At 46.1% G+C, this 208,688-nt stretch overlaps 4 protein-coding genes and 1 non-coding gene across 15 annotated transcripts; 2 read left to right on the plus strand and 3 right to left on the minus strand.

The window, feature by feature from the left end:
- The first annotated feature begins 21,002 nt into the window (after positions 1-21,002).
- Positions 21,003-49,920, plus strand: POLG (DNA polymerase gamma, catalytic subunit). Of its 5 annotated transcripts, none has more exons than XM_043494186.1 (23): positions 21,003-21,046; positions 28,245-29,088; positions 29,533-29,728; positions 31,008-31,175; positions 32,255-32,401; positions 32,956-33,035; positions 33,666-33,848; positions 34,469-34,620; positions 34,941-35,064; positions 36,150-36,374; positions 36,918-37,038; positions 38,241-38,318; positions 38,638-38,757; positions 39,372-39,532; positions 41,029-41,082; positions 41,489-41,606; positions 42,211-42,346; positions 42,504-42,750; positions 43,223-43,345; positions 44,079-44,247; positions 45,742-45,950; positions 47,680-47,840; positions 49,309-49,920. In XM_043494186.1, the coding sequence occupies exons 2-23, from the start codon at positions 28,496-28,498 to the stop codon at positions 49,371-49,373; spliced, it is 3,630 nt and encodes a 1,209-aa protein (XP_043350121.1). In that variant the 5' UTR covers positions 21,003-21,046; positions 28,245-28,495; the 3' UTR covers positions 49,374-49,920. The 5 variants fall into 5 exon arrangements, with proteins under 5 accessions (XP_043350121.1, XP_043350123.1, XP_038275416.1 ...); XM_038419488.2 differs by lacking the exon at positions 21,003-21,046 and adding an exon at positions 27,044-27,265 and having other exon boundaries at positions 28,434-29,088; XM_038419487.2 differs by lacking the exon at positions 21,003-21,046 and adding an exon at positions 27,060-27,265 and having other exon boundaries at positions 28,434-29,088; positions 34,469-34,632.
- On the minus strand, positions 26,950-27,022 carry TRNAR-UCG. Its single transcript has one exon. It is a non-coding gene; the product is annotated as a tRNA-Arg (tRNA).
- On the minus strand, positions 48,904-89,208 carry FANCI (FA complementation group I). Of its 5 annotated transcripts, none has more exons than XM_038419480.2 (38): positions 89,073-89,208; positions 81,703-81,836; positions 80,236-80,308; positions 79,719-79,849; positions 79,094-79,250; positions 76,667-76,724; positions 76,020-76,061; positions 74,681-74,804; positions 73,616-73,701; positions 73,318-73,450; positions 72,911-73,003; positions 72,120-72,256; positions 71,254-71,431; positions 70,774-70,861; positions 69,882-70,012; positions 69,138-69,208; positions 67,974-68,088; positions 67,640-67,762; positions 66,337-66,405; positions 65,032-65,133; positions 63,774-63,959; positions 63,554-63,675; positions 62,932-63,096; positions 61,976-62,155; positions 60,396-60,559; positions 59,859-59,938; positions 59,175-59,291; positions 58,029-58,080; positions 56,862-56,989; positions 56,627-56,695; positions 56,388-56,478; positions 55,603-55,787; positions 54,076-54,132; positions 53,935-53,994; positions 53,040-53,123; positions 51,470-51,565; positions 50,616-50,741; positions 48,904-49,874 (listed from the first exon to the last, which is right to left on the minus strand). In XM_038419480.2, exons 2-38 carry the CDS (start codon positions 81,820-81,822, stop codon positions 49,809-49,811), a joined length of 4,059 nt encoding a protein of 1,352 aa, XP_038275408.1. In that variant the 5' UTR covers positions 81,823-81,836; positions 89,073-89,208; the 3' UTR covers positions 48,904-49,808. The 5 variants fall into 5 exon arrangements, with proteins under 5 accessions (XP_038275408.1, XP_038275407.1, XP_038275409.1 ...); XM_038419479.2 differs by lacking the exon at positions 89,073-89,208 and adding an exon at positions 83,353-83,445; XM_038419481.2 differs by lacking the exon at positions 89,073-89,208 and adding an exon at positions 83,353-83,443 and having other exon boundaries at positions 55,603-55,784.
- ABHD2 (abhydrolase domain containing 2, acylglycerol lipase) lies at positions 89,094-177,176 on the minus strand. Of its 3 annotated transcripts, none has more exons than XM_043494190.1 (11): positions 176,961-177,158; positions 165,838-165,923; positions 163,184-163,384; positions 146,039-146,214; positions 143,495-143,662; positions 135,615-135,798; positions 131,709-131,801; positions 129,670-129,780; positions 127,797-127,866; positions 126,017-126,101; positions 89,094-89,224 (listed from the first exon to the last, which is right to left on the minus strand). In XM_043494190.1, exons 3-11 carry the CDS (start codon positions 163,375-163,377, stop codon positions 89,217-89,219), a joined length of 1,089 nt encoding a protein of 362 aa, XP_043350125.1. In that variant the 5' UTR covers positions 163,378-163,384; positions 165,838-165,923; positions 176,961-177,158; the 3' UTR covers positions 89,094-89,216. The 3 variants fall into 3 exon arrangements, with proteins under 3 accessions (XP_043350125.1, XP_038275419.1, XP_043350124.1); XM_038419491.2 differs by lacking the exon at positions 89,094-89,224 and adding an exon at positions 117,175-124,737 and having other exon boundaries at positions 176,961-177,176; XM_043494189.1 differs by lacking the exon at positions 89,094-89,224 and adding an exon at positions 124,832-124,926 and having other exon boundaries at positions 176,961-177,159.
- Positions 97,540-112,751, plus strand: RLBP1 (retinaldehyde binding protein 1). Its single transcript, XM_038419498.2, has 8 exons — positions 97,540-97,776; positions 100,126-100,163; positions 105,469-105,597; positions 107,360-107,564; positions 108,941-109,119; positions 109,870-110,028; positions 111,088-111,198; positions 111,891-112,751. The coding sequence occupies exons 2-8, from the start codon at positions 100,152-100,154 to the stop codon at positions 112,047-112,049; spliced, it is 954 nt and encodes a 317-aa protein (XP_038275426.1). The 5' UTR covers positions 97,540-97,776; positions 100,126-100,151; the 3' UTR covers positions 112,050-112,751.
- Positions 177,177-208,688: the final 31,512 nt, after the last annotated feature.

The raw sequence follows: 208,688 nt of genomic DNA on the forward strand, positions 1-208,688 counted from the left end.
AGGCGTTCCAATTAAACCCTGGCAATTCTTAATCTGATAGGCTGCTCAGGAAGCCTTTTAAAAGTCCAGCTCTCCAGTGAACCCCTCAAACCTCCGTGGTTAGCCGCTAAACTGAAAGGCAGAGATTTGATTTCTGGGAAGGTAAATGCTTCGCTCTAGTTTTCTTGGGGTGGGGAGTCGGAGGGGTGGGGTTAGGGGAGTTCATGACAGCCCCAAACCCACCGAGCTAACTGGGGTTTTGGATTGCGATTGCATTTCTCCTGGATTTCAGCATATCTCATGACCAGGCTTGGGTCATAAATGCCTCTCGGAATAGTTTATTGTATAGGGTTTGCATCTGATTCTGCATTTCAATCCTAATAATATTATTGGGATCCCAATATCTATAGCTCCTGGAGAGTATTTACATCCCATTGTACATGTGCATCTCTGCATGTTCACAGTTATATCGTCAGCCACATCACACAGAAAATACCGAGATGGAGATGGGCGAGATAGTAAGACACCCGCCTCCCTCTCTATCTCACCCCCCTGCCATAGGCAGTGAGAAAACAATGCTCCTCTCTCTTCGTTTAGGAGCAAGAAATTCTAATCACCCCAACTGCAACATCGCCTTCCCCAGTCAACTAGATCGCCGCTTCTCCCCTGCCCCTTCCAGCCGATTGGGGTGTTTTGTTAATTCCCCCCTTCAGAATATTGCCACTAATTCTACTCCATTGTGACAACACAAGACAATTTCCCTGGGTCAATGTAATTTCTTCCCTGGAAATGTTGCGGCTCCCCCGGTTCGCTTTGCTATCCGCTGTCCAAATGCTGAAAATTAACTCAGATTAACAAAGTACAAAGCTCTCGGGCCAGCCTGGAAGCTCTGCAATGGCCCTATGCACAGTGGCTCTGGCATGAGTCTATTATGGTCCCAGCCTTCCTCAATAGCAGGCGGATCGGCGGGACTTTCAGGGCTGCATAAAGCTCAGGGATGGGAACCTTTTGGGGGGTAAGGGCCGCCGCTTTCCCATTCTGCAGCATGCAGAGAGAGCAAGAGTGGATGCCGGATGTCAGGGCAAGGGGCTGCGGCTCTGAGCCGCTTTCCAGTCCGCTGGAGCAGCAGGGGAGGTCCCGCCGGCTGAACTTGTCAGCGGGGTCTACCCATCCATCAAAATCCAGACGGACAGACAGGCCAAGTTCATGAGCAATCAAGTTAACCCATTGCAGTCCGCTTCTCTACCATCCAATGGCGGACACGTATAATTAGAAATGTCCAGGCTTCCACTAGCTTTTTATTCTTGGGGCATAAAAAAGGAGCTTTAATTTTTCCTTCGCTGTTTCCCTCTTCATTTCCCTTTCTCCTCTCCTCTTTTCCTCCTTCTCTCCTCTTTCTCTTTCTTTCATTCTCTCCCTCCTTTAATTTTGTCACGCAACCTTCTTTTTTTTAAAAAAAACCCGCTATCCTTTAAAAACCTTTTCCTCTCTGCATTTTCTTGCCTTCTTTCCCTAGATTTCCCGCATTACAGATTGCTTTGATATTTATTTAAAAATCTTTCCAGCCCAGTTTCCCATTCCCTATTTGTGTTGCCTCCTAACTCTTTCCTAGCCTTTAAACAATTATTTAAAACCCCGTGGAGATACCATACACTGTATTATTTTGTTTGCTATCATATTAAATAAACAGGCTATCTAAAGCAACATAACTCCTCACCCTGATTGCTTTTAGATTTTTGCATCTGAAAGTTGCCATAAGAAATCAGGCAAAAGACATGGCGAATAGAAATCAAAGCTCTCTGGATTTTACAGTATTTTATTCTAAACCAGTTGTTCGATTATTTATCCATATATCTTCCCTGGAATTGCCAGAAATCCCTTTGCTCGGTCTAGGTCGAAATCGCATTGCATTGTCATTAAACATTAAAATAACAATAAATCGCACCCCTTCATGCTAAAGCCGCCCCCCTTCAAAGTTTATTTGCCCTAATAATTAATTCACAAGAGCTTAACTTTGTTGTAACCCTGGCGGTCTTTTCATTAAAAAATCCCCCCGTTTCCTATTGAATTAGCTCTGCTCCATTGCCGCTGAAATGAAGACGCCAAACCAACTTTTACCCTGAGCATTTTCTCACCAGCCCAAAGAAAAGTCTCTCTCCTTTCCTTTTCTCCTTTAAAAAAAAATTCAAGCACCCAGGCAGCGGACGTGTCCTGCAATTTAACTACTTTCAAATTCTTTGTTCAGGTCACACTGGGGCTCTATTGTCCCCCTATTGAGAGAGCTTATTGCCAAGCCAAGCTTGAATGAATTTAGGCAGGCACACACCGAAATTAGTGCTAGGCTGGGGAGCAGGGCTTATTTGCTGCGTATCCCAGTTCTTTCTGGAGGGAATGAACAGTTACTACCCACGGCATATGTAACATAGATTATATATACACGCGCCCGCAGAGCTTCGATTTCCAGTGCACTAGGAGAAACAGATCCCGGACCAAAACAAACATGGACAAAGGTGTCTGCAGAGTGTGAGCGCCTTTGTAAAGGGAGATCGGGGATAACCCGAACTTCATCACCAGGGGAAAGACAATCAGCAGCCTTAAAAGACTTTAAACACACGCACGCGCTTCTGGGTTTTTTGTTTGTTTGGTTGGTTTTAGCTGACAAACAAACCCATCCTAAACCCGGGACCTGCAGCAGAAGGAGGCGTTCTAGGGGGGCTGCGGTACCTAATTTCAGGACGCGGAGGAACCAGTGGGGCTGTTGGGCATTTCGCCTCCCTCCTTCCCTTTTAATCAAACTCAGTTAAAGAGCCTTGCACACGGTGTCACAGAAGGCACCGAGTTTGCGGGGCATTAGCCGAGGACATTAATAGTTGCCGCCTCCGCTTTAAGAAACGCATCCAAATGTGAGGGGTGACTTACCTTGGGGACTCCACCTGCCGTCCAGCCTCTCGCCTCGCCGTCTGGCTTCCTCGGCTAGCCCTGAGCCCCAAAAGGGAGGGTCTTCCCCCCCCCCAGACACACACATCTAGTCTGAGCTTCCTCCCCTCGCGCTCTCTCTCCACTTCTGGAGCCCTGGGGCTTGTCTCCTGAACAGAAAAAGGGGGCTGCTTTTTCAGACTGAAGGGGGGGTGAGAACTTCAGGGAGATGTCCTTTCAGGAGAAAAAGCCTATAAGATGTGGCACTTGGGCACAGGCTCCCCACGTAGGCCCATACGTCACCTATAAAACACGTTGGCAGCTCCAGCTCTCCTATGCTTCTGCCCCTGAAAAAAAAAAGAGAGAGAGAAAGAAAGAAAAGAAATTCTGTAAAATCTTCCCCTGGGCTCCTCCTGTGATGGGGGAGAGAGGAGGGCGGGGGGGGCATGTGAAATTATTTTTAAAAGGGGGGGAGAAGCGAATGGCTGCGGTGCCCACCTGGTTTAAAGTTTGCTCTTGAAAGAGAGGAAGATGGGGGCGAACCGCACGCAGGAGAGAGCCATTGGCAGCCCGGGTGCCTGGCGAGCTGGGTGCCTGGCGTGCGGGCTCTCTCTCGCCTAGGAAACTTTCCCCGAGCCTAGTGGTTCTTTTCTGCGGCACATTGAATGAAAGGCAGAGATGGTACAGGGCCGGGGGGGAGAGAACGAAAACTTGTAGCCGGGCCGAATTCTATGGGCGCTCTATGGTGAGATCCAGGGGACTACCTGGAAATCCCACCCTGTTACTAACAGCCCGGCCTGTGGCTCTGGACTCGGCTGGGAACCGGTGCCGGTTCGCGGGAGATGGAAAGGGGAAGGGGACGCGGATGTACCCGGACAAGCAGCCTTTGCAGAACCTAGAAAGACCGATCGCCAGGCGGAATTGCCTCCTCCAGGGTTTGTTTCCAAACAAGCTGCTGTCCCTTCAGCACAGGGAGTGGGGGGAGCCTGCCCGGCCATCAGCCCTGCTAAGCGATGGACCAGCCCGGGCTCAGGACTCTGCCCAGCTCTGCGAAGGGAGCACGGCGGATTGCTGGGGCTAAGGGATCCACACTCTTTCTGCTAGTGGCGGAGCCACAAATGTCCGGGCCGCTGGGGGACAAACGGAGAATCCCTCCGGTCCAACCCCCCGTTGTCCGATGCTGCATTTTTCAGTTTCTCGGCCCCCCCTGTAAGAGGCACGGCTCGGGACGCTGCTCGGCCCCGCATCCCCTGGACACCCGGACACCTGCTCGCGACGTTCTGACTTTCCTGGGCTCTGCCGCTTCCCTCCCTGAGCTCCGATTCCCCGGGCACTTTCCCCTGCAGAGGCAGCGACTATTCTCCAGGCGCCGGCCCTGGAAAGCCTCTCCTTGCCTGGCGTTTATTCCCTTTCGCGGGGCAGCAGCAGGCTCTGGGCGCGCAGCCTTTCCTCCGATGCGCTCGCTGCAGTGTCATTTCCTTAGCCTGGTGAGCAGAGGAGAGCTGGGGAGGACACCGACATTTCTATGGCCCTGGTCCGAGTTTAGGCCGTGCCGAGAATCTTTCTGCAACGCGTCTCTCTTTCTCGGGTGTGTGGCCCACACACTGTTTTACCAGGTTCTCCCCCTACGGCTGTCTAGTTACACACCCGTTAATCTGCGTGCCCGCGGTTAGTATATCTATCTAGCCGTTCAGCGTGTAACTATATTACCCACCAGTCCATCCATTTTGCACATGCCCGTATGGTGCTTATTTAATAAAGGATTTGCTCGGTGTATTCATATCTTACAGTCCACACTGAAGGGATCCCTGCAATATTTTCTTTAAAAATGGTATGTTGGATACTACCCGGCCGCCTGCCGGATAAATAAAACAACCCAACACACCAACAAAAAGATTCCCATTATGTGGTGCCATCAGCCCCCAGGAAAAGTACATTTTAAAATGCCCCCCCAATCCATGTTACAGGTAATTCTCTCCTAGACAGATTCCATTTTCTATCGCTAACCCATTCATTACATATGGGTATTTTTGCTTACCCTTACAAGTATACTAGAAGGAGACAAGTTGAAATTCAAACCTTGCCCACCCTTTATAATAGTACGAGGGCCTTCCTCAGCCTTCCTCCTTTGTTTTGAAATCAAAAGGCTCCGTGGCATGATCAGTTGCCCTTTGACGTGCAGTAGGCATGGTGATATTCGAGCACATGTATACCCAGAGAAAATGCATAACGTTAACATGCTGTTATAGAGCGGGGTGCAAGCTGTGTGTGGCTCTGTCGAGCTCTGGGTATCTAGCTTCGGATCCAGCGAGAGATCGGATGTATTTGCTCACAGGCACCCTTATTTCAAGTAAAGGAATCCACGGGAGCCCTTCTGTGCCACCAGGCGACCTCTTTATGATCCCCTGAGTGAAAAGGGCAGAGAAATAAACGAAAGAAGAATGGGAAAGTCCTTGACCCCTGACCTTTAGATCTTGTTCCTTTCCCTCTGAAGCAGGATGCTAACAATGCGGGTCTGGTCTATCTCAATGAAGAAGGACATGCGAGGTTAAGCAAAGTCTCCGTGTCCCCATTGTCTGGCTTGTTTATTGCGATCATGTTAAGGTAACATGCTTGTTTACTTCTTCCAAAAAGAGGGGAGAAAAGGAAGAGCTTGGACAGTTGTTGACAGCACTGGGGGTTCTGGCTTCAATCGGCAGCTGCTGTGGAGAGGCACAGACCCGATGAATCCCCCCTTCCTTTAAAAATATGTTTAGATTTCAAAGGGGCATTTAATTTGGGGAATAAACCGTTGTGGGGGGAGGTTTCGTTCCCGGTGTAACACTGAATGTGATGTTCTGGAAGGGCTGGCATTAGAATGGCTTTAATTTTGACTTGACAAAAAGCTCAGTTTTGATTTTCGAACTGAGTTGTGCTCGAGACAGTTTTTTTTAAAACATTCAATGATACTGTAATATGCTCTGTGGTAAATTAAAGACAACAGTTTAATCCAAAATCGTGCGCATTGATATTGTATACGGAATGTGTTATTTTTAATGGACAAACTCCGCCATGTAGAATGGCTCACGTTTTGCAATGTTCAGAGGGATTTTGCAATGAACAAATAAATCTGTCTCCCTTTCTTTTCATACAAGATAGTTTCCATTAACAAACAAAATGGAGGGGGAAGAATACATTGATCCCCCCATGTAAAAATATCAGAAAAGAAAAAATTAATTATGTAAATTTCAATTTCCAGGAATATCAAAACAAAGACCACATTATTACAAAGAAAATAAAAGAAACCAGCCAGCGATAAAAAAAAGTTGTTTTCTTTAACTGTAGGGCTGAAAATTTGACACACTTTGGGACTATGCTAAAAGTGCTGAAGAAGAAAAACGTCTTTTTTGTTTCTTTAACTAATCTATCAAGTTAACGCTGCACTTCTTATATAAAATGTATTACTCCAGTCTATAGATATAGAACTAAACGTGAAAAACATTACACACGACATCTTTGTGTTTGTATCATACACAATGCCCACTAGAGATTTATATACCGGGTGTGAAACATTATGGAAAATATTTATATCTATATTACATACACAAACACGTGTCAAATATAGGAGACGTTATCACTGCTAGAATGTTTAGGACACAAAATTCATTTGTTTCCCTTTTATACTTTAAATCGGTCTCCGATGAGAGTCTGATGCTATTGGAAAATTAAAACCTCAAGCCCTGATTAAAAAAATAAAACATGAAGAAATATTACAGAGTTTGTTAAATGTGTGTATTGCAAATAGAAGTAAATATCTGGATAATTTGACGATTATTTTTGTATTTTTTTTTTTAAAGAGTGTAAGCGAGGGCTGCATTTGACGCTAAAGCCCAATTGGAACCTATTTTGTGTTGAGTGGAACAGTCAGAGCTGCTGTGGACAACAGCGACACTTAGTGGCTCATTTTGGAGCTGAACTGTATGTACGACCAGGAGTAGAAAGAAAAGGTGACTTGTGGCAACTTAGAGACTAACAAATTTATTTGAGCATAAGCTTTCGTGAGCTACAGCTCACTTCATCGGATGCTGCAATGTATAGAACTGTTTAATTCTAATCTTATTTTTCAAATCTATAGTGCTAACGTTCCCTCTTTGAGATGGTTCGAGCTTGTTGCATTAAAACTTCTTGTCATAATAAAATAAATAATAATAATAATATTGTTACTGAAAACACTGGTTTCGATTCTGGGCTTGTCCGCTGTTTAGCATTTGCTGCTTTTGGTTTAAACCGCAGACAGCTTGTCAACTAATTACATTTCCCCCCCTCCCCCATGAATTAAGACATAAATTAAATGCTGCTGCCCTTGTATCATCGGGATGATTTTATTGTTGCTATAGGGTTTGACTGAAGGAATGTTCATTGGACTGAAGTTGGGGAATGTTTTTACCAATTTAATGACACTAACAAAATATTTTGTGTGTGTGTATATAGATATATATTAACGTGCACGTATTTTACAGTTGTGAATTTCTTTTTTCTTTAATCCCAGTACTAGAAATAGGAAGAACTTGATTCTCAGATGGACAGAGGATAGAGATGCTCCTGAAAACATCTTTCAAATTAATTTACGCTGAAAATGGACATCATTTCTCTTTAGTGCAAGTTTTACATTTTTATCTGCTTAATTCGTTCAGTTTTAGTGTAGGAGACCGGATATTGGAAAAAAATATTTCATCCTACCTGACACAACTTTTCCAAGTTCTCAATCGAAATCTTGGAGTCTATAAGGTTTATACCAATCTAGAGGTAGCTTAGAGGTGAAGCACATTTATGGGAAGGCCTCTAGTTCGAATCTCAAATATAGAGCAGAGAATATTGCCAGGTATGTTTATTAAAATGTATCGTTTTTAATTAAGTAGAAATGGCAGACAGTTGGGTGATTTAAGGTGATATATGGAGTAGGAAGTTACAATAAAATATGACTACTGCTTGCTGCTAAAATATAATTTAAGATCAAATATTGTCCACAAAAATCGATTGTTGCCAGTTTGCTGGTAAGAAAACAGTACATGACATTAAAAAAACCAAACAGGAAATATTACAGAAAAGCTTCTGATCAATCTAACCATGGCAAAGGATCTGATTGTATCTTTAATCCTCAGTGAGAGAGTTGATAGACCTCAGGAGTGCCCTTCCCCTGCCTGAAGAAAACACAATCCCAATACATGTTGTAGCACCAGATAGGTAGAAAATCTGTATTTTCTCAGGTTTCAGAGTTGCAGCCGTGCTAGTCTGTATTCGCAAAAAGAAAAGGAGTATTTGTGGCACCTTAGAGACTAACAAATTTATTAGAGCATAAGCTTTCGTGAGCTACAGCTCACTTCATCGGATGCATTTGGTGGAAAAAAAACTTCCACCAAATGCATCCGATGAAGTGAGCTGTAGCTCACGAAAGCTTATGCTCTAATAAATTTGTTAGTCTCTAAGGTGCCACAAATACTCCTTTTCTTTTTGTATTTTCTCAGGCACCGTGCGAACTCACAACAGGCTTTGCATGTTCATCTTGCACCTGCTATAGGGAACCTCGTATAAACTAAATGGCAAGGGGGGGGGACCTCAGCAAAGTCCTGATGCTCTGGGATTTAATTCCAAGTTCTTTGAGAACATACGCAAAATAAAAACAAGAAAGAAGTCAAATCCCACAGGTGCACAATCACAGCCTCTCCATATTGTGCATGAGTGGAGACTGACTGATGGGGTTCACTTTTACTGGGAGAGGTGCGGTGGGAATCCTGACAGGGAATCCTCTGAACGTCAAGGCCTCATTGGAACCTAGAGGGCTGAACCAGGACTAGAACTACCTTCGCTCCTCCATCGGCGAGTGAAGGAGGAAAACCACCTGCACAACGTGGCTGGAACAAGATCTACCCCCGTGCAAAGGCCGAAACGTTCCAGGCAAGTTAGATCTGCCCCAAGTGCTCTTCTGTGAAGACAGGCACAAATCCCGCCTAGTTTCCTCCGCCCCAGAGATTCACTCTCCAGAGCTGGCTCACCGCTTGGCTTTTGGGGTCTATAACTCCCCAAGAGCAGCCTCCTGGCCCCGAGATTGAGCAGCCCTGGTGGATGCCTAGCAAAGCCTGCCTCTGACGCGGGGGCAGCAGCCCCTCTCCCAGCCCCTTGCACTGCCCTCAGAGGAAGAAGGCGGCGTGGGCTCCCCTAGCGATTCAGCATGGCCAGGCTGCTGCTCGTCGCTGATCTCCTCAGACCTTGCCAGCAGGAACCAGCCCAGGGATCGCTAGTCCCGTCCGGGTTGAGTGTGCGAGTGACCCCAGCCCTTTGGCAACGCTCCTAGGTCATCGCCGGGAGCTTTCCAACGAGTGCAACGAAGCTCAGCTGCCGAGGAAGGGCGGGGAAGCGTACACTCGACCACCCCATGCTCAGTAAGGACAGTGCACGGGCTAGAGAAAAGGCCGATTAGGGACCAGCCGGGACTTAGTCCCTGATACCGACGCCAAGTGCCTCTCCCCGACCCCATCCATACACACAAGGTCCGGCTTCCCCTCCCCAATACTTCAGCGACGGCCCACAGGCAGCAATCTGGATCCTTAGCGGGCAGGGGCTCACGCTCTGGCCTCCGGGGCTGGAGCCCTGCCCTTCCCGTCCATAGATGCACTGAGCGGCGAAGGGCTCCGCTGCAGCTAGCCGAGGCCCCGGCGGGAGCGATGGAAGGGAAGTTGACCGCAGAGGGAGCTCAGAGCAGAGGCTGCCCCCAGCTGTCCCACAAGCAGACGGACACTGCAGAGGGAGCTGCCAAAGGGGGCTACCCCGTCTCCTGCTGCTGACCCTGACCAGGGCTCCAAGGGGCACGGGGTGGAGCAGGTCATGGGGCGCAGGGCAGCTGCCCTGGGGCGAGGCATCTGGAGCGGCGCGCACGGAGCAGAGCCGGCAAACGGGCGGCGCCAGTCTGGCCCTGGCTCCGACGCTGCCGGGCCCGGGCGCACCGCGGGGCTACAGGGCCGCTTGGAAGCAGCTGGTCAGGAAGGAGCCAAGGGAAGGGGACTGCACGGCCTGGCCCCGAGGCGCCCTTGCCAGCCGCACCCCCGGCCCTGAACTCTCCAGCCCCTCTCGGCTTCTCCAGCAGAGACCCCCGACGTGAGGAACCTCTGCCGCGGGCTGGCGGGGCAATCAAGGGGGACCCAGACCATTGCGCTCCGTTCCCAGTTGACGCTGCCAGCCAGGGCCCCCCGCCCATGCATTGGCCAAGCAGTCCGCGCCTTGTGCGCCTAGGAACCGGAGCGGGACGCGCCAGGACTGGCCAGGCGGAGGAGAGAGCGGGGCAGAGACTTGATCTACCTGTTCCTCCAGCGCCCCAGCCCTGGGGCTTGTGGCCGCAGACGCTGCACCTCGGGGTTTCTAGCCAGCGGCCCCAAGGGAGACCAGCTCACCCTTCCGCGCTCCCTGCAGCGCCTGACGCCCCACTCAGCCCGGGTCCCTGCCCGGCTGTGACACAGCGCGCTGGATGGGGGCATCACACGTGTAAACGCTGGCGGAGCGCCCATGCCCCGCAGCGCGGTTTGCCCGGAATACCAGCACCTCCTGTAAGGAAGGCAAGAGCCCCCACTCGAAGAACCTGCCCTTCCCCGAGCTCTGCACCATCGAGTTAAGGAAACCCATCCCGGCCGGTGCGACGCTGCAGCCCTAGCTTGCTAGCCCAGAGCCACGCTGGGCATTGCCGGGGGCAGCTGAAGTTGTATTTCCAGGCCCAGAGTCGTTGCTGGAATACAGAGCTCAGTCTATTGCTCGGGGAACCGTTATCTCCCTCGGGCGGGTGAGTGCCAGCGTAGGACGTGTGGCAATAAGAGACCTGCGAAGTAGAGCTGCCTCGCAGAGTCAGTATCTCGCGCAGCGGGAGTCAGGCCTCTTCTCGCTGTTACTTATTCTTAAAACACCCCAGATGTCAGAATATGCCATCGTGCATCGCCCAGTAGCCGCGTTTCTTCCAACATGCTCTCTCCAGGGTGCAATGCCCAGCCACCACTGCACGGCATGGAGCTACAGCGCCCCCCAAGAAATATACCGCTCCTAGACCGACACTCTCCCAGTTACATCGTAGGAGGGGCGGGGGATGAGGAGGTCCGGTAGCACAGGGGAAAGGGAGAACTTCCGCCAGAAATTTTAGAAGCAGCAGCTGTAGTCACACTTAGGTCAGCCAGAGCCACCTTCCCCTCCCATTGCTTTCTCTCTCTCGGAGCCACACATTTAGGGAGGGATAGCTCAGTGGTTTGAACATTGGCCTGTTAAACCCAGGGTGGTGAGTTCAGTCCTTGAGGGGAGCCGTTTAGGGATCTGGGGCAAAAATTGGGGATTGGTCCTGCTTTGAGCAGGGGGTTGGACTAGATGACCTGCTGAGGTCCCTTCCAACCCTGATATTCTATGATTGAAGGTATTTATGGTCATCTAGTTACATAAAGAATCAGCACAAGCAAACTTGTGTGTTTTAACCACAGAAAAGGCTTGCAGTATTAAACATGGCAAGACTTCCACAGCAGCTTTGAAACCAAACCTGAAGCAGCACTCAGTGTAGCTCCAACACTTGTCTATCTCTCCCCAGCAAAAGTTGGGGCAATAGAAGATATGACCTGGCACCTTGTCTCTCTAATATCCTGGGACCAACAAGGCTACAACAACACTGCATAGCACTCGGTGTTGTCATCAGACCCCTTGCAAACAAGGCTCAGCTTCCCCACATATTTCTCCCCAGAGCTTAGTTTTTCCCTAGCAGTCTCTACCCAACAGCCAGGTGATTCCTCTCTTCCCCCCTTAAAACCTAATCAAAGTCTTCAGTTGTTTTTGAGTTTGGAGAGAAATCTACCTTCCAATGCATCCAGTGGTGCACCGTGGCAAACGCAGGCCTGCCTGGGAGAAGGTTAGCAGGAGTGTTTCCTATTTAAGCTTTTCAGTAAGCAGTATGTCTTTCTAGAGAGACTTCAGAGTAGCAGCCGTGTTAGTCTGTATCCACAAAAAGAAAAGGAGTACTTGTGGCACCTTAGAGATTAAGAAATTTATAGGCGTTGAACCCCTTTCTTTTTGCTCTGTGTTTCTACCTCCCCTACCCCTGCTGTTCTTCTGCCCCTCCAGATACTTCCCCCAGGGCCAGTGATTCTCCACGGCCTGCTTTCCTCTCCCCTTGGCAGGCTACTCTACTTTATTCACTTCTCCACTTTCATATCCCACACCATTGCCTCCTTCCCTGGGCATTCCTCTCCTGGTTGCAACTGGCAGCTCCTGGGGAACTGGGGAGGTCCTCCCTCTCCCTGCCCCCCACCAATTTGTAATGGAGACTCAACCCTTCCCAGTACTCTCAGGCTCCCAGCATATCCACAGGCCCTTTCAGTCCAGTCTTAGGCTGTTCTTTTAAAGAGATTCTAGCCTCATTCATGTAAGACAGAGTTAGTGATTGCTGCTGTGAGCTCCTTTCTACCGCATACAGCAAGCCCACAGAGCAGAAGAGAAGAGCAAAGTATACCGGGACAAGCCAAATGACTTCACTGTGGGGCATGCTAGGCCTTGCCTCCAACTTATTTTGAGTGGCCCATTTGGGGAGGAGGGAGAAAGAGTGAATTGGGCTTGAAAAACTATGCATTGAGTTCAGTACCACACATGAGGGCTCCATTTCTCCAGCCTCAGAAGGCTGGTGGCAGGATAGAACTGAAAGTATTACTTAGTTTTTTGGGTGGGGGGAAATATACCCATTACCCTCCTCCCCTCAACCCTTCTTCCCCACACTTCAGTTCAGGCTGGTTGCAGAGAGATTATAGGAAGTGCCAGAAGGGAAGCTTTCAAGTCCAATCATGAAAAATTTCACACAAGTACTAATTATTTTAAAAAAATCAATCTGACTCCATTTTCATTGGTAGGGACAATACAAGTTAAGATATAATACAGGAGTGCACAACTTAAAGGACACAAGCATAGATCTTGGAGGTGCTGGTCTATTTACAGACTTAAACACCCAGAAGCCAAAGTTAGGAGATAAATATACAGTTAGTCATTGTTTGCTCCCAGTAAATGAGTTAGATGTTGGAGATTCTGACCCTTAGTTCTTGCATTCTGCAAACTGCCTGTGTGTTTTCTCATTGAGAAAACAATCCAAGCCAGTGTTCCAGCTGTCTTTTTCGTATATAGCAGGAATGTCTTACAAACATTGGCCAAAGGACCCCTTCACATTTGGATTCCCCTCCACACACACAACAACATTGTGTTCTATGTTAATGCCAGGATCTTTCCTGCTCTCCAACACATCCTGGAGTCATGTCTAAAGAATCATGTTTTCCAAGATCATTGACAAGAGCATGTTGGCAAAGAGGAGAAAGTAGTTTGTGCAACACTGGTTGATGCCAAATCATGCACTCAAAGTTTCTATGGAGAAATTGTGTCTGGCATAATCTGTGGCTTCACTGGAACTCTAGAGCTCCAAGCTCTGCCATCAGTGCTTCAGGGCATTATTGGTCCCCAAGGTAACACTGGTGTTATTTATGCTTTGTGGTGTAAATACTGAAGTGCAATTCAGAACTCCAAGCACTGAAAGAGAAAGGCAAGAGTCAAAGTTCACTTGTTGACAACTCAGGAGTCTGAGACTTCCCCCAGTAGCTTTGCTTTGGTGAAGTTGGCTTTGGCTTGAAAGCAATCTGTTTAAGCTTTCTAGAGCACCAAATTTACAGTCAGTATCCAAAGAACAGCCTCCCATCCCAATAATATTTCACTGACAGATCTGAGAGCAGCTTTTACTCCTTGACACCAAGGCAGAGCATCAAATGTCAGAGTCTGCCTGGTGGGGACACCTCGCCATCTCATTGGCAGGAATAAGTGATGATTAGTATAGAAACATATCCTAGGCATTCAGTGTTACACACATCTCAAGACTGGACCTTTTGGGTTAAGGATGGTAACTTTCATGGTACTTAATGTTATGTAGTTAAGGTTACAGCTTCACTTCAATGAATAGCTCAGTTTCCCTTTTGCAAAGTTTGGGGAAGCCCATTCAGCAGTCTCAGTAGTGGAAGTGAAGTGTCACATTTTCAGGAGTACCATGGATAGTCAACAGGACAGATGCTTTTGAAGATCTCATGTTCCATTGCTTAGTAATCAACACTACAGTTAAAAATAACCCTGAACTCGGCATGTGGCTAATCCTCAACAAGGAGTTTATATTATATTAGCGTGTGTAAGTATTTAAGACTCGCTATTGAGCTTGCTCACATCGCCGTAACACAACGTGGATAAAAGCCTGCTCAGTAGGGAGCTTCTAGAGATTTTAGTATTCTAGATAGTCCACTCCATCCCCACGGTGGCAATATGTCCTTCATTCCACACAGGGCTGCTGGGAAGAACCATTCATAACCCTGCCCAGCTTGAAGGTTATGGGCTTGGATGTCAGAGGGGCTCAATTCCTGCCTCCCCTCTGGAGCAAGCTGGTGCTCCATTCCGGCCATTCAAGGGCCCTTTCTCCTGCTGATGACATTTCATGACACCCTACCCCACCCATGTGTTGCTTATACAGAAGTGGGATCCCAGCCTGTCCTGCTCAGACATGGGTTACATAGACACCCACCACCCCCAAACAAGCCAAAGGGGAACATTTTACAATTGTGATGAATCTGAATGGATGGAGAAGATGAGAAGAGCTAAGTTTACATGTTTAAAAGCCAGAATCAATGCTACTAGATATTTCTTGCAATGCTTAATTCACAGCAGGGCTATAGCAGTCTACCTGGTACCCTACATGGCCAGACATGTTGGTTGAATCAGTGTTGTTAAGAATATTTCAACTTTTGCTTGACTTGCCAGCAATGCATTTGTGACCAATGCTGCAGTAGCAGAGGCACTTGGTGGCATTCCATGGTTCACAGCCATAGAATTTAGGTCAAGTTTACAAGTTACAAGATTATTTTTCCTTGTTGCCAACCCTACAGACTCAACCTGGAATTTGGGAAGCGAAGTTTGATTCTTTCTGGCTTGGGCATCAGCATCAGTAAGACTCTGAAAGCCAACTTCTGCCAGCAGCACCACCATCTCTGTAAACCCATCACACAGCCCCAGCCTAGGGTCAAATTTGCTTCTACAGCTGGCATTTAACAATTGATGGTACGTGAACCAGAATGAACTCCAGGTCCATCTAGGAGGGCAGTGCTTGTTGTGAGACTCTGACAGAAGTAATCATTTGTTACTGAAGTCTGAACTATGATGAGCCCAGCCCCACAGGGATTCAGCTTGGTGACTGAAGTGGTACAATATGTAGTCACTTTTTGACTCTAGCAGCTCTTTAATGTTGAATTAACATAGGGTTTGTAGCCACTTATTTTACCTACATTGGCCATGACAGAAGAGCCATCTCGATCACATGTTATGTGTGTTTTCAGTATAGTTTCCCTGGTCACAGATTTAACACACCCCCACCAAAACCCACCCCAATATTCTCAAGTGCCAAAGGTCACAGACTCAGAACCTGCCCTTCAGTACTTATTTAAAAAACTAAAGACTAGACTGCCACCTGGTGGGTAGCAGGAAAAGTAGTTCAATTTTGCGCTGAGGAAGAGTTTTGGTGAATGCATCTGTGAAGCTACTTGGAAAGCACACTGGAATTCTATGGGGGTGTTCCATTGCTCTGCAGTGCACACACATCCACTATGTCTTTGCCACTAACACAAATGCCAGTCATCTGTGGGAAATAAGCATGCAAAGATGGAGGGCAGTCTTGCCCAATGTGTATGGGCATTGCAACCAAGGAATCCATTGCATACATTTAAGACAAGTTAAATGGCACAATGGTTGTTTTCTCATTCTACAATCACTTTGTTGGCCACTCAGTTACTTGAAGGCTAAATTAGGTAAAAGAGTTAAGATCCCACAGCTCAAGCCTCTTGCAAGAGTAGAGCTCAGAAGGCAGAGACTGAGAGTCAATAGCTTGGACTGTTCCATCGCCTTAAGGATAGCTGGAAATGTTTCCTTTCACTTTTGCTGCAAGAGAAAATTCAAGTGACTTTTTGCTAAGTGGCAAGTCACCCTGTTGGGAATCTATTTCCTAAATGCTACAAGAGCCAGGATGTGGAACCAGATGAAGCAGGTTGAGATGTGAAGGGGGAGGCCAAAGATACTTAGTCTTTTCCTCATTCTACTTTTTCCACAAAGTGCCCTCCTCCCATACATAGGCTGGAGTCTGGCCACACCACCTAGCTCTGCACTCGGAGCAGCTGAGTCTAACTCAACCTTAGCCATTTTCAATTCAACATGCAGATTTATGTAGTCTGTTCCTGTATTTTAGCCCCAGGAAATTTCCAGGGTCTATGTCCAGCACCAGCACTGCATTCCCCAAAACAAGACAGGGATCATGCTCCTTTTCTAAGGAGTTTATACTCTAGAGACACAGGTTAGGGGAGTTAAAATATATATAAAAATGCATACATTGTACACTTAACTAGGGCATGTAGATTATGCTAGAATTACTACTAACTCAGTACTTGCACAAACCTCTGATCAGTTTTCATTGGTCCCTGTCTCAGACTCCAGTGGCCAGGTGATCCTATGGTCTAGCTTGTAACCTGATTCTGACCCAACCCAACAGACAGGACAAGCAACTATTTAGCCAGGTAGCCAGAGGGGTCACCTTACTGTCCCATACTGTCACTTGCTTTCTCAGCCCTGGTCTACTCTATGAGTTTAGGTCGAATTTAGCAGCATTAGATTGATTTAATCCTACACCCGTCCACACAACAAAGCCATTTTTGTTGACTTAATGGGTTCTGAAAATCAATTTCTGTACTCCTCCCTGACAAGGGGATTAGCGCCGAAATCGACATCGAATTTGGGACAGCGTGGACGCAATTCAATGGTATTGGCCTCTGGGAGCAATCCCACAGTGCTCCATTGTGACTGCTCTGGACAGCACTCTCAACTTGGATGCACTGGCCAGGTACACAGGAAAAGCCCTGCAAACTTTTGAATTTCATTTCCTGTTTGGCCACCGTGACGTGACCACGCAGAGCTCATCGGCAGAGATGACCATGGAGTCCAGAATCGCAAAAGAGCTCCAGCATGGACTGAACGGGAGGTACTGGATCTGATCGCTATATGGGGAGATGAATCCGTGCTATCAGAACTCCGTTCCAAAAGACGAAATGCCAAAATATTTGAAAAAATCTCCAAGGGCATGAAGGACAGAGACTATCACAGGGACCCATAGCAGTGCCGCCTGAAACTTAAGGAGCTCAGGCAAGCCTACCAAAAAACCCAAGAGGCAAACACTCACTCCAGGTCAGAGCCCCAGACATGCCGCTTCTATGATGAGCAGCATGCAATTCTAGGGAGTGTCCCTACAACTACCCCACACCTGTATGTGGACTCCTGCAAAGGAATCTCACGCAACAGGGATGAGGATTTTGGGGATGAGGAGAGGGAGGTTGAAGATAGTGCACATCAGGCAAGTGGAGAAACTGTTCTCCCCGACATCCAGGAACTGTTTATCACCCTGGAGCCAATATCCTCCCAACCCAGGCTCCTGGATCTTGAAGGCGGAAAAGGTGAGTATACCTTTGTAAATATAATACATGGTTTAAAATCAAGCCTGTTTAATGATTAATTTGCCCTGAAGACTTGGGATGCATTTGCGGCCAGTACAGCTACTGGAAAAGTTTGTTAACGTGTCTGGGGATGGGGCAGAAATCCTCCAGGGACATCTCAATGAAGCTGTCCTGGAGGTACTCCCAAAGCCTTTGCAAAAGGTTTCTGGGGAGGGCAGCCTTATTGCGTCCTCCATGGTAGGACACTTTACCACAGCAGGCCAGTAGCACATAGTCTAGAATCATTGCATAAGAAAGCATGGCAGCGTGTCGTCCCGGTGTTTGCTGGCATTCAAGTAACATCCATTCTTTATCTCTGTGTTATCCTCAGGAGAGTGATATCATTCATGGTCACCTGGTTGAAATAGGGGAATTTTATTAAGAGGACATCAGAGGTGGCCATTCCTGCTGGGCTGTTTGCCTGTGGCTGAAAAGAAATCATCCTTGCTGTTAACCACGCAGCAGGGGGAGGGGTGAAGCAATCATCCCAGAGAATTGGGTGTGTGTGTGGGGGGGGGCTTAGTTGGGTTTGTGCTGCACATTAACCCGAAAACATCAGCCCCTCCTTTTAAATGGCCAATGTGTCTTTTTCAATTTTAATCTCCCTTTTTTCCCTCCCACGGCTGCAAATGTTTCAACACTGCAACTAGCATCTCTGTCCCAGAGGCTAGCGCAGATAAGAAGGTGAAAAAAACGCATTTGCGATGAAATGTTCTCTGAGCTCATGCAGTCCACCCAAACTGAAAGAGCCCAGCAGAATGCATGGAGGCAGACAATGGCAGACTCCAGGAAAGCATAAACAGGAGGGACGCGCGAGAGGATAGATGGCTGGAGCAACAGGAGAGGTGGTGGGATCAAGAGGAAAGGTGGCAGCAGCATGATGAAAGGAGGCAGGATGCAATGCTGAGGCTACCGGAGGATCAAACTGATATGCTCCAGCGTATGGTTGAGGTGCAGGAAAGGCAGAGACCACCACTGCAGGCCCTGTGTAACCAACCGTCCTCCTCCCCAAGTTCCATAGCCTCCTTACTCAGATGCCCAAGAATGCAGCAGGGGGGCCTCCGGGCACCCAACCACTCCACCCCAGATGACTGCCTGAGCAACAGAAGGCTGGCATTCAATAAGTTTTGAAGTGCAGTGTGGCCTTTTCCTTCCCTCCTCCCCTCATCCACCACCCCACCCGGTGCTTCCCACCTCCCACACCCCTCCCGGGCTACCTTGGCAGTTATCCCCCTATTTGTGTGATGAATTAATAAAGAATGCATGAATTTGAAACAACAATGACTTTATTGCCTCTGCAAGCGGTGATCAAAGTGGGGAGGGGAGGGCGGATGGCTTACAGGGAAGTACAGTGAACCAAGGGGATGGGTTTTCATCAAGGAGAAACAAACAGAACTGTCATACCGTAGCCTGGTCAGCCATGAAACTGGTTTTCAAAGCTTCTCTGATGTGCAGTGCACCCTGCTGTGCTCTTATAACTGCCCTGGTGTCTGGCTGCGCGTAATCAGCGGCCAGGCGATTTGCCTCAACTTCCCCTTCCCACTATAAACGTCTCCTCCTTACTCTCACAGAGATTGTGGAGCACACAGCAGTAATAACAATGGGAATATTGGTTTCGCTGAGATCTAACTGAGTCAGTAAACTGCACCAGCGTGCTTTTAAACGTCCAAATGCCCATTCTACCACCATTCTGCACTTGCTCAGCCTATAGTTGAACAGCTCCTGACTACTGTCCAGGGTGCCTGTGTATGGCTTCATGAGCCATGGCATTAAGGGGTAGGCTGGGTCCCCAAGGATAACTATAGGTATTTCAAGATCCCCAGTGGTTATTTTCTGGTCTGGAAAGTAAATTCCTTGCTGCAGCTGTTCACACAGACCAGAGTTCCTGAAGATGCAAGCGTCATGTACCTTTTCCAGCCATCCCACGTTGATGTTGGTGATATGTCCCTTGTGATCCACCAGTGCTTGTAGCACCATTGAAAAGTACCCCTTTCATTTATTTACTGGCTGCCTTGGTAGTCCGGTCCCAAGACAGGGATATGCGTTCCGTCTATAGCCCCACCACAGTTAGGGAATCCCATTGCAGCAAAGCTATCCACTAGCACCTGCACATTTCCCAGAGTCACTGCCCTTGATAGCAGCAGCTCAGTGATCGCATTGCCTACTTGGATCACAGCAGTCCCCACAGTAGATTTAGCCACTCCAAATTGATTCCTGACTGACCGGTAGCTGTCTGGCATTGCAAGCTTCCAGAGGGCTATCGCCACTCGCTTGTGAACTGTGAGGCCTGCTCTCATCTTGGTATTCTTGCACTTCAGGGCAGGGGAAAGCTAGTCACAAAGTTCCATGAAAGTGCCCTTACACATGCAAAAGTTTCGCAGCCATTGGAAATCATCCTAGACCTGCAATACTATGCGGTCCCACCAGTTTCTGCTTGTTTCCCAGGCCCAGAATCAGCATTCCACAGCATGAGCCTGCCCCATTGCCACCAGGATGGCCAAATTGCTGGGGCCCATGCTTTGAGAGAAATCTGTGTCCATGTCCTCATCACTCTTGTCACCACGCTGCCATCGCCTCCTCGCCTGTTTTTGCAGGTTCTGGTTCTGCACATACTGCATGATAATGCACGAGGTGTTTACAAAGCTCATAGCTGCTGTGGTGATCTGAGCGGGCTACATGCTTGCTGTGGTATGGCATCTGCAGGAGAGTAGAGTGGCAGCGGAAGCAGTGGATGACGATGACGACGGTTAGCAGTCCTACTGCACCATCTGCTGAAAGCAGTATGGCGCCCACATGGAAAAAAGGCGCAAAACGATTGTCTGCCATTGCTTTCACAGAGGGAGCGGCAACTGACGACATGTACCCAAAACCACCTGCGACAATGTTTTTGCCCCATCAGGCATTGGGAGCTGAACCCAGAATTCCAATGGGCGGCGGAGACGGGCGGGAACTGTGGGATAGCTACCCACAATGTACTGCTCCAAAAGTCGATGCTAGCCCTGGTACTGTGGATGCACTCCACCGACTTAATGCACTTAGTGCATTAGTGTGGGGACACACACAATCCACTGTATAAAATCGCTTTCTAAAAAAATTGACTTCTTTAAATTCGACCTAATTTTGTAGTGTAGACCTCAGTGGCTCAAACCAGCCAATGTGCCCACTTGGCATGGCTGCAGTGGAAACTGGTATGACACTGGCAGACCAGGTGCCGACTCATGCCAAGACATCCACACCCCCCACATTTCAAACGAACATGGACAAATACATAGCTGGAGCCAGTCTGGCTCCTCTGTGTTAATACTGATAGAATTTGAATCCCTATTTTAGGAATGTGCTCAGTGTTTAGATTTTATTTAATGCTTGTACATTTCTGCATGCATTAGTCTCCCTTATAGCATCTGTATCCCATCTTATAAGATATTTGAGCATTTCATTGTAAGCTTCTGTAACTGTAAGACACCAAAAAGAAAAGGAGTACTTGTGGCACCTTAGAGACTAACAAATTTATTAGAGCATAAGCTTTCGTGAGCTACAGCTCACTTCATCGGATGCAAGTGAGCTGTAGCTCACGAAAGCTTATGCTCTAATAAATTTGTTAGTCTCTAAGGTGCCACAAGTACTCCTTTTCTTTTTGCGAATACAGACTAACACGGCTGCTACTCTGAAACCTGTAAGACACCAGACAGGGGAGAGACATTAGTGTGAAATGGTGGCCTCCAACAGAAAGTGTTATATTCTGCCCTACAAGAAAGGCCAATCAGCATCAGATCAATTAGTGTGGAACATCAAAAAGGATGAAAGACTTTACTGATTACTTCCTCCCTCCCCCATTAAGAAGAGACATACAAGTGAATTCCTCTCAACAGCTGAGTTTCCAACTAGAAGCAGGAAAGAGGAGGGAGGGTAAAATTCCTTGACTCTGAGGGGAAAGGATTACTTAGCAAAAGATCCCCAGTGCTTAGCCTGGGTTAGCCCTAAAAAGACATACAAAGCTTGATTTTAGAAGCTTTATTATTTTTTGAAACTTAAGACTGGAAGTAATTTGTGTGTATACGTTTACCTTCTTTAACTTTGTAAATAACTCTCTGGTTTCCTTTTCCAGTATAAGGAATCTTCAGATAATTTATTATAGGGTTGGCTACAAGGATAGTCTTTGGTGTGAGATCTAAGATGAAATTGACCTAGAGTAAGCAACCTGAATATTGTTGTGATCTTTGGTGTAAGGGGCCATCTATCACAACGGTAGGCTCACCTGCATAGCAAGACAGATCAGAGTACCCCATGGGACTCTGAAACCCATGGGACTGTCTGTGACTTCATGTTTAGGCTGTTATAGTGCCTGAGGAGGGTACACTTGATAATTGGTTGGTGAAATCTAAGAATAGCGCTAAGTATAGAACCAATCTGGGGTTTGTGACCTGGTTCCTAACAGTCTTCCCTGGGGTTGGTACCCACAGTCTTGAGCCACTGCAAGACCATGTGACAAGTTGATCAATCCATTTATTAAGTGTAGTGCCAGAGTCTGAGAAAAAAAGAAAAGGCGTACTTGTGGCACCTTAGAGACTAACAAATTTATTTGAGCATAAGCTATCTCAAACGAACTATGAGCTATGCTCAGATAAATTTGTTAGTCTCCAAGGTGCCACAAGTACTCCTTTTCTTTTTGCAAATACAGACTAACACGGCTGCTACTCTAGAGTCTGAGAAGTAAGCCAAGATGTGCCACCCAGGAGCATGACACAGCAATGCAGCAGCATCAGGAGCCTTTGAAATGTAAAGGGGAACAATTCAGACAGACTTGCAGCTACTGCAGACTCAAGAGCACATAAACCAGATATTGGAGACACAGGAAAGCCTGGAACCTCCTGCAGATCACTAGCAAAGTTTCCTCACTGGTTGAGTACCTTGCTGTAGATTTCTTTGTTCTAGATTTGCATGAGCCCTCCCTTTGATACAGGAAAAGTAGGAAGCTTTAAGTAAAAGGCAGAGAGAAAGGATTTGTTCCCCAGAAGAATTCATATACCACAAAGTCACCTATCTGCTAAAGGACTCCAGACCTATTTTCATTAACTGTACAGATTTTGGTGGTAAAGGGAAGGGCCACTTTAAACATATTTTAATCACTACCTTCATTCTTGTGCTAGCACATGGTTATCAAAACCAAGACTGTGTCAGAGGTCAGGTCTCACTTGTTTCCACCATTACAAGTTTCCCTTCTGCTTGGCCAGCCTAGTCAGTTTCTGGCTCTCATGCACTAGCACAAGGTGTCCTGCATATGATTGAAGGGGATGTTTAATACCAATTTTAAGCAAGACTGGGTGAGTTCAGAGAGACATTAGCAAAATCAGCCCCATTTAAGCCCAAATTACTTGATCCTATCCCTTTGTGAGTTTATTTAACTCAGAGGTGGCAGTCACATACTGGAGCCTGACAGGTGAATTGTCAATAATTAATAATACACTCTTCAGGGGATGTGAACTGGTTATTTTCACAAATAACAGTGGGGCAGCCCATGTCAACACAATCTATGCTAAACCTGCATGGGAAGTGGGGAGTTTTAAGATGTGTTTCATAAGGCTTCCCCTTTGTAGTCTGAATGCAATAGAAAGCTTGTTTAGACAGCTGCATAGTTCAAACCTTGTTCATAGTACAGCCCAAGTGCACCAAGTTAGTTGTTGGCCAAGTGAGGGGAGATCTAACACTCTGTTGGTCTGTAACATACTAACTTTGGAACACTGCTGCAAGACTAGAGAGGGAAGGGGATGAATTGGGGAGTGAAAGAATGCAAGGAGTCCCTGGGGGTGGGAGTGCAATGTGCTCCACCGACAGAAGCCACAAAGCACATGACCCATTAGTGTAAGTTACACTTTGTGTGGCTGCACTTTCACCTCAGCAAAGTGAATGCTGACATTTCCCAATGGCAGTCCTGTTGGGTCACCCCATGTGCTGGCTAGATAAGTAAACAACACGTTGACCAGTTACTATCTACTCCCGTACCCTTCAGTTTCCTCCTGAGAGCTAGATTCTGGAGACTAGATAATCAAGAGAGCTCAAGGCTTTTACTTCTGGATGCTCAACACTGGGGCCTACCCTGACCCCACACTTACTTAACTGCACAACTAGGGCTAACTAATAAAGACCAGGCTGTCAAGAGTATTCAGCAGCTCCCATTGTGACACTTATGGCCAGATTTTAAACCTAAAAAGGAGCCAGGCTCTTTAGGTACTTATGGTCAAATTAGGGAGTGCTATTACTCCGAGGCATTTCACATCCCCTCCTCCTCCCAGCAACTTCCAGTGGGGTTGGTTGTGTTTCAGAACCATGATTTGTTTTAAAGGGAATCCGAACAAGAGACACAGCTCTCACCTGATTTTTATTGCCAGCCATCCTCCTTTTCACACTCAGGAAATATACATCCAGCCTGCACAAGCTTCATAATCTCTACTTCTAGCTTTGGAAAAGGTTTGTGGCATGAGTACTGACTCTTCTATGTTCAAGCACTACCACATTGCGCAATAGATGCCCTAATATTTAGGTGCCTCTTGTTTGACTCATTTAAGCAGCACCACTCCATAAAACCTCAGACCCCCAGATACTATATTATCTAAGCAAACAGGATCACGTCTCTCTTGTGAAAAATTCTCTCTGATATTTTAATAATACTTGTTACCTTAATACAGGGGTTCTCAAACTTCATTGCACCACGACCTCCTTCTGACAACAAAAATTACTACATGACCCCAGAAGGGGGGACCGAAACCTGAGCCCCACCACCCCAGGCAGGCGGAAGGGGTGCCAAAGCCCAAGGTCTTCAGCCCCAGGCAGTGGGCCTGTAACACAGCCTGGCTGCCCAGGGTTGAATCCCTTAGGCTTTTGCCCCAGGAGATTGGGCTCAGGCTTCAGCTTTGACTCTAGTCCTAGCAACCCTATTAAAATGGGGTCATGACCACTTTGGGGTCCCAATCCCCACTTTGAGAACCACTACCTTAGTAGATAAGCACTATAACATTTAAGACTACTCTGTGTACATATTTGCTTTCACAGGCAGCACAAGTGAAATTAGCATTAAAGTGATTTACTACTTCTCTAAAACACTGCTTTTCATAGGCTAGGCCAGCCCTGCTCACATCATTTCCTTTACCATGCTTCCTCAGGATAGCAAGCACCTCTTCCCCTGCAATGTAGCCTTTATAAGGGAACAAACTGACCTAAGGGGCAGGAAAGAGCTGGCAGGCTAGGAGCAGTATTACTCTGTTAGTCAATTAGTTGCTCTATTTCCCCCTTATAGAAACTGTTAGTTTCCAGTGCTCCTGTGTTTTACTATGTGGGTGATTAATTCAGGCTAATTGCATGCAGGTGCGTGGTTCTTACTTTAAGAGCTAGGCATTAGGTGATGCTTGAGTCAGGCTATAATCTGAGAGAATTTAGTCTCCAGTCCTGAAAGCTACCTCACAAAGGTGGACCTGTATATGTTTGGTGTTTCCTTCAACATCAGTGGAGTTCTGAGTGGGCATGAGGGTCTGTCTGTACAGAACAGCTTGCAGGATCAAGGCCTCAGGCCTAAAATCTCAAACATGTTTAGGTGTCTAGCTTATGGGAGTTAGGTGCCTAGATACTTTTGAGGACCTGATCCTTAGTGTGTGAGATTTCTGGGGGCAGGCATGCTGATCTTTGTTTAACACGTTGGCCATGCTGTAAATATTTGTACTCATGATAAAGAATAACAACACATAAAGAAAGCCCAAGATTTCAACCGATAAATATCAAGATTCCATAGGAGAGCAGACGTTTGAGGACAGCCTGAAGAGAGTGGGTTAAAGTAGAGTGCCTAATATCTGGAATGGTTTTTTAGCACCAGGAGCAGCCATTATTTTAGATTTTCCTAACTATTACTTTGCAATTGCCTATTAACAAGCTACGTGTTTTAAAAATTTGCATCCTGGAGTCTAGTGATTTACATGTGATCCTCCACTATCTCTACTGTCAGGGTCTTTGTCCCACATTTGGGCTTTAGCAGGTTGAGATGTATGTGTTTAAAAATGCTGTCCTATGGTTGGACGTGATGGATAAGAAGCAGCTGGACTGGTTTATAATTTTTTCCTTGATACTGGATCATTTTGCATCCAAGCTGGAGACAAGTAACTGTCTGTAGATCTTTAGATAATCAAATATGATCATCCTCAAACATCTCCTCTTCAAAAGACTGCTAAGAAAAAATAATGCTTGCACTGGCAAATACCTAGACGTGCTTGAGGTGGCTGCAGGACACAGGATGGAGAATGAAGAAGCAAGAATGTTGCATTCAGCGTGGATGTGGGTGAAATACTGTACCCTGATAGAAATGGGTGAAGAATGAATTGCAAAGAGGGTGGACAAGAATGGAACATGTGGTGATACTGTGTTTCTCCTGAATATTCACACATACATTTAACAATGATATACAATATTGTATATGCATTCATGCATACCCAGTATGATGGTGTTGACTTTGGATCAGATGCTCATATATCCCTATTCGGATATATGGCTGGAATGTACAGCCATAAACCCAGATCCTGCGACACTTGCAAGCATGGTTAACTTTATTACTGTGAGTAATCTTATTGAAATCAATGGGGCTTCTCCGAGGGCAGTAAAGTTAAGTATATGCATAACTGTTTGCAGGATCAAGCCCCTATGTTTTCAACAGGCCTTGTTCTGGGATATTCTCCCACTCATGCATTAAGTCAGGATCTGCTGTGGCATTACTCTGGGATATTCTTCTGTGTTTTGGGATACACGCACCAGGATCTTATTAGCTACAATTATTAATTCATTATTACTATTATTGCAATTTCACCCAGATGGTTCAAAAATAATCTGAAACTTTTTGAAAACAAATATATATACAATTATAGCTCTTTAATATGAAATAAAAATAAATGCAAACATTAATTAAATTATTTCAGCTGTTGCATCAGGACTGAGTTTGTGCTTGCTTCTGCGTTATGGGATTTGCCCTATGGCCATTGCTCTGGGATTTTTTTTTCTGAGTAGCAGCCCTGTTAGTCTGTATCCGCAAAAAGAAAAGGAGGACTTGTGGCACCTTAGAGACTAACACATGTATTTGAGCATAAGCTTTCATGAGCTACACCTCACTTCATTGGATGCATGTAGTGGAAAATACAGTGGGGAGATTTTATATACACAGAGAACATGGAACAATGGGTGTTACCATACCCACTGTAACAAGAGTGATCAGCTAAGGTGAGACCTGATCACTCTTGTTACAGTCTGTATGGTAACACCCATTGTTTCCTGTTCTCTGTGTATATAAAGTCTCCCCTTGTGCTCAAATAAATGTGTTAGTCTCTAAGGTGCCACTAGTACTCCTCTTCTTTTTCCTTTTTCTGCCACTTTAAAATCGAAGTTTTATAAATATAGTTTTTAAAAAGCTATTTTTTCAAGTCAATGCCTGCGACCGCGGCAGGACTCGAACCTGCAATCTTCTGATCCGAAGTCAGACGCCTTATCCATTAGGCCACGCGGCCGCTCTGGATCAAACCGCTAACGACAGCCATAGGAAGCTGAGAATGCGGCCTGGTCGCTGTGGGTGATTCCATGCACGCCGAGGACGGGGGGAGAGACGGAAAGAGCGCCCCGCCGTGTGGGTTGGTCCATTCGGGCACCGCCCCCTGCTTGGCCCGATCGTCTGAGCTCGCTGGTAGCCTCGAGACTCGGCTCGCAACGCGCCCGGCGGCAACTGCCCCGCCGCTGCGGGCCGGGGCCAGCGGGTGAGGGGGCTGGGGGGAGCCACCCCCGCAGGCTGAGACTATGCGGGGTCCGGGGGAGGGTGGCTGAGGCCATAGGGAGCGAGGGGAACGTGGGGGGAGGCTGAGACCCATGGGGGGGGAGGGGAATGGGGGGGAAGCTGAGACCCCTGGGGGGGAGGGGAATGGGGGGGAAGCTGAGACCCATGGGGGGGAGGCTGAGACCCATGGGGGGGGAGGGGAATGGGGGGAAGCTGAGACCCATGGGGGGGAGGCTGAGACCCATGGGCGGGTGAGGGGAATGGGGGGGAAGCTGAGACCCATGGGCGGCTGAGGGGAATGGGGGGGAAGCTGAGACCCATGGGGAGGAGGCTGAGACCCATGGGGGGGGAGGGGAATGGGGGGGAAGCTGAGACCCATGGGGGGGAAGCTGAGACCCATGGGGGGAAGGGGAATGGGGGGGAGGCTGAGACCCATGGGGGGGAGGGGAATGGGGGGGAAGCTGAGACCCATGGGCGGCTGAGGGGAATGGGGGGGAAGCTGAGACCCATGGGGGGGTGAGACCGGGATGTGTGTGAGGGGAATGGAGGGGGATGAGACCCAGAGGGAGGGAGTGAGGGGGAGGCTGAGACCCATGGGGGAGGAGAGGGGAATGGGGGGGGATGAGACCCATAGGGAGGCTGGGGGAGGGATGAGGGAATAGCGGGAGGCTGGGGGGGTGAGGCTGAGACTATAGGGATTGCGGGGAGGGGAGACCTTGGGGGATGAAGGGAGTTCTCCTTTGCAGAAGGGGAGGCTGAGACATGTAAGGGCAGGTTTGAGGGGAAGCTGAACCCCGTTGTGGGTCTGGGAGAGGAGGTTGGCAGAGAGATCCTTGCAGGGTAGGGACGCTCTCATGGATGGTAGGGAAAAGCCAAAGGGGAGAGGAGCTTTGTGATGGGCCACATGGGGTTTCATTGACCTATGGTAGGGTGGAGTGAGCTCCTGGACTGGGATAAGCCAGGTAGTTGCAGTATCACCTTATAGCTTTGTCTACACTGGAGGGGTTTTTCTTAAACTGTCCTATGCTGGTTGTGCTCCAGTGATGCTCATGGTGGCTGCAAGTGCTCAGGTTCTTTGGGAGAGAGAGGAGAGGGGAGCCTCAAATTAATTATGCTAAATTTCAGTCCTTCTATTGGGCTTCTCTTTGCAGACCTGTCCCACCAAAAAGGGCAGACTCTTGCCCATTCTCCATGTTACTAAAGTTGTCTGAAGATGACACATTTGCTGTGGAGGAAGTCGATAGCACATCTGTTTCCATCACTGAGAGCCAGGCAGCGGAGATGTGCCTCAGGTTCTTCTGCCAGTCGCCCAGTGCAAGAGGAGGTTATGCAAGATTCTGGTACCAGTCAACGGCGAATGAACCCACTAAACATCCAGATGCTGTCCAAGTTTCTTCATGAGCAGATTTTCCGGGGTGCTCAGGTGCAGTACTCAGATGCTGATATCAAGAGGAGTGTGGAACATCTGCAGAAGCATGACCTGTGGGGCAAAGAGACAGCCACGCTCCCTGATGTGGAGCTGCAGCTGCCCCGTATGTATGGGAGCGATCTTGATGAGCACTTCCGAATTCTAGCGCAGAAGCAGAGCCTTCCTTACTTGGAAACTGCTAATCAGCTGCTCCACTGCGAGGTGCCACCCATGCCCTCACAGTGGGCTTGGGAAGTTGGTTGGACACAGTATGGACCCAATGGTGAGAGGAAGGCTGTAGACTTCCCTGAAGAACGAGCCTTGGTGTTTGATGTTGAAGTGTGCATGGCAGAAGGCCATTGCCCAACACTGGCAGTGGCTGTTTCTCCAAGTGCCTGGTAAGATGTGATAACTGTAATATACAAGAGAAGGCACAACGCTAACTGTTACTACAGTGGACATGGATGGAGGAGCAGCAGAGCTGAGCTTTTCCGTTGTGCTAAATACTTGGTTTGATAGGGAGTAAATGGTCCCATGGAGCTGTAGCCTATTGGACATAGGCCAGTTCTAAAGCCTATGTGAAATTCCAGTTCGACTTAGTTAGTGAATTCAGTACTGATTTCACAGCCTTGGTGCATGAACAGGTAAAACTTGGGCAGCAGCAGTGCAAACTTCCCTACGCTGCTTCCTGTCAGTGTAGCTCAGCCCTGCTTGAAAATCAAATTCGGGGGGGGAAAGAGGAATTTGGCTCCTCCTTCCTTAGTCCTTCTACTAAGACTAGCAGAGGGGAATCAGTCTTCACAATTTTAAGTAATCCAAAATATAACGTGGTTCCTTTCCAGGTATTCCTGGTGCAGTAAGCGGCTGCTAGAAGAACGCTATACCTGGTCCAGCCAACTGACTCTGGCTGACTTTATCCCACTAGAAACTGCTCTGAACTCAAGCTGTCTCACCAAACAGGACTGGATAGAGAGATTGGTGGTGGGTCACAATGTCGCCTTTGATCGAGCACACATTAAAGAGCAGTACTTGATCCAAGTAAGTACTTTCCTAATTTATGTCCATTTCATCCACCTGCTTTCTCCTTGGCTCTGTGCATGGCTTTGAGGAAAGCCACTTAGGACCTGATTTTCAAAATTTAGTGTATACAATAAATTAGTTAAATGTATAATTTATTTTACAAAGTTAATTTGCTAGGGCAGTTACTGCTAGTTACACATTTAACCAGCCACTTGCATGTACGCTCACCTGATCTGCATCTGCAGTTGTAATTGTACACAAATTACACATGCTTTTGTAAGTATAATTGCACTCACCTAATTTTGAAGGTCAGGTTTTGTGCCTTAGTTAACTGTAAGATAGGAATAACATCACTTCCACACCTCATGGGAGGGATTGTGAGCTTTGTTCCATTAAGGGTTGTGAATTGCTTTGAGATTCTCAACTGTAAAGTGCTACAGAGGCAGCAGTCTGCTTCTTGGTGCTTTTCAGTTTCCTTTCCCTGTGAGCCAAAGTATAGAGACATTTTGCTTAGCATCAGGAAAGTCATGAAGACCAGAGCTGGCAGATGACATGGACTTCAGTAGTCCAAGATATGCGACAAAAATAGCTTGTAAGTAGTGGAACAAAGCAAGACATTTTGGTAGCATCTTGATTTACTGCCATAGTACAGGCCTGGATTCTTTCATTCTGACCCCAGAAGCCTTCAGAACACAGAAAGAACAAGCACTCCCATTGCTGCCAGAGTTGTACATGGGCTTGGATCTCTGTGATTGATTTCAGGGCAAGCTGTCCAATCTGGGTGTCAGATTTTGTCAGTTCAGCACGAAGAAGAGCAAGATTTTGAGTCTTAAAGTCAAGTCCCGGTTGATTGCCTGTGTGCACAGAACACTAGCAGCTCAGTCACTGAACTGCCTCCCCACCATCCCCCAGCTCCATTCTTGAGAAGCCTGAGTCTGTGAATTGTGAAAAAGGCAGTGGCTCCTTGACTGCCTGTTCTCTAACCCAGCAGTTCTCAAACTGTGGGTCAGCCAGAGCTGAAGCCAAAGCCCGAGCCCAAGCGCCCAGGGCCAAAGCCCAAGCCCGAGCCTCACTGCCTAGGGCCCAAGCTGAAGCCCAAAGGCTTCAACCCTGTGTGGCAGGGCTCAGGTTACACCTGGGGCTGAAGCCCTTGGGCTTTGGTTTTGGCCCCCCCACCGAGGGCGGTGGGGCTCGGGCTTTGGTCCCCTCGTCCTCGGGTTGTGTAGTAATTTTTGTTGTCAGAAGTGGGTCACGGTGCAAAGAACTTTGAGAACTCCTAACCTGCTGTGCATTTTAGGGCTCCCGAATGCGTTTCCTGGACACCATGAGCATGCACATGGCCATCTCAGGGCTGACGGGATTTCAGCGCAGCCTCTGGATGGCTGCTAAGCACGGCAAGAGGAAGGGATTGCAGCAGGTCAAGCAGCACATGAAGAAAACGCGCAGCAAAACTGAAGGGCCTGCAGTGAGTAGGAAAATCACTGAGGAAATTTGTGCATCGCTAACTAGTGCTATAGAGCCTAACTGCTTGTTTTCCTTCATTTTGTTTCCTTAGCATTTAAAAGCCTCCCCCTTCCTTCGCCTCCCCAAAGGAATGGTTTAATGGACGGCTCCATTGCATTGTCTGAAGGAGAAGAGTCTGTAATAAATGTTTCATATTGTGCTGTTACTGGCCATCTCTAAACTCCAGCTGAGGTCTAAAAACTGAGCTAGGCTCTTTATGACGTGATGACATAAGAGATAGAAAGGGACTGCAGTCAGAACTCTGCTGGTGACCTAGTGCGTAAGGCACAGGGGAGCCATCTTGCACTCCTGTAGCTTCAAAGGAGCTACCGGTCTACCAGGAGTAGGAAGTGGTCAGTGACAATAAGGCCAGTAGCTCTGACTTGCAAACACAGGAGGAGTAAGTCTGTGGAACAAGAGAGGGCCTTTTACCTTGACAAAAAACAGTCTTGCCCCACTCATATCTGTTCAGAATACTGCTGCAAAGATTATTGTCCTCGCCTGTCACTGTGACAATATTATCCCTCCATTGGTTCCCCCTTCTCTAGTGTATCAAACATTTCACTTTCAAGGCCCTTCACAACTTATCCCTAACCTACCTATCTTCTCTCATTCATTATCGAGATATCAACTCCTGCCTCCAGTGCCCACTTGCTAAATTTTCAAACAAGCACCTTTGTGTCTTCTCCCATGCTACCCCTTATTGCTCAGAAGGAGCTACCTGTAAACATCTGCAAATCTACCTCATTATCCTCCTTCCAAAACTCTCCTTTGCCATAATGCCTACAAAAACCTTAAATTATACGGAGACTATCTGTTGTTCTGAGTTTGCACAGTTTCTAGCACTGTGAGATCCTGGTACATGACTAGGGTTCCAAGATGCTATACAAATATATAAATAATAATTTGTATATAGTCTGTTTTCTTATCATAACTGTACTTTAGATATTAGTTTAAAAATAGCACAACAAACTGCCTCTGCATGTCAGCTTCCAGTTCTCTTCCTGACCTGAGCTGGCCTGCTGGCTTGTCTCTTTACAGATTGGCTCGTGGGACTGGGTGAATATCAGCAGTATTAACAACCTTGCAGACGTGCATGACCTGTACGTTGGGGGTGAGCCGCTGGAGAAAGAGGCCCGTGAGCTGTTTGTCAAGGGGAGTATGAGTGATATCAGACACAACTTCCAGGTAAGGGTGAGCAGCTTCTGGGAGAGGCCGGGGAGGAGGAGCCAGGCCAGGGGGCTTTCTTTAATTATAAAAACAAAACTCTCTGCAGGAATAACATTTTCTAGCAGCATGTTTTCCATTTCCTTGTAGTGGCTTTTAGATACATACAAAGCATCCCCAGCTACGGGAAGGAAAGATGGAGCACTTTCTGCTACCGTTAGTAGTCTCCATGGGCAGCATCTCTATACTAATGATCAGGGCACTTACAATTGGGTCCTTTTTCTTGCAAAGTTGGTGCACGTCTCTGTCTCCCAGCACATTGCCAATATAGCCATTGATTGACTAAGATTTGCATGCCTCTGACCCAGACTTCTGAGATTTCTTTCCCAGGGAGAGACCCGAGGGGAAGTTTGTGAGGAAGGGGTAGAAAACGGTGTTGTGGAGGTATTTAGAATAACTGGCTGACAGTCACAATGACACTAGGTTATTGTGCCCCTTGGCTCGACCAGTTCATTGCACTGTGCTCTATACACACAGTCTAATCTTCCTACTTTTTGCCTGTTTCTTCCCCAAAGGAACTGATGAAGTACTGTGCTCTTGATGTCCAAGCCACTCATGAAGTGTTCCAGAAGCAGCTGCCACTCTTCATGGAGAGGTGAGAAGGAGTTTGACCTCAGCCAACACAAAAATTAACTGTTGCACGGAGCCATGAAAAACTGGCCACAGATACAGGGAATTTGGCACAGTTGGTGCAGTCTTATGCAGTCATGCTGAGGACCTGAGTTTGATCCTCTTGGAGATGTGGGGTAAACTCATTTCCAGCTTGGCATTCAGCATCCAAATTCTTTATGTTGTGGAAGGTTACAATGGCAGATGGTTGCCAAAACTTTGGGGATCCACAGAGCCCCATTGCATGGGAACCCTGATGCCTCTCTCCTGGCTAGAAGGAATAAGCATCATAATTTCACATTCAGCTAAGGTGGGCAGCTCTTAATGAGAGAGTTCCTGTAATGAAGCTCTCATGGATGGGACTGAGGGATCTTGTTGAAGTGGACTTTCTTCTGCCTGCCCTACATACAGATTCATATTGGGGCCTTCAGTAATTGCTGGTGTAGGAGGGCAAAAGCCATAGACAGTTCTGGGCAGTAGCGTGAGGTTGGGAAACTCCTAAGTGGAAATGGAGCTGAAGTTACAGATTTTATATCTTTAATTGTAGAATAGCCTAGTGCTTACAGGCCAAATGCCTTCTGGGTTGTGCTTAATATCATATGTATTTGTGCTGTAGATGCCCCCATCCTGTGACCTTTGCAGGGATGCTGGAGATGGGTGTTTCTTACCTGCCTGTCAATCAGAACTGGGAGAGGTACGTGGTTGAGACTCAGGACACCTATGAGGAGCTGCAGAAAGAGATGAAGAAATCCCTGATGAACCTGGCAAACGATGCCTGTCAGCTGCTTTATGAAGAGAGGTACCAGTGGGTGATGAGCATCATTGCAGGGGGAAATGCAAAGGAGGAAAGGGCTTAGATCCTGGCACTTAGTGCAGGAAGAGAAAGCATTTTTCATTTAAAAACAGCAAAGGAATTTACTTAGCACTGATATGACAGAGTGTTTGGATAGCTAAGGAGATTGTTGATGAGACCTGGAGCCACTCGTCTTTAGATCGCCAAATCTGTCCCCATATTCATAAGGGCTGACCCTCAATCCAATCCCTAGTAGACAAGTGTTCACAGCTCAGAAAGTATCTTTATAATTGGCACCAGCTGGTTAGCAGCCTCTGTAGAGGCTGAAGATTCAATGGAGACTGAATTCCAGACTGCTCAATCTGGGCGAGGCATGTTGGCAAAGGGTAGTATGCGGGAAGCTGGCATTGCTGCGGTCCACTGCTTTTATTCTGTTCATAACTCTCAAGTTAATACTTGTTAGGGAAAACAGCCAAAAATTAGGTCTTTGTGTATCCCTCCTCGTCCCTGGTAAAGTAAACTGGAACCAAGTGTCAGAATTCAGGACATCGGCAGAGTCTAGATCAGACAGAATGTAGAAACGCAAAGCCAAAACAAGCTACATGTAATGTTGTTCTGCCATGCAGGTATAAGGATGACCCCTGGCTATGGGACCTGGAGTGGGACCTACAGGAATTTAAGCAGAAGAAGAAGAAAACAGTAAAGAAGAAAAATGAAGATGTAAACAGCGAGCCAGCCAAAGTGGTGGCAAAACCGTCTGCCCTAGAGTGGCAGGAAGGTAGTGCTCTTGGTGCGTGCGCGTGGTGGAGAGGTGAGGGTGGAAAATAGGTTTAATACCAACTATCTCTAAGTTCTAGTGAGGTTGTAGCACAGAGTCTAAGCAGTGGCAAATCTGAACCAATGGGAAAGTCCAGCTGTCAAGTAGAGGTGTAGTCAGTGTAACTTTCTAGAAAAGGAGGAACAGAAACAACTGAGCAAACATTGAATCATGTATAAGAGCAGGCATGTCAGAAAGGGCATTGTTTCTCATCATGCTGCATTCCCAAGTGGGTGCAGAGAGAACATCTCTTACTGAGGTTACATTTATTACAAAATCAGATCCTGGTCCCCCCAGTGAAGAGGAAGAGCTGAGAGTCCCTGAGAGCTGGGCCTTCCTGGAGCGTCTGAAGGAGACTATCTGTTTGCTACCAAAGAGAACCCAGCACCTGCCAGGCCACCCGGGGTGAGTCATTCAAAGGAGATTTGCATAACTCACCACCTAATGGTGACTTTGGTTTGTAGGTGGAAACATATCCAGCTGCTATTACGAATCTATGTGTTATCTGAGCTCCTCTTCCTGCCCATGGGGCCAGGATATTCCAGCTGTCTAGTCCCTTTCTAAATGCCTTTGTCGATGAGCATTAAATATCTAACAGGTGGTAGAAGGGTAGATGAAGTGGAGAGCCAGGAAACTGAGTGGATGAAGTATGGACCTTTTGCTTCAGAGGCCAGGGTTACACTCTGGCTGTTGTGAGATTAATGGGTCCCAGTTTAGCTCTCAGTAGACAGGAGATCATCTCTGGAAGCCACCACTAAGAATTGGGCACATTTAAGTATTCTGCTCAAAGTGGCCTGTGCTGTGCCAATGTGGAAATTTAAATTGCCTCCCACTTCTAGAGAAGATGGACCCTCCTGCATGTTGGAAGCATTGCAGCTACCCCACGGCCCTGCTATCTGATGTTGAAGGTATACTCAACATATACGTTGTTTTATGCCCAAAGAAAATCTGAAACTGCCTCTCAAGGCTGGCAGTTCTTGAGAATGGGTTCCTGAGCTGAAGCATGTGCTCTTCCCAGAAGAGGAAGAGAAATCCCCATACTCCCAAGATTTCTCGTACTCCACTGCAATCCTTTGTCCCAAAGAGACAGAACAAATATTCAGGCTTCTCCAGACAGATGGCAAAATCATTTCTCTGTCCCTTAGACATGCAGCACTTGGAAAGTGTGTGCTTGAACATGTAGGTAGGAGGCAACCACTTAATGTTTCCTTTTGATGGGAGAGTTCCACTCAGATGGTCTTGCATTTGTTGATGATCCCACTGATCATTCACTGGATGTTAGATCAACTAAGTGAGCCCGACAGATGTGCTGTCCTCATAGTTGGGAAAACCCTGTCCTAGGCTGAAATAGGATGGACCACCTCGAAACATTAATAGTGAAGGGAATTTCTCATGTTGCCTTGTTAACCAGGAAGTAGATGGGGAGGAAACTTTGAACTGCTCTTGAAGCTTTTCTCCCCAACCTAATTGTTACTGTCTTGGGTCTCTAGATGGTACCGTAAACTCTGCCCACGCCTGAATGATCCAGATTGGGTGCCAGGTCCCAGTCTCGTGAGCCTTCAGATGAGAGTGACACCAAAGCTAATGAGACTAACCTGGGATGGTTTCCCAGTGCATTACTCTGAGAAGCATGGCTGGGGCTACTTGGTGCCAGGGAGGAAGGACAATTTGCCAAAGGATCTCTCAGAGATAGAAGAGCCATCCTGTCCACACAGGTAGGAGAGTGAGAGAGATGGGATGGGCTATCTAAGGAGATGTTAGCAGTAAAGCTACTGTATTCACCAAGCTGAAAGAGAGTCCCATGTTGCTAAGACTTCTGATCTTTAGTGGTTATTTGCTGAACAGTTTTGGGGAGAGAGGTTCTGGGAAGAAGGTCAGCAAATTAATTCAGAGCTCCAAAGTCTCAAACTGCTTGTCAATCAAACAGGGCAGTAACCTGAGGGCATTAAAGATGAATCTATTCCTCCCTGAACAGAAACCTGTGCTTTTCTCCCTTCCTATTAGAGAAAAAACCTCTCTGGCTAAGCAATGTTTGGCTGGGAATCTTGGCCTCTCCTTCTGAAGGATGCTGGGGAGTACTTATTTTCATCATCTTATCTGAACAGATGTCCTTGTAGAGCCTGGTAACTCTCTGTCCTAGGGTGCTGCTTGTGGTGGTAATAAATTCTACTTCAGATGCTCGATATGAAACCTGTCTCCACTCCCAAAGACGCAGGTTCCTGAGTACCACTCATCTCTCATTTGCCTTCTCCCTCTAGGGTTATGGAGCATCTGTATAAGGAGTATTGTAAGGAGAGAGGGAATGAGCAGCCTGGCTCACTGAACACCTGCCTTGAAGAGGAGCTCATGTTAACAGACAACAGCACTATCTGGCAACAGGTAAAACTGGGTTTGCTGGAACTGAGGGACGAAGGGAGTAGTGGCTCAGAAAACTTGTCCAAGGCACCTGTTCCCCTTGGAAAAGCGTGACTGACAAAAAGTCCACTTGCTTGAGTGAGAAGAGAGGGGCCCGACTGCTTTTGGCTCCTGCCTGGCAAATGAACCAACTATCCCCCGGGGTTCCTCGATCATTTTCCCTGTGGCTGGCTTTCTTGATTAGGCTTGACTGATTCATACGGGAGTTGCTTTCCTTGATCATTTCCCTGAAAGGAATCTTTATTTTTGGTATTTTTTAATGTTCTGTTCATATATTAGAAAAAATAAGTTCAGTTCAACTCCACTGAACCAACATCTGACCTCTTCACTCTCATAGTCCCTCTGGTTTTCAGCTACTAAAAGTCTGGCTAGGTGGCTACCCTACTCAGAGATTTGTTAATGCCACATCTTAGCAGTCTGTGACTTGGAGCAACTGAGAAGTCATTTCAGAGAGGGTTGAGGGAAAGAAGGGAGGGTCTGAAGTAGTGAGAAGCAAGAGAATTTCTTGTAGCCTGGAACAGAGAATCCCATTTTGGAGTCCAGAGGCCCTCTTCTCACAGACATTCACTAAGCCCCTATCCTGTTCTGCACAGCTGCTTTCTTGCTGGTTCTACACTTTTGTGCTTGTATCCAATTAAAGTGATGTAAGAAAGGGGACTGGTTGGCTTGGATGGGAATGGGGTGGAGCGCCTCTTTCATCCATGCTGCTGATTCAAATCCATCACAGTCATAAGTGACTGAGTTATTGTCCTCTGATGGCTCTTCAGCAGCCTGTGTGAAAAGAACTGGCCTCCTTGCTGAGAGTTTCGGCAGAGAGGCCAGAGACTAATAGCTATGGAGCCTGAATTCCCCATTTGCCCCAGGGTGGTCTCTCCAGGTCATTACTGCATATTATTGCCCTGCTGCTTCCTAGTCTGTACCTGTTTCAAAGATAAACAAGATGCCTAAAGTCTTCTTGGATATCAAGCAGACACCTTTCGCCAACACACAACTCACTTTAAAAATGAGGAAGCTGGAGAGCTGTGGGCCCAACAATGTGCTGGAGAACAGCAGCCTCGTACTATAAGAGGTTCCTGGAAGAGCTGTCCAGGCAGCCCCTGATCTAACTGGGAAGCCAAAGAACATACTAAGAAGCTCTCTGATCCTTCTGTCCCCTTTGTTTCCAGGTGGAGGAGCTGAGCCGGTTGGAGATGGATACTGATCTGGAAGCTGAAACAGGCAGAACAGCTAAAGGGCCCAGACAGGTAAGTGGAATGTCCTACTGAGAGTATGTCAGCTAACTGGGATTCAGTGCACAGGTGCTGCTCCAAGCAGAACAAGAGGGCCCAAGCTCCTGCATGGCTGACGAGGAGCAGTTCCCTCCATAGCAAGGTCCCGTTAGGATGCTGCTCTCAGGAGTCCAATGGATGTCTCCATTGTAGTGTGGGAGGAGTCAGGCTTTCATTTCCTGGTGCTTGTGTAGTTGAGTTGGCACTACCATTAACTAGGTGCTTCCCCCACCGCTGAGGCTTTGTCTTCTTTTGGCTCTAAGTTTAGCAAGTGTCTCATGCTGGATGGTTTCAGGGAGAAACTGCTTACCTGGAGCTGGAGTGTGCGGAGAGCCAGCCTATATTTCACCATGGCAATGGCCCTTACAATGATATCAACATCCCTGGCTGCTGGTTCTTCAGGCTGCCTCATAAGGTGAGTGGAGTCCATAGGATGCTTCTTGTTTGTTGCTGAGCCCTCCGTGGAGTGCAGGGTATGGCATTTGAGACCCATGGCTGACTCCAAAGGGGGAGCGAGTGACATATCTGGAGACCATTCCCCCTGCACTGACCCAACTATGCTCTTGCTGTCCTCATGCACATCAAGTACATATTTTGGGTCTCAGATGAGACTGTACTCAGCCTCCCTAAAGCCCTTTACTGGCCTAACTGGACCAAGTCCCAGCTCCTCACTTTCTCCTTCACGGCTTTGCACAGTCTCTTCTTCTTCATCCTCTCTGCTCTCATTTCATCTCCCCTCCTCCCTCTATGGCTCCTCACTCTCCCTCCTCCCACTCAGGATTGTGTACCTTCAGCTGGATTACCTCCCAGTTCCTGTCTGCTGAATGCACTTGCGCTCCTTCTTCAGCCTCCACTCCTTTGATGTAGCCACCTGCCCTGGTCAGCAGCTCATGGCAGGGCTGGTGTTAAGGACGTGCTTGTAAAGCTGTGGAATGGGGCAGGGAAGTGACCAGGGCTTCATTTCTAGTTAATAATAATAACCGCTCAATGCACAGAGCCAAGCCAACTTCCTTTCTTTTGCTGTTAAAGGATGGGAATGACAACAACGTTGGAAGCCCTTTTGCCAAGGATTTTTTGCCCAAGATGGAGGATGGCACCCTACGGGCTGGCATTGGGGGCGCTGACGGGACGAGGGCCCTTGAAATTAACAAAATGATCTCGTTCTGGAGGAACGCTCACAAGCGAATCAGGTGAGATAGTCAGACACTAATTCCTCTCCTCCCCCCAATTAAACTGCGAAGTCCCCACCCGTGGGGGATCTGCTGCTGAGTGACCAATGATAACGGGATTTGCACAGGAACTGTGGTGTAGTGCACCTCTGTATGCTGAGGCACTGAGGAGCATTAGAGCTGATAAGGGAAGGAGCCCTGAAGGCCTCCAAAGAGGCTGATCTGTGGCACAAACTTTGCATGCCTGAGAAAAAAAGGGATTAGGCAAAGAGCCCAAATGAAACTCTAATGGGTGAATGCAGGAAGGGAGCTCAAACAATGAGCAAGCAGACTGGGTCAAGAATCCTAGCGCTGTGGATCTGGGGTTGGAGGGGCAAGTGTCTTCAACTCCCAAGGAATGCAATGGCAATTCAACAGGTGCTCCTATGGGTAAGGGTCAGGGGAATGTCAAGGCCCAGCTAGATCTAATATGGACAAACTCTCCACTAGGATTCCTAGGGACTGGGTTGGGGGGATTAGACATTAGTGCTGCAGAAGGACTGTAGATCTGTAATAGTCTGAGAGTACATGTGCCCCTGCTGTTAGCACGTCCAGGAGTCAGGCAGGTAAATGCACACATTGGGGGTCTGGTAGATTTGCTACTAACTCCTCGTAACAGAGTACGGTAACTTCAAAATTGTAACATGCCCCTTGACCACTGCTGTTTTTTTGGACAGGGAGCTCCTCCCATGTTAAATATCATTGTCTGTTTCCTGACAGCTTGCTGTGTGGGGTTGTATCCGCCTGACCACTTTACAGGGGGCTAATCTGAACTGTGGTACTGGAGATGCAGGATCTGAGTGAGGAAAGCAGGTCCGAGGGATGAAGCCCCATCTCTTATCACAGCCTCAGTGTCCCATCCTGTGAATGAATGATTTTGCCCCTGGGTCTGGATTAAGCTGAAGTTTTCATCCCTCAGTTTAAAGCATTATTTCCATGTAGCATTCAGTTAGAGGTGGGAAAATGGCAAATGTCTGGTTGGCTCCTGATCACTCTGCCCATTGGTGGCACCTTTTTTGCTCTTCCATAGTGAGCAGCGGCCATTGTTAATGGGAATGGGTACTAACTGGGCTGTCGGAGCGTGGGCAGTGCCAGAATGTGCTGCTTCAACCCAAGCAAGGGGACAGATCTCCCACAAACTAATCTTTTGGCAGTCAAAAGTACCCAAAACATGCTTAACTGATCATTAAAACTGCCTTGCCCTCGGCACATGCTGGCATTGCAGGGGCTAGAAGCACCGTGGAGACAGTATGCTCAGCTCTAGTGTGTGGGCCTTGAGCAGCTGAAGGAAAAAACCTGAGAAAAGGGGATGCAAAGTTGGGGGTGGGGGAGAGAGACTGGGTTCCCCAAATAGAATCGAAGATCCAGGGTGAGATCTTCCCTTCAAGAGTTTACCTGCCTCAGCTGCTGCTGTTCAAGGCCTTTCTCTTCACAGTCTGTCTCACTGGGGCCCTTGCCTCGTGTTCTTGTTTCGACAGCTCCCAGATGGTCGTGTGGCTGAAGAAAGGGGAGCTGCCTCGATCAGTAACTAGGTATGTGAGGAAATGCCATACAGGTCAGTGGCCCCTGTTCAGTTAAATCTGACCTTTGACTACTGGACCTTTCTTTCTCTGAGACTATGGGAACCTGAATCCTTAAGGGGGTCAGAATTGGGGCCGTACAAGGGGAATAGTCTCTTTCCTAATTCCCCTACTTCCTCCCATCAGTCTCAACTCTCCGGCCTGTGTTGACCATGGAACTAGCTCAGCAATCAGACTCCAAGATGGGATTATAAAAGAACTTTAGAAATGCAGTCCCATGTGATGGATCTTTCTTGGCTACAGCCACTGGGAAGTCCCTTTCAGTTACTGAGTTCAATGTGGGAAAAGCCAGAGCCAGACCTTCTTCATTCCTACTGCTCTCCAGTGGGCAGGCAGTGACACTCCACTTCTATTCCAGACATCCGGACTATGATGAGGAGAGTAATTATGGAGCCATCCTACCACAGGTGATAACAGCAGGGACCATCACTCGTCGGGCTGTGGAACCCACCTGGCTGACTGCCAGCAATGCCCGGGTACAGAACTGTCTCTTTTAGTGTTCTGGAGAGGGATTATTTGTGGAGCACAGTAGTGTGGGATTTCTCCTGCCATACAGGGCAGGATATCTCAAGCTAGTGACAACTGTCCTGGATTAGAAATCAGATTTGGGAGAGCGGGGGTATGTCTTGGGTTGGATGTGAACTTTGTAGATCTCAGAGGCTGATTCTATAATCCTTTGCCCTCTTGCCTCACTGAGTTGGCCTAGTAACCTAGGGCTGACGAGATCCAGAAGCTCAAGGGCTGAGAGCAAGACCTCAATGAAAAGGGAGTTAGAATCAGTGGAGACCTTCTAGACTCCCATCTGGGATGCAGAGGCCTTTACAAAGGAATGGGGGTAAGAGTGGAGCAGGGCAGTAGCTGGTCTCCTTGCCTGGATTTCCCTTGTCAGGAGTGTCTCTGCCTGGCATTTCTGCACTGGAAGAGCTGTGTGCTGTTAACACCACATGATATGATCTTCCAGGAAAGCAGGATGCAGAGGCCGAACAGCCACTGGAGAAAAGTTGTGTTTAGCTTGGCAATGGTATGGGGAAGGGAGGTGTAGGAGGACATGCTCAAAGTGGCATCAATCTATGTCTGCAGGCTGACCGGGTAGGCAGCGAGCTTAAAGCCATGGTCCAGGTCCCTCCGGGCTACTACCTCGTTGGAGCAGATGTGGATTCCCAGGAGCTCTGGATAGCTGCTGTCCTTGGGGAGGCTCATTTTGCTGGCATGCATGGTGAGAGGTTCAGCTGGAGCAGCACTGCCCTGCAATCATGTGACATGGACTGCAATTAGGATGCTGGGCCAGGATGTAACATTGCCATGGTGATGCTGTGCGGTCTGACTCGGACCCGTTTCCAGTCTGCATTAACCTCCTCTCTCCTGCACCCCAGGCTGTACTGCATTTGGCTGGATGACTCTGCAGGGGAAGAAGAGCAACGCCACAGACCTGCACAGCAAGACGGCTTCTACAGTGGGGATCAGCCGGGAGCATGCCAAAGTCTTCAACTACGGGCGTATCTATGGGGCAGGCCAGCCCTTCGCAGAGCGCCTGCTTATGCAGTTTAACCACCGGCTGACACAGCAGCAGGCAGCTGAGAAAGCTCGGCAGATGTATGCAGTCACCAAGGGGATCCGGCGGTGAGTGCTGCCTTGTGGTTTAACTTAGCAAAGCTTTGACGTAGAAAACTGTGGGGAGTGTGATCTGTCTCTGGCATTGTTGTGTCCACTGTTGAAGGAGCTGGCCAGAAACTTGCTGCACTGTTAACTCAGTCTGTCTCCAGCTGGGTCATTCCTCCTGGGATTTGGACCAGAAGGGTCCTTTGTTAGGTTGGCTGCCCCTATGGAGCTGCCTGAGATGAAACTGTGTCTGTCACTGACATAGACAAATCCCTCGTAATGAGGTGAAGGTAGAGCACATTGCAGGCTGCTGGGCTCTCTTACAGTCCTGGCCTAAGTGTCCTGAATCTGGAGCTCATGCTTCTTGCCAATCTAGAGTTAATTAATTTGAAGTCTCTGAGCTGGCTTGCTCAGTTCTATAACCATGAATCTTGTTCCTGAAACTCCAGGACATCTAAGCTGCAGTTTATCCCTACTGGTTCCTGTTTTCTAGGTATCACCTTTCTGAGGAAGGGGAGTGGCTAGTGAGAGAGCTGGGCTTACCAGTGGAGAGGGCAGAGGACGGTTCTGTGTCTTGGCAGGACGTGCGAAGGATACGGCGAGAAACCGCGAAGAGGTGAGGGAGCCAAGCTTGAGAAGAGCCTCCGTTTGTGTGAAAAGGGAGTGGGGGTGGGAAATGGGGGTGGGATGCGCAAGCCCTCCGATGCACACGCTGTGCCAGTAACAAGGGGAAAGGAGAGCTGGTACACACAGGAGTCTTATGTCCAGAAAGAGGATGCTGGTGAAAGAGGCAAGTCAACAGCAAAGGCGGGAAACCATTTTCATCAGTAATGTCTAGAGAATCAGGCAAGTCAATAGCTCTCTCAAATGAAATTGGAGGCCAAGGGCAATTTTAGCTTTTGTGAAAGGAAAGAGACAGCCATGAAATAGTCAGGCTTTGGTCAGATTTCCCAACCAGCCTCTGCCAATGCACTTTAAACCTAATCTGCAACATTCCCTGCTATTGCAATCCTGGTCTTTCCTCCTCCTGTCTGTCCCCACAACTCAGCAATGCACCTCAGTCCTGACCTGCAGCATCCCTGCTTTTCCAGCTCAGAACCTCTATGTAGCTCTGCTGACATGCTTCTTCCGCAGAATCTCCTGCTCCTTTAGTTAGGGGCTTCCCTTCCTGCCAGTCTGCTGATGTGTCATAACCCTAAGTCAGCAGAAGTGAAAAGCTAGTGCAGCTGAGCCCCTTATTATCCATAGTGAAACTCATAACCGCTCTGACCCCAGTGCCTCTGCAGAGACTGTTCTGTGACAGGTTTCTGGGGAAAGATGTAGTGACACTTCTATTCCCCACACCGCAGGTCGCACAGGGGAAAGTGGGATGTGGTATGCCAGCGTGTGTGGGCTGGAGGGACTGAGTCAGAAATGTTCAACAAGCTGGAAAGCATTGCTATGTCTGCCTCACCGAGAACCCCTGTGCTGGGCTGCTGCATCAGCAGAGCCCTGGAGCCACCTGCGGTCAAGGGCGAGGTAAGAGCAAACCCTAACCTGACTCACAGCTCTGACTTGGCCCTGCAGAACTTCTTGCTTTTGGTGATTGTCAGTTTGAATGAGATGGCCTTGGCACTCCCAGCTAGCGGCACTCCATGTTGCCATGCTGGGAACTGGAGTCCAGACAGGCTAACTTTGTGGGAGTTAAGTGACTGCATCCTGCTCTATTCTGTTCAAAGTACGAGTGGCCCTGGGACTGCTGGCTGGTTACCAATACTGCCCTGGATTGGGAACAGTTTGGATCATCCTGTGGAACCACAGGTTTATTGGTGCTCAACCTGTATATGTTTTGGCGCTGCTGTAGTTCTCAGTAGCGTTGCCCTGCACAGTGATGCACAGCAGCTTTGCTTGAAGCTTGTGCTACAGCAAAGAAAACATTTAACTTTTAGGATAACACTCTCCCCCGGTACTCAGCATATGCTCTTGAATCAATTGTCAGAAGCTGAGTTACAGACTGAATCAAAGCTAGGTTCTTACAGTGCCTGTCATACCCCAGCTGTCTCTGCAGCTATGGGGTAGACAAGGGGGTCTAACCTGCCTTCACCCTTGCACCATTGACGTCAAGGAAGTCACACAGTGTGTGGGCAGAATTGGGCCCTAGTAATTTAGGGCCTCTGTAGTCAAATGCAACAGCAGCAGTTCAGAGTCTGCAACATTGCAGCCACTTCCCTTGTGGGAAGGAATATGGTCAAGACAATGGGATTAGCCCCAGTGCTTTCTAGAAACGGCCACAGGCATTTTCATTTCCCCCCAGAACAGCCTGTAATGGGGTAGGTTTAAGTCTCATATGAAGGATGGCATCTTCAAAAGTGCAACGTGCACCTAGTACTGCTCTGCAGTGTCAGTACTGGGGATGAGTCCCAGTCCTGGTGAAACAACTAAACCCCATGGTCTTGTGAGTGGGAGTAGTGCCTGCTGAACCCATTGACACCATAGAGGCCTGTGAGAATGTATCTTATCCTCAGGAATAAGAGAACATAACAGGAGTTCAGCATACTCACCAGCAAGTAGACAGCTGCAGTAACTAGTTGTAAATGGCTCCTTCAGGGGTGAGGCTGCTTGCTTCTGCTAGATTTAAAGGGTCAACACCCCCCGAAAAGCATGCTGGGAACATGCTCCTATAAAAGGGCAATTTGTATAGTGAGGGTTGGTTAGCATCTAGGAAATAACAAAAGTTGTTGCAGTTGTATCCTATCATTCTATTACAGTGCCCTTCTGTAATTATGTTCAACTGGTACATAGATGTCTTGCACAGGTTCTGCCAGCAAAGTTCTGTTTCTCTCCAGTGGATGTGCTTGGGGTTTTGGGTTTGTTTTTTTTAATGGGATTTTGTATAGTCAAACACTGCCCCAACAACACAACCCTTTCAGGCTTGTTATCACCAACTCTTCCTATCGTGTGACCCAAGGGAATGTGCCTGCTTTAGGAATCTGTTCTGGAACTCTTCTAGCTTCTGGTTTGTGTTTCTTCCAGTTTGTAACCAGCAGAGTGAATTGGGTGGTGCAGAGCTCAGCTGTAGATTACTTGCACCTAATGCTAGTATCCATGAAATGGCTCTTTGAAGAATTCAACATCGATGGGCGCTTTTGCATCAGCATTCATGATGAGGTGCGCTACCTGGTCCAGGGTGAAGATCGCTACCGGGCAGCCCTAGCCCTGCAGATCACCAACCTCCTAACACGGTAAAATCTCTTTTAAAAACAAACAAACAAAAAAAACCCCAGCATCATTCTAACCATGCTGCTTCATAGGGGCAAAACTGCAGGGCATGTGCTTCCTGATGGGACAGAATAGGCGGAAAGTGTTGGTATGGTAGGAAAGTTAAGAAACAGTCCATCACTTAAATGATGTTTTGTCCTTAGTGAATGTGGAGTTGGCCAAAAGAGTCAAGTTAGCAGCACCAGAGACCGAGTTCCTTTTCATTCACCACCCAGGCTAACACAGGCAATTACAGATCAAGCTTCCCTCTTCTTGTGGGCCTCACTCCTGATCTAAACACAGATCTATAAAGCGAGAGGGGCAATCAGGCTTTGTAGCAGTCAGTCCTTAACCACTCTGCTAACAGAGGCAAATTGGGGTACTAGGATTTTGATGTGAATACCCCCACACACACACACGCACCAATTTCACACAGCCCAACAGCCCTTGGGTGGGAATTGAACTAGAACCTAATGGCTTTTAAAGTTCTAAATCTTGAAGGCTTGTGTGTGTCAAAAATCTTCCCTTATATAACTGAATGCAGAGCAGTTCAGCTTCATGGCTCTCCTAGCAGGAGCAAGAATGTATGTCAGTACCTGCAACACTGCTGTGCCAGAAAATGCTCCTATGCTGCTCCTAGCACACGTGCACGTTAAAGCCCTGTACTGCCACAGCAGAAGTGACTCCTTCCTGGCGCCTGGGTCCTGCTACTAGTAGCTTTCCATTGTGTGGCTACACTGGTCACAGCAGTGAGGCAGCTCTAGTGATTCAAAGCCATGTGGCTTTTAATCTGTAGTTTAAAAATTAGTTTTGAGGTAATAACTTTACACGAGTCCCCTTATCAGCACATCCCAGCACTGTTACAGTGAAGTAGACTAAAGCAGAGCTGCTTGCTCTTGCATCTAGTTAAGTATGCCAGTAAACACAGCATCTCTGTGCTCATGCCTTGGCACCCATGGTTTTGCACCATCCATTGGTGGCAGTGGGCTTCACGTTGGGAAAATCTCTCTCACATAATCCTCCCACGGAGCGAGAGAGTGTAACTGGAGTTAAGTGTCTGGGTTCTTCCTTTCTTAGAAGGGAAACTGAACATGCCTTGGCTCTCTTCCTCCCACCTCCTCTTCAGCAATACCAAAATCCTGTTACTGAGTAGTTATAAAGCACTTTACATCTTCAAAGTGCTGTGCAAATAGGATGTAAAATCTTTAACAACCCACTAACATTCTTTGAAGCTGCTATTGCTGCAGGCAGGACTAGGCTTGATTAAAGCAGAAGTTCTCCCCCTTCTGTTAGAGGGTACCAAGCTTGTTGCTAACTGTGAAATGAGGGTCCTTGCTACCTTTTAAAGCCTGATAGAACCAGCTCTACAGCCACTGGGAGCATCAGCACTGAAGAAAAGCTCTTGGAAAACCAGCTGTAACACCCAGCAATTGCCTTGTGGTGGTTGCTAGTAGAATGAGCCTGCCTTGATGAGTCTCCCACCTGCCAGGGCAATCTGAGGATAAAGGGTCCTGGCCCCTGTGTCTGAGTAAAGATCTTTCCCATGATCTGAAAGTGGTGGTGGTTATAGTGAAGAGCTGTGACAAAGCACTAATTGGCCCACTTGCAGATCTGAGGGTAGCTCCTACAACAGAGCTCAAATCCGCTGCCCACCATGAGAAGGGAAAGACTCTAAGGATAAGTATTTACATGCAGTGGCTCTTACTCTTTCAGGTGCATGTTTGCCTACAAGCTAGGCCTACAGGATCTGCCTCAGTCAGTGGCTTTTTTCAGTGCTGTGGATATTGACCTGTGTTTAAGGAAGGAGGTGACCATGGATTGTGTAACTCCATCAAATCCAAGTGGTCTGGAGAGGAGATATGGCATCCCACTAGGTAAGTATCATTTCACACAAGCTAGAAGTGAGAAGCAGATTATAGCTTATTGAAGCATGAACAGCTAATCTCCATATGTAAGTAGCAGCACTTGCTAAATGCTGTCACAGAGCTTGTTCAGCTAGGAGCTTTATGATTGAGCATTGCTCTGTCGCAGTCACCTGATAGGTACAAACTACTTACTGTAAAAATACAAAGCACAAATTCCCATAAGGCTCTGTACAAAGACCATGCACTCTGAAAATGACCATGTATTTGCTTGTACCATCTGTTAGGACGTTCCTTTCTCAGCACCAAGGCCAGCCTACATTTTCAATCCAATGGCACTAAATGTGGAACTCCCAGCTAAAGCCTGTTCTATGTGTAAATTCTGGGCCAAGTCCTAGAGGACTGCCACCTCCCTGCTGGGTGATGGGTTTGCAGTAACATTGTGCAAACTCCTCGCTTGCTGTCTCTGTCACCCCTACACGTATGTCCACATTGGAGCTGGAGATGTAGATTCTAGGTTGAGTAGACATACCCATGCTATCTCTGATCAAGCTAGCATGCTAAAAATAGAAATGGAGCCACAGCACCATAAGAGGCTAGCCAATCAAGTATATACCTCAGGTCTCAGATGACTGCATTCAGCGTGACTAACCCATCCTGCTACCTGCACCCACATTTCTATTTTTAGTGCTCTAGCTTGTGAGCTAGTGTGGGGGGTATTTACACTTGACCTGAAAATTACATCTCCAGTGTAAACACATCCTAAGTCTTAGTCTAGTGCTTTTGCCTTTCTCCCATTGACTGTTCTTAGCACAGCACAGTCTTGTTGAAAAAGCTGCAGACAATTCAAGCTGAAGTCATACTAGTACCCACCAATTCAGGATAAAGTGATACTTACTCATCACTTGACAAACATCTTTTAATTGATGCAAATAACTTAAGTAGCAGCTATTTAAATACCTCCTGAAATGTGAGACTGTTCTTTCAAGTAAAGAACCAACTGCCTAATTCTAGGAGCATAAATGAATAGGCAATTAGAAGTGTGAGTAGTTCAATGCATGACTTTTAAATAATACCCCTTTAAACAACCTTTATTGGTAAAGCTTAAGCCAAAGTGCATTTCAGGAAAGGCGCAACAAGTGAACAAGTCCTAGTGGTAGGAACCTCAGTTGACTTCTCTCCAGGACCATGGACCAAAGCAGCCAAGTGCATTACAGCTAAAGTCAGCAGAAAGAGAACACTATAGTCCAACCTCAGGAATATTAATTAACTGCTCCTTTTTTCACTGTACCACCATAGTTGGATTCTCTATTCCTATCTTTACAGCCTACAGCTGCAGTGATCTTGTATTCACAGAAGGAGCGTTAGGGCCTTTAAAGCAACAAAACAGTGGAAAACATGGTGTTGGCAGAGGTCTCTCACTTTTATGCTGTGGGCTTTCAGAAAGTGCCCAAGTGGAAATAATTTAACTGTCTTTCAGGTGAAGCTCTGGATATATATCAGCTTATTGAAATAACCAAAGGCTCACTGGAGAAAAGAAAATAGAGCTGGAGACAACCAAACTGTAAGACTCTCAAACAGTTTAACTTATTGGCAGGGAGTGCCAATGCTTGTGATCCTTGCAAGGACAGGGCTCCTAGTAGTGAACCAGCCTCTGTGACAAATCCTTGTCTTGCTCTAAGAAGAAGGGACTTGGCTGAGGGAGAGGACTCCATTGAAGCAGCACATTCTAATGGCAAAGGCAGCTCCCAGAACAGAGTCCGAACAGCCTACCCAAGGCTGAACTTTTAGCTGTAAAATACAAGGTCTTGCACAGATTGTGCATCACTGGGCCAGCATAGCTCAAGCAGCGTTCATGAGTACTCGTTTTCCATTGCCAGAACAATTTCTTTGTAGGTACAGTTGTCCATGGAATTGCTGACAGTCTGCAACAGAAAAGCTGTGCTGGGTGAGCGTTACTCTGACAAGAAGGCAGGAGCTCTATTTTTTTCGTCGTCTCTTCTTTTTGGGTTCCTGGCTCTCAGCTGGCTGTTCTGCTGCAACTGTCTAGGGGAGGAATATCAATAAAAGCACGAGTTATGCTACTGAAAAACAGGCTTATGTGGTTCTAACCCAGTAGTTTATCTACTTCAAGAAACCACTCACACAGAGTGAGAACTAGCTCTGTTCTTTCCACATCATGGCCAGTATTCCTCACGCAGATACTGCTAGAAGCCCCATTAATGCATGCTTGTTTTATCTGGAAATTGGACTGAGTATAAGCCCTGAGACAGTAGCCTCCTTATTTTGTTTGTAGTGTCTACCCCAAAAGGTCCCTGACCACTGTTGTGTGACAGTAGATCCCTAAGGGAACAAACAGATTAAGCCTCGAGGAGGCAGGACATTCTAGCACTCTCACAAATGCATCAGTCAGATGGGAACAGATTCTGTTCCTGTGGAACTTAAGGAAGGCCAATATACTACTCTGCCTTCAGCACTGGAAATGAGGAAAATGTCTTTTATTTTAAACTGATTCACTTGAATTGGTACTGGCATATTGAGTGAAAACTAGCTCAGGGCAAAGTGTTGGGCTAAGCAACACAGTGTCACGTTACAGGGATGGCAGAGTTGGGTCTTTACCATTTCACTCATTAAATGGGCAGATAGTAAATTAGGGGTTCCCCTTTAAAGATGGAACTAGGGCAGGCTTATTTGACACTGATTACACACACACAAAGCCCAGCCTCAGCTGGATCTCAGAGAGTGGCCTCCATAAGCCCTGGCACTTGCTCTTGTGAGACTTCTGACCTGGTCATTGTCTGGTTCATTTTCAGCATCTTCAGTGTTCTTCTCCTGCAGCGCACTCTCTAGTGTGGATGCATTGATGCGGAAGTCCCGGGAGGTGCTCAGCTTCATGTACTGCATCAAGTTCACCTACCGTAACCAAAAGACAATGAGTATTTCAAGACTGATTGCTAGGAGAGAATGCTACAGCATTAATACCTGTTGTAGTGCAGCTTTCTACCATTGCCTGCTCCTCCAACCTAGTGCCAGGGCAGAGTCCTAGCTCACCTTCCTGCCAATAACAGTGTGTGACTGGCAGTCTAGGCGACAGACTGATGTTTTCACACTCCCTTTCTTTCATCCTGGGTGTGTTCAACATCCCCTGCCTGTACTTTCAAATGGGAAAAGCTACCTACCTTATGGGTTTTTTAAGGGGGTGAGAGTAGGCAGGAACCCTAAATGTGTATATTACCCTGATGTCATCTCAGCTGAGAGCCTTGGCTAGTGTTTCTTTCAGTGCAGTTGAGATGAATGAGCAGAGCAATGGCATTAACCCTTTCAGTTTCTATTCAACAAGAAAATACAAAATGGCTAAGTCATCAGAAAGCTTGTGCTTCTCCAAGTGCCTGCATTGATGCCAGCTGCCTGAATGTAACATCAATTTAGAATAGAAAGTCAGGCCAGGATTTGTGAGAAAGTTGCGATGACAGTGAATTTCTTCTATGACCAGTTGCATTGATAACAGCTGTAGTAACATTCATTTAGAAAACCAAGTAGAGGTACAACAGCCTTTCACAGTGATGTTGCTTTGCTGTATGTAGGTCATCTGTCCTTCAGCCACGCAGAGCCACAGATTGCTGCAGAGGAGGGCAGATTACCTTTGACTTTTTGGAGAGATGGATAAGAAATTTCTCATACTGCTCTATAGCAAAAATCAGGTTTGGGATTGGCTTAGTCTCCCGAAGCACCTTGGCCTGTAATATGGAAAAAAAAAAAAAAAGGAGGTTGGATGTGAACACTGAAGGCTCCCATAGTAAACTTAATGCAGTGTGAGCAGCCCAGGTATGTAACAATGGACACGTTCATCTGATCCTCAAATTGCACACATCAGCCTGGATTTCTGTAACCGAAGGGAAGAGATTTTAAAACCTATTTACCACAGTTGCCAATTGCTTAAAGGTATTATACAGGACTCCACTTTCTCATGTCAAGGGACATAGTCATAGAAATGGAAGGGACCTCGAGAGATCATCAAATCCAGCTCCCTAGGCTGAGGCAGGACCAAGTAAACCCAGATCATCCCTGACAGGTGTTTGTCCACCTCCCTTGGAATTAGAAAGTTCTTCCTAATAGCTAATCTAAATTTCCCTTCCTCCAGATTACATCCATTACTTCTCATCCTGCCTTCAGTGAACATGGTGCATCATTACTGTAATTCTAGCCCATCTCTGGTTCAGACAACCCCAGATTGTCAGTGAACGACTTCAGTACTACACCACTGACACCATCCCTTCCCCTGTACCAAGTATCAACTCCATACCAAACCTCGCCAACTTAGGTTCAGGATTGTTTTTAAACTGACTGGATCAGTACCACCTTTGGAGCAGGTATACCATGGTACTTCTATTCTGACCATTCCAGAGCTGGGTTTTTCCATTTGGCAGCACCCATTTCCTACTCACTGCATTTCTGCTCCATTTATTTTCTGTTATGACTTTCACTTCTAATAACCAACCAGGAGGCAGTATCCAGCTCCAGGTAAATCTGCTGTTCTTAGCAGCATCACTTTACCTTCAGGGAGCAGTGAGGAAGTCATTGTCTTGGCTATCCTCACTGCTTTTTACCAGCAAAGCACTGGCTCACTTGAATGGCACCGGAGTGTCTGAAATTTGACCAGCTGTAAACATAACAGTGGATAGCAAAATGCTTTGATGAATATGAAGGGTCACACACCTTTAAACAGTGTAACTAACCCTCCAGTTCCCATTCACACTTTTCCAACTCAGTCACTTGCAATTGCAATTATTGACCTCATTTAGTCAAATGAAATGCTCCATCTTTCTCAGGAAACTCCAACCGCACAAAGAGCCCATCAGCACATTGAAACAGAAATGTGCTAGTATTGCCAACCCCAAATGCTCAAAAAAAGAAGAGTCAAGCATGAGATTTAAAAAAAAAAAAAAAGCTGTTCATGTTGCCTTGTTTTTTGAGCCTTTAGGGTGGCACTGGGGTTGCATTTTCAAACTTTTCTCCACAGCCAGGAGGGCTACAAACTTTGTTTTTACTTAAATGAAAGCTGAGTTTGTGGTGTATTTACCTGCCTGACAGAGACAGAGCTTTAAGAAAACACCAATCATCACAAGCTTCGTAATAAAATCTCAAGAATCGACAACACTGCTATTTCCACTGCATGCAACCAGATTCTAACAGGGAGTGAATCAAGCTCACCATGACTGTAGCAACTGCAGCAGTTTCATCCTCTCTCTTCTTTTTCTTCTCCCCTGCAAAGCTCAGGCTTTCACTGTGGATGTTCTGAAGGAAGAAAGCACAAGGCACAGCATCACAGGGCTAGCAAGAACAGCCCGTAGCCAAGTCATGGCAGACAAATGTCTTCTCTATGTGGCTAGTTCAATGTTTACAGCTCACTGAGGGATTTGGAAGTTTATAAAAGTGAGAAGCTAACAACACTGCCAGAGCCAGGGACAGGTGTTCATGCAAGCTTCTCCCCATCCCTCCCCCAACTCTGCCAACATAGCTTAAGTATGAGCTCCAGCTCCCCCTGTAATTCCAGCTCTGGTCTCTCCTACATGGCTCTGGCAATGCCCCTTGGTCCTGACCTGAAGCACCCCTTGCTCAACCATACATAGACATATCTGTCAAAGAACCTTAATCTTGACCCATGGCATCACCTTGAGCAGAGATTGCCAATTATATTAATGTATATGGTGTGTGGCTGTGTTGTAGTTGGAGTCTCTCTTCCATTTGCTGTTAATAGTAATATCAAACTTGCCCAAAGAAACCACGTCAGTATCCACACATGCATATAAATATAAAGTGATATAATACATGGCTTAAAGACCAGCACGCCAGCCACTTCCCTCCCTTTCCCAAGCTGAAATCAATATTCTTGCTCTGTCCGTGCAGAATTTTAATCCCTTCGTTACTGAAGAAGAATGTGTCTCTTGCCATGCTTATATAGGGTAAGATGAAGCTTGGAATGATCGCAGCCTCAAGCCACACCATGGAGAGTTCAGAAATACAGGCAGTGCTGATTTTCTCATTGTTCCTGATACTCTCCTTTATGCTGAAGCATGTGTTTCCACAGGAAACTTAGCCCACTTACCTGTACATACGTGATGAAGGCGTAACACTGTGGAGTCAAATGGGAACCGGAGAGCTTCACCTATGAAGGAGCAGAGATACCAGTGTTATTCCTGAAACAAAGAAGTGCGTTTATCCCTCAGCATAATAAGGTGGCACTCACCAGCTTTTCCAGCCTCCCTGAAATTGTGCCCAGGCCACTACGGCAAACTTGGAGATACTGCAAGAAATACACAAGAGAGAGTGAGCTTCCTTCAGACACTTCCATTCGTCCCCTGAAACTTGTCTTTCCAAGCAAGGGCTGGAGACAATTCACTCTGTGATATTCCTTGTCCCACTGAGCACATGGGAGAGGGAATTCAGATGAAAGCAACATGAAAGGCTCCCTGTACTGAGAGAACTAATTGCTTCCCCACTTAGGGGGCAAGGGGTTACCCTTCTCTGATGCAGTCACACCTTACTTGGACTTGGCAAAGTGAAGTTCCTGTCCTGTGCAAATGTTAGGAGGCAATGGAGGGACTGTGAGCAAGGGGAATGTTCACTGCAGTGCAGGCTAGATCAGTGTTTCTCAACCTTTCCAGACTACTGTATCCCTTTCAGGAATCTGATTTGTCTTGTGTACACCCAAGTTTCACCTCACTTAAAAACTACTTGCTTACAAAATCAGACAAAAATACAAAAGCGTCATAAGCACACTATTACTGAAAAATTGCTGACTTTCTCATTTTGTCTGTATGAAATCTTAGTTTGTGCTAACTTTACTAGTGCTTTTTATGTAGCCTGTTGTAAAACTAGGCAAATATCTAGATGAGTTTATGTACCCCCTGGAAGACCTCTGCATACCCCCAAGTGTACAGGTACCCCTGGTTGAGAACCACTGGGCTAGATGTTTCTGAGGTTGCCTTTGGAATAACCATACTGCACTGTATGAGTGCTGATAGGAAGAACCTCTGCAGCCCACACTAGTTAGGATGGAAATCACAGGAACTATCAGGGTGTAAGCTGGTCACCAGTGGGACAAAGGAAGCATTCCCTACACATTATGCATGTCACTACTGCCTAGGGGCATAGGGAATTCTTTGCCTTCCTCCAAAGCATCATCTCAGACTAAATAGGCCATTGGTCAGTCCTTATGTGCTAATTTGTTCATCCTAGGTGTCAAGCCATGGATGGGATGTGGGGGGGGGGGGGTTGCATAGTATGAATGACACATGGTTCTCCAGTGAGGGGCCTGCAAGATTACAAAGCATGCAAGAGCCACTCCCAGCCAAGGGCAGCATAGCTCTGCCCTTACCTACTAAGCAGGAGAGAGGCACCCTTTGTCTTTGCTAGCCGCTGCCACCACCTAGAGGCTAGGAAACTCCACCTAGAGGCTAGGAAACTCGTATGCATGCTGCCACTGGAGGAGGGTGAGGACTGGCATGATTACATCACATTGACAGTCCCAAGCTGCAGATGAGGAAGAGTATGTGTGTGTGGGATGAATCAGTGTAATGACTGACAACTCTTACATTTCCCTCCTGGGACCAGCACAAGGGAGGTGCCTTCACCATCTATGTCAAGAAGCCATCTTAGTAAGTTGGCTGTTCAAAACAGTGAAGTGTTTCCTTGCTGCCACTGTTAGCTTGTTGTGGGGAAAGGGCAGAGATGTTTAAATCCCATCCTGCCAGTTCACCACAAGAGCACTCACGTGTTTGATGAGGGAGGTGAGAATAGTGTAAGTCTTGCTCAGGCTTCTCAGAAGAGTGTCCACGCAGCTCCCAGCAGGAAGGGCTGTTTGCACCAACTCATGGTAAGCCGTCAGCAGTGTTCCCAGTTGCAGGATTATAGCCTTTTCCAGAGACTGGATCTGGCTTGATGCCTGAGAGGAGTCTTCTAAAAAGAGAAGAGATAGGTACATCCACAGCACATACACACTGAGGCTTTAGGGGAAGTGAAGTAAAAATCAGCACAGATTTTGCTAAAAGTGGTGCTAAAAAAGCCCTCACTTCTGCCCTTCTCAGAACTAAAATGTAATATGCTCTGGTCAGTGAGCTAGCAGTAGCCCCTTGTGCCCTACCATTGGACATATAGGTTCAGTCCAGTGACCCTTCCTGCTCCTCCCCACCACAATTAGACAAGCAGCTTTCTCCTGAAGTCACATGCAGCCTGCATATATTTGTCCCAAAACCCAGTTCCCAGCAATCAACACAATACTAAGATGGCAAAATACAAATTTCCATCTTCATGTGAGAGGAGGGCAGGGAGAGAGAGAGGAAGAGTATGTGTGTGTGGGATGAATCAGTGTAATGATTAACAACTCTTACATTTCCCTCCTGGGACCAGCACAAGGGAGGTGCCTTCACCATCTATGTCAAGAAGCCATCTTAGTAAGTTGGCTGTTCAAAACAGTGAAGTGTTTCCTTGCTATCTATCTCTCTGTCTTTCTTTTGTGGAGCTCTAAGGCCATTGCAGAGCAGAGGGCCATTTCATTACCTGGTATCTCCAATACCAAGTGGTTCTTAAGCTTTTTGATCAGCCAATCCACCTCTTCAAGGACCTTCTCTGCTTGAGCCAGGACCAGCAGCTAAGGAAAAAAGAGAAAGCAAAACAGGTTTTTGGAACATAGTTTATCACATTAGGAGTTCTGCAACCCACATGTACCAAGGTGAGTCTTGGCCCCAGGTGCATAGTAGTAGCAGAGACTAGGTCTTACATATACTGTTCCAACTCACACAGGCTGTAGGGGCTGCTGTCTTGATGTTCACGATAGCAAAATGTGATGGATTCTCCACTTCCATATCCTGTGGGGAAAGAGAGGCTCTCTGATAATCAAATCTTTGGATTCAGTCACATGCTACATGTATTTGGGGCTTCTTCCAGGGATGCTGCTCAGACACACTCCACCTCAGCCTTTGCAGCACCAGGAGATGCTAAGCTTACATGGAGAGCTGGGGTTCTGGCCCGCACCTGATCTATGTCTCCAAGGTGAGCATGGATATCCTGGGCGAGCTCACGCAGCAGGCCAACAGGGCTCTTGTAGAGAACGTGGAGATTGAAGAGCAGGGTCAGCAAACCCTTACAGCAAGGGGCATCCTCTGCAAGAAAGGAGAGGAAATGACAGTCATCAGGCATGACACTCCACTGGCTTTTCAAGGACTGTCAGTCATCCTGCTAGGATGAGATCGAGCATGCATTTTACTATAGCCTACATTTCAGGAGAGAGAGACAGCTTAGGCGATACAGAGACACACTGCATTAAACCCTTGTTAAAACACTGTAGTTACAAAAGAGGAGCTTGGAAGTCAGGCAATTTGCAGTTAAGGTTCTACAAACAGCCTTAGCTCTGACCCTACATCCCTGCCCAGTCCCCTTAGCTTATGATTAGTCAGATCAGGAAGTTAGAGACATGAGGTATTTCAAATAATATATACTTCAAGGGGGAATGAGGTAGATTGGACCCTTCAGCTCATAGGGGAATGGTGACTAGGAGGCAAATGCTATTGCACTGCAAGGTAAAAGGGGAGATGTTGGAATTTCTAGTCATCAGCAGGTTTCAGAGTAGCAGCCGTGTTAGTCTGTATTCGCAAAAAGAAAAGGAGTACTTGTGGCACCTTAGAGACTAACAAATTTATTAGAGCATAAGCTTTCGTGAGCTACAGCTCACTTCATCGGATGCATTTGGTGGAAAAAACAGAGGGGAGATTTATATACACAAACAGAGAACATGAAACAATGGGTTTATCATACACACTGTAAGTCATCAGCAAGCAGCTGAGTGACCATAAGCTGGGACACCAAGTCCGAGAACAGTGGCTATCTTTACAGAACAAAATCCAGTCCTGGGCAGCTGAAGAGGGGAGGGAGGTGAAATGAAAGATACCCACTCAACGTTCAGTTTGCTAGCGCCACAGAAGACAACTTTAAAGTGGCCCTAGCACATCCCATACTATTTTCTGCAAATCCATTGCATTTGTCAATAAAACAAGGCTTTGAGCTTGAACCCATCAAAAGGATGAATGGAAGAGGAACTCGGAGCACAGTATCAAAGGCCCAAATTCAGATCTAGTGTCAATGGAGTTGCATCTGCTCACATTAGTACCTCAAGTCTGAATTTACTCCAAAAATCTTACTCACCCAGACTGTTTTCCTTGCAAATCTTGACTGTCCAAGAGAACAGCTGTATGAACTACACAAGGGAAAAAGGGTTTTACATGAATGCAGTCACAAAGACAATGCTAAACTGAAGAAAATCAGTCTGAATTCAAGAAATACGCTCAGCATAACGGTACGAATCATCCATGGAAACCAACAGCGGCACCTCTAGCAGAAAGATGCCCAGACAGGGTCTGTGGAGTTCTACACCTAGTGAAGAGTGATAGATGCTTGTTTCAAGACGATGCATTGAGGGTCTGTGGTCTCCCCTGGACACAGCCTCTTAGTGAAGAGAAGAGTAACTACAGTCTACTCCATTTACTCCAAAGTAGATAAGGCCTTCATGTTCCTGGCAAATTTTCAGTTTCACTGTTGGCTGGGTAAAATTTGGTCTCCCTTTGGTCGCCCTTTAAATGTTGTATGTATGTGTTAGAGGGGTTAAGCCCTCAAACATTCTTCCTTGAAGAGATGGGGCTAGAGGGGCCCCCAGTGGATCTGTACCCATATAGAAGAAACACCACAATTTGGCATGATTAATAGCTACTAGTCAGGAGGCCAGATAGCAGGGATACTGTAGTCCAGACTTGAGGTGTGTGTGGGAAGGGGCCAGGACTTCTGCAGAAGGGCAGGGATTGCTGCAGGTCAGGATTAAGGTGCACTGGCAGAGCTGTGCAAGGGGTCTGGACTGGCACAGCAGGGGGAAGGGGGCTGTCTCTCTGTCACGACTGGACAGCACCCAGCACAATAAGGGTAGGGGTTCTAGGTGGTAGCACAATACAAATAATAAAGGAGAATTAATAGAGGTATCGCAGGGAAGCGTGTACAGCATCTGCCTACATTATGGCTCCAGCCAGTGCTACTGCTCCCTCATTAATTTAGCCTTCCTAAAATGTGTCATTCCTGAAGACATTCAATATTGTAGGCTAAAGTTTGGCTGCCAGTTATCCTGGCAGCGTTTGATGTGCTTGCAAGCACAGAGGGGAATGAACAAAAATCTTCCCGTCACCATCTGGGGATCTGCAGTCAAACCAAGCTGACTACCTTCTCCCCGTGTATCATGGTTGTTCAGACCCACTAGTGCCAGCACCACACGCATTCTCACCAATCACTAACAGCTCTGCTAAGTACCTGTGGAGAGGAAGGCTCCAGTAGCTTGGACAAAGTGGAGATAATGGTCACAAGTGATAGGGCTTCCTTGCTGTTGAAGTCATCGCCAGCACTGCTGAGCTGGTTCACCAGAGACCTCTGATCATGGGAAGGAAGGACAGAATCCAGTACATATGCATGCCTGGGCCATTTTAGGAGGCAAGTAACCAAAAGCCTCTGAGACTGGGGCATGTAAAGAAATCAGCAGCCCCCACCCCCTGCATAGGCAGCACAACACTGAAGGAGAGCAGAATTTCTTACAGAGATAATCAAGATGCTTTTAGAACATATCTGTGAGCATCTGATTTTGTTACAAGCTGTTAAATAACAGCTAGTTTCTACTTTAGTGAGGCTCTTACAATATTCACTGAGGTGTGGATTGTACCTTTGGTCCCTACAGTTGCTTTCTTATGCACCGTACAGACCACATTAAGGGAGAGATGCAGCTCCTTATACACACCCCGCTCAGTCCCTATATGCACTAAGTCTTACTGAGCTTCCTAACAGATGTGAAATTCTTCTGAAGGTGCCAGTGAATCACTCAGTGGGACAGTCACAGGACATTTTCTTTTCAGTTGGTAGCAGGCTAATAGCCTAGGCAAAACATCCAAATTAGCTCATGCTTTGAGACCACTCGCTACCCACAGTGACATTTCTGCTGCTTACCTGAAACTGTCGGATCTGAAAGGCAGCTTTCTCGGTGACGTTAATATCGTCCTCTTCCTCTGCATCATCATTAGCAATATCTGAGAGAGAGAGAGAGAGAGAGAGAGAGATGATGAGTTAAGTGCTGAGTCCAGCATACAGGATTTAGTACAGACACATACGCAAGCATGCACGCACATTCTCCTTTGCGGTGGTGGTAAAGGCCACAAGTCTGAGGAAAACATACTGGAGAATTGTGGAGGGCAAAAAGGATGGTTCAAGGCAGGATTTCAAACAGGAAGGTACCATGCCAAACTTCCAATCATGCTCTGCCAACAGAGATTATTTGCTTGCTTCTATTGAGTCCTTACATCTCTGGGACTAGCTTGAAGCAAAGAAAGCCAGCTGGAGCTCAGTGACCAGCATCACTTCTGAATGACATGAGGTCAACTTTCTCCTTATCGAGAGGTCCTGTGCAAAGCCTCCACAGCACATCTAGCCCCATTAGCGAGAGACCAGGACTGAGCAGACCTGTTTTGTCACAGCCAAAGTGCCTACCCAATGCCCGTAGAAACTGTGGGATCTTGGACTTGTAGAGCTGTTGCACTGTGTTAAATATCTTCAGCAAGCCCTCCAAGCACAACAGCGAGATGCTCTTGCCCTTCTTCTTCCCAGACTCTTCAACTGCAGTTGGAATTGAAGTGTATCTCCATAACAGGACCCTGTAAGGGGTGGGTGGGGAGTTAGTTCACATGTTCTAGCATAGTTGGTTGCATAGCAGAAGAACTGGAATAGAATCAGTTCTGGACTCTACAGGCTGGATCTTCTTTTAGTACAATTGAACAGGAAGAGAGTCATTTTAAAGGCAGAATTCGTTTTGATACAAGCTTCACAGCCATTGTTTTCTATGCATTCTTCCTCTTTGACCCATCTGATCATTTTATTTTTCCTTCTCCCCATGTGCCTATTTACCTCCTGCTCCTACTTCAAATCCCTCTTTAAAAACTCACTCCCTTTCACATGGCCTTCCCTCCCTCACTGACTCAGTGTGCCCCCTCCCCACGTCTGAACCTTTATCACTGGTGTCATATTTATCAATTAGACTTACGTAACTTACCACAAGGACTTTGTCTCCTAAAGTTTGTGTTTTTGATGGGCCAGATATCTGTATTGGGCTCTATGTAAATAAGGTGGTGAATGTACAGAAAAGAGAAACTAAATAGAGAAGTCTTGAAGAATGAGAAGGGTTTGGTCTGAGGGGAACCTGTAATGTAAGAGTCTTCCTGTTCTCAACCATCAAGAATCTTCTTTCCCCTTCTTCCAGCCATCTCTCTCTCTCCACACAATCCTTTACCTGCCATGATGACCCTTCTCTGGTTTATCTTAAAGCCTGATCATGAAAACCTCTTTATTCAGATGGATAGTTTTTAGCTAACATGTGCAATTCCATTGGCTTCAGTACAACTATTGACATGGGTAAGAATTATTTGCACAAGGAGGAGTTTGCAGGATCAGACAGAGACTATAGGTTCTTTAGAACTGAATGTGTTTCTTCCTTTCTTGATGTTTGTGTAGCATGTAAATTTATATTACACAAAAGTGACTTCTAATCAGAGTGGTACTAGATGGTCATCTACTTTCTACCATCAGAGGAATGAGGAAGATACAGGACTAAGGCTTTAAACTCAAAGGGAAACAGCCAATGTTTGGCTAAAAGTGAACTCCTCTTTCACACGTAACTATTTCAAACTGTAACTGGAGCAGGGTTCAAACTAAATTGCCTCCCAAAGGCCTGAGAAGTCTGGTATGTAGCCATTCTAGTTTCCTACTGTGAGTAACAAATTAACTATCAGAAAGGGACTGGGAAGCTCGGTTTTATAGGGAATGGCTCTTCCATCTCTGTCATTATGCTACTTGGTTTATCACTCACTTCGATGGAGAAATCAAGGTGTCTGCTGCTCAGATGTCTCAGGAACACAGGAGGCAGTTTTGTTATAATTTGGTGCTAATTACAGTTTCAAACAATTGCCACTGACTATTGCCCTTTCAGACTTTTACATGAGAGTTTCAGGTGTTTAAAAAAACCCCAACATATTTGCAGTCCAGCATTCAAGTCTCCAAGCTATACAGCAACTCACCGAGTAATTTTGCAGAGGGTTTGGAACATCTTCTCTGGATTCTGGCCATCAGGTCCATCTGTTTGACCCGTCTCCTCCAGCTGTTGCACCTTCTGCAGTGCTACACTGACAGCGTAACGCATGAATTCACTGCTGGAGCGCAGAACAGCCAAGCTCTCCTCATGGCTTTGGGCACTATCCCTGAAGAGTCATATGAACATTTTAAAAACACCTCTGAGTCTAGTAACACACATTAATGTAATGCAGAGGGCTAACCTATAAACATTTCATCTTGGCACACCAAAGCTCACCTGTGTGGCCCTGTGTGGAATGTAACTGTGTATCTACGCAACTGTTCTTTTTTAAGATTGCCACATAAATGTGCTTCAGAATCTGAACTTTCATTTAAAAGAAATAAATTGAGTCTCTATCTCAACAGCAAAATTCTCTCCAGGGAGGAAGCAACATAGTCCAGTTCTTCATTTAAGCCACTTGGAGCAAATATCCAAAAAACAGAATTTTAACAGCCTCTTCAACCTCACTCATATCCCCAGTTGAGTACAAGTGGCAGTCTGCTCAGTAGAGGCCAAGAGCCAGAACAGCATGGGGTGCTGCATGTCAGGACTGAGGGTCACTGGTATTCTGAGGGTGGGGGATGGCCTAGGACTGGAACATCAGAGGCCCTCCAGGTCAGCATTAAGGGGCACTGATACAGTTGAAGTGTGGCCCAGGAAAGGAGTAGCAGGAGGAACTACAGATCAGGACTGAGGGTCATGAGGCTGCATGGGGCCAATCTGCACAGCTCCAGGCTGGTCTGGAGAGTGCTCCAAGTGTACTGGGTGCAGAAGTGACATGCTGCACCCCCTGTGTGTGTGTGCAGTGTGTACTGCTCAAAAAGGTAGGCAGCTTACAAACACAACAGAAGTGAGTTTAAGGTAATATACAAGTCAGAGATAAACAGGCTGTGACAGTTTCACCTGAACAAAGCTGTGAGCAGAGTGGATATGAAGCTCATAGAAAGGAAGCTTCGGGCTGTTTTATTGGCCAAGGATAACTTGTTCTTCCCAGCTTTTTCCTTCAGGATCTCGGAGAGTTTGCTGTAACACTTAAACAGGCCTAGAACATCCTCAAACTTGTTCTTGCTGCAACATCACAAGAAGGTGGTAAAAAAAACTGCTGATAATAGAGACCAAAATGCTACAATTTCTTCATGGGAACTTCTATTAATCCAGTTAGATAAGATACTTTCCAGATGACATATGACGCTCCCTATCCTTCCAATACACAGCTCAGGTCCCACCCAGTCCATACTGGCTTGGCCACTTCCCTTGTTTCAAAATCCTAGTGAACTGTGATAATGACAAGTACAAGATGTTCAAAACAAAAACTCTCCTTAAGGTTAGGTGTAGATTTGCACCACGATGTGCAGGGAATGAGCTATGAGAAGTCATTCACTGTTCCCCTGTTATAGTTGGTGGCGCTGTGCTATACTTGCAAGGTACACTGAAGACATTGTCCCAGACATACTGAATAGCTAATGAATTCCTCTTAACTTCACCAGTGGGTGAGCGTTCTTAAGGATAGGACTTGACACCTTACCTGAAATTCCCTGTGTTAAAGTTATACTCAATCAGGACCTCACAAACTCCCATTACCAAAATGGCATAGATATTGTTCTTCACTCCGACGCCAGAAAACAGAGAAAAGTCTGCTGATTTATCCTAAGAGGCAAAATGAAGACATGAAAAACCCTTCCAAAACCCCACAGGAATCAAGAATCTTCCTGCTCATCTGGCCTTGCTGAGCAAATCTGAATTACCAGTTCAAAGTCCTCCAGTTCACTCTTGATCATTCGCCGTGTGATAGAGTCCAGCATCTCTTCAAGGTCTTGTTGGAATCCCACATAGTCGCCATCCTCATCTTCTTCTTCCTCAGCTTCGTGGTGCAGCTGCATGGTGCTTTTGTACCAGGCTAGGCAGTGCTGAATACAGCTGAGCAGATGGGCCTGAAGAAAGCAGTCACACAGGATATTATAATTCACTATGCTAACAAGGGCTTAGCCACTGGGATCATTCCAAACCTTCTAGCTGGATAGAGGGAGACTGGTGCAATGGAACAAGATTCTCCACAGCAACAGGCTGGACCACTATAGCCAGAGGCGGAAAAGCCACAACAACATGCTTCAGAAGTTCATAAACCTATGGGAATGAGTGTTTCTCACTCATAGCTGAGGCTTTAAAACAGAAGTGATGTGGTCCCATAACCTCATATCTGAACTTCGAACAATGCAATATACTCTGAATTCCAACAGAGGATCCCTCTGTGCAAGTTCTCAGCTCACCTACCTCATTACCTGCAGTCCTACATCATAGCTGCCACCCATTATCACATGGCTTGCTGTTCAACCTATATCTGAATTATTTAAGGGATATTAGATAAGAGTGTAGACAATAAATTTCAAAGGGGTTTCTTCACCATTTCTGAGGCTTCTGGTCTCTTCCCAGTCACACCTCCCTCAGCATGGAATGGAAGATGCTTCAGGAAAAAAAGCTAAGGACTGGATTTGAATTTGGCCCCTTTGAAACCCTGTGAATTTTTCGAGATCTCCAATCTGTCCTCAGATTAGGAAGGGAGGGAAATGCATGCTGAGGGAGTGAGATCAGAAGAGACAGACTCCTTTCCTGTACTTCTGTACTACTTGGTGCCAAGCTGCAGGAGACAAGAATAGGACTGGCTCAGTAGAGGATAACAGCAACAGAACCACATTATTGCTATGGCTCCTTCCATCCAGGGCTATCAAAGCACTTTAGAAACATTAATGAAGCAAGCACCATAACATCATGGATATTATCTCCATTTTATTGATAGGAAAGCTTTGGCAGAAGAAGTGACGTCACCTGCCCAAGTTCACTGCAGAAGAACTGGATTCAGTTTCCAGTCCTGGTCTCCAACTCTCCAAGCCTGCAGGGGCTGAGCTTAATGAGAAAGAGGGAGTGACTTGAGTCAGTCAACTGCAAACCTAAAAGCCAATGGAATGAGTGAGCTTTAAAGAGTGGAATACACTGTATCTCTCTTACCAGTGGTTCCTGCAGAAATATTTGGTCTCCTTGAGCCACGATACATCCCTCAAGTTTCAGTGGGGGAAGCAGGTCTGGTTCAGGCTCATAGTATCGCTTTATCTGCCACAAAAAACAAGGAATAAAAAAAATAGCTAGTCACTTAGTCTCTGTGCCTCTCAGTTCCCCATCTGTAAAATTAAGTACAAGTATTTCCATACCTCATATTAAAGACTGTGAGGGACTGAGTTACATGGGAATAGGGACCATGTAAGTAATTGAGCCATTAGCATAACATGCACCTGCCATACCATTCATTAGAGGCCCCTCCTCGGCAGCTCATACATCCCTGAACTAGGAGCAAACTTTAATCCTCTAAGAGCAAGGACCACAAATGGGGTTGATTTATGTAGTCTTGTTGCAGCTATGTTTAAGGGCACTCACTGTTCCCTTGGTTACCTACATGCAGCAACACTAACATTTTACCTCTTCAAAGCTGACAGTTAATGACTAGAGAGGTTTGCAACATCACCCACTCCTGCATCAGTGGATGTAAATAATTGCCCCTGTAATTCTGCACCTACAGTTAACTACAGGCACAGTCAATCACATATCTGGGGTGGTAGGTAGTTATTTAACTGCTAACGGTAGTGTCCACAATTAATTACAAATGAGATATTGAGCCTGAAAAATGAGAGGCCATAGCTGAAAATCCAGCCTAATAATTTTAGATTGCTTCACACTCTACAAGGGAACAGGCAAGCTAGGAGCAGTGCTGAAGTCAGAGGGGAGAGGGACAGAGGTGTGCCCCTGGGAGGCGATACACCAGGGCAAAAGAAAAGTCTATAGCATCAGGCTCCCTTTGACAGGCCCCTACTGCCTTGCAGCTGCCCAGCTTCAATTCTGGGTCTAGTCTCAATCGGTGTACTGGCAGGGTTGGGAGTGGTGGAAATAGTCAGCCGTGACCTCTCCAGATCATGAAAGAGAAGACATGTTGACATGTTTCATAGAAAGCACCACTTGCCCAGCTGGTGGGGAAGATGTGACCGTGACATGTGTGACAGAGTTGAGAAGAGTTAATCCATCCTACAAGGGCATGGAGAGCCCTCCTCCAAGGGAGGACAATGACGACTATTATTATGTAAGCAGGTGTCTGTGGACAGTTATTGGAGAGCAATCATTGTGCAGTGCGTAGGATCAGGACCAGGCAAGATACATTTTCCTGAGCAATTTGCATCTCACACTTTGCTATGTACAGTCTTGGAATTCCTGGAGCCCATATTTCCTCCCCTGCCATCTTTCTATTGCTCCGTGAATGTACTTTACCTGAGACTGCAGTGTTTCCATTATGGAGTTACTCAGCTGAGAGTTCCTGCGGAGAACATCATAAAAACCCTGAAGGTAGGGAAGAGAGACAAATTTTCCAAGATTATCAAGAGGAGGAAACAATCCACAAACATAATTTTAAGCTGCAAGGCAACAGTGAACTTAACCCTTTCACACTGGAAGTAATCGGGAGCTAATAAAGTTGTGTTAGGAGTGCTGGAAATACCGGCAAAGTGAGACAGCACAGGAAGAAGATACAGATGTCTTACATGGAGTCCACACCCAGATGGTATCCCCTTAGTACGGGTGGCATCAAGCCCAAGTCTGACTTTCAGTGTTGGAGCATTAAGTGGCACTATCTTAAAATTTCAACCTGTATTTGTGAAATCTGCTCCAGAGACAACATATTCCAGAGGGCAATCCATAGGAGCAGTAATTCTTTAGACTGTGAAACCTCAATGGAAGAGCAAAGTATCTGCACGTCCTGTAGCACATAGACAAACACATTCCAATACACACACTAACTCGCCAAAAATCAGTCGGCCCAAACCCAGGGAAGAGAAGCAAAAATGCTCACTCTGATCTATAGTCAGTTTCCCAGGAGCCCCTTTCCCCAAACCCAATACATCATAGGTGCCTCTGGAGTGAGACTTGCACCTGAAAACAGCTCTTCATACTAGATCCATCACACACACAGCTTGATCAGCCCCAAAAGGGCCACAAGGCAGAGACACATAAATGGTTGCCTCTCACCCAGAGAAAGCAGAGACAGAGGGAACGGATGGTAGAATCCTCAGGACCCCTGAGGAGATTCCCCATACACCCTCCTGCCAAGGCTCTCATTGGAGCCTGTCAAAGTTGCTGCGTAATCAGATCTAGGCATCATTATGAGGCCCTCCCAGGAGCCAAGCAAGCTGTCCCTTCAATTCACCAAGCCCTCCTCAGAGCAGGAGAGACTGGGAATCTAACCCAGGTCCCTGACATGGCAGAGCAGAGCACTGGCCAGCTACATTACATTTTACCACCAAGATATACATCAAGGACAGGTGATAATCAAAAGTCTTTGGGAGACATATATAGATTTAAAATAATGAGAAACAAAGGGGTTAAAACAAATTAGAGTCCCTTGAATGTCAACATCCCAGGAGGAACTCAGCTAGAACCCGGAATCCATTTCCCACAGGCGCCCAAAGATCCAGCTGGTGGTGACAACATTCAGTCATTATTGACCTGGGCTGGATTAGAACCAGCTACTTAGCAGCGAACTGGTGAGTTATGAAAACATTGCAGAAAGCCAGTTTACCTCGTATAGCATAAGTCGGACATCTGCCTGCTGACTCAAGCATCGCCTCAGGCTGCCCAGGATTTCAAGGCAAAAGGCCTCATTAGCTGCAGAGTTGTAGCAGGCGTGAATGTCTGCCTGGACCTGAAAGAGAGCACATTAGTGAAAGCACATGGCTTATGCTTCCCATTTATCACTATGCAAGAACTGGATCATAAAGGGAGACAAACCTGTCCTTTCAGCCAAGGAAACTCAGACCAAACATTTAGCATCCAGCCTCACTCCCAAACAGAGAAAATCATCCACATATTATTGGGTTTTCTGTACCATTCTCACCAGGGTAACCCACGCTCACCTGACTAGCACCGATGGCCTGGCTGCACTGGGAAAAAGTCAAGCTGCCCAGAACCTTAAAATTCTTCAACAGCAGCAAAAAGCCAGCAACTGCAGCTTTCCGAGCATCTAGCTGCCTATGAGTTGGGGAAAGAATAGAGAAGCATGAAGAGGGGTAGAAGGAGTTAAGAAATTCAGAGACCAGCTCAGCTAAAAGATTGTTCTGAGCAGTTCATGCAATTTTCTGACACACACCGAGGGCCTAAAAATGGTAAAAAAAGAAGAAAAATTAAAGCAATGTCACATTCCCCAAAGGAACTTCTGATGCCCCAAGGAATTAACAGCTTGGCAATTCAGTTAGTTTCTCCGACGCTCTCCAGTCTTACGACACTGACTTCTCCTTTCTGTCCCACTGATGTATACAGCAAGGGAGAATGCTGGGCACAGACTTGCTACTTAAATGGCTGTGGAAATTGGAATGAGAGCAAAGCAGCAAAGAAAGCTGCATATTTGCAGTGGAGATAGAGGGGAGGTTTTCTCACATCTCTCACCTCTTCTCTTTCCCTCTGGCAGAGCTGTAGTTTTCTGTGCTGGGTGAGTCCCATGGAAAGCAGGATCTTTACTCTACACACATCTAGGTGATACCCCAGATCTTTCATCAGGATCAGGCTGCTTGCTTTAAACAACAAGACTTTTGCATCTATAACTAAACAGACACTACCAAGCAACTCCACAGAGACTCCTAATGTACTGGAGACAACAAAGCAAATCATCCAGAACTTTGCACAGAGCAGATCTTTCTACAATCTCAAAAAAGGACCAGCCATACTATGGCAGCTTGAAGTTTCTAGTCATTCGTTCACTTTGAGCTCCCCATGGCAAAAGTGTGCTCAGTGTGTGGTTATGCAGACTCCTAATAGTGGAGTTTGTTTTCATTTGATCTCCTTACCTTGAGTTTCCATCTGGTTTTCTGAATTTACAGGCTCAGGGTCAAGGCTCCTCTAGATAGAACTGTGGAGTTCTCAATCCAGAGGATGGTGTTGTGACTGTGTTACAGTACTGGGGCCAGGGTGGGGATGGGATGGTGGGGTCTCCATAAGTAAAAGGTGATTGTTAAACCAAGAAGAAAAAGAACCCACTTCCAATCCAGAGCTCAACAATAACTTAAACACTGATCCCATCTTACCTGGAAAAGATGGCTTTTCGGAGAACAAGTATGAGGGAGTCCCTCACTGACATGCTGACTTTGAGCAGTGGCTGGAAGGGAAGGGATCTATTAGACAGAGCAGTAATAAGGCAAACCAAGCTGTGTGTGAGAGCACACAGGCACGTGCGCTCCTATCTTATGCTAGTTTTCCACACTTTCATCAGTACTAAAGGACACCCAAAGAGTTTTGAAACATGAAAGAAGAGATGGACCGGCAACAGCAAGACATCTTGGCCTGCTGTTGAGAATGGAGCATGAGGATTGGGGGAGAAATCTGTGGCCCTCAGAATGGAGTACTGGGGGCTAAGCAGGTGACAGTTCTACCACTAAAACAATACCCCAGCACAGAAAAACATAATATTAGAATAGAATTGGGAAGAAGGTAACTCTATGGGCCATTCACAGCTGTTTCTATTCTGTTCTGGTATCTGGGCACCTTCCATCTTCCAGATGAAAGGTCCTAGCAGGGAGAGTCCTTGACTATGCTTTCAACTAAGGGGCACTAATGTTTAAGAGGGGAGCTTTCAACTAAGGGGCATTAGTTCAAGAGAGGCACCATGCTACACTGAATAGCCTGCCAGCTACAGCAGAGGACTAGAGACACTTTAACAAATATATGTGCAGATGAAGAAGATTACTGGGTCCCACCTATAATTGTGGCATGAAGCTATGGCTGGAGCCAAGCTCTAACATATTCATTCGTAGGGAAATGCGAAGCTTTACCTGTACGGCCTTGAGTAGCCCTTGCACCATATCAAGAGGCAGAAAGGACAAATTGTCAAAGGCCTCAGTAACTTTGGAGGACGAATTCTGAAGGACGAGTGGAGCAGACACAACGATGTTAGACAGCAAATCTGAAAAACAAGATTGTAAGAGGAGCAGCTGCTGCCAAGGGCAAAGCAGGGACCACATTAAAGAGCAGGGTATGGGAGAGAGGGATTCTGTTTCTTTCTATGGGGTCAATGAGTCAAAGAGAAAATCCACAGCCTCCCCGTTACCTGGAAAGGTTCCATTTGGGATGATCATATTGTTAATCCAGTCTCCTATCAAGACACAGGGAGCCATATGCACACAGTCCAGGTACAGAGGTCAACTTATCAGGGTGTACCCAGGAGCTAGCTGGAGAGCCTTCTCAGCAGTAGTCCCAGGGGCATCTTCCCAATGGAGATCAGATGAAATCTAATTATTGCCAGTTTCAGGTCACACTGCAAGACTCACCTATTCACTAAAGCATTCCCCAAAGAATCACAGCAGAAGAAAACCTGACAGTGTGTCCAAAGACAGATACCAATAATGAAGTCAAAGAGGAAGGCAGAGAACTAATGGTCCCTTCTGGACTGGTCCCTACATAGTGGTTAGGTACTATAGCGATAGGGGATTAACGTGCATGCTGTATAGGATATTTGCATTTCTATAAGGATGGACAACCACGGCTCTCGAAAGAACTATCCCATTACAGTCTTCTTCCTCTGTAGTGAGGTGTGTGTTGAATTGCATGGACTTGAGACACCTGATACTCTTGACCCTCAAGTCACCTGATCAGGAATTTCCTCTACAAAAAAAAAAATTATGACTTCTGAGAACCACATACATTTCCCTCTCTCATTTTTATTACCTATGAAGTGGTTGATGGGAGAAGCTGCCTTTGTGATTACTCTATTCAAGACCTGCTCCAGAATTGCGCTTCTGATTGGCTCATGGACCTAAAAGGGGAAAGGACAAAAGAAAAACATAAAATTGAGATTTTCATTTGATTTCAGGTGCTTGGTCATTGTCCATTAATGTCCAGGTTTGAAGGGTAATATTTGACCAGTCCCTAGAAGTTACCTTTGGCTAGCTTAACAGAGACTGAACCAGGATGGAATCTGGATCAATTAAAAGAAACTGTAGGAGTGGAGGTTAGAGGCTAGAGGTTAAAGCAAAGACCTGAGAGGCCTAGATTCTATTCCCATCTCCGTCATTGATTTTCCCCATCTTCCTTTCAGTTTCCCTGATAATGGAGATGAACAAAATCTCATAAAAAGTTGACGAGAGCAGGGGCATGAACAGAGTTTCCCCAGAAGAACATATGATGTTATCCTAAACCTCATCCTACCTTAAAGGTTTCCAGCAGGATATTAGCTCCCAGCCTGCATGCCTGCTGGGCTGGCATCTTGGAAAGGCCATAACTGGTTTCAGCAGCTTTTCCTAAGACCTTTTTTGGCTCGTATGATTCCATTAAAGTGAAACCAAGATCCACCAGCCCTTGAGTAACATGGTCCCAGCCAAAAGCACTGGAAGAAAATGTTAAACAGAGCAGGAAAAAAAGCAGCTTAATAAAGGGAAAGGCTCAAGCTGAGACATTCAGATTAATAAAATCTTCCATGGTCACTCAGGGGCCCAATGCAGGGTGGCAGTCATGTGAAACAAGCATGCTCAGCTCTCAGGGGAGGGAATGCCCCCACAAGACTCTTCAGTCCCGGGTCCCCCAACCAGCAAAGGAGAGACAGAAAAGCTACAATTCCTGCGGGAAAATTTCAGTATTTTAAACAATGCTGTCCACACCAGATTCAGAAATGGTGTTGACTGATGGCAGGTTTTAGAGTCATATATGAGATGTTTAAAGGGGTAATGGTGGTGGGGTGGGAGGCTAACAGAGGATCCATCCCTCATTCACTACCCAGAAAGCATTCACACTACAGCAGATAGCATTACTGTAAATGGTCAACTACCATTCCCAGCAGGAAGTTGATGGTTAGCGGTTTATAATTTAGCCACTCTGCATCACAGATGGCTGAAACTTAGGAGACATCTGTGCAAATGTATATTTTTTCAAAGGTCACTTACATAAAGCTATGAAATAAAGTTTGAGGTTTGAAATCAGTTTTCAGTAATAGAATCCCATCACATTTCTATCTAGGCCAAGACCCCACTCCCTCTCAAAAGCTCTTGAGCTCTGGGTAGTGTACTCCAAAAGCAAACCTGTTTTCCACCACTTCCAGGATTATGGACGCTATATCATACTGCTGAGGAAACAAATCCTGTAGGAATTTTGAGCCCTGGAGGAACTGCAGGTCCTTGCAACTTCTCACAATGGACATTTTCAGAAAGTCAAACACCTGAAACGTAAAAATGGTGTGAGTGAGGAGGCGTCTGTCCGGAGCCATTTCCACAGGTAACCTCCAAGTAAGAGAACCATCTAGAGCAGGCACAGTGTAGGAAGTGTCAGTGCCAGCAGCTCACACAGCTCCTCCAACATATCTCAATACATTCCTTCTCCAGGATGGTTGTTCCCCACCTTACTCACAGGTGCAGCCAAGATGCATGAACCAGGAGGTTAGTGTACAGTCACCTAGCACCTACATTTGGACATACTCATTTTGGTTTTCGGAAGACTAAGTTGCTGTCATCCTCACTCTGTTGCACTCATTTCCCCCCCACTCATGTCATGTAATAACTATATTATTAAATAAGAGGTCTCTCTGGAGGCTGTGTCATAACAGGTTTCAATGGTCAACAGGCAAGGCACAAGAATGGAAGGATAAACGCCACTCGTTGATGACAAGGATGCTCCAGTGTTCAAGAGCCAGGAAGCATGACTCCCAATCCATCCAACAGTATTTGTTTCTTTTGTTATTACCCAGAGTTCATTTCTGAACCTATACTGAAAAGGGAGCATATGAACATCCCTTCTCCCCCGCCATGAGCACAACACACGGACAAGGAAGCTTTATGCAAAAAGAATCCTTAGGTTACACATAAGTAAAACATACCTGCTCTTCAAATCTGTGTTTTATTGCCACCGAGAGCACAAGAGCCACACTGAAAGGACACAGGGTCTTGCCAGGGTCCCTTTGCTGTTCAGTCTAGGAAACATCAAGAGACAGGACAATCAAACAGCTTGTTATTTATGATTTAATGAAGCTTCTTGCAACACCAAGGAAGCCATCATTGCTAATTTAGGCCAGACTGGTGTTATGCTACCGCAGAGTTGACCTAGGTTGTAGGGGAATCTCTTACCCCAAACACATTGAATCACTATAGATGTTTTTGATGGCCATAGTGGTATTAACAATTTCAAAACCTGCATAAAGATAACCTGCTTAACCTACCCTTTAGTTGAAAAACCCCTCTCTCATTCCCCAAAAAGCCCTAACTGCGTGCTCTGCATTTGCTGTACCTTTAGTAGTTTGATTAGTTCCCTGCCGAGACCCTGGTCCAGGTTGATAACAGAGATAATATGAAGAATGATCGTGCCTTCCACATGACGGAGTTGGTCTAGGGGCACCGTGGCAGCTTCAAGGTCCACTGACCTGGAAGAGACAGTAGAAAACCCTAGGTTTCAATTCCTGTTGTAATCGATGCACAGCATCTCAAAAGCACCAAACAGGACTCATATAAGAGGGGTGTCAGGTAAGGCAGGGAGGCTTACAAATAACCCAGGCAGCAAAGGAAGACAATTATAGGACAGGACTTACTCTGGAATCCTCTGCTCTTCTTTTTGCCTTTTATCCAACTGGTTGAAAAAAGTGATGATTCCTTCCAAAACAGTCTTCTTACTGCCCTGGAAGGCATGACATAGCAAAGCAGCATAAACTATATTAAGCTATTGCACATTCTGTAATACCCTGAGACACTACAGCCCCCAGGGAATTGCAGTCTGCTTCCCTGATTTCCCCTTGCAATGCTAGTTTCATAATATTTCCCATGTTAAGTCATTGTGTGGGGCTCCTGGGGTAGAGTAATTGATCACTGTATTGTTTGTATATTCCTTTGTACAGCACTTATAAATAAAAGGTTTTTCATTAGAATAGTTTCTTCAAGTGACAAGTCCATTCAAAGCGGCTAGAAAACCCTAAAACATTAACCTGAGGCTCTAGACTTGAGCTAGTGAATTAAAACAGCCTCCCACAATACAGGTAGAGACTATCTCTGGATGGATCATTCTTTTATTGAGTCATTCATGGAATAATAGCAACAAATGTAGGAGCGGAACAGCCACCCCGTCCCAACTAAATGGCAGGTACCTCACTGGCAGCAGCTGCTTGGAACAGGGGCACAGAAATGAGACCTTTAAGATTGATCCAGACCACAACCCAGAGGCAGGTCACACTGTGTGAGCCATGAACATACTAGAACAAGCAACCCCCTGAGTAGAGAGATGGATTCCATGTCTAGGAACACTAATAGGGACCTTGCCTATTATCTTTTGGAACTGTACCCACTGCTTTCTTCTCCAGAGATGCCATGTCACAGCTATCCTCCTTTCAGTTGAGGAGCAGTGGGCATGACCCTCTTAGTGAGATGCATATAAGGCTTTCCACCATCTCCCTATCCCCCACGGCAGAGCCTGCTCCCACCTTCCATCAGTCATGGGAGTGAGCTGTCCAGCTGCGAACTGAATTTTGATCCTCCGCATGATCCAATCCATAGCTCACTTTGTGTATTTTCTCTCTCATATGTGCATGCGGCACATATCTGCTATAGTGGTTAGGTGCAAGTTCTGGCTTGGAGAGCTTCAGCAGCTCCCTTTGGGGTTTTACCTTTGCAGAGAGTAGCAGCAGCTGATAAACCAGAGGAGGAATTTCTTGGAGGTCTAACTTGGAGAATATCCTCAGGACCTTTTCCACGACAAACTGCAGCTCTTCTGCATTTAGTGGGATGTCCCTGAAGAATCAAAGGTGCAGACCAGTCAATGCCATTCAGTTCCCAACCCTGCTTCCTTTAGAATACCATAGCAGGTTCAGTCTTTGAACTAGCCAGTAGTACTCTAGCATTCCCAAAGGCCCACCAGGGGGACCAAAAAAAGCTACCTGAAGTCCTAGATAGACGTTATTGCCATAGACCCCTCAGCTCCCTGCAACTGTCTCCAAAACTGAGGTTCACATTCTGAACTCCAACACAAGTTGCACATCACAAAGCCTCCATTACACTGTGCTTGCACGTGAATGGACAGTGCCAACTTTTCAAGATACACAGACTCAGAGCCATGACCCAGCCCAGAGTCCCCTGCACTCAAGGAGAGAGGGCTGAATAGCCAGGCATATACATGGAATTGGCAGGTACAAAATACACATTATGAATAAGGCTAAGATTTTGTCATGCATATTTTTAGTAAAAATCATGGACAGGTCACGGGCAGTAAAGAGAAAATTCACAGAAGCCCATGACCTATCCATGACTTTTACTAAAAATATGCATGTCAAAATGGGGCTCCGCAGTTCCCAGCCACCACAGGCAATGGAGGGACCCTGCAGCTCCCAGGCACTGCGGGCTCAAGTCATGGAGGTCTCTGGAAGTCACAGATTCCGTGACAGAACCGTAGCCCTCCCTACTAACATAATTGATGTTCCCTGTTAAATGATGAATTTAACTACCCACTTGGTGTGCCCTAAGATACTAACTAAGGAAGTAAGAGTGGTGGGTGGGGAGAAGAATCCTATCTATTTTCCAAATGGCTCCTCCATAACCCACACTGAGCATTAGAGTCTCTAGCCTTCCCTTCAAGCACATGCCGAACTCCCCCTAAGGCTAAGGAAAGGTATCTGCAAACACCAAGGGGGGACAGACCTTGATTTCGCACATATTTATACTTGTGATGTGAACGAGGGAAGACATATCAAGGGTCCCTATTCCTCAACAGCAAGCAACAGATATCGAACCAAGCGAGACTCTCAAAGAAATGGCACAGCCAGTGCTGTCCCTGCGGCATTTTTAGCAAGCTGTGTGCAGTCCCCAAACACACCCAATGGATATGCTCAGCACCCATGTGATACCGAGGGTGTAACTGCCAGCTTATTAACGCACAGTCCCCAAGCTGCTTGTGAAACAGGAAGCAGAAATAGATGCAAAATAAGAAAACACTGAGGTGGGGGAATTTACCTGAACATGTTGGTGAGATGAATGACACACTGATGATCCCACCTGGTCAAACAAAAGAACAGAGAGCCTGAGAAAGAGCAGAATTGCTGCTTGTTCTCCTCGCACACCCAAATTTAGTTAATTTCTACAGTTCTTCTGTTGCTCTCTCAAAGTAAGAACAGAAGCCTGATTTGCACTAAAATTCACCACTGTTACCAGCTACTCATCGATAATTGGAATGGCTCTGATTGGCTGCTCTTCTCCTAGTGACAACAAACAGGAAAACCAAAGGGAAAGACCTAAGTACCCTATGAGGCCAATTCATGCAGCAGTGTTGCAGGTGGCTCACCTGCCCTCCCAGCTGGAGAAATCGCCACACTGCCAGCTCTCAGAGGGGGTGAGACTTAAAGGAAGTAGAACAGGGCAAAGCAGAGGAGATTCTCCAACACAGGGTATTCTGCAAAGCACAATGTAAAGGGCATTTTTTGGCCAGTTTGTCTGCAGACTCTTCTTAGAATTGCAGAAGCAGCTGGGGTTTTAGACTGAGGCTAATGTGTCATTTTATAGCAGGTGGGTATTAGATAGATTTTTTGTAAAGAGCCCAGATGCTGATAGGTGTGTAACAATTCTTAAATTAACAAATAGAAATGAAGAGGAGATGTACACACCTGCTGGAGCAGAGGGTATTGATCAACTGCTTCTTAAACTCTTCTCCACTCAGCTCACCTGGAGAAGCAAAAGATATTTAGGAGCAGATTCCAGTGAAAAGAAAGTATAGGAGAGAGACCTTAAAATTAATGCAAAAATTATATTAATACAATTATAACTATTTTATTAGGTCATTACAAGCTTGTTTGCTTCTTTACTGAATGCTAAAGGTATAGCTACAAGTATGTTATAGCCAGAATGCTTGGAAATACCACAATACATGTATTTAGCTAGTTAAGTTACAAAATGTTAAAGCTAATCAAAGACATTCCAGAAGGTTTCTACTTCTATCTCCCAAGGATAACAAACATCAAGAAAAACTGTGTAAAATATCCATGTTTTAGGCAGAGGCCTCATTGTAAAATAGAATGTAGAGCCATAAGTCTAAGGAAGTGTCCATACCAACCCCTTTTATTTTAAAAAGAAAAATCTCTGTTTGTATTTTTGAAACTCGAGGAAAAACAGTTGGAAATATGTTTAAATTTTGGTTATATCTTAAAAGTTGACATAACAAATCCTTTGTGAAAGGCATACATTTGCAAATATGTTAGCTAAATGCAAAGCTCCTAATATCACTACTATGTAAATAGTAAAATGCTTTATGTACCAACATGGAATCTAATTACCTTGCTAGACAAGTGTAACAAGCCATTTAAATATATAATATTTATATTAATAGGGAATTAATTAATTGCTGGCAGTGCACAAGCAAACTCTCACCCAACTTAGGGAGGCAAGAAAAATCATCCTCCAAAAATTGTCATGTAGAATTAACAACTTAAGCTAAAGAATTTCTAAAAGTTATTTAACTTTAAAAGACTGTTTTGAGAACAAAACCTTTTTAGAGAAAGAACAGGAGTGTTTGCACTTTCTGAAAACAGAATTTCAATTTCCTGTCAAACTCTAATAAAACAAAGAATATCTCAGAGAACGGACTGAATAAAAAGAAAAAGTTAAAGCTAGCTTTGAAAGTTATCTGATGTTTTCCTGACAGAAAAACAGAGACAATTAAAGAAATGTTGCATATTCATAAGATGAAGGGGCTCCTAAGGATTACCCAGGAAGGCATGGAGCCAATGAAAGAGTGACAGCAATCCACTTGAAGCTAAACAAGCCCAAAAGGGGTGTGTTTTCCTATAGTGTCATGAAAATAGGAAGGAGAAGGGTATAAAAGACTCTGAAGTGAGCACCCCATACACATACTCTGGGCTAGTTTGTTTAGACAGAAAGCACTCCACAAGTCATAGACAGAAAAACAGAGAAAACTCAAGAATAAACCAACCCCTGGGGAAAACCTCCCCAAAAACCTCATCAAAGATTGATGAGAAAGTTAACTAAAATACCGTCAAGGGATTAGATTTAAACTCTAGTACTGACATTTTTGGGATAGGAAAATGCTGCTATCACTTAAATGACTAACTGTTTCTCTGTTAGTCACCAGACAGTTAGACCATGTATTCGTGGAGAGGAGATGGGGGCTAAGCCCTGGTAAATGGAGAAATAGTGGAACTTAGTTCGATTTAAGATTCTTTGGGCAGGTCTTCACTACCCGCCGGATCAGCGGGTCGTGATCGATCCCCAAATGTGCTCCCCGTCGACTCCAGAACTTCAGCTCATGAGAGGCAGCTGAAGTTGGCATATCTTAGGTCAACACCCCCCCGCCCCAGCGTAGACCAGAGCTTAATATTCATAACTGACCTATTTTAAGACAGCCCCTTAAAAGGCTTCTTCTATCTAACTAGTTTAAATATTTTGTTTTATTTCAAAAGATTTAGTTAAGATTGCTTTCTTTGTCTAATTATAAACTGTTAAGGTTATTATTAATGACACAGGCTTCTTACCAGACCTTAAATTATTTTGCCTTACATAAACAGTTGTAAGTATCTAATAAGATACTAAAACTGAATTCACAATAGTTTGGGGAAATAATATTCTTTGGTGACACATTACCAAGAGAAGAGTGATCCACCAAAGGAGGGGTTCACTCTCAAAGGTGTAATCTGTTAAAAGCTCTCCCCAGAGACATACAGAAAAGATTATAACAGAAATAACCAGTTTATCATTTGTGTTGTTTTGTTTAATATTTTTTCTTTCTCTAATAAAAAAATAGCCCGGTTTAATAATTTTTGTGATTATTTTGCTTGGTCTTGACCATGGTATCCGCTAAGGTATGCAAAAGAATCCCTGTGACTAAAAGTAGTGGGAGCCACATCCCTGCGCTGGCAGTAAGAGAAACAATTAGTAAGAGCTGGCCTACCATTTCATGTTTCTTTAAATATTTATAGTAATTTTTAAAATGAAATTACTTAGAATCCAACAATTTAAAACTACCCCTCCCTTTCCACCACACAAATGATTGGACAGTGAGTGGGAAGCGAAGGGATTACCTTTCCCATAAACCAGGCTTTCTTTAGAGGTAGCCAGTGCAGTAAGAACTGTGGAAAACAACTCCAAGGACTTCCCATTAGACAGGCTTCCTCCTTTAATAACATCAACAAACAGAGTGGCCAGTTCAGCCAATGCAGCGCCTGGTAATTGACGAGCCTGATAAAAGATTTTTGTTTAAAAAAAGAGTATGAGGAGATGCATTAGAAGACTCCAGACATAAATACAAGTGATTAAAAGAAAGCAAGTATCAAGAAATCAAGAAGTCAATGAGAGCCACATTAGAGACTGCTGGTGCAGCCCAATATTGGTTAGTAGAGGAAGTCACCCTGAAACACGGTATGCACACTGACCATTAGAAACGGGGATAAATCATGTTGACTAAGTCAAGGGATTTGAGAGTCTGAACTTCTTCCAGGTACAAACATCCAACTATGATAATCACACAGATAACACTTTCCAAACATTAACTAACCTCATCCTGGGTGAGACTCAAGCAGGTGACCCACTCATTTTTCCCAGTGGCCTAATTAATAATTGGAATCCACATCTCACAGGTAAAAGGGCACTTTTCCTCCCACCTAGATCCAATAGGCCCCATATAAGCCACTCCAAATGAGCACCTACCTCCAGCATCAGCAGTCCTATGATCTCTGACACAATGTCCAACTGCAGGTCCCCCGACTCCACCAGTCGGATACAATGTTTGTAAACCTGGAGTCTCCTGAGAACACCATTCTGCTGAGAGCAAGGGGAACCTTATTGGGGGGGATGGGGGGAGGAAAGGAAAAAAAAATACTCTTAAAGAACTTAGCTAATTCCTGAGTGCATTTGTGGTATCTGAGAAAAGTTAGGTTAGACATATTTCCCCTTCCCCAATACATGTGTAACATCGCCACATTCAATTGATCCCAAGGTCAGGAAGCCTGACTGCTTGGATTTAGATAGAATCACAAAGAGGGATGATCAACATTTTACCTGAAAACCTACTTCTTCCACGATATCTACAAGATCTAGTTCAATTGCCCTCTTACCTACTTCAACTAGTTATTTCTGGAGCAAACAGTTAATCTATATGGGCAAGCCAAGAGCCTTCTGAAAGTAAGTTATCCAGAGGTCAATGAAACCCAAGCTGTCCCATTACCTTTGAAGATTCCCCTCAGCAGTATGGCAGTCTCCTTTCCCTTCACAGCCTGCCTCATAATAAGGTCACCAAGCTGCAACCAGAAGGAAACAGCTGTAAGATACCAGTTGCTTATTTCTATACTTCCAACATTTACATTTGCAGGTTCACCCCATCCCCTTCTAGGAAAAGCATTGCCTCTCCAGGAACTAATTCCCCAACAAAACGGCTGGGACTCGCATACCTATTATCCTTCCCCTGAACACCTTGCCATATTGTTATATTGCACCATGATTGACAGCAATGTCAGATATTTCTCCATCCCTATAGAGTGGATAAACCTAACTACAACCCCCCTAATAGCATTACATGGATCTGTAGCCTATTAGAGAGCATATCAAGGCAAAAGGCAGTCCTAAATCTGTTCCCAATCTGGGTACACCATAGAACGGGGTGGGCAAACTTTTTGGGCCGAGGGCCACATCTGGGTAGGGAAATTGTATATGCAGGGCCATGAATGCAGGGCTGAAGCAGGGGGTTGGGGTGGGGGAGGGAGTGTGGTGTGTAGGAAGGGGCTCAGGGCAAGGGGTTGGGGTGCAGGAGGGGCCTCAGGGCAGGGGGTTAGGGTCCAGGAGGGGTTGCGGAGTGCAGGAGGGGACTCAGGGAAGGGGGTGGAGATGCAGGAGGGGTGCAGCAGGGGGCTCAAGGCAGCGGGTTAGGGGTCTCAGGGCAGGGGGTTAGGGTGCCGGGTGCAGACTCCGGCCCAGCACCGCTTACCTGGAGCAGCTTAGGGGTGGCAGTGGTGCGCAGCAGGGCTAAGGCAGGCTCTCTGCCTGCCCTGGCCCCGCGCTGCTCCCAGAAGCGGCCAGCATGTCTGGCAGTGGCTCCTGGGGGTGGGGTGGGGTAGCATAGCCAGCTCCACCGCGCACTGCCCTCGCTTGTGGGTACCACCCCCGAAGCTCCCATTGGCCACGGTTCCCTGTTCCTGGCCAATGGGAGCTGCGGGGGGCAGTGCCTGCAGGTGAGGGCAGCACACAGAGCTCTCTGCGCCCCCATCCACCAGGGGCTGCAGGAACGTGGTGCCGGCCGCTTCTGGGAGCAGCATGGGGCCAGGGCAGGTAGGGAGCCTGCCTTAGCCCCACTGTGCCATGGGGCTGGCAATCCCACAGGCCGGAGCAAAAGCCCCGACAGGCCGGATCCGGCCTGCGGGCCGTAGTTTGCCCTCCTCCGTCATAGAACATACACCACAGCTCCAATCTATTCCAAGTTCTTCTTTAGCCTTTGGAAACTCAGCACACAGCTAGAACTATTCATTCAGAGTACCATCTCACAGTTATTTTTTTTCACCTCAAATGTCCAGTGAATTGGTATGGGCACACTTTTACATCATCTTCAAATGAAGGAAAATTCTAACTGTCATTCTCTCCTGCTACAGCCCATGCATAGAATCCAAGAAAAGCCTCAAACGTTCAAAAATATGCAACTCACTTCATTTTCCTTCAGATTTTGCAGACATTCCTGAAGTCTGTCTAGTGCTTCTTCTGCTGCTAGAGATAAGATTTTCTGGTCCATTGCAGCTCGTGTCAGTAGACTTTGCAGCACTGTCATACATTGAATGTGCTCTGGAAAATGACAGCAGCATTAGTACTTGGAGAATAATACAGGAAACCACCTAGTCCTTCCCCACAAGAAATCTGTGCAGATAGCCATTGGAGAAAATTATTATTCAAGAGGATTTTCAAAGAATAACTCCCCTATTCATCAGTTCTCCACTACAACACAATTTGATTTTACAACGTGTCTTTTACAGAAATGTCTCCCAATGTACAAGTTATAACAATGGAAACATCACAGCAACGGCATGTGAGAGAAAGGATGGGAATCATAACTAGCAAAGGGCACTGGTCTACAGCTAACCATCAATAGCAGGGGTTCTCAAACTGGGGGTTGGGACCCCTCAGGGGGTCACAAGGTTATTACATGGGGGGGTCACGAGCTGTCAGCCTCCACCCCAAACCCTACTTTTCCTCCAGCATTTATAATGGTGTTAAATTTATAAAACTGTTTTTAATTTACAAGGGGGGGTTGCACTCAGAGGCTTGCGATGTGAAAGGGGTCATCAGTACAAAAGTTTGAGAATCACTGGGCAGCACCAAAGAGGTATGGGGAGAAATCACTGAAGCAGAATTGTAACCAGTGGCAGAATGTTAGTGTAGTAGCAACCACGCATCCCGTTAACATAAAAGTCATTCATAGCACAGCAGCAGTCTCCGTTAGGACAGTCTGACTGGTATAGGGCATTCTACTGGAGTTTCACCCCTTAACATTCTGTTTTTTAATTGGCTGGCCATCACATCTCTGGCCTGGAAGTTCAAAAGGATGTGGAATGACGAGCGATCGAACAGAAAAAACAATACAAAGCTGCACAGGACTGGCCTCACAAAGAGATTCAAAGCTTTATTCCAGACAGAGCTGTCATCACCTCTGAAACAACCAGAAGATTCGCATTAGGAAGCACTCAGCACAAAGGGGGAAGAGAGGGCTTTCATTTTAATTATTTTTAAATTATAATTATCAGGAGGGATATTTGCATGAGAACCTGATCTCTGCTCCATAAGAACCCAGCTGCCCAATCTCTGAGAAACATCTGCAACGTCAGTGAAGAATGAAATTCCAGGTGCAGAATTAGCAGCTGGATTTTTATTATGAACGTACATATTATCTTGCACCGTTCTCTGCTGACAATAAAACCCCACCCAGCCCCTAGGGCGAAGGAACAAAAACCCGCCTGCCCAGGCAAACGTTCCCAGGGATAATAAAGGACAAAGCGACACAGGAACTTGTGGGCAGACCTCTCAGCGGCCCGTGGCACCAGACAAATGACACACGCAACCCTCGTGCAGGGAGACAAGAGGGGGGAGGGGAGGAAGGCACCTGAGTCGGGGTTTTTCATACGTTTTCAAGGGGGGGGGGTTGTTTTTGTTTTTTTTTTTTTTAACCACCCCACACTGAGCTCTAGGCACCTTCGCCACAACTCAGAATGCCCCCCCCTCCGGCAGCCCCACGAGCCCTCACAGCCAGCAGCCACCGCACCCTGCCCTCGCCCCAGGCGCTTCCCATCCTAGGCCCCGCGCTCACCCGCTGCCGCCCCGACGCCGAAACTCCCGCCGAGCCGTCCGCCTCCGTGACCCCTGACAACAGATCCCGCCTCCCCCGTCCTCACTTCCGTTGCCCCTGCCAACAGAGCCCGCCCTCCGGCCACGCCAGCCCCGCCCGTCGGAGCGGGGCGGGACCCGGAGGAGCCAGGGCGGGCGGGTTGTAGGCCTGCCCCCGGGAGAGGCTCCGCGGGTTCGAATCTCCCCCCTGTCCGCGGCGCGGGGCGCTCAGCGCCGGTCCTCGGAATCCAGCCTGCGCTGGCGGCGGCTGTGTCTCATTTACCCCGGGCCCTCCTTGGACTCAAGGGCCAGCTACAGCGGTCACCCCCTTTGCCTGGGGCGCTCTGCTGCCGGCCAGGGCTTCGCGGGGGCAGCGGGGGGCTCTCGGACCAGCCCCGGGCGGCGGGGGTGGGAAGGGAGGAGGGAGCTAGCCAGCCCCCTGCGGTGTCCCATTTGGGAAATATGGGCCCCCCCAGGGCCAGCCTTAGGGGGTGGGTCACCTGGGCGACCACCCCCGGGGCACCACGGTCAAGGGGGCGCCCTGTGGCAGTCACGAGTTGCTCCTGGCTGGCAGGGGAGTGCCACGTGGGGGGGGGGCGCCCCGATTTCTCCCTGCTGCCTCCTGGTGAAGGAACATTGTGGGGGGGGGTGAGCGGTTCCCTACAGATACTGCTCCCCACTCCCCCAACGGTCCTCTCCCCCCCCCCAGGGGGTTGTAGGGGGGAGTCAGGGCTCCCTGCATCTAGGTCACTGCCCCCGCCTGGGCGGTGCTGCGAGGCGGGCATCGGGAGCTGCTCCCTTGTCCTCCCCTTATGCAGCCCCCGTGGGGACAGTGATCTGGATGCAGGGAGCCCTGACTTCGCTCCTCACTCCCCCCCCCCCACAGCCCCCTAGGGGTGCACAGAGGAGCAGTGTTCGGGGGGGGCGCGGGGGAGCAATAAAGCCAGCTGCTCCGTGCACCCAGATCAGTTTCTCCACATGGGTGCAGGAGGGCGTTGCAGGAGTTAGGGGCACAGGGGGCACCATTCAGAGGCTAGAGGTGTGGGAGAGTGGGGAGGCCATGGGGGCCAGAGGCAACCGGAGGGGACACCATGCTGATGGGGGCCAGGAGCACCAAAGTACAACTTCACCCAGGGTGCCAGTTTCCCTAAGGCTGGCTCTGTGGTGGTCACCCTATGCAAAACCCTCTCAGCAGAGAGGCCAAGGACTGAAGGGGCCATAAAGGCTGAGCTAAGGAGTGGCTGGGCAGTGGAAGGGGGTGCCATCCTTGTTCAGTGGGTCAAAAGAGGACTCTTTCTTTAGGGCCCTATATTCGGCACCTTTCGCCAGCATGGAATTCAACAAAAAAATCTCCCAGATGAACTTTCAATAACAAAACAGAGGAGGCTATTTCAGTGCTTCCTTACACATACCCCAAACCCTCCTCACTTCTGGGGGGGGGGGCGGAGAGGGGCGACGGGTAATACACATGTCCACCTCTCTGGATACATTGTGGCGCCCTATCTCTTAATAGGAATTGAACAATCCTGCTCTCAGAGTCACCCCAGCCAGTAACAGCTCCCTGGGTTCTACTCATTGCTCTATTTCCCCTTTGAGGCTTTCCTAGCAGGGCCTGAAATGCTTGCCTAGAAATGCTCATCCTCAAAGTCAGGCTCCCAAAAGCTTGCTTTTCATGCATCTTCCCCACCTCCACCACATCTACATGCATTTCAACATCTGCTCTCAATTGGGCTTTCTTAGAACAGACACTGTCAAATAAACCCCCTCTTTTACCCTTAGGGGGCAATGGAGCACACAAATTTCAGGAACATAGAACCACTCTGAATCCAGTTTGATTTGAAATGTGTTAGGATTTTCATCTTGAGGTTTCTTGGAACCATTAACTCATTTCACATTATTCAGTGCTTACTAGATTGAAGAAGTGATGAAATTACTGGCTGGAGTTCTATGCAATGTTGTCGTAGCCGTGTTGGTCCCAGGATATTAGAGAAACGGTGGGTGAGGCAATATGTTTTATTGGACCCACTTCTGTTAGTTAGAGAGACAAGCTTCTCCTTGAATGGTCACTTAGAATAGGTGCTAACTCAGGGATCGGCAATCTTTGGCACGCGGCCCATCAGGTTACGCTCCTGGTGGGCCGGGGCGGTTTGTTTACCTGCAGCGTCCGCAGATTAGGCTGATTGTGGCTCCCGCTGGCCCCAGTTCACTGCTCCAGGCCAATGGGGGCTGCAGGAAGGGTGCCACTTCCTGCAGCCCCCATTGGCCTGGAGCCGCGATCGGCCGAACCTGCGGATGCTGCAGGTAAACAAACTGCACAGGCCCGCCAAGGGCTTACCCTGATGGGCTGCGTGCCGAAGGTTGCCGATCCCTGGGCTAACTACTTTTGCTAAACTGTTTGATCTTGTATTTAGTTGTGACATTCTAAGTACTTTTCCCAAACCTCAAGAAGAGCTCCGTGTAGGTCAAAAGCTTGTCTCTCACCAACAGAAGCTGGTCCAATAAAATATTTTACCTCACCCACCTTGTCTCTCTCTAATATCCTGGAATGGACACAGCTACAACAACACTGCTAGAATTAGACTTACTGTAAGTTGCAGTTCGCAGTAGTACCAAAGCAGTAACAACAACCATATAGTGTAGGGGGCTGGTACTGTCAAATACTGTATTGTTTTTGATGAGGCTATTTCTGGAAGTGCTGTCAGCATGCACAAGGAAACGTGTCTCCTACCACATCCTTATGGAGCTTCTGCAAGCACGTCATGAATCACTAAGCAGGCAGAAGTGCCTTTTACAGACATCTCTATGGAGTCCATGAGATAAGAAGAGGGAAGAAGAGCATATGGTCTGGAGGGGGAAAGTAATGACTAGGAAATGCATCCCACACAAAGGAGTCATGAATGTTTCCAGCTGCTCCTCCAACTGGCAGCAAGGATAAGAGGTGAAAGAATCAGGAAACTGGCCAAAATGGGGTCTGAGTGATTGAAAGAATACAAGGCTATGCTACCAAAGAAAAACTCAGGCAACGGAGAGTCCCAGGGAAGATGTTTCTCAGTGGAAGCTGCGTACCTTACAGTTCAACAGGGGTTCTGTTTTGTCTTCCATATAGGCCCATTCAATCAATCTCTCTCTCTCTCTCTCTCTCTCTCTCTCTCTCTCTCACACACACACACACACACACACACACACACACACACACACACACACACACACACACACACACACCCCCCCCCCCCCCCCCTCCCCACCCTTCTACTGAAAAGCCCACAGGAGGCTTGTGTGTCAGGTAATTTCTAACCCTTTATATTTTCTCAAGCCCTTTTATCCCTGGGGAGCATCAACACTTTCTCTTGCCAGAAAAATTGTTAAATACAAACAAAGTATCATTCTCCTCTTGCCTTTTTGCTGGGCATGGTCCTAATACCAGCTGAGACCTGGTGTGTGCAACTCACTTCCATCCTTGCGTGTCATTATGGGATCTGCAGGTGACAGGGCATCATGAGCAGGTTCTGAAAACAGCAGAGAGCCTTTAATGAGCTGCTGGCCCTGCTGAACCCTCCTTGTCTAGTGAGGTGGCAGCCTGCAGGATGCAGTGGGGTTTCTACTCAGGACAGGGAAGCTATGTACATTTTCTTTTTGGTAACTTCTGCTTTTGTGCCCTAAGATTCAGCAGGAGTTTTTTCTGCTTTGTCAGGTCACCTTCTGGAGGGAATGCTGACAGGGCACTGACACTTTTATTATGACAACCAAGACACTGGTCTCATTCCTTCCAGGGAAGGATAGGTTGCCTCAATGTCCTGTGGAGAAGATACAGCACATGCTGTTCCTTGGCAGGGCATTAGCAATTATTGTGGCCCCACCTATTTGGCACCTTTCATAAATGGTTCCATTTGTAGCTAAAATGGGCTCCTGTCACAGGTACACAGGCTCAGTGCTCTGGAACAGCTCTGAATCAAACCCAGGCAGGACCCTCAGTATGACACACCTCTGGGCACACTGTCACTAGGATAAGCCTCCTGGGAATGACCTCAGAGCCTTCAGCTACCCTGTTCCATGCCAGGAGCCTCCTGCAGTGAGTCTACCTGAATAGGACACCTGAGGAAGCCTTACTCGTCCCCAAAGGAGCCATGCCCCCCATCTTCCGCAGTCAGCAGTGACTCTTGGCCAGCGTTGTGAAACAGAAATAAACACACTGGTACCCAAATAAACTAATGTTTATTAGTTGTCTGGAACACAGCGTAGGTAAGTTCTTTGTTCGCACAGAAACCAGAAAATTATATCTAAGTCCATCTTGGTCAGACCCAGAACCCTGGCTCTCCCCCCCGACACCTTCCAAGACCCAAACCAGTAGAGTGTCCTGTTTTAGCAGCCCACCTTCAGTCATTCTATTGCTCCTCCTCCATCCTTTACTGTGTTTCCCCAAGCAAAACTGGTCACCTGGCCTCCACCTCTCTCTTTGTTCTCCAACTCGTCATAGCCAACTGGCTTCTTGCAGAGGGTGGGTCCTCCGGCCATCGGTTGCTAATTTATGAAATATCCAGTCATTGTCTGGGCCCAGAAAGCTAGACAACAGACACATCTGGTCCCCTAGGGTTCACTGCAAAGATCAAACGCCATTGTCCCACCACCTAGTTAATCATGCAACACATTGGGGAAACTGAGGCACGCACAGTATTCATACAAAACATTAAGAAAATCCCCCCACTTCATAGAATCATAGAAGATTAGGGTTGGAAGAGACCTCAGGAGGTCATCTAGTCCAACCCCTCTGGTCAAAGCAGGACCAACACCAACTAAATCATCATCACACTTCTTAGCTCTGTTTTGTTCTGAAACAGATTTCTCAAGCTGGGAGATACTAACAATGAAAAACCACATGCTCTGCATTGTAATTTCTTTACAGTGAATTGCTAAGCAACCTTACCAATTTACTTTAAACATTATAGGGTGGCAAAAGCCATTGTACCTCTATGATCTCTATGCCACAGGAAAAACAAGTCGTCACAAGGGAGTTTGTTGCTGACCTGTAACTTTCTTTTATGTGTCTTGAAATCTATTACAGTTCCAAACTAAACAACACTGCTCATAATGTAGGCCCTACAGATAAACAAAGCTGTAGTGATGTGTATATTCTGATTCAGATTTAATAAGAGTAATTTGAATAAATGTGACATGCATTAATGGTCAGGCAGTCACAGAGATGAAAACTGTATGTTGGGTCACCCTGAAGAGTCTATCAATCCCTGTTCAGGCCGAACAGAAGTGCAGATGCCTTCCAATCTGCTCTTTTCCCCAGCAGTCCCAAGCTGCTGCCACATAAGCATATATGCCACAACATGCATCACTTGGTGCTGTGTGTCATTGTGTCATCATGCAACATCCCAGTGCAACATCCAACCTACAGTAATTGTGAAGACTCTGTAAATATCCCACAAGCTGGTCTCTCAAGCTAAGAGGGGGACCCTGGAAAACCAGGACAGTCCCCTGATCTTTGGGCCAGAAAACCGACCTACTTAAGCCTGACTAATAACGTTAGGTTCACACTGGTACCCAAAGTGGCTGCAGTCCTGCCGTGCAGAAGTGATCTGGGACCTGTTCCCTTAATGAGAGGGATTTGTGTCAGGTAACAAATTGTTACAGTGCAGTGGATCCCAGAGGCAGATTCCTTCTCCAAAGTGACTCCTGTATAACTCAGGTAGTACTCACCTCTAAAAATGAGCAGATTTGGGGTCAGGAACTGATGGCACTGTAGGATCTTAAGGTGGGCATGGTGGTGAGGCAGCAGGTCCTTTTTCTCTGTGCTTTGAGCTGGGACCCTCCGGCAGGATCAGGTGGATGTATCCATCACAATCATTTTCCTGCAATACAAAGTACTTGGATTGATTCCTTTGAATGGAGGGGAAGCAGGGGGTGAGAAGCCTGGACTTGGTGAAAAACAAGCCACAAAAACTTGTCTTTTCTCTCTATCCAGGTCTTCCTGCCTCTGCTCCTCTCAGCTGTTTCATGGCAGCTGCAGCCGGCAGAGGGCACTCGAGCACTGAGATACTTTTCTGAAACAATGGGGCTCTTAAAGAGAAGGCTGATAAAAGCCAACTGAGTTGCTGTGAAGCCAGGGCTTCTGCCTTTGCCTGACTCAATCTGCCAGCGACCCCCACCTCCCGCATGAGCCCTAAGCCAGGGAAGGTATCATTGTAGGCAGGTGGTGTATTCAACTCTCAACTCCCAAGATACTGTATATACGCTACCCACCCTCCCCAAAACACCAGTGTTTGCAGTGCCTCTAAGGCCCATCCCGCATTCTCTGCACACCGATCAAACATTGGATGGTCTTTCCTTAGTTACCCTGGGCAGGGCACCACCTTTCCCAGCCATTGCCTTTCTCCCTGATGAGCTCTGAGTCTGCTTGGGTTGGGCTGCAAAGCAGATCCTGGTGTGAATAAGGGGAGGGCAAGGTATCTGAAACCCTCCTTCGTCCTGCCCCAGTGCAGACAGATCCCATTTGGGCATAGGGTGGTAATTACTGTCAGGAATCCCTATGGGCCATAAAATATTGTGAGGTGAGGCTCTAGTGACCGGTGTGAGGGAGCATAGCACCTCTGTCCCCTACACATCCCCATGCTGTAGGAACAGAGCACTCCAGGCTTGGGTGATGGGCCTGGCTGAACCTGGACCATAGGGTTAGTTCTACAGACCCACAGGTGTGTGTTGGGTGGCAAAACCAGGTCCCCAAAAGCAGTCAGCAGTGTGGTTTTAGTCAGCAAGGGCTTGATTCTGCCATATCTTGCTGCTTGTGTCACTGTTCACACTTGTTCAAAGCAAGGGTCCAGAGGGTGTAATGCACTCTCAGTGGAGTGATCAAGGAGAGGATCCTGACCCAGGAGTATTTGACCCCCCATTTGGCACAGATCTAAATGGTGACACCAGGGAGAGAAGCAGGCCCAAGTCCCCATCAGGGACTTTATAAATTTGCCTGAAAACAAGGAAGGGAAGGGCAGTGAAGCTACTGCCCAGACATGGCTTTGGCTGCTCCAGGAGAGGTTCACATGAATTTTGTACCATCAGAAGGCAGCAAACTTTGGCTAAAATAAAAATCTCAGTTCAGCCTCCTGTGATTAGATATTTATTACTCTAATACTTTACCCACATGGGACATGAATGAGCAATTGGCATCTCTTCACCAGCATTAACAGCCAGGTGACAAAAAACACCCATTATTCTTTCATATTAACTGAAAGACTCACGGTCGAGTCATTTAAGTTCAGATGTGACTGGCTTTAAAATGGTTCTTATCCAATGGGAAATCCTCTCTAGTTTCTGGGGCTCACAGAGAAATCAAAAAGCTGTTGTTCTTGTAGGGCCTACACCTGGGATTGGCAACCTTTGGCACGCAGCCCGCCAGGGTAAGCCCCCTGGTGGGCCGGGCCAGTTTGTTTACCTGCCGTGTGTGCCGCTTCCTGCAGCCCCCATTGACCTGGAGTGGTGAACCGCGTCCAGTGGGAGCTGCAATCGGCCGAACCTGAGGATGCGGCAGGTAAACAAACTGGCCCGCCCCGCCAGGGGGCTTACCCTGGCAGGCCGCGTGCCAAAGGCTGCCGATCCCTGGCCTGCACAAAAGCCAGACTTTGTGCTCTTCTTTGCGGGTCCACTTAGGTTCCCACCTCTTCCAGATTTCTAGAGACTGTTCTGATTTTGAAAGGTTTCTCTTACAAGTTGCAGGATGTTATTTCTAAAAAAATCCCTAATTTAAATATAGTTCATAATAAATCAGCATCAATCTATAAGGGGGAAAAGCTCTTGCATGTGACAGGCAGCATTGTCACAACATTGCAATGTGATGGCATCATGATGTGACACAGGACACGTCTCCAAACGTGGAAGCAGCGGAATTTCTCTAGCAGACATTTTCCCTAGAACTGTGTGTGTGAGCTTACCTGTCCCGGTCCTTGGGGCAGAGTGCTCAGACATATATGCTGCCAGCCGCTAATGGTCATGTGCTGACATTGGACCTGACCCTGTACTGCTGAAATCCGTCAGTAGTTACCATCAACATCAGTGAACACAGGATCAAGCCTCTTGGTACTGATACTGATTCACAAAACTATCAGCAAACAGATGGAGTTGTGTCCATTCCATGAAGCCCAGGTGAGAGGCAGATTACCACAGAAGGGGAAGGGAGTTTTATTAGTCAAGAGGAAAACTAAAAATAGGCAGGGAAAGGAACCTTATCTCTATAGAATCATGGGGCTAGACTGTGACTCAGACCATGCACCAACACAAGGGAGTAAGAACTCCCCCTTAAGGGAATCCTGGAGGGCTTTCTCCCTAACCAGACATTACAGGGAATCCCAGGGGATCTGCCTATTAGGGAACTCACTTCTAAAGCCTGCTCCCCAACAGGAAGATACAGAGATAAATTCTCCAGGGGAGGAGAACCTCCTGCAAAGAATAAAGTCCCAGCTGGGGACAGCAAGCCACACAAACACTGGTATTGCCTGTATAGCACAGTAAATATAAAGTGTGACTACATGGGGCCACTCACACTGCTATGGAAACTCCCTGTGTGGATCAGCTATGGGCCTGACTGTCACCAGCTAGGGGTGGGCACACAAGCCACCCGCAAGGACATGCTTTGAAGTAGCTGGGCAGGTCCCACATTGCCCAGATGACTCCTCTGGAGAAAGAAGTGCCCCTAGATTGTCCTCTGTGAGTATCATACAGGAGCCTTTTGCTATGGAAGAAGGAGTGTGCAGACACATGGAGGGGCCAGAGTAAGGAAGTATGGAGCTGAGGAGCTGACCCTGCACAAAGTTCCCATTCATGATTCTGGGACTTCTGGAAGCCCTCCTTGGCCCCCGCTGCTCTGCACCAGCTGCACTTTCTCTTCTGAGTCTCCCCTCACGCGTGGCTGGGATCAGAGTTTGTGTAAACTCCTTAAGCAATAGGAGACAAGGGGCAGCTTTTGTTGCATGAGGGAGTTTAACCTGTGTTTAAGTAGCTGGGATTTAGCGGAATGATCGGTACACAGAGCAAACACAGAGTTAGGGCTTTTGTAAGCCCTGCGTTAATCAGGGACAGGAGCCACTGAAAAGAGCAACGTTGAATGGGGGTTGACGTCTCACCAGCCCACATACCTCAGGGGTCCTCAGCAGGCAGGGATCCAGATGGGGAACACTCAGGACTCCTGGCAGAGTCTGCTTCACACAACAACATGCGGCCTGCCCTGTTATCCCCAAAGGATTCCAGGCACGATGCAGCTGAGAGCACTTGACGGTTGCCCTCTGGGTCTGATAGCACCCCAACACCCCTTCCTTCGAGGTAGTTCCCTCCACCATCCCCGGAGAAACAATCTCTGTTCTTGGGTGCTCAGCAGCACCTTAGTAGCGTCACTGAGGGTCCAGACAAGGATTTTAAATGATATGCATTAAATATACTGCAACCCCTGGGATTTCCTGGCTGTCCTTGTGCTTCACTATGACTGTAGAGATAGCATCCATATTTTTCCCCTGCCACTTAAATTAAAGGAGAATCTCCATTACTTGTTAGCATTATAGGGCCTATGACACACAGCACAGCTCTGACTCCATCCAGGAGCAGGCAGAGGTGCAACATACATACCAGGCTGCATGTTACAATAGATTCCAAATCTCTAGCACCTTTCATCTGAACATCACACTGTGTTTTAGAAGCTTTCATTAAAACCTCAGTCTTGACCCTGTAGAGGTGGGTATGTGTTACTATCTCCATTTCACATATGGGGAAACTGAGGCACAGAACAGGGACATGACTTGTCCAAGATCACACTGCAAATCACTAGCAGAGCCAGGAGGAGAATCTATGAATGTGAGACTCCTAGCACCCCAGCACTGATTACTACACAACACACCCTCTTCTATGAAAAACTTCATAGCATCCCCACCATCCACATTCTCTCTCTCCATATCACACACATGCACATGCACTTTCTAAACATTGTTTTGGGCCAAATCTGGGTCACAAAGAGACGCTCCTTTCCCTGACACATTGACAGCAACTGGCCGGAGGTGTTCATGTCCCCTGCGCACACGGATGAGATGGAAGGGGGCCATTTGTTAACAGAGCTGCTTTTGGGCTCCAGGAAGGTTCATTTAAAACAATCCTTTTCCTTGAGACAAGCCTTGAAAATGTAACTATCAATAAACCGACAGCTAAGAGTGATTGGAACACACAGCCTGGCTCCATGCTACAGCAGAGGCTGAGGGACCCACCGATCCACACGCCCATGCACTTCTCAGGGGAAATGAGCTGTGAAATCTGAGGAGCATCCCAGAGGATCTTCTCCCTGCCCCTCCCCACAATTCTCCACCCAGCCCCGTGCCACGGCTATGCTCAGGTTCAGAGCGCTGCAAGGGGAACTCCCTTCTTGTACCCCCATCTGTGTCAATAGCTCACATGGGTGAGGCACCCTCCTAGTCCTTGCTGCCCAGGAGCAGGAGAGGAGAGGGGCCCAGCTGCTGCTGTCCTGAGTGGGAGTCCTGTATTGACTGCAGCCCAGCCTCAGCCCAGAATCTATAGAGCTTGTACTGGCAGGAAACCTGGAGTCCTGTTCCTCCCCACCAGGCAGGGGACACTCGCTCCCCAGCACAGCTACAGAAGTGCTGCAGCAGCCAGGAGAGACCTGCCTCAAGGACCATCCATTAGGACCACTTGGTCTCTCGTCTGCTATTCCAAGGAGACTGTGGCCCTTCCCGCCATCTCCCTCTACATCCAGTGGTAGATTGTCTTTTCTTTTCCTCCTCACTTCTCCCACTGCTCTGTGCTTCCACTCAGCACAGCCTCAAACCCCTTAGGAACCACAGCCTCCTGGCATCTCCGAGAGGAAGGAAGGTTGTGTGGGAGTGAGGAGATTTGGGACCAATTGCCACAGTGTCACTGAGTGACCATGGGCAAGTCACATGATCTCACTGGGCCTCAGCTCCCAGAGCGGGATCCCGACCCAACTCCCAACGTGCATGAGGCTCAGGTACTATAGAGACGATCGCCACAGAAGAGCCAATAAATACAAGATCTTTGCAGTGCTAGGGATCCTGTGGCCCCTTCCGTTCTGCTGTGTCTCGGGGATTCCCAGAGAAAGAGAAGGCTTTCCAGCCACCCCAGCTGCAGGAAGGAGCCCGGTGTTCCCTCATGCAGCCCCTAGTGATAATTGAACTTGCCGCCAGACAGAACAATGCTCATTTTATCATCATCAGTTTCTCCACTCTGATAACCTGCTTGTGAGGGGCTCTGACTGATTCACAGACAAAGCAGCTGCCGGCACCATCGATTGCAAACGGGTCACCCAACCGACCACAATGGGCCCAGTGTACTGGAGATGGACATCGCTCAGTGGGCAGGATAGTGAATCTGGAAGGTGCTTTTCATGGGTCCTGTTAAAGTCAAGAGGGAAACACTTTCCCTTTGAAGCAGGAGAGACTCCCAGGGATCTAGAACCTTCCCAGCCAGTCTCCCTTGTGACAGGATCTGGGGAAGCCAACACCTTAAGAAACCCTCCCTGAAGAACCTCACACATGCACATCCTTGGCTGGGCTTCCCAGAGCAGATATCGTTCCCAGCACTGGCAATATCCCTTAACATCAGGCATCTTCCTGCTAGCTGGACTGAGCTGTAGGTGAGAAAGGAGTAGAGGATGCTCCAGACATTTTAGTGTGGGCAAGGTGTAGCATTAGAGCCTACAATGGGAACTGTGCACCCGCAGATGCATGAGTTTCAAATCCCTGGCTGGTGGAGTATCAAACTGTAGTGATTTTGGCAGAAGCCCATTCCTTCCCCACCTCTCCCCAGGCCTGCCCCCATCCCGAGTCATGTGTCTCCTTCCTTCCTCCTTCCCAGCAGGGTTTCAATTCCATTTGCAGTGCAATGATATGGAATTCAAATCCTTAAATCCCAGCAGTTACAAAACATACCTTGTGTAAAACCCTTCATTCCTGCACCAGCCACTTAGCCAGAGCTCCCCTCAGAAAACTCCTTCAGAATAAGAGCCTGGCTAAGATTGAGTGGTTCTCAATGGGCCCTTGTATTCACTTACCTTGTTCCCAAGGATGAAGTGTCCTTCAAGGGGAAGTTAGACCTTCCTCTTATTAAAGAGAGAAGAGATTTTTGTTCACAGCAGCACTAGCTGTGAAAGGATCTTGAGATATGGAAAGATGCAGAGTCCTTAGCACGAATTAATACAAAGTTGGCCAGCAACCCAAGGAGAGGGCTTCCAACTGCGTTACCACTCACGCACTGGCTAACAAAACCCTCTGACTGGGTGCAAGGGCTCTGAGTTCGGTGTTCAAGTGGGACCATCATACCCTTCCCCTCTCGCCCAGCTGACATGAGAAAAGCCCAAGGGATGCCCAGTGATCACTGAAATCAAGTTCTCCATATAAAAGGCTGATCTGGCAAGAGTCCTCACATTCAGCTCTGAGAATTATTTGGGAAAGAGAGGTCAGGTGGACGATCTCTGGGCTCCATTGGAATTTCATCCTCAGAAATCTCCTGGCTAGGGAGCAGAGACTGAGGAACTGCCAATAGGACATGCCCATAGAAGGCTGGAATTCAGTCAGCTCCAGAATGTACCTTACTGCTTTTGACATGGGCCAGAAACATTATGGGCATGTTAATGAACTGTCCTTGGGAAACTCCCAAGGGGCAGCCATTTGGGAGTGACGGTCAAACCAGAATTGGCCTCATTTTACAGCAAGATCTTGGTCAATGTAGCTGGTTGGTGAGTCTGACAACACAAGGAAAAGGAGGGCCCACCCCATCACAGCTAAAAACTGAAGCTTGGTGCATGGGAGAGGGAACCCACTGCAGCCCAAATACATGAGAAACCAGGAGGTCCTTTTAGAAGTGAACAAGTCCGAGAGGGTTACCTTTGTCTAACTGAACAAAGCGGATGAAGAGGCATCATTATCCAGCCTACCCTGGGCCCAAAGCCTCCCTGAAGTCAGCTGAGTTACCCAAGCAGGGAATCTGGGCCTGTCCCCTCTTCATATTTCTACACATTTGGAAGAGGTTCCAAAGTCCTTTTTTAGTGGATTGATTTCAGGTTCCAAAGGTTACCACAAAGAGCCTTCACCTGAGATCCCCAGGTACAAGCTGGCCCTGGGGCAGAGTGTATTTACCTTGGTGATCTCTCTTTGTTCAGTTGCAGTTAGATTGCCTCCTGTGGGGAATGTTACTGTCTTGCCTTTGGCAATGAACATCATTAAAGACTGCCTCTGTTCCAAGTCTATAGGTGTATCACAGAGGCATTGTGCACCAAGGCTGGGATGTTTGGTAATTACTAACTTGGTGCCTGCACTGTAATGCTCCACAGAGAGAGGGAAGGGCTGCATCCACAGTTCACTCTCTCTATGTTTGCATCAGGGTAATTTACAAATTCTAACCACATTTTAATTTAAAAAAAGAAACAAACACGACAGAGCAGCTGTGCATTGCTCATCCTCGCTGACTGACACACAGCGGCCCAGCCAAGGCCTCAGGATGGGATAGCGGTGGAGTGGGGGTGCTGTAGGTGAGGTGCATTGGTAGAGCTGTGCATGTGGGAACCTGTGCTGGACCAGCAAGGGGTATGCAGGTCGGGGTGAAGGAGCAGCAGAGCTGTGTGGGGCGGGCTGCCCAGCACCTCTATGCACTCTGCTAGTTCTGTTCCCTGGCGCCAGCTCCTCATGCTTTCCTGACCAAATTCGCTCACAAATTCTAACAGCTAATGCATCTGTGAGCCCAAGGGCAGGGCTTGGGAGCAACCTGGCGATTGCCTTTATCCCTGAGCACCTGGGTGGGAGTAGGGATGAGCCAGAGCGTGGAGGACACAAACATACCCAGGGCCCTGCCCTCTCTCCATCCCTCCCACCCAGCCCCCTTAGCCTCCATTCAGTGATCGCTGTCATGGAGCCATGTCTCTCTGCATTAGAGGACACAGAGGGAGTTTTTGCAGGAGCGGGGAGTGGCACTCTGCCCACTTCCTCTGCCCCCCACTCCCCTTTCCACACTGCCGAACACTAATGAGCAAGGCCCAGTTACACAATAAGAAGCTTTTATACTTCACTAATCGGCCCAAGATCGCACTGGCTTCCCCCTCTCTCTGCCCCCCTCCCCCGCCAGCCAAGAGGCCACTTGCTCCCTCCCTCCCACTCCTCATCTGCCTTTTGTATTTTTTAATGGGGTCTCTTGCCTGTTTTGAGCAGACTTAATTAAAAAGCCGCTGTGAGTGATGCCTTGTGACGGCCTAATCCCAACCCGGTGACTCTACAAAGCTTTCGCCTGGGTTTCCCCCGCTCCACTCCGGCCCTGCTCACTCCCTCGCTGTCTGTGTCAGGTCTCCTCTCCACTGCCCCCCAACTGCACACGCTGACCCCTCCAGGACGGTTTGGCTTCTCGCAGCCCGGTAAGTATTCGGGACTCTGCGGCTCAGGCTCGTAGTAACAGAGATGTTAAACCAGGCCCCCTACCTGCTCCTGGGGGCCAACCCAGGATTGGTCCCTAGAGCCAGTTCTCCAGGGCTTAGTCCAGTTGTAGTTTGAAATGCCCTGAGCAAGATGCTCCCCTTCCTTCCCTTCCCAGCCTGATAGACAACGGGCAGGGGGGGAAGCACTGTAAGGGACTAAGTGTCTTTGATCTAAACAGCTCTAGAGAGACTGGCTTCACTGACAGGAGAAACTGGGGGTCCTACAGGATGGAGAGCCCCATGCAGTGCTGCTGCCAACCTGCCAGTCTCCCTCCTGCAGCAGAAGCTGCTCAGAGGAGCTTGGCGGAGACCTTCGTGTTTGCAGCTCATCCTCCCTGTTGTGTGTTGACAAACAGCCGCTTTTAGTGGCTGCCCATCTGGGCTGCTCATTAGTGCTTGAGTTACCTGCAGCTGCTCCTGGGAGCTTTGGGAACAGGGCATTTGGGTTCTCAGGAGGGAAGGTCTGTTTGTCCATTCAGAACTCTCCTTGCTGGTTCTTCCCAACCCATTTGATAGCCTCAGTAACACCACCTCTGGTCCCGCTGTGGAAATGGATCTCACTTTACAAAAAAGGACTTGAATGGCAAGTCAAGCAGAAACATCAACCCACCTCCGGGAGGGAACAGGGAGCTGGGCAACAAGCATGATGAAAGGAGTCCTACTGTCTGTGGGTGGAAGTTGATCAAGGAGAATTATTTTCTGTCTGGTGCATTCAAACAGGATCCTTCACAGCTAGGATTTGGGCAATAAGGGGGAACAGATGCATCTGCCTGTCAGAGAATTGAGGAACCTCTACCTGAAAGAGTGAATCATGCATGGAAGAGATGCTATGTTTTTTTGCTGTCCAGTGGTTTGAGGTCCAAGAACAGAGCTGAGTGAAGGGCTCTGGATGGGTATAGCAGGAAGTTCAGCAGTTCAGGATCCAGGTGCATTGGCAGCACTGGGTAGGGTACTCCAGGACTGAAATACCTGCTTGTCAATGGGGGATGAAATGATTCCTAGATAAAAGGGGCAAGTTCTTCTCCCACTTATACTTGTGCAGCCCCAGCAAAGTCAAGAAGTAGGTCCATAATTTGGAAAGCACTCTGGGTCCTTTGGGATTAAGAGCTTGATAGAAATAGAATGTATTGTTGCTCTTCATAAAACTTCAGGCAGGTCTGGGGAGCTGCTATCACAACAAAAGCATGAACTCAAGATACTGCCTCAGATTACAATAGGGGGTTCTGTGCATTCCTCTTCATGTTCCTGCAAAGACTCTTGCGGACCAGCTGTAACCCTTGAATTAGAGAACGGGGAGCCATGGAGTCAAGTAGAGAATTAGAAGTGGGAAGGCACCTTTCTTGGAATTGTCCAACCCTACTAGGCAACGCTGGCAGCACAAGACATTAGACTGGCCATCCTGGAAAGACTCTTCTAGCTTTATGGAGGCACTACAGAGCTGCGTGAAACCTCCACCGGAAACCTATCTCGGACTATCTGACTTTCTTCTTAGTGTATGCAAAATGTAGCTCAGGTGGCACGGTAACCAGGATTCATCACCAAATTTGGTCCGCTGGTTGTATCATTAGCTTCCCCAGCCCAGGCAGAGTACTGACGGGGAGCAAGACATGAACGCTGATCTATGCCCAACCTTCATCAGGTGCCTCTGGCTTAGAGTATTCCACAGCCAAAGTGACTCTCACCAGATCCTTTATGGACTGGTTGCCAGATGAAATTCTCAGCTGGCTCCGTGCACTGGTACCAGCTGTGCTGCATGGAATCCCTCCATCTGCTTCCTGACCACAATGGAACTAGGTGTTTCTGTCTTCCATGAAGGAAGAAGATAGAACCTAACTGACTGAGCTCAGGGGGTCTGTGGTGATGCCCACTGGGACCTCCTTATTGCTCAGAATACAGTTTGCCAAAACCCCAGATAGGAGCTGGGAGTCCTCAGCATCCCTGAAAAATCAGTCATCAGGAGTCAGAATAAAGACACCCAAATTGCAAGGCTACTTTGGCAAACGTTAATCTTAATATTTATAAAACCGCTTGAGCTCCATGGGCAGAAGGTGGCATTAATTATTATCTGAATTAAGTGAAGGGGAGAGGTGGGCATCTGATGGCGAATCCCATTTACATCCCATCTCCAGACAAATTCTCCACCCCTGCTCCTGACTCCTGTAGAGCTGGAGAGCAGGTAGGGTGTGTTCAGGCCAGGGCAAGCTTCCTGGCTGGTGTTGGGGCAGGGGAAAGCTTTAGAAATGCTTCCCCAGCTAGAGTTAATGTGGGATTCTTCCTTGTCTCTTTCAGTGTCCAGTGGACGATAAGGAAGCAGCATGTCTGCAATAGTGAGTACTTCCATTGTTCAGTTTTGCAGTGTCCCCTCCCCTGCACTAACAGGGAACTCGGGCCAAGAATGGGCCATTGCTCTCCATTCACTCACAGAGCTGGGGAAAGCCAGCTGGGCTGTAAACATTCCTTTTCCACAGTGCCAGGCCCAGGTGATGTGCACAACAACCTGACTTCCCAGTTTCTCAGCCAGCTAGGTGCGGGGATATAAGGTTGGCAGTCAGGTTGGATCAGCATTGATATTAATGGGCACACACACATAAACTGACTCTATTCTGAATGGTCAGCACAGTGATCTAGTGGCTTGCCATGCAGGTATTTACACAGTGTTCGCTGCACCAATCGTGAGCTCACACGCAATGGAAGCTATCGAAATATCTTAGTGCAGTAGAGTACAACATCTAGCAGGCGTGAAAAGTCCCACTGGCTTGCATCCTGCTGCAGTGACTGAATTGGATCCACTGTGTGAGAACATGCTGTCTGCCTAGGTGCCTTCCAGGCCCATTTCTTCTCCTACTTTATAGCCTACAGCTCAAGCCATCAGTAAGTTCAGTTCCTTAGAATCCTAGAATATCAGGGTTGGAAGGGACCTCAGGAGGTCATCTAGTCCAACCCCCTGCTCAAAGCAGGAACAATCCCCAACTAAATCATCCTAGCCAGGCCTTTGTCAAGCCTGACCTTAAAAACTTCAAAGGAAGGAGATTCCATCACCTCCCTAGGTAACGCATTCCAGTGCTTCACCACCCTCTTAGTGAAAAAGTTTTTCCTAATATCCAACTTAAACCTCCCCCACTGCAACTTGAGACCATTACTCCTTGTTCTGCTACCACTGAGAACATCCTCTTTGGAACCCCCTTTCAGGTAGTTAAAAGCAGCTATCAAATCCCCCCTCATTCTTCTCTTGCGCAGACTAAACAATCCCAGTTCCCTCAGCCTCTCCTCATAAGTCATGTGTTCCAGTCCCCTAATAATTCTTGTTGCCCTCTGCTGGACGTTTTCTAATTTTTCCACATCCTTCTTGTAGTGTGAAGCCCAAAACTAGACACAGTACTCCAGATGAGGCCTCACCAATGTCGAATAGAGGGGAACGATCACGTCCCTCAATCTGCTGGCAATGCCCCTACTTATACAGCCCAAAATGCCATTGGCCTTCTTGGCAACAAGGGCACACTGTTGACTCATATCCAGCTTCTCGTCCACTGTAACCCCTAGGTCCTTTTCTGCAGAACTGCTGCCTAGCCATTCGGTCCCTAGTCTGTAGCGGTGCATGGGATTCTTCCGTCCTAAGTGCAGGACTCTGTCCTTGTTGAACCTCATCAGATTTCTTTTGGCCCAATCCTCTAATTTGTCTAGGGCCCTCTGTATCCTATCCCTACCCTCCAGCGTATCTACCTCTTCTCCCAGTTTAGTGTCATCTGCAAACTTGCTGAGGGTGCAATCCACGCCATCCTCCAGATCATTCATGAAGATATTGAACAAATCCGGCCCAAGGACCGACCCTTGGGGCACTCCACTTGATACCGGCTGCCAACCTAGACATGGAGCTATTGATCACTACCCGTTGAGCCCGACAATCTAGCCAGCTTTCTATCCACCTTATAATCCGTTCATCCAGCCCATATTTCTTTAACTTGCTGGCAAGAATACTGTGGGAGACCGTGTCAAAAGCTTTGCTGAAGTCAAGGAACAACATCCACTGCTTTCCCCTCATCCACAGAGCCAGTTATCTCATCATAGAAGGCAATTAGATTAGTCAGGCATGACTTGCCCTTGGTGAATCCATGCTGATTGTTCCCGATCACTTTCCTCTCCTCTAAGTGCTTCAGAATTGATTCCTGGAGGACCTGCTCCATGATTTTTCCAGGGACTGAGGTGAGGCTGACTGGCCTGTAGTTCCCAGGATCCTCCTTCTTCCCTTTTTTAAAGATGGGCACTACATTAATCTTTTTCCAGTCATCCGGGACCTCCCCCGATCGCCATGAGTTTTCAAAGATAATGGCCAATGGCTCTGCAATCACATCTGCCAACTCCTTTAGCACTCTCGGATGCAGCGCATCTGGCCCCCTGGACTTGTGCTTGTCCAGCTTTTTTAAAATAGCCCCTAACCACTTCTTTCTCCACAGAGGGCTGGTCACCTCCTCCCCATGCTGTGCTGCCCAGTGCAGTAGTCTGGGAGCTGACCTTGTTCATGAAGACAGAGGCAAAAAAAGCACTGAGTACATTAGCTTTTTCCACATCCTACGTCACTAGGCTGCCTCTCTCATTTAGTAAGGGGCCCACACTTTCCTTGACTTTCTTCTTGTTGCTAACATACCTGAAGAAACCCTTCTTGTTACTCTTATCTCTTGCTAGCTGCAACTCCAAGTGTGATTTGGCCTTCCTGATTTCACTCCTGCATGCCTGAACAATATTTTTATATTCCTCCCTGGTCATTTGTCCAATCTTCCAATTCTTGTAAGCTTCTTTTTTGTGTTTAAGATCAGCAAGGATTTCACTGTTAAGCCAAGCTGGTCATCTGCCATATTTACTATTCTTTCTACACATCGGGATGGTTTGTCCCTGTAACATCAATAAGGATTCTTTAAAATACAGCCAGCTCTCCTGGACTCCTTTCCCCCTCATGTTATTCTACCAGGGGATCCTGCCCATCAGTTCCCTGAGGGAGTCAAAGTCTGCTTTTCTGAAGTCCAGGGTCCATATTCTGCTGCTCTCCTTTTTCCCTTAGGTCAGGATCCTGAACTCGACCATCTCGTGGTCACTACCTACCAGGTTCCCATCCACTTTTGCTTCCCGTACTAATTCTTCCCAGTTTGTGAGCAACAGGTCAAGAAGAGCTCTGCCCCTAGTTGGTTCCTCCAGCACTTGCACCAGGAAATTGTCCCCTACACTTTCCAAAAACTTCCTGGATTGTCTGTGCACTGCTGTATTGCTCTCCCAGTAGATATCAGGGTGATTGAAGTCTCCCATGAGAACCAGGGCCTGCGATCTAGTAACTTCCGTTAGTTGCCAGAAGAAAGCCTCGTCCACCTCATCCCCCTGGTCCAGTGGTCTATAGCAGACTCCCACCACAACATCACCCACGTTGCTCACGCTTCTGAACTTAATCCAGAGACTCAGGTTTTTTCTGCAGTTTCATACCAGAGCTCTGAGCAGTCATACTGCTCTCTTACATACAAAGCAACTTCCCCACCTTTTCTGCCCTGCCTGTCCTTCCTGAACAGTTTATATCCATCCATGACAGTACTCCAGTCATGTGAGTTATCCCACCAAGTCTCCATTATTCCAATCACATCATAATTCCTTGACTGTGCCAGGACTTCCAGTTCTCCCTGCTTGTTTCCCAGGCTTCTTGTATTTGTGTATAGGCACTTGAGATAACTTGCTGTTTGTCCTGCTTTCTTAGTATGAGGCAGGAGCCCTCCCCTCTCGCGCTTCCTCCCGGTATCCCACTTCCCCACTTACCACAGGGCTTTGGTCTCCTTCCCCTGATGAACTTAGTTTAAAGCCCTCCTAACTAGGTTAGCCAGCCTGCTTGCGAAAATGCTCTTCCCTCTCTTCGTTAGGTGGAGCCTGTCTCTGCCTCGCACTCCTCCTTCTTGAGACACCATCCCATGGTCAAAGAATCCAAAGCCTTCTCTATAACATCACCTGCGTAGCCATTCATTGACTTCCATGATTCGACGGTCTCTACCTAGGCCTTTTCCTTCCACGGGGAGGATGGACAAGAACACCATTTGTGCCTCAAACTCCTTTATCCTTCTTCCCAGAGCCACGTAGTCTGCAGTGATCTGCTCAAGGTCATTCCTGGCAGTATCATTGGTGCCCACGTGGAGAAGCAGGAAGGGGTAGCGATCCAAAGGCTTGATGAGTCTCGGCAGTCTCTCCGTCACATCGTGAATCCTAGCTCCTGGCAATCAGCAGACTTCTCGGTTTTCCTGGTCAGGGCGGCAGATAGATGACTCAGTCCCCCTGAGCAGAGAGTCCCTAACCACCACCACCCGCTTCCTTCTCTTGGGAGCAGTGATCGTGGAACCCCCATCCCTAGGACAGCGCATCTCATGCCTTCCAATCGGCGGAGTCTCCTTCTGTTCCCTTCCCTCAGATGTATCATCTAGTCCACTCTCCGCATTAGTACCTGTGGAGAGAACATGAAAACGGTTGCTTACCTGTATCTGCGTTGCTGGTACATGGACACTCCCCTTTCTTCTTCTGGAGGTCACACACTGCCAAATTCCTTCCCTCATTTCCCTCCAACCCTAATCACTTCTCCCATCCTCTGCCTTCCTCTCCCCCACACTTCCTGGGTGTCACCAGCACCTTCTGTTTCCCGAGCTAACAGTCAGACCCCCACCCCCATTCTCCATAGAGCTGGAAGAGGACAGAAGGGGACACTTTTGAGTGGCAGCACTACCAAGTCTCTCATAGCTGGCCATGTGTGTTCTCTGAGCAGCTCCTGTGGCTCACGGTGAGACAACAAGGACCACGTTTCCTCAGGGTTTCCTCAAAGGCACCCACAAAATCGCACCATGCTATTTGCCTGGGTGATTGCATGTGTTAATGGGGGATTTGTGTGCACAGAGTAAAGGCATTTGCCAATCTCATGAGCTTGAAGGCTTCTTTCAAATATAAACTAGATTTATTCTGTCAGCCCACGATAAGTGCAGGAGCCAAAACACAATGGCAGAGGGAACCTTCTCCCTGTCCAACCCTGACACAGGTCTCATTGCAACCTTTTTCCCCATATAAACCAGAACCGAGCTCTGACACTTCTTACAGTCTGAGGGAACCGTCCCCCTGCTGACCCCAACACAGATCCCATTACCTCCCCCATCCCGAGGGAGCCTTCCCCTTGCTAACCCCAACACGGGCCCCATTACCCCCCTAGCCCGAGGGAGCCCTTCCCTTGCTGACCCCAACACGGACCCCATTACCTCCCCCAGCCCGAGGGAGCCCTCCCCTTGCTGACCCCAACACGGACCCCATTACTCCCCTAGCCCGAGGGAGCCCTCCCCTTGCTGACCCCAACACGGACCCCATTACCCCCCCAGCCCGAGGGAGCCCCCCCTTGCTGACCCCAACACGGACCCCATTACCCCCCCCAGCCCGAGGGAGCTCCCCCCCTCGCGACTTCCATGGCGACCCTGTTACCTTTGCTGGATAAGTCAGCGCAGGGAGCTGGCATCTCAGGCGTTGCCATGGGCACAGTAGGCATCTCTGCTCTCAGGGCTCACTGCATGAACAGCCCCAGCCTGGGCCTGGCGAGCCTGGCAATGTCTTCTCATCGAGCTGTGGTTTTGGTCCCAGACTGGAACGTTCCGGATCGTCTCCGAGGAGGAGCAAGCTCTTCGCACCAAACTCGAGCGACTCACCACTAAGGACCATGGCCCCATCTTCGGAAAGTGTGACAAGGTCCCCCTGCACACCATTCAGAAGGTGAGAGCCACAGCATGGGAGAGGGGGCAGGAAAGCCAGGCCCACGGGGAGGTCACGTACCAGGGGGTGGGGAGCAAGCGAGGGGGCAGGAGGTACCAAGGAGATGGGAACAGGACGGATTCTCCTTTGAACCATCTGAGGCTGAGCCTCTGCCCCTGCTCATCGTCCCCTGCTACCTATCAACGTTCCCACCCCCACATTGCTCCCATTACTCAGACAAGACCCTAGTCATTCCCCACCTCCACGAGGCTGCTGACCCTGCTGGCCACTAGATGCCACTGAGCACCCAGCCGGGGCAGAGTGCCTTTCTCTGGCTGGCCGAGCTGTATACAATATATTTGCATGGCTGCCTCTTCCTCTGGGGTTTGTACCCCACCCATCTGCCACTTGGCTGCCTGCTAATGAGGCTCCTCAGGCTCCTTGCTGGGAGCCCCCACTGGTTAGCAGCGCACAGGGAGAGATGGTTGTCTGGGGAGCGGCTTTAACCCCATCCCTGCCAGGGGATACATGCAACCCCTTTGCGGTGGTTCTGGGGGAGTGTGAACAGGCTGCCCCCCACAAACGAACCCATCGGATAGTGAGAGAGGAGGGGACAAGTGTATGGGGGAGGCAGGTGGCTAAGTCTCAGCCACAAGGAGGCAGAGGGGAGGTGTGACAGAGGAAGGGGATAAGGCTTAGTTGTGGGGTGTAGGATGTGTCCCCTAAAGCAGAGTGAGGAAGGGGATTAATCTGCTCTGATCTCAGAGGAAATCTCTCCAACGGATCCTTTGTCTGAGGGAGCAGGTCTGGAAGCTTCCTCACAGGAGCCTCATTTAAGGATGAGAGACAGACACCAAGCCCTTACAGTGACACTGGCACAGCTGCCCTCCTCCATAATCTGGGTCTCGAGGAGTGATGTGGCCAACAGCTCACAGGCCAGCTCACAGAGAACAGGCCAGGCGATGACATGGAATCTGCCAAGCAAGGCAGAGACACTGTCCCAAATCCTCCACCCCAGAGCAGCCAAGGTCTGTAGGACTGGAGAGCAACACTGCTCTAACCAGCACGGGGTCACACAGGCAAATGGGGAGCAGATGTCTTTGCGCCCCTCGAGGGGATCTGTCAATATTGAAGAAAGGCGAGTAGTGAGAGCGGGGGGTGGGAGTGTGTGTGTACAAGGCAGACTGGAGGGGAATCTGCAGAGCAGGGTGGAGTCCCAAGACTGGGACAGCAGAGATGTGGGGCTGCGACGGTGCTTTAAGGCACGACTGAGGTGCCATTGAAACCCGTTTGGCTAGATTAGGTTAATCAGAAGGGCATTCAAAGAGCAGCGAGGGGAGGGTCTGCACAGCCCGACTCTGCTCTGCCTAGCTGCGGCCAGTTATCCATTTCATGAGCAGTATCTTAACCCCTCACTAATGTCAAACCTAAAACCGCCTCTTGGTGCTCAGGCATCTGAAGCTATCTCCTCTTGCAGCTGCTACTAATGCAGGTGATGAGTCAGTCCCTCATGGGAGGCTTGGAGGCCAGGGCACTGACAGAGCCCCTGGGCCTAGGGTGACTGCACAGGCTGGCAGGCCTTGTCTCTCCTGCAGTTGAAGCAGGAGAGTCTGGGTGCCAGTAAAGCAGCAGTAAATGGCACATGAAGTCTTCAGCTGGAGCCTGCGCTACGGGGGCAGGAAACCCTGTGTTCTGGCTGTGCAGTCATGGGTCCAGGAGCCTCGCTCCCTCTAAGTAGTGCTACTGCTGCATCAGGCACCTGTCTCCTTCCACCCTGCCCTAGGCAAAGGACGAGCTGAATGAGACAGAGGAGAAGCGGGAGTCGGCCGTGAAGGAGCTCCGGGAGCTGGTGCGTGAGAGAGGCAGTGGGGGCGAGGAGGTGTGCAAGGCAGTGGTGGAGAAGGTGAAAGGAAAGGATGACTCCTTCTTCCTTCGCTTCATCCGCGCCCGCAAGTTCGACGTCAACAGAGCTTATGACCTACTGAAAGGTGGAGCACTCCCTTCCTCTCCACTAACCTTCCCTAGTCTTCAAGCTGGGGGCAAGGGCACCCCCCGCTCCTGTGGGCAGATCCATATCCCCCTTGCATCAACAGTAGCCCATGTCCCACCCCAGGCCTGATGTCAAGTAAGACATAGGGCTCCATGCAGCATCCATCCCCACCGTCTTACACCCTGCGGAGTGGGGCTGATGTCCCCATTTGCCCCAGTGTATCCTGCTGCTGCCAGGGTCCAGGTGTAAGAATGATGTAAGGGGAGAAGATAAGAGGTGGGCAAAAGGACTGGAGGTTGTGGGGCAACAGATGATGCCAGAGGGGCAGGTGGGGCCAGTGTGGGGCAGGCAGGAGCAGTGAGGTGCTCAGCTCCTCTGGGAGCTCTTGCCCTAGGATTCCAACAGGCAGTGACAACTGAAGCACCTTTGTGTGCTGACCTGCCGAGGCAGGTTGGGGTGGAGGGAAGGGGGAGATGGAAAGGTGGCCCCAGACTGAGGTGGCCACAAAGGCATTGGCTCTGACTCCAGGCTCCTTTGTTTCTGTGTCTGGGATAACGAGGCCGTAATTAGTGGCAGTGGATTGGAAGATAAGCAGAAGCCACTGGCAAGGGAGGCATTTTGTCCATTGGCATTTTCCCAGGGCAAGTTTCCTCATTTCATGCCTGACAGCCTTTAATGGCTACAGGATGCCAAGAAAGTGGGGCTGGGGGCGGGGCTGGCTATGGGAGAGTGCAGCGAGTCACTCAGCAGAGGAGGAATGAAACAACATACACCATCAAAATCACTGATCAGGCTCCCAAGACTGAGGAGGGACATGGGGGGGTCAGCTGGGGCTCTCGAGATGAGGAGGGGTAATATGCAGTCAGGGAAGGACAACTGTGGCTCCCAGCTGGGGAGAGCTGTGATGTGCCAGGCTGGAGCAGGTTTTTAGCTGTGCTGGTCTCAAACCAGGTACCTTCAAGATCCTTGGGTACCAAGCAGGAAAGAAGGGTAATGTTCTGTGCTGGGTGGTACTTCTGAATCTCATCTGAGTGGAGTGTGGCACTGTCCTGACTGCAGCTAGTAGATTCCCCTTTGCCCTGTGGAGTACCATTCACTTGTGCAGCGAGTTTAGGGTGCACCAACCTCTTGTGGCTGACATGAAGCAGGCCTGACTGGAGCTCTGGGCGTGGGCCTTTGTGCAGTCCAAAACCACACCTTATTCTGCATTGGGAACACACAAGATCCAGGAGCAGCTAGAACCAGACTCCTTGGCCCTTCACTCACCGCAGCGCAAGCTCCTTGGGGGCAGGGCTCGGTCCCAGCGCTGACATCGGAAGGGAATTTGTTCTCATCCCAGACCTTGGCATACGCTCTCTCTCTTGCTAACTCCAGGCTATGTAAACTTCCGCCAGCAGTACCCAGAGCTCTTTGATAACCTGACGCCTGAGGCCGTGCGCAGCACCATCGAGGCTGGCTACCCCGGCATCCTGGCCAGCAGGGACAAATACGGCCGAGTGGTGATGCTCTTCAACATTGAGAACTGGGATTACGAAGAGATCACTTTTGACGAGGTCAGCTCAGCTGTGCTGCTCAGACATGTCAGAGCTCCACTCCCCATGCACTCCTAGGGGTGTCCGATCCCAGGCTCCTCTTTCCCTCAATATTAGAGCAGGGGGTCTCACCTCTCCCATTCTGGGGATCAAGGTCTAAGCAAAGCTATTTCCCCCAAGCTTGATGTTACTAAGTAATATCTCTGCTTGCATGGCTAGAGCATGTTCCAGCCCAAGGAAACCCTGAACACACTCCACAGGCCATAAGAAGCGGGTGTCACAGTACGAACAACACTTAGAATTCAGATAGCACGTTTCATCAGCAGAGCTCGGAGTACTTTACAAAGCAAGGTCACTATTGCTATTCCATTATACAGAGAGGGGAAGGGACCTGCCCAAACACACTCAGCAGGTGAGACGAGTCTGCACTGTGCAACTTACACATTCTCTTGACCCATCTTGATTCATATGGTACCCGATTGTATTTATGGGAATCACTCATGTAGCACTGAAATGCACCAGCCTCTAGTGTGGAATAGGGCAGCTGTTTAACAGCACACAGCAACACCACATAATGTGGATAAGAAGTGAGGAAGAAGCCAGGAGAATTTAGGCAGGCAGAATATCATTGGCAGAGCTGGAACTTGAACAGGATGCTGGGGATAACACTCCGATTCTGGGGAAATATGCTAGGGGATCCATAATGGCTGGACCTGGCCAGGCCCTTGCACTTGCACGTTAATGACCTCTGTCTCTCTTCCTCCGGCTCAGATTCTTCGCGCATATTGCGTTATTTTAGAGAAGCTGCTGGAGAACGAAGAGACCCAGATCAACGGACTCTGCATCATTGAGAACTTCAAGGGCTTCACCATGCAGCAGGCGTCTGGCATCAAACCCTCCGAACTCAAGAAGATGGTGGATATGCTGCAGGTGAAGCTATCCCTCTGCTACCCCCATGTAGGCAACAAGAGGGGGATACAGGCTTAGGTTGCCCATAGGAGATGGGACTCAAAGCAGTGGCAAACGAACCCTGTGGAATCTGCAGGGCCATGAGGCATTCACCTGGCCCAGGGAGGGGATAAGTCAAGGATAGCAGCACTAAGGTATTTTAGGTATAGAAAATTCCTTTATGTAGACAGGCACTACTGTACTAGTAAGATCCATACTGGAGCTCTCATCATTCAGTACTGGCTCCCTGTAGAGACTACACTGGGCAGCCAAGACTTGCTGGCTGATGCAAACATCCTTGCTGAAAGCAGCACCTTGCAGAGAGAGGCTGAAGCCAGAAATGGTACCCTAGTCATGGGTTCATTAGAAGTTCATAATTCCTGTGAAGATGCAGCTCCACCTAGCAGACGTGGCATTCCCTGAGCTGCTCTTTGCCCTGCTTGGCAGTGCAAGTGTGGTTGGCATCATTCTGCAAGACCATCTTCTCATGCCCTCAGCCCCACCAAAAAGTTACTTCTGAAAGTGAAGTCACCATCCCCTACCGTGTTCGCTGGCTGATGTCATGTCACATGCACAAGGTTCATCCCCACCATTCTTCCCATTGAGACACTAGTTGGGCCAGACTAAAATTCACACCCAGAATTTGGCTGATCCTGTGCTCTTGGAATAAGACCAAAGAGAGAGGGCTCCGGCAGCTCCTGCCATGAGAACTAGACTGTAGAGAGGTATTTTTCCTGTGGACCTTGAGATGTTACTGCTGCCTAGCAATGCCTCAGCACACAACTGGCTTTGCACAGTGGCAGAACAGTGCACAGTCCTCAGTAGTAGGGTAACACAAAAGGGCCCTCAAGATGGTTGCGAGAAGTGGGGTTTTAACAGGGAATGGGGTGATGGGAAAAGAAGGAGAAGAGGAAAGAAATAGCCCATCTCTGGTGACTTTTTCCACCCATGCCACGGCTGCCTTGCCCCACCTGCATATTGCTTTCTTGGTATGCCCACGCCGCCCATGTAACACTCTTTGTATGGGTTTGGGATCTGTAGGACTCCTTCCCAGCTCGATTCAAGGCTATTCACTTCATCCACCAGCCTTGGTATTTCACCACCACCTACAACGTGGTCAAACCTTTCCTGAAGAGCAAACTCCTGGAGAGGGTGAGTGTGGGGGAAAGGCAAGCATGAACTGTCCCTGCAGAGGCAGAGAGGGGTGGGGCCAGGGAACACAAAGGCTCTGACCCAAATAAGGACAAAGCAAAGAAAACCCAAGGGATAAAGTGCTTCTCTGCCTAATGGCTTCTTTGCTCCTGGGTGGACTCTGCTAATGCCAGTCTGCCAGACAATGAGAGAAACACAGTCAGTGGCTAAATGGATAAACATGCTCAAACCTGGTTTATCGACCTCCCATTGAGCTGTAGTGTTTCCCGTAGTCAGGGTTTTACTGAGCTCTTCCCAGCAATGCCAGGGTGTAGGAGCTGGCAGGTATGCACAGACAGAGCCCTGTAGGAAAATGGGTTGAACAAGGAGGGATGTATGAAGTGGTGGGGGCACCTGCTTACTGCATTTAGCTCACCATGCCCAGGGGGATGACTGCTAAGATCACCCCCACTGCTGTTTCATTTGGGGACCAGCTGGGAAGATAAACTTGCAGTGCCCCTCAAGGAAGAGCTGTTTGGGCAGCTCACGGTTAGTCTGCTGAGGGCCTCTGCCAGCCATCCAACTGGCATCATCTGGCTTCCTCAGGACTGAGGCATGCTGTCTAGGAGGATGTGCTCCCCTTTGTGTGTCTGAAAGCCCCTGTGCATGTGGCTATGCTCAGCTCTGTGTCCCTCCTTCCCATCTCACTCCAGGTCTTTGTGCATGGGGAGGAGCTGGATTCCTTCTACCAGGAGATCGATGCTGACATCTTGCCAGCAGATTTTGGTGGTAACCTGCCCAAATATGATGGCAAAACCATTGCTGAGAAGCTTTTCGGGCCCCAGATCGAGGCTGAAGACACAGCTCTATAAAGCAGATCCCCTCCCTGCTTCCCTATACAATAGGACTAGAGGTGGCCCTTTAACCACCCCCTTACTGTAGCATTGATCGCATGACCGCTTATGATGATAAACTCTGGGTGCGTACCTCCACACATGCTCTTTACCCATCCAAACTCCCACAAGGCAGCAGGGCCTGCTGCCCCGAGTCTTGGGAAGGATCTTCTCTCTCTCATAAATGGCCTGTTCCATAGTACGCCCTGAAACTGCTAAGAGAGGACAGAGCAGCAACTGAATGGGGAAGAGAGGGTCAGGCTGCTCGGAAGAGGCAATCAGAACTACCACTGCTTAACCCCTCCCCTCACCTGAACACTGGACCACGGCTGCTCCCCTGCTAGCCTCCAGCCTGGGTAGTGTAGTAGTTGCAAAGTGCCTTTCCTTGTGCTTGCTGGCCTGGCTTGTGAGGGTGAGAGGCAGTGGAAAAGCAGATCTCTAAGGCCAGTATTTGCCCATCCAAAGCAATGTACCTGGAGGCCTCGCTAGTGACAGGTGACTACAGCTGAGGAAGGGGAGCAGTGTGGCAGGAAAGCAGTAGGACAGCCCCCAGTAGTGGAGAGAGCGCGCCGAGCATCACGTACAACTGTGTGGATGACACAGCCAGAGTCCATCATCGCAGGAGAGCCCCAAGAAGTGCTGTTTGAAATATGTACACAGAGAAATAAAGTACTCAACAGCTGGGATGCTTTGGGTCCCTTTGCATTGGAGGGGCAGGGACTGCACATAAATGAGCCAAGGAGTGTCATTGTCGGCCAGGAAGAGGCTAGATACACTGGTGTTTCTAAGGGTTGATGAAAGGTTGTGGCCAGAAGGAGAGGATGCAGATAGCATTCCACCTTCCTCCAATGATGCCAGGGGACCTGGTGCAGCAGGAGGGACACAGGATGCATTAGGAACAGCTAGTGGAACGTCCTTGATGCTAACACCCCCACCAGTGGTGCTGACAGCGCTTCTCACTGGAGAGGCCAAGGCTGGAATGTGCCATGGAGCCCGAGCTCCCTATTCTCCCTTCCCCAGCAGACTACTAAGAGTCTTAATCATGGGCCCTTTAACTTCATTGGCCTCCAGGCAACAGGCATAAGGGGAACCCAAAGAGACTCATGGCTTGGAGAAAAGCTAGTTTCTCTCCGTCCAAAGGCTTCATAGTCACCCTGTACCAGTTAAGCTGCAGCTATAGCCCAATCCCTCTCTCCTTCCCTCCTCCCATTCTCAGCTCTCCAGCTACACACCAGTACCCTTAATTTGTAGGGGCCCATCTGAAATGGTTGGAGATGGAGGATGCTGACAAGGGGTCCATTCATCAGGGCACTGGCTCAGACTCAAACCAAACAGGATGTCTGCTCTGAAGCTGCAGGGAGGATGGGGCCTGTCTGAACAGAGAGGGCTGGGGCTACATCAGTCTTCCCCAGCAACAGTACCCATTCTGCCGGCATAGCTGTGCACGCAAGCTCCAGACCTGCCCCAGGATCAGCATCAGGCAGTGATGGGGCAGTGGTCAACTATAGTTCTGTATTACTTTACTGATACCCGGTTTGCACTACAGGATCACGCCTGCTAGGGTTTAGTACAGCCCAAAACTCTGCTGGGGCAGCCAGGAGCAGGCAGGTAAGAAGCCACTACTTCCCTTTCAATTTGCGTCAGCCAGTTCATTGTGGGGACTGGTACCTGCAGCAATCTCAAGGATATTGTGCCACATGGTCATACAGCCAGCAACCTGTGGCAGAGCACAAGCTAGTCCAAGCCAGTGATGCTGCAACTTGGGCTCCTTGCAGGGGTGGGAAGGTGTTTCCCCACAAAGCAGGTACAGAACTCATAACATGCCTATCAGCAGAGGATTCAAGGGCCTGAAGGTAGCAAGTCTTTTGGCACTTAACTAGGATGCTACCCCCATTTTAAGGCCTCTCGACATGCTGGCATTTAGGGCTGTTCACATCTACTTTCAGCTGAATGACTAGATTACCTCGTAAGCCTCAGCGCAGCAAAGGAAAACAATCAGACATAGGCTGGGATTAAGCCAGTGCCTCGGCAGAGAAAGAACTGGCACTGGAATCAGACGGGTCAGTGCATTGCTCCCAGCGGAGCTCTGCCCAACGCAAGAAAGAATTTGAGCTGTAGCAGACGCTGTCAGCGAGAGCAATTGTTGACGAGTTTAGAGGTTCTCACTCAATAGAGGGCATGACACCCTCTTCTGGCCAGATACAATTCATTTTACACGGGGTCATCTAAATCCTAGTCGAGAGGCAGGCAATGAGGGCACTTCCCGACCCCTCCTGTCACTTACACGCCATGCAAGACATTTTGGAGACCTGCTGCACAGCCAGGAGCCTGTTGCAGGGGAAATGAAACAGGATCAACTAGCCACCATTGTCTGAGCGAAGGAAACACACAGGAAGGCATTTTGTGCCAACAAACGAAGGGGGCTCTGGCTGGTTTTGGCTGTGCTTTGCTATGCAGTAGGGTCAGCCAACAGGTGATTAACTCTTCAGAGGTGTCATTTCCCAAACATTCAGGCTACAGTAGCGATTAGGAGACTGGATTTATTTCCAGCTCCTACAGGTTAAGACACCTCTGCTTTCTCCCTCTCTTCACCACTTTCAGACAGGCCGATTTAAGAGCCAGCAGCCCAGTCATCTGGTCTGAGAGGAGCTACCGTAGTTTCAGGCTGAAGGAAAGGGGTTGATGTTCCAGCATTCACATTTTCGGACAGCGTAGAAGGCACCAGCCATGTAGGGAATCATTCACCACTCCTGCCTACTCTTTCCAAACCTGCACCAAAATCATCTCTCCACAAAGAAGCTCCCAGCCATCTTCTGATTGTGGGGGAAGGAGCAGGCAGGAGAACAAGGAAGGGGGATACAGAATAAACTGGGCAAAAGATGACCTAGCAAGATATATACTTTAACCAGAACTTGATACACAAAGGAGAACAGATACATGGTGTACTACCAGGGCAAGACTGCAGCATCCAGCAGCAGAACACTCCCAGCTAGAGCTTAAGATGTGTTGTTCCTTCCAGCCAGGACAGCTCTGGCCGATAGAGCACATAGAATTTCCCCTTATGGAGCATGTGGGGATTAACACAGGATTATTTAATGTTTTAGGCATAGCTTTTCATGGTGCAGAGGGAGCGGAGGGTACTTGGCCCTTGTGGAAAACCAGGCCCTATGAATTCTCAGCTTTCCAAGGAGACACTAGACTATACCGCCCTCCAAGCCCCCACTCCAGTGCTATGTCCTGGATAGATTTAGGTGTGGGCTGCTCAGGTTGCACAGGACAGACAAGTAGTGCAAGTATGTCCCTGGTAAGTGGGACAAGGCAACATGCCCTAGGGCAGGAGGGAGGACATTAAGTGGCTGAAGGTAGCTTAGGCCAGGTTATGCAAGTCATGGCGATGACCAGTGGGAGGAGACTGTAGTGAGAGAAGGGCATTGTACTGTATCAGAAGCAGGGACCTGGGAATGCCCAGTGGCTGAGTTTGCAGACTGGAAAAGGAGAAGCAGGACCATATAACCACAAGAATATGCTAAAGTATTGCCAACTCCAATCTCCAGAAGATGGACTGGGACAAGGATGCCTGGGCCAGTGTTCAGTTGCTAGACAATGTGGAGGGCACTTGCCCTGATTCCAAGGTGGGCACAGCCTAATCCAGGAGTCAGTCATGTGTGAGAAATTGGAATCTTTGGTATTAAACGGAGGCAGATAGCTTCTCTGTGGCATTTCTAGTGCTGCTGTGGATGGGTGGGGTACCAATGGCATTATCTACTGCCTGGAGTAATTTTAAGCAGAATGAGAGATTTGAGCAGCTGAGAGGGCAGGTGGGCTGGTGCCACATATGTACCTCAGCTGCCGCAGCGGAGGAAGATCTAAGCTGGGTAGCAATGCTCTTCTGAGGAGCATCAGACCCATTGGGAGAAGGGGATTACACAGCATAAGGAGCAGAATCAGGGTGCGCTTCAACAGACTGATAGGGATGAGGGTGCAAGTAGCTGCTTTTGAGAGGTTCTAACCCTCAGCAGGGCTGCTTGGCTGTAGGCCTTTCAGTAGGCAGGACTGTTGACCTACCTGATTTCATCTGCCTGCAATCCCTTTCAAGTGGCAGGTTGACAGAGTACTGCCACCTTGCAGCAGGAGCCTTCTCTCCACTGCAGCTTTTTCAGACCTGAGCCAGGCCCCTTGCTCTGGACCCAGTAGCTTTGCAGTTTGAGATGAACATGGTTTGAAAGATACCACCTTGCCCATTGCCAGAGTTCCCAAATGCACTGCTCACTTCATGCATCAGTTGCTAATGAAACCCCACAAGACAACTTCCCAGGACAAGGTACTTCCCCAAAGCCGTGGCAGTGCATGAAATCATTACCTCCCTCTGCAATTCTGTATTTTGTTCTGGCCAAAATTCAGCAGGAAAAAAAAGGTACAGAGATGGGCAGCAAAAATGATTAAAGGCTTGAATTAGGACATAAGACAACAAACCAACAGGAATGTGTAGGAACAAACTGCCCTTCCTCGTCCCAGCAATTTAATGAAACCAGCCATTGTTTCATTCAATTCTACTATTAGAAACCAGATATTTGATTAGGCAGACTGCTGGTCTGCTCCAATATAGTCATTTCCATATGGCAAGGTGGTACCCTCTTAGAGCACAGATCAGTCTGGAATTCAGAGTTTTGTAAGGACAGTTAGAATGTCCATGGACACCAGACACCATCCGAGAGGTGTAGGGAGAGGAAGGAAAGTAATAGTTTAGAACAGAATCAAGGCATCTGTGGATCTGATACTTATTTGAAGACTGTCTGAAGTGTTCCAGTTCACAGCAATGCACACACATGCTAAGGAGACACAGGATTCTACCCTACCCCAAAGCACTTGGCTCCACTCTCCACATCTCATTATTTAATGGTGGATTTCCAAAGAGCCCTTATCAGGCTATGGATACCATCTTGAGCAAGATGCAACCCCTTTCAGAAAAGCCCCTAACTCTACACCATTTCATGGGCAGAGGGTATTGCTGTTGGGTCTCCCAATGCAAAGGAAAACGAATTCAGGGGAGATGAACCCATTAATAAAGAGCAACTTTTACATACACAGCTACCACACAAAGACCTGAACTCAGAAAGTCCTTTATTTATTTTTTTTTAAGTAAAGAAATTCAATTGAATCAAAGATAACAAAATTACATTGTTTTGCAATGACCTCAATTAACATCACACAGAATAAAGAACAAAAAAAATTAACACAAGAAAAAAAAGATCAAGGACACATTTTATAATTTTTTCAAAGGTAAATGTCAGCAGATATAGAAAAATTGCATTGCTAGTTGCAAATCTTCTCCCCAGGAGCTGGCAGCTCCCGAGAATCTGACTCAGAACCTGGCAGCTGGGGGCAGGTCTCAGTATACAAACGCAACCTTTTCTGGGCAGCGTTTAAAGTTAAAAGGATCAGGAATGTGGAAGTGATGATTCCAGAGAATCTATTCGGAAGCAAAATTTCCCATAATTTTTTTTTTTTTTTTTAAATTTCGGTTGAATAGCAAGAGTTCAAAAAGACATCAAGAAAGTTACACTCAACCCATTCCACTAAGGCAGCTGCACTGGCAGAAATCTAAGAGTGCACAGGTACAGATCTGGCTTCCTGAAGGGAATACCCCCCCTCTGCTTGGGGACACCTGGGAGAAAGGGAAAAGGCTTTTCTTGAACAATTGTGCTTTCTTAATGAAGAGAAACACAGGTTTGTAGTGAACCAACATCTGGGGCTAAAGACAAATCACTGAACAGCTGTTTTGGGAGAATGTCACTTGGACTTAATAGTCATTTTTGAACTAAATCTGGCCCATCAGCCATATTTCTTAGGACTCCCAGTTGGCAGCTGCCACCAGAAGGTTTAGCACTCTAGTAAAACATGCTGCTACTGATCACTCTGATATGATGTGCTGCCTCCTCTGATCGTAGCTGTATTCTCTGCATGACAAGACATGTACTGCAAAAGCTTGCCAGTCACATAAAAGCAACAGCTGTATATGCCCCTACTTATACAGCCAACTACGGGACTCAAGAAACCTGGATGCTCCCCAAGAGGGTTAGAACTAACCAGGCTGCTTGAAGTTAGCAGTGAGAAGAGAAAACAAGCCTATGCACAGAGGAAGCAGAGTGGGACTCTTCTTGAAGGAGCCATTAGATCTTTTCGGAAAAGGTTGTCTCCTCTTACAGCCCCAGCGTGGTAAATGCTGCCCTTTAATACAGCGATTGTGCCCTTGGATTTAACCAACAATCAAATTTTTAAAAGGATACAAATGTTCAAATGAACTACAGTACAGTTCTTGATAACCCAACCCTTCCAACCCAACCCAGATGATTAACAACAGATAATTTGATCTCTGCTCTGGTGCCAGCATGCCTCAGCCCCCTCAGCCAAAAGAAGAAAACAAGTCCAGATGGAGACAGAGTGGACACAGCAGCAGGAACATGTCTTGCAGGAGAGGGGGCATGGATCCCAACATCAATCAAGGCACCCCTTCACAGGCTCTTTGGTGTACCTTAACCTCTGTTCTGAATAGCCTTTCAAAAAAAAAAGAACTCCTATGAAGAGCAATTTGCTTTCTGCCTAGAATTTGTACCCCTGCAGTAAACATTGCTACTCTGAGTCACTATGGCTACTACACACCACCCAAACACAGACCTGCCAATGGAAGGACACATGGTGTCTGACTCAGGACAGAAGCAATGCCCACATACAGCCTTCTGATGGGCTAGTGTCACAGGCAGGGTCCCTTTCTAAGCTTCTTGTAAAGGATTTTTACAACCACCAATAAACCCCAGATAGGCATAATATTTCCAGAAGGTTCCTTGTATTGCTCCTCAGTGACCAGTGTCACTACATTTGGCAATAAACCCTCCAAATGCCACTCCTGATGCATCGGATAAGGAGACAGCCCATCTCCTGCTGTACACTACAGAGCCAATAAGCTAGTGGATGGAGGAAGCTAGCTCATTAGAACATGGGATCTTTTGGATTTTAAAAAGGAAACAAGTTTACATTTTAGTCAATAGCTGTGAGAGTCAGTCCCCACTTTTATAGGCAGAAGTCAGTTGTAAAATAATCTACTGCTTATTTAGTTATAATTTTAAGCCTCAAGACATACACTATAGGTAGTTTTAGGTTGCCCAAACTCAAGGTCCTTTCTTAGCTCTGTACACACCTGTCATTCAGTGACATTTCACCCATAGACAGACTGCTTTTAGCTTGGACTCCAAAGAAGGAAAGTCAGGTGTTTGCTTTCTGCATGAGAACAGTGACAAGTGCAGAACTGCAGCTATGTGTTACCGAAAGCTGCAGCTACGGTGAGAAAGAAGTGGCAGGAACGAGGGGCAAGGCACTAGGTGTCTGAAGGGTTGTCCTCTACGAAGCTTGACAGAACTAGGATGGATGAAGAAAAAAGTAGTTGGCTAAAGTCAAGTTCTGAGAGACATCAGTACTCTATGTTTTAACTTAATGCTCACAATGCAAAACAAATACTTCTCAATAAACAAGAATCAGTGTCAAGAAGTGCTGAGGAGGAGACTGCGGAGACTTTCAGGTGCCTTCACAATGCAACTGCAACAGGTTCAGACTCATCTGGAAATCCTGTCAACTGTTTCAAGAGGAGAACATTAGAAACTGGCTATTAAAGATTCTGGGAGGTCTGATGTAAAAACAACAAGTTCCTCAATCTCTAGTCTTAGAACAGGTCCCAGCCGCTCACCTGCAAAGTTCAAATCTCTGCAGACACTCTGGTAACAGTGGAAAGAAGAGTAGACCAGTATAATCGTTCAGGGAGAATTGGTTGCAACCTGACTAGAAGAGACCCTTTCTGGTGATTTGCTTTTAAGTGCCAATGATATCCAATGATGGGGTGCATAAATGTATGGTACTAAGTGCTAGTTAGCTGAGCCCTAGTGAATTTTATTCCATTCTACCGCCATTCCTCAATCTGAAACCATCAATATGAAAAAGCCACTTGTTAGCTCCCAACTCACACAGCAGATCTAAACAGAAGAGCTGCACTGTTCCATTTGCATATATAGTGTGGTTGTTTTGGAAGGCGCTTGTTGTGGAAGAGAAAAAGTTTCCATAGGCCTGGAATGCACACTCATGACTTTCACCTCTAAAGGTAAGAGCTCAAACCTGACCTCTGTCACATGGTATTATGAGGATGATCTCAACATGGTCGCTGGCACGCGTATGCCCACATCACACTATCACTGCTAGCATAGTGCGTGGGGGACAGCAAATTAGGATTGATGTACAATGGCAGACCCTCTTATGGCAGTGAGCACTGTTTCCTCCAGATATAGGGTTGAATACAGAAGTCCCCTCTCCAGAAGCCTTAATACAGTCATACGTTGTGCAGCAGATTTTTAGCTAGAGGGAAGGCAGAAGAAATGATCTGCAAGATATGGCTTCCAATCAGACTGGGAAGCTCTTAATATTTTACATCACTGGGTCCCTGGTCCATGCATTCAAAGCCACAGCAAGTCACACTGGTGAGGGAGTTTTTATTAAACATTTCTAGCTACAAAAATCTTGTTGGGGTGAACTTAAGTCTCAAAACTCAAATGAGACCCTTAAAGCCCATGGCAAAAGCCTTAAGCAACTCCTTCCCTTTCTCCCAAAACTAGAGTAGCTAACTTCCACACCTCCTAACATTTATCATACTCCAGACACAAGCACAACTGCTTCAAGTGCTTTAGAGAATATAGATGGCTCACCTGAAGGTGCAAGAACTCTTGTGGCAAGAGTGCCAAGACTTAGATCCATTTCCATCCCCCCACCCGAGTGACTGCACCAGAATGTTGGGGTGTTAAGTGCTCCTGAAGTCTCAGACTAAGGGTAGTGCATCTGTGCATGGGCAGATAGAGAAGCAGTGGGAAAGTAAGTGTTATGGAAATCTCTATAGAGAGCAGGACAGGGAAGAGTTCTTGCCTGGTGCTACCTCTGAAGAGGAATGGATACTGATCATGAACACAGTCCTTAAGTCTTAGAGATCTTCCAGAGTAGCATCCAGTCTAACCCTGGGAGGGGCTTTACTTTCTACAGAATGTGGTCTCTCTCTTTTGGAATCATTGCAGTTAGGATGAGCTCACAAAGAGGGGATGGCAGAGTTCAGCTGCCAACAATGGTGAAAGAAAGAACTGAAATTTTCCCAGTGAAATCTGCTCCTTTGGGCTTCTCCAACAGCAGAATCTCTGCCTGCCCACTTTGACTGGACAAGCAGCAACTCCCATTGGTTTGGGAATTCCCCCAGATGCTCTTTTCATTGGGGGAAGAGTTATGTTTAGTACTCAGCAAGAACAGAAGTCACTGACTGACTGGTCACCCGCCACAATAAGATCAGTTAGTTACAGTAGACTCTCTCTGTGTGTTTGAAGAGATGAAGACAACACCATTCTTCCTCACGCCTTAGGAAATAGAAGACCAAAATGCCATCATCTTACTAACAGCATGGAGCAAAGCCTTTTTAAGTCAAAGCTTCCCTCACTGAATCCAAGGAGACAGAGCTCCCCTTAAGGCAGGTTCTACAACACTTAGATGTATGGTAATGGAATCCCTGAGCTCAGCAGCTAAAGAGCTGCCAAAGACATTGAACACCCAAAACAAACCTCTCCAAAGCAACAATCCCTTTGATTTCTGTTAGAAAATGGTTACAAGTCACTATTGGGGAAGGAAGCCTTCAGCACTTACTTTCAGAGAACTGACACTCTGCAAACAAGAGCCATGCAACTCGTTTACAGAAAAGTTGGAAGAGTTACATAACTGGGCTTAGTTTAGCACTGCTGAAAACCCAGGGCTCTGCTACGCTGGAAAGGGGCAGAGTTCATAATTTTATTAGAGAAAACCGTTTAGGTTCTTTTTGTTTAAAAAGCAACTATTTGGGAAACAGCAAAAACATTTCTTGCTTCAAATACATCAACATGTAACCTGGGTTTTGCCTGCTCTTTGAAGCCTCAACAGTTTGATGGGTGCTAAGGATGACTTCTGTTCCCCTGGGAGTGACGACTCCTCCTACTTGCAGCTAAGCTGGGTTTGGAGGAATGAATGCACAGGGTGATCTGTAGAGGGAAATCCTTACTGTGGGAAGGGCAGTCTGGTCTCTTGGCTAGCCGGTGATCTACGAACAGCAACTGCAGAGCTGGCTATAGAGTTTAAGCAAGTTCAAACCCATTGTAGATAAAGAGCCACATCCCCACACATTTATATCATGTATCTATGTCAATGTGTATAAATAAGAGTGGCTTACATTCAACTTCTAAAAGAGCGAGAGATGGTATAAATAATTCATAGGACATAATTTAGAACAACAGCTACTTCAGCGTGGACAGAGCCAAAGTCGGAATGCCCTGTATGATTATTCTGGTGATTTGTGGATGAGTTACGGATAAGAGGATGACAAAGACAGACACGAACACCAACCAAAGATGCCCTTGCTAACTGATGCCCTGAAACATCCTTTAAGCCAGCCACAAGAGTGGCCAAATCTTGCCATGGCTTTGCTTGGTCATTTCTTCTACTTCTACAACAGCAGAACCTGAATTCTCTCTCTAAACAAGACAATGCACGGTTTACCACAGTTTGTTAAAACAGGCCAAGACAGCTGGCCTAAGGCAAATGGAAGGAGTTTGTTTCCCGATATGATAATGCACCTTTGCTACAGTAGTTAATTATTGCTTTATTAAACAAAAATCTCTCCAATCTACTGAAGTTCAGAGATCGTGTGGCCCAGGAAGCTTATTCCACTAGTGTTACAGGACTGAAATTCAGCAGGGTGTTTTTACCCTTAAGCTTCAACTAAAGTGCCTAGAACGCAAAACCAGAGCTAAAGCAATAAAGTGCTAATTGGTGTGGGAAGTGTGACAGGAACAGAGATGAAGTAAATGGATGATGAAAGGAATTACAAGGACGGAGTAATGAGATGATATTGAAGGAACTGAAAGTAAAGCAAAGTTTGACCACAAAGTTCCACTGTCTCAACAGACTGTTCCTATTTTTATATTAAGGTCCTTGATTGTCATGGGGGAGCTTTTCTTCTAGGGTGTTCATCTTAAAAGAGCCCTCTGGGCAACAGTACAGTATCAGCCCCTAGATGAGGGAGGTATGCAAGTGATTTTCAAATTGCCACACTTCACCTTGTGCATTAACTGAAGTTGATCTTGGATATCCTGGGTGGGGAAAAGACTTAATGAGCCAGAAGGGCTCGAATACCCAGCTGGACATAGACAGCCTTACCAGATCCTAATAACTGTGGAGGCAGTTAGTCATACAGAAATAAACATTTAAATTATGCAGGGCTAGAGACATCCAGTTCCTGTCAACTCCTAGGCAAGTCATGTGGCTGAAAACAAAACCATTCATTGCTCTGAAAGTTCAGGGGAGAGATTTTGGAACATTCTACCCTGGCACATACAAGAAGGGGAGAGAAGAAGCAAGAATTGATATTGACATGTCCTCGCCCCCCGACACTCCTTAAGAAAGGGTGTATTAATTCTCTGTGAAATACTCTCACAAATTGGATATACCAATAGATTGATAATCAGTGGTTCCAATGCATTTACCAGAACCCGTTTCAAAAAGGCCTGGGTTAAAACACAAAAAAAATACAGTGACAAAATAAAACTCTTTACATTAAAAAAAGGCAAGATTCACAAGAAGGCTATCTGTTTTGTCTTGGTGTGAGAGAGTTTACATAGCAGGAAATCCAACAGAATGACCAATATGAAACTCATCTATACACAGAGGCCCAGCAGAAAAGAAATGCAGAAGTATCAGAATGCACTGCCACCCTCGAGACAGCTGAAGCTCTGACAAGTTGCTCAGTGTTTTCTAACCCAGCTGAATCCTGGTATGGGCACTGCCAGAAAAGGCAAGAGGCCCTTGTCAGATGAGTGACAAGTAGAGCTTCAGCCTTGCACCAAGGGTTTCACCCTTTCTGCAAGCCACATCTAAGGGGCTTACAGAATGAACTGTTGGTTTCTATGGATTGATACAGGGTTCTCCCAGTGTTAGGAGAGAGATGACCAGACAGGGGGAACTGAACTCCCAGCACAACTCATCCACAGCTAAACAAGTTCTGCAACTCTGTGAAGAGTCTTGACCAGTGGAAGAATAACCTGATGGTCAGCAGTACTGGAACTTCTACTTTCTAAGTAGACCATCACATTAGTATGAGAATCCTGCAGCAAGCCCTAACCAGCAACCCAAAACAACAAGCCAGTTCTTCAAATGCAGCAGTGCACTGCAAACACAAAAGGAGACACAAATATGCTCAAAACCACTTATTAGCCTCTGTTGTAGCTCCTTTTCAGAAGGAAACATTGTGGCCAAACCCCAGTCCCAGGATGTCACAAAGAGGATGGAAACCTGAAAAAGCAGGTGAGGGAATTCAGAGTTCCAGAAAAGGGAAATATAGTGAAGCAAATCGGAGAGAGTCTTTGGGGCAGTTACTCCTGGCCAGACGCCGCTTGCTCTGTATCTGAGCACTGAGACTTATTCCTCTCCCATTGGCAGATGGCATTTGTGTACTGCACTACAAGCTTATCCATCCAAGTGAGGGGTTCAGGAAAGAGTACAGCCCCCTCAAAAAAGCCTAGGTGGCCTCCATGCAGTGGTAGCACAAACATGACATTCTCCTGTTTTTCTGCAAGGTTAAAAGAGAAAAAGAGCATGAGATTTCAGAAGCCAACTGCAAAAACTAAACAGAACTCTGCAACATCCCAGACAATGGTACCCACCGTGATGTGTTAGGGTGTGTCTGTGCTCCATCTGGGCAGTGGAGGCTTTGCAAGCACACACACTTGCTTCACAGCAGAGGAATGCAAGCTTTTTGCTGACAAGAGCCACAACAGATTTGAATTAATTGAACATATTACAGCAGCCCTCCCATTTCAGATAGCTGGGAAGTTCATGGAGACAAGTCCCAGCCTGCAGTGCTCTCAATACCAGCAAACTGCTTCAGCTGAGATAAAGCACTGCAGGCTGGGACTGACGTGCAACCCATAAAGCCCAGCAGTGCTCCATTTTGACTCCAGCATGTTGCCGGCTGGTACCTATAGGCTCCACAGGCTGTACAATTCCATACGAAAAGGGCTTTGGGCCACACTGCAGAACTCTGGCTGCACTTCAGCTGGCCACTGCTTCATGGCATAATTCATTCAGGGCACCACTTATAACTAGGTTTTCTCCTTATAGCTTTTGGTGCTAGAACAAGAAGCCCTGCTGTTCTCCTTTGGGGCATGTGCTCTGTTCAGCAGTAAGACATGAACTAGTTCTTTCTTTTCCATTCCAAGGCTTTGAAGGGTCATTTACCTTCTTCATGGCCAAGGAACAGCAAATAGATCTCTCAGGATCTCTCATTCTCAGTCTCATTGGGACCCCAGCAACAAATGGAGGGAGATCACACAGCCACAAAGCAGGACACTTTCACTGTGCTACACTTGCTGCCCCAGATGATGGTTAATTTTAGCCCTGAACAGTTAGACACCATCATAGGAACTATTAGCAAAGCCTTCTGGGTTTTGCCCTGTTGCTTTGCTGATTCTGTGTGGGGAGCCAAGACATGAGGAAGCAGTTCACTGCAAAGCAGAGACTATTTAATCTAAAGCTAAACCATTTCCAATTTTGCTTCCTGACATTCCTTAACACCAGTGAAGTAGCAAGAACGTGCATTTCTTGGGAAAACTATCTGATAGTTCCCTTGGGCTACACAGCCAGCTGAACAGTGCTTAGTTAGGTTCTACCAAAATAAAATTGGGAACCTCCTCAGTGAATGGTGGTTTAAAAAGCAGTTTAGATTGCACCGTACACATCCACCAGATTATAGTAGTCTGCAGTCAGACCCTGCTATACATGTTAATTCACAATGTGATGAAGGGGGAATCCAAAAGCAATAGTCAATTTTGGCAATGCATTCAACTCACCTGACAGAGCTCTTGGGATCGATAACAGACTGTCATGTACCAGAGGGTCATCAGCAGCATTAACCAGCATAAGGGGAACATAGATCTGCACCATGAAAGAAGGAAAAGGAAACAAATGGAGAACCAGTGAGTTATAGATTCCTGGTTTGAACTCAATTCTCTTAACAACAAAAAGCATCTACTCGCAACCCGCCTATGAATCCACAACTGAGTGCCACATCTTGTGATGAATTACACCTGCAGCAACAATCAGGAATGTAACACACACAATCGAAACGATGCCAGGTGGACTGTCACTGCTGAGCTGCTCTGCAGTATTTGGTATGGTTCAACTGAACTGCCTGAAGGGCAAGCTGGGTATGACAGGGCAATCACCAGTAACACCCTGCCAACAGAGCAGTTCCAGACAGTGACACTGGGTAGTTTCTTTATGACTGGTACTCGGGATCCATATGATATTCCGCACACATCTAGTGTGGCCAATACTTGAGAGCATTTGCATTCTGCTTTTGGAAGGGAGAATCTAAGCTATCACTGCTAGGCAGATGGTCATCAAATGTACGTTTGTCTCTGGCTTCCGAAGGGGGGACACAGCACCCAAGGGAATGCATTGCTGAAACCCGAGACGGGACAATCACAAACCAGCAGAGACAGAATAACAGTAAAACTTCAGTTGTGCTTGTTGGTTTGGGCAAGAGATATGAAGAATGTCATTTCCCTAGGCTCCCTGCAGTCGTTGATGAGAGATGCTTAAGCAGGCCAGAGTGGCATGCAATCCAACCATGGTCTTTGATTAGAGGCTGACATCAGAGGATCAGATGTCAGCCATGATCATGATAGGATTCTGCCATCATAAAAAAATATTGCCAACTGAGCACTTTCCTCTGACACCCTTTCCTGGTAACTATCACCCCCCTGCCTTTGGGACAGAGGTTGGACTATAACATGCTCTTTGTATAAAGCTACGGAAAGAACCTCACCCAATGCCTGAAGCTGGAGTAACTGAGTAGTTGCCAAGGGCTAGCTGAGAGGATTCAGTCTCTTACTCCACACATTCAGTGCAACAGGCAGCTAATGGAGAGACTTACTTTTGGATATTTGATGCCCTAATGCTTTACTGAGCTTTGATAGCCTATTCACCTTTATCTTTTGATCCAGCGGCTCTTAAGGAAAATAACTAGTACATTTCCCAGCTTTGCCTCTGCAGCCCTGGGTCTGTGCAATGTCTGATCATCTGACCGGAGAGGCAGTGCCTGAGCCTCTTTTCAAAGTGGAATGATTTATTTTAAATGTTTCTGGAATTGTATAGATCAGAGTGATACTAATTTGATATCTTTAAGAGGGCTTAACTCTAGGTTTGGCTTTGTGCTCAGAACACTATGTTGCTACCACCAAGACAGAATTCTATGCTGAGGAGCTCACAATTTGGCTTCATGTAATATAAGCTAGGAGGCCTGAATTTGGGGTAAAACAGATGCCTCTCGGTTTCCAAGACAGCCTTTGGTTTGATGGGAGCCATCAGTTAAGTCCCAGATGAAGATCAGGGCTAGGATTCTCAAAGCTTAAAGGAGCTGGGCACTTAACTCACTGAATGTCAATGGGATTTTGGTGCTTAACTCTCATTAGATTCCTTAGAACTCCCAGCCCTGACACACTGTACACCTGGTGGAGTGATGAGATATGACATCTAGTACCAGTGATGCAGAAACAAATGAACATTCCTCATCATTCCCAAGAGCAAAATGAAAGCATAACAACCACCTCCACCATGGTAGCTCACCCTGTGTAAGTAATGCAGACAACTCTCCTTTTCATAATATTCTTTCAGGGAACTGTAACCATGAAACTTCCTGAGGAAAAAACAACAACAAAGAACTGTAAGGCAAGAACACTTACACTCAGTATTGAGCAACTGCCATTTTTGAACTAGTCTACTTCATCGGCAGAAGCCATGAGCTGCCCAACGTGACCTCCTTCTAGTGGTTTAATAGAGACCATCTGTTCAGGCCCATCTCAGTGTAAATTCCCAATGTCAACACAGCACAACAGGTGAAATGCTGCATTCTCTTCTGCCAAAGAGTTCTTCACAAGAGCATGACCAGTGGGGGGAGGCGGCACAGAACCTGTCAACTTAGTGAACAGTTCCCCAAAGCCCTGGGAGAGAGCAGAGCAAGTGCGGCACAGTAGCAAGCCAGAGGCATGACAGGTGGCAAATTAAACACTATTAACTTAGATTCATAGATACTAAGGTCAGAAGGGACCATTATGATCATCTAGTCCGACCTCCTGCACAACACAGGCCACAGAATCTCACCCATCCACTCCTGCATAAAACCTCACCTATGTCTGAGCTATTGAAGTCCTCAAATCATGGTTTAAAGACTTCAAAAAGCAGAGCAGGACATGGATGAGAAAGCCTAGCCACACCTGGGTCTTTCAAAGCATCCTTCCTGGTTATCTGCAAACTTGACAGAGAGAGGACTGGAGGAGTGATTAAGGTTGGTTACGTTAACAACCCCCTTTTGGTAGACCTACTCAAAACGCCTTGCTGGATCTCATCTTCAGCTACTTATGAACCCTTAAAATGCAGTTGCTGAAGGGCCCATCCTAGGAGCTGAAACTCATGGCAGTTATAAGACGTCTGAAGAAAGTAAATACTCATTTTTCTGCTGGAGTCCAATCCAGTCCCACTACCTCCGTCTCACTTCATAAAGCTACAGCTAAGCTGCAGGCCCCAACTAGGGAGACCTGCTCCTTCCCTGCCGCATTCCAGAAAGATTACAGGGTAGCAGGATCTCCGGGACTTCACTTCCTGCTGGGCACATAGGACAGGAATCCCCTTCCCTGGGGAGCAGCTTACAAAGCCCAGGTCTCCACAGGAGCAGCAGAGGGCAACACCTTCAATCCCTTAGCAGCTCTGCTGGCTTTACCACCTGTTGGCTATGGGTGATTATTTTGTGGCTATAGTATTTGCAAGTGGATGCCAGTGCCTGGTCTTAAGGGAGACTCTGGAGAAGGAGAATACGAAGCCATTGGAAAATAGACTGAATTAGTGCTAGAATACTTAAAAAGCAAGGGTTAAACTTGAGAGGCAAGAAAAGGCTGGTGTTTAATATTAAACAATAAAAGCGAAGAGCTGAAGTCACCTCTATTAATGCAGCAAGGTTTAAAATAAGCCAACCATAAGGTTAGCTAAAATGAGAACAGGCAGGTGGTAAAGGTAGGAGGTGTAGGTGTGTTTTAAATACACAATCGAAGGTAACACAAGGGTTAAATATAATTTGGTAGGAGCCAGCATGGGCCTACCACCTCCCCAGCCACTTTATGGCTCAGGCCCCACTGGTTTTCATCCTTCTAGACTCTTTTAGGCAGGGACGGTCTTCCTGGGTGTTGTACTGCACCCAGGAAAATGGGACTCTGACCCTGACTGCAGCTTTGGATGCTTGATTCTTACAGAAGAAAGCAGCAGAGAGCTTGTCAAATGCTGGATAGGAAGCCGGCAAAGACTGGGGGGTTAGTCAACATTTTAACAAAGTTGCTCATGTAGCAAATTTCAGGAGCTTTCTACCCACCTCACAGCAAGTAAGTAAGTAATAGGGCAACATCAGTGAAAATTTGAAAAGACAGGCTACAGAGAATGCTTCCCGTCATACCTCATGATGGTGTCATCGATCTGCATGAGGGAGGTTGCTGTGTAGAGTCTGCTCAGGTCTGAGTCGACCAGGGTTTGGGGCTGTTTAACGCTATCTCCAAACAGGACTTGCCTGAAACACACAGCAGCAGAAAATACAGTAATCACACAAAAGCAGCTAGGCCCTGTTCTGCTCAGACAACCCAGAGAAGCTTGCGTCTGCCACTGCTGATATGAGCAAATGAGGACTATATCCCCCATCCATGAGGATTTACTTATAAATGAGCATAGCTTGTTAGTTTTGGCCTGACTGCACAGGGAGGTAAGTTGAGAACTTAACGGCCTTCTCCGGGACAAAGATGCTTTTCTGCTACATGGAAGAACTGCATTTGAGAGATGCATAAAGAGAGGACTTTTCAAAGCATATACAAGACTAGGGGTGTTTGGAGCAAAGGCTTTTTCAGTTAAAGGCAGAGTCCTTTGGCTTCTTACCAAAGACGTGGGTGGCTCTGGTAACAGTGCTAGAGATCATGGGTGTAGCATCTCCTTCCCCATCTGGCACTATTGCCTCACCAGTGTGGAGACAATGTTAGTTCATACAGAGAAAGTGATTTGGGAAATTACCTTAACAGAAAGCTATTCACTGAGGACACTGTCCTAGTCAGAGTTTACACCCAAGAGAGGACGTGTTATTTCACAAGAGCAAAACTCTACCCTGGCAAGTAGGAAACATACAGACCCCAGAACAAAAAGACTGCAAGCTGTAGATAGCAGGAGGCTTGCAGGATTTCTATCCCCTTTAAGAGGCAGCTGTAGGGTGGAGATGGAGTTTGTTTTGGGGACCTGCCCTAGAGCATAAGAGATCCATTTTGGAAGCAAAATATTTTGATAACAAAACCTCCTTTAAGCCTGCAACAGGTTTCTCCTGTTATGATACGGAGTGCCCATTTAATGGGGAGATTACAGCCCTTCATATATTTTGAGTTTTGTCAAGTTAGCCAAATATTTTGACATCTGGGGTGAATTATGTGGATCCCCACACACTGTACACACAGATAAGAGTTTCCTTCCCTCTAGAAAGATTCTCCACACTGCATGGAACACAAAGCAGTTTTTCTTACAAGATTTCAACTCTGCCAATTGAAATGGGCATGAATAAATTAGCTTTTTAAATTTTCTCCCACCTCCCAAGTGTCTCTGGGCACCTTAAATAAGCCTAGGAGATACCTACATATGAAGGCAACATGTCCCAATCAGTATCCAAAGCAGTTTTGGCTGTGGTAGTGGGCCAGTGGGGAAACAAACATGAATTTGAGTGGGCTACCAATAAGAGTTAGTCATTCAATCTGACCTATTGCTCACCCACAGTAAAGGCATGGGAGTAAGGAGAGCACATAGGTTTCAGCAATACATGGGAGCATTCCTTCTAGCTATGCATTTTTAGGTTTTGTAACTCAGGCTATTGCATTTGATAGAGCAACACGCCTATGCTATGACTCCTAAGCTAATATCAAGAGCAATCCTACCTCTCTGCTCAAGTATGTGGCAGAGTACAACAGAGAGGTGCTCCCTCACCTCCTTGAGCATAAGGTGGCTGAAAGGGAAAGGGAAACGCATGCAAAATACCTTGGCAGCCAGACACCAGCAGTGTATCTAGCAGGGAAAGAAGGCTGCTGGTGAATACAGACCAACACTGCACTTCTCATTTTGCATTTACTCATTTTGCATTTCCTTGGAAGGCAGAAATAAGTAGCCAGGCTCAGGATGTATGAAAAGGACCCCCCCACACACACACATACAATATGGGAGCCTATACTGACAGGCAGGACAAAGAATGAATGAGATGCTGGGGCAAGTGTCCCTTTCCCTTTCGTTCGCAAAAATCCTCCCATTTTAGGAAGCTGAAACGTATTCACAGATTTCTAAGTATGGATTCGCTCTAATTTAAATTTTACCCTTTGGATGATCCCCTATGGAACTGCACATTAATTCAGTGCTGCTATTGCAGCTGAAGCTGGCTGGCCCATGTAAATGTTCAGAGCAGACACCCTACTACTGTACCTGTGAGAGAGGATGATTTTCTTCATGTTGTCTGCCATGAGGAAGTTATAAAACCTCCGACACTGATCCCACTGCATGAAGGTTTCCTGTGCCCTAAACACAAGCATAAGGCAACAAATCAAAGCAGGTCGCAACTGTGTACATCTAGGTGGAACAGAGCAATAAACCAGTCTCCAGGCCACTATAACAAGGTGTTATGTAAATAGGCTTTCCCACCAAAGGCTTAATCTCTGATAGGAATTGGCTTAATCTCCGATGGAAGGATTTGGTAAATGTCAGAAGAGATGTTTACACAGCCTCATTAGGCAACAGCTAGTCACCTACTATACCATCACTGAAGCGCCCTGCATCTCAGGGCAGCTTTAGACATTGATGTGAAGAGGTTTAAAGGGACACTCAACTTAAGTCAGCCTTTGCATTTAGCCGATCTACCTACCTTGTAACAACCATGACATATGGAAAGAGATTTAATGTTTCACTATTTTGTTAGGTACTGCATTTCCACAGTACTTTATGCACTGTCAAGTTTGGATGTTTCCTCTGTAGGTCAGTTTTGCTTGTTTGTGCAGCTCTTCTGCGCTGCAACAAGGTTGTGAAGTGTTTAAAACAGGAAGTCCACCTCCTCAACCCACAAAAACTGGCTGGAGGACACAGGGATAAATGAAGTACCTGAAACGGCTACATTCTGAACTGGTGTCCCTGTAACTGTACTGACTGGTCAGAACGCCATTTCATAGCTTACTAAATTAACATATTGCCAGTCGCACAGAATTATTAACATCAGCCAAATTATGTGAGCTCTTCGGGAACCAAATGTTTCCCTTTGCTACGCAAAGGTCATAAGCAGGTTATTTCTATTACTGTGAACCCTGTTACAGAATAATGAAGAAATATACAGTCCCTCTTATTTACTTAGCAATCCAAGAATGGTTGGGGTGAGGTTCAATATGGACTACTTCTGGAGTTTAAACATTAACACCATGGGAACCAATAGAACAGAGCGATTTATCAGGACTTCCCAGGTTCAAGCCAAAGGCTATAAAATCCCTAGCACAGAGTGAGTTAATGAATGAGCTACATTTGTTTATGGCACAATACACACCAGGGCTTAATGCAAGAATGGGATTTAGCCTCAAGACTTCCTTATCTCCATGTCTAGCCAGGATATATCTGCAATATACTTGTGGAAAAAGAGACAACATTTCATTGGAAAGCTCTTTGCAGGCAACTCAATCTTTAATGTCATTTAAATCCAGGTTAATTGTTAGAGCTATCACACTTTTCCACAGTTGCTGCTTTGGACTGCAGGCCTTATGCAATAAAGAGCCTGAGCAGAGAGCAAAATGAAACAATTTCCTGTATTTAATGATCTGTCCAGGTTCACGGGCATGGGAATGCCACAGCCTACAGCTCACACTGAATGTCACATTCCACATGGTCAAGAAGCAATGCCATGTTGTCGAGAGCAAACTCAACAGCAGAACCAAGCCTACACAGATATCAGGTTTCAGAGTAGCAGCCGTGTTAGTCTGTATTCGCAAAAAGAAAAGAAGTACTTGTGGCATCTTTGTTAGTCTCTAAGGTGCCACAAGTACTCCTTTTCTTTTTACAGATATCAGAGATTTCATAATAGAGAAGCATGTCACCTTTTAGCCTTAGGGGTTGAATTCCCCCATGTAAGTTAACTGATGAAAACAAGGCCTTTATCTACTTTCCTCTCTGCAGCCTCTTCTCACTGTTGATACCCTGGAGAGCCTGCCCTGCAGCACCCAACATCTGAATGGCTTTCCCAATGGATCCCAAATCTCCTTTACCTTTTCTTACCTCAGTCTCTCTCTACTATCAACCAACTGCCTTAGAATTTGTCTTAGAGACAGTACAACAAAAGAAAGGGATCTCCATCTAGACTGACCAGCCATCTATACCATGAGTATTCAGGGCTTACATACAGACTTGATGCAAGAGGCCAGTTAGGTCAGGTTTGGGGAGAGTAATGCTTAGCAGTTAAGTCTGGAGGCGTTTTGCACCCTCCCATCCCCACATACTGTTCACTAGTGACTGAAATGGTCTCTGGACATGTGTTCCAATACAAACACACACCCTACCTTCCTTCTAAGGGAGTTTTCTTAATAGCCCTCTTTCAACCAGCTATTTGGCTAATGAACATTTAAAAACAGCAAGGGAGATTAGGTAGGGAGACTTATTTGAAAAGCCCTCTTGCCAAAAGAGCAGTAATGCACAGCCGAAGTTCTGTAAATGAAGATTTGCTAAAACAAGCTCGGCCAGCAGAGGGAGTCACAAGCTCAACAAGCAGCTAGTTTTCTGCACTGCAAGGAGCACTCAAGGAAACAGATGTTACTTCACAATGAAACAAGTCAGAATCCAATATCATGCTAACAGGTCCTGTCGTAGACTGCCAATCTGCAAGAGCCTCAGGGGAATATTACTAACACCAGCACACAGGGAACAGAGCTACTCTGAGCAGGCGTTTCGGCTACAAGTATGGAAATTTAGCATGCATTTTAATAGACAAAAAAAGGAAGGACTAGAGCCCAATAAAGCACTTGCAAGCCCTTTATACAGCCAGCCTCCACAGCTATGCTGCTGCAGCCACAGTACACCAAGAGCACTGATCTTCTGGTCTCGAACCCACACAACACTCCAGACATCTCCCTAGCACGCTGAAATCCTTTCCGACTAGGAAGCGGGTAAACATTCATAGGAGGCCCCACACTTTCTTAGGACTCACACCAGGTATGCCCTGAAGTCTGAGAGGATACGAATTGGTCATTTCGTATTCCAGCTTTGGGCAATGTTTTAATACTGTTAAAAAGCTTCTGCAGCCCAAGGTTAAAAACAGGGGTTTAACTGCATGAGCACTCTTCTCTAGACTTGGTTAAATACTGAGGTGACTATTTCCTAACCAAAACTAGCATTATTATGCATGCAATCAGAGCATCTAAAAGTGCTCTATAGTGTTTAGAATTCAGCCATCAAATAAATCCCTTAGTTTCAGGTAGTTGTAGTGAACCCAAAGTATCGAGGTTCCTTGGCCGGGTTGAAGTTCTCTTTGCTATGCTGATCCTTTAGTGTAGGGAACAGTCATTTTTGGAGCAGCAAGATCACTGTTGCTTATCCTCCTCCCGCTGAGATGGAGACAGAGTCAGTAATTATTTGTCTGTGTGGCAATAGAAATCTTACCAGCTTCCAGAGAACACTGCATTACTCGAGGAGTTCTGTACTAGAAGGCCATGGTATCTGGCACAGAGGGCAAGAGTCAGTTCTGGCAGTCTTTGTGGGGCCAGGAATCACTAAGCAAACGTGAGTTTAGTGTTCTCTCCAGTGGAGCGGCTCTGACCAGCAAAACTGACTCTTGCCCAATGCTTCCTTCCCAATTATGAGACAAACACTGAATGGTCACGGAGATGCCATTTTAGCCCATAACTTTGTGCTGTCATTCACCATCACCCACTCTCAGTCTAAACTTGGGCTTGTAGTACATTACTATTAACACCAGGTAGAGCTCTTAAAGCTTCCATTTGGAAGACCACATCTTGTTTTGCCAGTCTGACTAAATCACAGATTAAAGCCAGAAGGGACCATTATGAATCCCAAGACACTTGCTGCTTGTACTGGTCAGGCTAGTCAGAAAGGTTGCTGCTTGTGAACCTGGAGCGTTCTCAATAAACAACCACAGAACCCAAGCCATCTGGCTAATGGGTCACTCCAGGAGAGACTGGAAGGAGGGGAGGTCAAGTCTCTCTCTACAGAAGGTAAAGGCAGCATTTAGTGAGTCCAGAGTATATCACCCGTAAGAGGTCAGGGTGATGCATGCGGGCAGGGCAGGGAGCAGCTTGTGTCCCAGCTGCCAGCACTGTACTTCCACAGGAACCCGTGAGGACTTACCTTAGCGCACTGTATCCTTGGCAAACACTGACGCAGCACAGCACTCTCTCCTGGTTGGCCTGGGTCTCTCCTAGGTACTTGCACACAATGTTGCCACCCAGGCTGAAGCCCACCACAACCAGCTGGGTCAGAGGGAAGGTCTTCTTGATGTAGTTAACCATGGCTCCAAATTCCCAGGTGCAACCTGTGAGAAAGGCCAAGTTCAAAGTAATGTTTTAAACTGAGTGCTAGACCCCTCTCCAGCTTTCAAGCAGCTATAGCAAGTATACTGGAAGTTTGTGTGCCTTCCAACACTAGTTTCAGAAGAGAAACTCTCCGGAGGGTAGAGGAATCCTGGTTACCTCGAGCTCAGTTATGCTGCTGGTCAGAGACTTCACTACTTCTTTAGAAGTAATGTGCATGAGTATACCAGAGAGCAGCTGGGTGGAGCATCCTTGCAATGCACATGCTGGGAAACATACAATACTTTAGCACACTATCTTATGAGGGTGCAACTGTCCACCTAGATTCATACCAAAGTGCAGGGCATGGAGGCCAACATGTCACTGTAGGAGTTTTCCCATAGACAGAAACAGCCCTAGATGCTACCCATAATGCAGGGGAACAGACTAACCCCACTAGGAAACCTTTCAGCACAAAGGATCCCAAGGTCAGTTTCAGCTAGTACTGTGTTTGGAGTAGGGCATCTTGCTATATACAGCATTTCAGAAATAGCAAGACTGAATTCATTTTGTATTTGATTAGATCTGAATGAAGGAAAGGGTCATCTCCTTTCCTTCCACTGAAGATAGAGACATCACTTAGAAGATGGAAGTTACAAGCTGTGTCACATAACAAAAAATCTTATGGGACTATGACCAATAACTCTGGAGTTGTACCTAACGGAGCAGATAGATTGAGTTGCTTGTTCAATATCCCAACAAGATGGGACACAAAATGGTGCTTTGATAGGAGGTGTCCTACGTCTATCCCCCCAAAAGATTTAATTTTCCTGAACTCAAGTCTATTTGTCTAGAAGACAGAGCTCTCTTCTGACTCAAGCCTTAAGGTTTACAACATACACTCGAGCACTTGCTACCGAAAGTTCTCAGACTCATAGGCTTTAAGGTAAAAAGGGACCATCATGATCATCTAGGCTGACCTCCTGCACATTGCAGGCCTCAGAGCCTGACCCATTCACTCCTCTAATAAGCTCATAATATCTAGCTGAGTTACTGAAGTCTTCAAATCTTAAGAGATTTCAAGTTACAGAGATCCATTTACAGTAGAACCTCAGAGTTACGAACACCTCAGGAATGGAGGTTGTTCATAACTCTGAACAAAACGTTATGGCTGTTCTTTCAAAAGTTTACAACTGAACATTGACTAAATTCAGCTTTGAAACTTTACTATGCAGAAGAAAAATGTTGCTTTCCCCCTTTTTTTAGTAGGTTACATTTAAACACAATACTGTACTGTATTTGCCTTTATTTTTTTTTGGTCTGCTGCTGCCTGATTGCGTGCTGCCAGTTCCCAATGAGGCGTGTGGTTGACTGGTCAGTTCATAATTCTGGTGTTCATAACTCTGAGGTTCTACTGTATTCTAGTTCAAACCAGCAACTGACCAAAACAGAAAAAACAACCTCAGGGTCTCTGCCAATCTGACCCTGGAGGCAAATTCCTTCCCAACTGAAATATGGTGACCAGTTAGACCCTGAGCACAGGGGCAAGACCCACCAGATACACACCTGGGAAAGAATTCTCTGTAGTAACTCAGGCGTCCTCCCGCTCTAGTGTCCCATCTCTGGCCGTGGAGATATTTGCCAATAGTATTTATGGATGGGCCATAAGTCTTGTCCTATCCTACAGATCCAGGAATATTACTTCCCCATTTGCTAGTTGAACAGAAGGGCTTCCAGTTTTCAGGAACAGTATCCTTTAATGATTTGTGAAGAATGGCTGCTTTAGCACTGCCACCAGTGCATACATTCCCCTTTGGATTCAGACAGGAGAGTGCACGCCGAGAATAGCATTTGTGCTCAAGTTCATATATGCTGCTCTCCGGGAAGAATGACCTGTTTGCTGCAGTCTGGACTGACTATGACATCATCCTCAGCAGCTGGAGGAATCTTCAATACCAGATTAAAAAGAGTCTTTCAAATGCCACATTTTGATCACTAACCATCTGCCCATCCCCCACCGTCAAGTCCAAATTCAAACTTCATTTAATTATTTCCAAATGGGGAAGGAGAGGCTGACTTCAACAAAGCTCAGACAACATGTGTTCTAGTCCCGATATATATACACATTTGAGACACAGTCCTTTATTTAAGGTGAGGGCTGATCTCGTGATTAGCACAGAGGACTGGGAGTAAGGAGACCTGTGTTTTTGTTCTGGACTCTGCTACTCACCTGCTGTGCCCACAAGTGACGACCAATATAGGCTCGATAGCACATGTCTAAAACTCATTAATAATATGTTGTTATCTGCACCATATATACTAGTATGCATTAAGCACAATAATATAGCAGTTATATAGCCTAAACTGGCCTATACCTTTACTATAATCCTGTTCACTTATGCTACATATCCCATAACACCTTGCATTAGCCAAAGCTTTCTTTGACTAAAGTAGATAGGAGTATTTTACCATAGTAACAGGTAGGGAGTTATTCTCATAGGTCAGTATTGGAATATCCCAGAGAAAGAAGACAGAATGGAGGTTGTTTGTAACTGAAAGGTTTGTAACTCTGAACAAAACCTTATGGTTGTTCTTTCAAAAGTTTACAACTGAACAGTGACTTAATACAGCTGTGAAACTTTACTATGAAGAGGGAAAATGCTGCTTTCCATTTATTTTTTTTAGTAGTTTATACTTAAAACACAGAACTGTACTGCATTTGCTTTTTATTTTATTTTTTTTTGGTCTCTGCTGTTGTCAGATTGTGTACTTCGAGTTCCAAATGAGGTGTGTGGTTGACTGGTCAGTTCATAACTCTGAGGTTCTACTGTGTATGATTGTTCTACCCTGGTATAAACCTAGAAGATATCTTCATGGACCAGCACCTGAAATTCTAGTATCCAAAACAAAGATACAGAAAAGAACAAACCAAAAGTTAAGGAACTGGGACAAACTGATGGGCTGAATTTTAATGACTTGTAAGAAAATATGTAACTTGTAAAATCATCCTATAAATACTACCAGTTGAAATGCATAACTTTGGGAGCACACCTTCTGAATAAGGTGAATGTGGCATGAGACAGTTTCCCAGAGACCATTTTCCTGTACTATATTATTATTAGCTTATAGCAATGAACTTGACTGACATTGGTTATTTGGTTTCTTGCGTATATTTCATAACAAACCAAAGTGCCGGTCAAACAATTGACTATACTATTTATCAACATTAAGCTAGTCACTTTATCTCTACCTCAGCTGCTCTATTTGTGAAACAGTCTTTCCTTTCGCAAGCATTTTGAAAGGTGTGGCTGAAGAGTGCTAAGTATTGTTATGGGTGCCCTTTACATGGGGTGATCTCACAACAAGTACCTATGGAATGTGAGCTGTAGCTCACGAAAGCTTATGCTCTAATAAATTTGTTAGTCTCTAAGGTGCCACAAGTACTCCTTTTCTTTTTGCGAATACAGACTAACACGGCTGCTACTCTGAAACCTATGGAATGCAGAATCTGTTAGAGCCTGCCTTCCTGATGCCTTTACAACAGTCACTTTTGGGTACCTGCAGTGTTGTTGTAGCTGTGTTTGTCCCAGGGTTTTAAAGAGACAAGGTAGGTGAGGTAATATCTTTCACTGGATCAACTGCTGTTGGAGAGAGAGAGAGAGAGAGAGAGAGAGACAAGCTTTCTAGCTTACATGGAGCTCTTCTTCAGGTCACTTCTGGGTAGATTCAGTTAGAAGTGAGCTGGGATACATACAATGTGTTGTGCTGCCCGCCTTTGGTAGAGCAAACGGATGCCTAGATCTGTAGCTAGAATGGTAGTGGGAAGCCAGCACTTGGGCACTTTGTTTTGAGACTGGAATCCTTGGAGAGAACCTAGAATGGGGTGTTTAGATAAACTTGTGTTGCTCTATGGATATTCCCATCACCCCCTACTGGGATGTAGCCAGTGACTGAGACCGAGTTGATGGAGACCAACCAGCAGAAGAACTCCTCTTCCCATTTTCTGTCTCGTCCTCCTTCACCCTTTCCTCTATTTTCCCCCTGTGACAGATACTCCTTAGACTAGTGCTACATGCCCCATTTTGAATAGATTCACTCTGAGGCAGAGCCACAGCCTGTTAGACCTTTTAATTCTTTGCAGTTTCAGTGAAGGGACATAGCTGCATGGATCTCTCTGGCTAACAGGCTCAGCTCTCAGGCTACTATTTATCACAAGCTCCCAATCCCTGCTCTCGTGGTAGCACAACTGAGCTAGAGGACAGAGAAGCTCTAACAGGAAGAAATAGCAGTCCAGGGGCTACAGTAAAGTGCAGGGGTGAGCTGGCTCCTCTCCCGAATCACTGCCTAAGGGAGGCAACAGGCATTCTGCTAGCAAAAGGGTGGGCATGCGAAGGCCCAGGATCCTTATTATGAATGAAACAGAAGCTGGTAAGAACCAACAGGTCTGCCTCACTTAAAATGCATTAGAAACAGATTGTTGTGGCCTGCTCAGAATTTGAGCGAGTTTCACCTGCCTCCAGGGGGGTTTTGAGCAGCACCTCCGTGTACCCTTCTGACACACCATTTGTTAGGGTTGTTTTTTTAATCAAACAGCCAGGAATACTTCACAAATCTCAGCAGCTCCTCCTTGTACCTCTTAAAACTAGTGGAACATCTTCCTAGTTCTCCAGAGAAAGAAGGCCACTGCCAAAACCAGAATATATCAGGACATTGCATCCGTGGGCCCGGCAGTTAAAAACTGAAACCCAAACAACAAGAGGAACTGAATTCCAACACTGACTCAAGCCTCAAAATAAATGCCACACATCTGACCCAATGTAAATTCAGCAGGTGCTGTGCTTAACTGAAGAACTCCTCACTGCTCTATGGGCCACAGCTCTACAGTTCTAACCCAAGGCCTGCCCTGCAACATAAGTCAAAATAATTTTTATTTAAAATCCATTTATGCCAACTCTAAGGTCTTGTCTAATAATGCACTCTCCAGGGGTGTGATTTCTAAAGCACACTAACATGGCGCACCATTCATTACACCACATAGACCCTGCTGGTGCACTTTTACATAGTGCTATTTGAAACAGCAGTATGTTGCAGTGCAGTGAAGAAACTTTCAGTGCACACCAGCAGGGTTTACATGGACAAATTAATCCACAACGCATTAGTGTGCTTCGTAAGTCACATTTCCATAGAGTGCTTCACCCCACCTTGTAGATAAGCCCTAATACTACTCCACTCCAATCAGCATGGTCATTTCTGACACATTATCAGGTTGGTGTTTTGACTAGCTAAGTGTACTGTAGTGCTCAGAATTTGCTAGGATTTTTAAAGAACCTGCTATTTTCAACTTGACATGCTTTGGGGCTGTGTCTGGTTTTAGCAGATTTAGAATACTTTGTAGTGTTAACATTCTTAATGAGCAGCTTCTCCTCAGGATGACGAATGCAGGGCTGCATTGGTTTCCTCTAGAAGAAGCTAGCAGTCAAAATAATTTCTGACCATTTGACTTGAGGGCTGTGAGCAACAGCTTCAGAAACTTGAAACTGAAGCAGCAACAGGTCAGGCCTGGTCTATGGGATGAATAATTCAAAAGATCCCTGATTTAAGGTTATCCCCTTCCCAAAGGATATTTTAGCTGTCACTGAATTCCTACAAGGATGCTGGCCTATTTGACTTTTAGTCAGAAGAAAGTCTACATTCCTGAGTTTATTAGACTTGCCTGATTCACTGTTTTGCAGGGCACTCTTTAAATGAAGTTATTTTTCTGAACCATCATGAGAAAATACTGGGCATTCCTTGCCCTTTGCACGACTATAAGAAGAAATAAAGAGCCATGTTTCTAGTGCTGCACTAGAGAATATCCCCTTGGGGTCTGAGCTCAAACCCAGTAGGGTCAAGGCAAAGAGTGCCAGTATCTTCAGTAAGCTTTGGATAACTCCTGGACTAGACTCCCTTCAAGCCTTCTCAGATTTGACACTAGCTGAAGATTGAACTGCATGTTTAAAGAATATGGCCTTGATTTGTAAGCCCCGCTAGGCAGAGTTGTAATGAGCCCATGTATATACACAATATACCAGCTATTTAAATGTTATGTGTTTACCATTTTCATTTCACTACATGTTCCTGCTATTAGCCACCATTCTGACCATCCAGGCTCAAGAGGTATTCTTAGGCCTGAAATTAGAATTGGCCTGATCACAGCCAAGATCTTCAAGAGTGATTAGTGGCTGGGAGGAGGAGGAAGACAGGACTTGCTACCTTAAAGGGGCTTTATTTGCAGAGAGCATGTGCTCAGTACTTATTGAAAGAAAGACTTAGGCCCTTGGAAGGACTCAAGCTGGGCTGCCAAAATTCAAGACACTCAAAGCTACTAGTCAGTTTTGAAATCCTTGGCCCACATGCAGACTCCTGCTGGGGTGTTTAGACACTGCAATACTCTAGGAAAACCTCAACGTCAATCCATACAGCACTGGTTTGACTGGTTCCCCAGGTGAAAGGTGAGGGAACTGAATTCTCTTAAACAGCAGCTCCCAAGTACCTGTTACCCCCCAAAGTTAGTCTAGTTTTTCCTGTAGCATTTTCCATACATTATGGCCTTGAAAATCTCTAAAGTTTTATACTGGTAATGCGGTATTACTAGCTCAGCAGGCAAGCAGCAGCCAGGAAGCTCAAGAATATTGCAGTTTATTTCTGCTTTACAAGTGAAAGGGTTTTTCCTCTGGCCAGGAGGGATTTTAAAGGTGTTTACCCTTCCCTTTATTTTTATAACAATTTCTAATTTAAACAAAACAAAAACCACTCATGGACTAGAAGTCTGCATGCTAAATAACAACCTAAAATGAAATCTGATACAAGGGTTTTAGACAAACTGATAACTCTCCACTCTAGCACTATGTATGGAGCATCTCCATTCATTCCCACCATGCCAAACGTTTGCAATAAAAAGGGTACAAAAGAAAACTGAGGCAAGACAAGGAGCCCATGCCATACGAACTAGGCCGAGGCAGTGAATGTTACTGAATTGCCTGCACGGCATTCCTGGGTAACTAATCTTAGAAGATGCTTCCATTCTTGAGAGATCATGTTACAGATGAGTAACTAAGAATTAAAATAGCTGTACCTGTCTAAGCATGTGTTTGAACTACAATCAGCGATCGTAGCCCAGGATAGCTGGCACTTCAGAACTGGAGAGATGCTGATAAGCCCCTTGTTACCTTAGTGTGAGAAAGCTGAAACATTTCCCCACAACCAAAATGCAGGCCCATGAAATTCAAGCCAGCATAGGACTGTCACTTATTCAACAAGACACAAAATTACCTGAGCTTTCCTTGGCATTCACTTTTCATCCAGGGGCCAGTACCCTATTTCTTCCATCTTTCTTCCCAGGATGGGGATATACCAGGCTATCCAAAGGCAGCTGACCTTCCTATGCAGTTCACCATGTTACATGACATTTTCCAAGACCTCTCAAGGAGAATGCCTTCCTAGGATAACCTGCTGTACCTTGAACATGAGATCCTGCACTCTTCTTCTCCCTTCAGCCACCTGCCTTTTAATATCTTTCCAGACCAGTTTAAGCAATCATGGCAGCCACAACTGCTCCTCAGTGTGTACTCTCTCTCTCCCTCAACTAAGAGAAGCCAGGACTAGTTTGCCTAACTTTGGGGACCCCCAGAAACCAATTAACTTCTAGAAAATGAGTTAGAAAAGCTGAGGAGTACTTACCATATGTGAACATGCGTGGAGAAGTGAGCTCAATATTTGGCAGAGCTCCCAGATGATTCAAGACAGCACATCTATAACCATTTTTCTGGGCATAATCAACAAAGGTACGGATGTACTGCTTCTCACTATGATTAGCGATTCCAGGGCAGATGACCATTGTGACATCTTCTGCACATTTAATAAATGGGAGAAAGACGACAAAGCTCAGGTACAGACTGAAGTGACATTTACTCAAGCAGTTTTTAGGAGCATTCTATTTCAAGTCAATGGGAACGCATTGACATAAGGACAGCTAGAACATGACTTTGCTACCAAGCAAATAAAACTGAAGTTAACCTAGTATGAGGTGGGGTAGCAAAACTGTAAGTGCAAACAAAATACAAACATGCAACTGTTGTTGAAAAGGGAGCTGCACAGAATTTCTTAAGAGACTTCATGAAAGTTTGCATCAGCAGTTCTCCAGACAACTCCTAGAGAAGCAGTTCCCAAACTGTGTGTCGGGACCCCAAAGTGGGTCGCGACTCCATTTTAATAGGGTCGCTAGTGCTGCCTTAGACTTGTTGGGGCCCTGGGCTGAAACCAAAGCTCAAGCCCCATCAGCCAGGGCTGAAGCCAAAGCCCAAGAGCTTCCGCCCTGGACAGCGGAGCTCAGGTTACAGGAAGTACTATTTCCTGCATATGTCAACATGGTGAGACATCCTTTGATTAGAGAAGTCTAGACTAGGCTGGCTTCCACAGCAGAAGTATTTATTCTACGATAACAACTGAACAAAACCTTCTCATCAACCCGAAGATTAAGTGACAAAAGCAATGTCAAACTGCTGGACTAAAGGTCTCTGCTTACTTTGAGGGAACCTACACTCACTTGCTAGCTAAAAACCCTACAGTCAAAAAATTCCCCAGAGTGAATTTGGCCAGTCTGACATAAAACTCATGACCAACTATTGTCACCATTCGGCTTCTTTGTTCCATAGCAGGTCTTCTGAAAGATAATTAGGCTAAGGGCTTGAGATGCTCTGACATGGACAAGCACATTGTTACATCTCCAGAAAGTCAGCTACTGCATTTTTGTGCTTTGTGTGTGAGCAAACAGTAATTGAGGTCCCAAGACACTGTCATGCAGCAATAGTTAACAAGAGTGCTTTAGTTCTACATCATGCTCTCTGACAGCTTCTAGTTACTGCAAAGTTTTGCCTCCCATTAGTTTCTCTCCAGCTCTACAAATGACCTGGACCAGAATGACAGTGATGGTCACTGTGAAGCATCCCACCACAAAATGAGGATCCTGTTTGTTTCCAAAGAGAATCCCTTTGAATTGATTAGACAGAATAAACATCCTTTTCTGTGGGCCCAAATAGAGCCACAGGCTGCAAGTGAAGCCAGCTAATAAGAAGTAGAGTTCACATTGTTTCAATTAAATCCAAGTTCAACAGAATCATGCTGGTACCAGTGAGCTGAAAGGTTGAGTTCCCCCTGACAGCATAATGTTTAGTCAAATGAAGATGCTCATGATTTCTGATTTACTAGGGCAGTGGTTGCCTAACCTACAAATATAGTTACTCACTGATGTCTGGAATCACCTTCTTTTGTACCCTATACTTGTTTAAGTTCTCCTCTTTTGGAGATTCAATATTGGGTCCAGGATGACTTTGGAAAAAAGTTTTAAATTAAACTGCTGTATGATCAGATCCTCTCCTTCTAGAGTGCTGTAAATACAGAGATTCCCCTTTGCTCACTCTAGAGATAGCTGGGATCTGTACTGACTTTTTATCTGAACTACGTTATCTGGCTTGTGCAGTCACTAATGATGGTTCTTCAGGCTTGGTATCTAAATAAGTGTTTCGACTTCATTGTGACTAAACAGTTCCCATAGCAGCAGCTAAAAAGTTTTGGCTTGATCTGTGCACTTTAACTGTTTGGGATCTTTAGAAAAGGTTGACCACAGCCAGGAAAGCCAACTCCTTTGACCCTTTGGGCAACTCCGAGCATATGTCATAGTATGGAGTTATTGCTATCCTATTTTATTTTCTGAAACTTCTTGTTATATATACATATATATTTAAAAAAAAGAAAAAAAAAAGAAGAAAGAGAGCGCGCGTGCCCAAATTTAATTCCCCCCCTATCCACACTAGGATGTAAGGCTCTACAATGCAAGCTGTCAGTTTTAGAGTCATTAAATCTTGGGAATATAGAACACATCCTTTACTGCTCTAAGTGCAAGTCTGATAGTAATTTATGCATGGCCACCTCCTAAATTTAAACCACAGGCCATGAAGCATGGTTTTCCCAAATATCTGTAACTGACCTTTTAGGGCCCCTGCTCTGAAGTTCAATATATAGGTACAGAGCAGTGCGGATTTCATAAGCAATAGCCAATTTGGGGGACTATGAGTCCTCATCTCCCCCACCCATTGAGTCAAAGTTAGCCCCCAATCCTTCCAGGACAGCAATGTGTGTACTCCAAGTGTACTTCAACAAATATTTAGACAAGTCACTAATCAGACAGACTAAAACCATGCATTCCAAAGTGGTTGCTTGACTAACCTCTAATGCAGTGTTCAGCCAGGGGCTCAAAGAGGTCAAAGGTTGCTGTTGCTCCATCTGACATTGTGAGGTACTTGCGAAGTCCATAAGGATGTGGTGATCTCACTCTCCCCATCTTCCCATAGAGAGCAGTCTGGATATGTCCACTCTTCCCCCAGATCATGGGTGGAATGTACCTGTGAGGAGAGAAGGTAAATTCAGTTTTGTAGTCTTGAGCTTTTAAGAGTCAATTTACAATCCTCTGACACACCAGAGACATTACCTCCATTACTTCCGCGGTTAGTAAAGCAAAGTTTGAATATATTTGCTCCAATGATTGGCAGTGCTGTAATCAGCAGCTTTGTCAGTTCAGAGACAAAAGAAAAGGAAATCTTGGGAATTTCTCTATACTGAAGTCTAGTTTGCATGGACAGCAGAAACATCAGGATCCACAAGCTCCAGCACATGAAGGTTTTAGTTACAGAAGTAGCGTACAAATGCTCTTTCAGAAACCAATCAGACCTTTGTGGTCTACTGGTGCCATAAAAATGGGGCAGGTCACCTTTTAGCGTAGATCAGGTTTTAAGTGGTACAAGTTGCTTAAACGGACTTTAAATTAGTCAACAGGCATGAAGCCAGTTAGAAATTTGGACCCATACAGACACTCATTGAGCATGAGCACAAGGCCACGTAGCAAGTCAGTGCCAAGCCAGTTTTAGGACTCTGGGGTATGGCTCTCAGTCCCATGCCAGGTCCATTGGCATACCACATGCCTTCCTGGCAGGAGGTGGTGGCTCAGTGCTTGTACAGAGCTCTGAAGAGCAGTGTTGGATTAGTGGCAGGAATGTTACCAGGCCACTCTGCCTCTCCTGTCACTAGGTACGACTGAAAGGGGTGGGGGGAACACCTCCCCCCCCAAAAAATGCCCCAAAACCCAGCACAACCCAACTTCATTGTAGGGAGCTAAATAAAGCATTTCCTGCCAGAGGAGGGAAGCACATCTGTACTAAGCTTATCAGGAGCGTGCTAGGGCTGGATGCCAGGGCAGATGGCTTTTTATCTCTGATTTACTGTTCCTCGTGAACCCAAGAGGAAAATGTGGAGGCTTGGGGGAGGGGCAGGAAGGGGATGGTTTTATCCCTTTTGCTCACACATTAACACAGCTGGCAAGAATTCACAGTTAATGAGAGGCATAAAGCTGCACGGGCATGAAAAGTCAGACACCTCACCACTATGCAAGGGGGACAGAGGCTCAGCACATGTCTCAAAGGGATACAAACACAAATCATCCCTTAACATGAAATGCATGAATACGATTCATTAACTAGAAGGGGAAAAAGTAGTCCCGGGGACATAGGTCAGCACACATTCCAGTTAGGAGCCACGTTCCTAAAGCAAGTTTAAAGAACAGCTGACAGTCTCCTGGGAATCCGAGAGAGACTGTGGAGTAACAGCTCTGTGATGTTTTCAGGAACTTTTGACATTTGCTTCCTCTTTTATTGCTCCAGACCATATGAAGCGAAGTTCCTGTTTTCCTGAGCAGAGGGTGGAGGCTTTGCCAAAAGCAATAGAAGAGCTTGGATTCCTCCATTCAACTTCACTACGTATGCAGTAGGTAATAACTCATTAAAATGAGAATTAAAGCCTTTTATACCAATGCGCTCCTTCACAGCTCTGCCCCATCCTTTCCCCTCCCCTTTCACACCACAGTCCCTTCTGCACTTCAACACTGAGTGCCCCCCCAAAAAACTAAGTTTTTTGTAATTGATAAAATATAAACTGGATACATAAGGAAGACAGAGACGTTCCTATAACCCTGACTGCCTTGCTTGCAGCATCTTTAGATTGCCAGATCTAGTCTTCCTATGTCTGTACAGCCCATAGCTCACTAGGGGCACTACTGCAATAACGTTATTACTACAAAAACATTTTGTGGATTCACTAAACATATAGATTAGACTCTCCCCAACAAGATTCTTTGGTGCCAAGACTTACATTATTGCAGACACAGGGATTTTACATACACATTAAAAAAAAAAAAACTTAATAGAACCATAACTAGAGAATTATTACTAATGCTTCAATATTAAAAACAAACAAAAGAATTAGCTACATTCAGTTAAGATTGCCAAGTGCAATTCAACAGACGTACCATCAAAAATATAATTCTTACAATTCCAAACATAGAAGGGGGTTGAACTCACAAGCTAAGACTAGACAATTCCAACACTGATCTTCGCATTCAGTTTCATGCAGACTATTAAAGGAAGTCAACTTTATCACCTGTTTAGTTACTACCTTACTAACAAAGAGACTGCACTGAAAGTACAAGTGGTTTCCTTGAGCAGTCTGGCTGTATTTTTACTCTGTTTTGACATATGATTAACAGCCAAAAATCATATCAGGTTCTGTTCTGAAGTATGATTTTTGTCAAATAACCAGATCAGGCTGGCGTTCTGAAGACCCTTGTGAACAGCTTGAAAGCATGCATGTGGGAGCGCAGCTTCTAAGCCAATGCTGCTACCTGCAGGGCTTTCCCACAAAGGCAAGAGGAGCTGCTCTGGAGAAATCATACAGAATAGGAGAATCAGCCAAAAACGGGGGTGAGGGGGAGAAGGAGAGAGAGAGTGAGTGGCCACAGGAGAGAAGGGTAAAAGTTGGAAAAGAAGCTTCTCCTCCATCATGTGGGGAGGAGAGAAAACTAGTAAGGAATAGCCCTGGTTCTCTCTGCCTCCAACACCCTCCTCCCACCACCAAAAACCAGTCAAACTGATACCTTTGCTTAAACAGACTGGAGCACTTGCACTCTCCTCCATTCACTCTAATACTACGTGAATGGAGCTAATGGCTCATGTGTATATGAGCAGCAAGCATCAGGACATGCACAACTAACTCTATCCCTACAAGTATTGATTAGAAATGTAACAACTATTTTTAAATAGAAACGTATGATTAGAGTTCACACATCTTCCTATTAATAGTACTGGATTGCAGAATAGTCTACAAGTGAGTCAGTTTAAAAGTCTCAAGCTTGAGGAACCCGCTAGAGAGCTCTGAAAAGCCTGATCTCAAATTATTTTTAGTTGAGACAAGAGTCATATTCAAATGCAAGACTAATAGATTTACTCTAAAAGCTACTACTTTAATTTTGGGAAGAAAATATATTACTCGGACATACAGATTTAATCCCTGCTTTAAATGCAGATCTCAGCAGAACCTTAGCTCATAGGGGCTATAGTCCCTCCATGGTACAGTGCCAGAAACATACAGGACATTTTAATTTCTCACAAAATATATCCCTCCCAGTTGTTGGGAGGGGGAGCAGTTCACATCTGTGCGACTGATAATACATCTTAGCTCCCAGTAGCTGCAGTATGTAACCACTGCGATCGCACCTATTCACATTTTCCATGGGACAGGAGTATGAAAAGGGAAAAAGAGCATTAGAAGAAAGGGCTGATCAAGTGGAGTTCATATCCCTCTCCACTGGAGAGCAGACCATCAGAGCTGATTTTATTCATTAAAAAATGAGATTACAGCTACTCTGAAAGTTTCTATAGGCCACAGTAATTCTGAAGCCCTATAAATTGTGGGAATCTCTCTTCCAATTTACCATGTTGTAGAGAGTCCCCAAACCAACACAATAAAAAGCCTCATCTTCCTTGGGAAATGCCACCTCCTTTACAAATATGGCAAGAAAGTTCTGCTTGAGCAGCACCTTAGAAGTACTCAAGAAAGTTGGAGCAGTAGCTCTCTCTCTCAACCATTAACTCTTTGAGACCAGCCTCCTGAGATGATCTGAAGGCACACATTATTCCTCCTACTCCTTATTGATCTAAACATTTTTCCAAACGATGTATAAAAGCAGCACCGGAAATTAAATACAACTATTTTAGTATTGCACATATACATCTACCCCCAAGTGCTTTCGAGAGCTACACAGGCAATAGCAGAGACTTTGAAGGTAGAGGACACATTGAGGGGGAACTGGAGTCTATTTCCAAATATACATTCAAAAGTCCAAAGTTAACCCCTTTTTAATCATGCAGGAGGACATAACAATCAATACATGGCCGCTTTTCTTCATGCTGCTTTAACATCAGGGTGTGGTAATTTATGATGCTGACCTTGTGCCAAGAGACAGAGGGCCAATACTGGAACTCTGTTTGTGATTGATTCATAGATACTAAGGTCAGAAGGGACCATTCTGATCATCTAGTCCGACCTCCTGCACAGCGCAGGCCACAGAATCTCACCCACCCACTCCTATGAAAAACCTCACCCATGTCTGAGCTATTGAAGTCCTTAAATCATGGTTCAAAGACTTCAAGGAGCAGAGAAGCCTCCCTCAAGTCAACCATGCCCCATGCTACAGAGGAAGGTGAAAAACCTCCAGGGCCTCAGAGTCAAAATGCAAAACTCTAACCGAAAGCACGGAACATCAAGCTTTCCTCCAGGGCAGTTCTAGATATAAACAAGGATCTTGCACAGCTGCTCAGTGACAATGGGACGTCATAGTCTCTCTCTCAAGAGCTCAGATCCAGTTTGACATGTTTTGCTGTTCTCCAATGCTTACTGCCCTCACTCAATCCCCTCAGCACAGCGTTGGAAGATACATTTGAAGACCCCAGAACAAAAAAGGAAGGCATTATACTGAGACACATTGTTCCTGCAAGTGTTAATTCCAAGGCATAAAAATAGATTCCAACTTAAAAAAACAGACAGAACAAAGGACAGAAGCCTCAACCGCTTTGTTTACAAAAGAACTGTTAACTTGTACCATGCAAATGATCCCTTAGGGTATTTTTGAGATTCTATCATCCAATTAGGAAGCTTTTAAGAGAAGCTACAAGACAACTAATTGCATTTTTTTTTTAAATCAGTCAGACATCTCTATACTAGGAGAGGTGCACTGGATCTGGGTGACTGCCAGCAGCAGTGTACAGTATGCCAGCTACCCCAAGATTCTTCAGCAACTATGCATGCAAGAGCAGACTGAGACTTAAGTCTAGGACCATAGGTGGGGACAGAATCTGGGTAATGGGAACATGCTGGCCAAGAAAGATGGAACTAAACAAAAATGTGTGAGTTTTATTGTACAGTCCCATTTTATAATGCCAGATTACTTGCTAAAACAAGAATGTGAAACTGCATTACTGAGATGGTAGTATACAAGCTGTATGCAATTCCATGGGCAAGGTATAGGAAAAGAGATGGACAAAAACCCTAAAAGTTATATTATGCAAGGCACAACCCATCGCTGGAGATATGGCTGATGAGACAGAGGACTAGTTCTTCCAGCACTGAAAAAGTGGACTATTTTCTCAAAATCATGATATTCTGCTTTTGTAAAAATCTCAAATTCTGGTATTTATATTCCACATTAGGAGGTACTTTATTTGGTATTTTTACTCATTTTCCGAGGTTGTAGTACTTATTTTGAGTTAGATATTTAAGCACTGAAGAACAGGGGCCTGGATGAAAGAGTCCAAAATCTTGGACTGGCACCAATTAGCAGCTATAGCCCAGCCATTGGGATTTCACAGGATAAGGCACATACTATTATCAAAAGGGACAGGTACGTTTGGGAGAGAAGTTGCTACACTTCTATTCCAAGCAGAGGCAGAAAGTTGCTGCTGTCAGGAAAAGGAACTGGGTTCTCAATGGAACTACTTCCCACATCTTCATCAGCATTTTGTTCCCTTACAAATCTGCTTTCCACACTCCCACACCCTATAATACTGTTGGAAACCAGGCTCATTAGTCTACCAGAGGCATGTGTTCAAAGACCTACATACTCCCATTTTCTCACAGCCCACTCCCCTCATGTTTACTTGGTTGTAACCGCTGATTGTAGAGGCCCAAGATTTTCTGGGACAACATTTTATCCAAATAAATTCTAATAGAAAGAGCAAAAATATAGCAATATGCTTGCTGGGCCTAACACTACTTACATTAAAGATTATTTTCAAGAGTTTAGGTACCAAGGACATAGCCTTAGAGTTGAGAAGTAACTGGTTTTTTTAACTTTAATATGGTTCATATGTTACTGTAAGAACAGGCATGTGAACACTACTGCACTTGTGGAACTAAACAAAGATATTGAGTTCCTGAAGAGACTAATGCACATCCTACTTCATGAGCATCTGACCCCTGGCTTTTTCTATGGCACTAAGAACAGTTCCCTACTAGAGCGATTCCAAGTCATCCTGCATTCTTGTCTGCAAGAGGAAATTCTTCTGCTTTACTCCTACCTGCCTCCCCCATCAAAACTTGGAACGAATAAGGTCAGCATTAAGCAGCAAGCCACTCTACAACGGGATGGGGGGGGGGAAATCAAATAGCTAAGGCTTCTGGAGTCGTTTGTTGTTGGGAAGAAAAAAAAATGTTCCCTTGGCAACTATAGTGCAGCGTCCAGTTCTGACAGTCTGTTCAGTGCTGCCTTCTTAATTAGAAATCTAAGACAGCAGCAAGCTCCATTTTCACTTCTCCTCTTATTTACATGCAGCCCAGTTTACAATTACTGTCACATATCCAGTCATTCGGATGTAACAGCTTTGGTGACCCTGTAGTGCCACAGCACAATATCCTGCCTGGAGGGAGTGCGCCTGGACACAATTCTAGATGCCCATCAGTGTCTGTAGAGCTTAAGATTTCAAATTTTATTTTATTTTAGGTTCATAGTCCATTCCTTCTCCCCACCTACACTTTGCTTCCAGCCTCTGATCCTGTCACCCTAGATCATTGCTGTCAATTTGGAACTATTCCTCTGAGGATTGATACTGCTGCCTTCAGATTAGAAATTATTATGTAAACACTGATCGTAAAAGGGGTAATTCCAGAATGGCACTTTGTTTCACAGCTCCAGTTGAGTTTTACACTTCAACCTGCACAGCCACAAACCCTGAGGTAGTTTACACCGGTACACACCGAATGTGCATGTTTAGCAATCTTATGCTTCAACAGAAAGGATTAAGTAAAGGAATGCAGCACAGGGATCCCAGAGACTATGCATGTATGTTTACAGGCTGCCTATGTGCGCCCTATGTCTCCATTTGAAATTCATGCCCACTTCATTCAGAACAACATTTGAGGTTCTGCAAAATCCTATTGTTACACCAATGGATTCCAGGAAGCAGAACTTGCTCTCTGCACAATGATTTATTCTTTCTATTTCACTCAAGCTCTCAGAGGCGAGCAAGCAGAAAGCCTTTTTAGGCATGTTACCTTAATGTAGCATGCAAAATGCTCAGCTTTTCAGAAGACCCATTAAGTGGCTGAGCAGAGTTGAATTTAGAAATATCATGCTGCTTTGCTTAGGGCAAGGACATCTTAGCATTAGTCATGTGTTTACACTTCTTTTGTTAGAAGTTATAAGCAGTCACTAGCTTTGAATGACCAGGCTACCCAGAATAGTACTTTGATGCCAAGATTAGGTTCCTTCTGCTGGACAGGAAGAGAGCTAGCCTAGGAACACATAAGGAGCTATCTGCAGTTTAAATAACTTGCTTTGGACTCCTTTATAGTCCAACAGCCACTCTGAAGGTAACAGTACTAGAATAGGTAAAACGCAATCTTATCCAGCCTTCATTTTAATCATCTCCTACCAAAGCCTCAGCACTTTACTCAATGGATTTTTCCAATTACTCAGATAGCCTTGTCACAAGAGACTGGGGAGGTGGCAGGAAGGTCTTAAGATTCCATAAATATCCAAGCCCCAGCAGGACCAAGGAGATTCTGATCAAAATGAGCAGTTCAATAGAAGTTTATTTTAAAAAAATGCATGGAATTTAATAGACAAACCAGATTTAATGTCTCAGCTGTAACTAGACTAAATAAATTAATTAAAGCAGCTAAAAAAACAAAACAAAAAACAACAACAAAAAAAGTTTCACATACCATAAGCCAGCAAGGAGAGAGATTTACAAACACAAAAAAGTCAATCTTCTGAGATAGCAAATTGGCAAGCTTGTAACCAAATACAAATAAATATGCCTATGGGGGGAAAAAAGGCACTTCTAGAGGTATTTCACAACACCTGGGTTCCTTGATTAAGGGTAGCTGCAAACTTATGCTAGTTCCATCACAATCCTCTTCCCATTATTCACCTCTAACCTGCTATAACTAAAACTGCTCTTGCAGCTTGGTCACTCCAAAGAGGTCAGAGCAGTTGCCAGCTATCAGGGTCTGCAACAAATTCAATAAAGCTAGTAAATGATGGGCAAGTTCTGTGCTCAAAAACAAGCTAACTCCCTGGCACAAGCAGGAGTGAAAGATCTTCTCAGATACTGGGAGTCCAGGCTGCTGAGCAACTGTTTACTGGTTTTCAAAACATCCTGAGGGACATTAGTGCTGAATTTGTAGTTACTGCTGCATTTTTACTCCACTGTCAGGGGACTATGTGCATAAAGTCCCCCTCACAAAATCAAAGCCACAGAAGCTGGTGGCCAAGAAAAGAGGAAATGCCTAAGGAGGCTAGTACCATCTTGGAGAAAGTGAAGAGACCCTAAAGGTTTAGCTTCTTTCATATCAAGAGGAAGATGAATTCTATAATCTGGGTATAGAAACAAAGATCTAACATTAGGTAACATCTCTCAAAATCCAGAAGTTGGATGCTTCAGTGAAAAAGGAGAAAAACCCTCTTACAGTGAAACAAGGGCAAAAAAACCTGGATTTAATTTCAAAAGATTATAAATTTATCCATAAAAACTGGGACAGCAATACTTCGTATTCTTCATCCCCAGATCTCAAAGTGCTTTATAAAAAAAGGCATATAAAAAAAGCTACAAATTACTGTAAGTTATGTTGCCTCATGTCACAGGCTGGAATAACTGGAAAATAAATCCAGAGCCTCCAACCAGTATGCAGTAAGGTTACAACAGGTTGCAAGAGACAAAACTTTTATTTTGTCCAAGTCAGAGAAATTGTAGGGTAAATTATTTATATACATTATAGATTAACCTAATTAGTGAGAGGCATGTAGCTAAAGACAGGAATGTGTTGAGGGAAAGCAACTTGTTTTTCCTCTTTCTTGGTGTGATCAACTAGGAGTCAAATCTTTAAATGAACCCTAGCAAAGCTGGAGCATCTTTATGTAGGGGTGTTGGTTGGGTTGTTTTTTTTTTTTTAAAAATCTTCTAAGCTACCAGTTATGAAGATAAGAAATATCTTTATATTGATAAATAGGGTAGGAATTTCTTCCTTTTGGAAATCCCTTCTAACTCTTTAGTAGTACATTACAATAACCACAAATTCTTACCTACTGAAGTTTTCAAGTTAAGCCAATCATGGACTTACACTATAGACCAAATAGACAGGGTCTTAAATTTGAATGGTAAGCTCTCTGGAGTAGGAGCCGTTTTACTGACTTGGTACAGAGCAGAGTACACACAGTCTGACTGAGGCCTTGAGCGCTACTGCAACACTAACATGCCAACTGCAACCACCAAACACGGTCTGCTCTGTAGAACAAATGTCTACAAATGGTAACATATCAGAGCTATAAGAATCCAGTCAAAAGTTCACTTGGCTCTCCATTTTTTAGATAGGCCTTCATTAAAACAGCTGAAGGCTTATTGTGAAGAATTATGCTGTTTGCTTCTCTTAATGGGTTTTTAAAAAAAAAAAAAAATAACCACCTTGGGAACCAATCACGACAGTACTGTGGTGAAAGTCTATGTAGGACTGCCAAGGACAGTCCTTGGGTACACATCTTTATTTATAGAATTGGTGTGACCTTCAGCTTTTACTATTAGTAACACAGGACAAATGATAAAGAAGTGTCCATGCTATTCACTGTGGTTTATCACCACTGCTGCAGGAGGATATGTTGGCAATGACAGCTAGCCAAGAATTATGTTCCTAAAGCACCAGCATCCCCACCCTCTGTAAGAGACAGAAATAGCCTACCTGATTTCAGCTTTATTCTGTACAACATTGTAAAAAAATAGTAAGTCATCACAGGAAATATTTTCAAACTCAACCCAGCGGGACAGAAACACCTTTAATAGTACAGCACGAGTATCGAGTACTGGAAAAAGACAGCCAGAGTTTTGTTTAATATGGAGGATCAGGTAGCTGTTGAAGGATAGTATTCTGTACAACAAAGAGCAACGACAGACAGTTGCTCCCACAAAACCTCAACATGCAACCAAAACAGAAGGGCACGTGCCCAGGCAGGTGCTTTTAAAGCCCATTAGAATTGAGCAGCACACGAAGGAAATAGGTCCTGCATGGCGTGAGGCAGAGAAACATGGGCTAGAGATCAGACCTACATAGTTTTGTTAGATTCCTCACCTTCCCTCTAAAGCAGGCAAAATGGGTATACCTGCAGAGAGGCTTGTTAGACACGACCCATTAGAATTTAATTCAGGAGTCCATACTAGTGGGCCCATCATGGTAAGTCCTACTGGTAGGAGACCCAGTTTTAATACTGTAGCTCCCTCCAACACAGTTAACATGATATGTGGTCTTCCAGTGGGAACAGGAACTAAGATTTCCCAAACGATACTACAGAGTCCAAGGAGATGACAAAGGCTCCTTTTAACTTCTCCATAATGCAGCCCCAGTATAAAACAAAGGAAAAGAAATACCCTGAAAGCAGCTTCTCATTCGCCAGCCTAAACAAGCTACTGCAGTGCAGGGTAGCATGTCTCTCCACAAGGAGTGTTGGCAATCTTGTGTACTGATCAAGAATACTGTAGCATTTCAATAGGCCATTTACAGTTTTATTTTCCCTTTTGTAAGAAAGGCTAGAGACACTAGAACTAAAGAAGCCTATGCTGGCACCTGCACAGTTTCTGAAACCTCCTAGCCAATACTCAAACTTTCACTTATGACTACCGGAATAAGACCGGAGCAGCCAAATTTGAATCCAAGTCCAAAAGGTACTAAGTGTCGAACTAATGAGCTCAGGGTGGTTTACCACAGGCCCTTGTTCTGTCTCATCTGAAATGACCTTCCTGTTATGATCAAGTCTGCTACAGATTACTAATACCCTGACCAATGACAGACATCCAAGGCAGCACATTATAACTTCTTCCAGTAGATGCCCTATAAATATCCTTTATGAAACTTTACACCACCCACAGACACTAATATATTTCAATAACTGAACACTACAAATCAAAGCTGACAAGAAAGCAAGTCTGGGATTGATGGTTACCTACTATAGTAACTGACTTATATGCCCTGTCTCTGATAGATACATGGTGTTAAATTGATAACTAACCTGAACTGGATGAGTGCATGTTATATAAACACCATTAGGATTTGTGAGCCTATTTTCAGCACCATTCGCTTTGTGTTTGTATAATGGAAACCCAACCCCATATCTCAGTGACTGAGGCAGTAAACAGTCCCTCTGGGAGAGCAAGAGGAAAATATTTGTTAGAAACGGACATGATTTGGTATTAATAGACCAATACCAACAAATCGGTTTCCAGATTAAGTTTTGGTGGCTTCTTTCTGCTGATACAGACTAACACGGCTACCACTCTAAAACCTGTGGACCAAAGATTACAGTTTTCAGAGTATGTTACTTTTCGGGTGTTCTGCAATCTATTTTTCTAAAGCAGCTCAAACAAAGCACACAAAACTATTTTATTTTTATTAGGAAGTGTCAGTGTTCAGACTCTCATGCATTTAAAAATGGACATTCAGCAACAGAAAGGCTTACATCTATAGAGATACTTCGTACTTCGTGTGCTGTACATTTCAACTGAGGAGCATAGTGCTTTACAAACACTAATCCTTACATTACGTGGAGGTATTACTATATGCATTTACAGATGCGTAAGGAAGCAACAGAGTTAAGTGCTCTACTCCAGGTTACAGCAAGTCTGCGACAGGGTCAAGACTAGAACCCAGCAATCCTGTCTGCCAACTCCCATGCTGTAGCTAAGAGGCTACACTTCCCATTCTTTCAGGGTGGGGCTGGAGGGAGAAGCGTTCCAAGTTTAGGATTTTTGGACTCTCTCTCACGAAGACTGATCTTGGAAACCTTATAGTCATCACCACTTTGAGAATTCTATCCCAGGTGTCTGGCTGGTGGGTCTTGCCCAAATGCTCAGGGTCTAACTGACTGCCATATTTGGGGTCAGGAAGGAATTTTCCCTTGGGTCAGACTGGCAGAGACCCGGGGCAGAGAAGAGTTTGCCTTCCTCGATAGCATGGCACACAGATCACTTGCAGATTTAAACTCGTGTAAATGGTGGATTCTCTGTAACTTGAAGTCTTTAAACCATGATATGAGGACTTCAGTAACTCAGCCAGAAGTTAGTGTCTATTATAGGAGTGGGTATGTGAGGTTCTGTAACCACCAATGTGCAGGAGGTCAGACTAGATGACCATGATGGTTCCTTCTGACCTTAAAGTCTATAAGCTTGCTTCCTATTCACTACCTAGTAAGAGGAGAAGCTTAAAGATGATTCAACCTCCCTGGAATGATTCAAAAAGTCTTGTCTTAAACCAAAAGGCTTCAGAGCCTTTAAATATTTCGCAACAGATTTTCTGCACCAGCTCAGCTGGCCTGTTGCATATCTGGAGTCTTAGCTATCGGATACAACAGCCAAAATGAAAGCTATTTGGGGAGCGTCAGACTTACATTAGCTTTCCTGTGAAAAAAGCCACTGCAGACAGCAGAAATCTACTCTGTGGAAGCTGTCTACAGAGACAGGAAGCACTTACATTGCAAAAGGGGTTTCCTCAGCTATGCTGCATCCTCAGTTTTTTGTTTTTTAAGTACAGTTTTATATAAACACACTGTATTTCATAAGCTATATCCCCAAAAGCTTTAGCATTGGAGGCAAGGGAGAAGTGTTCCTAGCCAAACTGATGAAGTGGAGTATCACGGTAGACTTCTGGAGAACACGAGCTGCTGAATGAAAGTATGGTACCAAGCATATGGAAGATTGGAAAGTCAGTACTAGATGACCATAGGGAGAGGGGAGTGGAGAGAAAAGGCCTGTGTTCCAATCTCTCACAAATCCACAGTGGATTATTTATTAGCGTCCCGCTTTATCATCAGATTAGTTCACATGTCCCTGAGGCTGCCAAATTATAACTTCTCTTTTAATTAATTTGTCAACTGTTTGTGTTAGGTAAAACACTAAGTGTTTGCTATCTTTTCTTTGACCACAGTTGGAGAACGAAGGGAGGAGAAGAGCACAATACAACTTGATATTTGCTCCTTTCAGGAGGAGGAAGCAGCCAAAAGGACAAAGTATGACAGTACGAAATAGTATTCTGGTGCCAGGCAGCATGACTAGGATATAAAATTACTACATAGGCAAAGAATAAAAAAACCTAGGCTGTATTCCTGGTGTGCTTTCAGCATGTATTAAAAGGCTTTTTACAGAGTCATTTGCCTAAACCTGGCAAAATGAAACATGTTTGCCGTTTTAAATTCTTGATGAGAGGTCTTGGGTGGGAGGAGGGGAGGTCTGGGAAGGAAATAGATCTCCTGTGGTTATCAATCTCACGTCCAAGAAACCAGAGAATGGATACACTGGCACAGCAAGAAAACACACTACCAAAAAGCACAGCACAGAAAAGGCACAATGAACACAAGATGTGCTTGTTTAGGTGAGAGTCAGCCAACAGAACAAGTTATAGTTATAAAGGAAAAAGAGGAACAGCAGGTTGCTAACTTAATTGACCTGAACTTGTTTGGAAGCTGGTGACAAAAGACAGGTGCAAATTTTGGACATCCCAGAGCACTGGAGGAACTGACAGTCACTGATCAGGATACAAAAGTCTCAAAGCAAGATACACTGCTCCTTAAATTATGAGTGTTAAGAGCCTGCTGCTACCACAGTATCGGTTACAAGGTATTTCCATTTGATGAACAAGACAGAGCCAGACAATGAAAACAGTGGAATGGTGGATAGGAGGATCAATGGCGATTTTAGCAATGCACCACATCTAATTCTTTTCCATTGTCTGGATCTGAAGAGAGTCCACAAGAGATTAGTGGAGAGCTTGTAGCTAACTGTTAATTTGGGGATCCTGTTACAAACACCACTGGCATCTACCAGTCTCAGGTATCTAACTGGCAACAGGCTCAGGCAACTATACTATCTGAAGTTCCTCACTAATTCACTAAACACCAGCTGGACTACTGAAGGAAGGTACTAAGTTTATATCCCAGTTTGTGGTTCATGGAATAAGACTGTCTAGAAAAAAAAAAATAGAATCAAAGAGGAACACAACAGGATTACATTTAGTAAGGCACTGAACATGAGTAGCATGTCTGATGAAAACACTCTGGACTCAGGTTTCTATCAGAGTTGCACTAGCCACAGCCAAGTTTCTAAAATCAGATCCAGTAGCTTAATATATAAAGTATACAGACGCTTTCTGTTGATGAGTGTAACTAAAGATTTTTAAACTACAAGTGCAACTGAAGGCTGTGAAGCTGGGACTAAACCAAACCCTTAGAAATCATTTTAGGCATTTCCTACATTTTTAAAAGAAAGCAACCAAGTTATTCTCTCATTTCTACCCACGTGCATTCCCTTTCCTGAAAGCTCCCTACTATACTGCCAGTCGCTCACTCACTTTAATAATACCAGGAAACTACTTTTCCAACATGTACACTGAATTTGAAGTTACGGATGTCTGGAAGCCAAAGGTGATCTTCAGTTCACTACTATAGAGAAATAGCTGCACCGGTGGGGGATTTAACAGAAGGTGAGTACAGACACTAAAGGAGGAGAAATTGTGGCACTTACTTTGCATTCACGTTTGAAGAAAAAAAAGAAAGCTGCATAATCAGCTTCCCTTACGCTCTAAAACAGTATTTAATCAAGCCTTACAAGATACTACAATGGAGTGCGAGCATAAACAAGTTCCACATAGTGTTGGTTAATTACTCTTGTGAATGATTTGCATGCACATTTACAGAGATTTAAATGTTTCCTGTAAGTCTCTGGAAATGGAAGTTAAAATATATCCTTGTCTCTATGTATTTCATTATTAAAATTAAAGATGTCAGAGATCCAAACTACCCCTCCCAAAGGGAGAGTACCTCCTTTTAGACAATAGTTACATGCTGAAGAGAGTCCCACTCATAAATCCAGACTGACCGCTAAAGTTTTCAGATCAGAGCTTTGATACCGCGAGTTCTGTGAGAACGTGGACAGCAAACAGTGCAATAATGCACAAGCTGTTAGGGTCAAGTCAAGGCTCTGTGGAAAATTTACTCTTGTATTTCCCCCAGTTATTGCACAACAGAATCACAACTTTTAAGTGTTGCATTATCCGTGTTTTTGATGTTCATATTCTAGAGGTGCCTTAGAAAAGGGAGGATCTAGACTTTAACAAAGATAAAAATCAGAGACAGATGGGGAAGACCAATGACCCTTGCAACAGCCTGCACTGTGTACATCCACTTGGACTTCATCTTCCTCTGGAGCACTGAAGGCTCCAAGTCACAAGTCATGTGCCTTCAGAACTGCTGATCAGCATAATCCTGAATATGTGAGCAGAAACACCGGAGTAGAACCTCTAATCCTAGAGTGTGTTTGGTCAAGTACAGTATGTTAATAATCCATTGTCCCCAATGAATATTTCTTGCAAATCTGGGAACAGACGGATAGTCTTGGGCTGCAACGCTGGATTGGGATTCTGGAGATGAGAACTGAATCTACAGTTCTGCCACAGGTTTAGTGTATGAATTTGGGAAGTCACTTAGTTGGAGCCTCAGTTGCCAATCTGTAAAATGGATATAATACTTTCTTCCTCCCACCCTTTATTCTGTCTCTTTAGACTGTAAGCTTTTAGGACTCAGGCTGTGTTCTGTTGTGTTTGCACAGCACCTAGCACAATGAAACCCCAATCTTGCTTGGGGCTTTTATATCCTATTGTAATACAAAAACAGTGTTCCTGCCAGCATAGAAGCAATTAGACTCTTTTCATACTCCAATAAATGTTCGGGTTAATTCAGTAACCCCTGAATTCTCACAGTTGAATCAGTCAATCAATACAGTGCTTCAGAATAAGGACCTCAAGATATTTTCCTTTCCTTGTGTATAACCACTTAAGAAGCTTTAAACTGAAGCCAGTTTCCTTCCAAAGCCTCACATACAAGTTAATGTAGATTCTTCCTCAATGTAATAGGCCAGTATTAAACATTTGATTTTACTTCTCTCTTGTTAAAAGTTATGTCGACTTTGCAGACAGCAAAGTAGGTAAAGTTTTGGCCTGATACCTTAAAGGGTCATTCCTTTCAGTTAACTAACTGATGCTAGTTTTACAAACTCCCCTCTCAAAGAAGAGCTGGCAAGAACCAGCATGTCATTGCTTTCTTGTTTATTAGACTGCTATGAAAGATCAGCTTTGCTCAACATTTTGATTGTTTCACTCATCTTGAAATGACAACTGCAGGCACTCTGACAAACGGATTGAAGAGCTCTTATACTGCAAGTTCTAGAAGTGTCAAAATGCTCTGTGAGTCACTGGAGTGTAGGAAGTTACAACAGATATCTCCTACACCCCCCACAGGAGGAAGCATGTTGTGCTGGGCCCCATTCTTCCATAGTGGGGAACACATCACAATGATGTAACCCAAGACACTGATGCTGACTGGGTCAGGAACTGCTTTTCCATGCATTTGTACAGCACACAACGCAATGGATGTGCCTATACTGCAGCTGGGAGTGAGCCTCGCAGCCAGGTAGAAAGACTTGTGTTAGCGGAGCTCACACTAGTGTGCTAAAAAGAACTGTGTGGACATTGTGGCACTGGTGGCCGCTCAGGCTACCTATCTGAACTTGAACCAGGCAACTGGATGGGCTTCAGCTTGGATGGCTACCTGGAGCCTCCACCAGTGCTGCTACATTGACCCAGCTATTTTTAGTGTGCTAGCTCAAGCCCTACTAGCATAAGTGTGTCTACCCGTGCTGAGGGATTTGCTCCCAGACATGCCCAGTGAGGCCTGGATCCCGGGCAATACTGTAACGATCATTTGGAGGGGCTTTTTTTATGCTAACAAAAATAGGTCCCTGCCTTAGTTCTGCAATTCAAAAGAATACCCTGCCATCTATTTATACCCAGCTTTATGGTGTTCTTGCACAACTGTATGCAGTGGGTTGAGAATAGCTAAACTCTACTTCTCTTCACGGCATAAAACAGTTAATTAGTTGTAAGGCTGTATTTATCACTCACTCTTTGGTCAGAAGCGGGCAGGATTTGAGCAGGAAGCGCGACAGAGCAGTGTCCTGGTAAATGAGATCAGGAGGGGCAGTTGGGCTTTTTAGATTTAGGCACCGAACGATGACATAGAGAACAGCAGCGACTGCAGCCAACTTCACCCCATCGAACACGGCTGGCAGCTCGGGGGTTTCCAGCATTGCATTCATTTTAGATCTAGAGACAAAGAAGAATAACCTTTTTGCAACGTATTGACACATTTACTCAGAAACTCAAGCTGCAGTATGAAATACAGAATCCCACTGACAGTGCTATAAGGAATGCTTCACTGCACAAATAAATACTCCCATGACAGGGTCCACTCAAAACAAGCCACATCTGGGAGTTGTCTTGCATTCTAAGACTCTAAAGTCATCTCTAGTACAGACTGGGGGATCAGTTAGGGAGGGAGATTTTTTCCTACTCAGTGTTGCATTATGATTTCGGTAACTTGGGTCTCTTAAGGATCAAACACTGCCAAGATCCCGAAACCACTAGCTGACTGCAATGTCTCCAAAGAGTGCCCAGCACAACTGAAGCTGGGGGTGGTGCCATGCTTTGGGAAGAGATGAGAAACCAAGACATGCCCAATTTCTCCTCATAGTAGGATAAGTCATAGTTCCACATAAAGTCCCTAGAACTGTCATACCACTGTATCACTCCACATCAGCCTGGAAGAGGCTAATGAGTGAGAAGGGGAAGTTAACCAGGTAGGCCACAGTGGAGGGGAATTTGATGGACTAAAAAAAATCCCCTGAATGAGGACAGAGCCCATCTGTAAAGGAACAGGAGGGGCTACGATAGAAACCAGGAAGTTGGCAACAGAAAGAGGCTGCAGGGAAGCAGTCTGCAGTCACTCCCTGGGGGAAGGGAGGTGTGTTTGAGCCTACAGAGTTTTAATCTGCAGCAGGAATGGCAGAAGCTCCCTAAAAGTGGGAGGCCCCCCACACGCCACCCCTTCCCCCAAGGCCCCTTCTCTGCTCGCTCTATTCCACCCCCTCCTTCACCACCCCTTATGGCCAGTAAAAAGTGTGAGGGAATAGCCCTCCCACTTTTAAAAGTGATGGGACCATGGTCCTCTGACCCCCCCTTGTTCCAGCACCCCTGATCTGCAGTCACTCCTTGGGAGGATAGAGTTTGGGCAGACAAACCCAGAGGGAAACCAGAACGTGTAGGAAAGGCTCAGGAAAAGGCAGCAAGGTTTAGGATGGTGCAGACCTTGGCTGCTGATTAGAGGGTCCCTGAGCTGGAACCAGGAGTAGAAGAAAGGCCTGGGTTTGCCTACTAGCCACTGGGGAAGTGGTACCAGCTGGGCAGTGAATGAGAAGACATGATTGTTTACTTTAACCTACCATGTTATCTGAATCCTCCTCATCATTAAGACTATATTTTAGTCACGGGTATTTTTAGTATAAGTTATGGACAGGTCATGGGCAGTAAACAAAAATTCAAAGCCCATGACCTGTCCATGGCATTTACTATAAATCCCTGACTAAATCTTGGGTGCTCGGGAGGTGAGGGGGAGGGGAGAGGCATTGCCAGAGGGCTCCATGTGCTGCCTTCATCCCAAGCACCGACTCTGCAGCTCCCACTGGCCGGAAACCGTGGCCAATGTGAGCTGCGGGGACCGGGCCTGTGAGCAAAGGCAGCAAAGGAGCTGCCTGGCCATGCCTACACCTATGAGCTAAGGGACATGTTGCCACTTCTGAGGAGCCCCTCCCGAGGTAAGCACCACCCAGAGCCCTCACCCCCTCCTGTGCCCCAATCCCTTTGCCTAGCTCTGAGCCCCCACCCACACCCAAACTCCTGCTGCTGTGGGAGTTGGGGATGGCCCAAGACTGTCCCAGCAGCAGCCACTGCAGAAGTCACAGAGGTCCTGGAAAGTCACAGAATCCGTGAATTCCGAGAGCTCTGAAACAAACTCACAGCCTAATTTATTGTTGCCCAGGAACACAAGGATTGCCGGAGTGGATCAGACCAGAGGTCCATCAAATCCAGTAACCTGACAGTGCCAACACCGCAGAATTTGGAGGTGATGCCAGAAACCATGCAGTGGGCAGATATGGGATAATCTGCCCCTCATAGTATCAAATACCCTATCTGGGTATCAAACACCAACTGAGTTTGTTATTTTTCCACTTAGGCTTACTGTAGTTCCGCAACCAAGAGACAAGATTGGGGTTAAAAATCCAAGCCCTACACAAACTCCTTAGAGACAAGATTATGCAAAGAAACACAAGGATCTCTCACACTTATAGATTCAAAGATATTAAGATCAGAAGGGACCATTATGACCTAGTCTGACCTCCTGCACAATGCAGGCCACAGAATCTCACCCACCCACTCCTGCAATAAGCCTTTCACCTTCATCCTCTGTATATGACAAACTATGAGAGTCTTCAACTTTGGCCTCGCCTCTGCTCCAGAAGCAGACAGGCAACAGTCAGCCTCTATGTAGAAATCATAGAAATGCAGAACTAGAAGGGATCTTGATACTAGGTCTCCAGCTAGCTACTGTTCTGGTAAAGGAATCCATTTAAGCCGAGCCAGAGCTAAGCAGGCAATTTTTCCTTAGCCCTTCTCTCCCCATGCCAAATATTAATTCATGCAAATAAATAAGAAATATTTACCAGTGTTCTTCAGAGCTAGAAGTATTCAGGCAGTCCTCAAAGGAGCGGAGTTTTACTGTTCAGATCGATGTTCTAGTAGAATTACCCTAAAATAAAACCACAAAGACCACATTACCACCACTTCCAGTAGAGAGGATATGCAGCTTAACAGAAAGAACACAAATTACTGTGTAGAGGTCCCACTGCAGACAAGAATGTCTGCAAGGCAAAAAGATAATGGTAATTAACTTGTGTATGAAAGTCATGGTGACACAGTGTACTCTTTGATACTTCTGCTTCCTGGAAGCCTTTTTTCAAACACAGATTACTTTAGTTGACCTACCCTGTGTAGCAATCCTTGAACTGCACAACGTAAGTATTTTCACTGCAAAAGACAGGTCCCACTTTCATTGCAGCATCCTGTAAATTCACACACGTTGAAAGTGAGAAGCACCTCTCAAGTGCAAGGCTGACTTGTATTTGAAAAGACAAGACATGAGAAGTGGTACTGTGCAGGGATCATACACATCTCCCAGGATTTCCTGCCATTGCAAGGGTCTACCAGGCCTCTTCTCAGCTTTCTGTATACTGTACAGCACCAGCATTGTGGAATTGCTAAGCTGTCAAACTGAAAAAATTATTTCCATTGCTTTAACACAGGCTTAGCCAAGAGAACTCTTACTTTAACAGATGGAAGCTCATTTACAAACTGTTTGGCTTCCACACTTTTGGTATCACAATTTACAGCATATCACTCTTCAGCAAGATTGTGACAGCAATCAGGAGGTCCAGACATGCCCATTTAATTAACACTAGTATACACGCGTGCCAACACTCATGGCAAAATCCAGTATGTCATGACCCTGCAAGTGAGGCAAGTGAAAAGGATATAGCTTCAGAGGCCAGTCACTTATGCTTCACAATTAGCTCTTCCGATCCCCTATATACACTAATTTGGAATCCAAGCTTCTGGAGAAGATAATCACAGCTCTGTCTTCCACCCTCCATGACCCACTCAGCAGTTCTGCATGTATTATTTTAGAGAACATTCCATCAGCCAGGCTCTCCTGCACTGGGTCCAACCAATGATATTTAATTGTCTTTACAGGAAAGCTCTTAAATTTGTGTGCTCTCAAAAGGAACTTCAATGTACTTCTGACCAACTGTTGACAAGTTGGCATGTAAGAAGCCATAAGATGTCACTAGAACTATATCTACACTGTAAGAAACAAGAGGGATGAAAGTAAGTCCAGGGAAGTTTAAGGTGGTGACATTTTTTAATGCTTTAATCCACAGTTCCATTAAAACAAGGTTGCAGGGAGCCACATATCAAGTGATTGTGATGGTTTCTCCATCACTTGAGGTCTTCAAATAGACTAGAAGTTTTTCTAAAAGATGTGCTGTAGCTCAACCAGCAATTATGGGCTTGATGCAGTAGTTAATGAGTGAAATTCTATGGTCTGTATTATGCAGGAGGTCAGACTATATGGTCATAATAGACCATATGGTTCCTTCTGGCTTTAAAAATAGTCTAGGAACTTTGTGGACAGGATTGTGTCATCCTGACCATGTTTTCACAAAGTCGAATGTGATGCTAGTGCAGCAGTTAGATTGTCTAAGTGCCTCCCTCTGACCTATGTACAGCAGTGTCACACCAAGCTGAGTGTGTGTGACATACTGCTGTACATAGGTCAGAGGGAGGCATTGTAAATGCTAGGGGTTTCTGTTAAGAAATAAGTCCACAAAAACCAAATATAGGACAGAAGTCTTTGAGACAATTTAGATGAGGATAAGCCCTGCAAAAAATAGCAGAAGTCAGTGAGAAAGAAACAGGCAGAAGTCAACAGGCCTCCCCACAGGAGGCACTGCTGAATTAGGACAGTTTTTGAAAACATGCCCCTGAGAGTAAAACAAAGTTGAAGGTAACTGCACACACTGCACTAAATATTGGAGGTTACAGCAGGAATACTAGTTTTTAAAAGTCTGTTTGCTTATGTTCAGGCATGCTCATGAATACAGAATTAATTTGTCAGGAGTAGATTTGGTTTGTGGCCGGGGAGGGAGGTGGGGGTGTTGGTAATGCATTAAATGGTGTCTTCCGCATACAAATACCTGGAATTTCCATAAGGGAAAAATTCCGCTCTTACTGACAGGTTACTGTGCGTCTCAATAGCAAGCTGTACGAAGGATTGCATAAAATACAAGAATAAAACTGTACATCTGTTTCTTGCAGGCTCAGTAACATGTGGATGGCAAGCTATCCAACTGCTATTTCAAATTTTATGCAATTACATGAATCGTTTGCATCCACAATCAGCACAAATAAGAACTTTTTGTTCTGCCTTTTCCTCAGAGATTCAAGTCAACTGACAATTCCGCAAAAAGGGTATCTGCCAAAAGCTGAACTTAAGGAACTTCTGATCATTTGGCAGGGAAGTCCTAAGAAGCATGTTCTCAGACAAAACCTGCACTTAGGGTCCCCTTATTTAGCACCTGTGAAGATAATCTAATCCCCTTGGAAATGAGACTGCTCAAAGCACATTAAGCAACTGTTAATGCGTGTCAGCAAGGTCCCCACAGACAGACAGCGGCAGGCTACTGTGGGATAGATTCAAATCCCAGCTTGCAGTGAACTAACTGCTTGTGCAGACAAGCCCTATGAGGGCAAACTGAACAAAACAAAGTTGCAGCACATAGTTCAGTGCTGAAAGACCACTCATATAGCTTTTGCCAAAATCAGGACTCAAGGGAGGGATTTGCTTGGTCGGTCAGCCTTCAGAACAGAGGATCTGGCCCATATGTTCTGACAGAAACTTCTTGGCTAGTGCCTTTGGTGGATTTTGAATTCTTCATTACTAGCACACAAGCCAGATATTTCAAGTGTAGAGGTGCTGCAAGGTTCTGGGAGAGTGTTTACATTGCACAAGGCAACATCTAGCTGGGGCCAGATGGACAGGAGTGTTCAGTAAATCATCTGATTTTATGGAGAGCAGCTAGCATCCAAAAGACTGACTCTTGGAGCTAAGCACTTTGAAGAGATTTGCCCATACACTTAAGCGTTCTAAGCAGATCTACTTTAGAAAACTTTGCTTGGATAATTCTGTAGGTATGGACTCTCTTTTAGCCTTGCTAACAGAGATCCTTTAAATCTAGTTTGCAGCCAAAGCCTCTTGAATCTTTCTTCCCTTCTCCCAAAAGAAACTGCTTTGATTCTCCTTAGCAGCATGTTTCAACAGAACCATTTTAGATATAAACACATCACAGGCAGTTCCTGCATTTTGTCCTCCTTGTTCCAAATCTGGAGTTTTCACAACCCATTTGACAGATTCTCTATAATATTAACTGCTACTCCAATTAACTTTCCACAAAGGAGCCTCGCAGATTTCTGCTTGTCAAAAAGAAATATGGCAATTTCAGTACATTTAACCACAGGGTGTACAGATCAGATGTACACTGATACAAAACCATTAGGGCTCTGCTATTGCCTTGACAAGGTGCATCCAACTGACTCTTTATCTTACAAAGCAAAGAAACTCGCATGTACTCAAGCACATTCCCAGCCTTCCCTATGTTTGCTCCCACTACTCAAAATACAAACATGCTTATGAAATAGCAGGGAACCAGGCAAATCAAGCTAGTGCATATAAGGAGACTGCATTCAGAAATACTCTCAAGAATGAATGTAACCTTTATCAAGGCTAGGTATAGAACCATCATAATGCATTTTGCCGCATTAGGGTATATCAGTCTGACCACATCACAGAATACGGAGAGCTATCTTATCTAAAACTATGATTAGGTTTGGAAACAAGATCTATGATGTACAGGTGAGATGTCATAGTGGAGATGTTGCTGAAGTCCTTTATGCATGGATCAGAAGACATGAGTCTGCTACTCTGCTTCAAGATAATAGCAGGTTGTTTGATTCATCAGATTAAAGAAGAACCAAGGCCCCTGCCCCATTTAATTGACAACACTGAAGTAAGTAGAGAATCCCTTATGTACTGGAACCCCAAAGAACCAAACAATATTTGTCCTTGTTTTGTAGGGTAACTGCAACATGGATACTTCGTGAGTTATGATAGATAACTTGCCTAAACAGAAAACAAAACAAACAAAAAACCCAGGCAACCTTATAGGTCTCAAAATAATTTACATGGATAAAGTACTGACCAACCCTTCCTCCAACAGGCGTTTAATACTGTGTAGCAAGTTATTTACCTAACATGCTACCCACTGGAGAAAGAGTTACACTAAGCACAAGGGAAATACACAAATCTCAAAGCACCTTACAACAGCACTCCATTACTGCACAGTCAGTCTCTTCAGTGCAATGCTACCTCATTAAAGACCTGGACAGGATGCTGCTGGCATCAAGTCATGGCTACACGAAGCAACATGGAAGTTATAATCTGATCTTTTAGGCCTATTAAACAGGACCTGTGTAACTATCTACGAGGCCTGTTAGGTTCCCTCACAGTAGTTTTAAAAAAGCACAGTCATACTGTCCAAGCCTTACATATATTGAGCCCTTTTCCTGGTAGGTAGCCTGAGGATTCCCTTCTCTGCACTGTCAAAGTCCCCACATCAGAGCTGTTTTCAGCCAAGAAGACAGGAAACAGGGCATATTGCAGATGCTCTTTGGTCAGCTGCAGGAGTTGCTGCTGAGTGATAAGATACACTTCATCCCACCCAGGGCTGAGCACTCATCAGAGCTTCCTCTGCAAAGTAAACAAAAGACAAAGTCCAAAAGCACTAAGCAAACAGACCAGCCTCAAAATATATTTAGAGAAAAATACTATTCCCTCTAATGTTGACTGTGTAGGTATCTCCCTGTGAAGTCGCACCGTGTTATTTGTGCAGTCTCCCAGCACTTGCAGGAAATGTTCAAGCAGCAACAGTGCTCAGAGAATTCATTTTTTGGGACCATGCATGAGAAGAGGAATCTTGCAGAGAGCCCTTCACATAAAGCATGTTTGCAGCCAATGAAAACTAGTAGCACGAGTCTAGGGGAGCTCTTTAATTTTAAGTTTTACCTTCATAAATTCAAAAACTAAAAACAAGGCAACATCATTTCAAGACTGAGAGGAGCAGAAGTACAAGGACCACTTTAAAGAAGCCCAACACATAGTCAGCTAGTTAAGAACAGTACACAGAATACTTCTGGCACATGTAATTGTCAGCTTCTGGTGAGGACTGACCAAGAATGCAAGATATGTAAAGCCTTCAAGTCAGTCGAGAGCTCCATCCATTGATCTTTGGGTTTCTAGAAAATGTCACCCTCCACACCCCTCTCATTCCCCGCCCCAACAATCTTTGCAAAGGCACAAAGGGCAGTGAGATGCCAAACTCCCAGTGAAACTCAGTGAGTACTGCAACCTGGAAAGGTTCTTAGGTACCTATTTTCCTCCCCCAAATTAGTTCACTTTAATACTTTTACCTTAGTTCTGCCTAACTAATCATGCATATTTCTCACAGTATATGCACTTCAGATGTTAATGCATGTCTGAACAGCAACTAGAAAAATGGGATTCTAACTAGGATTACCAGGTCATACCACAATACAAATTTAATAAGTCTAAACTCTGCATTTCTAGTTCATTAAAATGGCTTTCCTTGCCAGGCAGAACCTGAAACCCTATCCCTACTATGTATGAATCAAAGGATAAGTATCACTGCCTCATCCCATGACCCAGCCAATTCTTGCCACAATTTGCCTACAGAAGGGCACATTCATACCATATTGCCAGGGAACCCCAGATTCCAGCCAGGCCAGAGACATCAGCTGGTACTATACAACGTGTGAGGTTTAGCACACATCCAGTATGTAGCTTATGATTGTAGATTAAGTATACATTAGAATTAAATAGTTTGCACTGTCAGTGTACTGCTGTGCATTACATTTAGTTATTTTGATACACATAATGCCTTCCATAGACATTATATGGTGCAAGCTCAACCCCCAAATTAGTTTTTTTAAGGCAGAGTTTTGTCACAATTCTAAGAATGTTTCCATGTTTATTTTTACTTCCAGTGCACACAAATGTATTTGGAATTTATTCCCGTGGAAAGATTGCATCTGAATCTGCTGTACTGAGCTAATGCTTTAGAAGCAGAAAGTGAAATCAACTAGATTCCAGCTCTTAAAGATTATTGGGATTTTTTGAGCAGACAACCTGAAACTGTAAAAAGCAAACAAATGAAATTGTGATAAATTGGTTAGATTTAATTTCTCAGTTTTACAAATCTGAAAGCTGTAAAAACACCTTATTTAAGTGTTAATAAAAGCTCTTTTAAAGAGGCGTTATTGAAGGGTCTAGTATTCCTGAGAGCTCAATCTAAAGTGACAAAGAATGCCAATGCCCTGGACAGATCTCCCCACAATTCCAATTCCGACTATCTATTTTCATGCTGCTTAACTGAAGTGATGCAGATGCTGAAACAGAAATATCTTAATGGTGTGATGCAACTTCAGTACCAGGCAACTGTTCTACTGTTGCATGTATGCAATGACACAGGGGAAAAAAAACAGCCTTCTCTACCATAGGACACATTATGTTTGTTTCCTACCACTACTGCTAGCATTAGCAGCACTGAAATTATGTTAGCAATGGGAGTGCTACCCTGGAGCAAGTACCAGAATTGTAAGCACCATGTTGTACAAAAGTCCTTTGGGTAGTGTTAAATTGTGCTTAAAATGCTGCCAACTGCCTGCACCCCTCTTTCCATTAGCATTCCCATCATTGCTACCCCTGGAGATGTACCAGCGACAACTGTGGCTTTTTTTTTTCTTTTTTTTAAATAAAGCAAAAAGCTTAGTTTAAACGGCTGTTTCCCTCCTTGTATGTTTACACTGAAATCAGTTGTCTGGTACTGAAGTTAATCAACCCTTTTAAATACACAATTAACTTATCCATCAGATGAACCTTTAACCTTTAACTAGATTTGACTTTTAAAGAAAGAGTGGGGAATGTTTATTTGTACATATGATCAGATTTCAAATGTTTGGAGATATTAATGTTTCAAATGTTTGGAGATGTTAATCTAAAATGTGCAGGTGAGGTTTATTTTAACTTTTATGTAATGTTGAATAATCTTTAGAACAAATCCAAAACAATAACTGAAAATAACTCTAAAACACTAACAGAACTTCAGAAATCCTTAATATTCCATACAACATATTGGCACATGAGCAGGTGAAACCACTAGACCTGCCACCTAAAGCAAAATTTGTTTAAAAGCTAGTTTGTGCCCAGGCTGAGACCTCATATGTCAAGATTTATCCTGGGTAAGTATTACTGGCAGTATTACTGGCCACTGAAAGTGTTTATTATAAAATCCTAATGACACCACTAAAATTAATTGGCTATCTTCTGTAAACACAAAAGAGAAATAAAAAGGCCAAGGGAGTCATTACTGCAATTAGCAAACTTTTTACTTAGAATTGTTAAATACAAAGCAGCCCAGGTACCCAATGGATGCTACAAATCCCAGTCCAGAAAGCAACTGATTTTGTACTTACTAATTTCTAACTGCTTTGTTCACAGCTATCTCCACCGCACCTGAGCACCAGACACCTAAACCCCATCTTTTCTACAACTTGGAACCAACTTGACTTGTACCTGCCAAGCAAATCCAGAGTGTTATTCTGGTTATTCCTTCATCACTTGATCCCCCTCAACTATTACCCCCACCCACAACAGTGTTGATATTTTAGATGGTGTGCCCTTCAGGACAGGGAAGCATCTTTGAGGGTTCGTCTTTACATGTCACACAAGTGTTTCTCGCACCTATGATGCTTTATAGCAATGCTAACCTGACAACACCTTGGATTAGCTCACTAAATAGGAAGCCCAGACTTCATCTGAAGAGAAAAAGAGGGTTAGAAAAAGTTCACTCAAAAGCCAAAGCTCCATCCAGAAGAAGCTGGTGTTTCACAATGGGAGATGGTGACAGAAGGGATATACAGCCACAGCCCTTCCTGTAAGAAGCTACTTCATGCCCAGGAGAAATAGAGAGAGCATATCCCTCTCCAGCACCAGTAAAGCCTAGGGCAACTTCCATCCCCCCCAGAGACTCAGTCTACACGACAACTAATTTCGGCATAATTATGTCTCTCAGGGGTGTGGAAAATCCACATCTCTAAGCAACATAGTTATACTGACCTACCCCCAATGCAGGACCTCCTATACTGACAGGAGAGCTTCTCCCGTTAGCTATTGCCACTCAGAGAGGTGGAGTACCTATGCAGACAGAAGTTAGGGTTTGGCAAAGGGGAAAAAAAAAAATATGGAGAGAAGGGGACCAAAAAAACCCAAATAAACAAACCAAACCAAACCAAAAACCGTGCAGAATGAAGGTCTAGCCAAAGTCCAGCTGTTAGAAATGGCAACCAAATACAAAAGAAAGTAGGTCTAATAAAATGAGGAAGGGAAGCGTACAGTGAGAATTCTAAAATGGCTGAGCTCCTTTTTACAGCCTATGACAATTAAGCAGTAACAGCTATTTAGCTTAATAAAACAGCTATTGATAAAACATAATAAAATGAAAAACTGAACAGTTTGTACCAGTCAGTTGATTCAATTAATAAGACCGTCCGACAGGCATTTCTAGACCAGAAGTCGTGAGAGAAAGGAAGCATGGTAGTCATCTTTTATATATTATGTATATATTTAAAAAAAAAAGAAAAGAAAAAAAAGGAAATAGCAATCCTGGTACTTACCATGACAAAAGGACAACTATAACTTCAATCAAAACCAAAACAAGTAGTTATCTAGAGGTTAAAGAAACCAGGAACTATGTACGCATAGCTGTTGGTTTAATAAAGAACTAGTCACTACAGACAAGGATGAGCTTTTAAAAAAATAAGTTACATCAGTTGATGAAAGAAATATAACAGCTGTAACACATGAATGGCAGAACAATATTTGACAGTGTAAAACATGACATCTTACCTGGAAAACCCAAACTGACTCAATAGTTTGCTCAATAGAGCATTGTCTCAGACTGAGAACTGAACAGACCGCAAGTGGTAGTCAAAAGACATCTAGAGTTGGTTACAGAATGCCAGAAATATGGCAGTTCTGGCCCAAGGCTATTAGAGAGACATGGTTGGTGAGGTAATATCTTGTATTGGACACCCCCCCCGAAAATTGACTATGAAGTCCTTAAAAACATCATAATCTCTAAACTGCCAAGAAAAATGCTATACAGTCCATGAAATCTAACCACTAGACAGTGATCAAATCAGCAGAAAGAGAGGGTGCCATTGTAGTCCTCAACCGTGGTGACTATGTGAATGAGGCCAACCGACAACTCTGACACCACTTACAATAAAAAAAACTTGAAGAAGAGCCCCCCCACACACCACAATTTATCCATGCCTACCACAACACGCGGTGTACCTCATTCAGTGCAAAATCAAAGACATTACCTCACCCACCTTGCCTCAGAAATATATCAGGTGCTAGGAGTTGGCCAGGGAAGGAGGTAGCAGAGGGAAAGGTATCCAGTAGATAGTACAACAGACTGAAGTGAGACCTGAATTTTAGTTCCCAGGTCTACCACCATCAACTTGCGACCCAAGTCATTTCACCTCTATGTCTCAGTTTCCAAGCTGTAAAATGCAGATAGCAAAACTACTCCACCTTTGCAGAGCACTTTGAGATCCCTGGATGAGGAGGTGATATAACAATGCCAAATATTATTGGGGACAGGAGGATGGGAGGGGTGTAGCATATATTATGCTCATTTTTATTTAGGATCTTTATTAAATGACACGGAAAGACAGATTATGGTTTATTAAATTTGCTGATCCCAAATTAGAAGGGTATTTCAGACACCAGTGAGAACAAAGTAATAATACAAGGAAAACAAGAGATTAAAGGTATAAGCAGGAAAATGGAGATACGATTTAGATAGCTACAATTTACAGAGTAAGGCAAATAATCCTTTTTTTCTAATGGGAAGGTGACACTTGGAAAGTAGGAACAGCTGAAGGAGACTTAGGGGTGACAGTGGACAGCAAACGAGACATGAGCTTGCAATGTGATATGGATGCAATAGAGGCTAATGCAATTTTGGACAGAGGCATCACATCACCAAACTGGGAGGAACTGGAACTGAAAAAACTGCACCTGGTAGACTGCACAGACAGATGCTGATGAACAGAAGTAATAAAAGTGCTTATAAACTGGAGGGATTGAATTACAAAGAAAGAACTAAACACATGCAGCATAGCTAAATGGAAACGGGAAGGAAAGAGGGCAAGACATGAGAACAGGTTGCAAATATCCAGAGCTCGTAAAGCCTCAGGAAGGGTGAGAATTTTTTGTCGTGGGGATGGGGGAGGAAGAGCATGTTAAAAAAGGGAGAAAGCAGATAATGAATGCCAGAGAACATTCTGGAGGTCAGATGCACCCACATGAGGCATGGGCTCTGTAAAGTACAGGTGAAAGCCTGTGACATTGGGGTAATTTTGAACTGGGCTGCACAGAGCAGCAGTAAGTGTGCAAGGAGGGCTACCCCTGCTCTGATTTGGGAGGGAAGGGCTTGTCATCCATAGGGGAAGGAGAGGGCCAAACGGATGGGGGGGGGGGAAAGAAAAGGGTCCTTGATTCCTGCCCAGGTCCCCCACCCCACAGATAGATGCAAGGAGGAAAGAGGAAAACACCATAACCCTGCCTGGCTCCCCACCCGTAGACGGGTGTGGAACCTCAGTCCCTGCGCAGCTCTGCCCCCCCCCATCATGGGGGGGAGAGATTGACACTCGATCCATGCCCAGCTCTTCCCCCACATCATAGCACCGGGGAGGGGGGTGGGGGGGGGGAGCTCGATCCCTGCCCGGCTCTTCCCCTTCCCATCATGGACGCTGGAGAGGGAAGGGAAGCTCGATCCCTGCCCGGCTCGTCCACTCCCGCATGGATGCGGGGTCGGGGTGAGGGGGGCGGACACTGGATCCCTGCCCGGCTCTTCTCCCGCCCATGGAGGCGGGGTGGGGGACACTCGGTCCCTGCCCGGCGCCCGTTCCCCACACGAGATGGCAGGGGGGCTGGGAAGAAGGGAGAGCAACCGATCGCTGCCCGTCTCCCCGCCTTGCCCCCGGGCTGTTATGGGGGGGGGGTCTGGGCCCCTGCCCGCCTCACCTGTAGGCCCAGCCCGGTCGCTGTTCTGGACTCTTCCGGCACCAGTTCCCATCGATCTGCCGCCGAGCCGGCCTTGCTACCAACTCCCCCTTAGCAACCTCCCGTGCGATTCGATTGGGGACTGGCCACGCCACTCTCCCCCCAAAGCGGCCTGAGGTTGGCCAGTGGGCCGGCGTGGGGGTGGGGAAACGCTCGCACCCTGTAGCGGCTCAGCCTGTGGCGCAGTTGAGCAGGAGCCTTGGCTTCCATTGGCTTCCAGTCCCTGTCAGTCAGGGGTGGGCGGTGACTGCCAGTGGCTTTATGACGGGGAGCGTGGCGAGAGGGAGGGGTAGAGGCCAGGGGAGCTGGCCTCTTCCGGACAATCAACACGCCCTGGCTTTTCTGCGGGCGGGGCTGCCCCCTGCTAGGCCCCATGTACCTGGCTGCTGAGAGCCCAGGGGCCTGGCTCCCCCCTGCTCTGCAGCCTGCTCAGCCCCCATGAGGGCCCCAGCTCAGTGCCAGGCCCTTACTCTGACCCTAGATCCTGGGTTTCCCCTTTGGCTTAGGGGCCTGCTGCAGATGGGAGGCCCAGGGTGGAGACTGGAGAGCGAGCCCATCCCATGCTCACCCTTCGCTCCTGCAGAGCAGGGCCCAGCCTCCCGCGCAGGGTATGGCGACTTGGTGCGAGGGATGGCAGCACCACTCGCGTTTGGTCTGGCTACCCTTCATGACGGGTCAGCCGCCCTGTCGGATCTGAGTGGTGCTGCCATCCCAGGCAACAGGTCATCATGCCACCCATTCAGCTTTGGCCTGGTCACCCTCTGTCATGATGGAGGGGCAATGCTTTACCCCACCCAGTCCCATGTGACAGGTTTCAGAGTAGCAGCCGTGTTAGTCTGTATTCGCAAAATGAAAAGGAGTACTTGTGGCACCTTAGAGACTAACAAATTTATTTGAGCATAAGCTTTCGTGAGCTACAGCTCCCATGTGGTGATCCTGCTTTGGCATCAGGCCCTTAGTCCGCAGATAAGAGCCCTGGTTTACTATCAGCTTTTGGATTGTAGGGTCCCAGTGGAGGCAACAGTTTGCTGTCAGCCCATTAGTCTGCAGGGAGTTTGGCAGTGGACTTCAGCCTGAGGGGTCCCAGGCAAGGGGCTTGGTTCAGGAATCAGCATGGACTTTCCCCTTGGGCCCCTGTTCAGTGTCTTAGGTCTCCGTGCATTGGGTTTCCCCGGGTCAGTTTGTGCTCTTCCCTTTTAAGCACAGCTGCTCAGTTCTTGCAGGTGGCAGCTCATGTGCTGCGGGAAAGGCTTCTGTCCAATGGGAGTCAGTCTCCTCCCCTCTGTGCACAGAGAGTCCCTGTGCTGCATGGTGAGGTGGGGGAAAGAGCAGTGAGTGACAAGCAGCTTGATTATTCATCCCAATGAAGAGACACGTGAGCCTGCAGAGGTCTTCCAGTAAGGGAAGTGGCTGCTGTTAGCAGAATCCAGATGCACTTGGAAGAGGTACTTTAATTCTCTGTGCTTAGAGGAGACAAGCAACAGGCTCCCCAAAACAGGCATCCTTGTATTCCTGTCTGTGAATCCCAGAACTTAGTATGCAACACTCACCATCCCAGACCAAAATGATTCTAAATGAGAATCATACAACAAACATTTCAGAAGGGAGCTGGGAATGAGGTAAGAATCATTTCTTCTTCTGCAGCTCTGAAAGTTCAGAACAGCCTCCCTCCCTGGGCATTTCTTCTTCGTAGCGACCCTCCAGCTCAGTTCAGCTTTTTTTCCTCCTTGGCCTGTGCCTTTCATTGCTCTCTCCCTCTGATACAAAGCATTATTATTATTATTAATAAATTATAAAGTTTTAAAAAAATATTTCCAAAGCTATCTTCATCTGAAGATCACAAAGCTCTCTGGCTCAGATCCTCAGAGGTATTTAATTTCCTAACTTCAACTGATTTCAGTGGAAATTGGAAGCCTAAATGCTTTTGTGGATGCAGGCCTCTGGAATCACTGATTAATTCTCATGCCACCTACAGGAGATGGTCATGATTGTTGTCCCCCCATCCACAGAGAGGGAAACTGAGGCATAGACAGGCAAAGTGACTTGCCTAACTCACCCAGGGAGTCAGTGGCACCTAGGGAACAGAATGCAGATCTCACTCTTGATCCTGTTCTTTAGCGGCATAAGTTCTTCCAATTAGCTGCTTTGGAGAAACAGAGCAATGAATTCAGTTCTTGTCTGATCATGAATCTTTTAGTTTACATCTGAATTGAATGCATTTGTAATGTTAAGACTATTCAAGTCTAAGTAGATTTGAGCAGTGCCCCTGTCAAGGCTGATTCCCCACTCTGACACTTGAAGTGCAGAAGGTGGGGGCCCTCAAGGATTTTAAAAAAATCCTTGCTACTTCAGGCTTGTATTAAGTAGTAACCTTGAAAGATTTTTTTCTGACCTTGCCTTGGTAAATGCTGCCACCACCCAAATGCAAACCCCTTGGAATCCTGAAAGGCATATTTGGGAATTTCTTCCTGTGGGGTACCCTCTTTCACCCCCCTCGGGGAAGAGCTGAGAAAGGAGGAAATTAGCTGTTGCCACCAGCTAATTAAAAGAAGTGCACAAACCTCTTAAGACACAAAAATCCAATCCTGTTCTTAAAGGTAATTTTTATTAAACCCAAAAAGGAAATACATTTGGAACTCAGGCTTTTTGCTAGATCTTAAAATAACAATTACAAAAATTAAAGCATCAAGATAGCTCTCTTGAGGTTCAGCTTAAAGATTACAAGCAAAACAAAAACATCTGGGGTTAGCAGAGAGGAGTCTACAAGACAATAAGAAATAACCCTAATCACATCTTTACAAAGATTTCTTATCTACCTACAAATTTGGGGGTTTCAAATAAGTAGTTCTAGGTACGATCTTATGATCTAGGATCATACCTGGCTTAAAGCTTCTTATAGCATAACTGCTCTCAGTTCTCCTCATCCCCAGAAAAGAACACCACACAGACAATGGGAAGCTTCCCCACCCCATATTTAAAAAAGCTCTTTTTTAATAGTCCTCCTATTGGCTCTTTTGGTCAGGTGCCCACTCATTTCCTTTAACCTGTGGGCTTGTTAACCCTTTACAGGTAAAGCAAGTAGAGAACAGCTACTAAGAGGAATTTTATTGCTAACTGACTGGCTGAATATCCACAAAAGGGAGCTCTTCCTCCCCTCCTCTTCCCCCCTCCTGCATTTATTACAGCCCCTTACTCTTTAGGCAAATTGTACTCACCACTGTTCTAACATGAGTACAATCCCACCAGTGGAAGTAAAAAGAAAAGGAGTACTTGTGGCACCTTAGAGACTAACACATTTATTAGAGCATAAGCTTTCGTGAGCTACAGCTCACTTCATCGGATGCTGTAGCTCACGAAAGCTTATGCTCTAATAAATTTGTTAGTCTCTAAGGTGCCACAAGTACTCCTTTTCTTTTTGCGAATACAGACTAACACGGCTGCTAATCTGAAACCAGTGGAAGTAAGTGAGTGTACCCAGTGTAGATAAGACACTGACTGTTGCTGGCTTTGCATTTTAACCAGTGTGATCAGGTGACTGGCAGCATGTCTGTATTAATGCTCCTAATGTTGCTGCCATCAATGGCAGGGGTGGCCAACCTGCACCTGAGAAGGAGCCAGAATTTACCTATGTACATTTCCAAAGAGCCACAGTAATACATCAGCAGCCCCCTCTCACATCAGCTCCCCCCTGCCTGCCAACAGCCCTGCTGATCAGTGCCTCCTTCTTCCCCATGCCTCCTGCGGCATGCAGGAGGCTCTGGGGGGAGAGGGAGGAGCGAGGGCATGGCAGGCTCAGGGAAGGGGGCAGGAAGGAGCAGGAACCTTGGGGGAAGGGGTGAAGTAGGGACAGGGCCTATGACAGAGCCAGGGGTTGAGCAGTAAGCACCCCCCAGCACACTGAAAAGTTGGGGCCTGTAGCTCCAGCCCCAGAGTCAGTGCCTATACAAGGAGTAAAAAGAAAAGGAGTACTTGTGGCACCTTAGAGACTAACAAATTTATTAGAGCATAAGCTTTCGTGAGCTACAGCTCACTTCATCGGATGCTTATGCTCTAATAAATTTGTTAGTCTCTAAGGTGCCACAAGTACTCCTTTTCTTTTTGCGAATACAGACTAACACGGCTGCTACTCTGAAACCTATACAAGGAGTAGCATATTAACTTCTGAGGAGCCACAGGTTGGCCACCCTGACCTATGGGGATGCAATAGATGAGTGAATTTCAGAAAATCCTCCATGTAGCCACACAGCCCTTGTGTCTCAATTTCCCCATCTTTAAAGCAAGGATAAAATTTACTAATTTGGGGGGGGATGTGAGAATGGATTGGTTTATTAATGTTTGCAGTGTGGTTTAAACTAGCTATACACATTCCCTAGACAAGTTGTAAATGCTATATATTATTACTAGCCCATAAAATGAGATTGAGTGTACATTGGATGCATTCCACAGAAGTGAGCTGCAGCTCACGAAAGCTTATGCTCAAATAAATTTGTTAGTCTCTAAGGTGCCACAAGTACTCCTTTTCTTTTTCTGTAGGCAGAATAGAGACTGTCAAAATAGCATCTGCTTATTCAACGCACCACTCCCTGTGTGTGTCTTTGAGTCATGTATGCTCACAAGTGAGTCATACCTACTCACTGTATTACAGTCACACAAATATCTACTCTTGGTAGCACTAAAAGTCTAGCTATGGGAGAACAACCTGGGATCTATTCCGTCTCAGGCATCACCAACAGAATTGACAGCTGAGTTCTGACTGCAGGATCTTTATCACTGGCAATGACATAGGAGGTGGAAAGAGACCTTGTTTTCTGATGCCAGGTGGAACTTGTTAGCAAAATCTGCTTTTGATAGATAAAGGGAACCCACAGGATCGGGAAGTTAAGGGGAAAAAACAAATAAAGAGCCCACAACATGAAGTTTACAAAGCCACTTTTCTGACTATAACCTCACAAAAGGGCCCCATTGCGTGACAAATATTAGATTCCTAGCAACCTCTGCTCCCAGCTATGTTAATATTATGGTCACTTCACAAAATTAGTTAGAAAAAATCCTCTGATTTCAGACATTTTTCTTCCTTTGTTTACTTACAGTTTAAACTCCCCACATAGAGTAAGCTCAAGAAACAAGTCAAATTTTCCGAAGATGTGTGTATCCGGAGGGATGACTAACTCGTAAGAACTGACTCATCATGAAGAAGATAGCTCTGGAAACAGATAAAAAGGGAATTGCTCAATTGAAAAAAATTCAGCATAAAAAAAAACAAAAACAAAAAAAACACACAATCCTAACTAATGACAGGTTTCAGAGTAGCAGCCGTGTTAGTCTGTATTCGCAAAATGAAAAGGAGTACTTGTGGCACCTTAGAGACTAATAAATTTATTTTAGCATAAGCTTTTGTGAGCTACAGCTCACTTCATCGGATGCATTCAATGGAAAATACAGTGGGGAGATTTATATACATAGAGAACATGAAACAATGGGTGTTACCCTACACACTGTAACGAGAGTGATCACTTAAGGTGAGCTATTACCAGCAGGAGAGCAAATTAATTCCAATTCAGCAATCTCTCCCTGGAGTCTGTTTTTGAAGTTTTTTTGTTGAAGAATTGCAACTTTTAGGTCTGTAATATATAATTATAACATTAAAATACTAGTCGGAGAACACTTCAATCTCTTTGGTCACTCGATTACAGACCTAAAAATTGCAATTCTTCAACAAAAAAAACTTCAGAAACAGACTCCAGGGAGAGACTGCTGAATTGGAATTAATTTGCAAACTGGATACAATTAATTTAGGCTTGAATAGAGACTGGGAGTGCATTACACAAAGTAAAACTATTTCCGCAGGTTTATTCCCACCCCCCACTGTTCCTCAGATGTTCTTGTCAACTGTTGGAAATGGCCCACCTTGATGATCACTACAAAAGGTTTTCTCCCTCCCCAGTCCTGCACTACTTACTCTGGAAAATCAGCCATTGATCCGTGATCTCTGGGGTTCCTATCATCTTCTCTTAAACATCTACCTACACGCTGAAAAAAAATGGTGGTTAAATGCCATGTAGTTGTAGCTGTGTCAGTCCCAGGATACCAGAGAGACAAGGTAGGTGAGGTAATATCTTTTACTGGACCAACCTCTGTGGGTGACAGAGTCAAACTTTTGAGCCACACAGAGCTCTGCTTCAGATCTGGGAAAGGAACTCATGGCAAAATGCCACACTGTAAGCCACTAACCCCTCCTTTTGTCCTATACCTCCTGAGGTGTTAACGGGCTACTCTACCTTGAATGGGCCCTTATTATATGTGCTAACCACTTATGCTAAACAATTTGTTCCACCTTGCATTTTGCTGTGATGCTGGGAGTTCCTTTTCCCAGAGCGGAAAAAGAGCTGTGTGACTCAAAAGCTTCTTTCTCACACCAACAGAAGTTGGTCCAATAAAAGATATTCCCTCACCCACCTTGTCTCTCTAATGGTGGTTAAACTCAGATGTGGCCAAAGTGGATTATAACATAGTTAGTTTTGAATTGGCCTGGTCTGTAGGGATGTGGTCAAATTATATTTACAACCAAGCTAAAAAATGGGCTTAAAATACTGTCTGTGCTGGTGTTTTAGGCTTTGTCTACGCTGGCAATTGAAAGACAAAACTTTTGTCGTTCAGAGGTGTTTAAAAAAACCCAACCACACACACACCCCGAAAGACAAAAATTTTGCCAAGGACAAGAACTGGAGTGAACAGCTCTTTGTCCTGCCGAGAATGCTAATGCTGCTTGTTGGGGGGTGGAAGATTTTTTTTGTTGGCAGGAGAGCTCTCTCCTGCCAACGACAAACAGCGGCTACACTGCACTCCTTTTAGTGGCACGGCTGTAGCAAAACAGCTGTGTCGCTACAAGCTGTGTAGTGTAGACATAGCCTTAAACAGGTTTGAAAACAGAGTTTGTACCCTGCCTGGTTAAATGTGATTCCAGCCAAATCAATTTCAAGCATGGTTTGATGGGTCACTGGACACAGGGCAAACTGCTTGACAACTATTTTAGAAAAGCATAGCGGAGTCCTTAAGTAGTGCTTTCTGTAGCCTCAAAGGAAAAAAGGAGCCAGGAGTCCGTAAAGACCTATGACTGGTATCATACAGGAGGGCAGACTAGATGATCAATGGTCCCTGCCTGCCTTATACTCTATTAAACATTAACACAGAGTCAAGGTTGCCCAGTGACTACTCATGCCCTTCCAGAATGTAGAGTTCAGCAAACTCAAACTTTGGAAAATTAGGAAACAACAAGTTAAGGTAAATGCCCACATAACCGTAACTCTGCTCTCTGATAATGCCCCTCAACAAGGGATGGCAGAGCCCAGCTCATGTGAGGGGGGTGGGGTCAGGTGGGGATATGGGCTCAGATGCCCCCAAAAGGCAAGTCTCTCCCAAATCTAGCCATCATGTGCCAGCAATGCCCCTCTGCCCTGTACATTGGTCAAACTGGACAGTCTCTACGTAAAAGACTGAATGAACACAAATCAGATGTCAAGAATTATAACATTCAAAAACCAGTTGGAGAACACTTCAATCTCTCTGGTCACTCGATTACAGACCTAAGAGTGGCTATCCTTCAACAAAAAAGCTTCAAAAACAGACTCCAACGAGAGACTGCTGAATTGGAATTAATTTGCAAACTGGATACAATTAACTTAGGCTTGAATAGAGACTGGGAATGGATGAGTCGTTACACAAAGTAAAACTATTTCCCCATGTTATTTCTCCCCCCCACTGTTCCTCAGATATTCTTGTTAACTGCTGGAAATAGCCTACCTTGCTTGTCACCATGAAAGGTTTCCCCCCCCCCCCCGCTGCTGGTGATGGCTTATCTTGAGTGATCACTCTCCTTACAGTGTGTATGATAAACCCATTGTTTCATGTTCTCTGTGTGTGTATATCAATCTCCCCTCTGTTTTTTCCACCAAATGCATCCGATGAAGTGAGCTGTAGCTCACGAAAGCTTATGCTCTAATAAATTTGTTAGTCTCTAAGGTGCCACAAGTACTCATTTTCTTTTTTCATTTTAAAATTGTCAATGATGGAGAATCCACCACAACAATGTAAATTGTTCCAATGGTTAATTACTCTTAAAAAAATTACACTTTATTGCCAGGCTGAATTAGTCTAGTTTCAACTTCCAGCCATTGGATCATGTTATACCTTTCTCTGCTAGATTGAAATGCACTGTGATGGATAGGGGAACCTCATCCAGGGGAGGGTGAGTGCACCCCATCCTCTGATAAACTAAATAATAGATTGAGTTCCTTGCGTCTATCATTATAAGGCGTGTTTTCTAATCCTTTATTCATTCTTGTGGCTCTTCTCAGAGCCCTCTCCAATTTATCAACATCCTTCTTGAATTGCGGGCAAAAGAACTGGACACATTATTCTAGCAATGGTCATACAAGTACCAAATAGAGATAAAATAACCTCTACTCCTCCTTGAGATTCCCCTGTTTAAGCGTCCCTGTCACATAAGCTCAGGTCTGCTGGTGGCTTGTCCTCACAGACTGAAGGAATAACTAGGGGTTCTTCTGCACCTCAGATATAGTTTAAACAATTCATTGTCTTACTCCTAAACAGAATAACCCCTGCTGTTTTTGTTTTTTCCTCCAGCCCCAAAAATCTTTTGATTATCATTTTGCTCAGACAATAAATGGGCGTCCATTGTAAAAAAAATACTCAGTTTGCATGTCACCAGCCAGAGTGAGTTTCTTCTCCTTTGCCTGTCAAGACTACATGGATCACCTTTCACATAATTTTTAGTATATATACATAATGCTTCACATATTTTCCATACGTACATCTCAGAACGTTTGTGATTACCAGTGTGACTCAGGCTTTCATTAAAGAATTTAACAGTCAAAGAGAGGACTTTTGGATAAACAGCCTGAGTTTAAACTGACTCAAGGTGTTCTTTCTGATCCAGCAAATGGACAGGACATTCTATCCAAGGGGAGGGCCCCAGTCGTTAGGGAAGGGTTGGAAGGACTGATGCTGACCTGAGCTCTTGTGGAGATGGGGGTGGGGGGAGGTGATCTCTGGTAAGCTTATTAGCATATGTGTCGGTTCTTTTATTGTTTTTAGTATGTTTCCTCTGTAATGCTTTTACCTTATGAATAAATATACTTGCTTAGAAAAAAGCTGTGTGGTAGCTTAAAACCATGGGCAATTACATTGTTTATAGCCTCTGAGGAGAAAAGCACAGCAGGCCTGCTTAGTCAGTTCGACTTGCTGGGGAACTCACAGTGTAGGCAAGGAACTGCCGAGCCTGGAAATAAGCCAGGCAGGAGGGAGAGAGAGACACATATCTCTACCACAGAGAGGTGATGGTTGGGGAGCTGGAAGCCTAGGGTGGGTGCCCTTGCTGAAACAATGGAGGGGGAATACAGTTGCAGGTGCCCTGAATTTGACATACATACACACACACATGGGGTCAGGGAGTGAGATACAGACACCCCTGGAGAGGCAAGGACCCCCATATCCCAGCTCACATGAGTGGGGGGGCAGGAACAGGGGTTCAGACTCCCCTAGAGGGGTAGAGGCTGCCCAAATCGTGGCAAACACAGAGAAGGGGAGAATGTGGGGCTGCCCACATTTCCCCCGTCCCACCTGTCACTCAGCCTATTTTCCCTTTCCAGTGTCCCTCCCCTGAGCTTCTGACCTCCCCTACTACTCATCCTCATTTATCCCTCCCAGTTCTCCCTTCCCCTCAATGCAGCCCCAAACCCCTATTAACCCTGTTCCCCCCACTCCTAAAACACCACATTTTTATTATTACATTCTCCAAAGTGGGGGGAAACAATGAGAGAGGGACAGATTTTAGCAATATGCCTTGCAGACTTTTCCAGATTTCTGCCCAAGGTGGGACTCAAACTACGTAACATCAGGATCAAAGGCTTATTGCTGCTCCCCGCAAGCTATCCAGCTGTAGTGAAATCTTTTCCCCTTTAGATCCTCTTGGCTTCACTCTCTACACATGGTAAGAGTAATCTATCTGGTGTTTGACCCTTCCTCAAGAGCCTGACTGGAGAGCCAAACTCTTTTGCTAATAAGGTTCTGAATTTTGTTCCCCCAAAGGGTTAGGGGGTGTCATGCACTCCCTTAGGGTACCCCTCAAATGAGTGAGACCGTTGTGCCATGATCAAAGCCATGGTTTGATCTCTAGATCTGGGAGAAAAAAAGAAAAGAAAAGAAAAAAAAAACTATGCCAGAATATACCTTTCGAAAAGCTGTTTACTTCGGCAGGCTGTGTCTTGGGAACTCACAGGTCATATGACCTCAAATTTGGATCACTACCCTTGTCCTGTGCCCCATGAGACACACGAAATTTCAAGGCAACCTGAGTAAGTGTGCAGATTTTAGGGTACTAAGAAGAGTCAGCCTTTAAACAAAAAGGGCTTCTCAATGTTAACTATAAGAATCTATGTTATTGTTGACCTATGAGAGCTGCCCAGACACTTCTCTAACGTAAACATATAGCAGAACACCCCACCACACACATTTCTTCCCCAGGGGAGAGGATAAGAGAACAAATGTGTGAGACCTGTTAGTCGCACTGCTTAATGCAGTACTGCAAGTTTCCAAACTGTGGTCCAAGTTGTTTGGGAGCAACTGCTGCTGGAAGGTGCTCCAATATTACAGTGATGAGCACAGTGTAAGAATCTATAGAGAAGAGAAGGGAAAAGCCAGCACTACAAACCCTGATATTGACAGATGGCAGGTTGTCAAGACCCAGCCTATGGAACAGGAAGAGTGGAGCTAGTAGCTGTGCTTCTGCTGCAGGAGAAGTGATGCTCCCAGAGAAGGGGCATTATTAGCCTGCTCCTGTTCCTATTGAAGTCAGTGGGAGTTTGCTATGGCTTTCCAAGGGAACAGGCACAGGTCTTCAGTGTTATACTGTGGTTCAGGAACAAGGATATGGTGGGAGGGAGGCAACAGGTGCGTGAACATAAATGAGCCTGCAGGATGTTAAAATGGTCCTACAGCTCATGTGTGTTGGGGAAATTGCCCCCTCCACCCCATGCATGGCATGAGCCAATGTTGCTAAGGTCAAACCCTTGTGTTGATTAGCACAGCACTATTGTCTGTGTTTTGACAAGCAATGTGGTACAGGTGGGTTGAGCTGCCTGGCCAGGAGCCTAGGCTGAGTCTGTGCAGCTCTCAGGAAATGCCATCTGAGCAGCAACCTAAAAAAAATCTCATAAATGAAGAGTGAGAGCGAGGTGTCTGATTTCCAGGCAGCCTTCCTATTTGGAAAGGGTTTGGCTGCCCCATGCCAGCAGCTCCATGCTTCTGACTTCCCTCCAGAGGGGCAGTATGATATGTGTGGCTATTACTAGAATCCTCTTGCTTAAATGCTTTGGATGGAGGGAGCCTTATTGGTTATTCATTTATATTGCAGAAGAACCCAAATGTGCTAGGAGTTGTACAGACATAGAAAAAACACACAGCCTGATTCTCATTGTCTTGCATCTTGTGTGGTCCTTTACCCCGTGCGAAGTGGCTGAAAAGAAGTTTGCAGTTCAGAATTGTGCACCTTAGACCCATGATGCACCAGTGTACATGTTGACACATGGTGCAAAGCAGCGAGAATCAGGCCCGAAGCTGTATAGCCAAGGGGACAGAGCTAAGTAAGGCCTTGAGGACCTTTATCTTTAATTTTTCACCTCCTCCTTCTTTCCTTTGGCTGCTGTTGTCGCCATGGGGGATTTTTATTCCTTCTCAGCCATGATCTTGCTTTGCACAAAGGTCCCATGCTTTTTTCAGTCTCTCTCCTAATCATCAGGCCTGCCCACTGATTGAGTACCTCATTCTGGGAGCCTATCACACCCTCGGCGGGAGTGCTGAGACGTAGACCTCTACACATGTGGCAAGAGTAGAACAGAAAAAGAAAAATCTCTTGTGACAGGAATCTGGTTGCCAAATGGCAGCAAATTTAGTATTGGTCAGTGACATGCAAAAAAAAAAAAAAAGCTATGAAAATTGTGAGCTATTCAAAGGAAATGATTCTTCCTTCTTGCAACTCTCTGCCTGCTTTGCCATGGGAAATGGATATCTGCTCCCCAGCTCGGGAGCTGAGTGTGAAACAGCCCTGAGGATCATGAGCTATGTGACTGCTGATGCACAGGGCTCTTTGTGTTCTGTACATTTTTTTTTTTAAAACAGAGCCAAAAAGGCTCCTGGGCACTTTGGAGATCTATAAATAGACAGGTCCCTGTTCCAAAGAGCGTACGGTCTGCAGACACAGACCGGGGATGGGAGAAGGGAAGCAACATACAAACCAGCCAATGCAGTGGCTCTTGGCCCATTCTCTAGTGCTTTTCCCTCTTCCATTTCCACCCCTGCTCACTGTTGACTCCATTCCATGGTTTCTTACCACTCCTCATCCAGTTCCTCATTGCCAGGTTCCAACCCTGTCACCCACTTCCGCCCCAGTCCAACCCATGATTTAACACAGAAGAAACCCCCTTATCTATATTACTCATTAGCTAACTTTCTACTCAGTTACTGTCCTCTTTTCCATGTCTCCCTCACTAGGGAGTCACACACCTTGTAGCTTTTGTAGGCTGAGCTTATTGCACACACCAGGCGTTTCTTCCATTCCACCATTCCCTCCACAATAAACTTGTGTGGCACTCTCCTATTTCCCTCTGTTTCAGGAACTCCATATAACCTTCCCCCATCCCCCTTCCTCATGCCAGGGGTGTGTGTCACCCAATCTCCCTGGGACGCTGGCAGCTCTTGACCAGGCTTTTGACCTCAGATGAGCACTGACAAATTCATTGCTGGAAACCTGTCTGTTTCCCCTGTGTGTTAGGATGGTTAAGATGGATATTGGACTTACAACAATGTGTTTAGTCTATACGAAATGCTTATAAGTTGCTGCATGCATTAATCTCACTTATAATATCGTTATCACATTCTATAAGGTGACATTTAAGTTTTTGCTTTATGACTGTAAAAATGTTTGTTCTGAAACAGTAAACCCAATCAGGAGGACTCATCTTCTAACCATCAAAAAGGCCTATAAAAATAAATGGGTCATTGTAGGCCACCACAATACAAAGACAGTTAATTGCCCCTTCACACCCATGAAGATCCTATGTGCAAAAGGGTTTGTCCCACTAGCTTGAATTCTGGAAAAAGGAAATAAAAATAGGTGACAAGAAAATTTTTCATCTCTTTTTTGCTGTTTGGACTCTCCTAGGGCTGGAGTTACAAAACAGAAGCAGAGATCCCGAGGGTCAACTTGGGTTAGCCCTAAAAGTCATTCAGAGCTGACAGATTACTAGAACCTTTTAAAACCATAGACTGTAACTCATTTGTGTATATAGGGCTGTCTGCTTTAACCTTGTAATGACTCACTCATTTCTTTTTCCTAGTTAATAAATCTTGAGTTAGTTTATTACAGGAGTGGTTACCAGCGTTGTCTTTGGTGTCAGATCTGAGGTACAAATTAACCTGGGGTAAGTGACTGGTCTCTTGGGACTGGAAGCAACCTGATTATGTTGTGATATTTGGTGTATAGCAACCAACTAACACTAAGTCCATTTTGCCTGGGTGGCAAGACAGACTGGAATGGCGAAGAGGACTGTCTGTGACTCCATGATAAGACTGTCATAGTACTTTAGGAAATCACATTTGTTTTGGGGTGGGTGAGATCTAGTTATGGAACACATAAACACAACCAGTTTGGGGTCTCTGTGCTGCTTCTTGACATTCTGTCCTGAGGTTGGCACTCTCGGTTGAGAACCAACTCCAGACAGAGCGACACTCCACATTCCCCAGTTTCCTCACCTGTGCCAGGGCCGTGTGACCAATCTGCCCTGGAGGAAAATTCCTTCCCGACCCCAAATATGGCGATCAGCTAAACCCTGAGCATATGGGCAAGATTCACCAGCCAGATACTACAGAAATTTCTTTCCTGGGTAACTCAGATCCCACCCATCTAATATCCCATCTCAGGGGATTAGGCCTATTTACCATGCATATTTAAAGATCAATCTACCAAAATCACATTATCCCATCATACCATCTCCTCCATAAACTTATCAAGTTTAATTTTTAAGTCAGATAGATCTTTTGCCCCCACTGCTTCCTTTGGAAGGCTATTCCAAATCTTCACTCCTCTGATGGTTAGAAACCTTCGTCTAATTTCAAGTCTAAACTTCCTGGTGGCCAGTTTATACCCATTTGTTCCTATGTCCACATTGGTACTGAGCTTAAATAATTCCTTTCCCTCTCCGGTATTTATAGGATTCTGCCCACTGAGGCACAGAATGTTCCTTGACATTTAAGAATTGATTGGTTGCTGCGTTCAGAAGTTACACTGTTACAGACCGGCAGAAATGCCGTCCAGTTGAGTGTCAGACCTTGCTTCACTGAGCCAGCAAGTCAGTCTCCGCCCCCGGCACAGATTCTTGACTCTCAAGCCAGGAAAGGCCCAACTCTCAGGTCCTCCTGGCAGCAACTGCTGCTGAATCCTTTCTGGGGGAAGTAGAGGAAGTGGGAGGGAAGGTAGGTGGGTGGGTGTGCATGTGCTTCTTAAAGGGCTAGTCCCACCCTGGATGTGCTGTGGCCTTCAGCAGTGTTTCTGGGTGGGAGAGATAGGCACGGGGCCAGCAGCCCCCAAATTCCTGTCTCTGTAGTGCACTTGGCTTCTGCTTTCTGGTGCTCCTGGCAGCCTAACAAATCCATCATAATAATTACTAATACCTGGTGCCTCTGTGGCACTAATAAGTCAAATGCGTTGGGGTGACAGAGTTTGATTTATTTTCCAGGACTCTCTTTCATTGCCAATAAGAGAGGTGTTTGCTCCCAGCCCTTCCCTGAGATAAGCCACACCAAAACCAGCATTGACCTAGCAAGCATTCTGCTCAGGTGTATTTCCTAGCAATGCAACCACTGCAACAGCCAGGGAAACATCCGTTCAGCCAACGCCCCTCTCCACATTGACCTCAGCTCGTGGGCCCTACCACCCAGACACACATGCCGGATTCCTCAGCAGCCTCATTTACCATTCCAGCACAGAACCACGTGCAACACACATGGCTAGTTCTTCACAAGCACTGCACGTCCTTACTCAGATAGATAAAGATGTGTGCCCTGTAGATGTAGGCCTGGATGCAAAGCGTATAATGTGCTATTTGTACATGAAAAAGTCTGTGTTCACAGATAGGATTGTGTGTGGAAAAAAGAAGTATCTAGTCAAGCCATAGTAGCATTTTCTACAATGCTTCTGGTTCCATGTGCAGGGCCAGTAAGACAGGCAGAACTGCAAGGTCTCAACACATGGATGAGTCAATAGTGTAGCAAGGAGGGATTTCAGTTTATTAGGAACCAGGGAACCTTCTGGGGAAGGATTGGCCTTTACAGGAGGGATAGGCTCCATCTAAACCCAAATGGAACCGCTCACACCATTTATCTTCTGCTTACTTCGGAGTGGCCTAGCTGACATAGTTCTGTGTTTCTATGAAGTTGGGAGTTTGGGATGACTACGATTGTCTAGCTACAGGAAGCCAAACAATGAGACTGTCAGTGCCAAATTTTTGAATTGATTGATTTTTGTCAATATTGTCTCTAGAAAAGTTGCCATGTGAATAGTGGTAAATGTGGAGAGTGAAACAGAGATTTCAATCCTACTTAAGTGAAAAGCTCAGTGCAGCCTGAACTATGGAGGTGTTCCCAAATCTTCTATAATAAATATATCAGGGAACTGTCCTGTTCTTTCACTGAAGCAATTCCACAAAATCCCAGCAGGGCGCAGAACGATCATCCCAGGAAATCACACCACGCTCTGTACGAATGGAGTAGCTGCAGAAATATGCAACAGGAATGGAGCTAGCCCTACCTGTATTTGCATGAGTAATAGTTACCCTTTTGCAAACTCTGTCAGATGCCTATGTTGCCATTCGGTCAAATTAATACAACAATCAGGAGAAATAAGTAATGGAGCTGACTCTGTAGCAAACTGATTTTAGTGTGAACCTGACTCTGGCAGGGTTATGCTCCATTTTGCAAGGCTAACCCTGAAAATCATTTGGAAATTACAGCTGATTTAACATACAGCTGCCCAGAACAATACCAAGCTCTTTTTAAGATCCTGATCCTACAAACAGGATCTTCTCAGTGGAGGTACATCGGGTTTGGAATTTATTCCTAGCAGACATGAACCTGAGCCCAAGTTTATATTATATATTTAGGACATGATGCCAGCCTCATCATCTTTGGGGATCCTTCTCCTAAGAGATGAGATGCACAAGGAGATTAATCATCTACTAATTCCTCTTATTAAGCATCTTCATTCAGTGAGGATGGAGGATTTTGTTCCTGTTCCAGGATGGAACTGATGTTCATCTTAACGCATGTAACTTGCCCAGTTATCATGAGTATGGGCACCTTAGACATTCCTATTAGAATAATATTAAAATAATAATTACTGCAGTAATGCAAAACTCAATGGTTCACGTGCAGGAGTCTGTGTGAAACTGAGTGGTTCACACACAGGGATCCTTGTGATATTTGGCAATTCTCATGCAAAGGTCTATATGAAACTGAGGAATCTGAAAAACTTGGCAGTTCAAGCACAGAAATCCATGTGAAAATTACCACCTCACAAGGATTATGGGAACATTTTCCTCATTTTTGATCTATGTGGAATTCACACCTCGGGTTTCACTTTGATCATCAGAGAATTTATAAGCTAAGCAGGGTTGACCAGGTTGGCACTTGGATAAGAGCCCTCCAGGGAAAGGCAAAGTACTGCAGGAAATATCAGAATTAGTGACTAAATAGGTGGAGCTCTTCTGAGCTAGCAAAGAGCAAGTGCTAGGGGGTGCTGTGCTGCAGGAAATGGTGATGGTGATTCAATTAATTGCACACTTCTCTCTTGAGACAGAATTGAGCTAAGACTCCAAGGCAGTAATACAGGGCTGTTGGAGATGCTGTCTTTGAGATGAGATGGAAAACCAAAGTTCTAGCCAACTATAGTCATTTAAGATCTCCTGGTGTCTTTTACAAGAGTTGGGATGTTAACCCCAGTATCCAGGCCAAATTCTGTAATCCTTACACATTGTGAGCCCAAACCAATCTTATCCTGCTTTTTTGCTGCCATCCTCAATGCTGGACTGCTCTCAGGGCAGCGTCTACTAGAGGAGCGGTAGATACCATTGAGGTGCATGAAAGGTACAAAGAAAAGGAGTACTTGTGGCACCTTAGAGACTAACAAATTTATTTGAGCATAAGCTTTCATGAGCTACAGTAGCTCACGAAAGCTTATGCTCAAATAAATTTGTTAGTCTCTAAGGTGCCACAAGTACTGCTTTTCTTTTTGCGAATACAGACTAACACGGTTGCTACTCTGAAACATGAAAGGTACAGTGATACAAATGATAGCACAGCATGCCAGAGACATTTTCTCTCCTCTACTACAGGTGTGAGTGGAGCAGCAAAGCAAAATTGGTAAAATGTCCAAAGTGATGCCCACATTTCAGAGATTGGAGGGTGTTACTGTCACTTTCCTGCTTTGTCTTGCACATGGAGTAGGGAGGAACTGCAGGAAACGCAAGAGGAAGTAACCAGGGATTAGCAGGGGAGACAGGAAACAGCAGAGGGAGAAGCAAAAGAAGAAAAAAAACTAGCAAAAAAAGGCATGTGGAAAGACATGAAAAGGGGAGACAGGAAGCGAAACAAGGGGAAAGAGAGTGAAGAAAGGAAAACAGAGAGAAGACGAAGAAGATAAGAGAGGAGAGAAAATAGAGAATAAAGAAAAGACAGAAATGAAGAAGGTTTCATTAGCTATTGTACAGCAATTAACAGCTGCGGCAATGTTAAAGGGTGATTTCTCTACTATTTCAGCTGCAAATGGCAAGGCCATCTTGTTGGTCTGCCCTTTCTTTCTGAATTCTGGTTTCAGAGTAGCAGCCGTGTTAGTCTGTATCTGCAAAAAGAAAAGGAGGACTTGTGGCACCTTAGAGACTAACAAATTTATTTGAGCATAAGCTTTCATGAGCTACAGCTCACTTCATCGGATGAATCCTGCTTGCCCAATATCAGATGTGGTTAGTTTTGGAGTCTGCCAGGCCTAGCAGAGAGGACAGATGAGAGACTGACACACAGACAAAGCCAGGGGGCGCAGGACGAGAGACAAAGAGAACAGAAATAAATGTCTGTAGTATGAGGAATGTGCAAAAAAGAGAGTTCTTCCAGTGATTAGGCATCATAAAAGATGTCTCGGCTAAAAGTGATGAGTGGATCCTGGGAGGAAGGAGAGAGACAGCTCAGATGGCCTCATGCTAAGTAGGAATCTGACAGCAGATCAGGTATGGACAGAGGGGATCAAACTGTAACTACAATATGTAACCCTGTGCAGGGTGGGTCATATTCACCTCTGATGGATATCTGAGAGCTCTGTCCTTGCCTTACGCTTAGGAGTACTTATATAGCTTGTCATGCCAATGAAGTCTTATTGAATTGATTTGAATCATAACTGGTCCAGATGTGGGTGACCCACAGCATTTTTTCCACTAAAAATAGGTGGGACGCCAAACCCTGGAAGCAAGCAACCTAAATGTGTATGTTCCTAGCTTACCAGACTCCCCTGTAATGAATCAGATTCTTTCCCCTGTCCCCTGCTAAGTGCTCTGAAACGTCTTGGAATGTGGTGGGGCTAAATGAGTCAGTGTCCAGCGGGAGTTCAACCAGTGTCTAAGACACTTTCTTGCTGCTCTCACATTCCCAGAAGACACCTAGAGGGAATGCTGCTTCCTGTGTTTTAATGTTGGCCCCATGTCATTAAAGGGCAAAAGAAGAAACAAATACTGTCCAGGAATTTAGCCCCAAAAAATAGCCACTGACAGAATGATCAACAAAGCTATTCATATAAAGTGCTGTGAGGGCCTGAAAAGTAACTGTGAAACCAGCACCATCTCATTCCCAATATCTGTTTCCTGTATGGCTCCAGGTCAGACATGCTGACTTTACTAGAGAAGGACTGTCTGGATAAATAGCCGTGACTGAGTTGTGTAGAGAGGGTTCACCAGGGAGTCAGTGCTACAGCTGGGTCCATTTCACTTCAATCAGCAATTGGGAAGACAAGGAATGCATGGAATTTGCAGCAGATATTGAACTGGGGGGAGTTGGAGACACAAGTGAGGGCAGAGCAATAATACAAAGGCTTCTAGATGGCTGTGAAGGGAAAAGGAGAATCTATTAATGACTTGGTCAGCAGCTCCCTTCCGAAATATGGGGAAATGTTTCAATTGGGATATTACGATAAAGCCTATAAGTATGGTATGGAGAATAAGGAAAAGAGAAATGTAGCATAATCTTTCTAATGAAAATGGAAGCTGCCCAAAACAGGCTGCTCTTCAGAATGATCTCCCCCGCCCCGCGCCCATTCTTTCCCCCTGCTTTGGGAGGGAAGCTGTAGTGTAGATGAGACTTGGGCATTTTCACTATTGTGTCCCTGTCATCCTTGCTACCACTAGTGGAGCTGTACCAATGAGGAGTTAGAGTTTCTAGGTTTCCTCACGTCGAGAAGGCCTGAGGTGGGACAAGTGAACTGTCTTGAGAAGAAAGAGGAATGATTTCAGGGGGGCCATGGGGTATGACTAAGAGAAATTGAATGGAATTAAGAAAACAAAATTTAGTCTGAATGTCAACATAAACTTCCTGGCAGTGACATAGATTTCCTGGTGGCAAAGTCTCTCCAAGGGAAGTCCCATCACCTGGGACACTTAAAACTAGATAGGGCAAAAGCCAAGTCTCAACAATGTCCCATGGGAAAATCCTGCAGCAACCCCCCAGAGATGGGCAGGTTGGGACTAACAGGGCTTTTCACTTCTGCAAAACTAGCTCTGCGGAGCTGAGACAGCCTCAGGATTGTGAGCTGGCTTCCCACATCACAACCGAACTGCCAGCTGAATTCCCACTGGGGATTCTCTATCCTTGGAGGTGATAGAAGAGGTAGTGGAAGTCCAGGTAGACTCTGCAGTGGCAGCAGCTACAAAAATTCTCTTCTGATTTATAAATTGAGCACTCTGGATTAATAAAAACCCTCAGTGCTTACAGAGCACATTATACATTTTGATATACTTTACAAACATGTGAGATCCACCATGTACATTTCCCTTCCTGTTTGCCTCCACAGTGTGCCACAAGCTCTGTCCCTGCATAATAAGCAACTGATGACTCTGATCTGAGCCCTGGTGGGTGACTTCTGCCACTGATGCTCCCACACGGATTGCTGTTGGCATACATGCCTGGCTTGGAGTTTGGGTTTTTGTTTTTCTTTTGAGGAAAGGAGTAGTCATGTGGGAACAGAAAATGAGTGACTGGAGCTGCTCTTCTGGATGTGGGACCTTGACATTGTGGTGGGGATGCCAGACCATCTCCTGTTGTTGTTTCCATTCTCTGCAAACATGTGGTTTTGAGAAGCTGCAGCCAAGGAGGCAGGAAGCTCAAAGAAGGAGCCTGAATTCATGAGCCAGAGAGAAGAACCTATCTGTAATCTAGCTAAATGCAGTCTGTATTCAGAACAGAGGGCCTCATCTATTCTCACATATCCCCCAGCCCCCATAGGCTTCAGAGGGCATGTCTACACAGCTCTCAGAACCCAGGTTAATTGACTCAGGCTTGCTCTACAGGGCTAAAAATAGCAGTGTAGTCATTTGGGCTGAGGAGGGAGCTCGGGCTCCAAGACTGTCCCCGCTCGCTGAGTTTTAGAACCTGGGCTCCAGCCCAAACCCGAACGTCTACACTGCTATTTTTAGCTCTGTAGAGCAAGCCCCATCAACCCAAGTCAGTTGACCTGGCTTTGAGATTCTCTGCTGTGGGTCCTTTTTTGCTGTGTAGACATACCCAGAGGCACCACCAGAGACCTGTGTTGAGCTCCCACTGAGCTTCAACTGAGGCATCATGGGAGTCAGCCCTATGGTTTATAGGAGTCTCTTGGCATCTGAGACAACCTGGCTGAGACAGGACCAGATTTTTAGTGATTGCCTCACTTGTAAAGCACTGCCCCCTTCAGGCATAGTGGTGAGAGGGGGTCAACTCATCCTTCTGAGGCTGCATCAAAGATCTGCACCTACCTGAGTCAAAGCCTAGGGGACACAATGGGCCCCAAATAGCCAAAGCTGCCTTTAGCCCTAGGGACTGCAGGGGAAAAGGAAGGAATGAGTAAGACTTGCAACCAAATCAGGCATAGTCAGCCTGGAAAATCCTGCACCAAGTTGTGGGTGGGTGAGAGAGATGACGGGATCTGGACAGGCTTGTGTTCTTCAGTAGAAAGCTATCTGGCCTCAGCCAGTCTCAGACATGGCAACTGAAAGACTTCTTAAAAGGGCACCCAATGTATCTTTTAAGTACTACTGTTTGAATAAACGAGTCCCTAAGCTATGGCATATCCTACTCTGCTCACCAGGCCCCGGGGGATCTGAGCAGGCCGGGGGAGGCGCGGTGGCAGAACAGCTCGGGCTTGAACTTAGACATTCTAATTAAACTCAGAAATCAAGAGACCAAAGGGAAACATAGTGAAATAATCAGGGCCATGCATGGGCAGGAGTCTCTCTCCTTTGTTTACATAGATATGAAGCTCAGTAAGGGGGAGGAGAAAAGAGGGATGGGGAGGAGAAAGCAAAAGGGGAATATTCTTTAAGAAACTACCTCTCTTAACTAGCTGACAGAACAGGTTTCTGTAAATTCCTTGGAAGACTATGAAAAGGATTACTTGTGGCACCTTAGAGACTAACACATTTATTTGAGCATAAGCTTTCGTGAGCGATGAAGTGAGCTGTAGCTCACGAAAGCTTATGCTCAAATAAATGTGTTAGTCTCTAAGGTGCCACAAGTACTCCTTTTCTTTTTGCGAATACAGACTAACATGGTTGCTACTCTGAAACTTGGAAGACTATGTCCCTGTTCATTACTGTTATTCTTTATTTCTATGTGGTAGCACAAAGAGGCCCCAATGGAGAACATGGCCCCTCTGGACAAATACAGAGCAAGAGACAATCTGGGCTCCTAAGAGTTTGATATCTACCATTCCCAGGAGCACGTTGAAACTCCCAATTAAATCTAACTCCGAAGGGTCTGTCTAGGAGAATGTCCCCCCTTCTGGGAGAGTCTTCCCCAGCATAATTTAACTATCCTGGGAAAGTCCCCATGTGGGGAGCAGGTCTCATCTCCTGCAGGACATGAAAAGAACCCGTGTGTTGTATCAGGATGAGAGGGCATCACAACATGGACTCAAGATGTGGTGGCAGACGGTGCTGATCCAGCTGCCTCACTGGGGACTCTCCTCACAGGATAAAGAGGGCTGCTTCCTGGTGCCACTCTGTCCTTTTTTTTCTTGTATCAGAGCTGTGGCAATTGTGCATGTTGAGTGAGTGAAGGTCACCCAGAAGGGTGATTAGAGCAATGAGTGCAGCTGGCGTTGGGATGCTCTGCAACAAAGCACCCATATCTACCAGGGGAGGGTGTGGTTCCCAATTTAATGAATGGGAGCTCAACAGCATATAACTCATGGCCCAATCCTGCAAGGTTTTACCCACACACTAATCCCATCAATGGGGCAAATTGCCTGAGTAAACATTACTCATCTGAATAGGGCATTGTCAAATCAGGACCAGAATTTATCCCCCTGGCTCAAATCACTTCAGTTATCAAATGAAATAGCAAGAGTAAAGTTAGGTGAGAGCACAATTTAGGATGTAGGAGTGTGTGGCAATAGATTCCCAAAAAGAAGGACTGTTTAATGCTTATCTGCTTGCAGGTATCTGCTTTGTATTTGAGCAGATTCAGTCCTCTCATCCTTGCTAATCATTACAATGGTTCCATTGTTCTGTAGCTTGTCTAGGCCTGTCTGAAAGGAATGTTGATATGTGCTATTAGCAAAAAGAAAAGGAGTACTTGTGGCACCTTAGAGACTAACAAATTTATTAGAGCATAAGCTTTCGTGAGCTACATTTCGTGCATCCGATGAAGTGAGCTGTAGCTCACGAAAGCTTATGCTCTAATAAATTTGTTAGTCTCTAAGGTGCCACAAGTACTCCTTTTCTTTTTGCGAATACAGACTAACACGGCTGCTACTCTGAAACATGTGCTATTAGGAGAAGGATACTTCACCAGTTGGAGCCTCATTTCCCCAGATGGAAATGGGGAAATCCCCACAATCCCCAGGGCATTGTGAGGATAAGTCCATTAAAGACTGGGAGGCACTCAGATACAATGGTAATGGGGTATTTGTATAAAAGTACCTTAGATACTCTAATACCAATCTGAATATAATCTTGTTTTACTAAGGTTGGAGCAGAGGCCATGAAGTCAAGCCACCTAGCTTCTTGTCTCAGCTCTAAAACAGATTTGCACTGTAAACTGGGCAAAATCATGTCACTGCACTACACTTTCCTCATTATAACACAGGAACAATAATGCTGTACATCTCTCCCAGGGGAATTGGACAAGCAATGGCTATAAAGTGCTATGTGCCATAGATTATTATCCTTCAGTACATCCTTTAGATGTTCCTGAGTTCTTAGTTACCTAAATTTTAGCACAGCCAAATACTCTGGGTTCCTACAAATAATGGCCCTTTATCAGTAAGGGAGGTAAAATGTCAGGAAGCTCTTTTATGTGGGGAGAATAAGGAAAGGTCAAGTCTCATGCAGGGTCTGTGAAAAATCCCAGATGTCTTTTCTGGCCATCGGTCGCCAGGATTTGGGATGCAGATTGGCCAGTGACTAGGTCAGGGTGGATGAAGCAGTTGAAGCAGGTGACTCTGGGTGCAGATCACAGCAGCAAGTGCCTGGTTGCCCTATCAGAAGGATTAGGAATAGGCTAGTGATTAATCCTCTTGAGACTGCATTATAGACTACACCTTCCTCTCCCTCAAAGTAACAGGCACGTGTGTTGCTACAGAAGGTTTAATTTCATAGCACTAGGAAATCTCTCTGGGACCCAGATATTGAGGTATAAAATACAGCCCTTATTGTGCTGCTGTGACCTACTCTTCTGTGTGCGGGTTAGATCGAGCTGAGAGGGAAGGAATCTGCTGCAGACACACAGTGAGCAGAGAGGTGGCCTTGGGGCCTGAATGCTGAAGTGACTTGGGGTGATGTGTAAAAAGGTTTCGAAGACGCAGAGGATATGGGAGTGGAGCTGGCCTCTAGGCTGGAAGCAACTCAGTCAGGTTTAACATTGGAGGCACTTTAAGGGGAAAAGTGGATGCAAACGCCAAGCAAGCTGACCCTAAAGCCAAGTGCCATGGTCTGAATTCAAACACCAACAGGTTTCAGAGTGGTAGCCATGTTAGTCTGTATCAGCAAAAACAATGAGGAGTCCTTGTGGCACCCCATGGGTCACTACAAAAACTAATTTTCCTCCTGCTGATACTCACACCTTCTTGTCAACTGTTTGAAATGGGCCACCTTGATTACATTGAACTCATTACCACTACAAAATTGATTTTTCCTCCCTTCTTGTCAACTGTTGAGAATAGCTCACTTGGTAAGGCAACTCCCATCTTTTCACATGCTGTGTATTTATACCGCTCTACTGTATTTTCCACTCCATGCATCTGATGAAGTGGGTTTTAGCCCACGAAAGCTTATGCCCAAATAAATTTGTTAGTCTCTAACGTGCGACAAGAAATCCTCGTTTTTACCAACAGTGTAGTGCCATGAGGCATTTCAGTACCTGGTGCTGGACTAAATGACAACCACAGAAACATAGAACCATTGCATTAGAAGGGACCGCAAGGGTTATCTAGTCTAACCCCCTGCCAAGATGCAGGATTTGTTGTGTCTAACCCATCCAAGACAGATGGCTATCCAGCCTCCTTTTGAAAACCTCAGGAAAGAGGCTTCCACAACTTCCCTAGGCAGTCTGTTCCATTGTCCTACTGTTCTTACAGTTAAGAAGTTTTCCTGAGATTTATTCTAAATCTGCTCTGCTGTAGTTCGTACCCATTGCCTCTTGTCCTGCCCTGTGTGGCAAAAGAGAACAACTTTTCTCCATCTTTTTATGGCAGCCTTTCAAGTATTTGAAGACTGCTATCATGTCCCTCCTTAGTCTTCTCTTTTCCAAACTAAACATACCCAGTCCCTTCAGCCTTTGCTCATATGGCATGCATTCCGTCCCTTTGATCATCTTTGTCACTCTCCTCTGGATCCTTTCCAGTTTCTCTCCATCCTTGCTATACATTGGTGACCAAAACTGGACACAGTACTCCAGCTGAGGAGTAACCAGCACTGACTAGAGTGGGAGTGCCTAGAACCAAAATGCCTAGAACTCTGGTACTGGACCGCCCCTGGGAAAAGAAGAACCCACAATGCACTGGGCTTTACTACATACTGAAAGAGGCCATTGAAATATTCCAGATCACATCGGAATGCCTTGGCTCTATTCCTTTCTAGAGGAGCTTTGTTTTTATCAAGAAGAGACCCCACTCAGTTCTGGGAGTGGGAGAGGAAAGCCCATCCAGGCAGAAGCATCAGCGTATGGGGGCGGGTGTTTCAGAACTTTAAGTGGAGAGGGGGGAAATTTATGGTATTGTTATGAGTTGGATTAAACTTCATTGAAACTGTTGGGTATAACAGCCGCCTTTCACTCAGGATAAGTGTACAAGCAATGGAACTCCTTGATGGAATATACGGCTGAAACTACAGGGATCTCCACGCAAAACAGAGCTGAAAGCCTCATGCAAGGCTGGAGTAGACGTTAGCCATGTGACCCAAGGAAGGGTCCACTATGATCTGATAAACAAAGGGGAAGAGGATTGATTGGATTGGAGCAGTGTGTCTGTATGTATGAGATGGAAGCAGCAGGAAACAGCACAGAAAGAGGGAGAGAGAGAAGGAGCAGAATAAGAATGGAGGCCGTGGCCCTGAGTAAAAGCCTAGAGAGCTTTTTGGGCTGAGTACTGGCTGACAAGGTCTTGGAACTGTGAACAAAGTGTTGTTGCAGTCCTCCTGAGTTCAGAGAAACAGAAACCTGACTTTGTATATTCTTGGTAATTAAACGGGAGTGCATCAAAGAAATACATGGCTCCATCGTCAATTTCTCCTCCTAACTGAAACAATCCTCAAGCCCTAGATTTTGGCTAACTGCTTGGGTCGAAAGGGGTAACAGTATACTTAGAGCTGGTGGAAGCAGATGCAAAAGAAAGTAAACCCAGCAATAAGCCTTCCATAATGGAGCTTGGATAGTTGCAGTAGGATGCAGTGAAACTGACCTTTCCCCTCAAAAATATTTTAAATAACCCATCCCCTGCAGCTGGCTTGGCTGTTCCATGAAACCTGGTTTGGGTTTAGAGTACATTGAAGCTGCCTCCATCCATAGCTGATTTATTCTTTTACATTACAGGCCAGATTTCAGAGTAGCAGCCGTGTTAGTCTGTATTCGCAAAAAAGAAAAGGAGTACTTGTGGCACCTTAGAGACTAACAAATTTATTTGAGCATAAGCTTTGATGAGCTACAGCTCACTTCATCGGATACAGGCCAGTTACTCTTCTATTTAATTCCTGGGGCATACGATGTGTATTCATTCAGCAGGGACAAGGTATGCTGCAGGGGACAATCCTGCACTGGATTCAAGGAGATAAGTCTGGAATGTGATGGGCAAATCTTAACTTCTATGATTCCTTGGAGTTTGTCACTCCCTTTCCCAGGTCTTCTTTTAATGAGCCACTGATGCTTCCTGGAACACTTTGAACTCTGTCTTAGTTAGGAACAATCTGGCTTCCCCATGGAATTTTAAAAAAATACTCATTCCCCTGTTTGTTGCTAGGGACACAGTGGCATTTATGTCCTTAGGGACTGAAGGAAAAGATGCTGCTTTTTATTCTTTTAAATACCATCCATCTCCCTAGAACTGCCTCTGTGGCTGAGTTACAGGGTAAACACCCCTGTACATTTACAATTCACCCCACCCACTTCTGGGTTCTCCCTTCTGGCCTCTTTTCTCTCAGGCTCCCAGCTGCCTAGTGTGCTCTCTGAACACAACAACAATAATTACCCCAGTATTGGATGCTTCTACAAAAAGCAGGTTCTTTGCTCCAGCTCCTCCTGCAACTTCTCCTCCAGGTGAAGTGACCTCCTCTCTTTGTGGAGTCATCTTCATGGCAGCAGTCACTGACTGTGATGCCACCAGCAGAAGATGGAGATGCTGGGTGGGGAATAGGTGGCTAATAGATCCCTATGTTTCCTGGGCATGGGTGGCATGGGGCTATGCTCCTGGGATTTATTTGACGGGTGTGGGCCTATCCCTTAACTCCAAATGGTCACCTGGCAATGAAAGACCATAATGTAAACCAACAGTCCTTCGCTGATCCAATCAAATGTACTGTCAGCAGTAGGCCCCTGACCAGGATAGGTTTCATAGGTCCCTGCCACAGCTTCAACCTGAACTGGTCTTTGTTAAACAGCCAGGACTTTTTATTTGGCCTGCTGGGCTTTGATTGGCCTCTGCTTGCTCCTAGCCCTTCTAACTACTGGGGGACCAAGTCTCGCTGGTTCTTCTAGCACATGATCCTTGGAGACATATCTAGGCAACCCCAGAAATCCAAACTCACTACTCTTCTCTGCCAAAAGGACAGCTTCATAGAGCTGAGCCAAGGTGGCAGGGCCTCCAGTAGGGAGCAGCAAATGCCTGGTACCGCCTGTCATAGTGCCTTGGGCAATTTCTGTTACTCTGGACTGGTCTGCATGTATGCTGGGGGAGAAGGCAGGCATATAAGGAAATGGGCCATTCAGGAAGGAGTATTGCTTATAATACCAAATAAAGTTTGCATGGCTGATGATCAGGTGATTGACTGAGAAACCACAATGACAAGAGCAGCACAATAAACAGCAGTAAAGTTAATGGTAATGCTGAGGCACCAGACAGGTAGGCTGTGCCAGTACATCTCCCCCTTGTTATTGTCAAGGGTGCTCCAGCTGTCTCCCAGGTGTTTCTTACAAGGACTGACAGTGCTCCTGCTGTGTTTGAGAGACCTGGGAATAAAAAAATGAATTTGAAGGGCAGAAAATTCATAACTGAACAAAACACTTTCCCCAAACAAGACATAATTAGATGGTGGAACTCATTGCCACACGATGTTGTTGAAGCCAGGAACTTTAGCAAAATTCAAAGAGGTATTGAACATTGAGGTGGACAACAAGAACTTCTGGAGTTCAAGTAGCTAATGCTAAAATAAAGTGTTTTGTAAAAGGAGATAAACCTCGTGCTTCAGGATTTAACCTAAACTCTAACTAATAGGGTTTAGGATGAGACTTCCATGGGGGGCAGATTATCGCACAACTGCCCACTGCCGGGTTTATTGCACCTTCATCGGAAGTGTCTGGTGCTGGCCACTGTTGGAGACAGGACAGTGGATAAGAGGGATCTCAGGTCTGATCCAGTCTGGCAGTTCATTTGTTCCAATTAACCCATCAGTGAAGTCTCCCATCTGGCAGCTGGACTCTCTGAGAGTGAGGCCGGGCCCTTTCCACAGCTGGCACTCAAACTCGGCACCCTCCTGGTCTCTGTAGGCAGATCTGCCAGGTGGGTCAAAAGGGAGCCTGTCCTTGGCAGAGATAGTAGGAGCTGTGCAGAGGGTCTCAGGTGAGAGATGGGCCTCCGCTCATCATGCCGAGCTGCTCTTACAACTGAGTTTGCCTGCCCCTGTCTGAGACGGATTGAGACACATGGCACTGAGCTTGTGGGGAGTCGCTAGAAGGAGCCACGCTGCAGCACTGCCAACTCTCCCAGCTTGCAGGGTGACTGCAGCCATCTCCCAAAGCTCTGGACTCTGCCTGTTGGAAAGCCACTCTGATTGGCTGCCTGCCCCACTTGCCTGCCTCCTGGGGAAGAGCAGCCAATCAGGACTGCCGCAGAAGGCAGGCAGAGCTCTCTCCTCCTCCCCTCAGCAGCCTAACACCTTTCTCATAGGAGGAGAGGAGGGAGCAGAAAGAGGACAGCAGTGCAGGGCAGATCCTCAAATCCTCCTCTCTCCCTCCAGGCACAGAGGGGAGAATCCCTGGAGCTGCCTCCCCAGTCTGGAAGGGGGAGTAGGGACCCTGCTGCAGATCCCAAGCCCTGGGAAAGGGGGTGAAGAGCCCCTGGAGCTGCAAAAAGAGAAGTGGCAAGGTGGGGGAGCAGAACTAATGGGGGGTTGAGGGAGCTGGGCAGATGTGGAGGCAGAATTGGTTTAGGGACTGGGGAAGACAGGATCAGTTGGGGGCAAAATTAATGGCTGGGCACAGCCAAGGGCAGATGTGGGGGTCTGACCTCCTACAGTGAAGGCTAATAAACTTGGGAGAGGTGGCAACATAAATTGGCCCTCCCCACACACTGGGGATGGGCAGGGGGAGTTCAAAAATCAAAGCACAGACCAAAAACTACAATATAATATTTAAAAAAAAAATCTCATGGGTTTTGGCCTAATCTGGTGATTCTAGGGAGTCTTACTTAGGATTCTGGGACCTCTGGGGTTGCCAATACAGCATGTGGGACTCACTATGCCCAGCAGAGTGGTAGCAGCTGTGCCAGGACACCTCCCTAGTCAGTTGAATGGGTTTCAGGTGAGAGATGTCTCCAGCAGAGCCTGGTGGGGCTGGGCTGGGGGTTGCTTTCCTCTGTGACTCTGGAGGACAGGTTGGGGTGCTTGGTGGTTGGCCCGTGGTGAGGCAGGTTAAGGCGGTGTGAAGTTTGTGGCGGCCCAGGCAGACTGCACAGACTGAGGCTGCCCACTCAACATGTTTGCCGCACTGAGAAGTTCATTTCCACCCTTCCCCAGAAGCGGCAGGAGCCATGATGCCCTTCCCCCTCTGCTCTTTCCTGCCTGACAGGGGAAGAAAAAGGGGAGATTGTGCTGCACAAAGGCCACTTCTCCTGCTGAGCCTTTGGCAGCAGTGAAGCTAGACCCATCCAGCTGGCACTGCCCTACCCAGCCCCGTCCCCATATTCCTGCCAGGACAGGGCATGTGCTGCAGACAGTTGCCATGGTCAGGAAGTGCACTGCTGCCTTTCATATCTGCATGAGCTTCCACCACCATGCCAAAGAACAGGAGCTCTCAGAGGAAAAATTGTGCCCCAACACAGGGGCTGAAAGGAGCCGTGCAGACAGCACATGCTAGGCTAGCTCATTAGTACTCCTCAAGGCTGCTAATTAAGCAACTTTGTCTACAATGCCAGATTCGTAACCCTTTATTTCTCAACTTCTTTAATAACGGCTCTGACTGCGGAGCAGGACCAGTGGCTGGGCGCTGCCCCAGATGAGACCCAGGTGCTGTTTCTGGCCTGCTCTCTCATTTCCCAAACCAGCAGCCGTCCCTCCTGGCCAGGGACTTGCGCTGCCTTGCAGAGCATCCAGTCAAGCCTTGGTCTGTTGCTGGCTGGGGCTGGTGTCCTGGTCACTGCTCTACCAGGGCTTCTGTACAGTGCTGAAGGAGGCCTGAGCTTTTGGAGCCGCGGCAGCCTAAACTTGGGAGACCTCAAATCTGGCCAGTAGTTGTGGGCTACAGAGGCTAGGACTGAATCCCAGCAGCATAGCCCAGCCCCAGATTTTATATTACCCATCAGCAACCCTTTTGTAGCTCCCCACAACCAATAACAGTTCTTGCTGTCTTGGTTCATGTGCTCCGATTGGCTGCAAGAGCTAATGAAAAGAGACATATGACGGGTGGAAAGGAGTTGAGATGTGTCCTGTTGTTATCTGCTTTGGGTTGATTGTTGGGATCTCACCTGGCAGCCCTGGCCTCTACCCCAATTCTCCCTCCTTGTCTAGGCTCATCCTGGGGCCTAAGAGCTTTGTGAACTGGGGTGCCACCAAGAGACAATAAAAAGAAAAGGAGTACTTGTGGCACCTTAGAGACTAACAAATTTATTAGAGCATAAGCTTTCGTGAGCTACAGCTCACTTCATCGGATGCATTTGGTGGAAAAAACAGAGGAGAGATTTATATACACACACACAGAGAACAGAGAACATGTTCTCTGTGTGTGTGTATATAAATCTCTCCTCTGTTTTTTCCACCAAATGCATCCGATGAAGTGAGCTGTAGCTCACGAAAGCTTATGCTCTAATAAATTTGTTAGTCTCTAAGGTGCCACAAATACTCCTTTTCTTTTTGCGAATACAGACTAACACGGCTGCTACTCTGAAACCAAGAGACAATGTGATTGAAGCAGACATTAGGAAGTGCTGAGGGAGAAGGATCCGCTCTGGCAATGGCAGTGATTCCCTCCGTATGGGTGCATGCAGTGTGCCCGGGCATGCAGTGCAGTGCCAAGGAGGTAATGGGGTGAGGTGAGATGCTATTCCCATTCACAGGGAAATATTGTCGCCTACCCATTTGGCCCATTATTTATTTGTCAGTCATAGATTTATAAACACAGACTTTCTCTCTACCATCCTCTTATGGCAAAGACACACCTTCCCTTGTGCCTCCACTCCCCAGATGATGCCAGCACAACTCCAGGAAGAGGATAAGTTAGTTTGCTGCCGCACAGGAAGAGTAGAAAGCATTGTTTTTGTAGGTCTTACAAAATGGAAGCTGTATTGAAAACATTCTCGGTGACTGAATGTTGACTACCAGACATCTGGAATCTTACAGGCAGACGTAGAGTGGCTAGTGGCACTCCCTATGCACTGTCAGCGCCAAATCCTGAGCATAAAGTGGT

This window comes from Dermochelys coriacea, chromosome 10, assembly GCF_009764565.3.
Source record: "Dermochelys coriacea isolate rDerCor1 chromosome 10, rDerCor1.pri.v4, whole genome shotgun sequence".
NCBI lineage: Eukaryota > Metazoa > Chordata > Testudines > Dermochelyidae > Dermochelys > Dermochelys coriacea.

Bases quoted from the DNA above. Each gene is read 5' to 3' on its own strand.
- POLG (XM_038419487.2), top strand. From the start codon at position 28,496: ATGACACATTTGCTGTGGAGGAAGTCGATAGCACATCTGTTTCCATCA. The intron at 34,633-34,940 runs GTGCGTGCGCGT...TTACAAAATCAG, and splicing joins GCAGGAAGGTAGTGCTCTTG to ATCCTGGTCCCCCCAGTGAA. The intron at 36,375-36,917 runs GTAGGAGAGTGA...TTCTCCCTCTAG, and splicing joins GAGCCATCCTGTCCACACAG to GGTTATGGAGCATCTGTATA.
- FANCI (XM_038419480.2), bottom strand. From the start codon at position 81,822: ATGACAGTGCTGCAAAGTCTACTGACACGAGCTGCAATGGACCAGAAA. The intron at 63,676-63,773 runs GTAATTCAGATT...TTTGCCTCTTAG, and splicing joins AACTGGAGGACTTTGAACTG to GATAAATCAGCAGACTTTTC. The intron at 59,939-60,395 runs GTAGGCACTTTG...TCTCTCTCTCAG, and splicing joins ACAGTTTCTACGGGCATTGG to ATATTGCTAATGATGATGCA.
- RLBP1 (XM_038419498.2), top strand. The intron at 109,120-109,869 runs GTCAGCTCAGCT...CCTCCGGCTCAG, and splicing joins AAGAGATCACTTTTGACGAG to ATTCTTCGCGCATATTGCGT. The intron at 110,029-111,087 runs GTGAAGCTATCC...TGGGATCTGTAG, and splicing joins AGATGGTGGATATGCTGCAG to GACTCCTTCCCAGCTCGATT.
- ABHD2 (XM_038419491.2), bottom strand. From the start codon at position 163,377: ATGAATGCAATGCTGGAAACCCCCGAGCTGCCAGCCGTGTTCGATGGG. The intron at 131,802-135,614 runs GTAAGTCCTCAC...GCTTGTGTTTAG, and splicing joins CAAGGATACAGTGCGCTAAG to GGCACAGGAAACCTTCATGC. The intron at 129,781-131,708 runs GTACAGTAGTAG...TGTGTGTTTCAG, and splicing joins AAAATCATCCTCTCTCACAG to GCAAGTCCTGTTTGGAGATA.